At 44.0% G+C, this 232,234-nt stretch overlaps 3 protein-coding genes and 2 non-coding genes across 9 annotated transcripts; 2 read left to right on the top strand and 3 right to left on the bottom strand.

Annotated features, from left to right (window-relative positions):
• Window positions 1-8,501: 8,501 nt before the first annotated feature.
• On the bottom strand, window positions 8,502-52,726 carry ERICH5 (glutamate rich 5). Of its 2 annotated transcripts, none has more exons than XM_054519197.2 (3): window positions 38,131-41,189; window positions 11,140-12,093; window positions 8,502-8,890 (listed from the first exon to the last, which is right to left on the bottom strand). In XM_054519197.2, exons 1-3 carry the CDS (start codon window positions 38,186-38,188, stop codon window positions 8,766-8,768), a joined length of 1,137 nt encoding a protein of 378 aa, XP_054375172.1. In that variant the 5' UTR covers window positions 38,189-41,189; the 3' UTR covers window positions 8,502-8,765. The 2 variants fall into 2 exon arrangements, 1 of the variants encoding a protein (XP_054375172.1); XR_010140985.1 differs by lacking the exons at window positions 11,140-12,093; window positions 38,131-41,189 and adding exons at window positions 43,240-51,550; window positions 52,616-52,726 and having other exon boundaries at window positions 8,784-8,890.
• Window positions 50,225-50,331, bottom strand: LOC112134774 (U6 spliceosomal RNA). The gene has a single exon (XR_002916126.2). It is a non-coding gene; the product is annotated as a U6 spliceosomal RNA (small nuclear RNA).
• Window positions 52,727-53,588: 862 nt separating the features above from the next.
• On the top strand, window positions 53,589-57,434 carry RPL30 (ribosomal protein L30). Its single transcript, XM_002819310.5, has 5 exons — window positions 53,589-53,676; window positions 53,784-53,836; window positions 54,095-54,240; window positions 56,404-56,534; window positions 57,339-57,434. The coding sequence occupies exons 2-5, from the start codon at window positions 53,816-53,818 to the stop codon at window positions 57,386-57,388; spliced, it is 348 nt and encodes a 115-aa protein (XP_002819356.1). The 5' UTR covers window positions 53,589-53,676; window positions 53,784-53,815; the 3' UTR covers window positions 57,389-57,434.
• On the top strand, window positions 56,967-57,098 carry LOC112134788 (small nucleolar RNA SNORA72). The gene has a single exon (XR_002916139.1). It is a non-coding gene; the product is annotated as a small nucleolar RNA SNORA72 (small nucleolar RNA).
• Window positions 57,435-61,721: 4,287 nt separating the features above from the next.
• MATN2 (matrilin 2) lies at window positions 61,722-230,128 on the bottom strand. 4 transcript variants are annotated; one of them, XM_024250832.3, is made up of 19 exons: window positions 229,900-230,128; window positions 210,581-210,748; window positions 167,427-167,996; window positions 157,027-157,149; window positions 137,573-137,695; window positions 120,177-120,299; window positions 104,532-104,654; window positions 95,396-95,518; window positions 91,899-92,021; window positions 91,525-91,647; window positions 82,450-82,572; window positions 80,995-81,117; window positions 77,800-77,922; window positions 71,324-71,737; window positions 68,529-68,681; window positions 66,831-66,902; window positions 65,969-66,046; window positions 65,486-65,584; window positions 61,722-63,480 (listed from the first exon to the last, which is right to left on the bottom strand). In XM_024250832.3, exons 2-19 carry the CDS (start codon window positions 210,720-210,722, stop codon window positions 63,425-63,427), a joined length of 2,814 nt encoding a protein of 937 aa, XP_024106600.1. In that variant the 5' UTR covers window positions 210,723-210,748; window positions 229,900-230,128; the 3' UTR covers window positions 61,722-63,424. The 4 variants fall into 4 exon arrangements, with proteins under 4 accessions (XP_024106600.1, XP_024106599.1, XP_063582500.1 ...); XM_024250831.3 differs by having other exon boundaries at window positions 65,969-66,103; window positions 229,900-230,126; XM_063726430.1 differs by lacking the exon at window positions 229,900-230,128 and adding an exon at window positions 172,505-172,656 and having other exon boundaries at window positions 65,969-66,103; window positions 210,581-210,668.
• Between the last annotated feature and the right edge of the window lie 2,106 nt (window positions 230,129-232,234).

The raw sequence follows: 232,234 nt of genomic DNA, 5'->3' as shown, positions 1-232,234 counted from the left end.
CTTGGCTCACTGCAAGCTTCGCCTCCCAGGTTCACACCATTCTCCTGCCTCAACCTCCCGAGTAGCTGGGACTACAGGCGCCCGCCACCACGCCCGACTAATTTTTTTTTTAATATTTTTAGTAGAGACAGGATTTCACCGAGTTAGCCAGGATGGTCTCGATCTCCTGACCTCATGATCCGTCCACCTCGGCCTCCCAAAGTGCTGGGATTACAGGTGTGAGCCACCGCACCCAGCTGACTTCATACACTTTTATACAGTTTATTTTTTTCAACAGTTTTGGCCAACTATTACATGAAACCTCATTTAAACTTTCTAGTCTTCAGCAGTTTTGGCCATTTACAGTGTTGCAGAATTTGCATGTAAATTTTCACATTTGTAGACATCTTTTTAATCTTTGCTATATCTGTCCCCCCTTTTCATCTCTGATATGATTTATTTGGGCTTCTTTTTTTTTTCTTTATCAGTCTTTGCCAGAAGTTTATTAATTTTATTAATCTTTTTAAAGAACCACTTTTTGGCTTTGTTGATCCTTTCTATTATGTCTTTCTTTTCTTTATCATTATTTCCGCTCTTATATTTATTATTTTCTCCAGCTCATTGATAGTCACTTTTTTTCTACTTTTAATATTAAGAGTCTTTTATTAGTAAGTTACAGAAACCCAACTCAAACTAGTATTAAGTGGAGAAAAGAGATAAATGCATAGGCTTAGGTCACAGAGGCCAGAGTACAGCTGGCTTTAGGCACATGTAGCCCAGAAACCTCATGGCTCCATCTGTCTCTTGGGGGAAGATGCTGCAGACCCCAGATACAGGCTATGATTGCACTAACCCCAGCAGAAAGATAACCATTTCCTGATCTCTCTGGCAGAAGAATCTCAGGGAAGCCTCTGATTGGTCCAGCTCAGCTTAAGTTCCTGTTCCTAAGCCAAAGCCAGGAAATTAGACACGCTGGCCAGGTTGGGTCTAGGGGGAATAGTTGTATATAGGTCATGACTTCAAAATCAAACTCTAGAATGAAAGAGCTGGAAATAAGATGCTGGTACCCACGTTAATTAATTAGTTAGTGGCTGGGTCTTAGCTTGGAGCCTTTCTTTCCACACTGAAGGAGAATCACTAGAATTTGTTAAATTTTTGTGGGGGAGTGGGGAACATTGCATGTTGGTCTTTTTATTTTTTTTATTTTTTGAGATGCTCTCACTCTGTCACCCAGGCTGGAGTGCAGTAGCACAATGATGTCTCACGGCAGCCTCAATCTCCTGGCTGAAGCATTCCTCCCACTTCAGCCTCCTGAGTAGCTGGGATTACAGACACATACCACCACACCCGGCTAATATTTTTATGTTTTTGAAAAGACAGGGTCTCATTAAGTTGCCCAGGTTAGTCTTGAACTCCTGGCCTCAAGCAACCCTCCCACCTCAGCCTCCCAAGATTAATTTAAAGTCTGCTTTTTTTTCTAAAGAACACAACAAATCAAAAGAAATGGTTTCTGTAAAACAATTCAGATAAAAAACACAGCAAGATAAACTTTTTAACACTTTTTATTAGTTCTAATAACATATTTATTGAATCAAAAGTATAAATGTTGACCCAGCAGTGTGAATAATTTCATTAAAATTTTGGCCATAATTTCCCATAAAGTCAATTATTTTTAGTTATAAGGAAATTGCCATGATTACATAAGAATAAAGAGCATTTGTTACCAACAAATACTTATAGAATGACAAATTTGTACTAGACTTAGGGGAGGAGAATGAAGTTTGAACTAACTTTCCTTCCCTCAGAAGAGCTTACAATTTTTCTCACTTCTGCCATGTGTTTAGCAATTGGAAAGCATGAAAAATCCAAATAAAGGATTCCACTTCATCTAGCACAAATCATAAATTGTGGTCAGCTAAGCATTAATGTACTTAGGCAGAGTTGCTTACTCTGCAGCACTAATCAATGTTTATTAATATAGCAAGAATTACCGGAACATTCTCTATAACCTATTATCTCCAATGGATTAAGTGCTGGCTCATTGACTCAACAGACTCAAAGTTCTATTGATAGTTGTGCTTTGACTAACTTGTTATTGCAACAAGTTTTGCAATTAAAAAAATAATCCCTCATATACATCAACATACTAACAGTGATCATCTTTGATGAATTATGAGTAACATTTCATCTTTTAAAGTTTATATTTTCTGAAGTTTCTACAATGAACATGTATTGTTTTATACTAAGAAAAAAGTAATTATTTTAATAACATCCTTCTTTTGTAATTATTGCCTAAAATAGTCATTCTGTTACATATAAGTACCTAGGCAGAAAGTGTTATTTCTACCCCCACCAAGAAAACCAAAAAAATGTTGTTTAAAAACTCTTATATCCAGAAACTTGAAGATAATCTATACTGATCCACTAAATAACTGCTATTTGAAATCACTATTACTTTGTTCTCCACTGAACTGCTAGGGGTGTGCTGGTGGTTGGAAAAGTCACCATTGGGCCTCGTGACTTCCTAGTGAGGTGCTGGGCCCCAAACCCTCTCTCCAACCCAAAGCTACTCTACAACAGTACAGCTGCCATGGAAAGCCTCTTCTCTTGTCATTGAATGACTCTTTTTTTTTTTTTTTTTTAATTGGAGTCTCACCCTGTCGCCCAGGCTGGAGTGCAGTGGCGCATCTCAGCTCACTGCAACCTCCGCCTCCTGGGTTCAAACGATTCTCCGGCCTCAGCCTCCCAATACAGGTGCCCGACATCACACCCAGCTAATTTTTGTATTTTTAGTAGAGACGGGGTTTCACCATGTTGGCCAGGCTGGTCTGGGATTACAGGCATGAGCCACCGCGCCCGGCCAAAATGATTCTTTTAAAAGTGTTTAGAGGCTGTAATCCCAGCTACTCAAGAGGCTGAGGCAGCAGAATCGCTTGAACCCGGGAGGCGGAGGTTGCAGTGAGCCGAGATCGCACCACTGCACTCCAGCCTGGGTGACAAGGGCGAAACTCCATCTCAAAAAAAAAAAGAATCAGGGCCGGGTGTGGTGGCTCATGCCTGTAATCCCAGCACTTTGGGAGGCCAAGGCGGGCGGATCACCTGAAGTTGGGAGTCCAAGACCAGCCTGGCCAGCATGGTGAGACCACATCTCTACTAAAAATACAAAAATTAGGTGGGTGTAGTGGTGTGCACCTGTAGTCCCAGCTACTCGGGAGGCTGAGGCAGGAGAATGGCTTGAACTCAGGCGGCAGAAGTTGCAGTGAGACGAGATCACGCCACTGCACTCCAGCCTGGGTGACAGAGTGGGACTCTGTCTTAAAAAAAAAAAAAAAAAAAAAAAGTGTTTAGAATCAGGGTCACACAAATCAGTTCAATACAACATGCATCATTTTAAATTTATATGATAGTATGAATCGCTATACTTACTTTTATTAAGAAATTTTAAGGCCAGGTGTGGTGTCTTATGCCTGAAACCCCAGCACTTTGGGAGGCTGAGGCAGGCAGATCACTCGAGGTCAGGATTTTGAGACCAGCCTGGCCAACATGGTGAAACCCCTCTCTACTAAAAATACAAAAATTAATCGGGCCTGGTGGCACATGCCTGTAGTCCCAACTACTTGGGAGGCTGAGGCAGGAGAATGGCTTGAACTCATGAAGTGAAGGTTTCAGTGAGCCGAGATTGTGCCATTGCACTCCAGCCTGGGAGACAGAGTCTTGCTCTGTCTCAAAAAACAACAACCAAAAAAAAAAAAAAAAAGAAAGAAAAGCAATTTTAGAAATGTCTATATTCTATGAGAAAACAAAATGAGGCAGATCTCAAAACAAAATTGGTATCCCCAGTTGGTTTCTCAGAACTCTTTTTCTGGAAATTAGTGAGGTTTGCAGACCTCTGTCCCCAGTGGTGGATGGAAGTAGCATGTTTATTAATTTCAGTAGCACATTATTAAACTGAAAGTATTTTAGAATTATATAGGTTGGCCTTTCTTCTACCTTTGGGAGTTATTAAACCCTGGCTTTGATGTCCAGAGACCTCTTTCATTAGGCACAAGAATAATGATATGGTTGTTAACTTTTAACAACTCAAATGTTCCCCAATAAATGTGCTGAGTGGTGGTACTGACCAGTAAAGCGAAAAGCCTGCAATTTGCCTGTACATGGATTACCAATGTCAACTTTTGTTGATACTAAAAGAAACTGGAAGAGAAATTCCATACTTGTCAGCTGCTCTCTGAAATTACACCGATTCTGCTTAGGCAATTAAAGCCTCGAGATTATAACCAAACACTCACAAGTTTATAAACTCTGGAGAGGTGAGAAGCTGACGTAGTTTTAGATGTAATGACATTTTATAAGCAAATGCTTTCAGCATTTCAAACGCGGCATGCCTTGCTATCTGGTGTGGGGAGAAAGAAGAAGAGGAGGGTCATTCTCCTTTTACCTTACAAATGTGTGTGGGCAAATGAATGGCTTTATGATGTCCACATCGCTGGCCTTTGTGAAAGAGAATTCAGAATTGGATCACCAAACTATCTTCGTAAAAGTAGGACACTCAGCCGGGTGCAGGGGTTCAGCCTGTAATCCCAGCACTTTGGGAGGCCAAGGCAGGAGAATTGCTTAAGCTCAGGAGTTCAAGACCAGCCTGGCCAACATAGTAAGACCCTGTCTCTACTAAAAATGCAAACATTTGCCAGGCGTGGTGGCGCCTGCCTGTAATCCCAGCTACTCAGGAGGCTGAAGCAGGAGAATCATTTGAAACCGGGAGGCGGAGATTGCAGTGACCAGAGCACACCACTGCACTCCAGCCTGGATGACCAAAAAAAAAAAAAAAAGATATTTGCCATCTCTAACAAGCCATTGTATTTGCCAAAAGAGTACAATGTAAACCCTACTAGGATTATTTGACCATGACCACCCAACATTCTTTGATTAGTTAAATGTGGAAAGAAACATTTTCTTAATTAAGCAATTCTTAATTCATAATTCAAGGCCCAATGTGGAATCAACCATTTGTTCAGAGTGGTGTGGGTGTTTTGACTGCTCAAAATATGGTAAGAGCTTTTACTCCACAGTCTAAATGGAAAAAGCAGTAAGGTAATAGGTTGACCACACATTTCTTCTTTTAAAAAAATAAATAATAAATAAAATATTTATTTATTTATTTACTGTAGAGACAGGGTCTCCCTATATTGCCCGGGCTGGTCCCAAACTCCTGGGCTCAAGCGATTTTCCTGCCTTGGCCTCCCAAAGGGCTGGGATTACAGGTATGGGCCACCACACCCAGCCATTGACTGCACATTTCTACCCTGTGGGTGCCTCAGGGGGTTGGCACTTCTGGCCAAGAATTTGAGTCTGGTCTGGGTATTTCCTAGATTTGCAAACTGGCACCCCTTGCTGATAAATGCAAATGTTCACTCCCAAGAATGAGAGTGGGAAATTTGTTCATTTCCATCCCAGTTAGGTATATTAGGCAGAAATAATGAAGTTATCTTAATTAAAAGAACACAGCTGGACTACCAAGTGGTTGCACAGCACCCCAGGGATAGAAAAATCCAGCCCTGCTGGCAGTTTCTCTATGAACAACTCAAGCCTTTTGTCCATCTTGTGCATTTTGAATCTGGGGGCAAAACTGGTCATCTCCTTTCAGGGTCTGGGGACCTACAATCAGAATACATTTTGCTCTGTTAGGACTCAGTCTTAGGCAAAAGGAAAAATTTCTAACATAGGAAAGGATCAAGCAGTGGTTTTACATGCAGTTTTCACAGTACAAGGGCTATGTAAATTGTCATTTGTGTTCTAAAATGTGGATATGTAGGCTGAGCGTGGTGGCTCATGCCTGTAATTCTAGCACTTTGGGAGACCCAGGCAGAAGGATCATCTGAGGCCAAGAATTCGAGACCAGCATAGACAACATAGCAAGACCCCATCTATAAAAAAGTTAAAATGTAGATATGTAAATATACACTTATATTTTAGCATATACATATAGCCTGGTATATATATATATATATACCTTTTTTTCTGGAATTAAACACAAGAAATATTATTTTTTCATGGAAGGACTAAAGGATATGGGAAGGATATTTCACTACCTATTTTATACCCTTCTATATTTGACTTTTACCATAGATATTTATTACTTTTTAAAATTAACAGGTTATTTTGATGGAATATTTAAATTTTGGAATGTTCAGATACTGTGAAATATTTAAATTTTCCTGATAGGTTTTTAATGTTAAAACTGAATATTATCTAAAAGAATAAAAAAAAATTCCAAAAGTGTTTTAGTTACATTAAAGGATAAAGACAAAAGTAGAGAAAGTACCAGAATTTTTTATAAATTTCCAAAATTTTATGAAAATGAATGATTTGAGTCTCAGCCTCCTGAGTAACTGGAACTACAGGCACATGCCATCATGCCCAGCTAATTTTTTATATTTTTTGTAGAGATGGGGTCTCACCATGTTGCCAGGCTGGTCTTGAACTCCGGGACTCAAGAGACCCACTGCCTTGGCCTCCCAAAGTGCTGGGATTACAGGCGTGAGCCACCATGCCCGGCCAAATTTATATTTTATATGTATTATTTTTTAATTAAGTAAGTATAAATGGGACTCCTTGGTATTTGTTATTCATTTACTGATTCAACAAATATTTATCAAGTACCTACCACATTCCATTAAAGGAGCTAAATGCCTGAATTCAAAAATACATAAAACACAATGCTTGCTCTCAATGCAATCACAATCCAGTGCCTTTACTTTGCAGAAAGGATGATGTCCTCTCCTCAGGGAACTCCTTTTATTGTCTTCCTCGGCACTTTACAGTTAGAACATAAATTAATATTAAAATCAGAATCAAGAGAATATATTTTTCCCTGTATCCTATATTCTTATAATTAATTATAGGCCATCTTCGTAGTTATTTTAATGTAGAAGCTAAAGTAAGAGACTAGTTAGGCCGGGTGGCTCACGCCTGTAGTCCCAGCACTTTGGGAGACTGAGGCAGGTGAATTGCTTGAGCTCAGGAGTTTGAGACCAGCCTGGGCAACATGGTGAAACCCTGTCTCTACTAAAAATACAAAAATTAGCCCGGCATGGTGGCACATGCCTGTAGTCCCGGCTACTCAGGGGAGGTGAGGTGGGAGGATTGCTTGACCCCAGGAAGTCAAGCTTACAGTCAGCCATGATCACACCACTACACTGCAGCCTGGGTGACAGAGCAAGACCCTGTCTCAAAAAATAAAAAATAAAAATAAAGAGACTAGTTAGTTCATCTGAGCAGTTACCTTAAAAATACATATTTACTTAGGAAATAGTAGAAATTTTTTTAAAAAAGAAAAATACATATTTACAAACAAGATAAATAAATGAAATGTTTCCAGAATTCTATTCTGATACTCAAAAACACAAGGCACTCACTGGTGGGCAAGTTAGCTATTATTTTTATTACTTACATACAATCATTTGCCAAAATCCCTTGCCAACTTCAGAAGAATTCTCAAAAACTGACTCTGTGGTGCATCACTAAAGAAATGTCATAAATACTTCTAAAATCTTGATTTCTTAGCCTTTTTCCATCGTTAAAGCCTACAATTAAATTGCAGTCATCTAAAAAAGAATAGAGTGGCCGGGTGCAACGGCTCACACATGTAATCCCAGCACTTTGGGAGGTGGATCACGAGGTCAGGAGTTCAAGACTTGCCTGGCCAGCATGGTGAATTCCCATCTCTACTAAAAATACAAAAATTATCTGGGCATGGTAGTGGTCACCTGTAATCCCAGCTACTCAGGAGGCTGAGGCAGGAGAATTGCTTGAACCCAGGAGGCGGAGGTTGCAGTGAGCCGAGATCGCACCACTGCACGCCAGCCTAGGTGACAGAGCAAGACTCCATCTCCAAAAAAAGAAAAAGAAAAAAAGAATAGAGCCCAGGAATAGACTCTACACAAGCAACAATCTAGGTTTTAATCCTTGCTGTTTATTGTCTCCAAAATATATTTAAAAGTGAATTAATTAAAAATACTTTTAATGTTATTCAAAAGGATAACACCAATTGAAAAACCTCATGTGAGTATAAAATCAACAGCTGATTCAAAATGGCACAAGGAAAATGTGTAGCCTTTCATCATGAAAAATGTCTAACCTTGTGAGAGCACCAGAGTTTACAATCCTTTGTAAAGGATTCTGTTAATGTATTTAATGTTCCATGATAAATAAGGATCTGTGGTAGTTGACAACCTTAAAGGAGAGCAAGTATGTAGATGACATACTTCCTAAGGTTCTTATCAGCTCTGAATTCTATAACAAGACAGAAATATTTGGTATAGCTCATTCTATTATTTTTGCTGTTGTTCATTCTCATTCCATCATGATTATAACTGTGTGACTTTATTATTGTGAGTTCCCTAAAATTTGCTAACTCCTTTCTCTAGCCACTTGTACCTAAAGGTTTACACTTTCTTTTTAGGGTCTCATTTTCTATACTGAATGGCCCCATGGCCACAATGAAGAAAGTCACCCTCACACTCTTAAATAATCACATAATTTTTATTGGCTTTGGTTTTTATACTTTTAAATGTATAACCATTCTAAGTAGCTAAGAAAACTGTTCATGGCTTAGCAGTTTTGTAGAACAATATAATCAAGAACACGGAAACATCCTTCTCATGGTTCCAACAGTTTCTCTATAACCACACTCCTTACAGAAAACATGTAAATGTAGAAAGATAAGATACATAACCACAAGCTTCACTACCATTTTTGTCTCCTCTATGATAACATGCTGTGTCGCTTCACTCTTCTATCTGTGTGGCTGCTGAAAGGTCCACTGCTTCTCCTGCTTCTTCTTCTTTGGTTTCAGCCCCTTCACTCACTTTCTCATTCTCCATCTCTGTTTCCACCTTTTCCCCTGTCTCACCTGGAAAAGTAACCAAAGGAGATACTAAGAGACATTTAGAATTAGCATAAATTATCCCACAGTTTGTCTCTAATGGGGGCAGTTCTTGATCTTCAGGTCTAAGCAGTAAGTTTCTCTGGGGGTATCAAGAAAAGTAATCATCTCAGCTGGGCACAGTGGCTCACACCTGTAATCCAACACATTGGGAGGCCAAGGAAGGCAGATTGCCTGAGGTCAGGAGTTCAGGAGCCTAGCCCAAAGTAATGAAACCCCATCTCTACTAAAAATACAAAAATTAGCTGGGCATCGTGGCACGAGCCTGTAATCCCAGCTACTCGGGAGGCTGAGGCAAGAGAATCACTTGAAGCCGGGAGGCAGAAGTTGCAGTGAGCTGAGATCACGCCACTGTACTCCAGTCTGGACGACAGAACGAGACTCTGTCTCAAAAAAAAAAAAAAAAGGAAAAGAAAAGTAATCATCTCGATTCTCTCAGAGCCTCTGAATGGCTGAAATGAGTCAATTAACATCTCGAGTCTTGGCATACTCTTATGAAAGAAATTCTCTCTATAAAATCAGGATGCAAAATTACCAAAGAAATGGTGGTAGAACAGATTATAATAGAAAGTTCATGGCCAGGTGTGATGGTTCCCACCTGTAATCCCAATGCTTTGGGAAGCTGAGGCAAGAGGATCACTTGAGGCCAGGAGTTCAAGACCAGCCTGGGCAACAAGACCTCCTGTCTTTACAAAATATTTTTCAAAAATTAGCTGGACAGCTGGGCATGGTGGCTCATGCCTATAATCCCAGCACTTTGGAAAGCTGAGGCAGGCAGATTGCTTGAGCCTAGGTCTGAGACCAGCCTGGCCAACATGGTAAAACCTTGTCTCTACAAAAAATACAAAAATTAGCCAGGGATGGTGGCGCCCAGCTACTCAGGAGGCTGAGGAGGGAGAATGGATTGAACCTGGGAGGCAGAAGTTACAATAAGCTAAGAATACCACTGCACTCCAGCCTGGGTAACAGAGCAAGACTGTCTCAAAAATAATAACAATAATTTTTTAAAAGAAAAAAAAATTAGCCAGGCATGGTGGCACATTCCTGTAGTCTTAGCTACTTGGTAGCTGGGGCAAGAGGATCCCTTGAGTCCAGGAGTTGGAGATTATAGTGAGCTGTGATTGCATCACTGCACTCCAGCTTGAAGATCTTGTCTCGAAAGGAAGAAAGAAAGGAACGAAGGAACGAAGGAACAAAGGAAGGAAGGAAGGAAGAGGGGAGAGAGAGAGAGAAGAAAGAAGAGAAAGGAGAGAGAGAGAGAGAGAAAGAAAGAAAGAAAAAGAAAGAAAGAAAGGAAGGAAGGAAGGAAGGAAGGAAGAAAGAAAGAAAAAGAAAGAAAGAAAGTCTAATTTGTATCTAAATCAAAGGGTGGTCCAGGGGTGCCCCCAAACCTGTCTGGCTTGGCCATTATGTATTTAAAAAATATATTTTTTTTTAAATTATAACACCAATAAAGAACACTGTAAACATCATTTGTTTTATGCTAGTAAAATACATTTAAAATTTTAAAACACCATATGCTAAGACATAGTACATTTTCTCTGGTTTTCTCATACAGATTTTAAAACTACAGAAGAACAAGAGCAGACTGACAGCCATTTTCTTTTTTCGTTCTTTCTTTTTTTTTTTTTTTTTTTTTTTTTCCGGAGAACGAGGTCTCACTATGTTACCCAGGCAGGTCATGAACTGCTGGGCTCAAGCTATCCTCCCACCTCTGCCTTCTGAAGTGCTGGGATTACAGGTGTGAGCCACTGAACCCTGTCCTGACAGTCATTTTCTAAGATAAGCTTCACAAAGATGAAAATAACATTCTGAGATCCATTATGTATATATCATTTCATTGGAAGGTGAAGGCCTCCAGTAGTCATCTATTCACCTTTACTTTGGATCCTAATTTCATACATGGGGCCTGATGAAGTGTCAACTTGGAAAAATTCAGAAAGTTTCACATGTTGCCTTCAATGTTAGATACTATTTAAACACTAGGTTAAAATTTTGGACAGAATGATGTTTCGGAAAAGTTTTGCTGACAAACTGAGCATTAATAGAACGCCTCTTTCCCAGGCATAGAAGCTTTTTTGGTTTGGTCAAACGAACTTCAACCACCTGAAAGTGACTTCAGGGACCGTGTGTCAGCCACCCCATCCCACTCCCCAGAGCTGGTCTCCTATGGAGCACATCTAAACATCCAAAAGGTTTGCCAGCGTAACTTTTACCTTCAATGCGTTGGTCCTCTTCGTTAGTATGGATGTTTCTGACCATTTCCACATATGCTCCTGTCTCTACATTTCGTGCTGGATGCTCCATGCTTCCAACTATTCCTTCAGGTTGAATCTGTTCCATGTTTCCTGGACCTTCAGGAGTTTTATGGAGTGGATCATTCATAACAGGCTTTTCCACAAGCTGACTTCTGTCCAGTACTTCTGGTGTTACATTCTCTTTGGGAATTGTTTCTAGAAGTTGGGGCTGCTCCTCTTTTCCCAATGTTGCCTGAAGTTGCTGCTCTTCAGCTGTTTCCACAAACTGACTTCCTTCCAATATTTCTGGAGATTCATTCTCTTTGGAAATTGTTTCTAGAAGCGGGGCCTGCTCATTCTTTCCCATTGTGCCCTGAGGTTGTAGCTCTCCAGCTGTTTGCAGAGTCAGAACGTTCTCAGTTGTTCCTAGAGACTTCATCTCTGCAGCAGCTTGTGGATTCTCAGTGGCCTCCACTGCTCTGAGGGAGTCCTTCTCTCCTGCTGTCTGCAAAGGCTGACCCTTGGCTTCTGGTCCTAAAGGCTGAGCTTCAGCATTTCCTTTTAGAGGCTCAGCCTCTGTCCCTGCTCCTGCATCTTTCTTCTTTCCTTCTGCTGCTGGGGCATCCTCTTTGCCACCTGGTTGAGGCGGCCCAGATTCCTCCAGTCCCTCTCCAGGCTGAGTCTTTTCTGTGGACCCTGATTGGTCTGTGGCATCCCTTCTAGGGGCTACGTCCTTGGCCAGGGGCTGTTCTTGGAGGGGTTTAACACCATTAGCTGTAGGCTCTGCTGAAACCTTGAGCTTTTGTAAGGGAGGACGGCTTTCCCTTTGTACATTGCCATCAATAGTAGATTCTCTTCCCAATGTACGTGGCTTTGGTTGGGCAAAGCAGGACTCATTTTCTTCTGCGGTTGAAAAATGCTCATTTGCAGTTACTTTTGGTTATTCATTTGAAAAATAAAAAGAAAAGAGAAAACACAAATTATTGTTTAGCTTTATCTTGAAAAGTGAATTGATATCACAAAGTAGATTTAACAGTTCAAGACAGTTCCAAATATATCTGAGTACAGAAAGGCCATACCATGACCCTAACACTCTCCAAGTCAAATCCCTTTATTGTCTTCAGCTCAAACATTTCATCTTAAGCTCTGAAGTCCTCCAAAACCACAGTTTTCTCCTGTTTGCTCCTTGTGCATCTTTTCATGGCTCCTGTCCCAGATTCTAACTGAGCTTACTCCACTTTGTTTCTCTCTTCTTTTCCTTGTCTCACACTTTCTCCTCTTGAGAGTTAGAAGGTTTCCTATTAAAAATTTTTTTTTTCCATTTTTGTTTTGGCGGGGAGGGCAATAGAAGAGCCCCAAACTTAGAAGGTTTCGTGATGCGAGGTCCTTAGGCTGCTAGAGAGGTCTTACTTTCCTTCTAACACAGAAAAGCCCCCAGCAAATGGAAAAGGGACTGTGGCAGAGAAGCCCTAATAGGTAAAGGCTAAGATGTCTGGGAAGGGAAGCAGCAGAGACAGTTCAGCCTGAGTTTCATGTCATTTGGGGGGCACAGTGGGAAAAGAAATCAACAGAAAGCAGGGAAACATGCATTTTACTTCTGGCCATTGTTCCAACTGTATGAGCTTGGAAACTTAGCTCCCAATAATCTTGTCTCTAAAACAGCAGTGAATCTCTCTTCTCTCCTTCATATTGATCTCAGAGTTGCATGAGGCATGATAGTTTAAAGGATGCAAAAGTGAGCTGGATAGTTCAAGATAAGCAACATGTTTAAGATTGGCAATATGTTAATACTCTTTGACCCAGCAGTTCTACTTCTGGAAATTTTTGTTGTTGTTGTTTTACTTCTTGAAAATTTATTCTAAAAGCATAAACCTTATGAAGATACTTTTGGAGCAAATATATATATATATATATGTATATATATATATATAATCCCAATATTCTTCCATTTTTTTATTTTTGTTTTACTTTTCTATTTAGACACAGGATCTCGCTATGTTGCCTAGGCTGGTCTTGAACTCCTGGGCTCAAGTGATCCTCCTGCTGCAGCTTCCCAAAGTCCTAGCATTTATAGGCATGAGCCACCACACCCACCCCACATTGTTCTTTATAGCAGCAAAAGCTAGAAAATAACTTAAAAGTCTAATAAGTTGGAGAACAGATAAATATTCCATGGTATGGAATATTATTATACCATGAAAAAGATGATTATGAAGACCATATGCTAAAATAAGAAAATAATTATAATACAATAAGTTTAGAAATCACTCATGATTGGGTTGATCAAATAAAGTAGTGCATATAAAGTACTTATTAACCCGAAGTCTACTGTGCGATTAAGTGCTCAACAAGTTAGCTATCAATTTTATATAAAGTATGATTATGGCAATGTTGAAAGAAAGGCAGGGAGGGGAGGGAGGGCAAAAGAGGGAAAACAAATCACAAATGATGGGGGAGGAAAACTGGAAGAAAATAAGTCAAAAGTTAAAGTGGGTCTCTAGGGGATCTTTTTCTTCTTCTTTTTTTCCCCAAAGATTGTTTCTCTTCTTTTTTCCCACTAAGTTACCATCCACCTCAGTCATAGGCGCATGCAGTTTAAAGAGTTATCTGCTTATCTAGTGTAAGCTAAAAACAAGTAATACTCAGGTCTCCTCTCCCATTTCCCCTTCTAAAAAAGAAATATTTGCTTATAGAAGCAAATATTTTAATTATTTTAGCTGTTTTGGAGGAATTTTTTTCTGTGTTGCTAAATGAATTGTGCTTCAGGATTTTTCAGTTTGGGCCTTTCAATTAACTTTTTTTTTTTTTTTTTTTTTTAAAATAGAGATGTGGTCCCATGTGGTTCGAGTTGCCCAGGCTGATCTCAAACTCCTGGGCTCAAGTGATCCACCTGCCTTGACTTCCCAGAGTGCTGGGATTATAGATGTAAGCCACCACGCCCGTCTCAATTAACTTTTACTATGGAAGATAAAAACTTAGCTCTTTTCCTATTCTCCTTGACCACCAGCCACTCTCTCCAATTACACATTCACATTTCCTTTTTTTTTTTTTTGAGACGGAGTCTTGCTCTGTCGCCCAGGTTGGAGTGTAGTGGTGAGATCTCAGCTCACTGCAAGCTCCGCCACTCGGGTTCATGCCATTCTCCTGCCTCAGCCTCCCGAGTAGCTGGGTCTACAGGTGCCCGCCACCAAGCCCAGCTAATTTCTTTGTATTTTTAGTAGAGATGGGGTTTCACCTTGTTAGCCAGGATGGTCTCGATCTCACGACCTCGTGATCCACCCGCCTCGGCCTCCCAAAGTGCTGGGATTACAGGTGCGAGCCACCACACCCGGCCCACATTTCCTTTCAGTTCAGTGATTTTATATTAATTATTTAAAATAGTAATGTTGTAATTTGGATTATATCAATATCCAAATGTATGTCTGTATAATGACTGTGTCTTCTATGAAGAACTCAGCCATATATTAAGCTATTACAATTTTTTATTTTTCCCCAAGTTAATAATTATCATACTTTTTCATTTCCTAGGAGTTCACATATTATCATTTATTCAACTCACTGCCATTTTTCTCTCTTTTGAACACATGTATTCATATCAAACAGCCTATCAGTTTAATCTTCATGAAGATGAAGGACTTACAGAGGTACCAAGCAAGCCACCAGCTCCAGAGCATTTTAAGGATCCTGTGGTATCCGGGGTGGTTCTCAGTTTTCTCTACTGCTAATCAAATTGAGCTTTCCTTGGCATGTTAAGTGAGCTGTCACATGTCTGTCTGCTTCCTAAACTCCAGTATTGTTCTATTATTGTCTTTTTTTCTGTTCTTCCTATCTCTGTGGGTTTAAACTGTTTTTTAAATCTCTTTACTGTCATTTTAGTGGTTTTTCAGGAAGGCACAAAATTAGATCCATATCTTCAATCTACCACCTTCACCAACACCTCCAAAGATGCTTTAATGATTATTTATAATGAAAAAAAGAAAACTTTCCAAATGAAAACATGGGATGTACAAAAGCAGTTTAGGTACACAGATGAAAACTACAGGCTCTGCTCTCTGGTACCACAGGTGAAGCCATCAGAAGCAGTAATCTAACAAAAACAATCCCATGCGATAAACGCCGTGTGACCCCTGTGTACACAGAGTGGCAAGAAGTCACACATGAGTTGAGTGTGCTGAGATAGTTTGCGAGTTCCAGAACACATGGGGAAGCCTGAAGGACTCAGGAAAGGATAGTGCGGCTGGAGGCTGGCCCAGAAGCCAGGTCATGGAGGGCCCTGCAGGTGGTGCTAAAGAGTTTAGATTTTATCCTCCAAGCACGAAGAAAAAAAATTTCTAGCAGGACTTTTTAAAAAAGTTAAATAAATATACATGCACCATACAGCTCTGCCATTTAACTTAAAGGTATTTTCCCAAGAGAAAAGAAACCACATGCCCATACATTTATACACAAATGTTCATAGCATCTTTATTTGTAACAGCCCAAACCCGGAAACAACCCAAATGTCCATCAACAGGCGAATAGGTCAAAAAATCTGTGGAACGGCCGGGCGCGGGGGCTCACACCTGTAATCCCAGCACTTTGGAAGGCCGAGGCGGGCGGATCACGAGGTCATGAGATCGAGACCACCCCGGCTAACACGGTGAAACCCCGTCTCTACTAAAAATACAAAAAAAAAATTAGCCGGGCGTGGTGGCGGGCGCCTGTAGTCCCAGCTACTCGGGAGGCTGAGGCAGGAGAATGGCGTGAACCTGGGAGGCGGAGCTTGCAGTGGGCCGAGATCGCGTCACTGCACTCCAGGCTGGGCCACAGAGTAAGACTGTCTCAAAAAAAAAAAAAAAAAAAAAAAAAAAAAAAAAAAATCTGTGGAACGTTCACACCAGGGAATACGACCCAGTAATAAAAAAGAAATGAACAATTGATAAGTGCAACAACATGGATGATTTTCAAAATAATTATGCTGAGTAAAAGAAGACAAAAAGATTACATAGCACATGATTCCATTTATATAAACTCTAGAAAATACCAACTTATCTACAGTGATAGAAAGCAGAACGGTGGCTCTTTGGAGACTGGGATTGAGTAGACAGGAGGGAGATTTCAAAGGGGCACAATCTTGATTGTGCTGATGCTTCTATGGTGTACAGATAAACCAGAGTTTACTAAAATGTACACTATAAACATGTACAGTTTATTGTATGTGAATTATGCCTCCAAAATCTGATCATTTTTGAAATATAAAAATAAAAGATAACTAAAAAAAAGAATTGTGAGCAGAGAAATGAATCAATCCAATCTGGATTTTAAAAACCTCCCAGCTGGGTGCGGTGGCTCACGCCTGTAATCCCAGCACTTTGGGAGGCTGAGGCTGGTGGATCACCTGAGGTCAGGAGTTTGAGACCAGCCTGGCCAACATGGTGAAACCCCGTCTCTACTAAAAATACAAAAATTAGCCGGGCGTGGTTGCATGCACCTGTAATCCCAGCTACTTGGGAGGCTGAGGCAGGAGAATCGCTTGAACCCAGGAGGCAGAGGTTACAGTGAGCCTAGATCGTGCCATTGCACTCCAGCCTGGGGGACAAGAGCGAGACTTCAACTCAAAAACAAACAAACAAACAAAAAAACTCCCTCTGGAGAATGAATTAGAGGCAGGCAACACAGAAGTCAATGTGTCCAGTGACACAGGACAAACAGGACTCAGAAATGAGAAGTAAAAATGACTGGACATAATGACAGTTCAGGGGCTGAAGAGAGGGAGAGGGAGGGTCTAGAGAAACACTGGTTCATAGCTCTGATGCTGGAGATAGAAAATATAGGATAGGCTGGGCACAGCATGCCTGTAATCCCAGCACTTTGGGAGGCTAAGGTGGGAGGATCACTTGAGGCCAGGAGTTCAAGACCAGCATAGGCAATATAGCGAGACATGATCTCTACAAAAAAAAAAAAAAAATTAGCTGGGCATGGTGGTGTGAACCTGTAGTACCAGTAACTTAGAAGGCTGATGGGGGAGGATCACTTGAGCCCAGGAGTTCGAGGCTGCAGTGAGCTGTAATCATGCCATGGCACTCAGCCTGGGCAAGGGAGTGAGACCCTGTCTCTAAAAATATGTGTTCTGGGGAGGGGGAGAGGGATAGATGGATTTAGGCCAGTGAGAGAGACATGAATTGCTCAGGCTGGGGCATGGTATCTTGGAGATGGTTGTAGATTGTACATCCTGGTGGCAAATCCGGGAGGCTGTTGGACTTATAAATCTTGGCTGGAAATATATGTAACAGCCTGGAGCTGAGCTCTCTATCTTATTAAAAAATTTGTTTTGTGTTTTGAGAAAGGGGTAGTTTTTACATAGAGGTTCCTGTGAGGAGGGGAAATAAGGAGGGTAGTGGTGTGTGTGTGTGTGTGTGTGTGCGTGTGAATATCTGCATCCCCACCCTGCCTCAGGGACTAGGTGTGAATCCTCCTGCAGAGAGGGAATAGAGCTGGAAGTAGAGAAGCAGAACTCAAGAAAAACCTGATGAGACTTAGGGCTCAATTAGAATTGAGGAGAGGGCTATTTTTCACCTCCCCCTCCTGCCTCATCATGAATGAAGCCTTCAAATTAATTGCAAGTAAGGCAACTTAATCGAGGTAATTTTTCAGGTCTAAAAAGAAATTCGTCCTGAGAAAACAATGCATTTAGATATCACACAAAGGATGGTCTGGTGATAATTGCCTTTGGGAATAAACTAGGAAATGTGTTAATGTACTAATCACAGATGTCTGCCAAATTATATTTTCTGGTAAAATAGTTATTACAGTGATTAGTATTGTTGGTTAAATGAGACAAACCATTTTCATCCACCTGTGCCAATCATGAATACATTCGAAAGGCATCATTCTCCTAGAGCAAAAATTGTGGGGAAAAAAATGTGCCGACACACCCAAAACACAGCCACACAATTTTACATTCTGAAAAACATATTATGCTATCAGTCTAAGTTTTCTCCCACAATAAAAAGCTTTGCAAAAGTTTGGGAAAACTTTTCCAAGTGATCCGTCAATTTTTGCCATAGCTAGAATAGTTATACCCATGATCACAATATCCATTCACTTTCATTCTTTTATTGTTGTTGTTGTGACAGGGTCTCACTCTGTCACCCAGGCTGGAGTGCAATGGCATGACCATAGCTTACTGCAGCCTCAGCCTCCCAGGCTCAGGTGATCCTGCCACCTTAGCCTCCCAAGTAGCTGAGACTACAGACATGTGCCACCACACCAGGCTAAGTGTTAAACTTTTTTAGAAACAGGGTCTCTCTATGTTGCCCAGGCTGGTCCATTTTCATTCTTTTCTTTTTTCTTTTTTTCTTTTTTTTTTTTTTTTTTGATGGAGTTTTGCTCTTATTGCCCAGGCTGGAGTGCAATGGGCGATCTTGGCTCACTGCAATCTCTGCCTCCCAGGTTCAAGCGATTCTCCTGCCTCAGCCTCCTGAGTAGCTGAGACTGCAGGCATGCGCCACCACACCTGGCTAATTTTGTACTTTTAGTAGAGACGGGGTTTCTCCATGTTGGTGAGGCTGGTCTCGAACTCCCGACCTCAGGTGATCCACTCACCTCCGCCTCCCAAAGTGTTGGGATTACAGGCATGAGCCACCGTGCCCGGCCAGTTCTTATGTAACTTTCCCAATTTTACTGGTACACTGAAAGTAGGCAAGTGTCCACAGCGTATACTTTTATAAAACACAACCTGAAAATAGTCAACCAAGTTGGGAAACTTTACAAAAGAATGTCATTGTCTTTTAATATTTTTTTTGTGGTAGCCCAAAGGACACATAATACCTTTAAAATGACCATACACACACAAAACAGAGAAAATGCTAGAAGGGCAGGGCCACATTTACTTTGTAATTTATATTGATTAATTGCACTCTAAATTTGGAAATGGCTGTATTTCAGAGGCAGTAGCTCTCAAGGAATAGCTCAGAAGTTCTTTTTCCTATGTGTTAGAAGAGACAAATCTGCTCTAAGAGGACAGACACCTTATGACCTTGAAAAGGACACCTATAGTATAGTGTATTTTTTTTTTCTTTTTTTGAGATGAAGTTTCATTCTTGTTGCCCAGGCTGGAGTGCAATGGTGCGATCTCAGCTCACTGCAACCTCTGCCTCCTGGGTACAAGCGATTCTCCTGCCTCAGCCTCCCGAGTAGCTGGGATTACAGGCATGTGCCAACACGCCTGGCTAATTTTCTATTTTTAGTAGAGATGGGGTTTCTCCATGTTGGTCAGGCTGGTCTCGAACCCCCGACCTCAGGTGATCTGCCCGCCTCGGCCTCCCAAACTGCTGGGATTACAGGCGTGAGCCACGGCACCTGGCCAGTGTAGTGGATTATAACTCCAGTTCCTGCACTTACTAGCCTTATTAAGCCTCTCTCTGCCTCAGTTTCATCACCTGTAAAGTAGGAATAGTGTTATTACTGAACCAGGGAACTGACATGAGGATTACATGAGATAACACCCAGAAAGAACTAGTACAGAGACTAGCACCCACTAATCTTGTCAATCTTAGGATCACTTTTGTTATACCTCCCATAGTGGCCCAAACAAGGGTGAAATTAGATGCACAGTGTCTTGGTGTGTTGGCTCACACTTGTAATCCCAGCACTGTGGGAGGCCAAGGCAGGTGGACAACTTGAGCCCAGAAATTCGAGATCAGCCTTATGATGCACAAACAGAAAAGTAAGGTGATTTCATTCATTCCAATATTAGTACATTTCTGTGAAAGAAGCAAGATTAGGCTGGGCACGGTGGCTCATGCCTGTAATCCCAGCACTTTGGGAGGCCAAGGCGGGCAAATCACTTGAGGTCAGGAGTTCGAGACCAGCCTGGCCAACATGGTGAAACCCCATCTCTTCTAAAAAAATAAAAAAACTAGCTGGCCATGGTGGCGAGTGCCTGTAATCTCAGCTACTCGGAAGGCTGAGGCCAGAGAATTGCCTAAACCTGGGAGGCAGAGGTTGTAGTGAGCCGAAATCACGCCAGTGCACTCCAGCCCAGGCAACCGAGGAAGAAGGAGAAGGAGAGGGAGGCGGAGCAGGAGGAGGAGGGGGAGAAGAAGAAGATGAAGGAGAATGAGAAGGAGAAGGAGAAGAAGGAAAAGGAGAAGAAGAAATGAAAAGATTGGAGAAGAAGAAATGAAAAGATTGGAAAACAAGTAGTTTTGAACCGTCTCTCAGAACACAATAAAGTCTACAATTACCACTCAAACTTCCTTTCTGGCTCCAGATTACATAACCCTCAGCTTATTCTTACTCTTGAGCTGCTGAAGGAAGCTCATTTTTTAATGTGTTTGATCTCCCTCCCTCCCTCCCTCTAGCCAAAGCAGAGCATTGAGACTGTCCTAACACTGGGTGTGAATCCTGACTCCGCCATGTATTTACTCACCTGTGCAATCTGGACAAGTTAGTTCCTAACCTGTCTGGATCTGTTTCCTTATCTGTAAAATGTGGATATTGTTTACCTTTCAGGCTTGTTAGGAGAATTGATAGAGTGGATAATGTGTGTAATTTGCCCAGCATGGTATCTGACATGAAAAGGTAGCCACTAAACAGGGACGCAGCGCACAGCTGTACAAGCTTCTCACTGCACGGGGCAGAACTGCAGCCTTGGTGCATCTGCAAGGGTGCATGTGTTGTTGGTGGGGAAGGCCTCTTTCTAATTGCACAAAGTTCCCTTGAGTACCAGGAGTGACCTGTCAATAAACTATAGCTAAATTAGCAACAGAAAAGCTAACTTGCAACATTAAAGGGCTTAGATACACAGTCTCCTAAACACTATGAAGTTGTCAGTGTTGACCTACAAAGTTGTATTGTTATCATGGTACAGTTTAAAACATGATTATTGATAAATAATGGAAAAGTAGGCCGGGCACGGTGGCTCACCCTGTAATCCCAGCACTTTGGGAGGCTAAGGCAGGTGGATCACCTGAGGTCAGGAGTTCGAGACCAGACTGGCCAACATGGTGAAACCCTGTCTCTACTAAAAATATAAAAAATTAGCTGGGCTGGTGGTGGATGCTTGTAATCCCAGCTACTCGGGAGGCCGAGGCAGGAGAATCACTTGAACCCAGGAGGCGGAGGTTGCAGTGAGCCAAGATTGCGCCACTGCACTCCAGCCTGGGCAACAAGAGCGAGACTTCATCTCAAAATAAATAAATACATAAATAAAAGTACTCATAATGTTAGCAATGATTTAACTACACTTGATTGGTGTTAATAAAGGCCATTCATAAATTATATATAAATAAATGTTTCATTCTGTTTGCTGGCTTTGATTTCACTCATTCATCACATTTTCATCAAGTGCATACTACAGGCAAGATCTGGGTGGGCACAGGGGTTCTAGCAGGTAACAAGATTTGGATTAGCTGGGCATGGTGGCATGCACCTGTAGTCCCTGCTACTCAGGAGGCTGACGTGGGAGGATTGCTTAAGCCCCAGAGGTCAAGGATGCAGTGAGCCATGATTGCGCCACTGCATTCCAGCCTGGGCAACAGACAGAGACCCTGTCTCAAAAAAAAAAAAAGAAAGGAAAAAAAAAAAGAGGAAAATGTGGTCCCTGGTATCCTAGGGTTTACTGTCTTCAGGGAAATTCAAATAGCTACTCCCTTCATTAAGCACAACTTGGTGGCTATACATTACCTCTTACCCAAGTATTTCCATACACTCTGTCCGTATGATTTTGTGAATCCTCACCATACCTCCTCAAAGTAGAAAAAGGTATTACATCATTTCTTCTAGCAGGCTAACTTGAAAAGCAATGAGATTTATTTTTGTCCACAAACAGGAGACATTCCATGCTTAATCTACATTATTATATAATAAATATTGTAGACAGATGCATTGTTTTCACATCTGAATTTGTTTAAAGATGTGTCTGTTTTCTGAACTCCACATTTCATCAAATCATACGCTGCTCTGAGCCTAATCCTTTGGTGCTCATTATCTCCCTTGATTCTGTTGTAAATTGATCCATGCACAAATTCATTGTGACAGCTGAACTAACAGAACCCTTGTTGTAAGCACCGTTGTGACAGGCACACAAAGAAACTAAATACTAGGCAACATTACAGAAGGGATTAGAACTAGAGCTAACATACCTGAAATTCACATTATGGTGGAAGCTTTTCAACTCAGTTCATTACCCTAATCGGAAATGAAAAGTTTCTACCCAACAAAAAGAAAATCTTGTCAATATTTCCTATGACTATGCCATATCAGGCATCCTAAAGACTTCACTGGCCTGTCTGCTGGGTTTTTGAGTGAATTTGTAAGGAAGGGGGTCCTGGTGTTTTCCTTGCTGTCATCATTGCTAGGTTCCTGGAGCTTTTGAGGTTTTGGAACCAAGAATGTAGCACGAGTCAACTCCAGAGGAGTAGTCCACTCAACTTCCTTCTCATTTTCTTACTTTGCTTTTGCCTCAATTGCGTTTTATCCTTCATCCATCCATCCAATCAACATTTGTGGAGCAGCATTATTCTAGATGTTTTTTCCCTTTTCCCACATCAAAGCATGTACAAACACTGTCTTCTGTGCCACGGCACAAATGCTAATCCCCAAGTGTGCATTCCATCAGCTGGCAGATGCTAACAGGGCACTCATTTTGAAGAAAGGTGAACTTAGGCTATATTCCACGTAACTGACGTATAAAATTATCAACCAAAAAATTATTTGAGGGTAAATAAAAATCAGTCAGACCACTTTTCTTTTTTAATAAAAGCACCTGAATTTACATATCTAGAATTCGTTTTGATCATCACAAAGTAAATGCGATGAAGCTGGATGACAAACTTAATGTTGAAATTTAAATATAGAGAAACAAGAATAGGCTAGGCGTGGTGACTCATGCCTGTAATCCCAATACTTTGGGAGGCTGAGGTGGGAGGATTGCTTGAGCCCTGGAGTTTGAGATGAGCCTGGGCAACATAGTGAGACCTCATCTCTACAAAAAGAAAAAGAGAGAGAGAGAGAGAAAGAGAAACAAGAACATAATTAGTAATTAGAAAGGTACTCTTGGAACAATTGTTGAACTCACATGGAGATGTGGACGCCTGCCTAGGGGAGAGGCTGACCTTTAAGAGCTACAGAGGCAAGTCTGTCATCAAACCATGACAAAGAGTTGTCTCCTTCAGATATACTTTTCCAATTTTATTTTCTTTAATTTCTTTTAGATTCCTATAAGATAAACTCTTATTTCAAAAACATGATAGCACAAAACATCACTTTAGAAATTATTGACAGCATTCATCACTGAAAAAAGAGAGTTTCATTGATGGATGGTCATTATTAGCACAAGGGAATCCAACATTTGCATAGAAATCTAATCTATAAAATCAAAGCCATCTCACTGAACAAGGAAAGGAGACACGAAGGAAGATGATGTCTCTCTCTGTATATATAATGACACTTCACCAACCCAAACAGGACTTGCCACGATGCTACTCTGGGAAGGGTAACAGTGGTTGACATTCATTGAGGCACTGAGCCTGGAGCTTTGTGTGGATTATCTCATTCAATCTTTCCAACAACTCCATAAGATAGGACTATTGTTATCCCCATTATATAGTTGAGGAAATTATAACATCTTTTTTTTTTTTTTTAATAGAGACAGGGTCTCGCTATGTTGCCCAGGCTGGTCTCAAACTCCTGGCCTCAAGAGATCCTCCTGCCTTGGAGAAGGAAATAAAGGGTATTCAATTAGGAAAAGAGGAAGTCAAATTGTCCCTGTTTGAAGATGACATGATTGTATATCTAGAAAACCCCATTGTCTCAGCCCAAAATCTCCTTAAGCTGATAAGCAACTTCAGCAAAGTCTCAGGATACAAAATCAATGTACAAAAATCACAAGCATTCTTATACACGAATAACAAACAGAGAGCCAAATCATGAGTAAACTCCCATTCATAAATGCTTCAAAGAGAATAAAATACCTAGGAATCCAACTTACAAGGGACGTGAAGGACCTCTTCAAGGAGAACTACAAACCACTACTCAATGAAATAAAAGAGGATACAAAGAAATGGAAGAACATTCCATGCTCATGGGTAGGAAGAATCAATATCGTGAAAATGGCCATACTGCCCAAGGTAATTTATAGATTCAATGCCATCCCCATCAAGCTACCAGTGACTTTCTTCACAGAACTGGAAAAAAATACTTTAAAGTTCATATGGAACCAAAAAAGAGCCCGCATTGCCAAGTCAATCCTAAGTCAAAAGAACAAAGCTGGAGGCATCATGCTACCTGACTTCAAACTATACTACAAGGCTACAGTAACCAAAACAGCATGGTACTGGTACCAAAACAGAGATATAGATCAATGGAACAGAACAGAGCCCTCAGAAATAATGTCGCATATCTACAACTATCTGATCTTTGACAAACCTGAGAAAAACAAGCAACAGGAAAACGATTCCCTATTTAATAAATGGTGCTGGGAAAACTGGCGAGCCACATGTAGAAAGCTGAAACTGGATCCCTTCTTTACACCTTATACAAAAATTAATTCAAGATGGATTAAAGACTTAAACATTAGACCTAAAACCATAAAAACCCTAGAAGAAAACCTAGGCATTACCATTCAGGACATAGGCATGGGCAAGGACTTCATGTCTAAAACACCAAAAGCAATGGTAACAAAAGCCAAAATTGACAAATGGGATCTAATTAAACTAAAGAGCTTCTGCACAGCAAAAGAAACTACCATCAGAGTGAACAGGCAACCTACAAAATGGGAGAAAATTTTCGCAACCTACTCATCTGACAAAGGGCTAATATCCAGAATCTACAATGAACTCAAACAAATTTACAAGAAAAAAACAAACAACCCCATCAAAAAGTGGGCGAAGGATATAAACAGACACTTCTCAAAAGAAGACATTTATGCAGCCAAAATACACATGAAAAAATGCTCATCATCACTGGCCATCAGAGAAATGCAAATCAAAACCACAATGAGATACGATCTCACACCAGTTAGAATGGCAATCATTAAAAAGTCAGGAAACAACAGGTGCTGGAGAGGATGTGAAGAAATAAGAACACTTTTACACTGTTGGTGGGACTTTAAACTGGTTCAACCATCGTGGAAGTCAGTGTGGCGATTCCTCTGGGATCTAGAACTAGAAATACCATTTGACCCAACCATCCCATTACTGGGTATATACCCAAAGGACTATAAATCATGCTGCTATAAAGACACATGCACACGTATGTTTATTGCGGCACTATTCACAATAGCAAAGACTTGGAACCAACCCAAATGTCCAACAATAATAGACTGGATTAAGAAAAGGCACATATACACCATGGAATACTATGCAGCCATAAAAAATGATGAGTTCATATCCTTTGTAGGGACACGGATGAAGCTGGAAACCATCATTTTCAGCAAACTATCGCAAGGACAGAAAACCAAACACCACATGTTCTCACTCATAGGTGGGAACTGAACAATGAGAACACTTGGACACAGGAAGGGGAACATCACTCACCAGGGTCTGCCATGGGGTGGGGGGAGAGGGGAGGGATAGCATTAGGAGATATACCTAATGCTAAATGAAAAGTTAATGGGTGCAGCACACCAGCATGGCACGTGTATACATATGTAACTAACCTGCACATTGTGCACATGTACCCTAAAACTTAAAGTATAATAATAATAAAATTAAAAAAAAGAAGACTGAGCTTTGATTAAAGCTGACACAAACCTGAAAAAAAAAAAAGAGATCCTCCTGCCTTGGCCTTTTAAAGTGCTGGGATTACAGGCATGAGCCACCATACCTGGCCATTATAGCATCTTTATCTAAGAGGGGCACACAGCTAGTGAGTGGCACAGCTTAGGCTTAACCCCAAGGAAGTTTGATTCCACTTTGAAGATTTAGCTGCTTTTAAAAGCAAATTGTGGTCCCAGAGCCTGCACCATCAGCATGACCTGGGAATTTTTTTTTTTTCAATGCTGAATCTTGGGCTCCACCCCAGAATCTGAACCAGATTCTTCTGTATTTTAACAAGATCCCCAGATGATTAGGTTACCTATGGAGTCACCAGGGAAGGCATACAGGAGCTACTTGGAGAGACTGAACTGGATTGAACAATCCTATATGAATATACAGGATTGCTGGATGGGGATGTCCTTCATTCTCCACAGGGGTTGCTGCCTTCGTGTGGTCTCTGTCCTCACACTAACATGCCATGGTCAGCACGAGAGATAATATAAGGATATTGATTTAGCCATGAATCAAAGGCCTGAGCTGGTTTAAGTGAGCTCCACGCTGGGGAGGGAGATTTTTCCCAAGCTTCCTTCATTTCACAGAATTAGCTGGGTTTGCTAAGCCTCTGCCTTGGCTAGATCAGGAGAAAAAAAAAGAGGCCTTCTAATTTCTCTTCTGAAATTAAGGTTAATACGGCTGGGCATAGTGGCTTGTGCTTGTAACCCCAGCACTTTGGGAGGCCAAGGTGGGCAAATCACTTGAGGTCAGGAGTTCGACACCAGCCTGGCCAACATAGTGAAATCCGGTCTGTACAAAAAATACAAAAATTATCTGAGCATGGTGGCGGGTGCCTGAAATCCCAGCTACTCAGGAGGCTGAAGCAGGAGAATCGCTTGAATTCAGGAGGCGGAAGTTGCAGTGAGCCGAGATTGCACTATTGCACTCCAGCCTGGGTGTCAGAGAGAGAGAGACTCCATCTCACAAAAAAGGTTAATACTTGCTCTGCTTTGCACTCTAAGAGGGGCGGACAGACCCACCTCACCAATGCCACGTGGCTGCTTGCCAGACTCGGTCACTGTGTCTATGTTTCACTCTGTCTGAATACAGAGTACAAAGGCCCATGGTCAAAAGCAGGTGTCTGTGGCCGGGCCTGGTGGCTCATATCTGTAATCCCAGCACTTTGGATGGATGAATTGCTTGAGCCCAGGAGACCAGCCTGGGCAACATAGCAAGACCCTGTCTCAAAAAAAAAAAAAAAAAAAAAGGCAAGTGTGCTTGAGATGGGAGTTAGCAGTTAGCAACTGTGTGGCTGGGATGGAAGACTGAAATTTTACAACAGAGCAGTCCTATTCACACCAGACATTTGGGCCTCAAGCATGGGGGCTCTGTGCACCCTGAGACCCACTGGCACCAGAGAGAACACTGGGGAGACCCAGGAGGAGAAAGATCTAAGGTCTTTCCGCTGACTGATTGCTGCTGCCACTCTCTCAGGTTAGGCACCTACATGCCATTCAGATGACTTCAGTTCCATGCTTAGGAAACATAATAGATCACATTAAGCAAAGGGGGGATTTTCTTTTCCAGAATGAAAAGCCACTTGTAACAAAGCACAAGTTGTCCACTCACAACCTGATACACCTTTGAGGCCAGCATTAAGCCTCCTGGTGTAAACATTTGAAAACTAAATTGAACGAGCTTCTTCATAAAGCAAAGCATAAAAAAAAGCTGCAACTTAGGAAGAAGTAGGTTTGACCAAGAATCATGAACATAATTAAACTGGAAGATTTCAAGAAGATTAGAACAAAAAATAAAAATCTGCCTTTTTGCCCATCATTAAACTTCAGAGTCTCCAGGAGGAATACTAGAGAAGTTTAGGGGGCAGTGAGAAGTCAGGTCAACCACATGTATCTTTGAGATGATGTGATGAGAAGGGCAGTTTATCTTTGTGGTCTTCCTCCCAAAAACCCGTAACTCCAGTGTCATCATGAGAAAAATACCAGACAAATTCCAGTTGAGGAATCTTCCACAAAATACCTAACCAGCGCTCCTCAAAACTGTCAGAGTCATCAAAAACAAGGACAATCTGAGAAACTCTTAGCCAAGGGGAGCCGAAGGAGGCATGATGACTACATGCAATGTGGGATTCTGGATGGGACGCTGGAAGTGAAACAGGACATTAGAGAAAAACTAATAACGTCTGACTAAAGCATGGACTTTAGTTAGTAATCATGTAACAGATTTGGTTCATTAATTGTGACAAACATATCCTACTAATAGAAGATGTTAAAAAAGAGGAAAGTGAGTGTACAATATGTGAGAACTCTCTGTACCAACTTCATAATTTTTCTGTAAATCTAAAACTATTCTAAAATAAAATTTATTTTTAAAAATTATAGCAGGGAGGCCAAGGCAGGAGGATCACTTGAGGCCAGCAGTTTGAGACCAGCCTGGGTAACATAGTGAGATCTTGTCTTTACAAAAAATAAAAATATTAGCTGGGTATGGTGGTGCACAGCTGTAGTCTCAGCTACTCGGGAGGCAGAGGCAGGAGGATCACTTGAGTCCAGGAGGTTGAGGCTGTACTCAGCCTGGGTGACAGAGTGAGACCCTGTCTCAAAAAATAAATAAATAAAATAAAATAAAAAATAAAAAAGTTATAGCAGCCAAAATATAAGAGCAAGTAATCTAGCTAAATAAGAAGACCTGGTAGCCTTAGAAAAACTGTCTCATAAACTGTGGCCATTCGCATACCACTTTTATGATTTTTGAATATTTCTTTATCATTTGTGCTATTATTGACTTAATATTTTTGTCACCATTTTTCTTTAAATAAATTTACCTTTTTAAAAAGTGAGGAAGGCCAGGTGAGGTGACTCACACCTATAATCCCAGCACTTTGGGAGGCTGAGGCAGGCGGATAGCTTGAGTCCAGGAGTTAGGGACCAGGTTGGGCAACATGGCAAAATGTCAACTCTCCAAAAAAACAAAAAAAAATTAGCCAGGTGTGGTGGTGCATGCCTATAGTCCCAGCTGCTGGGCTGAGGTGGGAGGTCGAGGCTGCAGTGAGTTGTGATCACGCCACTGCATTCCAGCCTGGGTGACAGAGTGAGACCCTGTCTCTAAAAAAAAAAAAAAAAAAAAAAAAAAAGAGAGAGAGAGAGAAATTTAAAAAGTGAGGAAATCAACAAACTCAGGGATCTAGAACTTGATCTTAAACAAACACAAAAAGCTGGGTGCAGTGGCTCACACCTGTAATCCCAACACTTTGGAAGGCCGAGGTGGGTGGATCACCTGAGGTCAGGAGTTCGAGGCCAGCCTGACCAACATGGTGAAACCCCATCTCTACTAAATATACAAAAATTAGCCGGGCGTGGTGGCACACGTCTGCAATCCCAGCTACTCCGGATGCTGATGCAGGAGAATCGCTTGAACCCAGGAGAAGGTGGTTGCAGTAAGCCAAGATCATAGCACTGCACTCCAGTCTGGGCAACAGAGCAAAACTCTGCCTCAAAAAAAAAAAATATATATATATATATGGGGTCTCACTATGTTGGTTAGGCTGGTCTCGAACTCCTGGCCTAAAGAGCAAGCTTCCTGCCTCAGTCTCCCAAAGTGCTGGGATTACAGGCACGAGTCACCATTCCTGGCCCAGGCTATATTCTCAGTGCATTATATGTATTAACTTATTTATTCCTCAGCTCTATGAAGTACTATTGTTGATCCTATTTTGTAGATGAAGCAGCATGGAGAGGGTCAGCACCTGGCTCAAAGTCACACAACTAATAACTGAACCTGAACGAGGATTTGAATCCAGTCTAACTCCAGGCCCACATTCTTAATCAGCACTCTATACCGTCTTTCAGTTGAAATGAAATGTTGAAATTCATACCCACACATTAATGCAAGGTGTACAGGTAACCAGAACCTCCCATAACATCTAGTCTACAGGTGCTATACCTGTAGATTAAGTACTAAGTAAAGGAAATTAGCAAAAAAGAAACTCTGTGGTTTATATCAGAGTCTTGAGAAAATGGGAAGAGGCAGAAACAGGCATACACACAAAAATCACCTTACAGAAAAAAAAAAAAAGAGAGAGAAGGTTCATTATAATTATCATTAACAGTGAGGAAAAGAAATAAGCAAAGAGAATGTTTTAGGGAGAACATTTCAACGAAAGTCCTTGCTGGGGTGGCTGAAGGCAGATGTTATCTCTAAGCAAAAGAAACTACTAGTGAAAATGACAGAGCAGCTGGAATGCACATCCCAACACTTCCTTTTTAATTTTAATTTTAATTTTATTTATTTTTTTGAGATGGAGTCTCACTCTGTCACCCAGGCTGCAGTGCAGTGGCACAATCTCGGTTCACTGCAACCTCTACCTCCCAGGTTCAAGTGATTCTCCTGCTTCAGCCTCCTGAGTAGCTGGGACAACAAGCTTGCACCACCATGCCCAGGTAATTTATTTTGTATTTTTAGTAGAGATGGGGTTTCACCATGTTGGCCAAGCTGGTCTCCAACTCCTGACCTCAGGTGATCCTCTTGCCTCGGCCTCCCAAAGTGCTGTGATCACAGGCATGAGGCACTGCACCCGGCCACCAACACTTCCTGATCTTTTCAATGTCATGACATACACAGAATATGATATTTGTGCATAACACTGCAACAAATGGAGGAAGCTGCTTTCAGATGACTCAGGCTGTCAAGATCCCACCTGGCTGCCCTAAAGGCTAGGAGAAATGCTGGCATGGCTATAATCCATTCTCACAGGCTGGGAAACTCTGATATAAACAACTTAGGTAGTACTAAATCATGCACAACAGCATTGCTTGTCTTATTTCACCCGCCTTCATAAGGTTTAATTCCTAGGGGGTTTTAGCTGCTAAAAACCATGTGGGGCTGGGCACGGTAGTTCATGCCTGTAATCCCAGCACTTTTAGAGTCTGACTGAGGTATTAGGGTTTCTTGAAGCCCAGAGTTCAAGACCAGCCTGGGCAGCATAGTGAGAACCAGTCTCTACCAAAAAAATAAAATAAAATAAAATAAAACTTAAAAAATAAAATAAAAACAATGTGGATTGTTGTTTTTTTCAATCTTCATCCTTAAAGGACAAAGCTCAGACACCCTTGGTTATATACAATGAATGAACTTGGGAGCCCGAAGGCAATTCCCAAGAAGTGGTTCAAGGACTGTGAACAACAGCAATAGCCCTGAGATGGGTGAAGAAGCTTCTGAGGTCATTGCAGTACTTTCAAGACATAAACACACCTGGAGAGCTATAGTCTGGCATTTTGCTCTAAAAAAAAAATTACGGTGGGGCACAGTGGCTCATGCCTGTAATCCCAGCACCTTAGGAGGCTGAGGTGGAAGGATAATTTGGGCCCAGGAGTCCAAGCTGCTGTAAGCTATGATTGCACCATTGCAGTCCAGCCTGGGCAACAGAGCAAGACCCTGTCTCTAAAAAAGAAAAAAAATTACCTAGTACTCCTCACACTTATACACTCTAGGATTAGAAGCCTCGTCAAGTTTTTATCAGCTTTGGTGAGACTTTCATTAACCCCCACACGTATTCAGGGTTTCTTTCAACTTGATACTGTAAAACATTAACATAGAAGTGAAACTGTACACATAAGCTGGATGTGGGGCCACCTTACAGAAGCATGATTTTTTTTTTTTTTTTTGAGAGGGAGTTTTGCTCTTGTCACCCAAGCTGGAGTGCAATGGCGTGATCTCTGCCCACTGCAACCTCCGCCTCCCAGGTTCAAGAGATTCGCCTGCCTCAGCTTCCCGAGTAGCTGGGATTACAGGTCCTACCTACCACCAGCTGCCACCACATCCAGCAAATTTTTGTATTTTTAGTAGAGACGGGGTTTCACCATGTTGGCCAGGCTGGTCTTGAACTGCTGACCTCAGGTGATCCACCCGCCTCAGCCTCCCAAAGTGCTGGGATTACAGGCGTGAGCCACTGCACTCAGCCCAGAAGCATGATTTAATGGTAGACAATCAAGCGTTGTTTTACAGTGTTAACCATTTCCTGCATAGCTAGGAGGCTCTCTTCACAACCCAACACTCTCTTCCCAGGCCCATCTTGGCCAATATTACCTTTAAGTTTCTGGTATTCATTAGGTTCTGATTCCTCCTCTGCTTTTCTGAGTAATACTCTTACCTCCCTGAATCCCCGTCTCTGTCAATCACCCATTCACCCATCCAACTACTCAACAGTTATTGCTTGCCTTTCTTCTTTTCTTTCCTTCTCTTTTTTTTTTGAGATGGAATTTCACTCTTGTTGCCCAGCCTGGAGTGCAATGGCGTGATCTCGGCACACTGTAACCTCCACCTCCTGGGTTCAAGCGATTCTCCTGCCTCAGCTTCCCGAGTAGCTGGGATTACAGGCATGTGCATACTTGTAAAAAATTAGCCACCACACCTGGCTAATTTTTTGTATTTTTAGTAGAGATGGGGTTTCTCCATGTTGGTCAGGCTGGTCTTGAACTCCCAACCTCAGGTGATCTGCCCACCTTGGTCTCCCAAAGTGCTGGGATTACAGGTGTGAGCCACTGCGCCCGGCCTCTTTTTTTTTTTCTTTAGAGAGAAGTCTCACTGTGTTGCCCAGGCTGGAGTACAGTCGTGCTTGACCTCCTGATTCTCCCACTTCAGCCTCCCAAGTAGCTGGGATTACAGGCTCGAGCATCCACACTCAGCTGATTGCATGTGTTCTATGTGTAAGGCCACACTACAAGTTTCTTGCAGAACTAGGACCAGATCCCAGATGGAACTGGAAGTTATGAAAAGAACAGGGGCTTTGGAGTCACACACATTAGCTATGTACCCCAGGTCCATCCATTCATCTAGTAAGTAGGCTTACTAGACCTACTAGCTGAGACCAGGGCAAGTGACTTATCTGCACTAAGCTTCCATTTTCTAGCTGTATTTGGTGCATCTAATGTTTGTGTTTTAAGGCTATTGTGAGGATTAAATAAGATCACAAACTAAAGCACCTAAAACCAAGTGCGTGCTCCCTACCTTGTCTCCTGACTTCTATCCCATGTGTATGTTTTGATGTGGCTGCACAAATGTCTGAAAGTTTTCCATTTTAGAAAAAGATTTACTTTATTGTTGATGACAGTGTAAACTGCTTCAAGTCTTACAGAACACATTTAGGCAGTTATCTATCAAAATGATCAGTGCGTACACCCTTTGACTGAGTAATGCCACTCCTGGGAAACTGTTCTACAGACATACTTGCACACATTCAAAATGATGTAGGCACAAAGGAATTCATGGCAGTCTTGTCTGCAACAGAAAAAGACTGTAAACAAATTAAATATCCCTCAATAGGGGGACTGGTTAAATAAATCAAGGAACAGATTATTATGCAGTTATAAAAACGGAGAAAGAAGTTCTCTGCATATCAATATGGAAAAATCTCCATAGTGTTAGGTGAAAAAAAAAAAGTGAGGAACAGTGGGTATAGTACACTACATTTCATAAATAAAGATGAGAGAAGGAAATAATATTTGCAATGTGTAAAGAAACTTCGAAAGAATATATTTAAAACAACCCCTAAAATAATAAGTGTGTATTCATAGGTGTGATTTGAACTAAATAGATGATGAGGATGGGGTGGAAGGTATACTTTTCAGGCCTGCCTTTGCCAAATATTTTCACATTTTTGAACCATGTATGTAGCTTTTTTATTCCATTTCAATTAGCCGTATGCAATCGCCAGGCCTACCACAAAGACACACCAAATGCTATTTAAGTGCCAGGCTCCAGAAAGGACACAAAGGCACACATTTGAAAGAAAAAAAAATCCCATTTATATAATTTCTATATGCAAGAAAAGCCTATACAAATTAAATTTAATGTTAATAATGTTTGTTCTTCAATTTAAAAGGAAAACTTTTGTCTAGTTACGACCAGATGACCTAACTAGGTGTCACAGTGTGAAATACTGGGTGAAAACTGAAGGTATGACTGCAGTACAAAGAACAATTCACATAACTGTGTGAAATTCAAGCTTCACCTGATTGCCTAGGCAGCATGGACAGCAAACAGCTAGTGAAAGTTCAGGTTAGAACAAACAAATGATTATAGCTGCAGTGGAAATGTACACATTAACCTAGCAATGAACTTGTCAATAATTACCACCTATTTACTTTGTCCATGTTTGGTGCTTGGGCTGTAACACCTTGGAAAGAAGTCTGCCAAAACAGATCCCATTTATATTAGGAAAGATTCGAGCACTGATTATCCATGTTAGCAGAGGGCTAGGAACACTGGGAGGAGGGTTTGGATGTGAACGTCTAGACACCTTCAGGCACATTAAGGTCTGTGGAGTCAATAAAACCTTTGTGTTCAGATTGTATCGGATCCTCAGGACACTCAAAAGAACAGAAATTGTCCTAATATTTAAAACTTGCTTCCACAAACACAAGAAATTCCAAACTCAATCTGTCTAATTATCCTTCGGAAAGAAAAGTCTCTTTCCTCACACATTTCAGGGCACGTCATAAAAATCGATGTGTGACTACCACATATTAGGCACTGTTCTACACTTTGAGGAGCACTGAATAATTGTTTACAATCAGAGTCTTCACCTCTGTTCTCCCCAACACACACACCTATCTGGTCAGTCATCTTGGGAGGTGATAGGAAGAAGCTCTATGAGATTCAGTGTCTAATGGGTCAGGGCAAATGTCCCCACATAATCAGTAGAATAGATTATTACTGTGCAACCTAATGTCTACCTACTAGTAGCTGCTGTCTGATTTAAATTTATAACATAGGCTGGGCACAGTGGCTCATACCTGTAATCCCAGCACTTTGGGAGGCTGAGGTGGGAGGATCACTTGAGCTCAGAAGTTCAAGACCAGCCTGGGCAACATAGCAAGACCCTGTCTTTTTTTTTTTTGAAGAAAAAATAAATATGTAATATTTGTATAACACATTATACTATATATCTTATTTAGGGATTAGATTAATATTTAGAATCATAATAAGGGATTATTCTATCCCTAAATAATATATATAGTATAGGCCGGGCATGGTGGCTCACGCCTGTAATCCCAGTACTCTGGAAGGCTGAGGCGGATGGATCACCTGAGGGCTGGAGTTCCACCAACATGGAGAAACCCCATATCTACTAAAAATACAAAATTAGCCGGGTGTGGTGGCACCTGCCTGCAATCTCAGCTATTCGGGAGGCTGAGGCAGTAGAATCGCTTGAACCCTGGAGGCTGAGGTTGCAGTGAGCCGAGATCACGCCATTGTACTCCAGCCTGGGCAACAAGAGTGAAACGCTATCTAAAAAAACAAAACAAAAGAAACAAAACAACAAAAACAAAAAAATATATAGTATAATGTGTTTATTGTATTGATTTCATTGTTTTTATAGTGGGTGATCACACACCTAATGGGGATCCAGAGTGATCTGAGGCAAAAAACAGATTTAAATCTAGTTAGCAGAAGCTGGTTTAAACATATAGGTTCATTTTTTTTTTTAATTGAGTCTCACTCTGTTGCCCAGACTGAAGTGCAGTGGCTCAATCATAGTTCACTGCGGCCTTGAACTCCTAGGCTCAAGCAATCCTCTCACCTCAGCCTCCTGAGTAGCTGGGACTACCGGCCTGTACCACCAAGGGTTACATTCCCTGAAATACATGTTTTAATTTTTTTAAAAAAATTTTTAGATACAGGGTCTTACTATGTTTCCCAGGCTGGTTTTGAACTCCTAGCCTCAAGCAATTCTCTCACATCAGCCTCCAGAGCCACTGCGATTATAGGCATGAGCCACTGTGCCCAACAAAGCATATGAGTTCAAAGCCCAGCTCTGATTCTTAGAGGCCCTGTGACCTTGGGTAAATTATTTACTCTTCTCTGTAAAAACAGGACAACTATAATATTTAGTCATAACATTGTTGTAAGGATTAAATGAAGTAATTCATTCAACAAATAATTACTGAGGACCTATTATATGCCAAGCATTGTTAGGCACTAAGAGTACAGTGAATAAATGCATGTACCAGACATGTAATAAACTTGGACTGTTTTTGTCTAAAAGTATGTACACTCAAGCTTGGGGTTGTATATAGGATTTAAAGAAGTTTCAAGCTGCAGAAACAGGAATGAATTATTTATCGGGCCTAAGATCATGAAGCTGAAATGTTGACGAACACAGAATAGTATCTAATTACAAGACAGCATTGTTTGATTGAGGGTTAGAAGCAAATAGACCTGTTGATTGATTCAACATGTGTGTTGAGCAATTTATGCCACATATTAGGTTAATTTTCTAAAGGCTAAAACTGGTTGTCAGGCATTTTAACATCTCTTCCGTAACAACATCTATGAAAACAGAACAGCAATGAAAGCAAGAATAAAAAATGGAAGAGTGTAACTCACGTGGAATAGTTATTAATATTGATGATAAAATATTTTTAAAGATAAAGTTATTCATTATTTTCTGAGAGGATTAAAAACTGCATTCCACCTATTGAATACTTTTGCCCCAAGAGTTACATTCCCTGAAATACATGTTTTAATCAGTTTAAAACTACGTAATGGTGACTCAGTACTCTGCTTGTTAAACCAGGATGCTACTCCTAGGATAACTGAAGCACAGCACGGGGTAAGAGAAGTCAGAATAATAAAATGTATCTTCCTGAAGCATCCATTTTCCCTTGGCTTTTCATATTGAAACCCACAAAAATGTATCATAGAACAGAATGCGAAATTCTACTTAATTTCATAACATAAAACACGAAACATCGAAACATCGGAGAAACTCCTTGCTCTGTCCTCTTGTTGCGGGTATGGAAGCTCTGGGCTCTTTAGGAGAAAAGTTAGTGAGTACTGTGCATTAGAAATGAATTTTTCCATCTTTTCACATTGTTGTCAGTGAGAAGGGGTTTGGAATCACTTTTATAATGTTTTTAATTTTTTGTTTACTTCCTGACTTGTCATTGCTTTCTGTTATCTATGGAAACTAGAAATAAATTCTCATACACTACAAAAATAACAGCAACACAACAAATTTCTGACTAGGACACAGCGGCTGAGCTTTGAAAAGCATTCGTAACCATCTGGTGCGCTCTACCAACAACATCAGAGAGGAAGACATTTCTGTTACTGCAATAACACAAGGTGCTAAGAGAAAATCTGTGAAAAGGAATTCACTCCAGTACAAAATCCCCGCTAAAGTTCGCCTTGCAGAAGACTGTAACTAGCTTGACGGAGTTTGCTTAACCTCCATAGCATTGTCCAAAACATTAGCCATTCAAAATCTAAGAAAAGTGAGTCGGCTGTGAAACCCTGTCCTTCTCTAATTCATGTATCTGCGTTTATACTTTTCACAGTACTTATCACTGTCAGAAACGACCTTAGCCAATTGTTTCACGTGTTTCTTTTCTGTCTCCTCCACCCTCAATCTCCACAAACAGGGTCACTTGTATCTCCAGCATCTAGCCAAGCACTGGGGTATTATATAGCAGATGCTAAAATGTCTTTGTTGAGTTTCTTCAGCAAGAGTCAGTGATGACCACTTTTGATCACACATACTTCTCAATTGATACTTAAGCCGAAAATAGTTGAAAGTGTGTCTGACCTATTCAGAGTGCAGGGACCCATTTCATGGAGTGAATGCTCCTCTGGATTCTCCGCATCTTTTGCCATCTTTGATGCTGAAACGCTAATGGGAGGGTAAATGGGGAAAAGTCTTTTTTGTTGTTGTTTTAGCAGAGACGGATGAGCGGAAGATCTCGCTTTGTTACCTAGGTTTTTCTCGAACTTCTGGTCTCAAGAGATCGTCCCGCCTCAGCCTCCCAAAGTGCTGGGATTGCAGGCGTCAGCCACGGCCCCCAGCCTTGGGAGGCCTTGATAGGACATTTCTCCTGTGTTTAAGGCAATGCCGAGGCTAACCGCCCTAGGGCTTCAACACCAACTCCCCGAGATCCCATCAGCGGACAGGGTGAGTCCAGCGCCCGGCCTCGGGCCCCGCGCGTCTGGCAGCGAGCGCCGCGGAGCGCACCAGGGCCGCCGCACCCGCGGTCACAGCAGCGCCGCTCAAGATTTGGGAGGAAATCGAGCCTTGTCCCGGGTTCTGCTCGCATCCTCCGGGGCGAGGCCCGGCTCCTGCCAGGCGGGGTGGCCACGGGGCACACCCTTTGGACCTCCCGGGGAGTTAGCCCACCCGAGTCCCCAGCCCGGGCGCGGGCGGCGCCGGTCCCCTGCTCACCGCTGGGGAGCGTGCTGTTGTCGCCGGCCTTGTTGAGGGCGCTGCTGGAGCAGCCCATTGCGGGGAGCGCAGACACCTGTCTCAGCCCCGCGCGGGTGTCGGCCCGAAGCCGGGATCCGAAGGCAACCGCACCCGTAGCCGCGGAAGTTTCTCCAGTTCTGCAGCCCGGCTCCGTTGGGCGTAGAGCGCAAGCGCGCAGCGGGGCTAGTGGTAGCAGGTGCGCACCTGGAGGAGGAAGGGAGCTGGCAGGAGGTGGAAGGGAGCTGGCAGGAGGTGGAAGGAGCCTGAGAGGGCAAAGCGGCAGAGAGCGGGAGGGCCAGGACGCAGAGGAGGGCAGGGACGAATAGAGCCCAGGAGACAGGAGGGGAGACGGTGGAGGGTATGGCACAGTTAAAGAGGAAAAGCCCCTAAAGCAAGGATAGGGAGGATGTCAGGGGGCGAGGGCGAAGCGCTGGGAGGTATCATCTGACTCATCACTAAAGAGCCAGGGAGGCGAGGCGGCCTTGGGACTAGGGGCTATTGATTGGTAGACTAGATGTGCGATGACAGTCTTATTTTCTTACATAACTACAATTACCACAAGGAAGTTTAACTTTGATACAGTACGATTTAATCCACCCTCCATGTTCCTTTTTTGCCAATTGTCCGATCCAGGATTGCACGTTGCATTTAGTTGTGTCTCTCTTCAGTTTGCTTTAATCTGAAGTAGTTCCTCCAGTCTTGCTTTGTCGTTCATGACTTTGACATTTATTAAGAGAATAGATCTTTTTTTTTTTTTTTTTTTTGAAACTGAGTCTCTCTCTGTTGCCCAGGCTGGAGTGCAGTGGCGCGATCTCGGCTCACTGCAACCTCCGCCTCCCGGGTTCAAGCAATTCTCCAGCCTCAGCCTCCGGAGCAGCTGGGATTACAGGCGCCTGCCACCGCGCCCAGCTAATTTTTATAATTTTAGTAGAGACGGGGTTTCACCATATTAGTCAGGCTGGTTTCGAACTCCTGACCTCAGGTGATCCACCCGCTTCGGCCTCCCAAAGTGCTAGGATTACAGGCGTGAGCCACTGCGCTTGGCTTTTTTTTTTTTTTTCCGGAGATGGAATCTCACTGTGTCGCCAAGACTGGAGTGTAGTGGCGAGATCACAGCTCACTGCAACCTCCACCTCTCTGGTTCAAGCAACTCTCCCTGCTTCAGCCTCCTGAGTAGCTGGGATTACAGGTGCGCCACCACGTCTGGCTATTTTTTGTATTTTTTAGTAGAGACGGTGTTTCACCATGTTGGCCAGGCTGGTCTTGAACTCCTGATCTCAGGTGATCCGCCCGCGTGGGATCCCAAAAGTGCTGGAATTACAGGTGTCAGCCACCGCACCCAGTAAGAACAGGCTATTTTTTTTTTTTTTTTTTTTTTTTAATTTGACACACAGTTTCACTCTTGTTGCCCAGGCTGGAGTGCAATGGCACAATCTCAGCTCACCACAACCTCCGCCTCCTGGGTTCAAGCAATTCTCCTGCCTCAGCCTCCTGAGTAGCTGGGATTACATGCATGCGCCACTACACCCTGCTAATCTTGTATTTTCAGTAGAAATGAGGTTTCTCCATGTTGGTAAGGCTGGTCTCGAACTCCCGACCTCAGGTGATCCGCCTGCGTCAGCCTCCCAAAGTGCTGGGATTATAGGCATGAGCCATCGCGCCTGGCCAGGACTTTTTTTAGAGAGAAAGAGCCTGGGCGTGGTGGCTCATGCCTGTAATCCCAGCACTTTGGGAGGTTAAGGCAGGAGAATCTCTGGAACCCGGGAGATGGAGTTTGCAGTGAGCCGAGCCTGCCCTCCAGCCTGGGTGACAGAGCAAGATTCCATCCAAAAAAATTTTTTTTGTAGAGACGGGAGTGTTGCCATGTTGCCCAGGCTGGTCTTGAACTCCTTACCTCAGGGGATTCTCCTCCCTATGCCTCCCCAAAGTGCTGGGATTACACGCATGAGACGCTGTGCCTGTGATTCTCTAATTACATTATTCCTTCTATATTGATTAGCTGCCATTCTACTATGAAGTAAGGAAGTGCTTTTCCTTCCCCCCATTTATTCACTTACATCAGTGAGCACTCATGAAGTCTCACACTATCCAATGTAGTATGTTACCATCTGTGATAGTTTGCTAGGGGTGCTATAACAAGAAGTACAGACATGTATTTCCTCATAGTTCTTGAGATCAGAAGTCAAAGATCAAGATGTCAGCAGAACTGGTTTCTGCTGAGGGCTTCTGTTCTTGGCTGGTAGATGGCCATCTTCTCCATGTCTTCACTTGATCTCCCGCTTGTGCTTGTCTGTGTCCTAATCTCCCGCTCTTATAAGGACACCAGCCATACTGGATTAGGGCCCATGTAACCTCATTTTACCTTAATTACCCGTTTAAAGGCTATATTTCCAAATACTGTACAGTCACATTCGTAGGTTCTGGGAGTTAGGATTTCAGCATATAAGTGTCCAAGAAGACAATTCAGCCCATAATAACATCATTTTAAACTATTTGAGACAGAGTCTCACTCTGTCACTCAGGCTGGGGTGCAGTGGTGCAATCATAGCTCGCTGCAGCCGTAAGCTCCTGAGCTCAAGCAATCCTCCAGCCTCAGCCTCCTGAGTAGCTAGGACTGTAGGCATGTGCCACCATGCCTGGGTAATTAAAAAAAATTTTTTTAATAGAGATGGGGTCTTGCTATGTTGCCCAGGCTGGTCTCAAATTCTTGGCCTCAAGTGATTCTCCTGTCTTGACCTCTAGAAGCTGGGATTACAACACCATAATTATTTACTTTGATGCTCAAATTGCCTAAAATTTGCCGTATTTGTCTATGGCTCATGCCTATAATCCCAGCACTTTGGGAGGCAGAGGTGGGTGGATCACCAGAGGTCAGAAGTTGGAGACCAGCCTGCCTAACATGGTGAAACCCCGTCTCTACTAAAAATACAAAAAATTAGCTGAGCGTGGTGCTGCATACCTGTAATCCCAGCTACTCAGGAGGCTGAGGCAGGAGAATCGCTTGAACCCAGGAGGCGGATACTGCAGTGAGCCAAGATCGCGCCATTGCACTCCAGCCTGGGTAATAAGAGTGAAACTCCATCTCAAAAAAAAAAAAAAAAAAAAGAAAAGAAAAAATTGGCCAAGTGTGGTGGCTCATGACTGTAATCCCAGTACTTTGGGAAGTTGAAGCAGGCAGATCACTTGAGGCCAGGAGTTCGAGACCAGCCTGGCCAACATGGCAAGACCCCATCTCTACTAAAAATACAAAAATTAGCCGGGAGTGGTGGTACATGTCTGTAATCCCAGCTACTCGGGAGGCTGAGGCAGTAGAATCGCTTGAACCTAGGAGACAGAGGTTGCAGTGAGCCGAGGTCACGCCACTGCACCCCAGCCTGGGTGACATAGCAAGACTCTGTCAAAAAAACAACAACACTCAATTATAGTACCAGACAAGGTAAGATTGAGGTGCCACCCTGCAGTTTGCATGGTGTGCTCTGAATCAGTGACTAATAACTTGTGCTGCTTCTCTCATGACCTGTATACGCAGATCTGACTTCTTGTTCATTTGTGGGTTTTTCTGTTTGTTTGTTTTGGTTTTGTTTTTGTTTCTGAAACAGGATCTAGCTCTGTCACCCAGGCTGGAGCACAGTGGCGCAATCTCGACTCATTCAACCTCCACCTCCCAGGCTCAAGCCATCCTCCCACCTCAGCCTCCCAAGTAGCTCAGACTACAGGCATGCCATCACGCCTGGCTAACTTTTGTATTTTTTTTGTAGAGATGAGGTTTCACCATGTTGCCCAGGCTGGTCTCAAACTACTCCTGAGCTGACGTGATCCTCCCTCCTAGGCCTCTCAATGTGCTAGGATTACAGGCATGAGCCACTGTGCCTGTTGAACTACAAACTAAATTTCTTTTCTGCTTAGTTGAGCTACTTTGTTTCTGCTGCTGACAAGTCTCCAAACCAATACACACACTTACACCACCTCCCCTTTTCCTGACTGCTTTCTCAACAATTACCTGTCCTGTCTTATTCCTTTAGTCTTATTTGATGACTAGCTTAATACCAGGTCATAACTGATACTGTGATTAAAATTTGGCCAGGCATGGTGGCTCACGCCTGTAATCCCAGTACTTTGGGAGGCCGAGGCGGGTGGATCACGAGGTCAGGAGATCGAGACCATCCTGGATAACACGGTGAAACCCCGTCTCCACTAAAAATACAAAAAAAATTAGTCGGGCATGGTGGCGGACGCCTGTAGTCCCAGTTACTCAGGAGGCTGAGGCAGGAGAATAGCGTGAACCCAGGAGGCGGAGCTTGCAGTGAGCCGAGATTGCGCCACTGCACTCCAGCCTGGGCGACAGAGTGAGACTCCGTCTCAAAAAAAAAATTATTATTATTATTATTATTGTTATTATTTTTGAGACAGGGTCTCACTCCTGTTGCCCAGGCTGGAGTGCAGTGGCATGATCACAGCTCACCTCAGCCTCGACTTCCTGGGCTCAGGTGATTCTCCCACCTCAGCATCCTGAGTAGCTGGGACTACAGGCACGGGCCACCTCACCTGGCTAAGTTTTTGTATTTTTAATAGAGATGGTGTTTTGCCATCTTGCCCAGGCTAGTTTTGAACTCCTGGGCTCAAGTGATCCATCTGCCTCGGCCTCCCAAAGTGCTGGGATTACAGGTGTAAGCCACCTAGCCTGGCCTGATACTGTGATTTTCATAGCTGAAAATATCCCAGACAGTAATTCATAAATCTTTTCACCTCCAAGGACTCCTTTTATCATTTTACTTCCACATACTTATGTTTTGATTTTATCACAAAATTGCATTTATATTTCTCCATTAAGTAATCAGTGATATTTTCTGATCAGCATGACATGCAGTGTTACATTAATATTATTCTGATTAAAAGCAAAAAACATGTGATGTCTTAGCTTGTGCTTCCTGGCTTTATTAAGGACAAAAGTACATTGTAGACTTTTCAAATCATTGAAAATGATATGTAAAACTTCATACTTTTGTGGACAGAGACACACAGGGATATCAGTTATATTAAAATTTCAAAAACTGACTCTAAGAAATGTAAATCAACCAAGAGACCAACCTTTTTAGATACCACTTTACTTTCCAGAAGTGTCACTTCTCCACAGTAAAACAGTGGATAAAGTACTGTGAGCTCTTTGTACCCTAGAACATAAAAAGCATATGCTTCCTTGGATTAAAAAACATTTTAGAAAAAAATGGGAGAAAGCATTATCTGGCCTATTTTTAACCAAGTCCAGCAGGATATGTAGAGTGTGAAGGCCAGAAAACAAAACTGTTAAGAGTCTAGAGCACTCCTAGTCTGAACAGAAAGAAATATTGAAGAAATATTTCAGATTCCGTATTAATGTGGAGGCAGAAATGGCAGAGATGAATAGGTAACCTTCATTCCCTCTTGTCCCCTATTCAGAATTCTGAATAGGTGTATATATGTTTTAATGTTTTGTGGGTTTTGTTTGTTTGTTTTTGAGACAGGGTCTTGCTTTGTTGCCTAGGCTGCAGTGCAGTGGCACGATCACGGCTCACTGCAGCCTTGACCTCCTGTGCTCAAGTGATCCTCCCACCTCAGCCTTCAGCATAGCTGAGACCACAGGCACATGCCAACCACCACGCCTGGGTAATTAAAAAGAATTTTTTTTTCTTTTTGATAGAGACGGAGTCTCACTATGTTGCCCAAGCTGGTCTCAAAATCCTGGGCTCAAGTGATCCTCCCACTTTGGCTTCCCAAAGTGCTAGGATTACAGGCATGAGCCACTGTGCCCAGCCTATGTATGTTTTAGTTAGCTGTAAGGCCAAGAGCTTTCACTGAGTTTACAAGGTCCTCTCACTTGGATTCATTGTCCTTCCCTCCCTTGATCTTTGTGAGCATGTTTAATGTCCAGGATGACTGGTAAGAATATGAAGGTTGAGTTAGGCAAATTAAGTTCCAAATCACTAATAGGCTGCTTCCTAATCTGAACACTAAATAGTAGATGACAATGAATATGATAGTTTTCACTGCTTGACAATAAGTAGATGGGCCAATACAAATCAGATGAACTTGTTAGTACTTGCTCCAACAGGAAATGCAGGCTTGTCACTTTTAATTCTCATAGCAAGTAAAAGCCAGAAGCACAATGATTTCAGGTGCATACACAGTTCTCAGAAACTTGGAGCGGCCATTTTGGTGAAGTAAAACCAAAGGACGGCCTTGTGTTAATTCTGTCCAACATTTACCTGTTGGTATTCTTTCAAAGTCACTCTGAAATGCTAGACTAGCATCAGAAAAAATAACATCTGGATGGCAAAGTCCTTTCTTAAAACATACACATTTCCCAACTTTTTGGTGTGAAGGTTTTTAAATTTACAAAAAGTTGAACAGTAAAATGAACACTCATATACCCTCCACCTAAATTCAACAATTAACATTTTGCTGCATTTGTTCTACCTGCCTATCTACATAAATTTTTATTTGAACTCCTTGAAAATAAATGGAAGAACTCATGATATTTCACCCAAATATGTCAATGTACATCTCTTTAGAATAAGGGTATTCTCTATATGACTTAAAAGTAGTTATGTTTAATAATAGTAATCTTATAGTCTGCATGCCAGATTCAGCCGCTGCCTGATTTTGTGAATAAAGTTTTATTGGAACACATTTGTGCCCATTCCTTTACATATTGTCTATGGCTGTTTTTGTGCTACAGCTGCAGAACTGAGTAGTCACAGAGACCATATGGACCTAAAGACCTAAAATATTTACTATTTTGTTCTCAACAAAAAGTTTGCCAGCCCCTGCTCTAATAAGTATGTGTGTGGAAGTATTTACAAAATATTCATGAACTAAAGAAATTTGGCTGTCTTTTTTGCATTGCAAGTGTTTCTCCCTCTAGAGTATAGGTTTTGTTCTGTTGTGATTAACTGCAGAAGGTATGTGTGGGTTGCGGTGGTGTGGAGGTAGGAGTGAGATTGAGGAATATCCACTGCCTGGTTTTCCTATACAGGGCCCTGTGATCAGTGCTATAATATTTACTGTGATCCTCACAATAATACTATGAGGTACACATCTTTCTTTTATCCAGTTTTTTTGTTTGCTTTTGAGACAGAGTCTCACTCTGTTGCCCAGGCTGGAGTGCAGTGGCACGATCTCAGCTCACTACAGTCTCTGCTTCCTGGGTTCAAGCGATTCTCCTGCCTCAGCCTCCTGAGTAGCTGGGATTACAGGTGCATGCCAGCATGCCCGGCTAATATTTGTATTTTTAGTAGAGATGGGGTTTCACCATGTTGGTCAGGCTGGTCTTGAACTCCTGACTTCAAGTGATCCACCCGCCTCTGCCTCCCAAAGCGCTGGGATTACAGGCATGAGCGACTGCGCCTGGCCTATCCTATTTTATCCAGTTTTATTGATGAGGACACTGGGGCTTACAGAGATTTTTTTTTTTTTTTTTTTTTTTTTTTTTTTTGAGATAGAATCTCACTCTGTCACCCAGGATGGAGTGCAGCAGCATGATCTCACCTCACTGCAACCTCCGCCTCCCGGGTTTGAGCGATTCTCCTGCCTCAGACTCCCAAGTAGCTGGGATTACAGGCATGCATCACCACGCCCGGCTAATTTTTGTGTTTTTGGTAGAGACGGGGTTTCACCATGCTGGCTAAGCTGGTCTTGAACTCTTGACCTCAGGTGACCCACCAACCTCGGCCTCCCAAAGTGCTGGGATTACAGGTGTGAGCCACCGCACCTGGCCGCAGAGATTTTAAAAGTTGCTCAAAGTCATGCAGGTATGAAAGAGAAATGTTAACCAGGCACAGTGGGTCACACTTGTAATCCCAGAACTGTGGGAGGCTGAGGCAGGAGGACTGCTTCAGGAAGAGTTCGAAACCAGCCTGGGCAACAAAGTGAGATCTCCATCTCTAAAAAAAAAAAGAGAGAGAGACAGAAAGAGAAACCAAGGCCCCAAGTCTGTCTCCAAAGAGAGGTAGAGTGGATTCAGTTAAGATTCCCCAGGAGGCATTCCCATGTTGTGGTCATGATTCAGACACAAGATGAGTGCTTTGGGCTTCACTGGTTTCCAGTACAAAATCATGGTAAGATCCTTGGGAGAAAGCAACTAAGTCCTTTCTTTAAAGTATAGTGAGGACACATAGTATCTTAGTCTTTTCCTGCTGCTTTAACAGAACACTTGAGACTGGTTAATTTATAAACAGAAATTTATTGGCTTACAGTTCTGGAGGCTGGGAAGCTCAATATCCAGGTGCCAGCAGGTTTGGTGATTCTTATTCTAAGATGGTGCCTGGAATGCAGCATCCTCTGCAGGTATGAATACTTCATCTTCACAAGGCAGAAGGGCAAAAGAGACAATGAACCTTCTCATGGCCCTTTTTATGGCATTAATCCATTCATCAGGGCTCTGCCCTCATGGCTTAATTACCTCTTAAAGGCTCCACCTGCTAACACTCGCATTGGGGGATTAGGTTTCAACCTATAAATTTTGGAAGGAACACAAATATTCAAACCATAGCACATAATTGGGACGGGATACTTGGTATCATATAAAGAAAAGTGCCTCAGAAGTTACCTCATGCACTTTAATCATTTATTCTCTAAAACAGGGACGGCAACTATCCTGATTACTTTGGAGGAAAGTGAATATTTAAAAGCTTTGCAGCCAGTCACAGTGGCTCACACCTGTAATCCCAGTACTTTGGGAGGCCAAGGCAGGCAGATCACTTGAAGTCAGGAGTTCGACAGCAGCCTAACCAACATGGTGAAACCCCAACTCCGCCAAAAAATACAAAAATTAGTCGGGCATGGTGTCGGGTGCTTGTAGTTTCAGCTACTAGGGAGGCTGAGGTGGGAGAATCGCTTGAACCCGGGAGGCAGAGGCTGCAGTGAGTGAAGATCACTGCCACTGTACTCCAGCCTGGGTGACAGAGCAAGGCCCTGTTTCAAAAAAGAAAAAGAAAAAAAAAAGCTTTGTGCTCCTTTCTCTCCTCTCCTTCCATCTACTCCCCTAAATTAATAAATAAAAACTTTGGCACAGCAGCTCACATCTATAACCCTAGTACTTTGGGAGGTTTAAGCAGGAGGTTCAATTGGGGCCAGGAGTTCAAGACCAGCCTGGGCAACATGGTGAGCTCTCATCTCTAGAAATAATTTAAAAGTTAACTGGGCATGGTGGCATGTACTTGTGGTCCCAGCTACTCTGGAGACTGATGCAGGAGAACTGCTTGAGCCTAGGAGGTCGGGGTTGCTGTGACTGTGCCACTGCACTCCAGCCTGGATAACAGTGAGACTTGGTCTCAAAAAATAAATAAAACAAATGCTTTGAGGCAAGTTCCTTTAATCCCAGCAGTTTGGGAGGCCAAGATGGGAAGATCGCTTGAGCCTAGGAGTTCAAGACCAGCTTGGGCAATATAGTGAAACCTGTCTCTATAATAAATATATAATATATAGGAGAGATAAATATATATATAAGCTAGGCATGACAGCACACACCTGTAGTCCCAGCTACTCAGAAGCTGAGGTGGGAAGATCCCTTGAGCCAGGAAGGTTGAGGTTGCAGTGAACTGTGACTGTGCCACTGTACTCCAGCCTGGGTGACAGAGCAAGACCCTGTCTCAAAAAAAAAAAAAAAAAAAAAAGAAAGGAAAAAAAAAAAAAGGCTGGGCATGGTGGCTCACACCTGTAATCCCAGCACTTTGGAAGGCTGAGGTGGGTGGATCACGCGGTCAGGAGCTCGAGACCAGCCTGGCCAACATGGCAAAAAATCGTCTCTATTAAAAATACCAAAAATTAGCTGGGCGTGGTGGCAGGTGCCTGTAATCCCAGCTACTTGGGAGGCTGAGGCAAGAGAATTGCTTGAACTCGGGAGGTGGAGGTTGCAGTGAGCCAAGATTGCACCATTGTACTCCAGCCTGGGTGACAGAGCAAGGCTGTCTCCCCCCCAAAAAAAAAAACGCTTTGAAAGTAGAACACTCAATCTCAATACAAGGGATCATTACTGTTTACTTTATAGCTCTATCTAAGCAGGCATGTCTCAGAACCAATTTGACTATCTCATTCTTTAGGTCTCTAATTCTCAAATTTTAGTAATTATAATAATCATCTAGGATGACTGTTAAACTCAAGATTCCCAGGACCCACACCCAGAGATTTCTTCCAAAGGCCTAGGTGGGGTCCAGGAGTTTGAATCATTGATTTTGATGCAGGTGATCTGAGAGCCAGACTTTGAGAAGTACTACATTGAGGTGTAATTGATGTTTCATGAGACATTTATTGTAAAAGAACACTTCATTATTAATATTAAAAAGGAACTTTTTATGTAACAATAATTAATGCTTACTGTAAAATAATTCAAGCAGTACTAAAAAAACCTAAAGAAAAAGTAAAGGTCCCTTCCTCATTGCTCACTCTTCTCATCTCTCTCTGTTTTGATATCTGACTTTTCCAGACTTTTTTCTATGCCTATACAAATATACAGTCATTCATCACTTAATGACAAGGATTCATTCTGAAAACTACATTGTTAGGCGATTTCATTGTTGTTTGAACATCAGAGTGTACTTGCACAAACCTAGATGGTATAGCCTACTACACACCTAGGCTATATGGTATAGCCTGTTGTTCCTAGGCTACAAATCTGTACAGCGTGTTACTGTGCCTGTAGACAACAGTAACACAGTGGTATCTGTGTATCTAAACACAGAAGAGGTACAGTAAAAATAATGTATTATAATCTTATGGGACCACTGTTGTATATGTGGTCCATGATTGACCAAAACATTATGCAGTGCATGACTGTATATTAAGAATGATGAGCATTTGATGTTTCTAATTTTTTGCTGTTATAAATAATGCTGCCCAGGCACGGTGGCTCACACCTGTAATCCCAGCAGTTTGGGAGGCCAAGGCGGGTAGATTGCTTGGGCCCAGGAGTTTGAGACCAGCCTGGCCAACATGGCGAAACCCCGTCTCTACTAAAAATGCAAAAATTAGCTGGGCAAGAGAATCACTTGAACCCAGGAAGCGGAGGTTGCAGTGAGCCGAGATCATACCACAGGACTCCAGCCTGGGCAACAGGGGGAGATTCGGTCTCAAAAAATGAATAAATAAAGCTGAAATAAATACTCTTGTTCCCATGTCTTTAAGCAACTCTGTGACTGCTTCTGTAGGATAAATTCCTAAAAGTTGAATCACTGGGCCAAAAGACTCAAATAGCACAGAAGGGAATATAATTAAAAAGTGCTTCTCTACCTCCTTCCAACCTCCAATCCCATTTTCCTGAGGAACCCACTGTCATCTTGTATATCCTCATACGAAATGCTTATATAGGTATGTTCTTTCCGTTTTGACACACTGTCAATCTGTCCTTCAAGAGCACCTTTTTCTTAACCTATTTTATACCTAACTTTAATTTTCCTGGTCGCTATTTAATTTTTTTTTTTTTTTTTGAGATGGAGTCTTGCTCTGTTGCCCAGGCTGGAGCGCAGTGGTGTGATCTCGGCTCAATGAGAGATCTGCCTCCCGGGTTCACACCATTCTCCTGCCTCAGCCTCCCAAGTTGCTGGGACTACAGGCGCCCGCCACCACGCCTGGCTAATTTTTTTGTATTTTTAGTAGGACGGAGTTTCACCATGTTAGCCAGGATGGTCTCGATCTCCTGGCCTCGTGATCCACCTGTCTCGTCCTCCCAAAGTGCTGGGATTACAGGCATGAGCCACCGCGCCCAGCCATGGTGGCTATTTAATTTTAGAGCCTTCACTGTTTTCAGGTCCCAATGGCATCACTGATCAATATGCCTCTTCCATTCAGAGAGCTTCTCCCAAAGGCTATTCAGTAATGGACAAGGAATTTCCAGGGATTTAAATACATTTCTGGGAAAAGATTAGAAAAGGCAGCAAAATTTGAGCATAAGATGATTTCTTATAATTCCACTCTAAAGCAAACTTACACTTGTAACATTTAAAGCTTTAACGTTCCACTTTTCTTTTGTATTCTTTTTTTCTCCTTCCTTCTCATGAATGCTATATTCCAGCCAAATTGTACTAACCACTCGTCTCCTTTTAGCTTTTTTTTTTTTTTCACGAATTTGTGTGTCATCGCTGCACAGGGGTCATGCTAACTTCTCTGCATCATTCTAATTTTTAGTATACATGCTGCTGAAGCAAGCACCTTTCAGCTTTGCTTCTGCTCTTCTGACTAGAATGCATCCCCTCCTTGATTTCAGTTAATCCTGCAAAGTGCTTGACTTCAAATCTCAGCTTACCTGTCTAACCTTTACTAAATAATTTAACAACTTTTGTCTCTAATCTTAGCCCTTGTAAAATAAGGATAACAATGCCTATGAGCTTATTGTAACCATGAGTTAAGGTTTGTGAAAAGTACATGAAAGTCTATAGAAAACTAATTATTCCTATATTACTCTCCTTTAAGGCCTAGCTAGATAGTAGGCTCTTTAAGAACAGTCACCATGTCTTTGTATATTCTTAGTGCCTGGAGTGAGGATGAATTCATCATATATATTTGTTAAATAAACATATTATGCTATTTGCTTATACCTTCCTTCAGACAATAGACAGCAAGTTTTCTGAAGGAATCTTATATGACCATGGGCTTAAGACAGGTGATGGCACATGGTACTGTTTGTGGAATGAATGAACATGTAACATCTGTAACAACGACTTCATATGGCAGTTAGAGTTGTACTAATTGTCTTTATAGGTCTTGCCTTCTCAACACGACTATTAGCCTCCTGAAGGTAGGGTGTAGTTCTTTGCATATCAAGTGTCTAAGAAAAATGTTTGATGATAATGGAAAAAAAAGATTCATGTCTGAATGTCTAATGTGAATGGCAGACTCTAAACATTGCCAAATGGTATGTGGGGTGAATTGTAATAGAAAATGCTCTTGAGGATTCAGCTTCTTTTTTTTTTGAGACGGAGTCTCGCTCTGTCGCCCAGGTTGGAGGCAGTGACGCGATCTCGGCTCATTGCAAGCTCCGGGTCCGGGTTCACGCCATTCTCTCGCCTCAGCCTCCTGAGTAGCTGGGACTACAGGCGCCCACCACCACGCCCAGCTAATTTTTTTGTATTTTTAGTGGAGATGGGGTTTCACCGTGTTCGCCAGGATGGTCTCGATCTCCTGACCTCGTGATCCGTGCGCCTCGGCCTCCCAAAGTGCTGGGATTACAGGCGTGAGCCACTGCGCCCGGCCTGAGGATTCAACTTTTATAATAGGATGACAACCACAAATGAAATGTGGATCAGGAAAAAAAAATAACACAGGATTAAAAGGCGGATTGGTGTTTCAACCTTTACTCTATCAGGTAGCAGCACCACAACTTCTCCAGGTCTCAGTTTCTTGAAGTCAGAGAACTAGTTATCTGTTAGTTCTAAAATTAGTAAAAAACAAAAAGAGTTTGTTTATACAACTAGAGTAATAGAGGAAGGCAGATATCTGGATTTGCAGTGTTAAGTAATTTATGACTAAATATTAAAGCAAGTACTATGATAATCTAATTCAACTTGGTTAATTTCTCATCAAAGAGGGGCACACACTTGAATGAACGTTATTTTTATTTTATTATTAATATTTTAAAATATATTTTATTATTCATAATAATAGTATAATAATTAATAGTATAATAGTAATTATACTATTTTTTGAGACGGAGTCTCGCTCTGTCACCTGGCTGGAGTGCAGTGACGTGATCTCTGCTCACTGCAACCTCCACCTCCTGGGTTCAGGTGATTCTCCTGCCTCACCCTCCCAAGCAGCTGGGACTACAGGCACGCGCCACCAAGCCCAGCTAATTTTTGTATTTTTAGTACACACAGGGTTTCACCATGTTGGCCAAGATGGTCTCGATCTTTTGACCTCGTGATCCTCCCGCCTCAGCCTCCCAAGGTGCTGGGATTACAGGCGTGAGCCACCGCGCCCGGCCTTATTACTTTTTTTGAGAGAGACTCTCGCTTTGTCGCCCAGGCTGGAGTGCAGTGGCCCGATCTCAGCTCACTGCTACCTTTGCCTCTCAGGTTCAAACGATTCTCCTGCTTCAGCCTCCCAAGTAGTTGGGATTGCAGGCACAAGCCACCACACCTGGCTAATTTTTGTATTTTTAGTAGAGGCGGGGTTTCACCATGTTGACCAGACTGGTCTCGAACTCCTGACTTCAGGTGATCCGCTCACCTCGGACTTCCAAAATGTTGGGATTACAGGCGTGAGCCACCGCATTCGGCCTGAATCAACTTTAATTGTTAAGAGAGCTAAGTTACCTGGGCTCTGGTCCTAGCTCTGACAATAGCCCTAGATATGTAAAATGGACAATAAAAAGGTTACTATCTCATGGGACTTTTGTGAGTATTAAATAAATATATGTAAATGATTCCTGGTACAGCACGCGTTTTTTGGTGAGGCTTAATTAAGGAGGGGAAGAGGTTTCCCTCATATAGCTTACCCACTGGTCTGATTGATTAGGTGGGGATTTTCAGCGCCTAATATTTTCAGTGGTCTGTCTCTGGACATTTATACCAAGATCCAACGTTAACAGCGAAAATACTTTTAAAAAATTAGACCTGTTTATCGCGCTCTCAGTGCAAACTCGGCTCACAAGTTCACGCTAACACAGTCACAAAAGGCGAGTTTTGGGAAACTCGAGCAGGGCGCCACCGTTCTCCAGGGGACAGGTAACTGGGGTGACCGCACGGGTGAGGACACAGCTGCTTCTACCAAGCGGAGAGTAAATGCCGGTGCTGAGGCGCATCGGAGTCACCCACAAGGCTCTCCAAGAGCCGCGCCTCAGGGCAAAGATGAATTCAGCGGCATTAAGCACGTGGTCGCTGCCGCCGCAGCCTCTTCTCATCGACCCTCCCACCTCACCTTCAGTCGGCTTTTCGAACTCCCTCCGGGTTCTAAGCGCCTCGATTCGTTAGACCGCAGCTCGCAGCAGAACAGCAACACAACGCCGAGAGGCTTAAAGGCCCGCAGAGCGGGAAAGCGAACACCCCCGCCGCCATTCTTTTTTTTCCTTCTTTGAGACAGTCTCACTCTGTCGCCCAGGCTGAGTGCAGTGGCGCGATCATGGCTCACTGCAGCCTCGACCTACCGAGCTCAAGCGACTCTCCCGCCTCAGCCTCCGGCGTGGCTGGGAGTAGCTAGGACTACTGGAGCGCGCCACCACGCCTGGCTAATTTCTTATTTATTTATTTATTTTTTTTGTAGAGACAGGGGTGGTCTATGTTGTCCAGGCTGGCCTTGAGCTGGACGCAACAGATCTTCCGGCCTCAAGCTCCAAAAGTGCTGGGATTAAAGGTATGATCCGCCGCGTAAGGCGCGCGCAGCCATTCTAGCTAGCGGTACCAATAGCAACGGGCAGCGGCCCCCCGCTTTTGCTCCGCCCCTTCTGCTTGCTATCTGTTTCCGCTTCCGGTCCTGCAGTTCCGGCTCTGCCGTGAAGAGCTTTGCATTGTGGGAACTCTTTCCTTTCTCGTTCCCCGGCCATCTTAGCGGCTGCTGTTGGTGAGTGGGCTCCTACCGACCGAGGTTTAGGCAGCGCGGGGAGCTTTGCGGGTTGCCATTTGTGATTCCGGATCCTAAACTTCCGTCCTGTCCTCTGTCTCTTCTAGGTTGGGGGCCGTCCCGCACCTAAGGCAGGAAGATGGTGGCCGCAAAGAAGACGGTGAGTGAGGCGGGCCAGGCCCGGAAGCCGATTCACGTGGAGAGATGTCTCGGCCAGGGCGGGCAGATGTGAGCCCACTGGGATGACAGCATGCTTGCTGGCATTTGGAGGGCCCCAGAGGGAATCCCAGTGGCCCTCTCAATGACTTGGGGTCCTCGACTTCGGAAGTTTAAGGGGCTCGGCTTCAAAAAGCTGGGTCCGGTTTTGAGGTGGTTGCACGCGAGGCCCTTAGGTCCGTATTTAATGTTTGCTTTGTAGAAAAAGTCGCTGGAGTCGATCAACTCTAGGCTCCAACTCGTTATGAAAAGTGGGAAGTACGTCCTGGGGTACAAGCAGACTCTGAAGATGATCAGACAAGGCAAAGCGAAATTGGTCATTCTCGCTAACAACTGCCCAGCTTTGAGGTAATCGAAGAAACTGAACGGGCGTCGCCTACCGCGAATTCATCGTGAACGAATATACAGGAGTGTAAACTTGTAATCTGAGTACCATGAAACTCGAACACTTGCAGGATAATTACGGTAGCGATTGTGGTGTTTGGCCCTTCATTCCCGTCTCCCCCACCCACCCCCAAATCATGTGCTCCCCTTCTGTGAGCTTATTTTTGGGGGAGAAATGTGTGTGTGGCAGGAGTGAAAACAGAACATCGCGGTTTAATGGAAGCAGACACATTGTTTTTTCCATGTATTTTGTGTCCTGCTTTTTTGGTTCTTTTAGCTTTGAGGTGCTTTAATGACGCTTCATTGTGTGAACTTGTTTTAGTGTCAGAAAACTAGGTAAGAAAAGTTGAGGCTGGGCTATGGAGTTGCAGGCTATCATAGAATCACCTAGTTTAGCCCACTAAATCAGTTCTGAGTCAAGGTTTATGCTTGACTCACTGTTTTGAAATTGAACTTAGGGGGTGTTGTAAATAAGCCAAAGAAACTTAGACCTTGCAGAATATAAGCTATGTGACCAAATTTTCTGTGGTGATGCATAAGCTGCTTACAGCATTTTATATAGGGTGTCTGTAGTTACTGTCAAAGCCTGGAGGGCCCTTTCTGTCTCGTCCCATGGGTTGGGCTTTTCCCTAACCATTCCTTGAAACTTTCTTTAAAGCCTGTCTTCTATAGTAGTGCTTCTGAAACATGACTGTGCAAAGGAGTCACATGGGTGATGTTAAAATGCAAGTTCTGATTTCATTGGATTTGGGATGGGGCCCGAGGTTTTTTTTTTTTTTTTAAGACAGAGTTTCGCTCTTGTCACCCAGGCTGGAGTGCAAGTGGTACAATCTAAGCTCACTGCAACCTCCGCCTCCCAGGTTCAAGCAATTCTCCTGCTTCACCCTCCCGAGTAGCTGGGATTACAGGCACCCGCCACCACGCCTGGCTAATTTTTGTATTTTTAGTAGAGATGGGGTTTCGCCACGTTGGCCAGGCTGGTCTCGAACTTGTGACCTTAGGTGATCCACCCACCTCGGCCTCCCAAACTGCTGAGATTACAGGTGTGAGCTACTGTGCCCGGCTTGAGGTACTTTTTTAACTAGTACATTGTAGCACTATTGCTGGTATGTGGATCCACATAATTTGAGTGGCAAGATAGTATAGGACTCCTTTCCGATTCCTAAAACCATTAGTATCTACTAAATTGACGCTGAAATTTTGTATTTTTAGTAGAGACAGGGTTTCACCGTGTTGGCCAGGCTGGTCTGACACTCCTGACTTCAAGTGATCCGGCCTCCCAAAGTGTTGGGATTACACGCGTGAGGCCAGAAATTTTAACTCTAAAACGGTATCACTCCCCATCTAGAATTCTGGGCACTGGGGGGATAGTGATAGAAATGGCTTATCTTTTAAAGGTTTAGATTCTGGATCCTCCACTTACTATTCTGTGGCTCAGTTTCATTAGATTAAAAAAAAAAAAAAAGAATAGGGCTGTGTGCCGTGGCTCACACCTGTAATCCCAGCACTTTGGGAGGCTGAGGCGGGCAGATCCCTTGAGGTCAGGAGTTCGAGACCAGCCTGGCCAACATGGTAAAACCCTGTCTACCAAAAATATAAAAAATTAGCTGGGTGTGGTGGTGCACGCCTGTAATCCCAGCTACTTGAGAGGCTGAGGCAGGAGAATCACTTGAACTCAGGAGGTGGAAGTTGCAGTGAGCCGAGATCGTGGCACTGCACGATGTGCCTGAGTGACAGAATGAGATTCCATCTCAAAAAAAAAAAAAAGAGTACATAATACCTACTTTAGAGATAGTCATGGAAATATAAAGTATGTGGCCCTTATTAATGCTACATAATGCTTTGCTTTCGTTTATTTGCATCTTACCCTCTTCCGTGAGTATTGATACTGTCTTACACATAGTAGGGGTTGAGTAGATATTTGCTGGTTGCCCCTTCACTTGCAAGGGATACATACAAATGTTGGTTTGTATTGGATAATGAATATGATGTTTTTAAGAGTAATGTATGATTTTGTTACTTTTTGAAGGCCTTAGCAACATTAACACTAGTAAAAGAAGTAGTAACATTTAGTCTGTCAGTCACTTGGTATCGCATTTATTTATTTGCCCTTTTTGGTTCCCAAAGGAAATCTGAAATAGAGTACTATGCAATGTTGGCTAAAACTGGTGTCCATCACTACAGTGGCAATAATATTGAACTGGGCACAGCATGCGGAAAATACTACAGAGTGTGCACACTGGCTATCATTGATCCAGGTATGCTTTTTAAATCGTAAAGTCTTTTTTTTTTTTTTTTTTTTGCCTTTCTAATGTAATGTCTGGACAAGTATTTCTTACTACGCAAATGTCTTTGGTTCCTAAATTCAGATAGAATATGGATCTAGCAAGGCATATCCTGTGGTTGTATTTTGTAGAGAATTGGTAATGAATGCCAGTACTTTATAATTGGCTTTATTATAAGTTAAAATTTTTACTGTCAGATAATGAATTTCATTTGATGAAGTACCTACAAAATAATGACTTATAGATTTGGTAAAAGGTGAAATAAGGAGAGAATAATCTGGCAAAACAGAAGAAAGTAATTCTTGCTTCCTGAGAACAGACATGTAAAATTAGCTTGAGAAAAAAAAAGTGCCGAAAATCTACATCATTCTGTTTTCCAATTGTGAATCTTTGATTCATAGAATACTGCGAATATTCTCGCTGTTCTGATTTTGTAGTAGTCAGGACAGGCTAAACATTCGCTATATTAAGACCATGCATGTGTCCCCAAACCTAGTTATTTCCCTAGGTCTGGTTTTATAAATGCTGGTGATAAACCAATTTTATTATATGATCATTTTGTGTGATTATATAATGGCTGTGATTCTGGGTTATCTTTGGTCAACCTTAAGAAAAATGACAGTACAGCTAATGTGATAACTTTTGCAAAAAATCAGTTCTAATTTGCAGACCATTGTCTACAGAAGGGATAGCCAAAGGTAGAGAAATTTTATAGTACCAGTTGCTATTAAAAGAATTGTAAAATTACTTTTTTTTTTTTTTTTTAATATTTTTTAGGTGACTCTGACATCATCAGAAGCATGCCAGAACAGACTGGTGAAAAGTAAACCATGCAAAATTTTCCTTTAATAAAATTTGCTTGTTTTAAAAACATTGTATCTATTTCAGTATTTTTTTTTTTCTATTTTTGTTTCAGTACAATTTCCTGAAGGTTGGATTAGAGAGGATGAGGCAGATGTGGTGGCAAGACTTTTCAGTAAAGAGTTACACATCCTGGGCCAGGCGCGGTGGCTCACGCCTGTAATTCCAGCCCTTTGGGAGGCCAAGGCAGGTGGATCATGAGGTCAGGAGATGGAGACCATCCTGGCTAACACAGTGAAACCCCATCTCTACTGAAAGTACAAAAAAAATTAGCCGGGTGTGGTGGTGGGCGCCTGTAGTCCCAGCTACAGAGCTTGCAGTGAGCCGAGATCGTGCCACTTGCACTCCAGCGTGGGCGACAGAGCAAGACTCCGTCTCAAAAAAAAAAAAAAAAAAGAGTTACACATCCTGATTTCTGTTTTCCAAGGTTTTGTTGTTGTTCTGTTCTTTTTTTTGGAGAGAGTCCTGCTCTGTCGCCCAGGTTGGAGTGCAGTGGTGCAATCTTGGCTCACTGCAGCCTCTGCCTCCCAGGTTCAAGCGATTCTCCTGCCTCAGCCTTCTGAGTAACAGGGACTACAGGTGGGCGCCACCATGCCTGGCTAATTTTTTTTTTTTTTGTATTTTTAGTAGAGACGGAGTTTCACCATGTTGGCCAGGATGGTCACGATCTCCTGACCTCGTGATCCCCTGGCCTCAGCCTCTCAAAGTGCTGGGATTACAGGCGTGAGCCCTGCTCCTGGCCTAGTTTTTGTAAAGGGAGTGCACTGGGTTCCTTTCTAGTACTAGATGTTTAGGAAGCTCAAGTTTTGTAATTCCATTCTCAGGACATTGTTTGCATTTTATATTCTAGTATGCTTAGGAGGCAACAAGGTTAAATACCCAGAATTTAGCCAGAATTGCAATTTACCAAATCTGAGTAGCTAAAAAAGATTAACTGAAATGTTTCCCCATCCAAAATGCTGTCATAGGTTAAGAAAAGTTTTACTTTAATGAATAATCTTTCCTAAGGTAAGTGGTTGGTGCACTTGGACGATCTCTGAGTAATCCCAGATCATCAATAGTTAAGTCCATGTTTGCTCGAGTATGTTTTATATCATACACCTAAAAGATGTACTATGAAGTACGTTAAGTATTCACATTTTTGGAAACTATACTGCATCCCCCAAGAGTATGTCCCAGGGAATCCTTCATATGTTAACATCTTTTGGAACATTCGAAAGAATTAATTTGAGGGGAAATAATGATTTAGTTAGATACTAATTTACAGAGTTGAATGGTGCTAGTAAGGTATGCCCTATGTAGTCAGCTGGGCTTTGAGGGAGGGAGGCCACAGAAGTGTCAGAAAAGACAATGTCTTTTGGATTTTAGACTCAATCTCCTTGCTCTTTTTCTCCCTCCCCTCTTTCAGGCAAGTTTTGATGGTAGATGAGTGAGACAGTAAATGAGGATGCCTTCTAAATAGTATGCAGAAAATCAAGCATTTACTGCACTTGGAGTCAGAGGACCCCAGCTCTTAATAGCTATATAACAGCCCTGGGTGGGTCATGTTCCCAGTTTGATAGTCGGGGGTTAGGAGTTTTTTTCAAGGGAATAGCTCATGATTTTAGTCTGAAGTTAATCTGAGGTTGTGGATATATTAATACTTCGGAGAGTCTGGTTTGTAATAGTTTTACCAGTTCATTTACTCAGTATTTCTCAATTTGGGAGCACTACTGACATTGTGTAATGGGACAGTTCTTTGTTGTGGAGGGCTGTGGATTCTGCAGGTATTTTTCATTCTTGGTTTTCCTTCCATGTCATTGTAATCACCCCCAAAATCACCACATTTTTAAACTAGCTTCTCTCCTGGTTAAGAGTCACTGAATATATGAAAGATTTTAAGTGTTCTAAGGTGTTCATGTTTACATATCCAGAGGCCCGTGTGGCCAAAGTGATATAAAATATTTGAATCTTTGATAAGAATTGCTTGGTCTGACTACTGGTCTCTAATAGTGTTAGTTTGTTTTCATAGTTCAAAATGTTTCAATCTCATGGTTAAGGCTTTAGTTTGTGTGCTTATTATCTACTTGGTCAGTTTTCCCACAAGTTGACTTTTCACACTATTTGGGTTTTTCCTCCCGGTTGACTAGCTCGAATTTAATTTCTCAGGGGATGGTGACCTAAAGAATACAATATTGCAGATGTTGGTGTACCCTTTCTTTGCGTGGTTTCTGTTGTGGTTTTTTGGCTGCAGGCATTTTGGAATGATGGTTTTTTAGAAAATTTATGATTTCTAGGGCCTTCTATGTAGTTGATAATATGCTATATTTGGTTTTTGCCTTTTCATTATATGTTTTTGTGCAGTCACAACTATTCTTTCTTTCAGCAAGAAAGTTTAGAGAGACAAGAAGTTTAAAGCTATTAGACAGGAAACATTCCTTACTCATTCTGGCCTATGTTACCTTTGATTAAGTGCTCTTAAACTGCTGTCAGAGAGAAAGTGTCACTGGCCAGGAAGATCTGGGAAAGTGTAAGGTGACATTTAAAATGTTTTCTGATTATAATGAAAGCAGTGTGTTTGGGTAGCTCTAATATTCAGGGATTGTAGGAAATTGCAGCCAATTGGATTTACTCCATACCTCTACTGAACTCTTAGATATGGAAATAGAAATCTCAAGAGGCTGGATATTGTAGAATGTGTTAAGAATTGCAGTTGGTATGGGATGGTGGCAGGAGCAAAAGGAATGTAGAGAAGAAACCATATTTTAGGCTGATTATGAATATAACTATTAATAGTTGGGTCGTCTGGAAGATAAATTATAATCTGTGTCATGGAAAAGTTTTCCATCCCCTGTCTTCCAACTACCAACTACTCCTTAGACTTGCTGCTCCCTTCACCTGCAGTGGAATCTGGTTTCCTTCCTCCACTCCTCCCTTTTCTGGGCTTACCTGTGCTTGTTCTGAGGGTAAGCCTAGCACCCAGTCTAAAACAGGTATTTCTGAGTTACCTTAGAACCTTTTTATATGGCATTGATTACCTCTCTCTAACTAAGGTTCTACAGGACAAGGACTCAAGGTATTCAACTTTGTGTCACTTATCAAAAATTAGAGTGGATAATGACTACTAGGGCTTAAACATTTACTTAATTCTCTTATTGATACACTTGTGACTTTCTAGTTCAGAATTTTGTTAATAGTAGTTCTTAAATTTCTTATGCATTTACCATTATTTAATTTACTACTGCCTGTTTGCTTCAAAAGATAGTTTAGGGGTGGGAATCTACCAGATTACTTTCCTCAGGTTAGCAAAGAATTTATTCTGTCTTTTCATTTACTCAACATACACTTAGCTCAGCACCATCTTTGTGTCCAATACTCTTGGCTGCTAAAGAGTAAAAATATAATAGTTAATACTGAGCATTTAAAATGTTTTAGAGTCCAGCACTGTGGCTTACACCTGTAATCTCAGCACTTGTGGAGGCTGAGGCAGGAGGATCACTTAAGGCCAGGAGTTTGAGACCAGCCTGGACAACTTAATGAGACCCCATCTCTACAAAAAAAGTTAAAAACATTAGCCCATTGTGGTGGCACAGGCCTATGGTGCCAGCTACTCAGGTGGCTGAGGCAGGAAGATTGCTTGAACCCAAGAGGTTGAGGTTACAGTGAGCTATCGTGGTGCCACTGCACTGTAGCCTGGATGACAGAGCAAGACCCTGTCTCTAAAAATAAATAATATGGTCGGGTGTGTTGGCTCATGCCTGTAATGCCAGCCCTTTGGGAGGCTGAGGCTGACTGATCACCTGAGGTCAGGAGTTCAAGACCAGCCTGGCCACATGATGAAGCCCCTCCTCTACTAAAAATGCAAAAGTTAGCTGGGCATGGTGGCAGGTGCCTGTAATCCCAGCTACTTGGAGGCTGAGGCAGGAGAATTGCTTGAACCCGGGAGGCGGAGGTTGCGGTGAGCCAAGGTCATGCCACTGCACTCTAGCCTGGGTGAAAGAGCGAAACTCCATCTCAAAAAATAAATAATAAAAGTTTTAAGTACCTTACAAAATAGTGTATATGTTAACTCATTTAATCATCTGACCACTCAATATTATTATTAGCCTTACTTTGCAGATTAAATCCAATAAGTGATGAAAATGGAATGCAGAACCCTTACACTGAGATTTACAAGTGGCAAAAACAAGCAAAATGGAGAAATAATATTTTAGACAATCTTCAAGTTAAATATCTTGGATTAATCTGTAGCTTTTAATGCATTGGTTGGAGGCTTTTTTTTTTTTTTTTTTTTGCCATGAGGTTTTTCTTCCCCCAGGAGAAATATGTTTAATAGCTAAAATATATATATATATATTCTCATGGCAGAGAGATAAAATGTTAGGTTGAAAGGTATTTAATTGCTAAAAAGGTGGAGGCAGTCTTTTGAGCCGCTAGGTGGAGCCTGAACCCAACAGAGAGTAAAGTAGAATTGAGCCACTTTGGCAGCAATGCCAGAACTGATAGTCATGTACCTCATAATGACGTTTGGTCAGTGATGGATGGCATATACAACAGTGATCCCATAAGATTATAATAAGGCTGAAAAATTCCTTTTCTGTGTTTAGATACAACACTTACCATTGTTTTACAGTTGCCTACCGTATTCAGTAACATGATGTACAGGTTTGTAGTCTAGGGGCAATGGGGTATATAACAGCCTCGGTGTGTAGTGGGGTACCCATCTAGGTTTTTCTTTTTCTTTTTATTTTTTTTTTGGAGACGGAGTCTCGCTCTGTCCCCAGGCTGGAGTGCAGTGGCCCAATCTTGGCTCACTGCAAGCTCTCCCTCCTGGGTTCATGCCATTCTCCTGCCTCAACCTCCCGAGTAACTGGGACTACAGGCGCCCACCACCACGTCCGGCTAATTTTTTGTATTTTTAGTAGAGATGGGGTTTCACTGTGACATTTTTGATTTTGTTTTTTTAATTTTCAGGAATGGTATGCTAAACATTTTGTCATTCTTTTTAAAGTCATCTTTGTTTTGAGTTTGACCATTTATTTGTATAGATGTAGCACATTCCTGTACATGTGGTGGTGTATTTCTGTGGTATGGATTACACCAGAGTTTATCAGTTCCCCTTCTGATGATGTTTTTGTCCCTTATTTTTTACTTTTACAAAGTCTAGTAACATTCTTATGCAGGTCTCTTTGTATGTATGTGCTGAAATCAACTGAGTGCAGTTGCTAGATTTACAGGGTTGTGTGCATTTTCAGTTTTATGAGATGTCAACAGACTTACTCTACAAAGAGTGCCATTTGCATTCTTACTATAAGAACCTCACATTTCCACATCCTTACCAACACTTGTTAAAAACATACTCATTTTTGTTAGCTGATGGGTGAAAAATGGTATTGTTTTAACCTGCATTTTCCTGATTACTAATGAGATTCAGCATTTTTTCATAGGCATATTGGCCATTTCTCATACATACATATCTTCCATTTAAAGTTAAACTAAGAATTTTTGCACTGAATACCATTCTCTGAAATGGTGAATTTTAATATTGTATAAAAAATCCAACTTGTTCCACAAGTACATATGTCCTATGATTTTATGTATACATCCATATACATATATCAAGGTAAAGTCCAATACAAAAAAACAGCATTGCCTATGGCCAGTGTTCTACAGAAGTAAGACTGTGCAAACTTTATCGTATAGTCAAATGAGATTGCAACACTAAGGCAGGACGAGGCAGAAGCAAGTTGTGTCCACAGTGTATTACAAAATACCTTGCATAGCTTATTCATTCTCACCTGGTAGACTCATCTTAGAATTCTGAAGGATTTTTTTCCTAGATAAATTTATACAAGTTAGTGTATACTTCTTGTCTTTGTTCTGTGGCAAACCAGCTTTCTCAGTACTGATTGTTTTACTTCACAACATTATTGATTTAACAATAGCCTGAGCTTTGGGGCTCTGCACTGCTTTCATTGTAATCCTCGATACAATGACTACAAATGTGTCGCGATTTCTAATCTTCATCTGTATCTCAGGCGATTTTCCAGGGCTTCCATTCTCTGTGTCATTTCTTCTAGTAAATCTCAAATTAAGGAAGATGAAGAATTGTCTATTTTTATTTACATTTAAATATAACTTGATTTATCCACGTAAAATTTTGGCTTCTGAAATATAAAAGGTTTTGGGTTTTTTTTCCATTTCTGTCAAGTATTTTAAAACCCTGACTTGTAAATTTGTAGAACTCATTTAACACATTCTGTCAAGACAAATATTTTGGGTTTTTTTTTTTTTTTTTTAACGTCATCAAAGCCAGATGGCTCAGTGTGAATTTGTCTTTTTAATTTTAATTTTATTTATTTTTGTTTTTCTTCTCTTTTTTTGAGACGGAGTTTCGCTCTTGTTGCCCAGGCTGGAGTGCAATGGCGCGATCTTGGCTCACTGCAACCTCCGCCTCCTGGGTTCAAGCGATTCTCCTGCCTCAGCCTCCCGAGTAGCTGGGATTACAGGCATGCACCTCCACGCCCGGCTAATTTTGTATTTTTAGTAGAGACGGGGTTTCTCCATGTTGGCCAGGCTAGTCTCGAACTCCCCACCTCAGGTGATCTGCCTGCCTCGGCCTCCCAAAGTGCTGGGATTACAGGCGTGAGCCACCATGCCCGACCTTATTTATTTTATTTATTATTTTTTAGAGACAAGGCCTCACTATGTTGCCCAGGCTGATCTCGAACTCCTGAGCTCAAGCAAGGCCACCTCGGCCTCCCAAAGTGCTAGGATTACAGATGTGAGCCACAGCACCCAGCTGCAGTCTTTTTTTTTTTTTTTTTTAATTGTGATTCCACTTCCATCCTTAATGCTTGTAAATTAGTTTGCCATAGCACACTTCTAGGAGCCAGAATTGATAATGTTGGGAATCTGGGGAAGAGAAGACAATGAAAGAATTCGGCCTTGGAAAGTAAGATACGAAGTCAGAAGCAAAGGGCAATAGGGAGGTTTCACCATGATGCTACATAAGGCCACAGTTTTGAGGAATTCTGACCTATGTAAAAATATGTCCTCTTTAGTCTCTTGTGAGTAGAACTTTGGGGTGGGACAGGCAAGCGAGAGGAAAAGGGCATTAGAATAGGTATTGGTCTTCCCTGTAAGCTCCTTGATACCCTCTGTCTGCCCTCTTGAGGGCAGAATGAGAGCCCATATTCATCAATTAACCACTCAGAAAGATTATTTCATTTTACTTAAGGGAGCATATTTCCAGCTTTCAGAAATGGAATTGCTCTATGCTGTTGTTCCTTATTACATAAGCCCACTGGCACAGAGATAGTTCAGAATTAAGCCATTTCCCTATAGACTAGTTGATGCACTTGAGTTATCAGCCAGCTTTAGTACGCTTACTATAATTTTAAGTTTAGAGCACTTGGCAGGGTGTTCAATATGTAAAAGCACCGAATCCTCTTTTATTATCCCCAAGCATTCCTTTTATTTGTAATATTGTTTTAATGAATCATTGGATCCTGCTGTTCCCTTGGTGGAGTGTTTGATTTTTTAGAGTGCTGATAGAGAAGATCTCTGCTGCCAAGGGGAAAAAAAGAAAAAACCACCCCTGTCCTCCAGAAACTCAACACACTGAATCTATATGTGGCTGTGGTGGTCTTTGGGGCTAAAGGAAAATTTGGAGTACTGAGTTTGAAACCTCTTCATTCTACAACATTCTTTGTCTATATTTACCGTACCTTTGATGCACTTCAGACCTCATCATGTCCTACACACCTTCCTAGCAGAGAGGGAGTTAGGCCAGTGTCTCTTTTTTCCTTACTTTGTATGCTGACCGACAGGCCTTAATATGCTAAGCCCCCGAGAACAGCCGATGGCAACTAAGTGCTTGACTGTTGCTACTAAGCTTGGCTTGTCCTTGCCTCTCAAACACCTGTCAGGCTGCTTTTTAAAGCAAAAAGCCTTTCCTGGAGTTCACTGTTCTTCGTGACTTCATGGGATTGACTTCAGTTGATAAAACCTACATAGAGTGTATGAAGTTTTGATAATATTATTTGCATTACATACAGAAGCATAATACAAGAAAAGGATATAGCGCTGTGTTAATTTTCTTACTTCTTCGTTTGCAAGGTTCTGGAACATTATAAGGTTTTCACATTTGCATTGATCGTGTTTTTCTTCCAAAGGGCTTCCTGAGAAAGCAGATGGAAAGTGTTCACCTCTAGAATCCACCAGACTTCCCAGACGCATAATAATAGGAATGAATCAGCATACGGAGGAAACCATAATGAAAGACATGTTCCACTTTTTCCATGCAGCCAGATCCAGTAAATACCAGGAAAGCGCTGTATATGCTTCCAACACTGGAAGTGGCCCTTACTGTGGATTACTGAGGAACACTACTTGAGTTTCTTTTAGTTTATGTTTTAGTTCTCATTTTACTTAAATTCTTTCGTCTGTTTTCCTCTATACTATTTCTTACTTCCTTCTTTCCTTTCCTCCTTAAAGCTAAGGTTGTTGGCAAGCTGAATGGCTGAGATCAAGTTATCTTATCGTAATATTTTACTTGGAATTACCTGAAGGTTTTGTTGAATGGGAAAGCTTTTGTGTAGACCGTAAAAGATTGTCGTCTTCAAACAGATATCTGTGTTGCACTGCAAAATTAGAACAGGAAAGTAGGTCTTGGATATTTATGGTGACTGGCTCAGATTCTGTAAAGAGAAAGAAAACTGCAGTCAAACCTGCATAATGCTTTTGGTTATGAAACAGCCGTCAGCAGAGTAAGGTACTTGGTATTTCTAGCACTTGGTACAGAGCTTTACTTTGGGACATACTGAAGCAAAAAGACTGTTACCTTCAGTGGAGTAAACATCTTTATTAAAAGAACAAAAACCAAACAACAACAACAACAAAAAAAACAAACAGCCGGGCACAGTGGCTCATGCCTGTAATCCCAGCACTTTGGGAGGCCAAGATGGGTAGATCACTTGAGGTCAGGGGTTCAAGACCAGCCTGGCCAACATGGTAAAACCCTGTCTCTACTAAAAATACAAAAATTAGCTGGGCATGGTGGTGGGCGCCCGTAATTCCAGCTACTCGGGAGACTGGGGCAGGAGAATCACTTGAGCCCAGGAGGTGGAGGTTGCAGTGAGCCGAAATCGTACCACTGCACTCCAGCCTGGGCAACAGAATGAAACTGTCTCAAAACAACAACAACAACAACAAAAACAAAAAAAACACTGTCACCTGAAACGATGCTAGTTACCAAATATGGCTTAATGTAACAGTAAATGTTAACTATCTTTTTGAGGGAAGAAAGGCCTTAATTATCATAATTTGAATATACTTACGTTCACTTCTTTACAACTTTTATCTGGAGGGAAACCATGGTAGAAGCACCCACCAAAATTTCTGAAAACACTGCCTTAAAAACTGTACCTGTTGGCTGTTGGACCCTTTTTGGCAGTTCCCCTGCTGGAGAGTCCTGTCTTCCATCGGAGTCTTCTAGAGCTGAGCAGAAAAAGATGACCAAAAGAAGTGACGGTTGTCCACAGGCATGTGTGTGTTCTTCAGGAAGCTGGTCCCAGACCACCTCCTTACCTACCTGCCATAACCTAAGGTTTTTTGGTTTTGTTTGGTAACACCAAAGATTCAAAAAAGCAGTTGGTTACCATGATACTTATGACCACTCTAGGGCAATTCTCTCTCGTAAGAGAAGCTTGGACCCCTTAAGTACATCTTAAGAATGCTCCCAAAAATGTCATGTCTAGAAAGTAGGGCAGAGAAAAAGGTGAAGTTGTTAAAGGATTTCAGTTGCAGTGGCAGCAGCTCCACTTGAGGCATTTTAACTTGAATGAAACAATCAAGAGGCAAAACATTGTCTACTCACAGAAATCTGAAAGGCCTTCCCTCCCTGTTACCCCACATCTCAAGAGTTCTTTCCCTAGAGGGGTAAGACAGAGCACTTAGACTGGGATCTAACTGGTGAACTGGGGACATGAGTACAAGGAAAAATAGGCAGAACTGCTATCTGTAAGCATATCTGGCACACTTAGTAAACTGGAGAAAAGCATGCATAACAAAATCTGAAGTCTAAAGGGCAGTCGGATATTCTGTAAACAAGTAGTCCATGCAGAAAGGCATTAATTTTAACAGTGGGCTTGGAAGAACTAGGTACGTCCCTTTACACTGCAATTATAGGTATATTCTGAAATTGCACTTCAGCTCTCCTGATTTATATAATGATTGATTTTTAGTTAAATGATCATTTCTCTAGGGTGTTTGTGAGGATGAAGCATGCTGGTGTGTCAAAACACTTATTATACTGCTTGGCACAGAGCAAGGGCTCAAACAATGGTAGCTATTACTTTTGTCTTTCCCACCTCCCCTGCTTCCCCCACCTTTTTTTTTTCTTTTTTTGAGACAGGGTCTTGCTTTGTCACCCAGGTTGGAGTGCAGTGGCGCAATCATGGCTCACTGAAGCTGTGACCTCCAGGGCTCAAACGATCCTCCCTCCTCAGTCTCCCAGGTAGCTGAGACTACAGGTGTGTGCCATCATGCCTAGCTAATTGTTAAATTTTTTTTCAGAGACAGGGTTTCACTTTGTTGCCCAAACTGGTCTTGAACTCCTGGGCTCAAGCAATCCTCCCACCGCAGCCTCCCAAAATGGTTGGGTTACAGGAGGGAACCATGGTGCCCAGCCCTTCTTCTTGTACTGTTTCTAGGCATTGCTGACCCTGCCCATGAAGGAGACACTTTTTTTGGTTGAGAATTTATCACTAAAGGTTCATGTTGGCCGGACACGGTAGCTCACGCCTGTAATCCCAGTACTTTGGGAGGCTGTGGTGGCTGGATCACTTGAGGTCAAGAGTTCGAGACCAGCCTGGCCAACATGGTGAAACCTCATCTCTACTAAAAATACAAAAATTAGCTGGGTGTGGTGGTGGTGCCTGTAATCCCAGCTTCTCGGGAGGCTGAAGCATGAGAATCACTTGAACCCAGGAGGCAGAGGTTGTAGTGAGCTGAGATTGTGCCACTGCACTCCAGCCTGAATGACAGAGTGAGACTCCATCTCAAAAAAAAAAAAAGAGTTCATGCTGCCCTGTTTGCTAAGGTCTTCGGCGTAAGCTATAGTACCTTCACAGATGCCTTTCTTGAGTTTTTCACTTATCTCATCCATTGTGCTGAAGTCTTCGGCATAGAAGAGATGCTTGGTTGTGGGCTCAGAGGCAATCTCTTGTAGTTCTTCCTCGATGGCTTTTCCTACCCCAACAGCATACATAGTGATACCTAGGGTGCAGGAAAAATTAAGAGCAAGTTAGTTAGAGTTGTGTTCCCAGGGGCTGGAAGTTGTGTGTACAGCACCCAAAGCCAGTTAGATGTTAAGTGGTATGATTTGAAGGGTCCATGCCAACCTTCCTTTTTATTTTTCTACCATTTTTATTTTGGTCCTATGAGCAAAAGGGAGGGATCCAAGAGAGAAGTGAGGCATCTGGGAGATGCTGGGGAGCTAGACTACTAACCTGTTGCTCAGCTCTGGGCTGGGCCATTTAACAAATCTGCAACTTCCCCCTGAATTAGCCTTCTGGATTCATAGAAATGAGCACTATTTTATGGCTTGCTAAATGGGAATCTCTTCTGGAAGAATTCTAAGAATCAAGTCAATTTATGACCTAATAACCTAGTTTCTACTCAAAGCTACAGGATAGGAAATGTAAGTGACCTGAGGCCAAGTGAAGCTGCTTTTTGCCCACTTCTGTTAAGATGACACAACTTTGTGAGGAAGTGCTAAGCCGAAAAGGATAATCTGCAGACCACTGGAAACCCCCAAAGTCAGGAAAAAGAACAAACCCAAGATCAGCCTTAAATTTCAACAGGGATATGCGTTTGCTTTAAAAGATTTTCTTACATCAATCGTTAGACTCCTTTCCCCTATATACTCTTCATTTGAAAGTAAAACACAATAAGAATATGTTCTGCTGGAGTCCAAATTTTTTCAGCACTGATAACTTATTCTAGCTAATTTATTAGACTAGATTCTTAAAAATGTACTTAAAAATGGCTCTTCAAGACAAGGGGCAAGAGTTACGATGCCTTGTTCTGAGTCTGTGTAAGGTCAATAACCAAGTTCAGCATATTTGTCCAGGAGCCCAGTGTTTTTATGCACAACTTCCTAAAAAGGGTAACTGCTATTTTAAGATTCTGTTTGCTATACATAAGACTAGTTAAATTCATAAGAGGATGTCACCTCATATAAATCTTGTTGATTCAAGAATCAAATAAACATCAGTTTCTGCTACCACCTGTCTTTGTGTGATGTGTAGAGACATTTGAGTGGAGCAAAGGGTAAGGTGGATTAGTCTCAGTGAGATGAAAGGGCTAACCACTGTCTCTGGAGACCAAGATGCTTCCCCTAATTCTTTTTAAGAATGCAGACTAGGGGGCCTATGAGTTTGACATGAGCTCTAGCAATCTAGGCTAGTGTGAACAGCCAGTTTTACAATCTACCCAGATGATTCAGGGCAGGACACTTTGTGGCTACCACTCTTGGGCTAGAAAAAGAGGAAGGTACGCAGTATCAATAAAATGACCTCCTTCACAAAGAGAGCGAGTGAATGTCGATGTGAACCAGCCTTTCTGTGAGGAGGAACGGAGTTCACCAGTGGGACTGCCAGTACTCTCACTCCTTTCTTCATTCACTCAGCAAGTAGTTGTCACACATCTACTATGTGCCAGGCCTGATCTAGGCACTGGGTCCATAAAGTCTTAGATGAGGCCTTGATCTGTGCATACCTTATTTCCTCTTACAGGACTTGCTAAAGCAGTGTGTCCTCAACAAGTACTTTAAGAAGGCAGTTTTCAGCTGGGCGCAGTGGCTCACGCCTATAATCCTAGCACTTTGGGAGGCTGAGGTGGGTGGATCACAAGGTCAGGAGATTGAGACCATCCTGGCTAACACGGTGATACCCCGTCTCTACTAAAAATACAAAAAGTTAGCTGGGCATAGTGGCAGGTGCCTGTAGTCCCCACTACTCAGGAGGCTGAGGCAGGAGAATAGCATGAACCCGGGAGGCAGAGCTTGCAGTGAGCTGAGATTGCGCCACTGCACTCCAGCCTGGGCGACAGAGCAAGACTCCATCTCAAAAAAAAAAAAAAAAAAAAAAAAAGGCAGTTTTCAAGCAAACTACTTCACAACCTCAAGTTTGCCTATCTCCCTCAAGGAATCTAGAAACTTCACCATAAACTGTCTCTACCAATTATCCTAGCTTTTGGGTTTCCTTTAGCCAAGGGTCATATTCCTTAAGCACGCTTCACATCTGTACAACTGAAGTAACCCTCAGGTCAGCAAAACCTCAGAGAAGAGGCTGGGCTTTACTGAGCAACAATAGCTTAGAGTCATAATCTATTCCTTCATTTGATTTTCTGAAAAGCTAACTTTGCCTCCTGCAACCACAAGAGTATTATCCACCCTAGGGGCTATTGCATTTTCAGAATGCTCGCTTGAAGTATTGGTTAAAAAATACAAGAATAAATATACACAGTAAAAGTTCCCATCAGAAACAATTTAACAAGCTCTTCAGTTGATTCTAGAGCAAGCCGACCAGTGTTTCGGAACTATTGTGTATATCTAGGCGATTCTTACACTGGAGATCACACATTGGCTAGTAAATCACAGTGAGAGGATACCCGCCTGTAGTCAGCTTAGCCTAACCTTCTAGTAGCCAGACTCCTTCCTGAGCACTTTATTTAACTCCTGTGGGGTCCTGTTAAGGCCTCTAGGTGGCAGGGTAGTAAAGGTGTATAATGGCAGTTGCCAGGAGGCCTTTCTGTACACTCAAAGAAGCTTACCCCTATGGCCAGCTGAGACCACTGAGTGAGTTTAAGAAACCTGAACCTTGAGTGGTGTAAACCGCACCTCCACCCCATATTACCGTTGGCCTTGGCTTTACTGGCCCACTCGGAGACGTCATCCTGAGCCCGTCCGTCGGTGAACACGATGGCTGCTCTGGGCACCCTTGTGGAAAGGGGCCTGGCCCCTTCTCCTTGGGTAAAACTTCTCTCAAACATGTGTTTCAGGGCCAGCCCAGTCATAGAGCCCTTTCCCATGTATTTCATGTGGGCCACGGCTTTTTTCATGTCTTTGGCTGAGTTGAAGTTTCTCAGGGTAAACTCTGTGCGGACCTGTGTGGAATACTGGAGCAGCCCCACTCGAGCGGCTTTGGGGGAAATTGTCAAGGAATCTATAATTCCAGTGACAAACTGCTTCACAACCTCAAAATTCTCTTCTCCAAGACTCTTGGATCCATCGATCACAAAGACCAGGTCAATTGGGCCTTCAGTGCATTCTATAAGAACAAAAGGAAAGTTGACATAGTTGGATAAGAAATCATTTATGCACAAGAGTAGAATAAAATGATGCTTCAATTGGAGGCATAACCACTTTGGGGAACGAGTTTTGTTCTTTAGATAATACACAGGACAGATGAGTTGTTGGGAGGGCCACAAGCAACAATAATTTTCACATATACTTTTATGGTTGGCTTGTCATATTGATAAAAATAGTATTTTTTCACAAGCAAAATGGCAGATGTACAATTGTCTAGGAAACCAAGTCTACATTGTACCCTGGAACACTGACAGGTCTGGGAGGAGCTGGGTGTAGAGTACACTGAAGGGTCTTAACAATACCCAAAAGACTCCTAGAACTTTACTCTAGGAGGGTGACATCACCCTAGTGCTGGCATTCTGACAGTCAATGGAGAAAGAGATTTCTTCAGCTCAGCCATCACCTCTGCCAGGGAGCCTTCCTAGTAACTCAGCTTGTGTTGCTTTCTATATACCCCTAACACTACTAATTTATTCAACCAAAAATTTATTGAGGACCTGCTTTGTACAAGGCCGTGGGCATAGCAGGATTGCAATAGTGACCAAGACACAATCCCTAACACCAAGTTGCATACAATCTAATGTACTCTATATAGTGTTCCACATTGTACAATAATTATTTAATGATGTGTTACCTCCTCCAGTCTGTGAGTTCCTCCTCAGCAGGGACTGTGTTTCATTCATATTTGTGCCCCACCCCCCAATACTTGGCACAAAAAAAGTGTTCAGTAAATGTGTGGTGACAGACTAAGTGAATGAGGTGATGTTCATTGGGTAGCACACCTGTAAGTACCCTACTGACCTATTAAAGCTTACAAAATAATTAGCCTTGGTGCGGTGGCTCACGCCTATAATCCCCAGCGCTTTGGGAGGCTGAGGCAGGAGGATGGCTTGAGCACAGGAGTTCAAGAACACCCTGGGCAACAGAGTGACTGTCTCTCTTAAAAAAAGAAAAATTAGCTGGGCATGGTAGTGCATGCCTGTAGCCCTAGCTACTTGTGAGGCTGAGGCAGAAGGATTACTGGATCCCAAGAATTATAGGTTGCAGTGAGCTATGATTGTGCCACTGCACTCCAGTCTGGGTGACAGAGCAAGACCTTGCATCTCTCCGTAAAAAAAAAAAAAATTAAAAAAAAAATTATCACCATAAATTCTTTACACAGAAGCTTTTCAGGCTCTTTTTTTTTTTTTTTTTGAGATTGAGTCTTGCTCTGTCACCCAGGCTGAATTGCAATGGTGTAATCTTGGCTCACTGCAACCTCCACTTCCTGGGTTCAAGTGATTCTCCTGCCTCAGCCTCCCAAGTAGCCGGGATTACAAGCACACGCTACCATGCCTGGCTAGTTTTTTGTATTTTTAGTAGAGACGGGGTTTTGCCATGTTGGCTAGGCTGGTCTTGAACTCCTGACCTCAGGTGATTCACCCGCCTTGGCCTCCCAAAGTGCTGGGATTACAGGCATGAGCCACTGCACCTGGTCTCAGGCAACTATTAATAGATGGTCGATAGTAAGCAGAAATAAAAGCTTTATGTTAAGCAATTTGGGTGTGGAGAGGCTTTTTGTTATTTAGGACTGCAAAAGAAAAATGGGCAGATCCAAAATGGATTATCTTATTTCTTCTTCTTTTTTGAGACAGAGTCTTGCTGTGTCGCCCAGGCTAGAGTACAATGGTGCGATCTTGGCTTACTGCAACTTCTGCCTCCTGGGTTCAAGCGATTCTCTTGCCTCAGCCTCCCAAGTGGCTGGGATTACAGGCAAATGCCACCATGCCTGGCTAATTTTTGTATTTTTAGTAGAGACAGGGTTTCACCATCTTGGCCAAGCTGATTTCGAACTCCTGACCTTGTGATCCACCCACCTCGGCCTCCAAAATGTTGGGATTACAGGCGTGAGCCACGAGCCACCGCGCTGGGCCAGATGATCTCATTTCAAACAATCCACAATCTGTGATAAACATTCTATTTTATATATCAAGCAGCTGTCTAATCTTTCAAAGTGAGGCACAACAATATAAGCATGTAGAGACACACGCATGCAAAACCATTTCTATGCCTGGCCAGTATAACATGCTTAACATCATAGTGTGTGTGGTGTGTATGTGTGTGTGTGCGTGTGCACACACATGTTGGGGGATTGGGTTCTTCTGTTTCTCCATTAAGTGCTTTTCCTCATCACTCAACCTATTGATCTTTTATTAGTGAAAGAGGAAAAGGCCAACTCAAAGCTTCATTTATATTCATAGTCTGTTCCTGAGTGAACCAAAAAAAGACTTAGGCAGCATGCATGTGGCTCTTCAGCAGATTTCAAAAATACTGAAATAATTTTCCAGCAGTGAGTCTGTTTTCTCCTCCTTTCTGTACACATTTTTCTTACAGAACAAAACTAGCACTTGCAACCCCCACACACAGAATGGCGTCCAGAAGCCTTCTCCAGGAAACACAAAACAAGGTAGAGTGGAAAAGCATCAGGGAGAGCAGGGCCCAGGTATTTGCTTTCAGACACAGGAAGGACAGCCCCACTTGTTAGCTATTTTTTTGCCAGAGGGTAATTCCCACTTCTCTTGGGCATTTTCTTTTTGGTAGTTAAGTTGATAAGATTGGAATGGAGCTGTGACTTGCTTTCAGAACGTAATTTTCAGAACGTTCTAGAACTTCAGGCATGGATAAGCCCTTTAAAGATCATCTACTCCAGCCCTGCTGTTGCTTACATCCTCTTTACAACATCCTCACCCAGTGACCATTCGACCTGGGCCTCAACGCCTCTCCTGATGAGGAATTTGTCACCTTACCACGAAAGCCCCATCTTTGGACAGCTCTGCTGTTGATGATTACAATAGTGATCATTTTGTTTGTTTGTTTGTTGTTGTTGTTTGAGATGGCATCTCGCTCTCTCGCCCAGGCTGGAGTGCAGTGGCGCGATCTTGGCTCACTGCTGCCTCTGCCTCCTGGGTTCAAGTGATTCTCCTGCCTCAGCCTCCCAAGTAGCCAGAGCCACAGGCACGCGCTACCACACCCGGCCACTTTTTGTATTTTTATTAGAGACAGGGTTTCTCCATGTTGGCCAGGCTGGTCTTGAACTCCTGACCTCAGGTGATCCGCCCGCTTCGGCCTCTCAAGCTGCCGGGATTAAAGGCATGAGCCACTGCACGTGGCCTGTCTGTTGTTTTTTAAATTTAATTTTATTTTAAGTTCTAGGATACATCTGCAGGACGTACAGGTTTGTTACATAGGCAAACACGTGCCATGGTGGTTTGCTGCACCTATCAGCCCATCACCTAGGTATTAAGCTCCACATGCATTAGCTTTTTATCTTGATGTTCTCTCCCCTGACTACCCCCAACAGGCCCCAGTGTGTGTTGTTCCCCTCCCTGTGTCCATGTGTTCTCATTGTTCAGCTCCCACTTATAACTGAGAACATGCAGTGTTTGGTTTTCTGTTTCTGTGTTAGTTTGCTGAGGATGATGGCTTCCAGTTCCATCCATGTCCCTGCAAAGGACATGACCTCATTTCTTTTTATGGCCGCATAGTATTCCATGGTGTATATATATCACATTTTCCTTATCCAGTCTATCATTGATGGGCATTTTGGGTTGATTCCATGTGTTTGCTATTGTGAATCGTAATAGTGATCATTTTTTGAGCACTTATTGTGTGTGAGCACTGGGCTCAATGCCTTTATTTATTTTTTATTAAAAAAAATTTTTTTGAGACAGGGTCTTGCTGTGTCACCCAGGATAGAGTGAAGTGGCACAGTCACAACTCACTGTAGCCTCAACCTCCTGCACTCAGGTGATCCTCCCACCTCAGCCTCCCTAGTAGCTGGGACCACAGGCACGTACCACAACAACCAGCTAATTTTTCTAATTTTTGTAGAGACAGGGTTTCACCATGTTGCCCAGGCTGGTCTTGAACTCCTGAGCTCAAGCAATCCTCCCACCACAGCTTCCCAAGGTGCTGGGATTACAGGTGTGAGCCACAACACCCGGCTGTTCAGCACCTCTGGATACACGATCTAATGTATTCCTTGTGATGGCTTTGTGAGTTATTATCCTTATTTTATAGATGGGGAAACTGGGACTCAGAGAGGTTATATAATTTGTTTTTCTGTTTGTTTGTTTTTTTGAGACAGAGCCTTGCTCTGTCACCCTGGCTGGAGTGCAGTAGCACAATCTCGGCCCACTGCAACTTCCATCTCCTGGCCTCAGCCTCTTAAGTAGCTGGGATTATAGGTGCATGCCACCACACCCGGCTAAGTTTTGTATTTTATTTATTTATTTATTTTTTTTGAGACAAAAGAGTCTTCCTTTGTTGCCTAGTCTGGAGAGCAGTGGAGCAATCTCAGCTCACTGCAATCTCCGCCTCCCAGGTTCAAGCAATTCTCCTGCCTCAGCCTCTTGAGTAGCTGGGATTATAGATGCGTGCCACCACGCCTAGCTAATTTTTATATTTTTAGTAGAGACAGAGTTTTGTCATGTTGGCCAGGCTGGTCTCGAACTCCTGGTCTCAGGTGATCTGCCCGTCTTGGCCTCCCAAAGTGCTGGGATTACAGGCATTAGCCACAGCGCCCGGCCGAGGTTAAATAATTTGACCAAGGTCACACAGGTGGTATGAATCAGGGTTCAAATCCAGATCCGTCTGAGCTGAAGCTTATGCTCTGAACTAATTACGCATGCAGCTTCCCTGGTAGAAAGCTTCTTTGTCCTCGTGCTGAGCTGTAGCTTCTCCCAGTGTCCTTTCTTTCCAGGGTACGGTGAGGCAGGGTGGGGGGATCATACAAATCATGAATGAGATGACAGTCACATTGGTATTTGGTACCTCAAAATTTTTTTTCTACAAAGATCCCCAGTTTCCTAATTTTTTTCTGCTTAACATAATACTGAACTTCCTCACAAGATCATGCTGCTTAATTCTTTCTAAATCGTGTTTATCTTTTTTCTAAAAAATAATACATGCATTTGGAACAAAACTTAAATATTAGAAAAAGGGTGTGTGTATGTGTATGTGTGTGTGTATAAGGGTATACACATTAGATACGTATCTAATGGTATACACACACACATATATAGAGAAAGAGAGACTGTATGTTAGAGTGTTTTACAAAATATATCGATGGTAACATACTATAAAAAACATTCAGCACCATGCTTTTTTCTCTTAAAATATCTTGGGGATACATCCAGAGCTGCTTGTTGTTTTAACAGCTGCATCATGTTTTATTACATAGATGTGCCTTAATTTATTCAGCCAGGCTCATGGGTGATCATTTAGCTTGTTTCCAGTTTTTTGCTGCTACAAATAGTGCTGTATAAAATATCCTTGTATACATGGCTTTGTAAACATGCACATATCTGTAAGATAAACTTCTAGAACTGGATTGATAACACTGCCAAATTGCCCTCTGAAAGGTTATACCAATTCAGACACCCACTGATCCATTTATAATTCCCTACTACAATATACCTTTGCCAACATAAGGAATCAAACTTTTTGATCTCTGGTAACTAATAGGTTAAAAAAAAGGTATCACAGTTTTACTCTCTTACTATATATTTTCCTTCGTTTTTCTTTTATGGCTTTTAAATTTCATGCCATGTTTAGAAAGATCTTCTCTACTCTCAGATTAAAAAATAATTCTCTCAAGACTCTTTTTGCTCTTTTGTGTTTTTTTTTTTATGTTTAAACTGTTGATCCATCTCTTTTTTCCTAAAGTACCATGCCCAGAACTGAATGTAATTCTCCAGCACAGAGCAGAGCACAGCTCTCTCCACCTCCCTCATGCAGACATTGCTGTTCAGCCTACGATCACCCTAGCCTCTTGGCTGATAATGAATTTACTGTCAATTAAAACTGAAAGTGTTTTCACAGGTGCTGCAGTTAAGCTCTCTCTTCCCCAGTCTGTATTTGTGCATATGCATTTATATTTATGGGAGAAGCAGAGGTGAGGGATTTGTTGCCTGAAAATACTCCAAAAAGCAGTTGCTCCAAAACAAAATTAAAGCAGAGAGCCAAGTTCAGATCACTTACTCTTGCACCGTCTTCCGTCCTCAGCTAGAAGAAATCCCTCTGAGCATTTGCAGATGTAGGAATTCCCATTATTAACACAAATGTGTTCGCAGCCATGGTGGGTTGATTTGCAGACATCCTTCCCTGAGGAAAATGTAGGGAGTTGAACAATCCCATCAGTGTAGAAATGAGGTGAATTGAATAGTCATGTGAGTAGAGATTGTGGAATTAATCTCTTTTAAAGAAAATACACCTCTCTTCAAACCTCTTTCATAATGTCTTTTTCAGTCTCATACTCAGGATAGGGAAAAAGCTCCTCTCAGAAAGCTCCAGCTCCCATGAGTCTGAATGGTACGATGGGTGATTAGGTGTCCTTGACTTACTATCCTATTATTAGATGTGCTTTAGCTTCTAATTTCTTTTGCCACAGACATCCCAAACACTCCAGTTCAGATTGTCTAATGAACATTTCTCATGTGTGAGGTAATTTAAACTCTTCGAAGTACTTACAGCCCTTTAACCCTCACAACACCCTGTGAGAGAAGGAAGACAGGGATAATTATTCTCAAGGTATAAATGAAGAATTAGATCCTCAGAGAGCTTCACTGCTGCCCACGGTCATCTGACAGGTTGATGACACAGCTGTCTCCTGAGTGCTCCTCCATAGCATGAGAGCCTATGGCTCTTCCCTGTCATTAGCCCTCAAAAGGAGAGGCTTCACACAAAATTGGAATCAGTGAGAACACATCCCTCTAGGAAGCAGGAATGGTGAAATCTGATTTAGGATCAAATTCCAGAGGTAGAAGTTGTACCTTGTGTACAACTTACTGAGCAATAAATGTGTTGAATGAATAAACAGTGTGTGTGTGAGTATGCAGATGTTTGCAGAAAGAAAAGCATGAAGGCTGGGCATGGTGGTTCACACCTGTAATCCCAACACTTTGGGAGGCCGAGGCAGGCAGATCTCTTGAGCTCAGGTGTTCAAGACCAGCCTGGGCAACATGGTGAAACCATGTCTCTACAAAAAATACAAAAATTAACCAGGTGTGGTGGTGCACGCTTGTAGTCCCAGCTACTCAGGAGGCTGAGGTGGGAAGATCGCTTGAGCCCAGGAGGTGGAGGTTACAGTGAGCTAAGATAGTGCCACTACACTCCAGCCTGGATGACAGAGTGAGACCCTGTCTCAAAACAAAAACAAACAAAAAGAAAAGCATGAACAAGCAGCGCAGACCGGCACAATGGGCAGAATTATAGACAAAATCTCCACAAGAGGGCCACTGCAGTGTGAAGCTGAACCTGCAGTTGTGAGGGGAATCCCTGCAGAGTTAGGCCAGGGTACCACAGGCATCCTAGGCGTCAGTCGTTCACACAGAACTTCTTGCTAAAGGTAGGAGTCCCTCTTCCTGGAGGAAGAAGCGAGCTATTGAGATCCCTCCAACCCAGCCTTGTTGGCTTGTGGAATATCCCCAGTTATCTCAAAGGAGTCTGTGAGGAAATTCCCAAAAATCAACCTCAAAAGCAACTGAACTTATTTTGACTTAATTGAAAAAGGGTCATTTTGCCCACTGGGGCAAAGTGTCACAAAAGCAAGTAGACTTTGTCAACCACCCCTCCCCCCAAAATAGGGAATTACCAGCTCAGAATCTCATGGTGGGGAAAAATCCCTGCTCTGTACTCTCCTAATGCCCACCTCACTGAGCTCGTATGACATCCCTCTGTTCCTCTGGGTACTGTGAAGGTTAATTTGATGTGTCACTTTGGCTAGGCTATAGTGCCCAGTTGTTTGGTCAAACACCAGTCTAAATGATGCTGTGAGCTAATTTTTAGATGCAATTAACATTTAATCAGTAGACTTTGAGTGAAGCAGATCAGATCACCCTCTATAATGTAGATGGGCCTCATCCAATCACTTGAAGGCCTAAAGAGAAAAAGACCGAAGTCCTCAGAGGAAAAGGGAATTCTGCATCCAGACTACCTTCAGACAGGCTGCAGCATCAGCTCTTGCCTGGGTCTCCAGGCTGCCCTACAGATTTAGAACTTGCCAGCCCTGACAATTGTGTGAGCCAATCCCTTAAAATCAACCAATCTTTTCCTCTCTCACCATATATATATGTGTGTGTGTGTGTATGTCCATTTTTCCTGTGGAGATGATATATTAATAGAAGATAGAAACAGACCATAGTATACATAGTATACACACATATATATGTGTATATATATATATCTTCTATGATATATATAAATAGAAGACAGAACAGACCATAGAAGACATATATATATATTATATATGTCTTCTATTATATTGATATATAATAGAAGATGAAGACATACATAGAGAAGGTCTGTTTCTCTGGAGAACTCTGGGGAATACACCTTCTAATGAAACTCTCAGAGCCTGTTCTGGGTGACCTATAGAAGCAAATGATACAAATAATAGAAAAAATCCACAGGAAATCCCTCTGATATGGTTTGGCTGTGTCCCACCCAAATGTCATCTTGAATTGTAGTTCCTACAATTCCCATGTGTTGTGGGAGGGACCTGGTGGGAGGTAATTGAATCATGGGGACGGGGCTTTCCTGTGCTATTCTGATTGTGAATAAGTCTCCACAAGATCTGATGGTTTTATAAAGGGGGTTTCCTTGCACAAGTTCTCTTCTCTTGTCTGCCACCGTGTGAGACGTGCCCGTCACCTTCTGCCATGATTGTAAGGCCTCTCCAGCCAAGTGGAACTGTGAGTCCATCAAACCTCTTTCTTTTGTAAATTGCCCAGTCTCGGGTATGTCTTTATCAGCAGTGTGAAAATGGACGAATACACCCTTTCACCCTTTGCCCTTACTTTTAAGGTCTGCCAAGAGGAGAAAGCTCTGTAATTAACCTTCAATCCTTGTAGTGATTGCTGGCAGAGGTTCTAATTCAGTCCAGTGACTAGCACTGTGTGAGTTTCTGGGCACCCATACAGCTACTGTGGAAAGGGCTGATGGCTGGCAGAAAATGAAGAGAAGCAAAGAACCCAAAACTCAGGCCTTGACTGAGAAATTCCCGAAAAAGCAAGGGGCTACTGAACTGATCTCTAGCTAAACACTTTCAGAGCACCCAAGGCAGGAACTGACACTTGTGACAGTGGTAATAAAGGAGGACTTTAAAGATTAAATGAACTTCTCTAACTGTCTGAGTCCACAGAGGGAAAAGTTCTTCTTCACCTCGAGGCTACTTACTTCGGCAGCGTTTCCCATCCTCAGCGAGCTGGAATCCCTCCAAGCACTTGCACGTGTATGAGTTGTCACTATTCACACAAATGTGTTCACAGCCATGGTCTATAGCTTGGCAGACATCTTTCCCTGAAGACAGGAGAGCAAGTTACAACAATTTCAACAACATACATTTCACATGGACTTCACCTTGGAGGACCCATCCACTGGAGTCAGCTAATGGATTCTATCTGCCACCTGAGCTCAGTGGTCCGTGGGGCAGGAAGTTACAATTGAGAACAAAGTTTAGCGGCTCTAATTCGGGCTAACCCTTCAAACTGTTTCACCGTCTTCGCCATCATCGTTCACCAGCACTACTTTAGTGTTAAAATGCAGCCCATCATCAGCTTTCTGTAGACATAGTTTCTGATATCAGAATGGAAACACTGTTGATATGATTCCTTAGGAGATTAAACCTCAATTTAGATTAGAAGCACTGAAATCTAACTTTGGCTTTGTGCCTGACATAGTGTATGACTTAGGAGAATCACTTAACTTCTTGGAGTCTTAGCTGTGCTGTCTAAAAAATGAGAGAGTAATTATTCCAGTTACCCATCTTTTCTTCCAAAAGTGTCAATATGAGTTGCTCTTTATAAAGTGCTTTGAGACGTTGAGAAAAAGATAACTGATACGGATGGAAACCAGGGTCACACACTCCCCTTTGATTATTCAGAGATGTGTCTTGAGATTTACACCAGCAATTCACTCTAAGGCTGCTTGTCCTGGGCTGGCTGGCTGCAGCCCCATCTAAGAGGCTTTGCCTTCTGAAAGGCAAAACTGGCTTCATCACAAGGTGCCCTTTGGGAGGGATTTGTGCTACCAGAAATAACAACAACAACATTATTAAAGATAAATAAGCAGAGAGGCTTAGAGAAGTTAGGCAACTTTCCCAGCTAATAAATGGCAGAGACAGAAGTTGACTGAATCTTGGATTTCTGACTGTCCATCTTTCCACTAGAGTATACTGTCAAACCACTGTTTTTTGCCACAGAGCATATAAATGAAGAACTTCAGTAGTAGCTCTGGTGTTGACTTTTTTTGTCTGTCCATTTTTTTAATAGACTTTATTTTTAGGACAGTTTTAGATTTACACAAAAATTGAGAAGATAGCGCAAAGAATTGCAATATACCCGACACCTAGTTTTCCCTATTATTAACAACTCACATGAGTATGGTCCATTTGTTATTATTAATAAACCCATACTGATACATGATTATTAATTAAAGTCTATATTTTATTGACATTTACTTAGTTTTTCCCTAATGTCCATTTTCTCTTTCAGGGTCCTATCCAGGACACTACATTACATTTTGCTGTGTGGCATTGACTTCTGAGAGGAACTGATATATACAGAGATAAGGATAGCAATTTCACACAGTGGTCTGGCATAGTAGTAGGAGCCAGCTCCAGTACAAACTTACTTCTGCAGGTTTTTCCATCTTCACGGAGTATATAACCTTCAAAGCACTGGCACGCAAACGAATCTTCACTGCTTACACATGAATGTTCACAACCATGGTCCCCCAGAGCACAAGAGTCCAATTCTGAGAATCAAATGGGAATTAGAGAAACAGAAGAAGAAAATGACTCATATATTAGTGGCTTATTCAATCATAAAAGACATTTCAGACACTTTGAATCAAAACAGTGCCTTATCCTACAGTACACATTTCAGAATATAAAGCATGTCTGTGAGCAAAAATTCTTTTTTGAGAAAGTGTCTCACTCTGTCGCCCAGGCTGGAGTGTGGTGGTGTGATCTCAACTCACTGCAGCCTCTGCCTCCCGGGCTCAAGTGATCCTCCCATCTCAGCCTCCCAGATAGCTGGGACTACAAGCGTGCACCACCACACCAGGCTAATTTTTTGTAGAGACGGGATTTCACCATGTTGCCCAGGCTGGTCTCGAATTCCTGGCTCAAGCAATCCACCCACCTCGGACTCCCAAAGTGAGCAAAAATTCTTAATATATACATGGCACATAAAAATCAAACAATATAAATCATCTCCACAAGAAAAATGAACAAAAAACATGAGAATACAAGTTACAGAATGAGAGATAAATTACTTATAAATGTTAGAAAATAAGATTAACCTAATTGGCTATTATGTAACTATAATATCAACTTATTTACATATCTACTTATGTATGTATGTATATATTACACTTAGGTAACCAATTCATTCATGAATTCAGTCAGTTCACAAATATTTTGTGAGTCCCTGTGATGAGCCAGGCACTGTTTTAGGCTCTGGGGATATAGCAATGAACGAAACAGAGTTTCTGCTTTTGTGAAGCTTACATTTGGCAGCAGGTGTCAGGAGAAGTGGGATGCGTGGAAAACAGACAAGTATGTGATATGTCATGTGGGAAAAAGTGCTATGGAGGAAGAGCAGGATAGGAGGATGGAGAGTGGCTACTGGGCTGGAGAGTAGGGAGGGCTTGTTATTTTATATGGTGTGTCAGATATGGTGACACTGAGCAGAGCCCTGCAGAAAGACAGGAAGTGAGTGGTGGTGTCTGGGAAAGAGCATTATCAGCAAGAAAGAACAGCATTTGCAAACTGCAGCAACGGGAGCTGCTTGGTTGGTGTGTTTCAGGAAAGGCAAGGAGACCACTGTGACTGGAGCATCCGGGATCCTGGCAGGGGATGAGGCCAGCAAGGTTGGCTGGAGCAGACCATGTGGGGTTCACAGTGGGGGTCAGATCTGAAAGAGAAGGGAAGTCACTGCAGTGTTTTGAGCAGTGGAGTGGCATGATATGGATTTGTTTTTAAAGGATCTCTCTGCACAGAATGGAGCTTGGACACCTGGGAGCAGCTCTGTTCAAAGATCTTGGTGGCCCAGACCAGGCTGGTGAGAAGTGTTCAGACTGGCTGTATTTTAAGGTAGAAACTATAAAATCTGCTCATGGATTAATACAAAGAGCCCATATGGATAGGACAGAAAAGTCAAGGAAGACTCCAAGGTTGCTGGACTGAGCAACTGAAGGATGGCGTTGCCATCTTATAGGGCTGGGTGGCTTCTGGGGGACTAGAAGGTTTGTGAACCTGTGAAAACCAGGCTGTTACTTTAAAAGCTTAATACTGAGGATAAGTGAGTGGTGACTTTTTATAAGAACCATACATATTTCTGAAAGTTAACTCAATCCTTTCAGATTGAGTAGAATTTCTCAAATGGACACGAATCGGAATTATTAAATAAAGGCCCCAAAGCACATAATGACCTTTATAATCAGGCACAAACCACACACTTTTTTTGGTAAAGCATCTTTGCAGTATCTCTCTGGAGAGGACTCCTCAGAACCACCTTTGAGTTAGTTAAGGCAGCCGTTGTTATTCTCACTCACCAGCTAGGGAAACTAAGGGTTGGGAAGGCTAATGGCTTGTCAAGACCAATTGTTAACCAGAGAAAGAACCAGACAAAAATTGTAATCTTATAAATAAATCCCTGTTTTTTCTGACTATACTGCATTGCTATATTCTACAGCAAGCTTTCAAATGTGAAGGGAATTTCTTTGGGCGGAAGCACTGCCAAAATCTTTGAAGAATGGGAAAAGGTTGATAACTGCAATTACAGCTGCAGAGGAGGCTCAAAGCCGAGTTGGACCCTCCTGTTTGCCCTGAGCGTGACTTGCTTTTCTCGGCAAATTCTAGACTCACTATTAATGCAGAACATTTCCTGATAGTTTGGGATAGTTCCTCACGTAGTGTAAGAGTGGAAAGTACATTGAGTGATCCATGATATAGACAACTGGATGGCCATGGAGGTGAGGTGTTTTTTTCCCCCTACCATGAATTTATAATAATACTACTACTCCATTTTCCGTGGTAATAAAATAGCTATAGCTCTTTCATGTCAACCTTGTCAAGCCATAATCCAGACAGACCCCTCGGAGCAAGCCCTTCCTTCCTTGTGCCCAGTCCTGTCCTCCTAGCTTCAGCTAAGGCTCTTTTTTTTCTTTTTTTGTTGAGACACAGGCTTGCTCTGTCGCCCAGGCTGGGGTGCAGTGGTGTCATCACAGTTCACTGCAGCCTTGGCTCTTGGGCTCATGTGATCCTCCCACCTTAGCCTCCTGAGTAGCTGGGACTACAGGTGCATGCCACCATGCTTAGCTAATTTTCATATTTTTTGTTGAGATGGGGTCCCACTGTTGCCCAGGCTGGTCTTAAATTTCTGGCCTCAAGTGATCCTCCCGCTTCAGCCTCCCAAAGTGCTAGGATTACAGGCCTGAGCCACCACACCTTATCTGCAATGGATATTCTTGTGCATGTAGTTTTATGTACAATGTGAAGGCATACCTGAAAGTTATACATCCGGAAGCAGAATTGCCTAGTTAAAGGGCATGAATACTTAAAGGTGGATAAATATTTCCAAATCATCCTCCAAAGAGATTATTTCAATCTCTACTCTCACCAACAATGTAAGACAGTCTCTGTTTCTGTTTCTGATTCAGGGTTTCTGGGATGCTGCCTGGGCCTTTAGACTTTTTCCAAGCCCCATAGATGATTTCAATGAATCATCAGAGGTGAGATGTTAGCAGTGGCCCTGATGCCTGGCACCTAACAGACCCCTAGGAAAGACCTGTTGAACAAAAGGAAACATTTCCTCAGTTTTCTATTCTGAAAATTGAGGGTAATTAGATCCACCTCACAGGGGTTTTGTGCAGATGTTTTAAATAAGAACCCCATGGGATGTGTGGATGTTTGTGGCCAGCTAGGCTTCCCACTCTCTCCTACACACCCACCTTGCAAAATGCACGACTCACATTTGTTCAGCAAAATGTCCAGTTTCTACCCTTCAGGGATTTTCTGGGCCACTTATAAATTCAAAGAACCACGGATGGGAAATCAGAGAATGCCAAAGGTGGATGATAGTTAACCTCCTGACCATAGGCGCTAGCTTTCTATCCACCAAGTCTGGAAACCAACTTGGAGTCAGTTTCTCCCCAGGGCAAAGATACTCCCCTATAGGAAAATGCTTCAGTGGTCCCCTAACAGGCAAAGAGAGCCACCACCCCTGACTCACTACCACTGGGTGTCTTCGGCCTGGGAGACTATGGTGGGCACCACAATAAGTCCATTCATTCAGCAAGTGTTTACGGAGCACTTATCTGAGCCAGGCAATATCCTTGTTTGGGGGCTGGAAGTTCAACTCATTGGATATGAACTAGTCCAACCCCTTCATTAAAGATGAGAAAACTGACGGTCAGAGGGGAAGTGACTTTCCCAATATCTCTGAACCTTCAGAGGTGACTGGTCTTAGCTGTCCTGGGGGCAGAGATGGGACTATATTCAAATAGACCTCCGTGTCCCTGGTCCAGCTGCACATCCACGGATCATCCTAGCTTAAGAGAGTGTGCTGAGGCAGCCTGGCAGATTCTCAGAAGACAAACTAGACAAAAATCATTTTCTCAACAGAGGCCAGCCAGGAAGTCTCTCGTAACTCTGAAGGCTGTAGGTGGGTGATGTGTCCCGCCGGAGTCCCCAGGCTTGTCTCTCACCCACCGCCTCCCTCTCGCATTCAGTACCCCATACTCAGAGCACAGAACTTCCTGCAGTTCGCTCTCTGGCCCCTAGGGAAGCATTTCCCCTCCATCTCTGGCTGGCTCACTGTACTCGCTCTCTGGGTGTCGGATTAAACATCTTTCCCTAGACTAGGGGAGGCTCCCATGGCCCCCTCCTCTGGGTGTCGGATTAACCTTCTCTTTCTCTAGACTAGGGGGTGCTCCCGCGGCTCCATCCTTCCCACATCACCACCCTCACCATATGGAATGGACGCTGTCTCTGCTATCCTTCTTCCCAGAGAAGGTTTAAACACTGTCAGGACACAAACCGAAATCTGCATAATCCCCAGAGATCCCCAGCACGCCACACACTGCAGGTACACGTAAATATTTGTAAAGAATGAGGGTAAAGGAACCAAGTGCTTAAGGAAGTACCTAGATTCAAACCCAGAGAGGAGAGTAAACACAGACTCCATCAGGAGCCATCACTACTTCAGTGAAATAGGTGGAAGGATGTAAGAAATCTCAAGAGGGAGGAAGAAAACATTTTTCCTCTCAAAGATGGATTCTCCTCCTTTTACACATAAGGACCCAGGCCTATGTATTTAATTAAACCTTCATCGTGAATGGATTCTGCAGTGTGTGCTCAGGATGATTAGAAGTTTTAGGATGTAGCACAGATCTTTAGGGTCCCTGTCTAGCAGCCCTGCATGCTGACACAGGTAAGTCACATAAGTCTGTGGCGGAGCAACTGTGGGGCAACGTGTTCTGTGGACTTGCACCTCCGCCGTGATGACAGACAGCAATCCTGCGTCTGGGGCTCCACATAAGACGTCGTTAAAACCAACCCCAACCCCAGAGAGAGAAAGCCACAGCGGCCATCTGCCAAGACAGTAACCAGAAGCCGACAGACAGAATTACACTGCTTCCTGGCTTTTCTCGTAATAAAAGTAGGAGCAGCCAATCCTTTGCTAACTTAATATAGGCTTTTTCTCAGACAAATCAAGAAGCAGCTGAACTGAGATGTGCTTTTCCAGGGCATCTCACACTAGGCAAAAGATCCTAAAATCAGGGGACTCGACTCTGGTCCTGGCTCTGCCACTGACTCCCTGACCAGGGCCAGCTTGGAGGCATCACTTTCCTCCATGTGTCCGTTTCCCACAAAATAAGGGAAAATCTCTACCTTCCTTCTGTTGCATCAAGCCTGTAATGTGAATACATGAGAGTGAGGGTGGTCCCCTCCCCCTACTTCCTGCTACAGACTGTTTCCCCCAAAATTCACATCTGAATCCCTAACCCCTGATGTGAGGGTATTCAGAGGTGGAGTCTTTGGGAGGTAATTAGGTTTAGATGGGGTTATGAGGGCAGGATCCTGACCTGATAGGATTAGTGTTCTTATAAGAAGAGACACCAGATAACTTGCCTGCACTCTTTTGCTCTCTCACCCCCTACAACCCATGCAATATGAGGACACAGCTGGGTACTGTCTGTCTGCAAACCAAGAAGAGGGCCCTCACCAGAACCCAGCCATGCCAGCACCTGGATCCTGGACTTCCAGCCTCCAGAACTGTGAGAAATGAATTTCTGTGGTTAAGAAACAGCATTCAGTCTATGGTATTTTGTGATGGGAGCCCAAGTAGACTACGACACTCCCCTAGCCTTGCCTAGGCCTGCCTCAGCCCTGGAAGGCCAAGCTCAGGGCCTCAGGCAGCCTAACAGGCCCTCGCAGATCTGCCTGTGGTAGTTGGACTGGGAGTATCACCAGCAGAGATCCCCCAGTGCCCTAGGCTGATGGCTCTGATCCCCGTTGGTGTCCTCTGCTTGCAGAAGGGAGAGTCCCTCATAGGACAGCCCTTGGACTCCTGAGTCCAGCCCTCTTCCAGAGTTGTGCATCTGTGGGGCCCCTCCAAGGAGAGCAGGCCTGGTCCTGGGAGATGGGTCTCCAGGCAGCAATGCCAGGAGCTACCTTCTGAGTCTCCTCAGTGCAGGGGGTTCTGATGCTGGGAGGAGAGACAAGAAGAAGAATCCCTTAGGGGTCACGGCAGTCCACAAGTTCACATAGCACTGCAACAGCAGTCTCCCTGAACCACACAGTGGCCTTGAAAGGCAGCAACGACCATTCTCAGTTTAGAGATGAGCAGTCAGACCCCAAGAGGGCCAATTCCCTTGCCCAGGGTAGAAGCAACACGATTTAAACCCAGTCTTTGGGCTTCCAGTTCAGTACTCTTTCTGCTCTGCCACACTGTTTCTCAGACGTGCACAGAGAGCCTCAGGGTGAGGCTGGGCAGGAGAGCTCTGCAGAGAGGCCCCAGCAGAGCCTGGGGTGGGAGGAGGAGAGGAGAGCCTATCAGGTGGGAGAGGAGGTTACCCATGGGGGTGACATTGGGATGGGCTGGAAGGCACCAGGCCTGTTCAGAGAATAGGCGACTTGCCACTTTGGCTAAAGAACAGGAGGTGGCTTCAGGGAGGGCCTGGGGTGAGGCTAAAGAAGTGGAAGAGGGGGTTCTGCACTCTGCCAAATCAAGGAGTGCAGTGGAAATTTATTCTGGGAGACAGTGGAGAGCTACTGAAGGTTATCAAGTGGGGAGCAGACCCTGTGCCAGCAGCCGTGGGGCAAAAAGACAGGTGGCTTCTGTCCATTCACACTCCCAGTCATTTCATGTTGGCCTCTGACCTCCAACCTCCAGGAGCTTGCAGGCCAGTGGGCAGTGTGGTCCATGCACATCAGGCCTATAGAGTCTTTCTTGGTGCTGGGATGCCCTCGCACAAGGTCAGTCTCAGGGAAACGTCTAGAGAGGGAAGGAGTCCTCTCAGCTGCAGCTGGTAAAAGAGATCGCCCCATCCCCTCCCCCCACACACGCTGAGTCTGTGCACCTAACTGCCCGAGGCAAAAAGGCCTCTGGGGAGAATCTGGGAAAGCAGAGCTTGGGGTCAGGGGGCTGGAGGAAGGGAGGGGACATCGCTCCAGAAGCCAGAGAACCCAAGGTGCCTGAAGGGGTAGGGGCACAGCAGTGCCCATTTCATCCCAGGGCCCCTGGAACCCCTCCACGCTTTAGAGAACTTTCCAGAAGGTGAGTGACACATTCTTAAGACCACTTGCTATCAAAGCTGTAAGTGGAGGCTGCCTCTATAAAGAGCCAAGGATGCTCTTATCTGCTGATCCAGGCCTGGCTGCCCCCCAACAGGCTTTACCAAAAAGGTGCAGTCATGTCGTCTGGCCCTTTGTCGTCGGGAGTAGAGCTGGGGAACATACATCCCAACCCCCAGTTAGCTGTGGCCACACTGAAAACCTAGCCCATTATTACAGGACAGGACAGTCAGAATGAATCATTCTGGAGCAGGCAGAAAGTCTTCAATTAGGGGAATGGCTCAACGCATATGTATCAGCTGGTGGGTGAAATGCATCTCTCATATATGGTTCCTGAGGACAATCCTCACTTATCTGATTATCTCACAAGTTCTCATCTAGACACAACCATATATAAATAACAAAATTCACTATTCATTGCATTGTTGGACATTTACTTATGTAGAAGCTTCCATTGTGCCATTGGTTAGAAACCCATTTTAAATGAGAAGATGGGCAACACTTAAAAGTGGCCAGGTCAAAATCCAGATGTGGACCTGGGCAGGGGAGAGGAAGGGGCACCTGATTCAAAGGAGGTGGAGCTGCATTTGTTTAGAAGGGCTCATGAGAATTTCGTAGGGTCCTACAACCATCTTGTAGTCAGTTCTTGATTATCACAGGAATGAGGCGGACAGAAGAAGGACTCCTCTTATTCTCAGAATAATCTAAATTGATGGAGAATTAAACAAACCAACAAACCCCTTACATCTGGCTTTGGCATGCTGTCAATGTCGATGCAATTCAACACACCCACCCTCTTTCTGCATCCCCTGTGCCCAATCCCTCCCTGAGCTGGCTGCAGCAGCAGTCTGGGAGGCAGCTGGGCGGGGAGCCACCGAAAGCTATAACATGGATAACCCATTTGCTGAGATCCAAGGATCTGTCCCAAACTGGAAATATTTTCTCACAGGCAGCATAGAGAGGCACGCCCAGCTGTGCAGCCAGCTCATCTGCCTAGATGAACAGATGATATAAAAATGTGGATAAATTAGGTTGTGCCTACAATTATACCAGTGGTCAGGGAACTTGGCCCTATAACCAGAAAGACCAGCAGGCTGGGGAAGATAAATTGTGGTCCTTTTCTTTCATTTCTAATCCCTTCTCTCAAAATGACTATATTTCAATTCTTTATCTTGGTCCACTTCGAAACAGAATTGCAGGGCAACAAACACACCAGCATTCTTCAGTGAAGGAGAGAAGGAGGTCTGGGAGCATTTTTTTTTTTTTAATTGAGACAGGATTTGGGACCAGCTGCAAGGAAATATGTACCCAGGACACATCACTGCCAGCCTCACCATGTGCTGTGAGATCACCAGGATCAGCAATCAGGGCAAAGCGTTTCTCAGGAGCATCCTCTTCTCCCAGGACTGACTTTGGAATCACAGCCAGCAGAGTTTGAACCCACCACTTACTAGCTGGTGACCTTAGGCTCTTTACTTAATCTGAGCTACAGTTTTTCCTCATCTCCCCCCTGAATGCAACAGCATGTGTGCTTAGCACAGTGCCCAGCATGCAGCCAGCAGTCAGTGAGGGGTCCACATTATTATTATTCATGTGCCATACTAGCTGGCTGGGGGTTGAGCAGAGAGAGCTGAGGACTAGGGCTCTGTCCAGCTTCAGAATGACAGGGAGGTGGAAACAGCAAAAAGCCACTTCAGGGCACGGGGCAAGGAAGCTTGAGGGGAGTGGGTGGAGCAGCCACCAAGGCTCAATGGCTAAGAGATGCTGTCACACACATTCATGCGGGCCCAGCAAAGCCTGGAGACAGGACACACAGGCACATATACACGTCGGCAGCGCACCCGCACCCACACCTGCACCCACAGAACGCCTGTGCAGGTCCCGCTTGTCCTTCAGACACTTACTTGCACACGTCTTCCCATCGCTGCGGAGCATGTGTCCCTCAGGACACTGACAGGCAAAGGATCTGTCCATGTTGACGCAGGAGTATTCACAACCATGGTCACTCAGCAGGCAGTAATCCACCCCTGCAAAACCAAAAGCCAGGCCACCCTTTATCAGTGAGACCTCTGGGGGACGGTGATTGGATCAAGTGACCGTCATGCTCACCCCACCCTCCCCCGAAGGCATGCAGTCCCAGTGGACATCCCCACTATCTCCTGGAGCAGAGCAAGGGGCAGGGGAGAGGTGCCCAAGCACGACCTGTGCCCTCTGCCGTTACATAGGTTTCACTCATGGTGCAAACCTTCCCCTACGAGAGGAGCGCGGAGGGACTCACGGGAGCAGGTCTTGAGGTCCTCGTTGATGAGGAAGCCTTCTGAGCACTGGCAGACGAAGGAATCCTCCGTGTTCAGACACAGCTGCTCACAGCCATGGTCCTGCTGTGCACAGTGGTCCACTCCTGCATTTTCATACACGCGAAAGCATAGAGGAGCCGAGGGGGCAATACCCCACCAGCAACAAAGATTCAAAAACAAAACCGGAGGCATAACAAGCCACAGGGAAGGGATCATTCTACCCCACACTGCTGATCCCTCTAGAAAATCAGCCTGGCTTGTTGGTTTTCTTTCCCTTTTCACCCAGGCTGGAGAGCAGTGGCAAGATCTCGGCTCACTGCAACCTCCACCTCCTGGATTCAAGCGATTCTCCTGCCCCAACCTCCGGAGTAGCTAGCTGGGGTTACAGGTGCCTGACGTCATGCCCAGACTTCTTTCCCATTTCTTTCTTTGAAGGGTAAAGCATACAACCATACAACCCCAATGGCTGGGAAATGCTGTCCCTGGTGTTGACGACAGCAGCACTCTGCCAGGGCCATGGCGCACAGAATCCACAGTCTCAGGGCACCTCTGAGAGCAGGTGCAATTCCCAATTCACAGAGAGGAAAGTGAGGCTCAGGAAGGTCAAGGTCAAAGCCACACAGCTAATAGAGTAGTGCTTAGAATGCAGGTTCTGGCTTCAAACTACCTGGGCTCAAATCACACCTCTGCCACTTCCTAGCTATGGATTCTGGGCAGTCCCACGGCCTCTTTGCCATCGTTTCCTGACTTGTGAATGTGGATGCTGATGGTTGCTTTCTTATAGGAATAGGGTAAGAATAAAAGGGGTTGATTATGTAAAGCACTCAGAACAGTAGCTAGCATACAGAAACCACTTAATGAACACATTATTATTATCAAGTAGTGCTGAGTAAGAATTAGTCACATAGTTTCATTTCTAATTGAAAACGAAAAAGAGTTGTTATTCTCAATGAAATCAATTTCTATTTTTTTTACCCCCATCATCAGGACATCCAGATTAAAAAAACAAACCAAAGCCTGGGACTGCGTGTGTGGCCTATCCTGGCATCCGAATGCTTCACAGCTGGTCCTCCGGGCAGCAAGTGCCGAAGGCTAATGAACACACAGCTGTGGTGAACAGCTCCCACTAACAGTCCTGCAGACTGCCTCCCAGGTTTCCCTTATGGAGAAAATGCACCTCCAGAGACTGGACAGACACTGGAGGTCCTGTGCAGGTCTGCCAAGTGGGCCTCTTGACTCCCGCAGAGCCTGGGACCAGTGCCTTCCAGAACATTCCACGGGTGGATGCACCTCCTGAGAACACTTGCTGGATCTTGGGAGCTACATGCCTGTGTTCACATCCTAGTGTTGCCATTTGCTAGTCACAGGACCCCAGGACAGTGACTTAATCCCTTTGTGTCACAGTTTCCCCTTGCTTAAATAGGGACAAGAATGTGGGTGCCCAGTAGGACGGCTGTGAGGATGCAGGGACTTTACGCATGGAAAGTGCTCAGGGCATTGCCTGCACAGAGTGAGCGCCTCAGAAGTGCTTGCTGTCTTTATGGCCTGGGTTCCCTGATTCCTCAGGGAAAGCAGAAGCCTGTGGCTTTCTCTAAGGACTGCGAGACAGAAACAGCTTGGTTTGTACTTTCTTAGAGTTGACTAGATCCCAGAGAGAAGGGAGGGTCCTGATCTCTTGTGGTCCGTTCTTAGAGCTCTTCTGGCCCCTGGAGTCATGCTGGGAGGGGCAGTCAGGCCATCTCCCTGGTGATCTGCGTGGGCTCATCCAGGTCAGGACCACCTGCCCTGGGAAAACTGCCAGGGCCATCAGCTGGCAGACCTGACACTCCAGGAAACAGGCAGGATACACACAGATCCACGGTCACCAGGGCATCTCCCGTTGAATGGGAGACCCGCTCCCTGCTGGCCTCTCAAAAGGACTCAGAGACATGCAGAGGCAACGTACAGCAGGCACTGACTTTGGCACCACTTTTCAGTTCAAAAGCCCTTTGGCCTCTGAGATCAGTCCTTAGAAAGCCTTTACCGAGGCACTTTGTTCTCTCTGGACACTAGACGCGAGGCACTTTGTTCTCTCTGGACACTAGAGGCGCCACGCTTTCCTGAGGACTGCCCTGGACCTCTTATTTCATCTGGGAAACTTCCCTGCTGGCAGTGTGGAGCCCAGTGCTCAACAGCTGCACTGTCCTCACTCACAATCTATCTCTATCTCCAAAGGGGAGCAGATGTGGGGCTTGCTCAGTGGAAAGGCACATAAAGGGCCCCTTCTGCATAGGCTATGTCATGGAGATGGGCCCCCTCTCCCACATGCCAGGGGCATAGGGTCCATTGCCACATTCAGGCGCTCCCACCCTGCTGGCCAGGACCCGTGGAGATGGTGCCTTATAAAAAACCATGGAGCCACCCAGCTGGCAGAGTCTGCAAGTTCCCATACATTTACATCACCCAGTGGAGCTTTGTTGTGGCTCTGACACAAGAAAATTAAAACAAGCCTTCTCAGAAAATCCCATGTTTCTTGATTCTGCCCTCAGATCAGCCTCTGCAGCCCATTGCTTTCCAAGGTCTGTCCCCTCCGGCCTCTTGTCCCAGTCTGGCGCCAGGCACTGGCCACTCTCACAGGCTCCATGATAGGAACTGTTCCCCTTGATTGGAAGTTTACCCTGTGCCAGGCACCAGGCTAACATATCAAAATGGCTCCTATTTCTCCCTATAAAAACCCTGTGGGAATAATACGACTATTAGTTTTGCTTTTTGTCATAGATGGGAAATCAAAGCATGGAGAAGTTAAATAACTTCCCCAAGGTCACACACATCTAGTAGGTGGGAGAGGTTGGATTTGAAATTAGGCCTGTCTGACCTAGTAAATACACTCAACAGCAAATACTAATATTAGTTAACATTTATTGAGTGCTTACGTCTAGCAGCGCTGTTCTAAGTATTTTACTCCTATTCTTTTTTTTTTTTTTTTTTTTTTTTTAGATGAAGTTTTGCTCTGTCGCCCAGGCTGGAGTGCAATGGCGCAATCTCAGCTCACTGCAACCTCCGCCTCCTAGGTTCAAGTAATTCTCCTGCCTCAGCCTCCCGAGTAGCTGGGATTACAGGCACCCGCCACCACACCCAGCTAATTTTTTGTATTTTTAGTAGAGATGGGGTTTCACCATGTTGGCCAGGCTGGTCTTGAACTCCTGACCTCAGGTGATCTGCCCGCCTTGGCCTCCCTGTGCTGGGATTATAGGCACGAGCCACCGCGCCTGGCCTATTCCTATTAATTCTTTTAATCCTTGCAACCCAAGTTGGGTAGGCCGATAGTATTAATAGTCACATTCTATGGGTGATGAAACCGAGGATAAGGAAGGATACACCTGACAGACCATCAGGAAACCTGAGGGGGCTCCAGAAATGACTGGTTGCTAGTGAGCCCGCCCGCGCCTGTGAGTAGACCCCACCCTTCATCAGCACCCCACCCCTAGGGTACACTCACGGCTGCAGGTTTTGCCGTTGAGGTCCAGAGTGTAGCCACGGCGGCAGCGGCAGTAGTAGCTCTCCTCCGTGTTGACGCACTCATGCTCACAGCCCGGTTTGTTCAGTGCACAGTAGTTGATCCCTGAGGGGAAGAAAGGCAGACCTTCCTTCAGACTCTGGGCTTCTTCCAGGGCTGATGGCAGCCCCTCAGGGCTCCCATGAGCCCCCACGGGGAGGGCTGGTGGGTGCTGCCTGCTGAGGCAAGCCGGGACAGATCATTCATTTGTTTGTCTGCCAGCCAAGTGCCAGGCCTTGAGCTAGATGCAGAGATTTAATGACGACTAAGATGGAGGCCCTGCCTCAATGGGTTCAGGCTCTGGTGAGGAGTCAGACAAGGACAGCAACCAAAAGACAATGCAGAGCACAGAGCAGGGGCCTCACTGAGTCCTGGGGTGAGAGGGTCTTCCAAGAAGAGATAAGGCCAACAGGAGGCCCCAGGGAGGAGGAGGAGTTCCATAGGTAAGGGAGCTCAACAGGAAGGAGAACATGAGGACTCGAGGATAGCAAACACAAACACCTGAGGGTGAGGGGACAAAAAACACAAGTGCTTGGGGATGAGGGAACAGTGAACACAAATGCCCGGGGATAAGGGGACAGGGAACACAAACACCTGGGGATGAGGGGACAGTGAACACAAACACGTGGGGATGAGGGGACAGTGAACACAAACACCCGGGGATGAGGGGACAGTGAACACAAACGCCCAGGCATGAGGGGACAGTGAACACAAATGCCTGGGGATGAGGGGACAGTGAACACAAATGCCTGGGGATGAGGGGACAGTGAACACAAAAGCCTGGGGATGAGGGGTCAGTGAACACAAACACCTGGGGATGAGGGGACAGTGAACACAAACGCCTGAGGATGAGGGGACAGTGAGCACAAATGCTTGGGGATGAGGGGACAGCAAACACACACAAATGCCTGGGGATGAGGGGACAGTGAACAGAAGTGCCTGGGGATGAGGGGACAGTGAATACAAATGCCTGGGGATGAGGGCAAGGGGCATGCCTGGGGAGCTGTGAGGAGCTGAGTATGGCTGGAATGTGAGGAGAGAGATGAGGCTGGGAGGCAGAGGGAGCTGGCCCACCTGAGCATGACTGGTCGTGCGGGCTTTGCAAGCCCCAGGATGGATCAGTGAAGGCTCTAAACAGGTGACTAGAGGTGAGAATGTTGGTGGAGGTGACAAGGCCAGGGTTATGTCTTGAAGAAGACTTTGCAGTAGAGGTGGAAATGCAGGCAAACTTCACTAAATCTTCGGGAAACCAGGTGAGCTACAGGACACAGAGAAAACAGCTCCTGCTCTCCAGGAGCTTGTTTAAAAGAGGGCCTGGCACCTGAAGTATACCTGTGGATTCTCCAGCATTTTCCCTCTTTGATGGCCAAAGAGCAAGCCAAGGCTCAGTTGAGCTGAGCTGAACTGAGTCAGTGGCCAAAGAGCTGAGAGCTGGGGTGAGAGCCACACTCCCCAGCCTACCTCCTTCCAAGAAAGATGGAAAAGCTAAGAAAATCCAGTATCTCTCTCAAGTTAACCCAATCACTAGGGCTCAAAGCATGTAGAGAGCTTCTGTCTACAGTGACATCTGACAGTGACATTGGATGGCATGAGGCAGAATAAACAAAAGGTGATCTTGCAAAATATCCAGCTATTTAGGGAGGCAGGGGTTGGCAGTTTCATGAAGAAGGATCCAAACGCTTTGCCTTGCTCTGTTGAGACCACACTGGCATCGTATCATGGGACTGGAGGAGGCGCATCTCTGATGCTGCTCCAGGCTACTGCAATTCTGTCCTATGGTAAGGTCACTCTATCCATGCTGTGTTTCTGCCAGCAGATGGAAACTGTGTCATAACCATGAGCCAATAAGCAATTCCTTTCCTGGTAGAAAATGCTAAAGCCATAAGATTCCACACATAGCAGGCTCCAGGGGAGACAGAGAACTGGAAAAGGACACAAAATGAGCTTGTGGAGAGGCATTACGAGACTGATGTTGCGGGAAAATGTCACCACCGACCTCATTGGCTGGGCTGGATCAGTTTAACTGCACAGCATTGTTCTTTTTCTGGGGATGTGGCAGACACTGTTGGTTGTCTTGCCAATAATCATTACCCCATGACCCCCGAGCATGAGTCATGGCTGGTCTAAGCCAGCGTGGCAACCATGTTCTTCTTTGTCAGTCATTGGTCAAGGGGTGAGAATATGCCCTAGTTCTGACCAATGAAACATAAGAAGCTTACTGGGGGCCCTCAAGAAAGATTTTTCTTCCTGAAAAGACAAAGGTGGCCAGGCACAGTGGCTCATGCCTGTAATCCCAGCACTTTGGAAGACCAAGGTGGGCAGATCACTTGAGGCCAGGAGTTCAAGACCAGCCTGGCTAACATGGTGAAACCCCACCTCTACTAAAAACAAACAAACAAAAAAACAAAATTAGCTGGGCATGGTGGCATGCGCCTGCAATCCCAGCTACTTGGGAGGCTGAGGCATGAGAGTCGCTTGAACCCAGGAGGCAGAGGTTGCAGTGAGCTGAGACTGTGCCACTGCACTCCAGCCTGGGCAACAGAGTGAGACTCTGTCTCAAAAAAAAAAAAAAAAAAAAAGACAAAGTTGTATAAAGAGAAATGCTTTTCCCTGCCCTCTGTCCTTTCTGCCTTTGAGTCTTGTAGTGCAAGGATATGATGCTGGGAGCTGCAGCAACCGTCTTGTAACCAAGAGGTGACAAGGATGAAAATGTAAATGCAACATGCTTTGCCAGAATAGAAAGAAAGAAAGAGTCTGGGTTCTTGATAATATCACTGAGTCACTGAGCCATTCATAGGACCAACCACCTTTGGACTTGTTAGGTAAAAAATAAATGTCCTTCTGACTTAAAACACCATTAATTGGATTTCCTGTTTTGTGTGAACAAAAAGCACCATAACTGAATCAGGGGAAATGATCTGAAATCATGAAGTAATGAATAGATTTTATTTTTACCACGTATCTGCCCAAAAGTTATTTGACGAAGCTCACATCCACAAATCACTTGAAGATATGACACGTCACCCTCTTGTCTCAGTGGCTCCTTGCTGCACTGACTAACCTCTATCTTCCTTCACAGTCAGCTCAACGTCATTTTGTCATCCTTTGTGACCTCCCAGATGAAGTCAGTTCTTTCTACAGGACCTCTCTTTCGTAGCATTCATCACAATGGTTATGTATGTTTTGTATCTGTGATGCTTCAAAATCTGTTTCTTTCACTAGACTGAGTTCCACGAGCAGGAACCATGCCATCTTTATTTTTCTCACTATTAGTGGCAGTCTGATAGTAACATTAGTGATGATAATCATAGCGTCATAGCTGCTGCCATTTCTTAAATACCTGCTAAATGTCAAACATAACTTCATTTGACCCTGCAAGATATGTGTGATTGTTATCCATATTTCTTTTTTTTTTTTTTTTTTTTTTTTTTTTTTTTGAGACAGAGTCTCGCTCTGTCACCCAGGCTGGAGTGCAGTGGTGTGATCTCGGTTCACTGAAACTTCTGCCTCCTGGGTTCAAGCAATTCTCCTGCCTCAGCCTCATGGGTAGCTGGGACTACAGGTGCCCGCTACCATGCCCGGCTAATTTTTATACATTTAGTAGAGACGGGGTTTCACCATATTGGCCAGGCTGGTCTCGATCTTGTGACCTTGTGATCCGTCCGCCTCAGCCTCCCAAAGTGCTGGGATTATAGGCGTGAGCCACCGCACCCGGCCTGTTATCCATATTTCAAAGCTGAGAAATTTAGGTTTAGCGAGGTTAATAACTTGATCAAGATCCACTGCTAGTAAAAATGGAAATGTTAGTGGGACCCAGACCTGAGGGACCCCTCAAAGGGTCTGTTAAAGGATCTGGCTGGGCACGGTGGCTCATGCCTGTATCCCAGCACTTCGGAAGGCTGAGGTGGATGGATCACTTGAGGTCAGGAGCTCAAGACCAGCCTGGCCAACATGGTGAAAGCCCGCCTCTACTAACAATACAAAAATTAGCCAGGCATGGTGGTGCATATCTGTAGTCCCAGCTACTTGGGAAGCTGAGGTGAGAGGATCACTAGAACCCAGGAGATGGAGGTTGCAGTGAGCCAAGTTCGCGCCACTGTATTCCAGCCTGGGTAACAGAGTGAGATTCCGCCTTTAAAAAAATTAAAATTAAAAAAAAAAAATCCATGATGTGCCCTCCCAGGTGACTGGTGGCTGGAGTTTGCTTCATGCCCAGAGTATGAGCAGAATGGCTGCAGACAGAGTGCATGCAGAGAAGGCCACCACATGCAGGGCTGGCCTAGAAGAAGAGACATCACCTTGCTGTGTCACTGACCCTTGGCACTCTCTCTGGAACTCACTCCCATGTGAGGAGAGGCAGGATATTGTTAGCTGTGTGCAGTTTCCATTCATCTACCTGAAACTCATCAGCAGCCTCACCTGTGCAGGCCATAACTGAGTGCCAGGAAACAAGCCAAGAGCTTCGATGGAGGAAAATAGGCCTGGCAATAAAACACCAGCCACAGACAGACAGACAAACACAGAACAGGAAGGGCCCACAGTCTAGTGCCTGTAGGAATCACTCCATTACACCATCAGGGAAAGGTGAAATGATCTTTAGTCAACTCTCTTTTTAAAACCCAGCATTCAGCCACTGTGGAAAACAGCATGGCGGTTCCTCAAAAAATTAAATATAGAATTAACCATATGATCCAGCAATTCCATTTCTGGGTATACACACCCAAGTTCATAGCTGTATTAATAAATAAAAGCCAAAAGGTGGAAGCAACCCAGGAGTCTATGAAAGGATGAGTATAAAGGACGATGTATAGATACAATGGAAAATTATTCAGCCTTAAAAAGGAAGGAAATTCTGACATGTCCTACAACTGAATGAACCTTGAAGACATTATGTCAAGCAATATAAGCTGGTTACAAAAGGACAAATATCCTATGATTCCACTTATATGAGGCACCTAGAATAGTCAAATTCATAGACAAAAAGTAGATTGGTGGCTGCCAGGAGATGGAGGGGGAGGAGCTGGGGAATTATTGTTTAATGGGTATAGAGTTTCAGTTTGGAGTGAAGAAGTTCTGGAGATTGAAGGTGGTGATGGTTGCACAATAATGTGAATGTGCTTAATACCACTGGACTAGATACTTAAAAATGGTTAAAAGGTATATTTTATGTTATATATATTTTTTGCCACACTAAAAAAGCCAATGTTGTCTTTAAGAAAAATTTGTATTTACATATTTCAAAACAACATATTGTGTGCAAGTGTACAATTTTTATTTGTCAATTTAAAAAAATAAATAAATACCAAAAAGATGTACAACTATGTTATATCAATTTTAAAAATATAAAAAGGAGCGCTCGCTTTGGCAGCACATATAATAAAAATATAAAAAGAAAAACATTTTTAAAAAATTAAAATAAATTAGTAAATAATGTTTCAAGCAAGATTTTTTTTTTTTTAAAGAATGATTTCCACATGAGATAATTCCACTGAAAAACATTTAGATTCTTAAAGAGGTTATCACCCAGCAGTCTGGCAGACAGCTATTCAAATACCACCCTTTTCGGCTGGGCGTGGTGGCTCATGCCTGTAATCCCGGCACTTTGGGAGACTGAGGAGGGAGAATCACTTGAGTCCAGGAGTTTGAGACCAGCCTGGACAACATGGTGAAACCCCGTCTCTACTAAAAATACAAAAACTAGTCAGGCATGATGTTGCACGCCTGTAGTCCCAGCTACTCGGGAGGCCGAAGTGAGACAATCACCTGAGCCTGGGAGACAGAGGTTGTAGTGAGCCAAGATTGCTCCACTGCACTCCAGCCTGGGCGATAGAAAGAGATTCTGTCTGGAAAAAAAAAAAAAAAAAAAAAAAAAATCTCCAAATGGTTCTTTTTAGCAGCGGTTTAACTGTGGCTCTTTGCCTTCTCACCACCATTTTGTCATATTTCCTCATGTGTGTGCTTCTTAGATATTCACTCACTCACTTATTCATTCACTAAATATTTATTGAGGACCTACTGTGCATCCTGTATCTGGTACCATGATAGGTGCTCTGATGTGGCACCCACAGGTCAGGATGGACACAACTTAATCTGGTAAGGCCTGGAGTGTCCACTAAAGCTCTGTGAGGTCAGATGACAGGACTGTCAGAAAACAAATCAAATGATCTTTCTGAGTGCTAACTTGGGAAAGAGTTGGAGCCCTAAGGAGGTAAGACTGAAACCATGAAAGATCAGTGACCCCAGGCAGTACATTTTGATACCAGCTGAGTGCACAGATAGTAAGTTTCAAAAAAACTGGAGAGGCAACAGGGTGTTAAGGCAGGAAGTCCTGTTCCTACAGTTTAGGAAATCCAGGTCCTGAGAAGTAGAAATTAGCTGCTCAGGGTCACATAACCAATAGGAGTGACATTGCCAAGCCTGGACATCATGTCTCTTGGCTCAGTAGAACCCGTGGGCTTCACACCGATTTTTGAGAGCGCTCATCATGGTACCAGAATCAGGGATCCTGGAGCCCAGCACAGAGGATGAACCCACATCTGATTTGGCCCTAGGGCTCTACCTGGGCAGGCAGGGCAGTCGCAGTTTCTGTACTTTGCACTACTGCCTTAATAATTCATGCCTTAAACTGATGACAGCACTCTCCAGGAGGAGAAATTGTGCCCAGATGAGGTGCAAGAACAAATCCTGGCCAAGAATCTTTTCTTCAGTAGGATTCTGCCTTGATCTTTTTTCCCCCAGTTTAATTTCAATGACATCAAATTCCTTTAAAAATAGATTTCACATTAGATTTGAAAATTGCCCACATCCATCAGCCTCCTATTAAACGTAAATAGCTGTATCCTGGGCTGCAGATTTGTAATGCTCAGATCACTCAAGAGACCTCAGGCTTCTAATAACGGACTCCAGATTTTTAAACCCAATTTCTTGGCTTCCCTCATCCACATAATGCTCCAGAGAGACAGTGAGCACTCGCTTCCGTTTACAGCTGTCTGCCCTAATGGACTGAGTGCAAGCATGAAGTCAGGGCCGCTCCTGCAGGCTGACCTCAGGAGTCAGGGTTGGGTTCACAGCAAAGACAATGGAAAATGTAACGATGAGGTGGGACGTTGGGCGAGGGCTGATGAGGACACTGGCCTTTAGGAACAAATTTCATTTTTCTTGGATGAAAAAGTACGGAGCCTGGCTAAAGAGGTGCTATACCCACTGAATATACATGGATGAGCATTAGGGACTCTGGTCGGGGCCACAGCTAGCTTGCAAACAAGCCCACCTGGAGACCAATCTGTAGCGCTCAGACCACTCCCAGTCACTCCCTCTCTACTCGCCCTTCTGTTCTCAGTCTTCTTCCCATGATAATGATGCCTGCATTGCATTGGACCTTCTCTTATTCCAAGTGCCTCTCCAGGAAGGGTGTGGAGGGAGTAGCAGAAATTAAGGGACTCAGATGGTTGGTAAGAGATGCAGAACGTCAAGAAAATGTCCTCCGCCCATGGCCCCAAGCCTAACTTGTTTCCTTTTTCCCCTCCATTAGTAACACATGAGGAAGCTTGCAATGAGCATCTGAGCTGAACCAGATCTAATCACCGCCCACAGAAGAGCTTTGGGTCTGCAAATATGAGTCCACCTGGGAGTGATTTCCCCTGGGTGCAGCCAGTCCCTCACACACCCACTCCTAGAAAAAGGTGTAAATAGCACAGAGGAGTGGCCAGACCAGAAAAGTTGGCCCTCTGACCTATTGCAGGCATGTGTGGTCTTATGGAAAATAGCTTATCTAATTGTTTTCACATTCTGAATGCTCTCCATTAAAATTTTCATTTAATGCTTGAATGTGTCCAGGGTTTGTACCCTCACAAGGCAGTGGGAATAGTTTTATAAGAGAGGCTCCATTTCAAAATCCGGGATTTGCAACCGTCTGCCACTATACACGGTTTAACACTTGCTAGAATGAGTATGAAAGTTAATCTGTGCTATGAGCAGAATGTGACTCATCTGGATTTAGTTAAACAGCTCATGGTGCTTTTCAAAAAAGATATATGTGAAACCTTTGAAAACGCAGTCTTGCCAGGCAGAACACTGTTGTACACACCATCAGGAAGAAATGGGTGAAGGAGCATACAGAAAATTACATCCCTCAATGGAAGCTCCAGAGAGTTCTACGAATGACATTGTCAACAGACCCCAAACAATTCAGTGTGCATAAGTGTGGACTGACTAGGGAAAGACTTTCTGAAAAAAAATTCACAATTTGCACGCCTAAAAAAGGCTATGATCTAACAAGATTGAAGAATTAAAAAAAAAAAATACCCTCAATTTCTCCAGGATGATACATCGTAGAAAGATTCACTTACTCATTCCCATTCAGCAAACATTGTGCACATCTATGAATGCCAAGCACTCTTTGAGCTTTTGAGAATTCAGCAGCAAGAAAAAGATAATCATCTCTGTCCTTGTGGGCCGTCCATTCTAGCAGTCTCTCAGGAATGGTTTGTCTTAAACAGGTGCCCTCTGGGGCCTGTGCTCAGATCCCCAATCATGCCCCTTGATGTGCTAGATGACAGGCATTTGAGGCACTCAGCACATCCACAATATCATCCCGCTGACACCCTGTACCCCTTGAATATTGCTGGGATGTCCTAGAGTCTCATTTTGCTTCTTCTATCCTATCAAAGGGAATAAAGCTTCAATGTCTTCCCTCTTAGCATCCATCAAGTGTCTTATCTTGCAGGAGTAGAAGAAAGCAGCTCCTTCTACCTCTCATCTCTGGGCCCATTCTTTTCTTTTTCCAAGACCCCAGTGCTATGGGAATAAGGGGGAGGGAGACTGCACCTGCATTTCACATAGGTGGGAGCTTCAGCTTGGGTCCACTTGGCTAATTGAATCTAATGGCCAGACCTATTCAATATCTAAAAATCATCCACATAATAGGATCTAGTGAGCCAAAAAGTAAAATAAAGGGGAGAATAATGTTAATAGACACAATGCTGAATACAGGCACATCTTGCTTAAGATTTGCATGGAAAGGGAAACTAGAGGAGCATTTAGCAGAACAAGCCCTTCTCCAACTCCCACTGTAACTTACTTCTGCAGGTTTTCTTATCTGGATTCAGGGTAAAGCCTTTCAGGCAGCGGCAGGAATAGGAATCATCTGTGTTAACACACTCGTGCTGACATCCATGATTAGATGAGGCACAGTAGTCTATCTCTGTCAAGAAGGAAAAATCACAAGAATGGCAAACCAATCAATAAAGCTAGCATAGGAAAACCAGGGATTTCCAGTCTTTATTTTCCCAAATAGGTAAAATCCCACACCTCAAAGAGTCACACCATGAAGGGGTCTCCCAATAAAGCTACTTCCATGTTTCCTAAGAGAAACTTCTTCGCCTTCTTTCCTTCTTCTCCTTCTTCCATCCTCCTCCCTCCTCCCCCCCTCCCCCTTCTCCTTCCTCTTTCCCTTCCCCCTCCTCCCTCTTCCCTCCTCCCTCCCTCCTCCTCTTCTTTCCCTCTTTCTTTTCTTTCTCTTTTTCTTTCTTTCTTTCCTTTTTTTCTTTCTTTCTTTCTCTTTCTTTCTTTCCTTCCTCTCCCTCTCCCTTCCTTCCTTCCTTTCTTCCTTTCTTTTTTCTTTCTTTCTTTCTCTCTCTCTTTCTTCCTTTCCTTCTTCTTCTATTATTATTATTATTATTATTATTATTATTATTATTATTATTATACCTGGACTCTTCTGCTAGGCAAAGACAAACTTCGTGACATATTATAAAACGTTTATGCAACAAACAAATTTGTGAACATGCTTTCCTTGTCTTGATTCATGTAAGAGCCACTAAAATGAAAATGCGGTATTTGCCAGACTGTAGGCTGAGAATGGTTTAGCTGAGTGTTTTATCGAATTTAAGCAATTAAAACAATTAAACGTTCCCAAAGCCAAACTCCAAACCACTTAAACCCATCAAACAATAAGCCAAACAATAAGACACAAAATCATATCCTGGGAAAAATAAGGCCTAGGAGTGAAAGGCATAAATACTCTGAGTTCAAAACACCTCACTGGGCTCAGCTGTACATAAATAGGATCTTTACCTCAAGATTCACAGAGAATGTGATCTCTAGGGATACACTAATTGAAACCAAAATATTTTTTTTAAAGTATTTCATGAAATTTGTCATAATGAAATTTTACTTGTGTATTTTTATTTTTGTTATTTTGTTTTTGTTCTTTAGTTTTTCTTTTTTTTGTATTTTTTGTATAAGTATTTTTAAATATGGAAAGAAACTTTTATTGCAGAATCTGAGCAAAGTATTTTCCCATAGTGGAACTTGGACACATTGTTTAAAATTGCTTGAAATAAACGACCACTGATGGAATCTTAAAAGGAGTCTTTGTTTTCATGAGGGTTTTTATTATTTAAAGAACATTTGAACTGCACAAATAATCTTCCTAATAAATAATTTGGTATAAATGAGAGTTCCCAATCCATACCAGAGGAAACAAACTGAGTAAGGGAAAGATATACAATATTCTTGAAAGGAAAAAATGTTGAGTAAGATGCCAATTTTTCCCAATTTAAACTTATGGAAATGTTAAGCAAAATATACAATAACGTCCAATTTCAAAAACGGACTGAGTAGTATAATAAATCCATGTACATATCACCCAGCTTCAGGAGAATCAATCTATGGCTGCTTGGCTTTCAGCTATGTCCCCACTCTCTATAGTAAGATCCCACATTACTTTGAAGCAAACCCCAGACATTGTATTGTTATTATTATTATTACTATTTTTGTTTGTTTTGAGACAGACTCTCGCTCCGTCACCCAGGCTGAAGTGCAATGTCACGATCTAGGCTCACTGCAACCTCCACCTCCCGGTTCAAGCAATTCTCCTGCTTCAGCCTCCTGAGTAGCTGGAATTACCGGTGCATGCCACCATGCCTGACTAATTTTTTTTTTCTTTTTTGAGATGGAGTCTCACTCTAACACCCAGGCTGGAGTGCAGTGGCGCAATCTTGGCTCACTGCAACCTCTGCCGCCCAGGTTCAGGCAATCCTCCTGCCTCAGCCTCCCAAGTAGTTGGGATTACAGGTGCCTGCCACCATGCCCTGCTAATTTTTGTATTTTTAGTGGAGATGGGGTTTCACCATCTTGGCCAGGCTGGTCTTGAACTCCTGATCTCGTGATCCACCCGCCTCGGCCTTCCAAAGTGCTGGGATTACAAGAGTGAGCCACCACATCTGGCCCAGACATTGTATTATTTTGTCCATAAATGCTTCATAATGTAGCTTTAGAACACTGGGAGTCTTTATAAACAATATAATTGTAATACCATAGTCATATATAAAGGCATTTTAAAAATCTTTTTCTTTGAAAACAATTTCAAGCTTACAAAAAGTTACAAACATAAAAATAGTACAAGAAACACTTACATACTCTTTACCCAGATTCACCTTTGTTAACATTTTACCCCGTTGCTATGATTACTTGGTCATCTCTCTGACCTATGTGAGGGCACATTACATACATTCTGGTCCTTTCCCTTAAAAACAGTCTGTGTTTCCTAAGAGGAGGAATATTCTCTTATATAACTGCAGTATGGTTATAAATTTCATAAGTTTACATTGATACAATACTTATATTTAATCTACCATCCATATTCTAATCTTGTCAGTTGACTTAATTATGTTCTTCATAGCATTTTTCACCTTCCAGTACAGGATCTAGTCTAGGGTCAGAGATTATATTTCGTTTTCATATCTGCTTAGTCTCCCTTAATCTAGAACCATGCTGCCTAATATGTCTATTTAAATTAAAATTGATTAAAATGAAATAATAAAAATTCAGCCAGGGGTGGTGGCTCATGCTTGTAATCCCAATGCGTTGTGAAGCTGAGGCTGGAGGATTGCTTGAACCCAGAAATTTGAGACCAGCCTGAGCAACACATAGCAAGACCCCATTTCTAAAAAAAGAATTTTTTTTTTTTTGAGACAGAGTCTCGCTCTGCTGCCCAGGATGGAGTGCAGTGGCACGATCTCAGCTCACTGCAATCTCCGCCTCCCGAGTTCAAGCAATTCTCCTGCCTCAGCCTCCCGAGTAGCTGGAACTATAGGCGCACGCCACCACACCCAGCTAATTTTTTGTAATTTAGTAGAGACGGGGTTTCACCGTGTTGCCCAGGCTGTTCTCGAACTCCTGAACTCAGGCAATCCACCTGCCTCGGCCTCCCAAAGTGCTAGGATTACAGGCGTGAGCCACTGCGCCCAGCAGAAAAAGAATTTTTTTAAGTTAGCCGAGCATGGTGGCACCTGCCTGTAGTCCCAGCTACTAGGGAGGCTGAGGCCAGAAGATCTCATGAGCCCAGGAGTTGGTGATTGCAGTGAGCTATGAGCTATGACTTTACCACTGCACTCCAGCCTGGGCAACAAAGCAAGAGCCTGTCTCTAACAAGCAAAACAAAACGAAACAAAAATTCAGTTACTGGGTTGCATTGGCTGTATCTCAAGTGCTCAGTGGCCACGTGTGGCTCCTGACTACTGTATTGTATGATGCAAACAGAATTTCCATCAACCAGAGTGTCCCATAGGATAGTGATGGGCCAGAACATTTCCACAGCCTCTCTTTGTGTTTTATGACATAGAAATTTTGGAATAATACAGTCTCTTCTACTTGTTTTTAGTTTTTTTGAGGTATAATTGACAAAAACCAAACTGCACATACTCAAGAAAAACAATCTGATGCATTTTGCATGTGTATCCTGCCATGAAACTATTGCCACAATCAAAATAATGAGAATATGCATTACTCTCAAAACTTTCCCCGTCTCTTGCTAATTCATTCTTCCCCACTCTCTCCAGTCCCAAATAACCATTTACCTTCTATCCAGATAAAATCAGTTTGCATTTTCTAGAATTTTATTTTTTATCTTCTTTTTTTATCTCCCCACGGAATTTTAAATAAATGTAATCATATAGTATGTATTCTTTTTTGTCTGGTTTCTTTCATTCAGCATAATTATTTTGAGATTCATCCATATTCATATGTGTGTCAATAGTTTGTTCCTTTTTATTGCAGAGTAGTATTTCACTATGTGATTATACCACAATTTGTTTATCCATTCACTTGCTGAAGGGCTGGTTACCTGTTTCCAGTTTGGGGCTATCACAAATAAAGCCACTATGAACATTAATGCACAAGTTTTTGTGTGGACATATGCTTTCATTCCTCTTGCATAATGGCTGAGTCATATGGGACATGTATGCTTAACTGCTTAAACATTCCCACCAGCAATTTATGAGAGTTCCAGTTGCTCCGTATCCTCATCAACACTTGGTAATTTTAGTCATTCTAGTGGGTATGATTATCTCAACATGACTTCACTTTGTATTTACCTAATGAATAATGTTGTTGAATATATTTTCAAATGCTTCTTTGCCATCTCCATATATTATTTGGTGAAGTGTCTATTCAAATATTTTTCCCATTTTTATTGAATGGGTTGTCTTTTTTTTTTTTTGACAGAGTCTTGCTCTGTCACCCAGGCTGGAATGCAGTGGTGCAATCTCAGCTCACTGAAACCTCTGCCTCCTGGGTTCAAGCAATTCCCCTGCCTCAGCTTCCCAAGTAGCTGGGATTACAGGCACCTGCCACCATGCCTGGCTAATGTTCACATTTTTAGTAGAGACAAGCTTTCACCATGTTGGCCAGGCTTGTCTCGAACTCCTGACCTCAAGTGATCCACCTGCTTTGGTCTCCCATTGTGCTGGGATTACAAGCATGAGCCACCATGCCCAGCCTGAAAAGGTATTTTTTAAATTTCATATTTTGATTGTCCATTGTAAGTATATAAAACTAACTTATTTTTGTATATTGATCTTGTGTCCTGCAACCTTGATAAATTCACTTGCTATTAATAGTTCTAGTAGCTTTTTGGTAGATTCCATTGGATTTTCTACACAAGTGATCATGTTATCTGTTAATAAAGATGGTTTTTTTTTTTTTACAATCTAGGTACCATTTATTTATCTTTCTCTGTCTTATTGCACTGGCTAGAACTTCCAGTACAATATTAAATAGAAGTGGTGTGAGTGGACATTCTGTTTTATTCCTGATCTGATAAAGAAAGCATTGTCTTTCATTATTAAGTATGATGTTAGCTGATGGTTTTTTCACTGATGCACTTTATCAGATTGAGGCAGTTACCTTCATTCTGTTTGCTTTGTCTTTTTTGAGATAGAGTCTTGCTCTGTTACCCAGGCTGGAGTGCAGTGGTGCGATCTCGGCTCACTGCAAGCTCCGCCTCCTGGGTTCATGCCATTCTCCTGCCTCAGCCTCCCGAGTAGCTGGGACTACAGGTGCCCGCCACCACGCCTGGCTAATTTTTTCTATTTTTAGTAGAGACGGGTTTCACCGTGTTAGCTAGGATGGTCTCGATCTCCTGACCTCATGATCCGCCTGCCTCGGCCTCCCAAAGTGCTGGGATTACAGGCATGAGCCACCGCGCCTGGCCACCTTCATTCCTAATTTGCTGAAAGTTTATTTAAAGAAAAAATGAATGTCAGATCGTATCCAATGCTTTTTCTGCATCTGTTGAGATGGCTCATATGGTTTTAACTTTTTAGTATGTTAATATTATGAATTAGATTGATTGAGTTTTGAATGTTAAGCCAACTTTGAATTCCTGGAATAAATTCCACTTGGTCATGATGTATTGTACTTTTTAATATATTGTTGAATTTGATTGCTAGAAACTGTTTAAATAACTTTTGCAGGTATTTCATGAGAAATAATTGTGTATAGTTTTTTTTTTTATGTCTTTCTTTTCTGGTTTGGGTATCAGGGTAATGATAGCCTCATAGGATGAGTTGAAAATTGTTCTTTCCTCTTCAATTTTTTGGAATAATTTGTGTAGAATTAGTAATAGTTTTTCTTCAAATTTTTGGTAGAATTCACCAGTTAAGCCAATTAGGTTTGAAGTCTTCTCTATGGGAAGGTTTTAAAGTGCAAATTCCATTTCTTTTAATAGATAGAGATCTATTCAGACTATATTCTTTTGTTTTTGGTCAGTGGGGGGACAGGGTCTCACTCTGTTGCCCAGGCTGGAGTGCAGTGGTGTGATCATGGCTTACTGAAGCCTCAACCTCCTGGGCTCAAGCAACCCTCCTGACTCAGCCTTCCGAGTAGCTGGGACTACAGGCACTTGCCACCATGCCCAGTTAATTTATTTTTTGTAGAGATGGGGTCTTGCTGTGTTACTCAGGCTGATCTAGAACTCCTGGCCTCAAGCAATCCTCCCACCTCAGCCTCCCAAAGTTCTGGGATTACAGGTATGAGCCACCATACCCAGCCTCTATGTATTCTTGGGTAAACTTTAGTAGTTTGTGTCTTTCAAGGAATTTGTCCATTTCATCTAAGTTGTCAAAGTTATTGGCATAAACTTGTTTATGATTTTTCTGTATATATATATGTATGTGTGTATACATATGTGTGTGTATGTGTATATATACACATATATACAGATATACAGATATATACACATATATACATATATATACATATATACACACATATATATATATACATATATATATATTTTTTTTTGGTGGAGATGGGCTCTATTGTTGCCCAGGCTGGTCTTTAACTCCTTGCCTCAAGTGATCCTCCTGCTTTGGCCTCCCACAGTGTTCAGATTACAGGCATGATCCACCATGCTTGGCGTGTATTATCCTTCAAAGTTTGTAAGATATGTATTGATGTCCAGTTTCTCATTCCTGATATTAGTAATTTGTGTCTTCTCTCTTGTTTCTTCCTTGATTAGTCTGGTTAGACATTTATCAATTTTATTAATCTTCTAAAAAACACATTTTGATTTTTACCAATTTTCTCTATTGATTTATGTCTTCTGTTCCTTTTATTTTAGCTCAGATCTTTATTATTCCCTCTCTCTTGAATGTCTAATATATGAAGACATGTTAACTTCCCTGTTCATTCATTCATTCGGTAAATATTCTCTGAGCATTTACCATGGCGCAGGCACTAAGATCAGCGTTGAACAAAGAGGCACAGTCCCTTGCTTCATGAAATTTGTAAGAGTCCCTTACAATCATTTATATTGGAAAATATTCATTAATCAAATAATAACACCAATAAACATACATTTATAAATTAGATATATATAATTGGATAATTTTATGAAGAACAGGTATTAAAGACATGATAAAAAAGCAAGAAGAAGAAATTTTCTCCTAGAAAATCAGAAAAATTTTTAAAAATTGCCCCCTTAAGAAACACTTTTTTTCCTTCAACCTGTATTTTAAGTTCTAGGGTACATGTGCAGGATGTGCAGGTTTGTTAGGTAAATGTGTGCCATGCTGGTTTGCTGCACAGATCAGCGCATCACCCAGGTATTAAGCCCAGCATCCATTAACTATTCTTCCGGATGCTTTCCCTCTCCCCGCTCCTTGCTACAGGACCCGGTGTGTGTTGTTCTCTATCATGTGTCCATGTGTTAAGATGAAATGGACAAATTCCTTTTACGCTGCTGGTGGGAATGTAAACTAGTACAACGACTATGGAAAGCAATGTAGAGATTCCTTAAAGAACTAAAAGTAGGCTGGGCGCGGTGGCTCACGCCTGTAATCCCTTTGAGAGGCCGAGGCACTTTGAGAGGCCGAGGCAGGCGGATCACAGGGTCAGGAGATAGAGAGCATCCTGGCTAACACGATGAAACCCCGTCTCTACTAAAAATACAAAAAAAAAAAAAAAAAAAAAAATTAGCCGGGCGTGGTGGCGGGCGCCTGTAGTCCCAGCCACTCGGGAGGCTGATGCAGGAGAATGGCATGAACCCTGGAGGTGGAGCTTGCAGTGAGCTGAGATCGCGCCACTGCACTCCAGCCTGGGCAACAGAGCAAGACTCCGTCTCAAAAAAAAAAAAACTAAAAGTAGATCTACCGTTTGATCCAGCAATCTCACTACTGAGTATCTACCCAGAGGAAATTAAGTCATTATATGAAAAAGATACTTGCACACGCATGTTTATAGCAATACAATTTGCAATTGCAAAAATATGGAACCAGCCCCAATGCCCATCAATCAACAAGTGGATAAAGAAAATACAGTGTCTATATACACCACGGAATACTACTCAGCCATAAAAAGGAACAAAAGAATGGCATTTGCAGCAACCTAGATGGAGTTGGAGACCACTATTCTAAGTGAAGTAACTCAAGAATGGAAAACCAAATATCCCACTTCTCACTTTTAAATGGGAGCTAAGCTATGAGAATGCAAATGCATAAGAATGATACAATGGACTTGGGGTGGGAAGGTGGTGAAGGATAAAAGACTACACATTGGGTACTATGTATCCTGCTCAGGTGATGGTTGCACCAAAATCTCAGAATCACCACTAAAGAACTTGTCCATGTAACCAAACACCACCTGTTCCCCTAAAACCTATTGAAATCATAAATAATTTAATTTAAAAATAAAAATTGCCCCCTTAAACACTGATGGTAGAGTATAAATCGGTACAACGTTTCTGGAAAATAATTTTGAATATGTATCAAAAGCCTTAAAAATGTTAATTGCCTTTGACTCAATAAATTTCCTTTTTTGTTGTGTTCCTAAGAAAATGATCAGAAAAAAAGATTCAAGCATAAGAATGTTTATCACAATATTATTTGAGCAGCCAAAAAAACCTGAACACATTCTGACATATACATATAATAGAATTTTACACAGACATTAAAATGTTTTTGATAACGTTTAAGTGACATGTCAAAATGCTTATGATTTATTGTTATACTGCATGATCTCAACTCTATACAAATAAATCCATACACATACATTAAAAAAAGACTGGAGAGAAATGTTCCAAATTGGCATCAACAATGGTTATCAGCTAGGTACAGTAGTGTGCGCCTATAATCCCAACACTTGGGAGACCAAGGCAGAAGGACTGCTTGAGCTCAGGAGATCAAGACCAGCCTGGGCAACATGGTGAGAAACCCGTCTCAAAAAGCAAAACAAAACACAAAAACAGTGGTTTTCTCTGGGCGATAGTATAACAGATCATTTTATTTCATAGAATTTCACTTCTATAGGAACCAGTTTCCCTCAATGAACCTGTATTACTTTTGTAATCAGAAAAAGTACTAAAAATAAATGTACATATTTGTACATTTGTACTTTGTGAAACTAGTTGCCATGGAAAATGGCCCAAATAATATACAAAAAAGAACAATGTGGGAAGTGTCCTGTGATTTGGAGAAGAACATAATCAGGGAACTTTGCTGAAAACAATATATATATAGCTTCAGGTGTGCATATCTGCTACAGTTTGGATGTTTGTTCCCATAAACTTCACGTTAAAATTTAATCCCCAGTGTTGGAGGTGGGGCTTAATGGGAGGTGTTTGGGTCATGGTGGGGAATCCCTAATGAATAGCTTGGTGCTGTCCTCACAGTAATGAGTACGTTTGCTCTGTTAGTTCTCATGAGAGCTGGTTGTTAAAAAGAGCCTGGCACCTCCCCATCCTTTCTCTCTTGCTTCCTCTCTCACCATGTGATCTCTGCACAGGTCGGCCCCACACCACCTCCCGCTGTGAGTGGAAGCAGCCTTAGGCTTTCATTAGATGCCCAATCTTCCCGCCAGCAGAATCATGAGCCAAATAAACCTTATTTTCTTTATAAATCACCCAGTCTCAGGTGTTCCTTTATAGCAACACAAATGGACTAAAACATATCCATTTTGTACTGGTGCTGTGTGATAGTATCACAGATCATTTTATTTCATAGAATTTCATTTCCACCTCTGCCTCAAAGGTTTCCTCCCTCTCTCACTGCCTTCAAATCTTTAATCAAAGACTAGTATTACTTTGCTGTTGAGACCTGTAGTATTCTCTTACCCTGCTCCAATAGAATGTAGGCTCCATAAGGACAGATATTGGTGGGTTTTTTTGGTCTGTTTAATTTATTACTGCATGCTCAGTGTCTACAATCATATCTGACACAGTAGATACTCAACAAATATTTGTGGAATGAATAAAAGGTTATTGGTATTACTCTTACTGGAGTGTGTTTTTGAGAGTTTAGATACATACACATTGCACACCAAGAAGAAACATGGGGGACACTATGAATGGAAGACAGCTCTCATCCCTCCATAAGGCTTCTTCCCAGCAAGCTGTTTAAAAACCTCCCTCTACGAGGATCTCAGTTCAACAATTAGCATCCTGTGGTTACAGACATTCGGCCAGTTACAAACCCAACCAATCATTCATTGAGCACAAATTTCTTCACACACAAATTGGTCAAATGCCTATTAAAGTTTAGATGGTCACTACTACATTTTCCATGCCTGGCTAGTCTACTAAATGAAATAAAGTTACTCTGATATGACTCATTCTTAGTGGCCACAAAGAATGCAAGTAGCCAAAAGTTGTTTTGTTCATTTCTAAGAGCAAGGAAATAGATATCAGCTCAGTCTAGGGAATCACTTTCTAAGAGTCAGAGCTATACAAAGTGGAATGAACTACCATGGGGTATAGTGAATATCCTGTCAGTGGGGATATTCAAATGCAGGTTGGATGATGGCACAGTGAGAGTATTGTAGGATGGATAGTTGTGCAAGAACTAGGTTGAACTTTAAAGCCTCTTCCAGCTGAAAGTGTTTCATTTATGCACATAGGGAGTCACAAAAGTGGCATATTACAGGCTGTAGGAAGGTAGTGGCACTCAGTATGTTAACTATACCCTGGCCAAGAAACCTGACAACTGATACTTTGTAATTCTTCTATTGCTGATTCAGCATAAAATTATTTCCGGCCAGGAATGGTGGCTCATCCTGTAATCTCAGCACTTTGGGAGGCCAAGCTGGGAGAATCACTTGAGGTCAGGAGGTCTAGTCCAACCTGAGCAACATAGCAGACCCCATCTCTACTTTAAAAAGTTTACATCCTTCTGTGTTTTGTTTTTAGTGCAAACACAAAAATATTCATTCAGTGCCTTACTCTGTGCAAAGCATTCTTATTTGAAAAATAAGGATGGAAATGTCAACCAAGTTATTACTGGAGACTGAAAAACAATGAGTATAATGACCTCCAAGCACAAAAATAATAAATGGCAACATGCAAAGGATGGTGTCCACAATTGCCTTTGTTCATCATTACAGGCATTAGATGATGAAGCATTAGACTCAAAGCCCACAGTCTCCTTGCTACCAAAGACATGAATCCCTGTCCAGCAGACTGAACTCCTCTACAGATCTTTCTGGTGAAAAGACCCTGGATATCTGAGATTGTTCTTTCTCATGCTTGGCTCAAGAATAAGGGTTTCAATCTAGATCTCAAAAAGTCTTGCTACCATAGGACCAGCAATTCCACTTCTGGGTGTAAAAACCCAGAAGAACTGAAAGCAAGGACTGAACACTCATGTTTATAGTAGCTTTATTCACAATAGGCAAAAGGTGGAAGGAGCCCAAATGTCCATCAACAGATGGATAAACAAAATGGGGTATATACGTATAATTGAATATTATGCAGTCTTAAAAAGGAAGGAAATTCTGATATATACTACAACACAGATAAACCTTGAGGACATTATGCTAAGTGAAATATGTTAGACAGCAAAGGACAAATACCGTATAATCCCACTTACATGAAATACCAAGAGTGGTGAAATTCACAGACAGAAAGTAGAATGTGGTTGACAGGGCAGGCAATGGGGAGTTACTGTTCAATGGGTACAGTGTTTCAGTTTGGGATGATGAAAAGTTCTGGAGATGGATGGTGAGGATAGTCACAGCTGGGTGGAAACCAGGTGACCCCAGCCAGGGGGTGTGGTCTGGAGAGGCAGGAAGGAGACAGGCTAGGATATGTGTTTTTCACAATGTGAACGTATTTAATGCCACTGAATGGGTACAGTGGTAAATTTTCTATTATGTATGTTTTATAACAATACCAGAAAAAAAAAAAGTCTTGCTAACATTTTGCAAACTGATGGTACCTGTGTGTTTCCACCTTTCTCCCTTCTAGATTTGGACGGGCTGCTGTAGGGTAAGAAATTGATATAAAGGTAGTGCTTTTTTGAACACCACTTACATATTTCAAATTATAGTACTGGTTCATGAACATAAAGCCCTATTATGTACATTTTGGCTTAATCATAAATTAACCATGCTTGGTTTATTACATTGACTAGTCTACCTTTTTTAGACAATAATTGCACACTTACTAATTGGATTCGCTTTCAAATATACTTTTGGTTAAAAATATAGGCTGAAATTTAAGAAACTGAGTTTATTTTATTTTTTGCAAGTTTATAAGAAGTAGAATTTTTAAAAAAATCTTTAGAACCAGGCCGACTTGGCTGGAAGCTGGTGGGAGGCCTTGGTACTCACTAACAGGGTGGCCGCCTCGGTTCTGAGCTTCTGCCTCTATCCTGTTTCTGTAATTTTAACTGGGCTCTATTTCTCAGTTCTTGTCCCCACCACAGATCTGGAGCACTCCTGAGTGTTTCATTCTTACGACTGGGCTTTTGCCTTATCTTCTACTCTTAGCTTTCCAAGTACTCGGTCTCCTTTCTTCCTCTTGTCTCCCTCCTCCCAGGTCTGGCTCCTGCCCACCCCAAGCATGGTGGGAAGAGGGCTCTTCTAAGGGATGTACTGCCCTGAGGCTGCCTGCACGAACCCTCCAATCTCCCAGCACTCTTCCCTGCCCACGCACTGGGGCAGCCCACTTCTGGATCTTGATTCTGACAGCTGCACTGCTGGGCTTGCTGCCTAGCTGGTGAGACCTCACAGCTGGATCAGCCCCTCCCGTGGCTCCTGGCCAAACCTCCTCTCCCAGTCCCACTGTGCTGCGGTATCTACTTCCAGGGTCTGATTCCAGGCCTCCAACACCCTCCTTGCCTGCACCACCCTGGGCTGGGGATCTGGGACAGGAGGCATGCTGAGCCAAAGGGTGAGGAAGATGGTGCCACTCTGGGAACGAGGGCTGGTACTGGGGTGGAAATCAGGTGACCCCAGCCAGTGCATGCAGTCTGGAGAGGCAGGTAGGAGACTGGCTAGGATATGTGTTTTTCTCCAGTCCTCATCCTTGCAAGGCAGCATCTCACCTGTTCTGGTCTAACTAGTCTCCTTCCTCTAACTCCTGCTGTGGTCCTGGCTGCAACACACTGTAGGCCCTTGGTCACATAACTCCTGGCACCATGACTCAGCTACTCAGTGTGGCTATGGCTAAGGTCCCTCACCAGCTTGCAGTGGAAATCTTGAATGTTTTTTGCACCTTTAAATGTAGCCCAGGCACGTGGTATATGCACAGTAAATACTCTTTTTTTTAGAGTTTTGGAGGCCAGGTGTGGTGGCTCATGATGACCATAATCCCAGCACTTTGGGAGGCTGAGGTGGGAGGATTCCTTGAGCCCAGGAGTTGGAAGCTGCAGTGAGCTAGGATTGCACCACTACATTCCAGCATGGGTGACAGAGCAAGATCCTATTTCTGAAAAACATAATGATAATAAATAAAGTCTTTGAAACCCACATTGTCCCTTTTTAGCCTTTTTTTTTTTTTTTTTTTTTTAAGACAAGGTCTTACTGTGTCATCCAGGCTGGAGTGCAGTGGTGCCATCATGACTCACTATAGCCCCAACTTCCCAGGCTCAACTAGTGATCTTTCCATCTGAGCCTCCCAAATAGCTGGGAGTACAGACACTTGTCACCATATCTGGCTAACTAAAAAAAAAAGTTTTTGTAGAAATAGGGTCCCTCCATATTACCAGGGCTGGTCTCAAACTCCTGGGCTCAAGTAATCCTCCTGCTTCTCTTCCCAAAGTGCTGGGATTACAGGCGTGAGCCACTGTGCCCAGCCTCATATAGTCTTCAAGATTATGCTATGGCCAGGTGCTGTGGCTCATGCCTGTATTCCCAGCACTTTGGGAGGCTGAGGTGGGTGGATCACTTGAGGTCAGGGATTCCACACCAGCCTGGCTAATATGTTGAAACACCATTGCTATAAAAAGATACCAAAAAATTTAGCTGGGTGTGGTGGTGCGAGCCTGTAGTCTCAGCCACTCGGGAGGCTGAGGTGGGGGAATTGCTTGAACCCAGGAGGTGGAGGTTGCAGTGAGCCGAGATCGCATCACTGCTCTCCAGCCTGGGTGACAGAGTAAGACCCAGTGTCAAAAAAAAAAAAGGAAAGAATAATGCTATGCAGTAGGCACTATTATCATCCTGTACTGTAACTGAGGAAACTGAGGCATAAGTAACTTGCCCAAGATCACCAAGAGAAAAAGCAGAGAAGCTGGGATTAGAACCAAGGCCAGCTGCTGGCAGCCCACGGCCTCCTCTTTGATGAGGAACACTGACTCATCAGCCCAACAACCACAACTCCCCAACCACGACGACAGCACAGGCTGCTATTTTACAGTTCAGAATATTCAGAAGGGGAGGGAGACCAGGAACACAGCAGCCCACTCATTCATTTACTTACTCTTTCAATAAACAAAACAAATAAACCACTGTATACGCCAGTCATGCACGGGGCGCGGAGACTACAGTTCTCTGCCTGGTTCACATCTTCAACTTCTTTCCTTCTCCTTGAACCCCCACCTCACCCTTTGCTGCCTCGTGAATGACAGCTCCACCTCCAAGACTCAGCCACAGTATCTTCTCCATTAAGGACCTTGCCTTACTCAGTTCTATTGGCACATGGTTGGGGCTCCAGAAATGTATGCTTTTGACCTAATGTGTCCCTTATACTTCCACACATCACCCACACCTCCAGCTCTGGTGTTTGTAAGCTGCTGATATTTAGGTATTGAAGAGTAGGAAGTAAGTTTATGTTGAAAAAGGTTTTGTGCAGATGTATCCTGTTTTACATAGTGAATACATTTTAGAAAGGTTGTAGGTACATGAACTTTTTATGAATTAAAATCCTATTTTCTCACTGATGCATGTCTCTGAGGTGCCTTACCTTATTCTAGATTGTTATGAAAGTCCACTTTTTATAAATGCTTGGCCCTAATACTTAACAAGCAAACTTTTCTCAAGTGATCCTCCCTATAGAAGGATAATAATCCACACACAATCCCTTAAGTCTCCTGGTGTACCTTTATATTTAACAGAACACTTTTGGCATCTTTTTGCAACTAGTTATTATCTTTTTTGCAAAACTAATGATCATCTTTAGTTTATCGAATTTTATGTTCAGATTTTGGGAGCTGAAATTAATTCTGATTTTTATGTATATAGTTAAAATCAAATTGAACTAGATAGCTCAAACAAAAAATGAGCAGTTCTTTGCAAACTGCTGTCCACCAGAAGAAACCACTTACGATTCTTTTTGGCTCAGCGATTTTCTTGTGTGGAGTCAGAGCTAAAGCCCACAAGCCACAAAGCTTCAATGAAAACATCTCAAGCCCTGTTAGTGCTGATAGGCATAGTCAGGCTGAGTTAGCAGGAAGTAAGTTGGTCTGATTGTCAGCATGCTCAGCAGATGCTGAAGGAACAGTCCTACACATGGTGCCTTCATCATATTCCTTGAATAGTGATGTTGAGATACAGCGGTCTATGGTCTTAAGCCAAGTCATGAAAGTCCTGACAGAAGAGGAACGGGGCAAAAGGTATTAGACCCCCATGACATAATTATATGCTAATCTATACTCGAGAGATTTCCATGGTCACAGTCACCACAGCAATAACATCAAATACTTCTCTGTGTGTGCATGTGTAGGTAACTTACTTGTGCACGTTTTTTTATCTGGGTTAAGAGCAAATCCTTCATGGCACTGGCAAAGGTAGGAGCCATCAGCATTTACACACTCATGTTCACATCCGTGGTTTTCTGAGGCACAGTAGTCCACAGCTGGAGAGAATAAAACACATTCAGAGTTAGAAATGCAAACAGAAGAAAAGGGAATGGTAGGATGAGGGCATACTGATAACAGATATTAATTAGGATTAATATTATTGCCCCCAAAAAGAGTAGGATAAACAGATATGAACCCAAGGTCTCTGCCCCCCTCAAAAAAAATCAGGAGTCTATATCAGGCAATTCATATAGGAAGATATAGGAAGTAAACTAAAGAACATGTGAACAATTGTATTTAAAAGTTAAAGAATTGCAAATCAAAATCATCACAAGGTGCACTTACACCTAGTAAACTGGCAAAAATAAGATGAGATAAAACCCAATGGTAGAAAGGCAGCAGCGTTATTAATGGTGGGGGCATTATAAATTAAGAAAGATCCTTTTGGAAGGCAATTTGACAATGTTCACCCTGGACGTGAAACCCAAAGAAATAGCTGGGAAAAGGGTGAAATTATATACAACAAGCTATTAATAGCATTGTTTACAACAACAACAAAAAATCCTAGAAAATAAGATGAACATTGAATAAGGGTAAATGGTTTAACAATGTATGAGAAAATACACTGGCTGATTTTTCATTAATTCCACAAGTATTTCCTGAGTACCTACTATGGGCCACGTCCTGTTTTAGGTGCTAGGGACAGAACAAGTAACAAAATAATCCAAAATTCCAGCCCCCAAGGAGCGTATATTTGGATAATGATGGTGGGAGTGGGGAACAGATAAGAAGTAAAATAAGTAAATAGTATAGTCTATTAGGAGATAAAGAAAATTCTGGAGAAAAACGAAACAATGAATAGGAGTAGGGTCAGTGGGGGAGTGGGTAGCAGGTGGGATGTAATAAAGGTGGTCAGGAAAGGCCTCTCTGAGAAGGTGGGTGGTTAGGAAGAGTGTTGACTAAAATACGAGCCATGAGGATATCTGGGAGAGAGTATCTTGGGCAAAACAAACAGCAAGTGCGAAGGCCAGGAGGTGGGACTCTGCCTGGTGGGCTGGAGGATCAGCAAAGAGCCCAGGGTGGCTGGAGGAGGGACAGAGGAGGGAGATGAGAAGGGGGCTGTCAGGAGGGACCCATGGGCCATGCAAGGACCTCAGCTTTTAGTCTGAATGAGTTGGGAGTCACTGCAGGGTTCTGGACCCATGAGCCAAGAATAGACTGACAGGGCAAATGTGAGAGTAGAAAACCAGTAAGAAAGTGACTCCAGTAATCCCAGAGAGGAAGGGTGGAGGCTTAAACCAGGATGTTGCAGGGGATGAGGGGGAGTGGTGTTCTGGAAGTTATGGGTTGAATTATGTCCCCCAAAAAGACATGTTGGAGTCCTAAACCCGGGTAGCTATGAATGTGGCCTTATTTGGAAATAGGGTCTTTGCAGAAATAACCAGGTTAAAATGTACTCATTAGGGTGGTGTGCTCTAATTCAATATAACTGGTGTTCTTATAAGAAGAAATCTGTCCCTATGACCCAAACACTTTCCAGCAGGTCCCACCTCCAACATTGGGGATCAAATTTCTTTTTTTTTTGAGACAGGGTCTCACTTTGTCACCCAGGCTGGAGTGCAGTGACACCACCTCTGCTCACTGCAGTCTCAACCTCCTGGGTTCAAGTGATCCTCCTGCCTTAGCTGTCCAAGTAGCTGGGACTACAGGTGCGCGCCACCACATCTGGCTAATTTTCATATTTTTAGTAGGAATGGGGTTTCGCCATGTGGGCCAGGCTGGCCTCAAACTTCTGAGCTCAAGAGATCCACCCGCCTCAGCCTCCTCCCAAAGTGCTGGGATTACAGGCGTGAGCCACCATGCCTGGCCACAGAGGTCAAATTTCAACATGAGACTTGGTGAAGCCAAACAAACCATATCCAAACCAGAGCATAGCTCTAGCAAACTAATACACCTGGTAAATACTGAAGGTGGGGCTAACAGGATTCCTGTTGGATTAGAGGTGAAATGAGAAAAAGAGAGTGCACCTAGCGGCAACTCTGGGGTTGACAGAGCAAGACCCTGTCTCAAAAAAAAAAAAAAAAAAAAAAAGTTTTTGGAAATCCCAGCTACTTGGGAGACTGAGGCAGGGCAATCATTTGAGCTCAGGAGCTTAAGACCAGTCCCTTTTCAAAAAAAAGTACTCCCTACAATGTTTTAGGATATATTAATATCAAAAGTGTGTAAATAATAACAAGGAAATAGAATCTATAAAATTAATACATATGTAAAATTTTAAAAAGCAAAACCATGCATGGAGAAGATAATGACATATTTAGCATAGTAATAAAAAGATGCAAAGGGAAACACTGAAGATTTGTAAAGGGTAATAACCTGTGTTACGTTTATTCTTTTGCTTCAAAGCTTCATTAAGTTTCAGTCTAGGCCAGGCATGGTGGCTCACACCTGTAATCCCAGCACTTTGGGAGGCCGAGGAGGGTGGATCACCGGAGGTCAGGAGTTCAAGACCAGCCTGGCCAACATGGCAAAACCCTGCCTCTACTAAAAATACGAAAAATAGCTGGGCGTGGTGGCAGGTGCCTGTAATCCCAGCTACTCGGAAGGCTGAGGCAGGGAGAATTGCTTGAACCCGGGAGCCGAGATTGCACCACTACACTCCAGCCCGGGCGACAGAGCAAGACTCTGTCTCAAAAAAAAAAAAAAAGTCTCAGTCTAAATATTGTTTTTGTAACTTCAGCTCCCTAAAGAGTTCTAGTAGAACCTAGTATTTGCAGTTTTAATTCACAAGTCATTATGTTGGGGATAGGGCATTCACGTCATCTCAGGATCTGAACGTCATTGGACATCAGCTGGTTGCTAGAGTTAGTTGAGTCATAATGTAAAGACTGAGCTAGCACCACATCCTTCCGATAGTTCATTTCTCATTTCTCAAGAACCAAGTGTTCATTAAAAGAATCAATGGTGACACTGGGAATATTGAGATTGAGGAAGGCTAAACCCTGGCACACGGTCCAGTCTGTTTGTCACAGGAGTTGGCCATGCCAGAGCCTGCATGGGCCGGTGTTAGCAGTCAGCAATCCCCAGCTTCAACTTCCTCATGCTGGGCTTGATTGACCATCATGAAAATCTCCCAATCCTGGATATGGGTTCCTGCCATCAGTCAGCCAGTCCTATCTATGGCCACCCACTTCTTAGTATCCCCTACAAAGAGAGGAGCTGCTGATCTGACTTCCAACTTGTGGGACATTGATGGTGCTACAGTAATGAGTGGTCAGGTCTCTATACCTAAAAGTCAGAAACTCACACTCTACCTTTTCTCTTGAATGTCCTCTCTTACACCATGGGGTATAATCTGAGCCCAGCCATTTCTGTCCCTCAGAGGGATACCCCATAATTATGCTGGCCCCGTAATTTAGACTAATGTAATAATTTAGAGAGGTGTTGAAGGCTTGGCTGAGGCTTTGAATCTAAGCCACATACTCCAAACTTTCCCCTTTTCCAGAATGTTATAGAATAGAGTATCCAAATTGGCTCGGGTGTTTTAAGAAAAAAGTTGTACTAAGACGCTCTTTTAACTGATCACTCTTTAAGCAACTTCTGATCAAGCAATGCTTTCATTCCCTCTGACCATATGAATCCTGATAACCCAGGGCATGCTACACGCTCAAGGCAGTTAGAACATCTGTTTAAAAACACCTGTACATGCCTCACATTGGCTGGGTTGTATGCTGATAAAGCAGCCTTGGTGGAACACATGGGCTCTAGGACACCTGTATACTTCTTCTATTGACTGAGATGTATTCTTATAAACATTGGTTCTCAAAGTGTGGTCTGTGAACCAACTGCATCAACTATCGCTTGAGAACTTGTCAGTAATGCTCATTCTTAGGCTCCATCCCAGACCTACTGATCAGAAGTTCTGGGAGTGGGACCCAGGAATATGTGTTTTAGCAAGCCCTCCAGGTGATTCTTAAGCATGCTAAAATTTGAGAGCCATTGTTAGAGTCAAGGTTGCTTTTGTTTCCAAACCTGTATATGTCATTTGTTCATGTTATTGTAAGTAATTTAAATATTATAAAAACTGAGCTGGGGCCGGACGCGGTGGCTCAAGCCTGTAATCCCAGCACTTTGGGAGGCCAAAGCAGGCGGATCACAAGGTCAGGAGTTCAAGACCAGCCTGGCCAACATGGTGAAACCCCGTCTGTATTAAAAATATAAAAATTAGCTGGGTGTGGTGGCAAGTGCCTGTAATCCCAGTTACTCAGGAGGCTGAAGCAGGAGAATCATTTGAATCTGGGAGATGGAGGTTGCAGTGAGCCGAGATTGCGCCACTGCACTCCAGCCTGGGCGACAGTGCGAGACTACATCTCAAAACAAAACAAAACAAAACAAACAAACAAACAAAAAACGGCGGCTCACACCTGTAATCCCAACACTTTGGGAGGCCAAGGCGGGTGGATCGCTTGAGTCTAAGAGCTCAAGACCAGCCTGGCCACATGGTGAAACCCCATCTCTACTAAAAACACAAAAATTAGCCACGTATGATGGTGGGCACCTGTTGTCGCATTTACTCTGGAGGCTGACGTGGGAGGATTGCTTGAGCCCGGGAGGTGGAGGTAGCAGTGCGCTGAGATTGTGCCACTGCACTCCAGCCTGGGCGACAAAGCGAAACTCTGTCTCAAAATAAATAAATAAATAAAAATAAAAACCAATAAAATATAAGCACTAAAAGAAATTGAGTTTTTAAAAATAAAAATTTTGTTGAAAGCTTTGGAAAAAATTAAAGCAATTTGCTAACCAAAATTGCTATAGAACCAGGCATGGATGAAACAAATGTAAAACATTGGGAAATTTTCCATTAAAATTTACAAGAGTTCTGCTGTTAGACTGCTTTACAGATGTCTTGAAATCCTTGCTCCAATTTAAAGAAACCAAAACTAAAAAATCATAGACAACATATTATGGGTATGGTTTATGCAAAAAAGAGTTTTATATAATCCCAGCACTTTGGGAGGCCGAGGCAGGCAGACTGCTGGAGCCCAGGGGTTCGAGACTAGCCCGGGATACATAGCAAGACCCCATCTCTACAAAAAATACAAAAATTAGCTGGACATGGTGGCATGCACCTGTGGTCCCAGCTACTCAGAAGGCTGAGGTGGGAGGATTGCTTGAGTTTGGGAGACTGAGGCTGTAGTGAACCAAGATCACGCCACTGCACTCCAATCTGGGCAACAGAATTATACCCTGTCTCAAAAAAAAAAAAAGATTTGTAAATATCATATTTTTTCTTCAACTTAAAATTAGTATTTTTTAAAAGCATAAAAGTGATTTTTACTAAGTATACGTTTATGTGTTTTAAATAAAAATAACATGACTAAGGTGGGTTTGCATATGTAGATTTTTAGGATTCCCCTCTCTGAATGATGTTTTCCATTAATCAGCTAACCACAGGCCCAATTCATGGGATAAGAGAGCTTCTCTGGATCTTGACTCTCATAATGTTTTTGTTCTTTGTGTACACAGCTCTCTGGGGAACTAAGGGGAAGGATGTGATTGGCAAGGCAGGATTCATGCATTCCTGGGTCCCAAGTCTCCAGCCTGTAAAACTCCAAGGCGTCAAATCCCATCTCAATTTGAGATCCACCTACTGACACACTGCTAGGCTTCTGGAGATGGCAGATGAGGCCATCAGTGCAGTGGTTAGACATGGAATAACCCACTGCCAGGCACGTGAACCGAACAGTTTTTTAAGGACAAGAGAGTTCTAGTGCATTCAGCTCTAATGTTATTTGCCAAGTGGTTTGGGTTGTTTACATAACTTTCTTGGTTGCAAAATTGTACTCATAAAAAGAGAGGTCAAGATTAGGAAGGCAGATGTATGGAGGTGACCTCTTGTGTAACTCAACGATGGCTCTGTTGTTCCAAGTTCTCGTCTACTTCAACAAAATCTGTTCTCAGTCATTTATGCCTAAAATGTCTACACTCTTGTTAACAAATGGAAAGAGTAATTCCCCAGCTGTAGCTCTTTAGACCTCCAGATCACAAGTGCTAAGATCCCAGAGTCAGAAGTCAGTCTTGCCACATTCATTCTCTGCCCAACGTGTGAGAAATCACTCCACTGTCTCTAAGAATAAATGATACCTTGCTGCAGGTAATAAAACCCTAAAATCAATTATTTCTGTTTTATAACCTGGTCCAATTCTAAGGTTTTCTCAGCAGGACTCAGTCTGCAAGGGAATGGCATTAGCAGAAATAGTATATTTTAGAGAGGAGCATTTGGAGTTTAAAGTTTGCTGATAACAAAGTAAGAAAAACCAAATTTGTCATTTAGAGAAATGGTAGAACCAATTTACTTGCTGAGCACACATTAGACACACACACACAGAGTCAGACTCACAAAACCTCTCTTCTCCAAGACATAACTGGAATTCCAAATGCAGGATTTAAAACCCAGAGAAAATTTCTTTTCTTTTCTTTTTTTTTTTTATTTTTTGAGACAGGGTCTCATTCTGTCGCCCAGGCTCTAATGCAGTGGCACGATCACAGCTCACTGCAACCTCAGCTCCCCCAGACTCAAGCCATCCTCCCACCTCAGCCTCCCAGGTAGCTGGGACTACATGCACGTGCCACCATGCCTGGCTGATTTCTTTATATATTTTTGGTAGAGAAGGGGTTGGTCCATTAGCTGGGGGTGGTGGCACATACCTCCTCGGGCTCAATCAATTCTCCCATCTCAGCCTCCTGAATAGCTGGGATTACAGGTGTGTGCTACCACCCCCAGCTAATTTTTGTTATTTTTGTAGAGACAGGGTTTCACCATGTTGACCAGGCTGGTCTTGAACTCCTGAGCTCAAGAGATCTGCCCGCCTCAGCCTCCCGAAGTGCTGGGATTACAGGCTTGAGCCACCATGCCTGGCCTGACTTTTTTTTTTAATAAGCAAAAATGACTTTTTAATTTAAAAACCAGTCAATAAAAACCAGTCAACGGGGAAAATATTTTTTATAAAACATGAATGCATGAGATTGCAATCAACCTCAGTCAGTACTTCAAGAAAAATGTATTTCAAGTCCACTCTGTGAAAGATGAAAAGTGCAAGTGGTTTTGCCCTCAAGGGTTTACAATCTGCCCGGGTAGATAAGATGCAAACAGGACCAAAGTTACCCCAAAATAAAAGACAGTCTGTAAACACCAGGTGAGTAAGTACAGCAGAAAATTCATGTTCAGAAATCTAGATAGATGGTTTTTGAAAAATAGTTTTGGATGGCAATGAACATGACTTTAGTGGCAGCTGATGAATTATAAATTCAGGGACTCCACTAAAGCAGAGGAGGTTCTTAGTCAGCAATCCACCATTGAATATGGAATAAATTCAGGACTCTCAATGGCGAAATGAGCTGTCAGGGAGTTGGAACTCTGGTGCTCAAATTGAACGTTCCACTTACTCAAACGTGTGGAAATCTATAAAAAAATGCTGAGTCCATAAGAACTGAATTTGCATGCAGGTCACAGTAATAATTCAGGGATGAATCAAAGTGAAACCAGCCCAATTGTCCCACAGAACTGATGTTTATGGTTTATTTTGAATAAACATAGAAATTTACCTTTCTGGTCTTGAAACTTGAGAAAGTTACATTTGTTTTATCTGAGAACCCTTCTCAAGAACCAAACCATCAGGCCTCCCTGACAGTATCAAGGGGCTGAAACTTACCAGATCACTGCATCTGTGCAATGACATGCCAGACCCCTCCCCATTTATGATTGCCTAACCAACCACCTGCTGTGTGTTGACCAACTCCTCTTCCATACTCCTCCCTAATTCCTGTTTCCCCCCATATGGTTACATTTATTCCCTGCTATATAAACCCCTAATTTTTATTTTATTTATTTTATTTTATTTTGAGGCAGGGTCTCACTCTGTTACCCAGGCTGGAATGCAGTGGTGCAATCATGGCTCACTGCAGCCTCAACCTCCCAGACTCAAGCATCAAGCAGTCTTCCCTCCCGAGTAGCTGGGACTACAGGTGTGGACCACCACACCCCACTGATTTTTTTTATTCTTTGTAGAGACAGGAGTCTTACTATGTTGTCCAGGCTGGTCTCAAACTCCTGGTCTCAAGGGATCCTCCCACCTTGGCCTCTCAAAATGCTGGGATTATATGCATAAGCCACCACATCCAGCCTAAATCCCTAATTTTAGTCAGTCAGGGAGTTGGATTTGAGACTGATCTCCCGTCTTCTTGGCTGTAGCACCTGATCGAAGCCTTCTTTCCTGGTAATACTTGTTGTCTCAGTGAATGGCTTTCCATGCAACAAGCAACAGGACCTAGACTGAACCCCTAATGTTTTGGTAAGAAAAGAAGTACTTTTCATAGCAGTGGCTACGAAAGTGTTGAAACGGAAAACCTACTGCCTAAATTCACTAGTAGCTGTGAGGTAGGAGGCAGGACTTGTCTCCAGAGGCAGGGCTGAGACATCGGACCAGATTGAGAACTAGCTAAAACAGGGCTGGGGTGAAAGCAGCCTTCAATCAGACTTCAATCAGTGTACCATGTCAATTTACTGTTGCTATGGCAACACCTGGGAGTTACCATCCCTTACGATCATTGGGCAATGATCCAACAATTACTACCCCTTCCCTAGAAATTTCTGCATAAACCTCCCCTTAATCTGCATGCAATTGAAAGTGGGTATAAATATGACTGCAAAACTGCCTAAGCTGCTATTCTCTGCCTACAGGGTAGCCCTGCTCTGCAAGATCAGCCATGGAGCTATAACACTGCCTCTTCAATAAAGCTGTTTTCTTCTACCTCTGGCTTGCCCTTGAATTCTTTCCTGGGCAAAGCCAAGAATCCAGGTAGGCTAAGCTCCACTTTGGGACTTGCCTGCCCTGCATCAGCTGGACATGCTTAACTTCTACCAAATTTCTTTAAATAAATAGTTTGAATCTTCTGCCCACACTTTCTTGTCACCCACTCCCTGCCTCTTGAAATCTGCCCTTTACCCATCCCCCCTTTGCCATTATCAATGGCCTCCTGGTCACCTTTGTGCTCCTCAAGCCTAGCGAAGTCCCTGGCAGAGTTCTGAAATGTTTGCAGAGGTGAATCTGTGACTCAAGTTGATGGCTTTTTCTCTAAGTCCTGTTACCTTTGGCCACGCTGGAGCATGACATTAATATTGACCTGGCCAAGAAATTATCTTTCTATCATGTTCCGTGATTCTTCTCTCTCTCCCCCAGCCTTAAGCTACTTCTTCATGAATATTTTTCCTGCCCCTACTTCCTGCTCCCTACAGGCTCAGTCCTTCACTCTCTCCTCACTCCATACTTCACTATATACAGGAAATTACGATAATAGTAGGTGTTGTAATAATAATGCTAAGTTCTTAGAGTATATTGGGAATGTCACTCACTATCTTATTTAATCCCATAAAACCTTACAATGTATATATTATTATTCTTCATTATGGGTGAGGAAAATAAGCTCAGAAATTAAAGACTTAAAGACATGTGCTTAGTGATACGCTCTGGATGTTTGTGCCCTCCAAATCTCACACTGAAATGTGATCCCCCATGTTAGAGGTGGACCCTGGTGGGAAGTATTGGATCACAGGGACAGATCCCCCATAAATGGCTTAGCACCACCCCCTGGGTGATGAGTGAGTTCTTGCTCAGTTAGTTCACATGAGACCTGGTTGTTTAAAAGAGTGTGGCACCTCCCCACCCCCCAACTCTCACTCTTGCTCTTGTCATGTGACATACTTGCTCCCCCTTTGGCTTTTGCCTTGATTGTAAACTTTCTGAGGCCCTCACCAGAAGCAGAGGCCAATGCCATGCTTCTTGTACAGCCTGCAGAACTGTGAGCCAATTAAACTCTTCCTTTTTAAAATAAATTACCCAGTCTCAGGTACTCCTTTAGAGCAATGCAAGCAGCCTAACACAGAAAACTGGTACTGAGAGTGGGGTGTTGCTATTAATACACTTGAAAGTATGGAAGCAGCTTTGGAACTGGGCAATGGGCAGAGGTCAGATGAGTTTGGAGGGCTTAGAAGAAGACAGGAAGATGAGGGAAAGTTTGGGACTTCTTAGAGACTTGTTAAGTGGTTGTGACCAAAATGCTGATAGATATGGACAGTAAAGGCCAGGCTGATGAGATCTCAGATAGAAATGAAGAATGTATTGGGAACTGTAGTAAAGGTCACCAATTCTATGCCTTAGCAAAGACCTTAGCTGCATTGTGTTCATGCCCTAGGGATCTGTGGAAGTTTGAATTTAACAGTGATGACCTAAGGTAGCTATCTGATGGAAGAAATTTCTAAACAGCAAAGCATTCAAGCCTATGATCAGATACTGGAGCAAAGAAATAAAGTTGGAACTTATATGTAAAAGGGAAGCAGAATGTACAAGTTTGGAAAATTTGCAGCCTAGCCATGTGGCAGAGAAAGAAAAAGCATTTTCAGGAGAGGAATACAAGCAGGCTGTGGAGCAACCACTTGCTAGAGAGATTAGCGTAACTAAAAGGGAGCCAAGTGCAAATATCCAAGACATGGGAAAAAGGCCTCAAAGGCATTTCAGAGATCTTCTAGGCAGCACACCCTCCCCATCAAAGGCCCAGAGGCCTAGGGTAAAAAAATGATTTGGGGGGCCAGGTCCAGGGCACTACTGCCCTGTGCAGCCTCAGCACACTGCTCCTCACATCCAGGCTGCTCTAGCTCCAGCCATGGCTCACAGGGCCACAGGTACAGCTTGGGCTGCTGCTCCAGAGAGTACAAGCCACACCATAAACCTTAGTGGCTACGATGTGGTGTTAAGTCTGCAGACACACAGAATGCAGGCATGAAAGAGGCTTGGCAGCTTCTCCCTAGACTTCAGAGGATGTCTTGGAAAGCCTGGCTGTCCAGGCAGAAGCCTGCTGCAGGGGTGAAGCCTCATAGAGAGACTCTACTAGGTCAGTGCCAAAGGGAAATGTAGGGTTGGAACTCTCATACAGAGTCCGTACTGGGGCACTGCCTAGTGGAACTGTGGGAAGGGGGCCACCACCCTCCAGACCCGAGAATGGTAGAGCCACTGGCAGTTTGCAACCTTAGCATGCAAAAGCCATGGGCACCCAACAACCTGTGAGGGCAGCCTTGGAGGCTATACCCTGCAACCACAGGGGCAGAGCCGACCAAGGCCTTGGGGGCCCACCCCTTGCACCCGTGTGCCTTGGATGCAGGACATGGAGTCAAAGGAGATTGTTTTGGAGTTTTAAATGTAATGACTGCCCTGCTGGGTTTCAAAGTTGTATGGACCTATTGCCCTTTGTTTTGGCCAATTTCTCCCTTTTGAGATGAGAATATTTACCCAGTGCTATGACACCTTGTACCTTGGAAGTAAATAACTTTTTTTTTTTTTTTTTAAATCTCACAGGCTCATAGGTGGAAGGAACTCATCTCCAGATGAGACTTCAGACTTTGGAGTTTGAGACTTTTGAGTTATGGCTGGAACAAGTTAAGACTTTGGGGAACTATTGCAAAGGCATGATTGTATTTTGAAATGTGAGAAGGACATGAAATATGGGGGGCCAGGAGTGGAATAATATGGTTTGGATGCTTATTGCCTCCAAATTTGATGTTGAAATGTGATTCCCAATGTTGGAGGTGGGGCTTAGTGGGAGGTATTGGATCATAGCTGTGGATCCCTCATTAATGGTTTAGTGTCATCATCTTGGTGATGAGTGATTTCTCACTCAGTTAGTTCATGTGAGATTAGGTTGGTCTTAAAAGAGTGTGTCACCTCCCCCTACCTCTTGCTCCTGCTCTCATCACGTGACATGCCTGCTCTCCCTTCACCTTCTACCACGATTGGAAGTTTGCTGAGGCCCTCACCAGAAGCAGATGCTGGCATCATGCTTCCTATACAGCCTGCAGAATCATAAGGCAATTAAACCTTTTCTTTTAGCTAATCTCAGGTATTCCTTTATAGCAATGCAAATGGCCTAACACACCTAACAAGTAGCAGAGTTGGGATTTCAGCTCAGGTAGCACTGTTTTAAAGGTCTAGATGCCCTCAAAACAAACCAACCGACACATAAATATTTAAAATAGAAAATAACTGGAAATTAAGAAATAAACTATGCTGCTTCCTGACTGCAGCATTGATTCTACTCTCTCTGTCATGTTATTGCTGAGTTTTCTGCTTCCTCTTGACATGTCCTTGTGGTGTCTAACCTGAATTCAAAATTCACCTTGTCTATGACTACTAATTATCACCCCAACGTTTTTTTTTTTGTTTCTGTTTTTTTTTTTTTTTTTTTTGAGACAAGGTCTTACTCTGTTGCCCAGGCTAGAGTGCAGTGGCACTATCATGGCTCACTATAGTCTCAACATCCTGGGCTCAAGCAGTCCTCCCACCCCTCCCACCTCAGCCTCTTGAGTAGCTGGGACTTCAGGTGTGCACCACCATGCCCAGCTAATTTCTCAATTTTTTTGTAGATATAGGGTCTCGCTTTGTTGCCCAGGCCTGTCTAGAACTCCTGGTCTCAAGCAATCGTCCCACCTTGGCCTCACAAAGTCCTAGGTTTACAGGCATGAGCCACCACGCTTGGCCTTATCTTTTTAAAAATCTATTCCATCACTCTTCCATCACTGTTGCCATCACTCTCACAGTCACGGAAGCTCAAGATCATGGAGTCTTTTTAAATTTTATTTTATTTTTTTTTTTTTTGAGACAAGGTCTTGCTCTGTCGCCCAGGCTGGAGTACAGTGGTGTGAACATGACTCTCTGCAGCCTTGATTGATCTCCTGGGCTCAAGCAATCCTCCCACCTCAGCCTCCCAAGTAGCTGTGACCACCGGCATGCGCCAACATGCTTGGCTAATTTTTTTGTTTTGTTTTTGAGACAGAGTTTTACTCTTGTTGCCCAGGTTGGAATGCAATGGTGCGATCTCAGCTCACTGCAACCTCTGCCTCCCAGGTTCAAGCGATTCTCCCGCCTCAGCCTCCGGAGTAGCTGGGACTACAGGTGACCGCCACCACGCCCGACTAATTTTGTATTTTTTTTAAATAGAGACGCAGTTTCATCATGTTGGCCAGGCTGCTCACAAACTCCTGACCTCAGGTCATCTGCCCGCCTCAGCCTCCCGAAGTGCTGGGATTACAGGCATGAGCCACCACATCCGGTCATATCCAGCCAATTTTTTTTATTTTTTGGTAGAGATGGGGTCTCACTATGTTGCCCAGGTTAGTCTTGAACGCCTGGGCTCAAGCAATTCTCCTACTTTGGCCTCCCAAAGTACTAGGATTACAGACACGAGCCACAGTACCTGGCCTAGAGTCACTTTTGACTTCTCCTTGTTCCCTTTATGTACAGCACCTCCTTTCATTCCTTACTGTCTCCCTCTCCTTTCCTACAGTTGCACCTCAAATCCTGGCTGGTTCCTGTCCTCTCTCACCTGATAACTGCTACAGTCTCCTATCTGGTCTTCCCACTTCTTGCCATCCTTCTCCTGGAACACACCCTGCAGTTCCCCTTGAGGTTGAGTTTCCTAAAAATGAAGCTTTGCATTTGTCACCCAAATATAAACCCTTCGGTGGCTCTTTTTCAGAGATAAAATCTAGGCTTTACATCTGATTTTCAAAGCCCTTAACAATCCAGTTCCTTCTGCTGTCTTCAACTTCATCTCCTACTTCATGTATACAGGAATTCTCTGCTGAACTTAACAGTTTAAGTCAAATTGGACAGCCTTAACTAGGGTGATTATGTAATTTATCATCCAAACTGGAACCCCTTTCAAAGTGACAAGATGTGCCATCAAGAAATGAGGCCAGCTGGGTAAGAAATGGGGTCGGCCAGGTGCAGTGGCTCATGCCTATAATCCCTGCACTTTAGGAGGCCGAGGCAGGTAGACTACTTGAGCTCAGGAGTTCAATACCTTCCTGGGCAACATAGAAAGACCCCATCTCTACGAAAAATATAAAAAATTAGCCAGATGTGTGGTATGCACCTGTGGTCCCAGCTACTTGGGAGTCTGAGGTGGGAGGATCATGTGAGCCTGGGGGACAGAGGTTGCAGTGAACCGAGGTCGTGCCACTGTACTCCAGTCTGGGTGACAGAGTGAGACCCTGTCTAAAAATAAAAAGAAATGGCATCAGGTGAGGTGGCTCACACCTGTAATCCCAACACTTTGGGAGGCCAAGGCAGGAGGATCACTTGAGCCCAGGAGATTGAGACCAGCCTAGACAATGTACAGAGACCCTGTCTCTACAAAAAATAAATTAGCTGGGCACAGTGGTGCACACACGTGGTCCCAGCTACTCAGGAGGCTGAGGTGGGAGTATCGCTTGAGCCCAGGAGGTCGAGGCTGCAAAGCTGTGATTATGGCCTGGGCAACAGAGCAAGACTCAATCTCAAAAAAAAGAAAAAAAAAAAAAAGAATTGGGCCAACAGGGCATAAACTGGGATTGTCCTGTATTAACTGGGAGGCATGATCACTCTGTTCCTAATGTTCTCTGGCCATCTACACACAGGCCATCCCAGATCAGCTACTAATGGAGTATGTCCAGAGTTCTCACCAGCCTCTTCTCTCCTCTAAATTTCCTGCTCTAAGTCTGGTACCTGGAGTCTAAATCTTTGATAAGCACCTTCTGGCCCTCAGCTTAGGCCACCTGGTTAGCTTTCAGTTTGGCCTTTTCACTGTAACAGTCTCTCTCTGACCTACCAGATCCCAGGAGCTGGCCCTGCCCCTCCCAGGCCAGCCTTAGCCCTAATGCTTGAAGAGCATTGCCACCTCCACAGTTACTGCCCTTCATATCTCCCCCTGCCTTGGACATTTGTCCAATTGCCACCCTTCCTTCCACACTCAGATCTTCCAGCCTAGCCATTAGGATGTCTCTCTCTGACCTTCTGTGGCCTCTATTTTCTTTATCATTTGCTTTGCACTCACCATAGCCCTATTGAGCAGCAACTAACCTTGTAGGATTTTCTTTGGCGTCCCTAAGAAAGGCTACTGGCAACAAAAGTCCTGCCTGCTTAATCATCTCACTCCCAGCCTCTAACAGATCGAGTGCTTGGTGAACCGCTGTAAAGGGCATTGGGGAAAAGGTGGTAAGGCTGGTGATGCTAGGATCATCTGACGGAGGAGGCCTGGGTTGCAATGGGATGCAGCCTCTCCCATTTTCCCACTCTTCGGATTGGATCCCCACTGAGAAAATGCAGACATTCTTATACGCAATCAAGCAGCCGCAGAGAAATGCCCATCTCCAATAAACAGCATGCCAAAGCTCTCTGGCAATGACAGCGTCTACCCTCTCATGCTTGTAGCTCTTCAATAAATGTCAAATCCCAAAAGTTACAGCAAAATCCTCAGAGATACAAAGGTTCTCTGTACACACGGACAAGCAGGTAATTATTTGGAAACACTCAGAGAAATGGGTTTTTCAGTGGCCTCCAGTTTCCCATGGGCCCAGGTGGGCTTCCTGCCCCATCTACTCCCTGTGACCAATGCAAGCCCTGTGTTCTACTGTCCCTCCCCTTGTCCTAATCAACCAATTACCCTCATCCTGTTTCCTGAAGCTCCTCCACCAGCCTAAATCACAATGGCTCGATTTCCTCCTGACCAACAGCACTCAGAGTTTCTACCCATTTAACAAATAGTAGAGGGGAAAAAGCAGGTTATAAAACAAAATAGACAGTGTGACCTCATTTTGTTAAATCTTTACAAAATGTTTGTTCGTTTGTTTGTTTGAGATGAGTCTCGCTCTGTCACCCAGGCAAGAGTGCAGTGGCACAATCTCGGCTGACTGCAAAATGCGCCTCCCGGGTTCAAGTGATTCTTCTTCCTCACCCTCCCAACTAGCTGAAAATACAGGGGCATGCTACCAGACCCAGCTAATTTTTGTATTTTTAGTAGAGACGAAGTTTCACCATATTGGCCAGGTTGGTCTCAAACTCCTAACCTCAAGTGATCTGCCTGCCTCCGCCTCCCATAGTGCTGGGATTACAGATGTGAGCCATCACACCTGGCCAACAAAATGTTTTAAAGTAGATATTTATATGGAGAAAGTCTGGTAGAAAATACAATAACCTATTAATAGTGATTTTTCTCATCTGTTTTTCTATGAACAGGTATTACTTGCATAATAAAAATTAATGAAGCAAAAATAACCATGGGTATACATGTTGGCTTCTCTTTTGCTAGCGGTAGTGGGTGTGGAACCCTGCCACTCTATCATGGCCACCACCAGCAGATTAAGAAGAAAAACAACCCTAAGGCCCAGGCGACCAGCTGCATTTGTGGCCCTTTGATGAGAGTCAGAGGCAGAGGTTGCCTTCATTCCTATCAGTGTGTAAAAACAAACCCACGATACTCTCATCACTCACCTGCCAATTGCAGGCTACCACCTACACTTTTGTTTTGTTGTTATTTTGTTTTGTTTTGTTTTTGCCTTCCATATCCCTAGCTAAGAATTAAGGTGTGCTGGAAAATGCAAATTCTATGTGCAAAAAAAAAATAAGCATGCCCTGTTTGTGAGAAGCAAAATAAAATAGGGTCCTGAAAACAATAGAACACGGAAGACAAAATGCAGGATTTCAGAAAATTTACATTCCAGTTTTGATGTCAGTCAAGTTCTTTTCCTTCTAGATTTTCTGCCTCATAAGTATTCAGTTCCGTTTATGAAACACCTACTATCCGCCAGGCACTGTTTGTTGGTATAAGGAGGAATGAGACCATGTTAAGTTGCAAAGGCTTTGTAGACAAACAGTGGGGATGTCTGCAGAACCAAGCACTGCCCTTGAGCCTCATTACCTGGGCTTGTGTTTGAGGGTTTGAGGCTACTGCTAGTTTCCTCTGACCATGCCGTCTGATTACGCTGAGCCCATATGGCTGGGCTCTTCCACCTGGCAGTCACTTTGGCCTGTCACTGAGCTATAGGTGACATTAGGGAGGAAGGCTGCCCATTGTCTTTGAGGTGTCACTCAGCAACCCACCCAAGTAAATTTCATGTATAACACCTGAGGTATATATAAGTCAGGCCATTCCAAACATACCCTCCAAAGTTGAAGAAAATCCACCTGATCCTTTTCAAGAGATGCAGTAACACACAGTTATATTTGCATGGATTATCATAAGTGTTCCTTTTACTAGAGACCCAGAATGAGAAAACGCTGACCTCAGCCATAAATGAAGGCTTTAAAGTTCAAATTCTGCCTAACAACTACACCAAACAACTGAGCATTTTGTGGAAACCCAAAGGTGAGGAAACAAATATGTGGGAGGTACACATGAGTCTCCCCTCCTCCTCACCATGCTTAATTTGTCCTTCCCCACCAAGCCCAGCTGGAGGGATACTCACCCATACACCTCTTCCCGTCCTCAGCCAGGGCGTAGCCACTGTAGCACTGGCAGACGAAGGAGCCCGGCACATTCACACAGAGCTGCTCACAGTTGTGGTCCTCCATGGCACACAGATCCTGGACTGAGGCAAAGTCACGCTGTTAGAACACAACGTCAGGCACACCTGAGAATGCTCCCAGCCCAGGGTGAGGCAACAAGCAACTCCAGAGCCCTCACCAAAGTAACTTTTAAAAGTCTTACAAGGTTTGATACGTGATCATAGTAGAAAATTTGGAAAACATAAAAAAATAGACAAAAGAAAATTCACCTGTAATCCCCCCATCTGTAATCCTACTACCCAGAGGCAACCACTGTTAACATTTTGGTGAGTTTTCTTTCCAGGTGAGTTTCTGCATGTATATAAAAACACATTTTTCAGCCAGGCGTGGTGGCTCACGCCTGTAATCCCAGCACTATGGGAGGCCGAGGTGGGCAGATCACTTGAGGTCAGGAGTTGGAGACCAGCCTGGCCAACATGGTGAAACCTCATCTCTACTAAAAATATAAAAATTAGCTGAGTGTGGTGGTGTGTGCTTGTAATCCCAGCTACTCAGGAGGCTGAGGCAGGAGAATCACTTGAACTCGGGAGGCGGAGGTTGCAGTGAGCCGAGATTGTGCCATTGCACTCCAGCCTGGATGACAGAGCGAGTCTCTGTCTCAAAATAAATAAATAACATAAAAAAAACCAACACATTTTTCAAAGTTGGAATTACTCATCACCTCTATGAAATGCATTAAATAATTTTTTTTGAGACGGAATCTCGCTCTGTTGCTGGTATAAGAAGGAATGAGACAAAGCTCTTTTAAAATCCTCTTTGTGCTCTATGTATTCGTCCTAGTAACAAATGAGGAAAATGGAGAAGCCAAAAGAGGTTAGGTAGAGGTAAAAAACATTACCAGGGAGAAATAGATACACGTCTATTCATGGTCTTATTTTGGTCAAATATTTATTACATGTCCACAAAGTGCTAAGCTGTGGCTGTTTATTCACATGTAATGTAGGAACGGACTTACAGTATGCATCTACTGCAACAGAACTAAGAATATGTTGGTGGATGAAAAGATTAAAGGCATCTTCCATCTATCACTGACTCAGTCTCTAACACTATTTCCCAGCAAGGAGAACAGCTTGGATACCACGAAACAGCTAGCTGTACCAGTGATTTTACCATTAAAACTGGAGATAATCAGAGAGCATTAAAGGGGTTGCATATATTAAAGAGAATTTTCTCTGGTTAAAAGCTATCACCGGCTGGGTGCGGTAGCTCACACCTGTAATCCCAACAGTTTGGGAGGTCAAGGCGGGCGGATCATCTGAGGTCAGAAGTTCGAGACCAGCCTGACCAACTACTACTCTACTAAAAATACAAAAATTAGCTTGGCGTGGTGGCACGCGCCTGTAATCCCAGCTACTCGGAAGGTGGGAGGCTGAGGCAGGAGAATGGCTTGAACCCGGGAAGTGGAGGTTGCCGTGAGCCGAGATCGCACCATTGCACTCCAGCCTGGGTGACAGAACAAGACTCTGTCTCAAAAAAAAAAAAAGCTATCACTACAACAGGTATGATTTAAAAAAACTTAATTACCTAGAAAGCTTGATTAATTCCTGAATCCAATTGCTACATTTTCATATCATCTTCTAGATCTTTGAGTTTCATAGTTTATTATGCTTTTACATAAATATGAAATATCAAATTGATTTTTAAAAAGATAAAAGCTGATTTGATTCAACATCTCTATTAAATGCATTAAACAATTTTAAACATTAAAACTTACATCATTGCATTTTAAAAACGCTTAGGTCTAAGATTCTACAAATAAGAATTCTGGTTTTAAACTCCTAAAAGAAATTTCATTCCCAAATCAACAAAGTAGATGGAAAAAAAAGCCTTATAGGTATAAATTCTTTTACCTCTCACCAGTATGTTTATATCTTACATTTCCAATTGGGAACTCCAACCAGAAAGTCCAATGTAGATTTCCAGTGGATTCAGATGTAAGGAAAACACCCATAACCAGAAGAAAACTTCAGCTAATACAAAAATTGTAGTGAGTAATCAAAGAATGACAAAACCTAAATGAGCTAGGCCAGAGATATAAGAAATGTCTGAATCATACAATATTCATTCATTTACTCAATAAATACGTGTTGAGCACATACTATGTCCCAGGCATTGGGGATATCATGGTGAACAAAACAGACAAGGGGTTTCTGCTGTCACGCAGCCTAGTATTCTACTAGGAGTTAATAATATGAAGCTTTAGGAAGAGTATTTTCGGCCAAAAGAACAGTGAATGCAGAGGTCCTGAAGAACAAACTGATACTATTTGAGGAACAGAAAGGCCAGAGTGGCAGTTAGATGTCACCTAAATAACTAACATGCGAGGTAGGGCATGATAAAAATCCCTAAGAGAAATGGCAAGAAAAGCATGGGAGTTCAGAATTGGGACAGATTACTACAAGTCTAGCGAGGACTGGGAAAGGCTGGCAGGTATGGAGAAAGAGAAACGGCACTCCAGGCTTGGGACACGTGAGTAAACAGAAGAGGGAAGCAGGAGAGGCATGGCAGCTGAATTCTGCTCTGGAAATTCCAGGGGAAGTAGCAGAAGAGAGGATGGGAAAGACCGTTGACACCAGAGGCAGAGGGATCTCTGCACACAGGCTGCGTAGGCTGAACTCCAATCAGTGGGCAATGGGGACCACTCAAGGGAAAAACCTTAAAAAGGGAGACCAGCAATTTCACCCAAGTTGTGCTTTGGCAGGATAAGTCTGGCAGCACCACAGATCCTCTCAGGTCTGGGAAAATTTAAGCACCTCTAGCAAAGTTCAATGAAAAGCATTGCTTTCTTGGGAACAGCAGTAGGTTTCTGAGTTCTGGGCTGAAATAGCTTTGGGTTGCCTGAATGGTGATGAGAAAATTAACCTGTTGCTGTGAGGACCTTTAAACATTCTTTAAACTTTTGGCCTCACCCATCGGTTGTCAGCCCACCCCTGCACTTTTCCCTCCTGGCATGAATCGTAATGTTAACTACGTATGTGTTTATGGAGCGATGGATGTACTGTCTCTCTTACTAGACTCTAAGCTCCCTAAGTGGGTGGGCAGTCTCCCTGCATGAAGTCCTGATGGCTAGGAGGTGACGCTCCAGCATGCTGGAACCAGCTCTGGAAGGGTGGCAGCAGCTTCTCCACCTGGGTCCTCCCAATCTCTACTGCAGATGCTGCCTTGCCCCTATCAGGGGTCTGGAAGGAACCCTACCTACCATGGTTACCAAGTAGTGGCGTGAATACAGGTGATTTTTCATTCTTTTATTTATAATTGTCTGATTTCAAATTTTCTAACAGGAACTTTTATAATAATGGAGGAAGACAAAAAAATCAACCTGTAACAAAAGAACCCTTTTGAAAGTACCATTTTCAAAAGCAATGAACCAGGACCTTAAAGGAACAATCTTTTTTTCTAAAAGGCTTCCCTGCACAAGGTAGGTAGAGAAAGGCAAGGATATGCTTGTTCCTTTCAGGACGGGCTGGGATATCCACAGAAGAGTCTGTGAGTAACTGCAAGCTCCCATCTACAGAAGCAGCAGGGATCTTTGAAAATCTTGATGCCAAGGTACTCCCCACCACAATTAAATCAGACTGGCAGGCGGTGGGATTTGGGCAGTGGTGTTTGTCAAAGCTCCCAGGTAGCCCCAGTGTGCCGCCAGGCTGAATGTCATTGAACCTAACGGATAAAAGGTCCCCACAATCCTCCGTGGGGAAGGTGCCCAGATCCAGGAGTCAGTCTCCCCTTTTAATGACTGAGACCCTAAGGTTCAGCTTTCCTCTTCTAAACTAATCTGAGTGATTGTTGTCCTTGCTCCCCTCTCCAAGAGACTAAAAGAACCCCAAACACCTATGTGCGGGTGCAAGATTACTGCTCGCATCCCAGAACTGTCCCACAAACAGCAAGCTTGCCAGTTGGCTTCATGCGGATTGTGCTTTCTTACTGTTTTTAGAATTGTCGGGGATTTATGCCCACGAGCAATTTGCACCGACCCAAGGGAAACCATTCAGGGATTAATCTAATTAAACAAAGACAAAGCAATAAATACAGACTGGGTTCTGACAAAACAACTTTGCTGTTTTTCTGGCAGTGGCCATTTCCTTTTGAAACAAATACAGATGTTTTTGGATGATTCCTTATGCTTTTGAAAAACAGCCCTTCTTTCTCTCTGAGGCCAGGAGGATGTCACTGAAGGATGAGAAGCACTGTGTCCAGAGCTCCTCCTGCCCCTGGCACAGCCTTCCACCTTCTCCACCTAGTGAACCCCGTGAATGGCTCACAACCCCAGTCAAATGTCACCTCCTGTGGGAAGCCTCCTTCAAGTTGGCTGGACTTAAGGCTTCTTCCCCTGGGCCCCCACAGCACTATAGACATGGCTCCGCTCTAGCATTTCAGCACTGATCCCATGGTATTGGAAGGACTTGATCATGGCTGTCTGCCCCATTATAAGCGGGTCAGTTTTGACTCTCCAGAGCCTAGCACAGTGTCCTAGCACATGTATTTGGTCTCCATAAGAGTTCATTTGCTGAATGAACAATGAAAAAGGCCCAGACGCCCTGCCTCCCAGGAGGAATGGCCCTAAAGTCCTAAGAATACCCTCCTCCATTAGATGTGGGGTCCTCAGAAGATGACTGAGGTGGGAACAAAATTCTCTCCAAGTCTCTCTGCCTCTCCTCATCCCCAGCAAGAGGTATTCACACACCAGAAGAGGGCTCAGAGTGAGGCAGGAGGCAGGACTCAACTCCAGAGGCGGGGCTTGGACACAGGATCAAATTGAGGACTAGCCAAAACAGGGCGGGGCAGAAGCAGCTTTCCATAAGACACGCCCACCAGTGTGACATATCAGTTTACCATTGCCATGGCAACACCTGGGCGTTACCACCCCCTCCGTGTCAATGACCTGACAACCCAAGAGCTACTATCCCTTCCCTAGAAATTCCTGAATAAACTGCCTCTTAATCTGCATGCAATTAAAAGTAGGTATAGGCCACTGGGATCACACCTGTAATCCCAGCACTTTTGGAGACCGAGGCAGATGGATCATGTGAGGTCAAGAGTTCAAGCCCAGCCTGGCCAACATGGTGAAACCCCATCTCTACTAAAAATACAAAATTAGCCAGATGTGGTGGCAGGTGCCTGTAATCCCAGTTACTCGGGAGGCTGAGGCAGGAGAGTCACTTGAACCTAGGAGGCAGATGTTGCAGTGAGCTGAGATCACGCCACTGCACTCCAGCCTGGGCAACTCCATCTCAAAAAAAAAAAAAAAAAAAAAAAGTGGGTATAAATATGACTGTAAAACTGCCCTGAGCTACTACCTACTCTCTGCCTATAAGGATAGCCCTGCTCTGCAGGAGCAGTCATGGAGGCGTAACACTGCCAGGGCTGTAACACTGTCTCTTCAATAAAGCTGTTTACTTCTACCTCTGCTTGCCCTTGAATTCTTTCCTGGATAAAGCCAAGAACCCTCATGGGCTAAGCCCCACTTTGGGGCTCACTTGTCCCGCATCAAGAACATAATGACATCTCAGAGCCAGCCCCCAGCTAAGGACACCAGAAAAGCTGTCAGGACAGTTAGGGAACCTGTGTGCCCTGCTATCCACTGTGTCCCGGTATCTAGCACAGTGCCTGACACTTTGTCCTTGCTCAACAAGTACTTGTTGAATGGATGAATGAACTCATGCTCATGTGACACAAGCACAGGGTTGTCAGGTGTTCCTAACTCATCTCTCTTACCTACTCTTGTAAGCTCTGTGAAGGACAGAGCCATCTCTCTAAGTCTTGGTGTTCCTTACGGTGCCTGTATAATGCCATGCACTTCACACAGTCAGTGCTTAGTAGCCATGTATTGTTGACTTGACAGCCTCCCTTGCTGGGCAGCCTAGAGCACTGTCTCAGTTAATAAATATCACTGGGCAGAAATGGGACAGCTAGGGGTGATTCTGAAGTATTGTTTAATTTCTCTTTAGCAAAGATGAATTTTTAGAATAGCTAACTTTTACCCTGGTGTCAAAGATGGGAACAGAAACTTGAAAGTCATGGGATTCCTCCCTCTCCTGTACGCCTCAGACCCAGTCAATCCTGGATTTACTTCTCTTCATCTCCCCTGCCACCATGGAGCCACCATCATCTCTTGGCTGAACAGCCATGGCAACCTCTTAACTGGTTTTCCTGTATTCATCCCAGCCTAGCATTCTCCTGTAGCCAGAATAATCGGCTGCTGGCTCTCTTCTGCTTAAAACCCTTAATGGCTTATCACTGCTTTAGGATGAAGTCCAAAAACTCTAATGTGATGGCCAAGGGGGCTACAAGACCCACCCCTTCACCTCTCCAGTCTTATCTCAAGCCTCCTCTTATTTTCTCTGCTCCATTTACACAGCCCTCTCCATTTTCAAATCAAGCTTCTTCATGTCTTGGGACCTTTGCAAAGGTCATTCCTTCTGCCTAGAATGCTCAAGCCTCTTCCTCACCTCCTTTCCCCTACCTAACTCTCATACCTCCTTTAGGACTCACCTGAAAGGCTGCTTTCTCAGGAAGCTCTGACCTACCACTAGGGGTGAACTCCTCCCTCAGAGTTTCCATTTGTAATCCTCATCACAATTATAATTTAATGCTTAATTTGCAACTAATTATTTCATGTCTATTTCACCTGCCACACAGGGCAGCCACAGTGCTTGTCTTGCTTAGTACGCTAGTTCAAATATTTAGCATCTGACATGTGGCCAATTTTAAAAGGATTTGTGGATGACTGAATTAATAAATCTACTCAATGATGAAATGGTTCAGAGTGCTGGGAAAACAACAGTGAATCAGTGGACAACAACAGAAAAATTCCTACACCCTTATAGAGCTGATGGTCCAGTGAGGGGCCAGTCACGTGCTAGAGGCAGCTCGCACTGACTCAGACAATGATGTGCATCTCTTCCCACAGCTGCATTCAAAGAGGCCAAGTTGGTAGCTTGAAATGTCCATGGTGGGAGTATTTACACCATGGAAATTGGCAGACACTACAAATCAGAGCTTTTGTCTCCTGGAGACCTGGTTGTTAAACATTTAGCAGCACATCCCTGACAGAAGATTGATAGTAAACAAAGCAAATAGGTAAAAATCTGTGATACATTATAAGCAGGAAAGGGGAGTTGAGAGTGGTGAGAGAGCAGGCTTCCATTTTTAACAGTGTGAACTGAAAAGATGATTTTGACCTTCTCCAAATTTTTCTTTGGACCTGAAAGAGGTGATATGAAAAATGATGAAGGGAGTCACCACTGGGGGAGGACAGGGTGTCAGTGACGTCTCCTCAGAAAGGGTAGGGGTGAGGCAGGCAGGTGAAAAGAATATCGACTTTGGAGCCAGACTTGGCCCCAGCTGGGTGATGACTTCAAGTAAGGGACTTTTGAGAGATTCCATTTTCATAAAAAGGTTAAATATCTCATTTGTAGGGTTGAGTGAGATAATCTAGATGGGCAAAGCATCTGTCTCACAGAAGATACTTTTATTTATTTATTTTTAATTTTTTTGAGACAAGGTCTGGCTCTGTCACCCAGGCTAGAGTGCAATGGCACAATCTAGGCTCACTGCTTCTTCTGCTTCCTGAGCTCAAGCAATCCTTCCACGTCAGCCTCCCGAGCAGCTGGGACTAAAGGTACGCACCACCATACCCAGCTAACTTTTTTTTTTTTTGGTGAGACGGAGATTTACTCTTGTTGCCCAGGCTGGAGTGCAATGGTGCTACTCGGCTCACCGCATCCTCCGCCTCCTAGGTTCAAGCGATTCTCATGCCTCAGCTTCCCAAGTAGCTGGGATTACAGGCATGTGCCACCGTGCCCGGCTAATTTTGTATTTTAAGTAGAGACGTGGTTTCACCGTGTTGCCCAGGCTGATCTCGAACTCCTGACCTCAGGTGATCTGCCCACCTTGGCCTCCCAAAGTGCTGGGATTACAGGCGTGAGCCACCGCGCCCAGCAAAATACCAGCTAACTTTTGTATTATTTGTAGAGACAGGGTTTCACCATGTTGGACAGGCTGGTCTTGAACTCATGAGCTCAAGCGATCTACCCGCCTTGGCCTCCCAAAGTGCAGGGCTGACAGTAAGTATTCAACAAATGTTACCATCCTTCTCCTTTCCTAAATCAAGGGGGAAAAGAAAAGTGTCAGTGGCGCATACCTATTTAAGCATGGGAGAGAGGTGAACTTCAACCAAATTTTGCTCACATCCCAATTCTAATAGTTTCACTTTATTGGGTACCTATAAAAGCTGCAAACATGGGCCGGCACGATGGGTCACACCTATAATCCCAGCACTTTGGGAGGCCAAGGCAGGAGGATCAAGACCAGCCTGGGCAACAGAACGACATCTTGTCTCTACAGAAAATTAAAAAATTAGCCAGGCACAGTGGAACACACCTGTAGTCCCAGCTACTAGGGAGGCTGAGGTAGGAAGATCATTTCAGCCAAGGAGTTCCAGGTTGCAGTGAGCTATGATTGCGCCACTGCACTCCAGCCTGGGAGACAGAGCGAGATCCTGTCTCAAAAAAAAAAAAAAAAAAAAACCTACAAACATGAATATTAGATCCCAACGTTCTAAAATCTATCTCTGGCCAAGTTTGGTTTTTGAGTTCTATGCTAAATTGAAGTGATACAGCAAAGTAGGTAATTTGGAATTTCATAACAAAAAGACTGGCCAAATTTGAGATGTGCCTTGCCAGGGGGCAACCATTAGCGTGTATCTGACAGTCAGCAAAATCTGCTCGCTTCTTTCAGTGCCTGGAGAATTTTAAGAGGGATAACTCAGTCTTCCCAGGTGAAACTAATTAGTGAAGATTTGCTGCCAAGAGCCCCAAAGCTGTGCTCAAACCCAACCACAGTTTCCCCAGAGGCTCCCATGCACCCTAAATGTAAGTGCCTTCCTTTAGAAACCCTGGCGCCTGCATCTCAGTCCAGAGAACTTGGAAACTTTCATCTACTTACACCGGAAGGAGGGAGAACTGAGGGGGGAGCACGGAGCATGGGGCAAAGGCTGTGGCCATCATCCAGGGCTAAAATCAAAGGGTTTTCACTAACATTTCAGAATTTTAGACAAGCTGCACTGCCTGCTGTTGACACCAATGACAGTTTAATCTCATCTTTGGAGTTAAAGTAAATGAACACCTTTAGAAGACACTCTCTACTTTTTATAGCTGTTGCTGTTATTTAACCTGAGATGTAGAAATCAGAAATTGTTTATCACAGCAAGAGAGAAGGAGAAATGGGTTATTAGGGCTGCCATTTCACTCAACTGGGTAAACGATGGGGTCTCTGCCCACTCCCACAGGAAAGCTTGCTATGAGTTAGGGCTCCACAAATGCAGGCAAAACCCAAGCTTGCATTTTGGAGACCATGCCCTCTCTTTCATCATGTCTGAAAGCACTAATCTTATTTTGACAACTGCAGTTTGGATTTAAAGTCTTCCAATGGTAAATGAGTCATCAGCCTTGTGCTTCTACACTGAAAGAAACAAAACAAACCCCGTGTCACTGAGAAAAACTATCCTTTCAGGCAAACTCCAGCTGTGCCTAGTCTCCTCCTTTCCCGCAGCCGTTGAATTTTTTTTCAATCAATTCTCCTGTTCACTAACAAGATTTTGGTTTTCCTTGGGGAAGGGAAAACGAGGAAGGGGGGAATCTCTGAAACAAAGTTTTAAAATACAGTTAAATCTGAGTGAATGAGGTTGACAAAAATAATAAATAAACGAGAATAATGTCCTACTCCTGTAGAGTGCTTTTCAATTTCCAAACTGTTGTCACATTATGTTCTTAATATAAACCCCTTTTTGAGTGGATGCTCCCAGGGAGAGATCTTATTTAAAACATCTAAGTCAGTAGTCCTTAAACTGCAGCATACATCGACATTCCCTGGAGGGCTTGGGAAAACCCACATTCCTGGGCCCCAGTTCCAGAGGTCCTGATTCAGTGGCTCTAGGGTAAGCCTGGGAACCTGCATTTCTAGTAAGTTCCGGGCAAAGCTGATATTGTTTTCCGGGGGGACCACACTTTGAGAACCACTTGCCTGGGTCCTCAGAAAAACAGCCAAGCGGAGGAAAAGCTGTGCAAGGTTCAAGCTCATGTTCCCCTGATATGTACTTTTTTTTCATAATTGGCATTTGTCCACTCACATTTAGTCAGCTCAGTTCTCCCATGGGGCTGTACTCACACCAGATTCCTTCTTTTGTAGAAAACCCTGTGCCGTGGCACAGCCAGAGGGTGAGCAAACTGCACATAATGATCCCTAAGCTCCCAGACCCAGGCCTGACAGCCAGGGTCAAGGGAAAGCTGGATGACAGCATTTAGCAAGCCCACTGCTTCGGCTCACAGCAGCTCAGCCACAGCTCAGGTGGCTGCTATTGATTGTCAGTGAAGGCAGCTGCTTTGCGTGCGTGTGCATGCGTGTGCGTGCGACCTGCTCACCCTCCTAGCCTTGACCCACGCTCTGACTGTGGGCTGCCCCAAAGCTCACATCCTGACCTTCACTTTCCACACCCGCTTTCTCCCTCCAAGATTTCATCTGTTTTCAGGGTCAATGACCACCACCAAACACACACCGCCCAGGCCTTGTCCTTGAACTGGAATTCTCCATCTCCAGCTGCATCCAACCACGTGTGTGGGCTCTCTCTTGGACGCATCTGTTTGCCCTGAAAACTAGATTTCCTCTCTGCAGTTATCCATCAGTCTCAATTACTCTGACCCCACCAGCCATCACCTATCTGATGTCATAAACTCCTCCCTGGGGCTGAGATGGTTGCCGTGGTCTCCTACTTAATTCTGTGGGCATAAGAAACATACACTGAATTGACTGGACTGATTAGAATTGTTCTCTGATTCCATCTTTTATATTCTGCTCTCTGTGTGGGGGGCAAAAGGGAAGCCAAGATCTGAATGTTTCTTGGGTCCCTAATATGTAAGAAAAATACCCCATAAGAGTATCAGGCCCATAGAGGGGAATCCACAGGTATTGAATGAATAAGCGGATAAGTGAAGGCATCCCTGCCCCACTCTCTACCTCTAATCCAGCACATACATTATTGCCAGCCCCAATTTACTAAAATGACCTGGTTTTGCCCTTGACACCCTGTGTTCAATTCCCCTACTCAACAAAGGACACTGTTGGAACTTAGCTTGAAAATCAGATTGCTCCATACTTTATCCCTGCTTACATTCCTTCTCTCATCCTCCACTGATGCCACAAACAAACTATTCCAGAAAGGCAGTCTGGTCCAGCGCCACTACTTACTTCCGAAACCTTATTCTGATTAATGAATGTCAGCTTTACTGAGTGACAACTGGCATACAATAAACTGCACATACTTCAAGTGTACAGTTTGATAAATCGGGCTTATCAATATATCATCACCACAATCAAGATAATGAGCATAGTCATCACCCCCCCAAGTTTCCTGATGCTGCTTTGTAATCCCTCTCCCTGCTGCTCCCCACTCCTTGGCCCCAAGCACCCACTAATCTGCTCTCTGTCATTACTGAGTAGGTACCATTTCCTAAAATTTTATACAAATGGAAACACATGGTATGTTCTTTTTTTTTTTGGTCTGGTTTCTTTCATTCAGCATAGTGATTTGGAGATGCATCCAGGCTACTGCATGTGTCAATAATGCATTCTTTTCACTGCAGAGGAGTATTATACAGGATGCGTGTATTGCAATGTATCACCCATTCATCTGTTAATCAACGTGTGAGTTGTTTTCAGTTTGGGGCTATTACAAGTAAAGTTGATGTGAACATTTGTGTTCAAATCTTTTTTTAGACATAAACTTTTATTTATTTTGAGTAAATACTTAAAAGTGGAATGGCTGGGTCACATGATAGGTAAATATCTAACTTTGTAGGAAACCGCTGAGCTGTTTTCCAGAGTGGCTGAACCATTTTACATTACCACTGGTGGTGTATGAGCATTCCAGCTCCCAATTTTGTGAACACATGGTATAGTCAATCTTTTAAAATTTATCCACTCTGGTCAGGCACAGTGGGTCACGACTGTAATCCCAGCACTTTGGGAGGCTGAGGTGGGCAGATGATCTGAGTTCAGGAGTTCAAGACCAGCCTGGCCAACATGGTGAAACCCCATCTCTACTAGTAAATACAAAAAAAAAATTAGCCAGGCTTGGTGGTGCGTGCCTATAGATCCAGCTACTTGGAGGCTGAAGCAGGGGAACTGATTGACCCAGGAGGCAGAGGTTGCAGTGAGCTGAGATCATGCCACTGCACTCCAGCCTGGGCGACAGAGCAAGACTCTGTCTCAAAAAAAAAAAAAAAAAAAATCCATTCTAGTGGAGGTATAGTGATATCTCCTGTCTGATAACATTGAGCATCTCTTCATGTGCTTCTTTGCTACCCATATGTCTTCCATGGTTTAGTGTCTGTTCAAATATTTTGCCCATTTTTATGGTGGTGTTTGTCTTCTTGGTACTGAATATTTGGTACTTGGTACTGAGCTAAGAATTCCTTATATTCTAAAGTCCTTTGTTGGACACATGTTTTACAAATGTTTTATTCCAATCTGTGGCTTGCCTTTTCATTTTAGTAGCAGAGTACTGAAGAGCAAATGTTTTCATTGTGATTAAGTATATTGATTTTTTTCTTTTATGTTTTGTAGATTTTTGTGTACTATTTAAGAAATCTTTGCCAACCTGAGGTCACCAAGATTTTTCTTCTACCATTTCATCAAGGTATTTAATAGTGTCTGCTCTTGCATTTAGGCTTAGAATACATTTTCAATTAATTTTTATACATGTTATGAGGTAAAGACAAGATCTATGTTCCTTTTGTTTGTTTGCTTGCGTTTTTGCACATGGCAATTCAATTGCTGCAACACCATTTGTTGAAGACATTATTGTTTCCTCGTTGAATTGCCTTCCCACTCTGTCAAAAAATCATTTCACCACATACATATGGGTTTATTTCTCGATTCTGTTCTGTTCAATTGCTCTATATGTTCATCTTTATACCAATGCCACACTGTCTTGATTACTGTTGTTTTATACTTAGTCTTGAAATCAGGTAGTTTAAACAAAATTTAAAGACAAACTTTATCTTTTTCAAAGCTTTGTTTAATGTGCATGATTCACAGATTCCATATTCGTGAATTTGCCTACTTGCTAAAATTTGCTTGTAACCCCAAGTCGATACCCATGACACTTTCTCAGCCATTCATGGACATACACAGAGTGGCAAAAAATTTGAGTCACCCAGGACACATATTCCCAGGTAAGGTCAAACAAGGCAATGTCCTGACTTCTTATTTCAGCTCTCATCCCATAAACAAGCATCCTTTCTGTTGTCTATGCAGTGCCACATTTTTTGCCTTTTTGTACTTCTTGTTGGTGATTTTGCTGTTGAAAATGGCCCCCAAGAGTAATGCTGATCTGCTGTCTATTTTTCCTAAGTACTTTGTTCAAACATGAACAGTAGCTTTCAATGTTAATGAATTAACAGTATATACTCAAAAACGTGTGTTTAAACAGAACATCAAACAAGTTTATGTATTGATTGATGAATGTTGTGATTGGAAGCTCTCAGGAACTCAACTCTGTATTTCATCTAGGAGCAATGATTCAGAATTTGCAATTTAGTGTTTATGGATATTTTATAGATCATAACTACTGGGAATAATGAGAATTGACTGGATTTGACTATTCTAGTTTTTTTGCATGTTCATGTATATTTTAAAATCAGTTGTCGATTTCTAAAAAATAGGCCTGCTAGGATTTTGAAGGGGATTGCTTTGAATCTATGGATCAATTTGGAAAGAAATGACATCTTGGCCATATTAAGTCTTCCAATCCATGATAGGGTATATCTCTCCATTTATTTAGGTCTTTTAAAATTAATCTCAGAAATCTTTTATATTTTTCAATGTGTAAATCGTACACATCTTTAAAATTTATCCCTAATTTACGTATTTTTGATGCCATTATACCTGGTATTTTAAAATCTCAATTTCTGACTTTTGTTGCCAGTGTACAGAGATACAATGAAGTAATTTGCCTCAGCCTCCTGAGTAATTGGGATTACAGGCATGCACCACCACACCGGGCTAATTTTTGTATTTTTAGTAGAGACAGGGTTTCACCATGTTAGATAGGTTGGTCTCAAACTCCTGACCTCAAGTGATATGCCCAGCTCAGCCTCCCAAAGTGCTAAGATTGCAGGCATGAGCCACCACACCTGGCCACTATGATTAATTATATTGATTTATTTTTGAATGTTAAACCAAACTTGCATTCTTGGAATAAACTCCATTTGGTCTTGATGTATTGTTCTTTTTATATATTGTTGAATTCTATGTGCTAAATTTTTAAGAATTTTCACATCTAAATTCATGAAGAATGTTGGTTATAGTTATCTCTCTCTAATAATTCAGTGGTTTTTCTGGGTCATGCTCCTTGTTTAAACTCTAACATAAATCTATTAAATCACTTATGTAGCTTGGGAAAAATAATGTTGGGAACATTTCCAAAGAATGAAAGCAGTAAAATGCATTTGGTATCGTTCTTGAGAGAAGAAAAAAAAATTTAAGCTGGATAAGAAAGTCTACATTTTCTGCCAAATGGAGTTTTCTAAATGCTGCATTATCATCAGCTTCCAGATAGATTAAACGTTCCAGAAGAAAGAGAAAATTCCTTATTTTGAAAATATATCAGGAAAAAGAAACAAGATAAAGTTCTTTCTTGTTAGTAGGACAGGAATTCTGGGAAGAGGAAGGATAAGGGGAAATAGCATGTGAAGAAGGGCACACTTCATGAGGTTTTCTTTCCCCCCATTTTTTTTAATGGGAAAAGGAAGGAACATAAAATTCCATTGTTCTAGTATTACGCTGATGCTCTTGCATATATCTCATATAATGGTTTTTGATAGGGAAGACTTTTTGAAAGGCAGAAGGAATCCACAATGTTGAGGTCCAGTACATTCAAAATTGCCCATATAGACACAACTTGGAAGATAAAATTCTACACCTTGATCTTAGCCAAAAGGCCAAGAAGTGATGGAAGCTAAGATTCTTTAATGCATTTGATCTAGTCTTCAAATGGAAAGGCCCTTTTTAGACAACTAATATCCACCCAGAAGAGGGTTACCTGGACAGTGAAGAGACCCAAAACTAGGTCATCAAAAGATGTGTTTTTCCCCTGAAGAAGAGAAAATTGATAGGAACGGGGTCAGTATGTGGGAATAACACTCTACAATAATTGAAGGGCTTTCTCTATTTATTTGGATAAGGAAATAACTTTTTGGTATATGGCTTCAGATGGCAGAAATAAGATAAAAGTGGAAATTATAGACAAGTAGGATTTCAGCTCAACCGCTGATCCAAGCTGTCTGAATTTGGGATTCAGGTGTTTTGTAATAATCTGATTCTGTAAGAACCATCACCCCTCTGGGACACTGGGAGGGGACAGAATTCTGAAGTTCCATAAGAGAGGAAGCCAGAAGTCTAATAGCCAAGGTCCATCACCATTCAAAGAATGTGTGGATCAACTGTGTCTGCTTTCCCTCTCCACACAAATTACAAATATACAATGGTGGGGACATATATATATATATTCTATAGTGTGATGCGTGTGTGTATTTGAAGGCAGTTGCTGAAGAGGCCCTCCCACTATTATTTTGTGTGATGACAGTACCACAGCAATTAGCAGTGGACTTGGGGAAGTAACAATCTGTTGAATGTTAGTCCTGAATTAGTTCTAAGTCTCCCCGGGATTAGTGGGCTGAGGAACCTATCTGTCTTCCCGGCTTGGAGAAGGTTTTCTGATTGAAGGGTTGTCCTGCTGCCATCTGGGGGTCCTCTAGGGTCATAGGACAGTCTCAAATGATGGCCAAGAGCGAGGACATAACAGGATTTGGATTCTGGTTTGATCACATTACTAGCCATGTGAGCTTGGGTAAATCGTCTAACCTTTTTGTTCCTTATTTTGCTTATCTGTGAAATGAGAGTGATAAAACCCACTTTAAGAGCTCATTGTGAGAATTAAATGAGACAGCAGATATAAAGCACTCAGGAAAGCTCCTGGCACTTGGTAAACACCTAACAAGTGGCTATAGTTAGGCCTGACCTCATGTGTTGCGCACTGAGGTGGACGTGGATTGCAGTCACTTTTGGTTGCAATTATCCTGGTTGTTTATTTGATTCACTCCCATGCAAAAATGTGAGCTCCAAAAAAGAAAGAATATTGCTGTGTTATTCACTATTTTATTTCCAGTACTTTGCATGCTGCCTGACACATTTTTATGCTCAAAAACAATTGTTAAATGAAAAAATAAATAAACTAATCAATGATTGTATGGAATAATGAATGGCAAGCACTTCTTAGGGAGTAAGAGGTGCTTTGGGGAGGAGGTGTCACCCACATGGCTTTTCATCTGGGAGATTATCCAGCTACGCCAAGCACATGGAAATTAAGTGGAAATAGCTTCCAGAAGTGGAGTACATGCCTCCTCTCCAGGCCCATTGTGAATTTCTCTCGGTGTTGAAAGGCACAGGTCCCTGCTCATCAGCAGGGGTCAGTAGATGGCACAGCCTTCACTTGGCACAGCTTTTAATTGTCCCCTAGACCAAAAACAGGGCCTAACAAGGACATAATCAGTGAGATAGGTATTGATTTGTTACCACCCTTCCCATCTTATGGGCAAGGGAACTGAGAGTCAAGGAGTTTAAATAACCAGCTTAGAGTGAGACAGCCATAGTTGGTAAGTGATAAGGTCAGGGTTCAAGCCCAGATCTGTGGACAGTGAAGGCCTTGTTCTTCCACCAAGGCCCCTGGTACACCAATTTTGGGAAAGCGAAAGAGTTATTAGTATTATCCTCTTCTGAAAGAGACAGAGCTGTTCTTTATCACTGCACATTTATTAAGCTAAGTCTGGCTGAAGGTTAAGATGGCTTAACTGCTTCAGAGTGACTGGAGAGCTGGGTCAGATGGGACAGCAGAGCTCTGCTAAGCCCTTCCCTGGGACCCCTCACTGCCTGAGGCCAGTGAATCTCAAAGTGTGGCAGTCATTCGTCAGTTCATTGAAAATCCAGACCTGTTGACTCTGCATCTCTGAGGGTGAGCCCAGGAGTCAGTTTCCTGGCTCATTCTTAGTCACTGAAGTTTGAGAAACCCTGCCCTGAGCTCCTAGCCCTCCTCCGCCTGGGCCTCCCTGCCCCTCCCCCTGGTCAGTCTGTCTGAAGTCCAGGCAGGGTCTGCTTCATGTTCTCCTGTGGCACATCCCTAGGCAGGAGGAATCCAAGGCCAGAGCAGTACTTGAGATCTGGAGGACATCAGGGCCTCCAGGGAGGTGTCTGGCAAACCCTGCTGTGTGGGGGAGGGCCTTCCTCATAAAATTAGGGCAAGAACATTTTATTTTTTATTTGCTGGTGTCAGAATTCCTCTGGCTTGGCTAGGCCAGCCCACGGAAAATAAATATCAGCAGATTCCCAGATCCCAGTCACTCAGTGGGACATGAGACAAGGAGAGGAATTCCTTGTGCTCCTAAGAATAGAAGGGCACCAGGCACAGTGGCTCACTCCTGTAAATCTCAGCACTTTGGGGGTTGAGGCAGATGGAGCACTTGAGCTCAGGAGTTCGAGAGCAGCCTGAGCAACCTCATCTCTACAAAAATTAGCCAGGCATGGTGGCATGCAGCTGTGGTTCCCGATACTCAGGAGGCTGAGCTGGGAGGACTGCTTGAACCTGGGAGGCTGAGGCTACAGTGAGCCATAATTGTGCCACTGCACTACAGCCTGGGCAACAGAGCAAGACCCTGTCTTAAAAAAAAAAACAAAGGAAAAGAAGAAGAAGGAGAAGGAGAAGGAGGAGAAGGAGAAGGAGACAGAGAAGGAGAAGGAGACAGAGAAGGAAAAGGAGACAGAGGAGAAGGAGAAAGGGCAGGAAGGGAGTGGGCAAGATGGCGGGAGGCTGAGATGGGCCAGAGAAGCATCTGGGGCAGAGGGGAGGATGCCTGAAGAGGAGGAAGGGTGCCTCCAGAGGATGGTTGTGGGGAGGTAGAACACCTGAAGAGGTGGAGGTGTCTAGAGGGGGGTGTCTAAAGAGATATCCAGGTTGTTTGCTGAGCAGTGTGTGAGATGACCTTTCCCAGGCTCCCCCAGTTCTTTAGGAAACCATGAAACCCATGAGTATTTGGTGGGAGTGATTTTTTGTTGTGGATTTTGAGGAAGCGTCAGATCTTCAAGTGGAAGATGAGGATGATTCAGGCTGCACTCAACTTGGGATCCTGGGGTCTGAGAGGAGCCTAAGAACACATACCCCCTACCCCACCCCTGCGATTCAGAGTCCAGAGGGCTTTGGGCTTCCACAGGCCACACAGAACTGGAGGGTCAAATAGATGTTACCTAATCTTGAGGGGCAGGGAGAACTCCAGCCAACCACTCAACCCCAAAACTGAAGAAAAGTGAGAAGAAACATGAAAAAGGTGGTTGGCCTCTATAAATGTGATACTAATTACAGCCATTTGGGCAAACTGCTTTCCATTAATGCTTAATTGCTTGCCATGAGGTATGACAACAATTACACATTGCAACAATTACACATGGCAACAGTTATGCACTGCATGAACTAAGTGTCAGATTAGCTGAGTTTTATTTGCTTCCATGTGGGCTGGTCTTCCTCATGACTTGCTTTTGGTAGCCTGGTCATCTGTGGGTTAACTCAGTGGCTTTATCCATAACTTTAAAAAGTAAGGACATGGTACTCAGTGTATGAGTAATTCTGTCCCTTTAAGGGGTAGACTACCTCGTGCTGGCTCAAATATCAGTATACTGTCTAGTCTTTGGCACTTAGCCAAAAAAGAGAATGTGAGTTCTAATATCTTACATCTGTTTACCCCCTTTTTAAAATCTAGGACACCTATAAAGTGTCCCACACCAAAGCAACTGAGTCCCTGCACCCCTCTAAAACAGAACTTAAATAATCACTCTCAGCCGAGGTTAATAACTCTTCCTAAATCCAAGCTTTATAGAAGATAATAAAATATGGAAACAGTTCCTTAGGGTACAGTTAATAAAGACAGTGGATGAAAAGGCTCTTCAGTAGTCCCTGCTAAAGAACAAGCTTGGAAGTAAAGGAGACCAGTTCATATATTCAAAGAGGCTATTTCTGAGATGGTGCTTCTACCTATCTTTCCAACTCTTCCTGATGGCCTACTATGTGCCCAGCTCTGGACTAGGCACTGTGATGGGGTCAACAGAAAATACCAAACTTTATTTCTGTCCCCAAGAGATGATAACTGGGGTGGGTGAGGCATCACAGATGAATAAAATGACCCCAGATAAAAGAAGAGAGAGGAAGAGGAAAGAGGAAGAAACCACAAATACATCAGCAAAGCAATCTTACTTCTGCAAGTCGTCTGATCCGAGTTGAGAATGTAGCCTTGTTTGCACCTGCAGACGTATGAGCCAGGGATGTTGATGCAGAAGTGGGCACAGTTATGCTCCAGGGTGCTGCACATGTGGGCCGCTGAAAGGGAAGACACAGGAAGGTAAGTCAACGGTGACGCCCTCTCTCACTCCATTCCAGCCAGCAAGCATTTATTCAGCGCCTACTCTCTCCTCTGGGCAGGACTCAGAGAAATAAGCTGCAGTCCCTACCCTCAAGGGGGGCTCACAGTCCAAGATGGACAAGACAGGGCCAGATAAAGGGCCATGGAAAATCAAAGAGAAACGGTGTTAGGCTGAACTATATGAAATTGCTGATACTTGATTGGTTTTGATCTACAAAAAAAAAGCAAGAAATTTCCAATTCAACTTAATAATACCTATGTGGTGGGCTGGGGAATCAGAAAAGTTTGCCAGCATCAGAGGGGGCTTTGGCTTAAGTGTGGATTTTTAGGAAGCAGCAATGGGGCTGGAGGAAAAGCTATTAAATAAGCAAGAATGTGTTAAAGAACCAACAGTTTCTCAAAATAATGTTTCAAGAGTAATGTAAATTTTTAATATGCAAAAGTATACACAAAACTTTGGAGTAAAAAATGCATTCACACGTTTCATGTTTCTATAATCTATATGTCTCAATTTAAGATATCTATTTAGCGTCTTTTCTTTCCTTTTTTTTTTTTTTTTTTTTTTTTTTTTTTTGAGACAAGGTCTTGCTCTGTCTCCCAGGCTGGAGTGCAGTGGCACAATCATGGCTCACTGGAGCCCCAAACTCCTGGGCTCAAGCCATCTTCCCACCTCAGCTTCCCGAGTAGCTGGGACTACAGGCATGTGCCACCATGCCTGGCTAATTTTTAAAATTTTTTTTGTAGAGACTGGGTTTCACTATGTTGCCCAGGCTGGTCTCAAACTCCTGGACTCAAGCAATCCTCCCAATTTGGCCTCCCAAAGTGCTGGGATTACAGGCATGAGCCACCATGCCTGCCCTCTGCATTTAGTTCCTGAAGTACCTCAGCTTTCTGGTACATTGGTTCCTGCATAAGTCTGTCTGTAGCTCATAAAAATTTTCTTTTTTTAATGTCCTAATTTGTGACTTTACTCAATGTAACTTGATTGTATTTAAAATTAACAAGCAACAGTACAAACATAACAAGTTATGCAAGTGTTCTCATTAACAAAAAAGATGTCTATATGTAGAAATATATTTTTATGAAGCTAAAATAAAAGCTCTCAAAAGCTTAGAACAGTTCCATTAATCCAGCGCTTATGAAAACTCAGCTGTGATTAAATCCATCTGAAGTTTATGTCTCTTTACATTGGAGTAAGAAATATGGTGGGCAATAAATGAACTAGGGAAGTAAAGCTGTTTTATTTCACAACAATACAATTTAGAATGTACTGTTCTGAGTTTGATTGTCTGTGTTTTGGTTCCTGTTAGGATACAAATAACACTAGGAAGGTTTGTAGATCCAATCAGTCATTTTTACTTCAGGGTGAAATAAACAGCTTTTTTTGTGACCTTGTACAAGTTTCTTTTATTGTTATCATTATTTTTAAATAAAATAGAAGTTTTCTCATTTTTAAAAATAGAGATGATATCTTACTATGTTGCCCAGGCTGGTCTCAAACTCCTGAGCTGAAGCGATTCTCCTACATCAGCCTCCCAAAGTATTAGGATCACAGACATGAGCCACCACACCCAGCCCTTTGTGCAATTTTCTTAACCTCTTTATAAGACATGAGGATAAAAATAGCACCTACCTCATAAGAACCTCAAAAAGGTTAAATTAATGGAGATGGTAGAGTGTTGAGAATAGTGCCTGGGGAATGCTGAAGATACCTGCTAACCATTTTATAGCAAAGGAGAATTTGGTGGCATTTTGTCTTATTTTACATCTGTAGGTTCATCCTATATATATTGACCTTCACCTCAGTTTTCACTCAACGTTAATCACAGATTCTATCAATGTTGATACATATACTGTATTTCATGGAATCTAAAATGCACCCCAGTTTCACAGATGTCAAACTGTGAAGACATGTTCAGTTGATCCTCATTCTTCACAGATTCCATATTTGTGAATTTGCCTACTCACTAAAATGTATTTGTAAGCCCAAACCAATACTCACAGCGTTTTCACGGTCACTAGTGGACATGCTCAGAGTGCATGAGCACTCAATTTAAAATATCTCTACATTTAGTTTATTTTGTGAGACAGGCTCTTGCTCTGTCACCTAAGCTGGAGTACAGTGGCACAGTCACAGCTTGCTGCAGCCTCAATCTCCGGGGCTCAAGTGATCCTCCTGCCTCAGCCTCAGTCTCCCAAGTAACTGAGACTACAAAAAAACGTGCTGCCTGGTGCAGATGTTCTCAGCTGAGGTTGAACAAGGTGCCACTCTGCCTTCTTTTTCAGCTTTCATTCTGTAAACGAGTATCCTTTTCACAGTCTACTTAGCACCACGGTTTTTTTGTTTGTTTGTTTGTTTTTTCATTTCTGTGCTTTCTGTAAGTGATTTTGCTGTTTAAAATGGTGATGCGCTGTCTAGTGTTCCTCAGTGCAGAAAGGCTGTGATGTGCCTTACAGGGAAAATATGTGTTAGATAAGTTTCATTCAGTCAGGAGTTATCGTTGGCTGTGGGTCTGATGTTAATGAATCAATGGTATATATCAAATAAGATGTTTTCGGCCAGGCATGGTGGCTCACACCTGTAATCTCAGCACTTTGGGAGGCCAAGGTGGGTGGATCGCTTGAGGTCAGGAGTTTAAGAACAGCCTGGCCAACATGGTGAAACCCTGTCTCTACTAAAAAAAAATACAAAAAGTAGTCAGGAATGGTGGCAGGCACCTGTAATCCCGCTACTCGGGAGGCTGAGGCAGGAGAATCGCTTGAACCCAGGAGGCGGAGGTTACAGTGAGCTGAGATTGTGCCACTGCATGACACAGCGAGACTGTCTCAAAAAATAAACAAACAAAAAACAAATAAGATGTTTTTAAACAGAAACACACATAAAACAAGGCTATGTATTGATTAGTTGACATTGTATTGATTAGTTGATTAGGATTGCAGGAACCTAACCCTATATTCCATCAGGAATATATGGAGCAATGGTTTAGTATTCTCTAACTCAGTGTTTGCAGTGACTTTATAAAACATAATCATTGTGAATAATGAAAACTAGCTGTATTTTAGATTTAATCAAAACCTTAGATCTAGTTTATCCCTCCCAATTGATTTATCCATTGGTCATATGACTTTCCTCACTTTATTTGGCCATTTCCCCATTGGTCAGCATTTGGGTGGTTTCCAAGTTTTCACTTTCACAGTGTTGTGATGAACATTCCTGAACATGTCTCCTTGAAGGCACGTACGATGGTTTCTCTAGGACTGGGTCTCACTTAAAATAGATATGGCCTGATTGCCTTCCAAGACAGCTCATATCAGCAACGATGGTCCTAACGATTCCCATCCCCTCAAAACTTCAGTACTTGGAGTTATCAAACTTTAAGTTTTGACAATCATATGGTGAGGGGTAATCATTATCCCACTTTTAATTTGCATTTGCTTTGCATCCTGAAAGACTCTCTTCTTTTCCTGGACTGCTGGAGTCAAATTACCCACGGGCAGAGGGCATTTCTAAGGCACTCACAGCATGTCACTGTCTCCCTCCATAATTAAGGAAGTGTAGTGTGTAGGCAACCAACTGCACGGCAGTCACCCACTGCCATGAGTGGGAGGCCCAAGTGATGTACCTGGTGCCTGTCTTCTTGCTGAGACCCTAACAGACAAAATAAGAAGATAGGAGATGTGAGGCAGAGAAAATATCTGGCGGGCAGCAGGCAGCATCATGGGGAGAGGATGGCTACTGGAAATAGACCGCCTGAAGGCTCAGCTTCGCCACTCCCTATGACCTTGTGCAAATGACTTGGTTTCTCTGAACTCCACTTTATTCACCTATCAAATGGGGAAATTAGGCCAGGCATGGTGGTTCATGCCTGTAATACCAGCACTTTGGGAGGCTGAGGTGAGAAGATCACTTGAGTCCAGGAGTTTGAGACCAGCCTGGCCAACATGGCAAAATCCCATCTCTACTAAAAACATAAAAATAAGCTAGGCATGGTGGTGGGCTCAGCTACTCGGGAGGCTGAGGCAGGAGAATTGCTTGAAACCGGGAGGCAGAGGTTGCAGTGAGCTGAGGTCGTGCCACTGCACTACAGCCTGGGCGACAGAGAGAGACTCCATCTCAAAAAAAAAAAAAAAAAAAAAAAAAGTTAGCGGGGAGGGGGAATTAAAAGAACTATTGCATTGGGTTTTAGAGTGACAGCTTATTACTAAGGCTTATTTTGGCCATGTGCCATAAGAAAAACTGGAACTAAAAGATTATAACTTGGTGTAATGGAAAAGCCACTGGATTGGGAGCTAGAAGACTATGAGGGGAACTAGAGCACACTCTAGTTCCCCTCTACCTTGAACAAGTGAGGGAAGTTCTGGGAAATCAGGTAGCTCTTGTAGGCTATGTCTTTACCGTAGAGTAAAGGCATGGACAGGCTCTAGGGACCTCAGTACGGACATCTATTATTTAATCTGGTACCTGGTTTTTCTAGAAACTGCCCTTCCTTCTCACTGCAGACACCTTCCATCCGGGAGCCGCCGTGGTGGTCTGAGGTAGTCCCACTCCTGGCCACTGTTGGTTGGTACAGGGTTTGACAATCAGAGTCCTTTACTGGCATTTAGGAACCAGAACTGAATAAAAGGAGGCTCAAACTGAGAACAAGTGAGCCTCAGGGGCTGGTGGGGCCATGCTTCTTGACTGTGGACTGGAGAAGGACAGGAGTGGAGGGGGGATGGAGTGAAAGCAGGACCCTCACAACTGCCATCCTTGTTTCCATGGGTAATATAATGCACTCCCCCCACCTTTTAGAAAAAAATGGAATTCCTGACACTTTCAACCAAAAGAATCTCAAACATCTTCACTAAACTAGAATAAAACTTTCCCATCTGTAGAATGCTGTGGGTGAGTGCTGAGTGACTTTCAGAGCATCCAGGCCTCATGCCTTGCCCTCTGTGGGACGGGCCTTTGCGGTGAGAGCCAAGGGGAGACCACAGCCTTGCCTCCTCCACCGGCCTGCTGGAAACAGTCCTATGAGCCTCATTTCTCAGAAGGCCCTCTGGGTTTACACTCAGCCAAGGCCTTGTGTTCAGCGGGGAGGAATAACTAATCAGCAGCCTAAGTCATTGGTGGGATTGGATTTGTTGACTAGGAAATAAGAACAGTCTTTTTTTAATGATTGTATGAATGACTAAAGGAGTGGTCAGTGTAGGGAGGTGGGCTGGAGGTCTTGTATTACTGGGTACAGTAGACTCAACATTTGTGAAGTCAGTCCAGCCTCCCCACTTCACATCAGGGCCTCAAAGGGGTGCCATCAGTGTAGACTGCCCAGGCCAGTTCATGAAGGCTGTGTCCTAGGAATACTATTAGGGCCTTAAATTGTGCCTGGCCTGGGTGGGGTGGGGCTATTAGGGTAGGAACAGCCTGGCTCCTTGCTCCAAAATACCAGATGAGGCTGATAAAGTCAGCACCTAGAGGTTAATTAAAAGCAGTCCCACCCAGGTGGCAAGAATCACCAGAACACTCGGGACAGCGTTTTCAGCCCCTAGATTCCATGTTTTCTCTTACTGGGTGGCAAAAATGGCAGACTCCAGGATGTGTGGATTTTGGTCATCTCGTAGACAGGACCTCAATTCACAGGGCACCTGGCCTCTCCCTGGTGGTCTCAGGGGTGGCCTGAGAATGCAACCTCAGGATTTCCCTTGCTGTGGTTGGTATGGGAAGTCCCTGCCTGCAAGTATAAAGCCTCCACTGTGCTCAAGATTGTACAGCCAGACAGCCAAAGAGACAAAGCCAGGACTCTTACCCAGCAAGGTCTGGCTCCAGAGTCTAATCAATTCCTCACTGTATGATAAAGGTCCTGCCTTGATCACACCCAGACACCACCTGTCCCAATCTGCAGATGCAGCACTGATTTTCAGTTCTGCCTGCAGAATGCCTAGGCTCACGTCTCAACTCTACCACTTACAGGCCAGGCACAGTGGCACATGTCTGTAGTCCCAGCACTTTGGTAGGCAGCGGCAGGAGGGCTACTTGAGCCCAGGAGTTCAAGACCAGCCTAGGCAACATAGTAAGACATTGTTTCTTTTTAAAAAAATAAAAATTATTCAGTCATGGTGGCGCACACCTGTAGTCCAAGCTGGGATGGAACTTTGAGGCAGTAGTGAGCTATGATCATACCACTGCACTCTAGCCTGGGTGACAGAGTGAGACCTTATCTCAAAAAACAAAATAAAACAAACAAATAAAAACAAAAAAACAAGCTCCAGCACTTACAGGTTTGTGACCTTGGACAAGTTATTTAACCTCTTTGGTTCTCAATTTCCTCTTCCATAAAATGGGAACTATAAGAGCATCTACTTGACAGGTTTGTTGTGTGAATAAAGTGAGTTAACATACACTAATAGCCTGAAACAACACATGCATACATTAATATCAAGAAATGTTAGTGATTATTAGTATTACCTCGTCTTTAAAGCTCTCCTGGAGCCCCCAGGCAGACCCTGACAATTTCCACTTCTGTAAAATACGGATAATAGAGCCAGGTATAGCGACATGTAGTCCCAGCTACTTGGGAGGCTGATGTGAGAGGGCTGCTTGAGCCCAGGAGTTTGAGGCCAACCTGGACAACATAGTGAGACCCTATCTCTTAGAAAGAAAAAAAAAGATAATGATAGTACCTGCCTCAAAGGGCTATTTTAAGTATTATATGGAATACTGTATTTGAAAGTACCTAGCACAGGACAAGATTAGCTATTATTGGGGTATAGTTTGTGAAAGGAAAATAAAATCTCAGGATCCCAAATCACTATGCCAAAAGGAAAAAAATTAAGCTAAAAGCTGAGTAATGCAATAAACTGCCTTTGCTTTTGTTCCTAAGCAGATAGCTACAGATAAAAGGTTAAATATCTGCATAAGTAGCTACTCTATGTTCACCTTATCTTATGTAAAGTGTTAATTTACTGAGCACTAGAGGAATATATAATTGACTGTTCCCCTACCTGCTCCTTTTCTCTTGCAACATGTGGATTCAGTAATGTGACAATGCCCTCCCTCTCTCCCTTTTAAATACTGAAGCCCTCAAAATCATCTTTGGAAAAAGGCACAGACCACAGATTGTTCCTGTGATTTTGTGTTCCTTTTCTCCAGGCATGTCCTTAACCTTGGCAAAATAAACTTTTAAATTGATTGGGACTTGTCTCAGATACTTTTTGGTTTACAGGTTCAATGAATGTTTAAGGAACAAATGAGACTTCCCAAACCTCAGAGATGTCATCTGCAACTTGGAAAATGCTCACCATTTTTGTCTGATCATTTGAGTGCAGATCAAAACTGAGGCCATCTGCCTAGCCCATCGGTCCTCAGTGTGTTTGATTGTAATAATACATAACACAGTGCACACTGAATAGGGCTCTACCATTTACAACACCTGTTCACTCATCTACTTTCTGCATATAAAATCCCCATTTTACAGATGAGGCAACTGAGGCTCAGAGAGCACAAAGGATTTGCTCAAGATTGTACAACTAGAGTCAGCTCCTCTTCCTCCTATGAAGGCTGCCTTCAGAGTTTCACCTATTTTAGGTGAATGCCAATTGCAAGGTAGGTTTACCTGGCCAGGCTGGACTGTGGAGGTGGCCACCAGAAAATGGTTTACCTTAAAAGAGGAATGTATTATAATTCCCAACATGCAGAGGAGTGAAATGAGCAAGAGGTTTGGAATTAGCATCCAACTATCTCTTGGCTATTTGTTTTTCAGGTGATTGACTTAGCAAGTTCCTTAACCTGTAAAAAGAGAGTGGCAGGAGTGTGCTGCCTGCCTCCTGGGGCTTTCTGCGATAACATAAGGGAAAGTGCTTTATAAATGTTAGTTACTATGGTCTTTACCGTGCAGTTGATAAAGAGGCCCTGGGGCTTCTTCAGCCTTTCAAGACGGCTGCTGAGTCTGCTGAGCAAAGCCTAGCAGTGCAGTGCAGTGAGAGACAGCAGCCCTGTCTCCTGCAGAGTAGATGGGGGGACTCAGAGGATTCATTTCTCAGGCCACAGGAACAAATAGGATAACGCTGATGTTTTCTTAGAGCTTCCAGATTATAACAAAGAAGATGAAGGGAGGAAAAGTCCAAACTGCCTTTTCATTTTGCTGCCTTGCCATAAAGCACACAGAGATGATTTTTCCACAGACAAGCCCACATTGGTATATCCTATTCGACACCAGGATTGCGGGGTGTGGGGGGTGCGGCGGTGGGGAGGCGGGGGGCGGTCAGTTCCATTGTGTAGCTCCTCAGCCTTATCATGTTATCTTTCCATTTTCTGATAAATATAGAAGGCTTATAAAAAGAACCCCTCCATTAAAATTTTCCAACACAAATGAATAAACTGTCAAAATGGTTACAGAACCAATTTCCCTTTTAATATTTTCAGGAAAAGGGAAACATAAATTCTGCAGAAGTCATTTAAAGTCATAAACCTTGAAAATGTTTGCAGTGTGTTCTGCTGATTGAAGTGTTCCAGCTGACTTAGGCCACAACACACCACAACAACACGGCCTCTGCAGTGCCAGGGAAATGGTACTTCTGAACACTTTCCAAGTGGCATTGCAAGGAAAAAGGTTCTTTTTTTCTTCATGGCATTGATTTCTTAAGTAAATCTTTTGATTCTGGAGTCAAGAACAAATGAGATCTCTGTGCTTTTTGAAGTTAGTTCTCAGCAGGGGATTTTGTTTAATACACATCAAAAGCACATTGCTCTTCCCTGGGGCCTATATCTTAGAGGTCTAGAATATGTCACATTCTGAGAACCCCCTCCTGGGTGCCCTCTCCTGGGGAGTTGGTGCAGAGTCTGGCTCTAAAGCTCATTCTCCACTCTGCTCTAGGAAAAGATATTTTACATTTTACAAATAGATATTTACATATAGATAATTTACAAATAGATATTTAAAAATAGATTATTTCCTTTTATTTCCCCACCAAAGATTCATGGTAGCTGGAGGGGACAGGGACCACTGGGAATGGACAAGTCAGGGTGGGACATTGTTTACCAAATCAGGATGCGAGTTTCCTGGATTGGGCTGCTGGCCCCCTGCCCTCCTGGAGGAGGAAGGAACAAAAAGGCAGCCGCAGAGGCAGGAAACTGGGGAGAATGCAGGCTGACCTGCTGAGAAGAGTGGGGGCAGCAGCAGGGGTAGAGATAACTGGAAAGTGCGTGGGAAGGAAGGGAGAGATAAGCCCTGTGGAAAAGAGGGTTAGAAAGCAAAAGAGGGAAGAAAGCTTCCAACATAGAAGAATGCAGCTCAGGGGCTCCGAGAGGCATCTTCCTGCAGAAAGAGTTGGCAGGTGAGGAGTGGCCCCTACAATCTTAACAGGCGGGGAGCTGCCAGGACCACACTTTGGTCCTCTGTATACGCTGGACCTCTTTGTCAGCTGAGAAAACATCCTCTGCCAGCACTACCATGGGGTAAAAATGCCTTGGTATTCCACACCATCCAAGGAGAGATATGTTACTTTTTCTGCCCTTCCATTCCTATCCCTACTCCAACTCATGAATTCCAACTTAGGGAATTCCAGGGCAGCTCCATGTGCTGAAGAAAAACTCTGTCTATCTACTCTTCGTCATTCTGTGGTTTGGGCTTATGTGTCCTTTCCCCAGGGCAATCTCCCTGAGCACCCAGGCCTAGATCAGGTCCTGGGGTTGCACACTCCTTCATGTCCTGAATTCTTCCTCCATTACACTGTGACAACTATAGCTACTTATTTGTATAATTATATATTTAATGTCTGTCTCAGCTGGGTGCTCATGCCTGTAATCCCAGCACTTTGGGAGGTTGAGGCAGGAGGATCGCTTGAGGCCGGGAGTTTCAGATCAGCCTGGGCAACATGGCGAAACCTTGTCTCTACAAATAGTTAAAAAACAAGCCAGGCATGGTGGTGCACACCTGTAGTCCCAGCTACTCATGAGGCTAAGGCAAGAGGATCACCTAAGCCCAGGAGTTCGAGGTTACAGTGAGCTGTGATCACGTCACTGCACTCCAGCCTGGGTGACAGAGCATGACCCTGTCTCTAAAAGATAAATAAATAAAAATATGTGTCCCTTGGCCAAAGTGTAAGCCCCTGGAGCACGTTGTGTTTATCTTGGCCTTTGTTGAAAACCCATTGCCAGCACAGTACCTGGGACATAGTAACACAGAATGAACACTTGAAGATGAATGAATGAATTCTAATGGTTCCTCTAGAAGAGTGACAAAGGAGCAGGACTTACTGCACAACTTCTTCTGGAACACAGAGGTCAGTGTCTCAATCTGGCTGAAATTGGCCACCAGGAAGACGTGGTCCTCGTGGGGCTCACTCCCAATGGCCTTCAAGGTGTTGAAGTCTACCTGGCCCACACCAATGGCAAAGATTAGGATGCCCGTGTCCCGTGCCTTAGCAGCCACCTCGGCCACGGAGTCCTGAGGTCTCCCATCCGTCACGATCATTATGACCCGTGGCACATTCTCCCTCAGGGGCCGGGCCCCCTCTGCTTCTGAGAATGCGATGTTCAGGGCATACTGGATGGCCAGCCCCGTCATGGTGCCCGTGGACAGATGCCGCATCCTCTTGACTGCACGCTCCACCTCGGACTTCCTCTTGAAGGTCTTGAGGGAAAACTCATTCTTGACAGTGCTGCCATATTGGAGCAGGCCCACTCGGGTGACATCAGGACCAATGTCCAAGAATTGCAAGATGTCCACGATGAACTCCTTGACCTTTGCATAGTCATGGGTGTTGACACTGCGGGAGCTATCAATGATGAAAACCAGGTCTGCCCGCTTGTTCTCACAGGAGCTCTCTGGGGAAAGAGAAGAGGTCAAATATATTAGAAGAGAGGCCAGGTGTGGTGGCTCACACCTGTAATCCCAGCACTTTGGAAGGTGGGTGGATCACCTGAGGTCAGGAGTTCGAGACCAGCCTGGTCAACACTGTAAAACCCTCTACTAAAAATACAAAAATTAGCCGGGTGTGGTAGCGGGCACCTGTATTCCCAGCTACTCGAGAGGCTGAGGCAGGAGAATCACTTGAATCCAGGAAGCACAGGTTGCAGTGAGCCAAGAGAGTGCCATTGAACTCCAGCCTGGGCAACAAGAGCAGGATTGCATTAAAAAAATAAAAATAAGAATAAAAACATTAAAAGAGAGTTAAGGACCCAGGGCAGACCGGCTATTGTTGGAAATCCTGGGGCTGATGATCACCTCTGAAATCTCCTTCATCAATTTTCCTCCCCACTCATGAAAGTTATAAGGGTATATTTGTGCATGGCTGGAAGATCATGACTACTGGCTATAATCAGATAGCAATCCTTTTTGCAAGATAAATGAACATATTAGTTTCTAGAAAGTCGCCAATGCAGTTTTTATGTAACCAAACACATGATCAGGGTCAAAATTATTTTATTCTTTACTGCATGACACATAAGCTTGGCTGGGCACTGCAGAGAATATAACAGAAACTTAGGACAGGGTCCAAAGTTAAGGAGCTTCCAGTCTACCTGTGGAGAATTAACTAATAAAACCATGAAAGAATAACTGGCATGAAAACTGTGTCGTCCTGACAATAGCTGCTAAGAGAATAGGGATATGAATGGGCTGGGGTCAAGGAGATGGGACGTGAGCTGACCTTATATATGCATGGTGTTTGGATTAGAGAGAAGGGGCACATGCAGTGGATCACATGAACCAAAGCCCAAGACAGAATGAATGTGGTGGGTAACAGAATAAGTGATGAGACCTTGTAGTAGAGGGTATACTAGGAGTTGCGGCAGAAATTAGTTGGACAGATGGCCTAAGCCGGTTTAAAAAGACCTTTCCTTTCAGACTGAGAAATATGTACATGATGCCACCAGTGAGGGGCATCTTAGCAACATATTATGTAACTCACCTCTCCCATAGGGAAGTTACATGATGAAAAGTCAACAGAGTCTGGCAGTGGTTTGCAAGATGGATGGTCTACACAATTTCTGGACTAATCTCATTGAGAGGGGGACTCAGATCTAATCCTAGGATAGTAGTGGAAATGGAGAAAAGGGGACCTGACTAAGAAATATTTCAACAAAGGACAGAGTTAAATTGGAAAAAGGCAAATATTAAGTCCCTTACCACCATGACTACCATAATTATGCCTTAAGCATCTAAGCAAGAAGACTGTAAAAGGTTTGAGTCCATGGACAAACTCATCCCTTTTGTGTTTCTAGTACGAGGATGATATTGGATGAGATGAGAGGCCTCTAGCTTCAGTGGGTGGAGGCTGGGCACTCCCGTTGGAGTTTCTCGGATATTCTGAGCTACTGCCTTTCACCAGGGTGAGTCTCTCCTTCCCCATTCTTTACTCCCTTCCCGGACTTTGCAGCTGAATCAGGATTTGAAAGGGATTAGAAAAGGGATCCCAAATGCTTGCCCTAAATCCTAATCACCACAGCTGCAAGAAAGAGAGAGAAAGCCAAAATGAAACAGTAAAGCTAGTCATAAAAATGAGAAGTGGGAAAGGCCCGTGAAGTCATCCTGTCCAGGCCAGCTTGCCAGGCTGTGACTCGTCCCTGAGTGCCTGCACACACACCTCATCCTTGCCACCTCACAAGTCTAATGATTTTAGGGGAGGAGGCACCCCCAAACACCAGTAGCCTGGCAAGAAACCAAACTTCTGACATACCCATGCATAACCCTGAGGGTTGGGTGAGTCCAGGGTGAGTGTCTCAAAACAGAGGCCCCAGAAAGTGAGCCTTTGAGGGCTCAGCGATAAGATCTATATGAAACCTAACATTTCCAGAGCACTTTGTCACTATGGTGTCATTTGATTTTCAGAACAAGTTTTTGAGAAAGGATCAAGAAGCATCATACCCATTGCACAGATGAGAACATGGGAGCACTGAGAGTTTGAAATCTTTCATAATTTAGAAAAAGAAAAAAATATACAGGGGTGCAACCAATATCCACCTCATTGGGCAGCTGTAAGAATTTAAGGAAATGATGTAATGAAGGATCCAGCACTTGAGAACTCCCAATGTGTGTTGGCTGCATGTACAGGCTCTCCCCACCCCTCCATCAGCCTTTACTCGTGTCTAGCCCTAGGCTGGGTAGGAGCAGGGTTACAGCTATGGCTATGTGGTTGGTGCTGCACACAGGCACCTGCTCAAGGAGGTGAGAGGAACTGAAATCCAGCCAAGCCCTGAGCCCCAGAGGCTGAGTCCACCCTAAGAGGCACCTTAAGGCGGTGCTTTTCAGCCAGGTGCAGTGGCTCATGTCTGTAATCCCAGCATTTGGGAGGCCAAGGCGGGCGGATCACGAGGTCAGGAGATCGAGACCATCCTGGCTAACATGGTGAAGCCCCATCTCTACTAAAAATACAAAAAATTAGTCAGGTATGGTGGCACACGCCTGTAGTCCCAGCTACTTGGGAGGCTGAGGCGGGAGAATCACTTGAACCCAGGAGGCGGAGGTTGCAGTGAGCTGAGATGGCGCCACTGCACTCCAGCCCGGGCGACAGTGCAAGACTCTGTCTCAGAAAAAAAAAAAAGGCGGGAGTGCTTTTCTAATTTTCATGAAGGCTCCTATGGTTTAGCATATAGCCCTGGGTTGGGGCAGTAGATGATGGATCTGCAGGCAGTAGATGGGATCTGCAGATCCCAGGAAAGAGGACAAGGGGGAGCATTCCCAAGACCCAGGCAGACCCTCTCCAAGAGCCACACCTGCCCCACCCTTCATGTCTGAACTCACTGCAGGCAGAATGTAACCCAATAATCTTTACCTGCTGAGAAGAGGGGCCAGCCTTAGACCCTGCCATGGAGGAGGATATTAATTAAGGCACCTTTGAAGGGAGGGAAATTCACACAAGACTCGCACTCTGAGAACTCTCTTCCTTTGGAGATCTTTGGAAGTAGCGGAGCCTCCTTGGATTGGGCCTTTATTATGGGTCTTAGTCATGGCGTCAATATCTATCCAAGCATCACAATCAATTTAAAGGGAAGCCTGGAAGTTCCATGGAGAATTGTGTGCTAAATTGGATTCTTTCCCTTCAAAACAAATGGGTAGTTTCCACAACACCTGCACATGTACAAAAACACCACAAAGGTTCAAAATGTTGTTGGAGGTTCCAAGAAAGCTGTAATTCTGAGTTGAAAACACCAAGTCCTGGCAGCCCAAGTAACTGAATTTTCTTCAAAATGTGTCCTTGGGTCCCTTGAGGGCTCAGAACCACAGTCTCATAGCTTGTCCCTGAAAGGGCTAGTTCAATGGTTCTCAAACTCAAGTGTGCATCTCAATTCTCCAGAGGACTTGTTAAAAACTAAGACCAGGCCAAACGCACAGTGGCTTATGCCTGTAATCCCAGCACTTTGGGAGGCTGAGGCAGGCAGATCACCTGAGGTTGGGAGTTCAAGACCAGCCTGACCAACATGGAGAAACCCCATCTCTACTAAAAAAAAAATAATAATAATAATACAAAATTAGCTGGGTGTGGTGGTCCACGCCCATAATCCCAGCTATTCAGGAGGCTGAGGCAGGAGAATCACTTGAACCTGGGAGGTGGAGGTTGCTGTGAGCCAAGATCGTGCCATTGCGCTCCAGCCTGGGCAACAAGAGTGGAACTTCATCTCAAAAAAAACAAAAACAAAAACAAAAAACAAAACTAAGACCAGTTCACCACAACCCCAGAGCTTCTGATTCTGTAGGTTTCCATTTCTAACAAGTTCCCTGGTGAAGTCAATGTTACTGGTCTAGGGATACACACAGGTCAAAGAAATAGAGAGCTCTCTGGAGAAAAGAAGTTCTATAAAGTCTTAACCTTGCTATCTCACTGGGAATTCCCCAAGGTAAGGAAACTTGTCTCATATACCTTTGTAGGCATGCAGTTGGAAACACAGAAAGTCTTCATTCAATATCTGTGGAATTAAATGGAATTCTGGTGGAAGCAAGTCTTCAGGTGAAAGAGATTGAATCAGAGCAGTTAGTTCAAAAAGATGATGACAAACACGAAGCCAAAAAGTTCTAGAGGAAGTGTGGTCCTGCTAATGGAGTCATAGATTCTAGGACCCAAATCTTTGCCATTTTATGAGGGACCATAACCACTTCTGAAGTTTGATTCATGGAATCATAGATTAGTAGAATCTTAGAGGTGGAGGGGTCCCAACAGAGTCCAAGTCACTCACTTTATAGAAAGGAAAACTGAGGCCCAGAGAGTTGACTCTATCTCTGCAAGGCCCTCATGGCTCACCATGGTCAGACCTGATGCCCTTTCCGTCGTCTCATGGCAGGCACCCTTAGGAAATTATCAATACAGCCAGCATTATGATAGGAGCTTTGCAAATACCTGGGAACACTCTAAAACATTTGCTGTGAAAAGCTTCACAGTTTCTCCACATGGGAACTGTTGAGAGATGTTTCCAGGAAATGGATTTCCTTGATGTGTGTTCTTCTTATGCTGACAACTGGTTCTGATGAAGGACATCCTGCCTCCTTGGCCTAGGAGAAGAACATACAATGATCTTCCTTCTGGCCTCTCATGACAGGGTTTTCAACCACAGTTGGAAGACGGTTTGTGGGCCCATAATAAAACGTCATCCCTCTAACCATAAAGTGATGATCTGGACTCTGTTAACAGCTCTTCCAGTACTGTCAGCTTGACTCCAAAGTCCATGTATCGGGCAAATGAGTGTCTTTTACTCTTCCAGAGAAAGGGAACTGAGCCAGGACAATTTTAAGCAACATTCCTACTCCAGCAGAATGACAATGTGCAACGTCAGAACTATTTCCTCCTCTCCAGATTGCAGCCTTGTCACTAATCAGCTCTCTCCCGTTCTGGCTAAATTCAATCATGGCCGTGTAATCATACTGTAAATATTTGGTGCCATCTGCATGGGGAAGTTAGGACACATTTGCAGAAGGAATGAATATGAATCTCCATGACAAGGGTAAAATCATTTCATCTGGAGACCAAAGGGGGTTCTGAAATCCTAAGTGAAACAGTATTAGAGTCCTATGATCCCATGCAAGCCCAGCTCCTGCCACTTTCCGTCCAAATGATCTTGAGCCTCTCCTTAACCTGTGTGACCCTCAGTCTCTTCCTCTGCAAAATAGGGATAATAATACCTTACAATACTGTTGTGAGACTCAAAAGAGAAAATAATCGTAATTTATAGCTAATATTTACTGAGCACTTAATTAGTGCCAGGCCTTGTTCTGAATGCTTTACAGGTGTTGGCTTGTTTATTCTTCACACACACCTTAGAAAGTAGGAAAGAACACACCTTAGAAAGTAGGTGTTGCTACTGTTCTTCTTTAATAGATGAGGACAGTGAGTCTAGAGAGGTTAGATAACTTGCTTGAGTTCTCCTATCTAGTGTAAAAGTGAACTAAATATGGCCTGAGAATGACTCCATGCTTCTATATTTCAGTCTCTGTGGAAAAACTGCAACCAAGCTTAATAAGTAGACAAGATTGAAAACCTAACTTAGGAGTATGCACTTGTAACAATAGCTGAGTCTTGGCCAATCCCAGTGGCCGTACTTCAACCATTCATACACTGCTGAGTGTTCAAACTGTGTTCAAATAAGACAAACACCAGCCTGTAGCCAATCCACCCGCTGTGTACCTCACTTTTGATTTCTGCACGTCATTTCCCTTTTTTTGTCTATAAATCTTCCACCACGTGGCTGTACTAGAGTCTCTGTGAATCTGCTGTGATTCTGGGTGCTGCCCGATTCACAAATTGTTCATTGCTCAGTTAAACTCCTTTAAATTTAATTTGGTTCAGTTTTTTCTTTTATCACTAGGAAGTAGAGGAGCTGGGATCTGAACCCATCGTGATGGCTCCGTAGTCTGCACTCTTAACCACCAAGCTATACTCATGATGAATATGAAATGATTTTGTCCTTTTAGATCTGCCATTTCCAGAATACTCAAGATGCACCAGGGCTGGACTGGCTCTCCGGGGTCAGTTCTTTCCTTGCCTGGACTCAGGGCCTGAAAGCTATGGCCCAAACTTGCCTACCTCCTGCCAAGCGCTAAAAAACAAAAAACAAACAAAAAAACAATAATATGATGAAAACAGATGCTTGTCTCCCTGGATAGCAGCAGCCCAGTAAGTCAAGCCACTGATGGATCCCGTTCTCACTCCTCGACAAGCGCTTATGGAGAGTTCAGTACGGTCAAGGGCCAGGGGGAGAATGAAGGATGGGACAGGTGCGACGGAAAGAGAGAGGTCACTGATCTTTGAGGGGCTGTGGGGAATAGAAGGACTACAGTCTGGACAGTAGTCAAATACCCAGGAAAATTGATTTCAGAAAAATGTGATGTTCCATATCAATTCCCAGCAAAGTTCCCACGAGCAGATGGTTTGTGGGCACTTAACAAGAGAACCGTGAAAAATGTAATAATACAAGTGAAAAAAAACTGTTAACAGTTTCTAGGACAGTGGAAGAGTGAAGGGATTAAGGAACTAGAGTATGATTTCCAGGCCGCATTAAAGGCCTACTTAAAGGCTGCAATTATGAAATTTATATAAGACCAATCCAGGTGGTTGCATGTTTTGCTACAGCCACATTCAGCTACACAGATATGGGGGGAAGGCTGGTAAAAGTTGAATTTAACAAGGGTTATCATGTAGCCAAACGAGAATGATGAATCAGGAAAGGGGCAAAGGTAGTTGACAGTGACTATAGTGATTCCCTATGGAATTAAAGCTGGGGAAGCCGGAAATAGAGGAATTGAGGTGAAAGACAGTGAAAAAACAGCGGGATCAATTAACTGGAAGTCCAGATAAGGTCACAGAATTGTTGGAGTTGGAATACTAGTACGGGCAAGCTGGGAAGATAGGAGGTTTAAACTGAGATCACGGTGGGATTAAAGTTACTGTAATTATAGGGTCGAGATAAGAGAAGAGGGTGGCTGAAATCTAGCTGGGAACAGTAGCTCATGCCTGTAATCCCCGCACTTTGGGAGGCCAAGGCGGGTGGATCACTTGAGGTTAGGAGTTCGAGATCAGCCTGGCCAATATGGTGAAAGCCCATCTCTACTAAAAATACAAATAGCCAGGCATGGTGGCAGGCGCCTGTTATCCCAGCTACTTGGGAGGCTGAGGCAGGAGAATCGCTTGAACCCGGGAGGCTAGACGTAGCAGTGAGCCGAGATTGTGCCACTATACTCCAATCTGGGCAACAAAGCAAGGCTCTGTCTCAAAAAAAAAAAAAAAAAAAAAAAAAAAAACAGAGAGAGAGAGAGAAGTGAGTGGCTGAGATCTGGTGGAAGACAAGGATATTGGAGAAAAGAATCTCAAAGCTATTAAAGAATGATTCATGATTCATATGGATCTTGAAATCACCAACAATTATGACAAGGGTAATGCTGGACAGAGTAGCAGTAAGCCAAGAGCTAAAACTTTTCTTAGAACTAGGAATAACCAGAGGATTTTAAAAATTACCTAAGGGTGACCCAAAACACTATGAAGCATGATTAAAAACATGATTAAAATTTCCTAAAGAGACAGAGAAAAAACTAGCTCACCAAGAGTTTCAAAGGGACACTGGGGAGAAAAATTAAAGCTGTTTTATGATGAGAGAAGAACAGAGAGACAGCAAGCCATGATCATAACAAGCTAGCAGGAGTTTAAGAAAGAAAACAAAAGGGCGTGCAAAATGTATGTTTTATTCCTAGATGGAACAGATCAAGAGGATCCACGGAACTCTGTAGTATGGATCTCAGTGAGGCAAATGACTGACCCTAATAAGGCAGATTCCCTGTACGCAGAACAATTAGGTAGAACTCTTAGGTTGTGAGCCAGTCATTCAACATACCTATTGTATGTCAGGGCCTGGGGATACAAAGGAAGGAAAAGACTCCTGACTGTGAAAAGGACACAAATAATAACGGAATACAATGAAGCAGGCAGACCAAAAAGATACAGTGTGCTGTTGTTGAGAAATATAAACATATTAAGCCAGTCTGGAAGGAGGTCTCTAATGATACCTGCTAAGAGAGAGAAGGACAGTGAAGGGAGTGGTTGACTACCTCTTGGTAGAGAAGGAGAGAGGGAATGGTTGACTTCTCAGGCTCTAAGGCAAGCTTAACAATGCCATTTTTTTCAGTCCCTGGCAGACATTGTTAATCAATTCTGGCCCTGTCCCCCTCAGCCTGGATCCTTTCAACATGGCATTTTCAGTACCAATAAACAATCTGTCAGAACTGGCACATGAAATAGAATCCTTCTACCAACCTGGTCTTAGAGCCTGGTGCTCTGCAACAAAGATTGAAGTACTCAATTTTACCCATGTCTGAAAAAATGAATAAAGGTAAACTAGCTAATCATATGAGACACTGTCTGACTATAAGGGCTAACATTCTTTTTCAGTGAGAAATAAGGGCAGGCAGACAAGGCTGGCCATGTGAAGGGTCAGCACATGAGCTTCCAGGTAAAACCGCATTCATGACGGAGGGCTGCCAGGTGGGCATGGGGTCAGAGCAAAACAAATAGAAAGATTGTAAGAGATATGCTCATCAGTGAAAGCGGTATGGATCCTCCACTGTAAGAATATAAAACTAGCACATCAGAATACAAGGAAATTGCATCCAATAAGCCAGCAGTCCCCAACCTTTTTGGTACCAGGGACTGGTTTAATGGAAGACAAATTTTCCAGGGACAGAGTGGGGAAGAGGGGGACTGTTTCACCTCAGATCATCAGGCATTAGTTAGATTTTCATAAGGAGTGTGCAACCTAGATCCCTTGCATTCACAATTCACAATAGGGTTTGCGCTTGTATGAGAATGGAATGTCACCACTGATCTCACAGTAGGTGGAGCTCAGGTGGTAATGCTCACCTGCCATTCACTTCCTGCTGTGCGGCCTGGTTCCCAACAGGCCAGGGACTGATATCGGTCCACAGCATGGGGCTTGGGAACCCCGGCTATACGCATTTTATTTATGAGACTTGAACTACATAGGCTTGTCAAAGAGAGACAGAGAGACAGATGGACTGAGAGCAAAGACGACGGTGCGACACAGCACTGGGATCCCACCCACCACTGTGCTCCCGCAGGGGCATGTCCACAGACACCTGCGATGCGGCCCCTGAGCCTCCTCAGGTACTTCTGTCCCTGTATGCCTCCAGACTGTGACCAGCTCTCAGTGCTTAAGGGTAATTGAAACTCTACTTCAGATGTAATTTAGATTATATTTGTTTTTTTACCACAGTGTGACTTCCCCTGCAGTCCCCTGCATTTAGGGCACTTGATTAAGGCACCATGGTACTTGTCCAGGAAATAATCAATTCTCCCCTCTCCAATTCCCTTATTAGTCAGTCGCCAGCTGCGGCATTGCATCAGGCCTGACACTGTAGAATGCAGTTGATGAGCTAGGGCTTTCTTTGACTCAGTCGTGCTCTATTCACATTTTCTGAAAAAACCGCTGGAGAATAGTCTGAAAACTTGCTTCTACTATATTAGGGAGACACCCTGGATTACTTATTGGGTCTAAGACATATTGTGAACTCATTAGCAAATCATTTCCCACTTGGTAACATTTTCCAAACATTTTTGCAAATTCTGGAGGCATTTGTGGTTCTCCCTACACCACTGCACACGATGCTGGGAGGAGCTGTTAATAAGCTGAGTAACACAGTCAGGCCCAGAAAGGGTTTCTGAGGAATGGAATAATGAATAGAAACTAGTAAGATGAAGTATAATTGGTAAAAATGTCAAGCCCTGCATGTAGGGCTCGAAATCAACTGCATAAACCAAAGGAAGGGAGACAGCTGGTTCCATGATAAAATATGGAGCCAGAATGGCAAGTCCAAGCCTTGCATGTCACCCCCATGTCCCCAGCCCTGGCACCTGTGGCCGACACCCCTAATCAGTCCTGGTCTCAGAATCAAAGTCCAACCACAGGATTCCTCTTGACACAGCACCCCAATTTCCCATCACCCACAGACTGGAGGGAGCTTATGAAAATAAACCGATTTGTCTTCCAGATGTCACTTTCCAATCACTCCCAATCACTCCGCCTCCCAGGCTCAAGTGATCCTCCCAACTTAGCCTCCGGAGTAGCTGGGACTACAGGCACACACCACCACACCACCTTATGCCCCAGTCATCTCATCAATGGCTTTCCCAGAGAGAGGCTCTCCTGACAAAAATGGACCTTAATCTTCTCCTTTCTACCAGAACTTTCCCATGAATGAATATTTTAGTGAGTTTCATTGATCTGAGTCCCAAGAACCGGCAATGACAGCTTTAAACTCCTAGTATCGGGCTGGGTGCAGTGGCTCACGCCTGTAATCTCAGCACTTTGGGAGGCTGAGGTGGGCAGATCACCTGAAGTCAGGAGTTCAAGAGCAGCCTGGCCAACATGGCAAAACCCCATCTCTACTAAAAATGCAAAAATTAGCGGGCATGGTGGCGTGCCCCTGTAATCCCAGCCACTCAGGAGGCTGAGGCAGGAGAATCGCTTGAACATGGAAAGCAGAGGTTGCAGTGAGCCGAGATCACACCACTGCACTACAGCCTGGGCAGCAGAGCAAAACTCCATCTCATAAATAAATATATACATACATAAACTCCCAGTATCCATGAGTCTCGGGGAGCTATTCCATCAAAGCAATTTCTTCAAAAGCCACCATCCTAAGGGTCACTAACGGCAAGGTTGCTGATGTTCAGGGGAGAATGAACTCATGAACTCAACCTTCTCCACCAGCCACCACTCCCTGCCCTATACCTTATACCCCAACAATGTCACACTGCCTGTCTGTAGTCCCTACACAGCGCCCTCTCTGCTAGGCATACCCTCTGCTCCCTGTTCAGCTTAAGACTCAGCCCTGTGGTCAACTATTTTGAAAACCTTTCCTTAATGGGCCATTCTCCACTGGCCTCAATGGCCTTCCTCTGAGCCCCAACACTCCCTGCTTACCTCTGTCTGAGCGTCTTCCACCAGTATCTCACACATGCAGCTACCTGGCCACAAGCAGTATCTTCTATGAATCCCTAGTACCCGGCCTAGTGCCAGGCACCTGGCTGCCTGTCTGGGTCCTTGCTTATTCCCTTTGGTGTGTACATGAGCTTCCAGCTCATGTACATGTGGGTGGGGGGTGTGGGAGGGCAGGGAAGAGAAAGACTGCGGATACCCTGCCATGAGCTGGAATGGGCTGGGAATGCTGGTCAGCAGAGACACAATAAAGAACAGGTTGCAGCTGGGATCCTCAACAGCTCGATAACATCAGAAAGAGGTGGGGACGGCTGGGCATCGTGGCTCATGCCTGTAATCCCAGCACTTTGGGAGGCCAAGGTGGGTGGATCACTTGAGGTCAAGAGTTCGAGACCAGCCTGGCCAACATAGTGAAACCCTGCCTCTACTAAAAACACAAAAATTAGCAGGCGTGGTGGCAGGCGCCTGTAATCCCAGCTACTTGGGAGGCTGAGGCAGGAGAATCGCTTGAACTTGAGAGGCAGAGGTTGTAGCGAGCTGCAATCGCACCACTGCACTCCAGCTGTACCCTAGACCCAGGGAATCAGAATCTCTGGGGTTAAGGCCCAGGAATCTGCATTTGTAATTGCTACAAGTGATTCCTAAGCACAACAAATCTGAGAACTCTGTCTCTAAGGATATGTAAGCCTGAGAGACCATCTGCCAAGGGTCTAGAAAAGAAGTTAGTGGCAGGGCACCCCATTCTGATGTCCTGCCACCTTCTTCCCCCAAACCAGGAGTGGCCTTGAAAATATGGCAATCATACAGCCTGGAGTCTCTTGTGTCTCCTGATGCAAATATTCTGTTCCATTGTCAGATCATGTGCATGACAGATATATCTGGCATTCAATTAGGTTCAGAAAATAAAGAAGATAGGCACTGTTACCCTCCACTTGTAGATGAGGAAGCTGAGGCTCAGAGAGGTTAAGTGACAAGTGCACAGTCAGGGGACTAATGAGTGGTGGCAGAACAGGGATTTAAACCCCAAGTTGGTCTGACTCTAATACCTGCATTTTTAGCCATTGCTCTCAGTAGGTGGCCAAGAGTGAAGAGCCCTCTTACCCTCCCCATCACCAGATAACACATTGACTGGCAGCTGAGCCTGGAATGTGACCCAGGAGATAAAGCTCAACTCAAGACACAGTCGCCTAAGTGCAAATCTCCCCACTTCACCCTCTGCCCTGGCCAGTGCCCTGGGAGGCATCGCTCAGGCCCCAGTGATTCATCTGCTGCACCTACCGGAGTTCAAATGTGCCTTCTCAGCACCAGGTCGTGATGACAGTAAGCCCAATGAGTAACTTAATGTGCAGTGATGTCGCCCCACAAATACTTATGGTATTTACTGGCCTGCAAGTCCCATCAATCTATAAGCCACCTTTGAGGTCATGACTTGGACTTATTCATCTTTCATCAATGCCTGGCTCAGGGCTGGCACATAGAAGGCACTGTACCGAAGGCACCACAGGCAAAATACAATGGTTAGTGCTGTACCGTCAGGCCCTGGCCTCAAGAAGCTCACAGTGCAGGGGTCATTGAGACAAGTATAGAGGCAACTGTAGAGCTAGGCAGGGTAAGAAAAATTATAATTCAGTAGGCACAATCTATGTTTAACCAGAACAGCCTAACTCCAGATCACACTGAATGGTCGCTAGAGATTCTTCTTTTTTAAAAATTCGTATTTTTAAAACTTTTTTAAAACTTTTTTCTTTTTTTGAGACTGGGTCTCACTCTGTCACCCAGGCTGGAGTGCAGTGGCGCAGTCTCGGCTCACTACAACCTCTGCCTCCCAGGCTCAAGTGATCCTCCCAACTTAGCCTCCAGAGTAGCTGGGACTACAGGTACACACCACCACACCCGACTAATTTTTTGTATTTTTGAAAGTGACAGGGTTTCGCCATGTTGCCCAGGCTGGTCTCAAACTCCTGAGCTCAGGCAATCCGCTAGCTTCAGTCTCCCAAAGTGCTGGGATTACAGGTGTGAGCCACCATGCCCGGCCTAGAGATTCTACTTCTGAATAAGTGGGGATGAACCCAATAAAGATATATAGAGAATACACTCTACTTCTTGACCAACTACTGAGGATAAAAGTAGCAATGTACACCCAGATGGAGGTGATTTCCAGGGTCTTCTCCCACAAACACCCTGCTTTGGATGCCTGGTTGCAGAAGAAGAAAAGTAGCAGATGGCTTGGGAAAAGGAAGTTGGGGTAGCCAGGCTCCCTGTCCTGCCAGAGCGGGCACAGTCTTCTCTCTGCTCTGTATATTTTCTCTCATGGACCCACTTGTTCCAAAGAGCTAGTAGCAAACAGCTGGTGCCATTCAAGATGCCAGGCACTGTGTGCTTCTCTCAAGAATGCTCAAGATACAGGCTGAATGTCAACCTTCATTCTGACAAGTTCTTCCTGAGCAGAGCCGAAGTTCACAAACAAAAGTTGAAATTTCAGAATTGCCAAATTTGCTCTGTGTACCCTTGAACAAGCTACTACCAAGAAGGGCATTTGCAGAGCAGAGACAGGTGAGTGTGCTGGCAGAGAAAGATGCTTTTGGGATGGATTCCATCTGCCCATGGAGATAGAATCCACCCTGGGAAGTTTTTATGTAAAATATGCTTGGCAATGCCATGGTAAGTTTTTGTTGCTGTTTTACGAAGGTGCTGGGGAATGGGAGTGCATCTTTGGGTAGAAATGATGCTCCCTAAAGCAGAGACTCCAGCCAGTAGGGCCCTGAGGGATTATGGGTTCACACCAGCTCAAATTTCAGTTGTCCCTGCTGACTGTCATAAATTCCTCTAGGAACACAGCCCTCTCAGGCCCTCAGGAAGTGTGCACCAATGAGCCAGCAAAATGGAAAGGAAAAAAAAGGAAAGGAAAAACACGCCACATCACACCAGTCTCCTCTAGTAAATGTTGCATGAGCTGAAAGAAAAGAGACGTCATATGAGGTTCAACAACTGTGGTTTCCAGACCCTGGACAATTTTCTTTGTGAGGGAGCCAAAATGAAAGCTGCCCCAGTTTAGTCCTGGAGGAAAAAGTTTCCAATGAATTGAATTTCCTTGCAACGTAAAGTAGTTTGCTCAAGTCTCACTAAAAAATGCCCCTCACGTCCTCTCTCAGAGTTTGCTATACAAACAGTCTTTTTCTTAATTGACAAAGAGAAGTACAAATAAGCTGTGAAATAGTGGTTTTTCTAAGTGGGAGCTAAATGACGGGAACACACGGACACATAGAGGGGAACAACACACACTGGGGCCCATCAGAGGGTGGGAGGAGGGAGACGATCAGGAAGAATAACTAATGGGTAATAGATTTAATACCTGGGTGATGAAATAATCTGTACAACCAGCCGCTGTGATACATGGGTTTACCTACATAACAAACCTGCACATGTACCCCTGAACTTAAAGTTAAAATTAAAAACAATAGTCAGGCCAGGCACGGTGGCTCATGCCTGTAATCTCAGCATTTTGGGAGACCAAGGTGGGCAGATCACGTGAGGCCAGGAGTTTGAGCCCAGCCTGGCCAACGTGGTGAAACCCTGTCTCTGCTAAAAATACAAAAATTAGCCAGGTGTCTTAGCGCGTGCCTGTAATTCCAGCTACTTGGGACGCTGAGACATGAGAATTGCTTAAATCCAGGAGGTGAAGGTTGCGGTGAGCTGAGATTGCGCCACTACACTCCAGCCTGGGTAACTGAGTAAGACTCTGTCTCAAAAATTAAATAAAATAAAATAAAATAAAATAAAAACAATAGCCAGTGATATTAAAACCTTTTCTTTTAAAAAATGAGCTGACTGAATATGTACAAAATAATTTTGATATTCTCTATCAAACCCCCTCACTATCTTTCTTCCTTTCTCAAATTGAGAAATGATATGTATCTTAAAATTGTAATACACGCACACACACACACACACACACACCATCCCTCAATACAAGAGAGTGCAGAAAGCACCAGGAAACAAAACAGGTAATTTCTGCTCTCTGCAAAGTAAAAAGCAGCATAGGAAGGTTTTAAAAAGCAGCATAGGAAGGTTTTAAAAAGCAAGCTGGCATTTGACCCACAGGAGCACTTTAACTGAATAAATTGCTTCATCTGCTTTCTGAGAATTCAGCAAGTGAAAGCCAGAGCAGAGCAGAGACCTGTGAATAAATAGCAACACAGGGCTGGGCTGCAAGAGAGGAGAGGAAGGAGGTGGAGGCCCCAAAACACAGAGCCTCAGGGCCTTTCCCTGGAAGGAGGAGGGGAGGAGGTGTAGATACGCAAAGAGGAAGGGGCTAGTTAGATAACAGGGCACAAGGTTCCACACCCCTGTGCCAGCAAAGGCAAAGTTTGTCTTCGGAGACAATTCTACCATCATTTTGGTTTGGTTGAGTTGTACAAACATTGCAGGAATCCCCTCTTTGTGCTGGGTGCTAGGGATAGAGTATGAGAACCAGTCTCAGCCTGGGAGGAGCTTACAACCCTGTAGAGAAGACAGATTCATTAAGATTCATAAAAAACATGAGCAGGCCAGGCACAATGGCTCACACCTATAGTCCCAGCACTTTGGGTGGCTAAGGCAGGAGGACTGCCTGAGCCCAGCAGTTAGAGACCAGCCTGGGCAACATGGTGAGACCACATCACTACAAAAAAAAAAGTTTTTTAATAAGCCAAGTATGATGGCGTGCACCTGTAGTCCCAGTTACTTGGGAGGCTGAGGCGGGAGGATCACTTGAGCCCAAGAGGTCAAGGTTGCCGTGAGCTATGATTACACCACTGCACTTTATCCTGGGCAACAGAGACAGACTGTCTCTAAAAACAAAAAACAAAACAACAACAAAAGGACGAGTGACTAGAGTCTGGAGTAGATCACCAGTCCCAAGATAGGGGGTGCGGGAAGATCCCTGGACAAGGTGATGAGTATTATAATAGGATTATGTTATTATAAGGTGAGCAGGTGTTGACCAGGCAACAAGTTGGGGTGTGCATTTAGGTAAAAGGGCAGCATATGCAAAAGCTGGAGGCCAGAACAGAGTGGGATGCACACGCACCCAGGTAACCACAGGTGATGTGGCAAGGCTGGGTCCTAAAGGACAAGTTGGGGAAGACAGGGCCATGTGGGTGCACGGCATGTGCCTCCTGCATAAGAAGTCTGGACTTCAGGCAGGGCACAGTGACTCACACATGTAATCCCAGCACTTTGGGAGGCTGAGGCAAGAGGATCACTTGAGCTCAGGAGTTTGAGACCCCGTCTCTACAATAGATTAAAAAAAAAAAAAAGTAGCCGGGTGTAATGGTGCAGGCCTATAGTCCTCGCTACATAGGAGGGTGAAGCAGGAGGATCGCTTGAGCCCTGGAGGATGAGGATGCAGTGAGCCATTATTGTGCCACTGCTCTCCAGCTTGAGCCACAGAGCAAGACCCTGTTCCAAAAAAAAAAAAAGGTCTGGATTTCATTAGGACAAATGAAGAGCACTGAAGGGTTTTAGATGTGCCCTTCCTATTTTAGGCTTATTCTAAGGGTTCCTGACAGCCCAGACTTCAGTCTTCTCCATCTATGGCCCAGCCCAAAGCCAATCTCTCCAGGCCTGCCCCCCAACCCTGCTTCCCCTCCCATCCAAGCTCCCAGCCTACTCTTGGGTGTAAATTAATGTTTCCTTATGTGTATACTAATAGAGAAGGCACCAGAGAGAATGTTAAGGCCACTCCTTTGTCTCCGGGAGTTGAGTTTCTGCCCCTCTGTTATCTAACCCTGGACTTAATCCCAAAGGACTTTCAGGTGGTGGAGCAAATAGTTTAGGTCAATGATGGGCCCTTTCAACTCATCCCTATTTGGTGTTCAACTCCTCTACCTACTTAATCCAAATTTCAAATGAAATAAATATCAGGCTGAGCGAGGTGGCCCATGCCTGTAATCCCAGCACTTTGGAAGGCCAAGGCGGGCGGATCAGATGAGGTCAGGAGTTCGAAGCCAGCCTGGCCAACGTGGCAAAACCCTATCTCTACTAAAAATACAAACATTAGCTGGGCATGATGGCAAGTGCCTGTAGTCCCAGCTACTTGGGAGACTAAGGCAGGAGAATTGCTTGAACCCGGGGGGCAGAGGTTGCAGTGAGCCGAGATTGTACCACTTCAATCCAGCCTGGGCGACACAGTGAGACTCTGTCGCAAAAAAAAAAAAAAAAATTGGCAGGGTGCAGAGGTATATAACTGTAATCCTAGCACTCTGAGAGGCCGAGGAAGGCAGATCACCTGAGGTCAGGAGTTCAAGACCAGCCTGGCCAACATGGCGAAACCCCGTCTCTACTAAAAATACAAAATTTAGCTGGGTGTGGTGGTGTGCACCTGTAATCCCAGCTACTTGGGAGGCTGAGGCAAGAGAATCACTTGAACCCGGGAGGCAGAGGCTGCAGTGAGCCAAGATCGTGCTACTGCACTCCAACCTGGGCAACAAAGCAAGACTCCATCTCAAAAAAAAAAGCGATTGCTGTCCATGTCCATTGGCACTTGGCATGAACTCCCACCTCTCCCCATGAGTCTTCCAGTGTCACAGAAGCTAAAAGGACAAAATCAATATTTCCTAGACTATCTTTCAGGCAGCTAGGGTTTTGGGTAAGAATTGGGGAACCCCAATTCAATACATTCACAAAGGATGAAGCGGGGTGGATGGTGGCTCTGCCAGCAAGCAAGGTTTTAGAAAGCCAGTTAGTTGCGGCAGCCAGACTTCATGTTCTGGTGTCTGCTTAGCAGCTGCACAGATGTCAGTTCTGGTGGCAGCAGCATCCTGATCCCAGTGAGGTGCTCTTGCGTGGTGGTCCCTGGGCTCCCACTCCTCCAGCCCTTCCAACAACTATATAACCGAATTCCCTGTGTTAAATCTTTTTCTTCCTGAAATACCTAGAGAGCTCTGTTTCCTGCACTAGCCCTGGTGGCTCCGTCAGCCTCAGCATCTCTGCCTCTGTCATCCTCAGCATCTTGGCCTCTTTGATGCCTCGCTCACGTATCACCCCAACTCTCTGCTGAGGTCGGCAAACGGGAATGCTCAGTCCTCCTTACAAAGCTCACCTGAAGGCCTAGTCACCCAAGGTTGGGGAAAGCAGAGCTGCCCCTTCTCCCCACCCCTACATCTCTGCAGGCCCACCCTCATCTTCTGCAGAGACTCCCCTAGACACAGACTTGTACTCATCCTCCAATTTGCTTGGAAACACTGTACACTTTGATACAATGCTTCATTTCCTCCATTCTTACTTGGCAGAAGTCGTAACTCCCTAAACACACTGGGACAGTAAATTACACAAAAGGAAAACTATTGAGCCAACGATTTGTTTCCTCAGTGCTCTTAGCGCTTCAATGCCCGGCTCCAGCTGCTCTCGCTGACTCCGTTAAACTTAACGCCCTATGTTAGGGTTGCTATGGAAGCCAGAAATAACATTTCAGGAATCTCTCACAGGCTTGGTGACTTGGTTTCTAGGCTCTTCTGCAAATAGTCTTTCTTGTAGATGATCATTAAGATGAAGACAAATTAAAAAGACAGCAGTTTTAATGAAGTGGAATGGTATTTCTTCAAGACCCAATGATAGAAAAGCATTTAGGGTCTGCAAATTTGAAGGGTGAAAAAGGACTTGAAAGACTGGATTCAATTTCCCTGTTACATAAAGGGAGAAGCAGGCCATGCAGTGTAATGGGGCAGCAGCCTCCCGCCCATATCTCCCATACCACACTCATTCTCCACCCTGGGCAAGTGGCTTTATCCCTCTCACCCTTAGTTTCCTCTTCGGAAAGATGGGGACAATAATTGTACCTGCCTTATAGGGTTGTCATGAGGATAAAATGAGCAAATATGTGTACTTAGAATAGTGCCTGGTGCAAAGTAAGAGTCAAATAAGCCTTTATTGTTGTTGTTTTTATTCCCACGTGGTGCTACACTAAGGGTTATATGGAAGCAATGTGGCATAGCAGAGAAAGCACCAGACTGGGAGTCCAGAGACCTGAGTTCCGGTCCCCACTCTGCTATCAGCTAGGTGACACTGGCCGCATAACTTTATTTTTTATTTTATTTTTTTGAGATGGAGTCTCACTCTGTCACCAGGCTGGAGTACAGTGGTGTGATCTCGGCTCACTACAACCTCCACCTCCCAGGTTCAAGTGATTCTCCTGCCTCAGCCTCCCGAGTAGCTGGGACTACAGGTGCATGCCACCATGCCCGGCTATTTTTTGCATTTTTAGTAGAGACAGGGCTTCACCATGTTGGCCAGGATGGTCTCGATATCTTGACCTCGTGATCCGCCTGCCTCGGCCTCCCAAAGTGCTGGGATTACAGGTGTGAGCCACGGCACTTGGACCATAACTTTATTTTATTTTATTTTGCCTATGGAATTTTCTCTCTCTAGTTTTTATTCTCCCCTGTAAAATGAGAGGGTTGGACTAAATGAAGTGTCTTAGTTCTTTTTCAGCTCCAGTATGCTATGGCTTTAAATAAACTAAGTTAATTAGTTCACACATGTAATCCCAGCAATTTGGGAGGCTGAGGCGGCTGGATCACTGGAGGTCAGGAGTTCGAGAGCAGCCTGGCCAATATGGTGAAACCCTGTCTCTACCGAAAATACAAAAAAAAATTAGCAGGGCCTGGTGGCGCATGCCTGTAATGCCAGCTACTCCGGAGGCTGAGGCAAGAGAATCGCTTGAACGTGGGAGGTGGAGGTTGCAGTGAGCCAAGGTCGCGCCCTTGCACTCCAGCATGGGCAACAGAGCTAGACTCCGTCTAAAAAAATAAAAAATAAATCAATAAAATAAGTTAAATAGAGATGTTCCTTGACCTTTACAAATGGTTATATCCATATCCATAATGATAGCTACTATTTTATTGAGCCATGGTTATATATCAGTATAATGCTAAATGTTGTACACGCGGTAACTCATTACTCCTCACAGCAACCCACTGTCCCGATTTTACTAGAGGGAAAACTGAGGCTCAGAGAAGTTAGGGTAATTTATTTGCCCAAGGTCACACCGTTAGTAACTGGTGGAGGCATGATTTGAATCTAGAGACTCTAACTCTATAGAATTCATACTCTTCATGATTTTGCTACAGTAAACAACCAATGTACACACAACTATACAAGAGTACAACCTGCATGCCTTTATATTACACTAAAGTTCCCTTGCTAAAATTGTAGGGTGCTCTGTAAGCTGTCTCTATACATTCCCAGCAACCTGGAACTGTTCAAGAAAGCTTTGGGACATTTGCCACAAAATAAAATAATCCTTAGTGTTTGTTATACTCCAGAGATTACTCAACCCTACCATCTCCCTCCCCTGGATGATGGCATTAGCCTCCTAAGCACTGCTTGCCTTTGCCTCTCTGCAGACTATTCCCAATCCAGCAGAAGTGATTCTTTAAAAACCAAATCGGCCGGTCACGGTGGCTCATACCTGTAATCCCAGCACTTTGGGAGTCCAAGGCAGGCAGATCACCTGAGGTCAGGAGTTCGAGACCAGCCAACATGGCAAAACGCCGTCTCTACCAAAAAATACAAAAATTAGCCAGGTGTGGTGGCACGCCCCTGTAGTCCCAGGTACTGGGGAGGCTGAGGTGGGAAAATCGCTTGAACCTGGGAGGTGGAGGTTGCAGCGAGCTGAGATTGCACCACTGCACCCCAGCCTGGGCAACACAGTGAGACCCCATCTCAAAAAAAAAAAAGTCACCTGTAATCCCAGCACTTTGGGAGGCCGAGGTGGGCGGATCATGAGGTCAGGAGATTGAGACCATCCTGGCTAACACAGTGAAACCCCGTCTCTACTAAAAATACAAAAAATTAGCCGGGCATGGTTGCAGGCACCTGTAGTCCCAGCTACTCAGGAGGCTGAGGCAGGAGAATGGCCTGAACCCAGGAGGCGGAGCTTGCAGTGAGCCGAGATCGCACCACTGCACTCCAGCCTGGGCGATAGAGCGAGACTCTGTCTCAAAAAAAAAAAAAAAAAAAAAAAAAAAAAAGGTGAAATCATGTAATTCCCTTACCAATGGCTCCCATCTCTCTCAGAGATCCTAAGCTGTTTCAATGGCCCCACTAAAGGCCCCTCGTTACTTCTCTGATCTCGTCTCCTATCGTGGTCCCCTCACTCACTCGGCAAGAGCCACACTGGCCTCCCTGCTGTACTGAACAATTCATGCATACTCCTGCCTGCTGTTCTCTCTGCCTGCAACATTATTCTGGTGCCTTATCCTGTCACTGCCTTCAGGTATGTGAAGAAGGGTCACCTTCTCATTGAGGCCTTCCCGTGACTCATCTAAAGATTCCCCAGCCCCATCCTTTGAGCTGGAGCAGGGAAAAAGAAAAGAAAAAGAAAACAAAAGAAGAATCTTCCCTGGCCCCATGGTATGCTAAATGAAAGAAACCAGGCAAAGAATGACAAATACTGCATGACCTCACTTATATGTGGAATCTAAAAAAGCCAAACTCATAGAAATAGAGAGCAGACTGGCTCATATGACAAATTCTACAGAGAATTGATTCTAAGACTGATACTTGATTTAAAGTTGAAAGCGACTGGGCATGGTGCCTCACACCTATAATCCCAGCAATTTGGGAGGCCAAGGTAGGTGGATCACTTGAGTTGAGGAGTTTGAGACCAGCCTGGGCAACCCCATCTGTACCACAAGAAATACAAAAAATTAGCTGGGCATGGTGGTGCACAGCTGTGGCCCCAGCTACTTGGGAGGCTGAGATGGGAGGATCACTTGAGCCTGGGAGGCAGAGGCTGCAGTAAGCCAAGATCAGGGCGCTGCCCTCCAGCCTGAGCAACAGAGTGAGACCCTGTCTCAAAAAAAAGGGGGGGGGCAGGGAGGGGATGGTGCGGGCATGGTGGCTTACACCTGTAATCCCAACACTTTGGGAGGCCAAGGCCGGTGGATCACCTGAGGTCAGGAGTTCAAGACTGGCCTGGCCAACATGGCAAAACCCTGTCTCTACTAAAAACACAAAACTAGCCAGGCACGGTGGTGCACCTATAGTCCCAGCTACTCGGGAGACTGAGGCAGGAGAATCACTTGAAACCAGGAGGCGGAGGTTGCAGTGAGCCGAGATTGCACCACCACACTCTAGTCTGGGTGGCAGAGTGAGACTCTGCCTCAAAAAAAAAGGTTGAAAGAGAAAAACTTCTATTTTATATTTAAGTCAGTATAGTAGATGGTCAAATAGGTAAATAAAAGATAAAATTTAATAAAACTGTTAGTAAATGTCATCTCATTCATTCATTCAGTATACAGTTCCTGAGAAGCTACTCCACCAGATGTTTTAGGCCCAGAGATGAGAAGCTCTGATTCCTAGGTTTTCTTTAGTTTTCTTTGAGATTGGCTCTCACCATGTTGCCCAGGCTGGTCTGGAACTCCTGGGCTCAAGCAATCCTCCCACTTCAGCCTCCCAAAGTGCTGGGATTACAGGCATGGGCCATCGTAACTGGCTTAATTCCTAGTTGTAAAGATCTCATAGTAGAGTCATACTTTGCAACTTACAAAGTGACTTTTTCTTTTTTTTGAGATAGAGTTTCGCTCTTGTTGCCCAGGCTGGAATGCAAGGGCACAATCTTGGCTCACTGCAACCTCCACCTCCCGGGTTCAAGCGATTCTCCTGCCTCAGCCAACTACCCAATTATCTATGAACTTAGCCATAGCAATCCCCCTGTGAGCAGGCACAGTGATTACAGGCTTTCGCTTTAAAACCAAAAACTCCTTGGCCCATCTTTTACCACAAGGCACCTCCCGAGTAGCTGGGGTTACAGGCGCCCGCCACCACGCCCAGCTAATTTTTTGTATTTTTAGTAGAGACAGGGTTTCACCAGATTGGTCAGGCTGGTCTCAAACTCCTCGCCTCAGGTGATCCACCTGCCTCAGCCTCCCAAAGTGCTGGGATTATAGGCGTCAAAGTGACTTTTAATAATACATTTTAAAATCAACAATAACAGCACTAATGAAATGCCTACTCTATGCCAGGCTCCGTGCCAAGCCCTCTATGTGTATTGTCTTATTCTATCCTCATAACCACTCTATGAGGGAGGTATCATTATTATCCTCATTTTACAAACAAGACAACTGAACTTCAGGGTGGTTAAGTTACTTATTCATGGTTGCACAGTGGAGAGCTAGAATTAAAACTCATTAAAAGTCAGCTATGGGCTGGGCACCGTGGCTCATGCCTGTAATCCCAGCACGTTGGGAGGCCGAGGCAGGTGGATCACGAGGTCAGGAGATCGAGACCATCCTGGCTAACACAGTGAAACCCCATCTCTACTAAAAATACAAAAAAAAAAAAAAAAATTAGCCAGGTGTGGTGGCGGGTGCCTGTAGTCCCAGCTACTTGGGAGGCTGAGGCAGGAGAATGGCATGAACCTGGGAGGCGGAGCTTGCAGTGAGCGGAGACTGAGCCACTGCACTCCAGCCTGGGTGAAAGAGCGAGACTCCATCTCAAAAAAAAAAAAAAAAAAGTCAGCTACGATGACTGGGCACAGTGGCTCACTTCTGTAATCCCAGCAGTTTAAGGGGCCGAGGCAGGCAGATCACCTAAGGTCAGGAGATCAAGATCAGCCTGGCCAACATGGTGAAACCCCATCTCTACCAAAAATACAAAAATTAGTTGGGCGTGGTGGCAGGCTCCCATTATCCCAGCTACTCGGGGGGCTGAGGCAAGAGAATCACTTGAACCCGGGAGACAGAAGTTGCAGTGAGCCGAGATTGCACCACTGCACTCCAGCCTGGGCGACAGAGCAAGACTCTGTCTCAAAAAAAAAAAAGTCAGCTATGGTTATTTTAATAACCAAGCTGACAAGTGTGGAAAGGTTCAGGAGCCAAGGCTGATAGAGCTCAGTAAAGAAAATGGGCGATGAGCCTCAAGAGGCCATCTGAACCTGCCTCTGCGGAAATAATAGAGGGTCCCCACAAAGAAACGAGAGATCAAGACACCTATTCTGTAATTAAATGAAACATACACAGGGTTATTTCTCCCTCCTGAACTTTATACCTATAAACCAAATTGTCCGTTGATGTCCCCGTAAGTGTCCCCCAAGCACTCCAACTGAATATGGAGTTTGATCTGCACACAGGCATTCAGTGGATGTTTGTAGGCTGGATAAGGATTTAGCAGCTGTGGTGGTGCATGGTAGTTCTACATTGCAGTGATTTGCAAACAGGGATTAATTATGTCTATCTAGTCTGTGTCTGGTGCTGGCCTCAGCTTCAGTAGCTGGTTGGTCAATGGCTTAGCTCCAGCTCTGACTCAGTTCTGACCACTGGCTGGGGTGGATCATGTACATGAGAACAGACCATCTGGTAGGAGGGAAAAGGGCTCCTTTGAGACCCAGGAAACTTAGTTCTAATGCCTGGGCTGCTGCTAGTCCATCACCTCACCTTGGACATGTGACAATATCTCTGAGCTCTTGAGTTCCCTCATCCTAGCTTCCTAACCTTTATTTGTATCAGGGACCCCCATGGCAGTCTGGAAAGCCCATGACTCCTTCTCAGAATAAAGTTTTTACATGCTAAAATAAAATGCAACACCCACTAGGATGGTAATTAATATTTTTTTAATGAAAATAACAAGTATTGGTGAGGATGTGGAGAAATTGGAACCCTCGTGTACTGCTGGTGGGAATGTAACATGCTGCAGCCACTGTTGAACACAGTTTAGCAGTTCCTAGAAAGTTAAACATAGAATTACCATATTTCCCAGCAATTCTACTCCTTAGTATATATCCAAAAGAATTGAAAGCAGGAACTCAAGATGATGCTTGTGTGCTAATGTTCATAGCAGCCTTATTCACAATAGCTCAAAGGTGGCCAGGCACAGTGGCTCATGCCTATAATCCCAGCATTTTGAGAGGCCAAGGCAGGTGGATTGCTTGAGCCCAGGAGTTCAAGACCAGCCTGGGCAACATGATGAAATCCTGTCTGTATTTAAAATACAAAAAATTAGCCAGGCATGGTGTGTGCCTGTAGTCCCAACTACTTGGGAAGCTGAGGTGGAAAGATCACCTGAGCCAGGAAAGTCGAGGTTGCAGTGAGCCCTGATCATGCCACTGTTCTGCAGCCTGGGTGATAGGAAAGAGACCCTGTCTCAAAAAAATGAAAAAAAAAAAAAAAAACAACCCCACAGTAGTCCAAAGGTGAAAACAACCTGTGGCCGTTGACAGGTGAATGGAGTAAAATGTAGTGTATTTTTGAACCACAAAAAGAGTTCTGATACATGCTACAACATGGATGAACCTTGAAAACACTAAGCTAAATGAAAAAAGCTAACCACCAAAGGATAAATATGGTAGAATTTCATTTGTATGAGGTATTTAGGCAAATTCATAGAGACAAAAAGTAGAATAGAAGTTACTGGGGGGTGGGGAAGGGAAGAATGAGGAGTTATTGCTTAATTAGGTACAGAGTTTCTATTTGGGATGATGAAAAGCTCTGGAAATAGTGGTGATGGTTACACAACATTGTAAATTTTCTCAATACCATCAAACATGTACTATAAATGGTTAAAATAGTCAATTTTATCTTATGTATATTTTATCACAATAAACAAGTAAATGAATGCAAAGGATTAGAAAGGAGGCCAATTATTTGAACTGCAGCTATCAAAATATTTTAAAAAACAAATTTGGTATACAGTAACATGTACAGTAACATGTCAAGATCAAGGGGCGGGTCTACTAACTAGTGTAATTTTGAAGTAGTGATGAGTGTAAACAATATTTTGAGTTATCTCTGACAGCTACAATGTGCCATGAAAATATCTGTGATTGCTATTGGAGACACAGTACTGCTACTACTTTGGTGTTTGTTGCTTGCAATCATAATAGAAGGAAATGCTAAATTGCACTAAGAGTTTAGTGAAAAATAATGTAATTTCGTTCTCATCCAAATTATGGAGCCTCTGAAGTCTACCCAAGAGCACTTTGAGGGGGTCCATGGATCCCAGGTTAAGAATCTCTCAATGAGATGATCTCTAAACTCTCTTCTAATTAAAATGGTGTGATCTAGGAGTGGCTTCTGATTTCATCTATATTATAGATAAACTGGTATCTCTGATTGGCCTTTCCTTATCTATAAATTGAGACTCATTATAAAATCTACATTTCAAGGACTTTGAGAAGACAAAAGAGATAAGGCAAGCAATAGGTGTGTTGAAAAACTGTAAGGCTTTTTTACATATGCGAGATATTATCAGAGAAACTCAAGAGTCAATCCAGACTCCTCTCCCTGCAGCACACACACCCATCCCCCAGGTCTCAATGTTTCTTTAGAATTTTTCCTAAGAACTTTGTGACCTACAGAAACAAAGCACTGGGCACCTTTGGTTAAAGAATCACATGTCCCCTATTAAAACACAGCTCAGTATTGTGAACTGTCATTTATGCCAACAGATTTGAAAATGTAGACAAATGGCATAACATTCAAGGAAAATATCAATTACTAAAATAGACTCAAAAGAAATAGAAAAGTCAAATAGACTAATGGCTTTTAAAGAAATTAAATTAGTTTCAAACATATTTCCCCTACAGAAGGGATTCAACCCAGATGGTTTTATGAGCATATTTGCCAGCTCTTTAAGGAATAGCTAATACCTACTTTACAAAAACAATTTATTTTCATGAAGCTACCTTAACTTTGATACCAAAACCAGACAGTGCAAAAAATTAAAATTAGACGGGATACTAGCCAGTTTAATTTATAAATCTAAATACAAAAATAGATTAGCAAAATAATTCTAGTAAGGTATTAAAAAGTACATTATGATCAAGTAAAGTTTACCCCAATAATGCAAGGATTGGTTCAACATTAGAAAATCTATCCATATAATCCATTACATTATCAAACCAAAGTAGGAAGAGTTCATTATCATGCTAATACATGAAAGGAAAACATTTGATAAGACATAGCTCTGAACCTACAAGGATGGATCAAGTGGTCCTATCTCCGTCCCCTTGGGTTTCAGTTACTCTTTGGAGCCTCCTAGTCAACCACACTCTGAACCCTGAGGGTACAGGGTACCTCCTCTAATATTCTGACCCCAAAATAAACCCAAAACCCCTCTTTTGCTAGCTGACACAGGCTAGATGTTTTTCCAATCTTTGCTCCACTGAGTCTCTACACAGCAGCATCTGCCAACTTCCCAGTTCCCGCCTGGAATATTTGGCATCTACAGGGCAAAGACCAGGAGAGGCAGAGTCCTTCCTGCACTCACCTAGGCATCTCCATTTCATTCCAGTTTCCATTTGTCCACCCATCCAGCAAATATTTGCTAAGCGTCTATCATGTGCAGACAAAAAAAAAAAAAAAAAAAACCCTGCCTTCCTAGAGCTTAGATTCTACTGGTACCCTTCCAATATTTGTGAGGAAGAGCCCTTCCACGTGGAACTGACACAAAATATGATCTTGTCATTCAGGTACTCCACAGAGAAACTTATCTTTACCCTGGCATTATAACCATACCCAAGTGCAATAGATATAGTGTTCCTATGCCACGAATTCCAAAGGTACAGGAAAGGGTAGGTGAAGGCGTGCGTGTGTGTGTTCCATGGAGTACCACCTGCACCCCTCAGAGCAGATGCAAGTCTATGTTGATTACTGTACATGGTGCAATAAGCAGGGTTGTCAGAAAATAGCTGGACAGCAAGCTTGCTGGCATCTGAGGCTTTCCTTTGTCCCAGCAGGACTGGCTACCCTAAACTCAACTGCTCATGGGCCCAGTGTCTTCCCCCTGCTAGCATGGGGACTATAACATCCCAGGAGTCTCACATTCCCTGGGTACTGACGTCCCTAGAGAACTCCCGCAAACAACTGGGTCCCCAAACCCAGCATCTGCACCAAGAAGGCTGGGCATTCCTCCACAGACAAGACTGCTTTCTTAAGCTGACTAAAAACAGGAGACCCCTGTGTTGAGGGGAGTGGGTAACGAGCCTTTTACTGCAAGGTAGACCCACACCATAGGCCCAGCAGTGCCCTGGCCCTGGCACTTCTGAGAAGTTGGAGGCATCAGGCAGACAAGGGAGACAGGAGAGGTAAGGCAAGGGATGGGTGCTCTAAAAAACTGTGAAGATCTTCTACAAAAGCCAGGTGTTATCGGAGAAACCCAAGAGGCAATAGAGACTCCTCTCGCAGCAACACACACCCATCCCCCAGGTCTCAGTGTTTCCTCAGAATTTTTGCTAAGAGCTTTGTGATCTATGAGAATAAAACACTGGGCACTTTTTGCTTTTTTTCTTTGTTTTTTTTATTTCTTTCTTTTTTTTTTTTTTTTTTTTGAGACGGAGTTTCGTTCTTGTTGCCTGGGCTGGAGTGCAATGGTGCAATCTCAGCTCACTGCAACCTCCACCTCCTGGGTTCAAGCAATTCTCCTGCCTCAGCCTCCTGAGTAGCTGGGATTACAGGTGCCCGCCACCACACCCAGCTAATTTTTTGTATTTTTAGTAGAGACGGGGTTTCACCGTATTGGCCAGACTGGTCTCAGACTCCTGACCTCAAGTGATCTGCCCACCACGGCCTCCCAAAGTGCTGGGATTACAGGTGTGAGCCACCACACCCGGCCTAACACTGGGTACTTTTTGTTAAAAAAAAAAAAAATACATGTCCCCTGGCAAGGCACAGTGGCTCATATCTGTAATCCCAGCACTTTGGGAGGCTGAGGTAGGAGGATTGCTTGAGCCCAGGAGTTCGAGACCAGCCTGGGCAACATAGTGGGACCCTATTTTTTATAAACATGTATTTATAAAATACATGTTCCCTATTAAAATGTAGCTCAGTATTATGAGCTGTAACTTATAACAACAGATTTGAAAATGTAGACAAATGAGACAATTTTTCAGAAAGATATCAATGACCAAAATAGACTTAAGAAGAAATGAAAAACCTGAATGCACAAATGGATTTTGAAGATATTTAATTTGTTGTCAAATATATCCCCTCTACAGAAAGCATCAAGCCCAGATGGTTTTATAAGTGAGTTTTCCATCTCTTTAAGGACTTATTTTGCTGCTCCCATGCACCCATGGTGCCTGAGGCCGTGGAATTTGTACCAAACCCTAAAGCCTGACTGGTTGTGAGCCAGATGTAACCCTGGCCTGACCCTGCAGTATCCTTGGCACCCAAAGCAATGCCTTGTACACTGTAGCTTCTTAATACATATTTGTTGAATGGATGAATCAATGATAAAACCCAAGCAAATTACGAAACAAAATAGTATATCAGGGCCGGGTGCAGTGGCTCACGCCTGTAATCACAGCACTTTGGGAGGTCAAGGTGGGTGGATCACCTGAGGTCAGGAGTTCAAGACCAGCCTGGCCAACCTGGTGAAACCCCATCTCTACTAAACATACAAAAAGTAGCCCGGTGTGGTGGCGCGTGCCTGTAATCCCAGCTATTCAGCAGGCTGAGGCAGCAGAATCGCTGGAACCCAAGAGGCAGAGGTTACAGTGAACCCAGAACACACCACTGCACTCCAGCCCAGGCAACAGAGCAAGACTCCATCTCAAAAAAAAAAAAGAAAAGAAAAAAAGTGTATCAGAATGAAACCATTTTGACATAGTTAAAAAGCTCCATAAAATTCATGGTTTTCCTATTCTTCACTTTGGAGACAAATTCAGCTTTAACTGGAAGAGGAGAATGGAGAGGCCTGCTTGGGTCAGTGGTGGGACAATCACATGGGACAGGCCACATCTGGGTGCAAACAGATGAAAGGTACCTAGGAGAGGAGGATGCTTCCCCGGTGACCCCACCAAGTCCCAAAGATTTAAGGATTCCTCATCTTTCACTGGGCCTAGCATAGACCTTGGAATAAAAGGGTTCTCAGTATATCTTTTTTTTTTTTTTTTTTTTTTTTTTTTGAGACAGAGTCTCACTCTGTTGCCCAGGCTGGAGTGCAGTGGTGCGATCTCGGCTCACTGCAAGCTCCTCCTTCTGGATTCACGCCATTCTCCTGCCTCAGCCTCCCGAGTAGGTGGGACTGCAGGTGCCCGCCACCACACCCGGCTAATTTTTTGTATTTTTAGTAGAGACAGGGTTTCACTGTGTTAGCCAGGACGGTCTAGATCTCCTGACCTCGTGATCCGCCCACGTCAGCCTCCCAAACTGCTGGGATTACAGGCGTGAGTCACCGCGCCCGGCTGGTTCTCAGTATATCTTTATTCAATAAATGGATCAAGTAGGCTGGAACAAGCGAGCCCCAGTGTCAGGGCTGGGGGATTAAGAGCTGGAGATGGAAAGCAGCCCTTCCCAGCCTTTGCGAAGTCTGAGCCCTCTTGGAAGAAATTCCTCCACTGTTTACTTAATGGTCCACCCTGACTTTAAGGGCCTCTGGGGCTCATCCCCCACGGGACTTCTCATGGTGCAACGACCCACAGTGCACATAATCCATCATGCCTTTCCAAAGGCCCCTCAGGGCTCTGAACTCAGGTTGTCCGAAGCATCCATTCATCTTGTTTCTCTCAAAGACCCTGCCTGTGTCCCAGCTCTTGGTCCATCTGGCCATCCAGCTTCCTCTTTGATGTTCTTACTCATTGGCTGGCTGTAGGGTTATAATAACTTCCTCCTCCCCCATGTCTAGCCCCATGGTCTTCTGAGCAGCCAAAATATACACATTGTCCTCTTTTCATCTTTCCCTATAAATCAGCCTCCCCTGGATATACTGAAACAGGACTGAATTAGTCATTCTAATTCTTGGCTTTTGAAAAACCTTACTTGGACTTGGTTTCACATCCTGGTTAGATTGCATTCCTGTCCCATCTTCAGCCCTAGGATTCCGGCTGCACAGCCCTCTGCGCTTGCTGGAGCTGCTTTAATGACTCTGAAATATGCCACGGTAAAGTAATAAGTGACCCACTGCTCAAGTCTTTGAACATGCTTCCCCAGCATTTCTCATATCACCCTGAAGTGGGAACATAAAGTGAATCAGAAAGGAAAAAGAGGCTATTTAGAAACATGTTGAAAGATGACACACTGTCCTCCACAAACTGGGAAAGTGAAAAGCAAAGCAACTTGTCATGGGCTGACTTCTGTCCCTCTCCCTGCCCCCAATTCATATGTTGAAGTCCTCACGCCCCAGGCCTTCAGGATGTAACCGGATTTGGAGTTAGGGTCTTTAAAGATGTGATTAAGTTAAAATGAGGTTATTAGGGCGGGCCTAATTCAATGTGACTGGTGTCCTTATAAGAAGAGGAAGTCTGGACACTCACAGGTACAGAGGGAAAAGACCACATGGAGACACAGGGAGAAGACAGCCACCTATAAGCCAAGGAGAGAGGGCTCAGAAGAAACTAACACAGCTGACACCTTGAGCTCAGACTTCTAGCTCCAGAACTGTGAGACAATACATTTCTGTTGTTTAACCACCCAGTTTGCGGTATATTGTTATAGCAGCCCTAGGAAACTAATATACAACTCAAATTTCTAGAATATATATATTTATTGAGGAAGAGTCCGTTAATTTACTTTTCCTATAGGCATTTATGGAATACCTGCTGTGTACCAGGCACCTTGCTCAGCTATGCTGGTACAATGACGAACTACATAGACAATTAAGCAGGCAATTGCTGTACAGGCTAAGTGCAGTTTTGGGGACATACAGCATTCCATGGGAATGCAATAGTTGGGGTATTAAATCCCAACCTAGAAGATTAGAAGTGCTTCCACTGAGACCTGAAAGATGAGTCCAATTCAACTGGATAAAACAGGGTGGGTGGGGTTATAGAAAAGAGTTCAAGAAGGCAGCATGTGGTGGTTTATGCCTGTAATCCTAACACTTTGGGAGACCACAGCAGGAGGATCGCTGGAGCTCAGGAGTTCGAGAAAAGCCTGGCCAACATGGTGAAACCCTGTCTTTACAAAAAAATATGAAAAAAAATTGCTGGGTATGGTGGCACGTGCTTGTAATCCCAGCTACTTGGGAGGTTGAGATAGGAGGATCACCTGGGCCTGGAGGTGGAGGCTGCAATGAGCCATGATCGCACCACTGCACTGCAGCCTGGGTGACAAAAGAGTTTAAATAGAGAAAACAGCAAGTTCGCTTCTTGAATTCTACCTCTGGCTGCTCAGTAGTTGAATGACCTTGTATGAGACATTTAAGGGATAATAGTACATGCAGAGTGAAGTGTGAGCTGCCTACCACAGTGCCTGGCACAGGGTGGCTTGTCATCACTACTATTTTTTTTTTTTTTTTTGAGAAGGAGTTTCACTCTCGTTGCCCAGGCTGGAGTGTAGTGGTGTGATTTCAACTCACTGCAACCTCTGCCTCCCAGGCTCAAGTAATTTTCCTGCCCTGGGCTCCCGAGTAGCTGGGATTACAGATGCCCACCACCACGCCTGGCTAATTTTTTGTATTTTTAGTAGATACAGCGTTTTACCATGTTGGCCAGGCTGGTCTCGAACTCCTGACCTCAGGTGATCCACCCACCTCGGCCTCCCCAAGTGCTGGGATTACAGGAATGAGCCACCGCACCCGGCCGTCATCACTACTATTGTTATCATTATTATCATTAGATAGAGAGACGAGGGACAGGACTGGCTCCCTAGGGGTAAGGTTGTACACCTTGTCTCCTAAAAGCACCAGCCAGCAAAGAAAAGAAAAGTGACTGTCACTCACGGAAGGGATAATCCCTCACCTCTACTCCCTGACACACACATGAGTTGCAGGTGCAAAACACATGGGCAAGCTGAGGAGAGAACATCCTGGAACTGAAGAAGGGAATGAGGAAGGGGGGTACTGGAGAGGGAAAGATCAAGGAAGTTTATAGAAAAGGAAAGAGATAAAGAAAGAGTTTCACACAAAGGAGAAAGGGAGAAAGAATGGGAGAGAGAGGATCTGTAGGAGAAAAAAATCAGGTTATGTATTCATTGCCTAGAAAAGCTTTTAACTTTATGGCTTATTGGAGGTCAGACGCTGTGCTTTTTGGATTCTCCCAGCGTTAATCACAAGATAGGAATGAAGAATTTTACTTCATACAGTTTATAAAAAATGATTGATAACAGAGAGGTTCGTTTCTATATTAAACAGAGCATAGGCACAGAGGATACATTTGATAGGGAACAGCAGGTCTGTGCTGAGGGCGGCCATGACAGCCCCTCCATGGGGTCCACATTTCCAACTGTCATTGTACTGCCCACGATGCACTGCAGCTGAGCACTGAAAAAGAGGCAGTTTTACTTCAAAGGTTTAAAAAAAAAAACAAACCTTTGCTATATTTAAAACAATTTGATAAGCTCAGTGTATCAACCTTCATTTGTTTAATCTATTCTGATGATAAAGACACGTGCCAGCCACTTAGTTCTTTAGATGTGTATTGCTAACTGCTGTGCAGTAAGAGGCTGGCTCCCATGTAGGCTTGAAGCCCACCTTTTGCCAATTCCCTATAAGGCTGGACAATGCTAGCAGCTTATTTGTAAAGCTTCAGAAGGGCTGGACCTAGATTCCAGTTAGTTTATGCTCTGCAGCTGCAATTCTCTGCAGATGTTACTCATCTTGTATTGTCTTTCTGGCTCATGCCCCACAGCATCTTCTCCTAGTATCTTTTCCTCCTGCCCATTCCCACCCAACCTTGTAGGTTTCTCTACGTAATAGTTCTCAAACTGAGGTCTCTAGGAATACCACTTATCAGGCTCCAACCCAGACCTACTGAATCAGACACTTGGAGCACAAGGCCCAGTAATCTGTGTTCTAACAAGCCTTCTAGGAGCTTTTGATGCACAATGAAGTTTAAGAACCCCTGCTTCACTGCCTAATCCCACTGCCCAGCCCTGCCATATTGCCTGATCCCACTGCCTAGCCCTGTTGCATTGCCTGATCCCACTGCCCAGCCCTGTTGTGTTGCCTGATCCCACTGCCCAGCCCTACTGTGTTGCCTGATCCCACTGCCCAGCCCTACTGTGTTGCCTGATCCCACTGCCCAGCCCTGTTGTGTTGCCTGATCCCACTGCCCAGCCCTGTTGTGTTGCCTGATCCCACTGCCCAGCCCTGCTGTGTTACCTGATCCCACTGCCCAGCCCTGCTGTGTTACCTGATCCCACTGCCCAGCCCTGCTGTGTTGCCTGATCCCACTGCCTAGCCCTGTTGTGTTTCCTGATCCCACTGCCTAGCCCTGCATTACCTGATCCCACTGCCTAACCTTGCTGTGTTGCCTGATCCCCTGCCCAGTCCACTGTTCTGCCTGAACCCACTGCCCAGCCCTGCTGTTACCTGATCCCACTGCCCCATCCCTGCTGTCCTGCCTGATCCTACTGACCACCCTGTGTCTCAAAACTTCTCCTTCCTTGGCTTCCAGAATATGGTTCCTCCTTGGCTTTCCTACCTGGACACAGTGAGGGAAAGCTGCGGATTTCATCAGGGTTCCCACATAGAAGGGATGTCAGGGGAATTGGTGACATCACCACATCCTAGATGAGAACTGAAAGATCATTGACCTCAACCTCCTTCTCTCAGAGATGAATGAACTGAGGTCCAGGAGAAGAAAATAACCTCTTGCTAAGAAGTTTAATCAAGATTGAAATCATTCAAATAAGGGTGAAATCAGCCTTCTGCATATCTCATTCACTTACTTGTTCAATACACACTGAGCCCTGGGCGGGACCACAGCCAGGGCTGGAGGTCAGTAGAACCCAGGTGTGACCAGCTGCAGCAGCACCTCCAAATACAGATGGGCAGGGCGTTCTATAGTCTACACAAAAACTCTGGGTCAAGGAGGAAGCAGGGGCTAAGATAGTACATTCAAGAGTACAGGTGTCTTTCTCTTTGCTCCAAGGCATATCTGCCCTAAGCCATGCATCCTTTCCATAAAGGGGCTGGGGGTTGAGCACCTTTTCTGTCTAGGTTTGCAGAAATCTTGACAAATTTGCCAAAACTACTTAACTTATTTGAGCCTCAGCTTCCTTGTCTGAAAATAGAATATAACAATAATTACCTTGCAGTGTTTGCTCCTGCTATGGATTAGGCGAGATAACACATCCCAACCCACAGCAGGGGCTCAGTAAATGAGAGTTGCCTATCATAGGTGCTATGAGAAATGAAAAATATTCAGTCCCTATCTTGAAGATACAGTCTAGTAGTAAAATGAGACAACTGCAAAAATAGCTAAACTGTGAATCCCTCTGAGGTAAGTATTACTATTACCCCTTGGAACGTAAGGCAGAGAGGGTTGGCACTTTGGCAGAGGACCTGCAATGTGTGTGGTCCCTCAATGGAGGTCTTGCCTGGAGAGGGAGGAGGCGGCATTTGACCTGGCCCTGGATGAGAATGGGTCTTGTCTGGGGGAGGATATTCCAGGTAGAAGGAAGAGGATGGACAAAGCTCTGGAAAGCTCAGGGAAGAAGATAAAAGTTTTAATCATGGCAAAATGGCTTCAGAAAATTTAAGACTAGTGGCTTCCACGGGTTGGTTGGACAGCCAGAGCCTCTCATGGCTTCTGGCATCTGCTTTCCCTCCTTCACAGAGGAGGCCAATAAAAGTCAATTAAAGGTATTGTTTTGGGATGTAGAAATCCATTGAGTGGCAGCTAAGCCTTAAAAATGTAGGTTGGAGCCAGACACAGTGGCTCATGCCTGTAATTCCAGCATTTTGTGAGGCCTAGGTGGGCAGATCACATGAGGTCAGGAATTTGAGACCAACCTGGCCAACATGATGAAACCCTGTCTCTACTAAAAATAGAAAAATTAGCCGGGTGTGGTGGCGGGCGCCTGCAATCTCAGCTACTCGGGAGGCCAAGGCAGAAGAATTGCTTGAATCTGGGAGGCAGAGGTTGCAGTGAGCCAAGATCACACCACTGCACTCCAGCCTGGGTGACAGAGCAAGACTCTGTCTCAAAAAAAAAAAAAAAGGTTAATAAATATCAACCTAGGTAAAAATTTCCATTAGCAACACAGAGCAGGCCATGCTTACATTTAATTCTCCAGGCAGCCAACAACTTCACATTGCTCACTTAGGAGGTTTCAGCTCATTATATGAAACGTATTGCAATTTTATGAATATTTTGATGTCAGGTTTAGAGATACATGCAAAAATGAAAAGAAGTGTCTCTTAATACACTGTGATTCCCCAAGAGCAGAATTTGGGGCTGTGTAAGGTGAATTCTGCCAGGAGGAATGGTTCACACTTGTAATCCCAACACTTTGGGAGGCCAAGGCAGGAGGATTGCATAAGGCCAAGAATTTGAAACCAGTCTGTGCAACATAGTAAGACCCTGTCTCTGCAAAAAAATTAAACAATTAGTTGGGCGTGGTAGTGCATGACTGTAGTTCCAGTTAGTTGGGAAGCTGAGTTGGGAGGATCACTTGAGCTCAGGCTGCAGTGAGCTATGATAGTGCCACTGCACTCCAGCCTGGGCAACAGAATAAGATCCTGTCTAAAAAAAAAAAGAGTGAATTCTTAGATTTTCTTCATTAGTTTTTAAGTAGTAAATTAACTATTATGAGTAAACTTTACTAAATGCTGTTGTGTCTACCCTGGAACACCTCTGGAATTCTTCCAGCAGTGTGTGTGGTGGGGTGTAGGGTGGGAGGGAACTCAGGCTCTACCATCCCCCGACCAGACTGCGGGGCCAACTTCCTTTTAAATCTTTGTCTCCCACTTCTAGAATTGGTGCCATATTGCCACAAAATGCTCTCTTAAAACACAAACATAACTTCTGAGTGTGTAGTATTGATCCAAAGGGGAGTCTATACTAGGAAAAGAAAAGGCTTTCAAGTTTAGTTAGCAGAAATAAAATCAGCCAATTTGGTAAATTTAGAAAAGAATGCATATGTCAACAAGACCTCATAAGACAGACCACCACCAGATACCACAAGCTGGCTGACTGTAGAGTAGTTTGTGGAGTGGGGGGAATCAAAAATACACTGGGGGCCGGGTGCGGCGGCTCACGTCAGTAATCCCAGCACTTTGGGAGGCCAAGGCAGGCGGATCACGAGGTCAAGAGATCGAGACTGTCCTGGCCAACATGGTGAAACCCTGTCTCTACTAAAAATACAAAAGTTAGCCGGGCGTGGTGGCAGGCACCTGTAATCCCAGCTACTCTTGAGGCTGAGGCAGGAGAATCACTTGAACCCGGGAGGCGGAGGTTGCAGTGAGCCAAGATCCCACCACTGCACTCCAGCCTGGTGACACAGCAAGACTCTATCTTAAAAAAATAAATAAATAAATAAGAATACTCTGGGAATTTGGGCAAGGAGGGTTAAGGTTTCCAAAAAGGCTGATATACCCCACTGGTTGTTCTGGAGACAGGTCTACCTCCTCATAGGAAAGTGGTGTAACAAAGAGGAAAAGTGTGCACAAACGAAGCCGGCAGCCAATAGCAGTGGGGCAGCATGCCTTCCAGTTAGCGCCTCCTTGAGGAGGGCCTAGGGAGGAGTGTGGAAGGGGATGGGTGCCACTGATAAGGCTGGTCAAAGGGAAGAATCCGAAGTCCAAAGGGTTCTGGGTACAGCACAGTCAGATTCTCCGACTCTACCTGCCAGCGTTGTGGCCTGGAGGGGCCTTTGGGCTAGAGCAGGTGCTCGTTCCTTCTCCTGTTGCAGCCTGCTATTTAGATCCCTGCTCTTTGACACAACCCAGGAAGGTCAAGTCTGTCCAGAGAGTACAGTGGGTACAAAGACAAAGCGACACCCACTGTTGACTGCTTAAAGCCCTCCACAGCTCCCACCCCTGCAAAATGAAGCTCAAAATCTTCCTTGGAGCCCTCAAGGTCCTAAATTATTGCTGGCTTATCTCCAGCTCTGACCACCTGTCTGGCAGACCCAGCGCCACGTCGGAGCCCCACTGCCACACTCCATCCTCATGCCTCTGCCATCTGCTGTCCCACAGGGCTCTCCGTGGTCAGGACCTTCACTGGGAATGATTCCCTTAAACCAGCCATTCTCAAGTGTGGTTTGGGGAATTCTAGGGATCCCTGAGGCCTTTTCAGAGCATCCATGAGGTCAGAACTATTTCCATAATAACATGAATGTTTGCCTTTCATACTCTCATTCTCTTGTGGGTATATAGAGAACAAAAAGTTCATTGATCTGATTTTAGATTTCACATTGCAACTAACCTTCAAGAAACTACTCTTTGTCAAGTTTTGGTGTAGTATCAAAGAACATTCACAATTATATGAAAAGGCTATTTAAATGCTCTTCCCTTTTCCAACTACATATCCATGCATTTTCATATAATCTAACAAAAACATTTCATGACAGATTGAGTGGTCAAGAAATGACAATCCAGCTGTCTTCTATGAAGCCAGACCATTACAAGATTTGCAAAACTGTAAAACGGTGCTACTCTTTTTTTTTTTTTTTTTTTTTGAGACAGGGTCTCACTCTGTCACTGAGGCTGGAGTGCAGTGGCACCATCACGGCTCACTCATGCAGCCTCGACCTCTGGGGCTCAAGTGATCCTGCAGCCTAAGCATTTCAATTAGCTGGGACTATAGGTGTGTACCACCAGACCCAGCTAATTTTTTTTCTTTTTTTTTTTTTTTTTTTGAGACAGTTTTGCTCTTGTCACCCAGGCTGAAGTGCAGTGGGGTGATCTCAGCTCACTGCAACCTCTGCCTCCCGGGTTCAAGTGATTCTCCTGCCTCAGCTTCCAGAGTAGCTGGGATTACAGGTGCACACCACCAAACCAGGTTAATTTTTGTATTTTTAGTAGAGACAGTTTTTCACCATGTTGGCCAGGCTGGTCTCAAACTCCTGACCTCAAGTGATCTGCCCACCTCAGCCTCCCAAAGTGCTGGGATTACAGGCATGAGCCACCGTGCACAGCCTAATTTTTTTATTTTTGTAGAGACAAGGTATCCCTATGTTGCCCAGACTGGTCTCAAACTCCTGGGCTCAAGTGATCCTCCCACCTCGGCCTCCCAAAGTACTGGAATTACAGGCATGAGCCACTGCACCTGGCCAGGAAATATAGTTTTTTATACATATATAGTTTGTTAACACATTCTGATTTTATTATTGTTATTTTTAAATTTCTGATCGAGTAGATACCAATAGATCTAACCCACATAAAAAAAAGCTCCCTCGATTGTCCTCAGGATTCTTAAAAAACAAACAAACAAACAAAAGTTCTTTGGGATCCTTAATAATTTTTGGCAGGGCACAGTGGCTCACACCTAGAATCCCAGCACTTTAGGAGACTGAGGGGGGAGGATCGCTTGAGCCTAGGCGTTCGAGATCAGCCTGGACAACATGGCGAAACCCTGTCTCTACAAAAAATACGAAAATTAGCCAGATGTAGTGGCATGTGCCTGTAGTCCCAGCTACTTGAGATGCTGAGGTTGGAGGATTGCTTGAGCACAAGAGGTCAAGGCTGCAGCGAACCATGATCATGCTACTGCACTCCAGCCTGGGAGACAGTGAGACCCTGTCTCAAAATAAAATAAAATAAAATAATAAAATAAAAATAATTTTTAGCGTAAAAGGAAGGATCCTGAAACCAAAGCTTGAGAACCGCTGCCTTACACTAAGCCTGCTCAGCAGGCAGAGTTGAGCTATAATGTAGCTATGCCTCTACTTTTGCACACTGATTCTACCAAATTAATGATCTTTTCACATGTCTGTCTCTTCCACTACTCCATGCACCTCCTGATGGTGTCTATTCATCTTAAACACTACCCCCGCACCCCCAACCAGTGTCTGGCACAGAGTAGAAATTCCAGATAAATGAATGAGGTAAGAGATAAGCCCGTGTGGACAGACATCACAGGCTGCCGAGTGAAGAGCTTACAGATGTTCACAGGATGGGTGGATAAATACATGTGTTATTTTTTCAAACTGACTCAAGTTGTTACTGAGACTCTGACCTGAATTTAAACATAAAAGATAAACATTTTTAAAACCCAGAAAGTTCAAAAAAAAATTAACCTAAGAAACAATTCTGCTGTTTCTACTCTGTTAAACTTTCAGGAACATACTTGCAAGCAAATAACCAGTAAAATCCATCATGCCAGTGGATGCCATAACTTCAGCCAAAATGATTTGCCACTGAAAAGTGAAATGTGGCCTGGGCCATATTCTGAACAAATAGTCCAAGAGCCAAGAGAAGCAAACATGCATAAAATACAAAACACTACACTATTCTAAGAATGAAGAGAAGGTCATACCCTCGGGGCAAGGACTACCAATGGGCATGCTTTTCCATTTTTGTTCCCCATCAAAATAAGAAAAAAAAAGCAGATCGCACTTGAGAATCCAGGCCGCAGCTATAGTGTTTGCCTTCTGGTTTCATGATTGTCACTCCACCATTTTTTTTTTTTTTGAGACAGAGTCTCAGTCTGTCGCCCAGGCTAGAGTGCAGTGGCACGATCTTGGCTCACTGCAAACTTCACTTCTTTGGTTCAAGCGATTCTCCTGCCTCAGCCTCCTGAGTAGCTGGGATTACAGGCACCCGCCACCATGCCCAGCTAATTTTTGTATTTTTAGTAGAGATGGGGTTTCACCATGTTGGTCAGGCTGGTCTCGAACTCCTGACCTTGTGATCCTCCCACCTCGGCCTCCCAAAGTGCTGGGATTACAGGCGTAAGCCACCATGTCCAGCCCACTGCACCATTTTCATAAGCCAAGCAGCCCTCCAGCATATCTGGGAGCAGCCACTTTCACGCTCACGGAGTGAAAATACCCATGCCCACTTCCAGTCTTGGGGTGGGAAAGATAGGTTGTGTCCCATCCTCCTCTTTGTCTCTGACACATTCTCTTGAAAAATGAGAAGAAGGAGTCAATGCTGGATGCAGGGTTGGTGCCTTTAGCAAAATGGGCTTCTAGGCGAAGGAGGACGACAGTGAATGCTGACAACCAGGGAAGGTGGGGGTGATGTGGTCTGTGTGTGTGTATGAGAGGGGGGAAGGGAGGGAGAGAGAGACTTGGAGCCCAGAGAAGCAGTGTGCTTTTCCAGGCAAGTGTGTAGTAGCTTTTCCTGAGACCAGCCCCATCAGAAACCCAACTGTGCAATTACTGCTGGTGATCCAGAAATCAGGTATCTTGGCCATGTGTAGTGGCTCATGTCTGTAATCCCAGCACTTTGGGAGGTGGAGATGGCAGATCAGTTGAGGCCAAGAGTTTGAGAACAGCCTGGCCAACATGGCGAAACCCCATCTCTACTAAAAATACAAAAATTAGCTGGGCGTGGTGTTGTGCCCCTGTAAACCCAGCTACTCAAGAGGCTGTGGTGGGAGATGTGCTTGAACCCAGGAGGCGGAGGTTGCAATGAGCTGAGATTGTGTGCATCATCAGTTTTATATATATAGAGAGAGAGAGAGACAGAAATGTTGTTTATCATCTTGGAATTTGTTTTTTAAAACGTTTCAATTAACGTACTAAACATTTCCCACTCCTTTTCACATTTGCAAAAGTGTTGTTTACAACACTATGGGAACAAGGACTTTCAGGAACCTAGAAGACCTATCACTGGGGTCCTCATTTAGTTAACATCAATAAAGATTCTGACCCCTGAAAACAGGGCTCTTTAGGTCCTTGTGGTCCCTGATTGTAATTTCGGACGCCACTGAGGCTACCAGGTCGCTGGGCAGTTCTCTTAGTAGCCGTTGCCGGGGATCAGATTCGAGTGGCTGGCCAACAAGGTATAAATGTCAAATACAGTTTCAAAGAACTTAATAGAATGATAGTTGTGGTAAAGCTTTTACTTACTGTGTACCTAGACTTTATGTATATTACCTCATTTATTCCTCACAGAAATGTTCCGAGGTTGGCATTCACATTTCCATTTTACAGATGATAAAACTGAGCCTCAGGGAGGTTATATTACCTACGTTATATCACATCTATAGCCTTGGGGAGGTTATATCACATCTGGAAAGTAGCAGAGGCAGGACTTGAACCCAGGTCAATGCCAAAACTCATTCTCTTAGCACTGCCCAACCTTCCTATAACCTCCACATGCCAGGCTTACTAAGGCCCTTGTTTAGAGTCAGCTGATTTACATGTTTTCTGTGTGTTTTCATGACATTTCCTTTCTCTAGGAAACATGTTCACTGGATCAGATGAATAGACTCCTGGCATTTTCCATTCCTAATACCTCGATTCAGCTCACAATGTCCCCACCTCTCTTCTGGGCCAGCTCTTTCTTCCCTGCTGCCATGCAGGGAAGCGTTATTAACAGATCTAGCTGGGAAAACCCAATAAAAAATTTTCATAACACCTTTGCCCAGATAGGTCCAACAACAAGGACATTTTCAGATGAGAAATCTTGCCCTGAATATTGGAGAAAAGCCATGAGCCTCAGGTTCAATTAAAGGCTTCAAAGAAAAGTTTATTTTGAAAACTCGTGTGCAACCACGTACTCAACTCTGGGTGCATTCACCACCAGTGAGGACCCCAGGCCCAGCACATCCAACAAGGACCCAGGGAAAGGAGAGCTTCCCAAACAGTCACCAATCCCTGTCCCTGAGCCCTCCCCGAACCACCCCCACCTGCCCACTTTTGGGGGTGGGCACCACCACTCACCCAGAAGGGCCGTCTGCGGGTGGGTCCGAGCGTGTCTGCCTCTAGAGATGGACCTCCCACGTGACCGCTCCCTGGCCTCGGCAGGGAGGAGGAGGATCTGTCCGAGGATCAGCAGAAAGCAGCCTGCGAGCATCTTTTCCATTTTCAAGATGAGCAAGAGGGGCAAGGCTGTGACAAACACAACGCAAGAAGAGGGCAGGGTGAGATTTCCGGGTCTCCCTGAATTCCAGGAGCTGCAGGCCCGCTGCCCCGCCTTTTCAGAGTTCAAACAGGCCTCTTGTACTCAAAATGCCATTTGTGTGTTTGGCCTTTGAGAGCTTAAGTAGCCCCCGTTGGTAGGCTCTTCTTGGACACTCTGAGCAGGGCATGCATAGTTGGAATTTTCATCACTTTAATCACTGTAAGACTGAATGGAAAACTTGAGAAAAATCTATCCTGAGGTTTCTTATCAGTTAAGTTCATTATCAGTTACTCATAGTCACATTTTACATTTTGGATTTGAACAAAAAAAAGCTATGCTATATCTGAGAGTTCCAAGTAACAATATTTGTTCAGTCTAATAATAGTAGATGGCGTCAGTTTATATAAATTATACATATAAAATTCATGTGTAGTTGACATAAAGTAGCATCACATATCCAGCCTCCCAGCCTCCCTGTCTCCGACATACATTTATTACAAGAGTGTTGGCACAGTGGTTATGGGCTTGGACTCTGGTACTAGACTGAGGCCATGTGCCAGGCCCTATTCGAAATTCTTCACCTATATTAACTTGCTCAATTACCTAATATTATTCCCACATTCCCATAAGGCTCAGGAAGGGTCAGTGGCCTGCCCAAGGTCACATACAGTTAGCAAGTGTCAGAGCCAGAATTCAAACCCAGGGTCAAGTCTAGGTGCCATGGCTCATGTCTGTAATCCTAGTGCTTTAAGAGGCCTAGACAGAAGGATTGCTTGATGCCAGAAGTTTGAAACCAGCCTGGTCCACACAGCAAGGCCTCGTTTCTACAAAAAATCTTTTTAATTTATTTAAAAAGTGAAAAAAGTCCAGGTGTGGTGACTCACACCTGTAATCCCAGCACTTCGGGAGGCCAAGGTGGGCAGATCACTTGAAGCCAAGAGTTTGAGACCAGCCTGGCCAACATGGCGAAACCCAGTCTCTACTAAAAATACAAAAATTAGCCAGGTGTGGTGGCTCGTGCCTGCAGTCCCAGCTACTTAGGAGGCTGAGGCACAAGAATCGCTGGAACCCCGGACTGCAGCGAGCAGAGACTGCACCACTACACTCCAGCCTGGGTGACAGAGCGAGACCCTATCTCAAAAAAAAAAAGTAAAACAAATTCAAACCCACGACTAGCAGGTCAATTTTCCAATGCATTGATTAGTAGAAAACTGAAAGGAAAATCCCCAGAAATCAAGTCATGAAACGCCATAGTTCTTTCTTTGTCAGAGGCAGGGAAAGGGCAGGGGTGGGGCAGGGACCATGTTTCAAAACTTAAGAAAAAAAACCTCGCTATTTCAGCGAACTGTTCAGCAACTTGCTTCCAGGAATTGACCTGGGAATGGACCTGGGCCTGTCAACCTTCAGAGTCCAGTTTTTCACACTTGCTGTATTGAACTAGCTCACTCTTTTTAATATAATTTTACTATGCATTAAGATTATATTAAAAATAGTGAATGTTTATTCAGCATCTCCTATGTGCCAGGCACTGGGCCAAGTGCCTTCTAAGTATTAAGTGATTTAATTTACAGAGTAACTCAGAGAAGTTAAGTAACCTGCCCAAGGTTACATCGCTCATAAGAGGTGAAGTTCCAGAACTTACTAGCTCAGGGGTCCCCAATCTTTTTGGCATCAGGGACCAATTTCGTGAAAGACAATTTTTCCACAGACCCAGCTGTGGGGGTGGTTTGGGGATGATTCAAGTGCATTACATTTATTGTGCACTTTATTTCTATTATTATTACATTGCAATATATAATGAAATAATTATACAGCTCAACATAATGTAGGAATCAGTGGGAGCCCTGAGCTTGTTTTCCTGCAACTAGATGTTCTCATCTGGGGGTGACGGGAGACAGTGACAGATCATCAGGCATTAGATTCTCATAAGGAGTGTGCAGTTCACGATAGGGTTCATATTCCTATGAGAATCTAATGCCTTAATTTGTGCAGCAGCAATTAAAAAAAAAAAAGAATCTAATGGATCTAACGGTGCTGGTGATCTGACAGGAGGCAGAGCTCAGGTGGTAATGCAGGCGATGGGGAGCAGCTGTAAATACAGATGAAGCTGAGCTCGCCCACTGCTCACCTCCTACTGTGCGGCCTGGTTCCTAACAGACAATGGACTGATTCTGGGGGGGTTGGGGACCCTGCACGAGCTCATTACAAATAACTACTCTCCTCACTCCCCCTCTTTAAACCATTTAAACTCTTTTTTTGAGACAGGGTCTCATTCTCTCACCCAGGCTAGAATGCAGTTGTGTGATCACGGCTCACGGCAGCCTCAACCTCCCAGGCTCGAGCAATTCCCCCACTTCAGCCTTCCAGGTAGCTGGGACTACAGGTGTGAGCCAACACACCCAGCCTATTTAAACTCTTTACTAATTAGATTGGTCCCTTTTCATAGCTTTAACTCTGAGATTCCTTCTGAACAAAGGAAGAAAACTTAGAACATCTTGCCCCTTTCTCAAATCCTAAACTTACTATTTACTTTCAAGCTGCCTTGCTATTTATCATCTCAGGGTTTTTGTTAGCGGTGGGAGGACAGGGTCTCACTCTGTCATATAGGCTGGAGTGCAGTGGCACAATAACTCACTGCGTCTTTGAACTCCTGAACTCCAGTAATCCTCCCACCCAAGCCTCCCGAGTAGCTGGGACTACAGGTGTGCACCATCATGCCCTCACCTTATTTTATAAAACACTATTCAGTGTGTTACATCATTTATATGTGATTTATTATTTTATTGCTATTCCCCTTTCTCCAAACCGAGCAGATAAAAAGTCCAGGCTTATTTGTTTCAAAATGTATACAACATGCTCTCAAGGCCCACTTCCACTCTGAGGCATATGCACTCAACACTTGGAATATGATGTGGTGTGTGATCATTTCCAAAAAACAAACATCATTGCACGTGGTTTGGGTTTACTGTGGATTTCAAGAAATGTTTGTATTTTCAAGTCACCATTGCTAACCAAAAGGCACTGAGGATAGGTGAAGAGTGAGGAGTTAAAAATAAACAAAGCAAAATAATGCCAGCTGTCTAACCCTGAGCAGGTTACTTACCCTCTCTTGACCTCAGTTTCCTCATCTTTAAAATGGAGATAACAGTAGACCTAATTGTTATATAGAATAAATCGGTTCATATGTAGATATATTTAAAGCACTTTAAACACTGCCTGGCACATAGGAAGTGCTGAATTTAAGTGTTAGCTATTTCTTGTTGTTGTTGTTGTTGTTTTTGTTGTTGTTGTTTGGAGACACAGTCTCGCTGTTGCCCAGGCTGGAGTGCAATGGCACGATCTTGGCTCACTGCAACCTCCGCCTCCTGGGTTCAAGCAATTCTCATGCCTCAGCTGCCCCAGTAGCTGGGACTACAGGTGCGCCACACCATGCCCAGCTAACTTTTTGTATTTTACTAGAGGCGGGGTTTCATCATGTTGCCCAGGCTGGTCTTGAACTCCTCACTCACCTCAGCCTCCCAAAGTGCTAGGATTACGGGCCTGAGCCACCACACTCGGCCTGTTGTTGCTGTTATTATTTTTGGTATTATTCTGTAATCAAACCAATCAATAGTATACAGTGTTGACTGGGTGCAGTGGCTCACACCTGTAATCCCAGCACTTTGGAGGCTAAGGTGGGTGTATCACCTGAGGTCAGGAGTTCAAGACCAGCCTCATCAACATGGAGAAATCCTGTCTCTACTAAAAATACAAAATTAGCTGGGCACGGTGGTGCATGCCTGTAATCCCAGCTACTTGGGAGGCTAAGGCAGGAGAATTGATTAAACCCGGAAGGTGAAGGCTGCAATGAGCCAAGATTGCACCATTGCACTCCAACCTGGGCAACAAGAGCAAAAGCAAAACTCCATCTCAGAAAAAAAAAAAAAGAAAGTATACACTGCTAATTTTGTCATATTAAGCCACTTAATGTATATTAGACAGATTTTATGCTTACTTATGTATATTATCCTAATAATGACATACAAACCCATAATTGTTAAAAACACATTAGTATCTAAAAATATTTAAAACTTTCTTTTTATCAAAATGCAATGGCAAAAGGCTGGGGTGTAGTGGCTCACACCCATAATCCCAGCACTTTGGGAGACTAAGGCAGGGAAACATGGCAAAATCCTGTCTCTACAAAAAATACAAAAATTAGGCCAGGCACGGTGGCTCACGCCTGTAATCCCAGCACTTTGGGAAGCCGAGGTGGGCAGATCACGAGATCAGGAGATCGAGACCATCCTGGTTAACACGGTGAAACCCCATCTCTACTAAAAATACAAAAAATTAGCCGGGCGTGGTGGCAGGCACCTGTAGTCCCAGCTACTCAGGAGGCTGAGGCAGGAGAATGGTGTGAACCCGGGAGGCGGAGCTTGCAGTGAGCCGAGATCATGCCACCGCACTCCAGCCTGGGGACAGAGCGAGACTCCGTCTCAAAAAAAAAAAAAATTAGCTGGGCAGGTTAGCACACACCTGCAGTCCCAGTTACTTGGGAGGCTGAGACTGGAGGATTGCTTGAGCCCAAGAGGTCGAGGCTGCAGTGAGCCATAATCACGCCACTGTACTCCAGCCTGGGTAACAGAATGCGACTCTGTCTCAAAACAAACAAACAAAGTGCAATAGCATGACAAGTCACAGACTAGTAGAAAATATTTGTAAAATATGTATCTGATCCATTATTTCTATCTAGACTATATACACTCTTTTATTTTTTTTTTGAGACAGAGTCTCACTCTGTCACCCAGGCTGGAGTGCAATAGCGCAATCTTGGCTCACTGCAACCTCCGCCTCCTGGGTTCAAGCAATTCTCCTGCCTCAGCCTCCTGAGTAGCTGGGACTACAGGCTAATTTTTGTATTTTTAGTAGAGATGGGGTTTCACTATGTTGGCCAGGCCAGTCTCGAACTCCTGACATCGGGCAATCTGCCTGCCTTGGCCTCTCAGAGTGCTAGGATTACAAGCGTGAGCCACAGCGCCTGGCCGGGACTATATAAACTCTTATCACTCAGTTAGAAGAGGATAAACCCACTTCAGAATGTGCAAAAGATTCGAATAGTCACATCACCAAAGAAGATACACAGATGAAAAATAAACATATGAAAACACGTTCAACATCTTTAGTCATTAGAAAAATACAAATTAAAAGCACAATAAGATGCCACAACAAATCTGCTGGAATAGATAAAATTGAAAAGAGTATAATAGTGACCTATGAATATGAAAAAATTAAAAAACAATTTTTAAAAGACAGACATAACCAACTGTTGGTGAAGATGTGAAGAAACTGGAACCTCGGCTTAGCATGGTGGTGCACACTCAGAATCCCAGAACTTTGGTAAGTCAAGGTGAGCAGGTCATGTTGCCCAGGAGACCAGCCTGGGCAACATGGCAAAATCCCATCGCTACAAAACGTGCAAAAATTAGCCAGGCATGGTGGCACAAAGGAAGAAAACTTAGAACAGCTACTCAGGGGCGGGGCTGAGGTGGGAGAATCGCTTGAGCCCAGGAGGTCGAAGCTGCAGTGAGCCATGATCACTGCCACTGCACTCCAGCCTGGGTGACAGAGCAAGACCCTGCCTCAAAAAAAAGAAAAAAAGAAAAAAAATCTTACAGTGACTTAAAAACTAACATGAAATCTTCTAAAGTTCCTTTAAGTAGAAATATTTTTAATATAAAATATTTTTAAAGAAAGTAAATTAAAAATAATAAATTTAAAAAAGGAATTATGATGTTAACTGTGGGCTTGTAAAAAAGACAAATAATAAGGGTCAGGCATGGTGGCTCACACCTGTAATCCCAGCACTTTTGGAAGCTGAGGCGGGCAGATCACCTGAGGTCAGAAGTTTGAGACCAGCCTGGCCAACATTGTGAAACCCCGTCTCTACTAAAAATACAAAAAAATTAGCCAGGCATGGTGGTGCATGCCTGTAATCCCAGCTACTTGGCAGGCTGAGGCTGGAGAATTGCTTGAACCCGTGAGGCAGAGGTTGCAGGGAGCCAAGATCACACCATTGCACTCCAGCCTGGGCAACAACAGAGTAAGACTCTGTCTCAAAAAAAAAAAAAAAAAAAAAAAAAGATAAGTAATAAAGGAATAGGAAAAGGATGCTATATAGATGCCAACATAAAATTAGTGTGGCAATATCAGTACCAGACAAGATAGATTTTTTCCTAAAAACTGCAATGGCAGTGAAACAAGAAAAAAATAAGTCAGTGCACGTATCCATCTCAATGATTGTTTCTCAGTTTGGCATTTACAGCTGTCAGCATTTGAAGATCAGGACCCATTTCTAACTGGAAAATGGAATGATATTTGAGAACAGTTCCTTTCATTTTTGGGCATCTGAGAAGAATTGCTGTGTTGAGAAATAGAGAGGTTAATTCAGTCTGAACAGACTCCATAAAGCATTTGGGAACATGGGAAGAATATTTTAAAATAATACAACGGCTTTGACTTTTGTTTTAGCAATTTTTCTCTTCTCCATGGGACAATGAGTCTTTTCATTTAACTTCACCAACGGGGTGGGGGAAGAGAGAGAGAAGGAGATTATTCTGTCTTAGCTACGGGTTCTTCTAAGCATCACTGTTGCAAGTAAATCCACAGGCGAATAGAATTCCCTCCAAAGCCAGAACTGTATGGTGTGGGCCTTGAGACAAGTGGCCTGGTCCTGCACACCTGCATGACCTCACCTAGGTAACAACTCTCTGGGCTTTAACTAGTCATCCATAAAATAAGAGGCATGGCCTGGGAGCCAAGTTGCTCAATCTAAACCAGACCATTGGCAAAATCCTGCTATCCTGAAGAAGGTGGCAAGATCCCCTCTCCAGTGGTAACCCCACCTCCAGACAAAAAGAGAAAGGGAACAGGACACTAATATTTATTAAGTGTCTGAATGGGACAGCCAGTGAACTGGGCATTTTGCACAGTATCATCTCATTTGATCCCCACAATCATTCTGTGAGGTGGATGAGTTCCAAATTGTATAGATGGAACACTAAGATTTATAGGTGGAAAGACCTCTCCAAGGCCTCAGAACTTGTTAACTGGCAGAGACAAGATTCTACCCGGGCACCTCAGTCTACTTGTTAAGAATAAGATTTTCAGGCCGGGCGCGGCGGCTCACGCCTGTAATCCCAGCACTTTGGGAGACCGAGGAGGATGGATCACTTGAGGCCAGGAGTTCGAGACCAGCCTGGACAACATGGCGAAATCCCATTGTAGCAGGATTTTTTAAGGAATCAGACAGACCGATGGGGTTGAGGAGGATATTTATTATTTAGGTGCACCAGCCCAGTCGGATTAACATCCAAAGGACTGAGCCCTGAACAAAGAGTTAAGTTACCTTTTAAGCATTTCGTGGGGTGGGGGAGATCTGTGCAGGGGGAAGCATATTACAGCAAGAAACAAAGACAGTTATTCAATTAATTGAGAGACATGCATTACAACATTTCTTACTTTCCAAGAAAAAACATGTTTTATGACTTGAGTTTATCTGTCTAGTGACCTTGCAGCTGCACAGCTAGAGAAACAGGGTCTTCACAGTGCCTGGGAAAGGAGGAGAGATAAGGCTCACTGGCCACAGAAAAACAGGCAGTTAATTTTTAAAGGACTCCAGCTCTTTCTCTTTCTCAGGGGGAATTGAGTTTTCTTATATACAACTGAGTTTCTGCTTACACACATTCTTTAATTTCTTTTAATTCCTGTTCCACCATCTCTACTAAAAATACAAAAATTAGCCGGGCGTCGTGGTGCACACCTGTAATTCCAGCTATTCGGGAGGCTGAGGCAGGAGAATCATTTGAACTTGAGAGGCAGAGGCTGCAGTGAGCTGAGATGGTGCCACTGCACTCCAGCCTGGGTGACAATGCAAGACTTGGTCTCAAAAAAAAAAAAAAAAAAAAAAGAAAGAAAGATTTTTCTAATGATAAACTCTTAGACATCAAGCCCAATAGTTTTGCCCAAGATCTCTCTTGTCGGCATACCAGGTATGCACACCAACTGTTCTATGAGTTCACAGAGAATCATACAATACTGGAGCTGCATGAATTTCAGGCTGTACCTTCCTGTCTTCCACCTAATCCTGGAATCCCTAGCAAATGGGAAGAGAACCTCTGGCTAGGATTCAAGGCCATCCACAATCTTCAGGCAGCTCTAAATGTTAGACCTCAGTTCTCCACGATGTTGACCAGATGCTGTCTGTAACTTCCACCCAGTGGTGCAGGCCTGCTTGCCAATTCAGCCTGTCCAGACACAAAGTCACCTTTTCCTCAAATCCTTTCATGGTCATGCTAATTGCTAACCCCATCTGCCCAGCCATCCAGGCCAGAAACTTGGGAGCCAGCTTCCACGTGTCCTCTGTATCCTCAACACATTTGTGAGTGGATAAATTCTGGTGTTCCCACCTCTGCACAGCTCCCCTGTCCAGGCCTCCTGATGGTTCCCACTGCTGCAGCGGATGTTCTACCCTCACCCTTTCTCAACCAGACTCCCAGGAGCCTCAGAACTGCCCTCCCTGCCTTGGGTCCCTCATCTACTGGCCCTTCCCTTGTTGTTTTGAATCTGCCTGTGGCCTCACTGTGCAATGTTAACATTCAAGGCCCTCCTTGACTGACCACTGTCCACCTCGCTGACCATGGTGCCCCCACATCCACCCCAGCCTCCCCATTAGGGCTTGAAGAACTCAGACTCTTGTCATAGCGGGGCGCCTCCATCCATGCCGGTCCCTCGCCCGGAAATTTCTACATTCTACATTCATCGAAACTGCATTCAGTCCTCAAGCCTCAGCTCACATGTCACTCATGCTGTAAAATATTCTCTCGGTTTTCTAATGAGAACTGACTGCTTCATAGACCCCTGACAATGGGTTTGTTGTCTGCTGTAGCACACACCTTGTCACCTCTGTTTGCTTCTTGTGCTAGGTACCAAATTGTGTGAATAAATTTTTTTTAATTATTAATTTGAACAAACATATTTATTGATCTTTCATTAATTAACAAAATATTAGTTGAAGCAAAATGGCCCTGGTTCTGCATCCAAAAATTACCAAAGTCAAGTCCATGTCTTCCTCTACATACTATGTTTGCCTGAATGTAGGCGACTGTAATAGGAGGATAATGTCTTCCTTCTTCTTCTCTTTTTTTAAGATGGAGTTTCGCTCTTGTTGCCCAGGCTAGAGTGCAGTGGCATGATCTCGGCTCACTGCAACCTCCACCTCCTAGGTTCAAGTGACTCTCCTGCCTCAGCCTCCCAAGTAGCTGGGATTACAGGCACCTGCCACCACCACGCCCAGCTAATTTTTTGTATTTTTAGTAAAGATGGGGTTTCACCACGTTGGCCAGGCTGGTCTTGAACTCCTGACCTCAGGTGATTCCCCCACCTTGCTCTCCCAAAGTTCTGGGATTATAGGCCTGAGCCACTGTGCCCGGACTTCTTTTTTTTTTTTTTTTTTTTTTTTTTTTGAGACAGAGTCCTGCATTGCTGCCCAGGTTGGAGTTGCATAATAATGGCTCACTGTAGCCTTGACCTCCCGGGCTCAAGTGATCCTCCTGCCTCAGCCTCCCCAGTAACTGAGACTACATCAGCACCACCACGTTTTTATATTTGTTGTAGAGGTGGGGTTTTGCCATGTTGTCCAGCTGGTCGCGAGCTCCTGGGCTCAATGATCCTCCAGCCTTGGCCTCCCAAGTCCTGGGATTACAGGTGTGAGGCACTATGCCTGGCTCCTATTTTTCCTGATTGGAAGACCCCACATACAATTTCTTGGTCAACTTGAATATTTTAAAGGATATAGATGAAATATCAAGTATCTACTTATAATAATGTATCAGTTAAGTCACAAATACATATTTAAAACATTTTAAGTTATAAAATAACGTGTTAATTTAGAAAAACTGCTTTTTTCACTTTATAAATGTTCCATAAAACTTTTTTTTTCCATAAAACAATGTTTTCAAATGCCTTACCTGCCTCTCTAACATCGGTTTTGTTTTTTTTGTTTTTGTTTTTGTTTTTGTTTTTTGTTTTAGTACTCAGCAGTCATCCCGAAATCCTGGGTGAGACTGCATGGAAATGGAAGCTATGCATGCTAAAAGCAACCAGGCACAGGGCATGGGGCCTTACCCCACACACACTTTGGACACTCACTGTCTCCAGACTTCTTGAACACAAGAGAGAAATAAACTTCTTTCTTTAACCCACTGTCATTTCATTTTTTCTGTAACTTGCAGCTGAACTTAATCCTAACCAGTAGACTGTTTTTAAGTCTCTCCTAATGAACACATTTGGCAGCAGTGCTAAATACAATCTTCCCTTCCTGAATTTCTACAGGTTGAATTGCATTTATGACAACTGAGATATGGGTAGGTAGTCACTCCCTTTCAAAATGAAGTAGGCCAGGAGCAGAAGCTCATGCCTGTAATCTCAGCACTTTGGGAGGCTGAGGTGGGAGGAGCACTTGAGCCCAGGAATTTGAGACCAGTCTAGGCAATATAGTGAGACTTCGTCTCTACAAAAAAAAAAAATTTTTTTTTTTTGAGACTGAGTTTCATTCTTGTTGCTCAGGCTGGAATGCAATGGCGTGATCTCAACTCTCTGCAACCTCTGCCTCCCAGGTTCAAGAGATTCTCCTGCCTCAGCCTCCAGAGTAGCTGGGATTACAGGCATGCACCACCACACCCGGCTAATTTTGTATTTTTAGTAGAGACGGGGTTTCTCCATGTTGGTCAGGCTAGTCTCAAACTCCCAACCTCAAATTATCCGCCCACCTCGGCCTCCCAAAGTGCTAGGATTACGGGCATAAGCCACTGCACCCGGCCCCCAAAAAAATTTTTTTTTTAATTAGCTGAGCTTGGTGGTACATACTTATAGTCCCAGCTACTCGGGAGGCTGAGGTGGGAGGATTGCTTGAGCACCAGGAGGTTGAGGCTGCAGTGAACTATGATCATGCCACTGTGCTTCAGCCTGGGTGACACAGAGAGACCTTATCTCAAAAAAAAAAAAAAAAAAAAAAAGAAGTGTGAATGGAAACAATCTCAACAGCCCTTAACAATAGTACAGAAAAACTGTGGTGTGGCCATATAATGGGATATTACACAGCAATCAAAAAGAATTAATTATGGCATATGATAACATGAGAAATTTACAAATATAACATTGAACAAAATAACATTCAAAAATGGATAAAATGTATCTACAATCATAGGAATCAGGATTGTGGTTATACTTGGCACAGAAAGAGCCTGAGCGGGGATTCTGGGTGCTGACAATGTTCTATTTATTGATCAAAATGCTGGTTACACATGGGTTTATGTCATGAAAACTAATCCAGCTGCATCCTTGATTAGTGTACTTTTTTGTGTGTATACTTCAATAAGAAGTTTGTAGGCCAGGCGCAGTGGCTTAAGCCTGTAATGCTAGCACTTTGGGAGGCCAAGGCGAGCTGATTGCTTGAGCTCAGGAGTTCAAGACCAGCCTGGTCAATATAGTGAGACCCTGTCTCTACAAAAAATACATAAATTGCCCAGGCGCAGTGGCTCACGCTTGTAATCCCAGCACTTTGGGAGGCCGAGGCAGGCAGATCACCTAAGGTCGGGAGTTCGAGACCAGCCTGACAAACATGGAGAAATCCCATCTCTACTAAAAATACAAAATTAGCTGGGCATGGTGGTGCATGCCTGTAATCCCAGCTACTTGGGAGGCTGAGGCAGGAGAATCTCTTGAACCTGGGAGGCAGAGGTTGCAGTGAGCTGAGATTGCGCCATTGCACTCCAGCCTGGGCAACAAGAGCAAAACTCCGTCTCAAAAAATTAAAAAAATAAATACAATAATTAGCTAAGCGTGGTGGCACATGCCTGTAGTCTCAGCTACTCGGGAGGTTGAGGTGGGAGTTTGGCTAGAGCCAGGAGGTTGCAGTGAGCTAGGATCACGCCACTGCACTCCAGCCTGGGCGACAGTCAGACCATGTCTCAAAAGAAAAAAAGAAAAGTTTGCTTAAAAAGCAGGCAAATACTCGACCGGGCGCAGTGGCTCACGCCTGTAATCCCAGCACTTTGGGAGGCTGAGGCGGGCAGATCATGAGGTCAGGAGATCGAGACCATCCTGGCTAACACGGTGAAACCCCGTCTCTACTAAAAATACAAAAAATTAGCCGGTCATGGTGGCGGGCACCTGTAGTCCCAGCTACTCGGGAGGCTGAGGCAGGAGAATGGTGTGAACCTGGAAGGTGGAACTTGCAGTGAGCCAAGATCGAGCCACTGCACTCCAGCCTGGGTGACAGAGCAAGACTCCATCTCAAAAAAAAAAAAAAAAAAAAGGCCAATACTCTACACAGATCCAGAGAACAAAATAAAAATAAAAAATAAAGTAAGATAAAGCAGACAAAATTAACCTATGGTGATAGAAGGTAAAATAGTAGTTGCCTTAGAGGAAGATGATAATTAATTTGGGATCCAAAGGGGGCTATTGGTGCAGATCTTGGGGGCAGTTATATGACAGTGGAGAGTGCTCACTTGTAAAACTCCATTGAGATTTCCCTCATGATTTGTGCACCTTTTTATATGTTCCTCTGATTTAAAAGAAAAAAATTAACTTAACAAATAAAGTGTGCAGTTCCAGGCTCTATTGCCCTCAGGTCCTTCCACCAACAGAGGGATTGAGAGACCTGAGAGCTGCAGAAGAAATTTTAAAGAGTTTAACAGGTGTTCTCTCTTGAGTGGGCCATTGTGCACATTCTGGAAGGGGGTGGTTATTAAGAATGAGGCAGCCCAGGCGCACACTATTTGGAACTCCTTCTCAGGTCCTGTGGCAGGCAGAATAATTGCCCTCCAAAGATGTCTACATCATAATTCCCAGAAGCTGGGAATATGTGATGTTAGATGGCAAAGGGAATTAAGGTTGCTAATCAGATGACCTTAAAAAAGGGGAGATGATCCTGGATTATCTAGGTGGGCCAATGTAATCACAAGCGTCCTCAAAAGTAGAAGAGGGGCCAGAGGCGGTGGCTCACGCCTGTAATACCAGCATTTTGGGAGGCCGAGGCAGACAGATCACAAGGTCGAAAGTTCGAGACCAGCCTGACTAACATGGTGAAACCCCATCTCTACTAAAAATAGAAAAATTAGCCAGGCATGGTGGCTCGCGCCTGTAATCCCAGCTGCTCAGAAGGCTGAGGCAGGAGAATCGCTTGAACCCAGGAGCCAGAGGTTGCCGTAAGCTGAGATCACACCACTGCACTCCAGCCTGTGCAACAGAGCAAGACTCTGTCTCAAAAAAAAAAGTAGAAGAGGTCAGGGCATGGTGGCTCATGCCTGTAATCCCAGCACCTTGGGAAACCAAGGCAGGAGGATTGCTTTAGCCCAGGAGTTGAAGATCAGCCTGGGCAAGAGAGAGAGACCCTGTCTCTACAAAAAATGAAAATTAAAAAAAAATTTAGCCAGACATGGTGGCACATCCTTATAGTCCCAGCTACTTGGGAGCCTAAATAAGAGGGTCACTTAAACCCAGGAGACTGAGGCTTCAGTAAGCCGTGATCACACCACTGCACGACAGCCCAGGCGACAGAGCAAAGCCTTGTCTCAAAAAAAAAAAAAAAGAAGAAGAAGAAGAGGAAGGCAGAAGAGAGATCTGACGGGTGGCAGTGAGAGAAGGATGCAGCCTGACATTGCTGACTTTGAAGATGGAAGCAAACCAAGCAATGTGTGCAGCCTCTGGAAGTTGGAAAAGGCAGGGGAACAAATTCTCCCTGCTGACACCTGGATTTTTAGCCTCATGAGAACCATTTCAGAATTGTGGCCTCCAGAACTGTAAGATAATAAATCTGTGTTTTAAGTCACTAAGTTTGCGCTAACTTGTTACAGCAGCTATAGGAAACTAGTACAGACACCGTCTGGGAATCTCAGGGAGGTCAAACGTTACTAGAGTGATTTGCTTCACAGAGATCTTGTTCTGGACATGAGGAAATTTTTTCTTCACTAGAAATAGAGGAGGAGAAGCAGCTAGAAAAGTCAGCAAATGCTGTTGATGGGGCAACAGAGACTGTTCTAAGGGCCAAAGTTGAGGGTTACTGGCCAGGCGTGGTGGCTCATGCCTGTAATCTCAGCACTTTGAGAGGCTGAGGCAAAAGGATCACTTGAACTCAGGAGTTCGAGACCAGCCTGGACAACATGGCGAGACCCTGTCTCCGTAAAAAAAAGTTTTTACAAAAATCTAAAAAAGAAACAAATTTGAGGGTTACTCAAGGGGAGGGAGAAAGCCCAAAAAGGACAGGAAGGAGCCACTTCTGAACTGAGTTTCAAGAAGCCCTGGGCTGACAAACAAAGATTTGATCCATAGCCTTGAACCCTCTGGTCTTGAGCTTTTGGTCTTTAAGACATGTGAAAACAGCCGGGCGTGGTGGCTCACACCTGTAATCTCAGCACTTTGGGAGGCTGAGTCAGGTGGATCATGAGGTCAAGAGTTTGAGACCAGCCTGGCTGGTTTCAACATGGTGAAATCCTGTCTCTACTAAACATACAAAAATTAGCCGGGCATGGTGTTGCAACTTGGGAGGCTGAGGTAGGAGGATCGCTTGAACCTGGGAGGCTGAGGTTGCAGTGAGCAGAGATTGTGCCACTGCACTCCAGCCTGGGAAACACAGAGAAACTCTGTCTTGGGGAAAAAAAAAAAAGAAAAAAAGGAGATGTGAAAACAAACTCAACTAACTGGGAGGGTACAGGGAGAAGCCCTAAACAGAAGTGAGCTAAAACTCTTTGATTTAGATCATTTTCTCTAATACTCTAATATTTCTTTCTTTTTTCTAAATAGTTTTTCTTACCATCATGCCCAATCTAATACTCTGAAATTTCTGGCAGATAGAATAATATGTCAAAGATGTCTATGGCCTAATCCCCAAACTGTGTTGCCTTACATGGCAAAAAGGACTTTGGGCTGGGTGCGGTGGCTCACGCCTGTAATCCCAGGACTTTGGGAGGCCAAAGTGGGCAAATCACCTAAGGTTAGGAGTTCGAAACCAGCATGGCCAACACGGTGAAACCCCATCTCTACTAAAAATATAAAAAATTAGCCAGGCGTGGTAGCTCATGGCTGTAATCCCATCTATTTAGGAGGCTGAAGCAGGAGAATACTTGAACCTGGGAGGCGGAGGCTGCAGTGAGCCGAGATCATGCCACTGCACTCTAGCCTGGGTGATAGAACGAGACTCTGTCTTGAAAAAAAAACGGGGGGACTTTGGAGATAAGATTGACTTAGGAATTCTGAGATGCAGTGATTAGCCCAGATTTTCTAGGTATGGTTTTGTAAGAGGGAGACAGGAGAGTCAGGATGGGGAGGAGGGTCGGAAGATGCTGTTACTGGCTTTGAGGATGGAAGAAGGAACCAGGAGCCAAGAAATGCAGTCAGGTTTTAGAAGTCAGAAAATGAAAGACATTTTCCCAAGAGCCTACAAAGGGAAACACAGAGCCTTGCTGACACCTTGATTTTAGCTCTGTGAAACCCATTTCAGAGTTCTGAACTTCAGAACCACAAGATAACAACTTTGGGTTGTTTTAAGCCACTGTGTTTGTGAAATTTGTTATAGCAGCAATAGGCAACTAATACAACAACATAAAATAACTACAGGGTATCCCCATGGGCAGTGAGCCCCACTTTCCGTAAGTAGATACAGGTTCCTCTGACAGTACTTTTAGAATAACTTTCCAAAGTCCAGGCATGGTGGCTCACACCTGTAATCCCAGCACTTTGGGAGGCCGAGGCAGGTGGATCACAAGGTCAGGAGATCAAGACCATCCTGGCTCGAGGTCAGGAGATCGAGACCATCCTGGCTAACATGGTGAAACCCCATCTCTACTAAACATACAAAAAATTAGCCAGGCGTGGTGGCGGGTGCCTGTAGTCCCAGCTACTCGGGAGGCTGAGGCAGGAGAATAGCGTGAACCCGGGAGGCGGAGCTTGCAGTGAGCTGAGATGGCGCCACTGCACTCCAGCCTGGGCGACAGAGCGAGACTCCGTCTCAAAAAAAAAAAAAAAAAAAAAAAAAAGAATAACTTTCCAAAAATGTTAGCTGATCCACCTCCTCAGCCACTGAGTTTTACATGCAGGTATTTTGTGAAATTTTCCATTTCAACTGACTCACTTTGAGTACTTTACACCCTTCACATACTGTTGGATAAATTCACATTATTTCATTTAACCCTTACAACAACCCTATGATATAGTATCACACCCATTTGACAGATGATATAACCGAGGCTCAGACAATAATAATAAGTATAGCTAACAAATATTGAGCATTTATTCTGAGCTAGGCACTGAACATGTGTTAACTAATTTAATTCTCCCAAAATATCCTATTCTTCATTTACAGATGAAGAAACAGATGTCAGGCAGAGAGTCTAAGTAACTTTCCAAAATCTTTGCAGGTATGAGGGGCTGGAACTGCAACCCAGGTCATTTGGGTGCCAAGAGCAGTGTGCTTTGGGTTGTACCCCAACTCCATCTCATCCATGTCAAAGCCAGTGTCAAAGTCATTACCACCAATTACTGACAACAGCCCAGCCCTGCCATTCCATCTGAGCCCCCTTCAGGCAGTGGTGGCTGTCTGCCGTGCCACATAGCAGGGTTCAAGGATGGCCTCATGGGCTGAAGCTCCAAGTGGCAAGTGGTCCCTTGGAAGGACCTCCCTGGCACCATTCACTAGCAACAGCAACGACATTCCCCATTCTCCCCTTGGCATATGCTCAGCCGCCCTCTTTCCCTGGCCCTCCTGAGTTATCTTGCCATATGCTTTAAACAGGGGAGTTCTCCATAGCTTTCCTAGAAGACGGGGAATCCCTGGAAGGGACACTCCTGCATGTGCTACAGATCAGAGGGCAGCGAGTGCCAGGGGCAGCACTAGAGACTGTCTGCCAACTTGAGTGGTCTGAAACCACTCACCTCTCCCACTGCTTGTCCAGCCTCACACCCAACACCTTGCTCGGGCCAGTGTTACACCTGTCATACCCTCTTCGGCCTGCTTTTCTTGAGGCCTAAGCCTGTCTCTCCCCCTTTTCCTCTCCCCACCTCACTCCTTGCCCTCTCTTAGGTGCCAGTCAGAACTGTTTCTAGATAAACTGTAGAATTGTTTTTCCAGAACCTCCAATGGCTCTCTTATTTCAAAGAGCAAACATCTCTCCTTTTCTTTAAATCTCAGGCCACACTTTTAACTACCTTTTGCTAAACAAAGACATACGGCACTCGCTGATAAGAGCTTAGGGCATGACAGCTGCTCGAGGGTGTTTCAGATTTGGACTCTGCTCTGACACCTCCAACAAGCAAGCTCAGGCCTTGATGGCCCTGGGTTGCCTGGGAACAAGAAACCCCAGAGCCCCAATTTATAGAAGACAGTGTCCTGGTAACTTGGGGGCCTGAGACTGAATTCTATTGGCAGAAATAAAAGTAAAAAGTGTGGACAGATAGGAAAATGCAAGGTGAGAGCCACAAGTATCTCGTTCTCCACAGAGGATTCTAAGCGCCAAGTTTCAGGGGCTGAGAGGAAACGTTCCAGGCCATAAACCCATCTTGGTATTTTGACATGGTTTTATGAGGTTGTCCCTTTGGAAGCAAGCAAGGAGAACTGCGCCGGTGTGGACTCCTGCATGGAAATACCAGTTGAATACACGTGGCTTATCTGCCACCCTCACGTACCCATGGAGAGCCTCTCTTTCTGAACTGGGGAAGAGGTGCATTCACTGCTCATAGCAGCTCCTTGCTATTTCTGCAAAGACAAGCCATGGAGCTCACCTAATCTTAGAATGCTCCTGGAAATGTTCTAAGGACTTTACTTGCCATATGTTTTTTTTTTCTTTTGAGATGGAGTTTAGCTCTTGTTGCCCAGGCTGGAGTGCAATGGCACGATCTCGGCTCACTGCAATCTCTGCCTCCCGGGTTCAAGCGATTCTGCCGCCTCATCCTCCCGAGTAGCTGGGATTACAGGCATGCGCCACCAAGTCCGGCTAATTTTGTATTTTTAGTACAGACGGGGTTTCTCCATGTTGGTCAGGCTGGTCTCGAACTCCCGACCTCAGGTGATCCGCCCGCCCAGGCTTCCCAAAGTGCTGGGATGACAGGCGTGAGCCACCGCGCCCGGCCGCCATATCTCATTTAATGCTCACAGCTCTGTGGGTATTACCATCCTCATTAGACAGATGAGGAAACTGAGGCATACTTGGGTACCTTCAAGTTATCAACCCTGTAAACTTCACAGCTGGGGTTGAAACCCAAGCAGGCTGACCCCAGTCTCTGCTCTCGACCACGGGTCCCTGAAGTCTCTTGACTGCCCCATTCCTTAAAGGCTGATTGTAAGTGTGCTTGGTGCAGATGCATTGTGGCTTCCTGATTTATGACAAATTGAAACTTGGTCAATTGGGTTTGTTCAGGGTGGGCGCGAGTGTCCCTGAGGAGAGCACCTTCCTGTGCCCCCAGTCCTGGAGACCCTACCAGGGACAGTCCCCATTTCTCTGTCCTCTCCCCAAACGGCTCCAAACTGTTCTGGGGTTTCTAGCAACTACCACAAAATGCCTTCCCCTTTCTCTCCCTCCTCCACACTATAGGGAAGCTGGAGGTTTAGCTGCCATAGAGACCCAGGAACAAAATCCAGATGACACGGGCATGAAAATACCAGGTTCCGAAGAGGGAAGAGGGAGCCATCGGCTGTCGGTGGAATAGGAATCACCCCCCATACCCGCTCAACAGGTCTCCCTTTCCCTGGGTCGCCGTGGCCGGGGTCTGGGCGTCTCCGCTGCGGGCCACAGCGCCCCCACGGGACACTCCGGGGCGGCTGCGGCGCGGCTCGTCCTGCGCAGGGAGCGCGCCCAGCTCTCCCGGCCGGGGTGACGGGACTTCTCCCGCCGAGGGGTCGGGCAGCGCCGCTCTCCCTCTCCCGCTGTCCTCGGAAGGGTCGAAGGCGCCGGGGCCCCGGGGCGCTGGGGGCTGCAGTGCGGGCCTGAGGAGGGCGCCTGCGCGTCGGGCAGCCCAGGCTCTGTATGTCTGTCGGTGGGTCGGTCCGCCTGCACCTCGAGGCCGCCCGGCCGCGCAGAGCCGGGGGAAAGCGCGCCGCGCTCACCTGCAGCCGCCGGCGCCTGGGAAGCGAGGCAGGGGCGCAGCCACCCGGGTCTTCCTCGTCGGCCTCTTCGCCTCGCCGTGGGCCGCGGCTCTCCTCGGGGATCGCTCGTGGGAGGCGAGGACGGAGCCCCAGCCTCTGCCTCTGCCTCTGTCTCCGCCGCCGCCGCTTGCTCCGAGTCCCATCCCAGAGCGCTCCCTTCGCTCGCTGGCTGCCTGGGAGGCGCTGGGCAAGGGCGGGCGGCTGGGGAGGCGGTGCCGCGGCGAGGGTGGGGAGCGGGCCGGGCGGAAGGAGGGGTGTCCTCTTTGGGGATGGGGAAGGCGCGGAGAGGGAGCGGCGGCGAGGGCGGCCCCACCCTGTGGGCAGCCCCGGGAGCTGGGCACTCTGGCGGCGCGCCCTGCCTGCTGCCACCTGGCTCCACTTTGTCCGTGCCTGAGCCCAGGCGGGCATCAGACTCCAGGGGTCCGGAGCCGCAGGCACAGAACACAGGCAGCTTTAGGGGCCTGTCGGGGTGGGAGTGCGGGGAGGGGTCTTCTGGGGGGAAGGAGACATGGCAGGAATCTTATATCTAGAACTTGGGGTCATGATCTGCGGGACGCACCCACTGACGTGGGGATGGAGAAAAAAGTGGTGAGAATTGGGCTAATTGATGACAAGCGCCAAGAGCTGTCTTGCCAGTGCCCAGAGCACCCCACCAGTGCCAGTTCATATTAACAGAGCGTCCACTGGCTGGGGACCAGGCCCCGGGGTGGGGAGGAGGTAAAGATGCCAGGATGGAGAGGAGACAAAATTCCTACCCCGAGGGAGCAGGGAAAGTCTAGTTCAGACAAGACTTTTTAAATTATGAGCAGAGACATTTGCAACTTTGCAAAATGGAGGAACCTCACCTTGGATGTCCTCATGGAGCCTTGGAGGGATGCAGAAAACAGGATTGGCCAGCGACAGTCAAAGTGGCCTGCACCCCACTCTACCAGCTCCCCAGTTCCTGGAGGCTGGGGTGAGTGGTTGTATAAGAGACCAGGACATCTATAAAGCTCCAAAATTCTGTTCCCAAACCACTAACCAACGCACCCAGTTCAGGTTTTTTGTTGTTGTTTTTTTGTTTTTGTTTTTTTGAGACGGAGTTGCCCAGGCTGGAGTGCAGTGGCGCGATCTCGGCTCACTGCAAGCTCTGCCTCCCGGGTTCACGCCATTCTCCTGCCTCAGAGTAGCTGGGACTACAGGCGCCCGCCACCACGGCCGGCTAATTTTTTTGTATTTTTAGTAGAGACGGGGTTTCACCGTGTTAGCCAGGATGGTCTCGATCTCCTGACCTCGTGATCCGCCCGCCTCGGCCTCCCAAAGTGCTGGGATTACAGGCGTGAGCCACTGCGACCGGCCCCAGTTCAGGTTTTAAAAAGCTACCAGCAGAGGCAGCAGCACTAACTAGTTTCAAAACCTCTGGATGTGCCACAGTCTGATAATTTGGTGCTTTGGGTGGACTTTGTTTTGTAATTAACCATCACTCCTAATTGATGATAGAGTTGATTTCTGAAATATGAATAAACGCCACGTACAAAATCAATTCTTCAGAAAAGCTCCAGGAGGGGTAATTAAAATTCCAGCCATGAAGCAAGGGGTTAACATACTCGAGCCATCAGGCAAGTCAATGATACCTTAATACCAAGAAAGAATTGTGGATTCCTGTTCCTTTACCCAGTACCTTAGGCCCACTGGGCACTCTTGGCTGCCTGCACTGATCAGAAATAGTTTTTTTGTTATGTCTTTGGGAGGAGGTAGGTGGAGGTCAGAAAGCAGAGGAAAGTCTTCAGGAAATGTTTGGTCTCTGAAGTCTTGGATCCCATAGAAGAAAATTATTCCTGAATCTGGGCCAGTGAAAATCCCCTAGGAACTTGGGAAGTTGAGCTACAGTTTATGGAAACTTAAATTTAAAATGTGTTGACTTATTCCAAGACACCAGTGTGATCCAGTAATTTACCAGGAAAACAATAACAATCCCCAAACCCTTCCAAATTATAAGGAAATTGTAATTTAGTAACTGATTCCAGTGACTCTGGTGTATGCCAACTAAAATGAGGTGTTTTCCCCCCAGGGAGTTCTATTGGAATTCTTTAGAATAGTGAATCTATGTACAAATTACACTTGGGGCCAAGTCAAATAGGTCAAATGAGTTGTTCTACCTTGTGGGATGATCTTCAGGTCTGCCAGAAAAAAATGAAGGAAAAGCAAGTTCAATGTCCTGAAATATAAAGTCAGAACAAACAACGAAATGATTTCTGGGTTACCTTCAGGATGAATTGCAAGTTGATAATTAAGACTATAGATTAGGAAAAGGCCA

The sequence above is a fragment of the Pongo abelii genome, chromosome 7 (genome assembly GCF_028885655.2).
Source record: "Pongo abelii isolate AG06213 chromosome 7, NHGRI_mPonAbe1-v2.0_pri, whole genome shotgun sequence".
In the NCBI taxonomy this organism is placed as follows: domain Eukaryota; kingdom Metazoa; phylum Chordata; class Mammalia; order Primates; family Hominidae; genus Pongo; species Pongo abelii.
Note: the sequence above shows the minus strand (reverse complement) of the source record. Positions and strands in the feature narration are given on the sequence as shown.

What these genes read in the sequence shown, in the direction of transcription:
- RPL30 (XM_002819310.5), top strand. Translation starts at nt 53,816, where the DNA reads ATGGTGGCCGCAAAGAAGACG. An exon ending in TGGTGGCCGCAAAGAAGACG is followed by an intron (nt 53,837 to 54,094) that starts GTGAGTGAGGCG and finishes TTTGCTTTGTAG; the next exon opens with AAAAAGTCGCTGGAGTCGAT. An exon ending in ACTGGCTATCATTGATCCAG is followed by an intron (nt 56,535 to 57,338) that starts GTATGCTTTTTA and finishes AATATTTTTTAG; the next exon opens with GTGACTCTGACATCATCAGA.
- ERICH5 (XM_054519197.2), bottom strand. Translation starts at nt 38,188, where the DNA reads ATGGGCTGCTCCAGCAGCGCCCTCAACAAGGCCGGCGACAACAGCACG. An exon ending in CAACAGCACGCTCCCCAGCG is followed by an intron (nt 12,094 to 38,130) that starts GTGAGCAGGGGA and finishes AATAACCAAAAG; the next exon opens with TAACTGCAAATGAGCATTTT. An exon ending in AGAGGACCAACGCATTGAAG is followed by an intron (nt 8,891 to 11,139) that starts GTAAAAGTTACG and finishes TTACTTTTCCAG; the next exon opens with GTGAGACAGGGGAAAAGGTG.
- MATN2 (XM_024250831.3), bottom strand. Translation starts at nt 210,722, where the DNA reads ATGGAAAAGATGCTCGCAGGCTGCTTTCTGCTGATCCTCGGACAGATC. An exon ending in AGATAAGAAAACCTGCAGAA is followed by an intron (nt 95,519 to 104,531) that starts GTAAGTTACAGT and finishes TCTTCCCCTCAG; the next exon opens with GGATCAACTACTGTGCACTG. An exon ending in CGATGGGAAGACGTGTGCAA is followed by an intron (nt 82,573 to 91,524) that starts GTAAGTGTCTGA and finishes TTTGATTCTCAG; the next exon opens with AATTGGACTCTTGTGCTCTG.